This window comes from Acinonyx jubatus, chromosome E4 (assembly GCF_027475565.1).
Source record: "Acinonyx jubatus isolate Ajub_Pintada_27869175 chromosome E4, VMU_Ajub_asm_v1.0, whole genome shotgun sequence".
In the NCBI taxonomy this organism is placed as follows: Eukaryota; Metazoa; Chordata; class Mammalia; order Carnivora; family Felidae; genus Acinonyx; species Acinonyx jubatus.
The window spans coordinates 4,004,341-4,292,698 of NC_069395.1; the positions used below are offsets into that span (position 1 = coordinate 4,004,341).

The window sequence follows — 288,358 nt, forward strand, 5'->3', positions numbered from 1 at the left end:
CTTACCAATTACTTGCCCCCTGCCCCTTGTTGCCGTGTTTGGATGGTCTTTTTTCTCTTTTTTTTTTTTAAGTTTATTCAGGGGCGCCTGGGTGGCTCAGTCGGTTAAGCCTCCAACTTCGGCTCAGGTCATGATCTCACAGTTCATGAGTTCCAGCCCTGCGTCAGCTCTGTGCTGACAGCTCAGAGCTTGGAGCCTGCTTTGGATTGTGTCTCCCTCTCTCTCTGCCCCTCTCCTGCTCGCATGCTCTCTCTCTCAATCTCTCTCTCTCTCTCTCTCTCTCTCAAAAATAAACATTAAAAAAAATTAAGCAAATAAAATAAAGCTTATTTATTTATTTTGAGAGAGAGAGAGAGCACAAGCAGAAGAGGGACAAAGATGGAGAGAGAGAATCCCAAGCAGGCTCCACACTGTCAGCACAGAGCCCAATGCCCAGTTTGAACTCCACAAACCGTGAGATCATGACCTGAGCTGAAGTCAAGAGCCAGACGCTTAATAGACTGAGCCACCCAGATGCTCCTGGATGATCTTAATTTAGGTACCTCCTGCTAACCAGAGTAGACAGCTCCACAGGACGCCCAGCCATCGGCCAGGGATTCCAAGGTCGTCTCTGTTCCCTGAGGGAGTACACGGGGTATGTGTATGAGGACTGGGCGTTTGGACAGAGCACTGGGTGGAGCTGGGACAGCTGGGTCGTGGCGTTCTGAGCTCAGCCACTCGTCTTTCTGAGCCTCCGTGTTCCCACTTGAGAAGAAGCAGGTAAGGGCGCCAGCCCTGCCTGGCTCACAGATCTGACTTCAAGATTCAACGAACTGACAGATGCGGAAGCTGTAAAATGAGCCACAGCGAGGAGAGGAGCGCCACGATTAGCATTAAAGGAGAGTCTGTCCCCGCAGGCAGCTGGCAAAGTGTCCACGCCTTCTGGGCCGTCCACTGCCCCCACATGTAAATTCCTGCAAAGGCAGTGATGCGCCAGCTCCGCGGACGGGCGTCCTCCCTCCAGCTCCGTTCCTGTGTCTCCACTCAGCCCTGGGACCCAAAGGCTAAGGGAATGTGCCGGAGACAGCGTAACAGGGAGCTCCAAGGAAGCGCTCCTTTAAAAGAGGCTGGCCCGGGGAGGGTGATGACGGGGGCTGGTGCAGGCATTTTGCTGGCATTAGAACTGGCTTTGGCTGCAGTACAGGATTATTTAGGGCAGAGCCTAAAATGTTCTTGGACTGCCAAAGAGCACCGATGCTCCGCCATGCTGTTTGTTGTACTGAACCTCGCCCCAGGGACCCTAAAACGACCATATTCCAGCTCTTTTCACAGGGCCACCTAGGGTGTCGGTCCCTTGGAAGATGGCGTCCCTCGGAGGCTCCTTGTGGCGGGAGGTGGAGTGGTGGGGAGAACTTGTCTGCTCGGCAGGCAGGCACTGAGCTTCCCCCAGCCGTTTGGGGACAAATTAACGTCACATAGTCTACACCCTTGCCACTCAAAATATGGGCTACGGATCACAGTACTGGGATGCCCTGGGAGCTCACAGGAAATACACACTCTCAAGCCCCACCCCAGACCTGCTGCTCCATCAGAAACAGCACTTTAGGGAAGCCTGGGTGGCTCAGTCGGTTGAGCATCCGACTTCGGCTCAGGTCATGATCTCACAATCTGTGGGTTCGAGCCCCGTGTTGGGCTCTGTGCTGACAGCTCAGAGCCTGGAGCTTGTTTCGGATTCTGTGTCTCCCTCTCTCTCTGCCCCTCCCCTGTTCACACTCTCTCTTTGTCTCAAAAATAAATAAACGTTAAAAAAAAAGTTAAAAAAAAAAAGAAACAGCACTTTGTTTTAATATATTTTTTCAATGTTTATTTATTTTTGAGAGAGAGGGAGACAGAGCATGAGCAGGGGAGGGGCAGAGAGAGAGGGAGACAGAATCGGAAGCAGGCTCCAGGCTCTGAGCTGTCAGCACAGAGCCCGATGCGGGGCTCGAACCCACGAACCGTGAGATCGTGACCTGAGCTGGAGTCAGACGCTTAACTGAGCCACCCAGGAGCCCCATGCACTTTATTTTTTTTTAAGCTTATTTATTTATTTTAAGAGTGACAAGAGGAGGGGCAGAGAGAGGGGGAGAGAGAATCCCAAGCAGGTTCCACGCTGTCAGCGCAGAGCCCGATGTGGGGCTTGAACTCACAAACAGCAAGATCATGACCTGAGCCGAAATCAAGAGTTGGATGCTTACCCGACTGAGCCCCCCAGGTGCCCCCAGGAACTGCACTTTAACAGGATCCCAGGAATTCACTTGAGCACTGGAGTCTGAGAGGCACTGCACAGTCTGGTGGGTACCCACCCCGGCGTTCATCCAGGGCCTCCACCAGCACCCCGCCCCCAGCAGATGAAGGCCTGGCTTCCGGAACCTTTCTTTTCTCCAGTCTCCTTGCCTTCCAGACTCTACTTCAACATTCAGGGCTCACCATGCATTGTGGGGTGGTGGGGCAGGCCCTGCCCACGCCAAGTTCCCATGCTTTAGATAAACTAAGAAAAAAACCAAAAACACCACATTCCCGTTCCTTCCCTGGTCCCCTCAGCCCCAGGGGCATAGACCTTCCTCCAGTCTTCTCCCCCAGGGCACAAGCCTGAGGGCAGGGTGATGGGGAACACAACCTTTCTCCCTTTCTGTCCTTCTCTTGCTCAGGCGGAGTGGGGTCCCTAGGAAGGCAGCCGTGGGAAACGGTCAGGAGGTCAGGTGAGAGGCGAATGCAGGACCAGGCACGACTGAGTGTCCAGAGCTTGCCCCGAGCCACAGGAAGGAAACGCATCTCTCCCTCTAGGTAGCAAAGAGATCTCGGAGCAGCACAGGGTACAAGGGTCTCACGCTGTGCACGACACACACGAGGCAGGCGGGCACACTCACGTGCGTGCGTGTGTGTGCACAGCCGCACGCAGTGTCCAGCTTCTAGACCCTGTGTCTGGGCCCCGGGTCCTTTACGCAGAGGCCATGCTGCCTTCTTCCCAAGGGCCAGGCCTTGGCTGCGTTTGGTGGCCCAGACCCAACCCCGGCAGCCTGTCTCAGGGCCGCAGGAGGCGACCCCGCCCTGTGGTCCGAGTGCGGGTGGGGGCTGCGGGAAGGCCTCGAGCCCACTCTCTGCTACCCATCCCCCCCTCCACAGATTCCTGAAATGCCTGCCATTAGACATCTGCCTCTCGTTGGCAAACATTGCCCTCACCCTGTGTTCCTCTTTTAATACAGAATTCCTCTAAGAGGGGCCATGAATTAAATAACAGACCGTAAGTGCAAGTTCATTTATCAGAGATATTGCTGCAAGGACATCAAGGGTCATAGAAGACAATCAGGCAGCTGAGGAGGAACAAGGAATCAAGTGGAAAAAGGAGCAGAGACGGGAGGGCGGGGGCGGGGGGGTTGCGGGGGGAGGGCAAGCCAGCCTTTCCCTGCCTCTCTGTGCCGAGGAGTAGTTCTGGCTCACAGCGCAGGCTGTTGGCTAGGATGGCACAGATTCACTTCTCTGGGGCGAGAGGGGAGCCAGCATTTCCAGCCTCCCGACGGGCCCCTCAGGCTCCAGCCTGGCTCGCCCCGAGACAACGCCACCTGCCGCCAGAAAGATTCCGAAAACGTGCCGGTCTGTCCACGTCGATCCTCTGAGAGTCACTGGCTTCCCATCATCCCAGAGTAGCATCGCGCATAAGGCGCTCCCTACCTTCCCCTGAACCTGCCTCTCCAGCCGTGCCGATCCCGCTCAGTTCCAGACACGGTGCGCGACAAGATGCTCCCCAAAGCAAGCTGCCTTCTGTCAGGCCTCTGTCCCTTTGCCTGGGGCGGCTCCGCTGGGCTAGGATGTTCTCGGCACCTGCCCTTCGTCTGGCCGAGGCTTACTTGTTCTCCCAGACTTGGCTCGGGTGTCCCCTCAGCTGCAGGCGTCCCCTGTGTCTCTACTGGGCCGGGTTGCTGAGTTAGAAACACCTGCTCTGTGCCCTCAAAGCATCTTGGGCACAATAGTCGTCGCCCTTGTTATTCTACCTCTGTCCTTGCGTGTCTGGGCTAGATGTCTTAAGGAGCCCAGGGCTTCCTTATCTTTCGGTTGCTAGAACCTAGCCCAGAGCTGGGCACAGAGTTTGCATTTGAAACGTCTGTGGGGTCTATTAACGCACGTATGCAGGACAGAGGTCGAGTACCAAAAGGGAAAAGACGGGGCCCTGTAATCAGAAACGAGGCCCTTTGTCCAAGTATGAATTGCTAGGATCCAGCAAAATCGAAGACTTGAACCCAGGCCTGTGTTCCAGAATGACTTCGAAGTGTGCTCTCCCCTCCCTGGCATCCAGCTGGCGGTGAGTCATAGCCGCTCAGCCTTGGGGCTATATTTTCCATCAGAGATTCCAGACATTCAGATCTGAGCTTCTGGGCGGGACCTAGAAGCGAATCGGGCTCGGCCCTCTTGTTTCCCAGCTGGTGGCTGAGCCTCAGGGATGTGGGGGCTTCCCCGGTCCTTGGGTCCTTGTGACCCTCCAGGAATGTGACGGGACCATCGTGTTACCGCCTCACAGGCTGGGCTGGGGATGAGGAAGGGGACAGGGAACACAGAGCCCACCTTGTCCAGGTCAGATCCAGCTGAATCAAAGCAACAGATATTTGTTGCACATGAGGCCGCCCCCCAAACTGCAGCTACAGCGGGGGGGGGGGGGGGGAAGGTGGCCGGCAGCACGAAGATGTTTCTCCAGCCACCCCCTCAGCCCGCAGGGAGAACTGGACAGAATCCAACTCTTGGAGCCCACTGCCTTCTGGCCCCGCCGCAGGGGCCACATCCAGATGGAGAAAGCAGTTAGGAGGGTCGCACATTTACATACATTTGCATGTGTTTGCATAGCCACACAAGAACAGGCGGTTCATTCGCAGGCAATTTTCAAGTAGCTGTGATTACTGTCACCTTCAGGTTGTCACGGAGACACTTTGCTCTTCTCTCCTGCCTCCTCACCCGCAGCCCACAGGCCCCGAGCCCCGACTCTGCACGCGTGTGTGCGAGTGTCCTGTGGTGTGCAGGGCAGTGTGGCAGCAGCCAGGGGTGGGTGGCGAGCGAGGGGAGGTGAGGGCAGCTCCTGAGCCTCCAGGCCGGCCGCCTCGGGCTGCGTCGTCACGTCTGCGGGGCTCACACCACGTGACAGCCTCGCCGCGGGGACGCTCGGCCCCTGTTGCTGTAGCAGCGCAATACTTCAGCCCCCTGGGCACGCAGGACAGTGGCCAGGGATGCGCACTGTGTGCGCAGAAGCTGGGAAGTCAAGCCCAGGGCGTCAGTCCCCCAGAATCTTGCCCGCTCACTTTCTCCGAACTGGTTTTTCCTGTTGTTTGGCTCACGTTACACTACTCCCCCCCTACCACCACCACTTTTAATGGTGCCAAGGCTCCAAGAGACCCAGGGGGTGGGGTGGGGGAGCCCGTTGGGTCTTTCAGGCTGTAAAACCATTGGCAGGCTTGGCTGGGTGGATGGAGAACACAGGAAAAGAAAGGGCAGGCTGGGTCCTCGCTGGGCTCCCTGGCACCGAGAGGAGTCTGAGAAGCAATAAAACATCGGGACTTTTCTTCTTCGGGTTGTTAAGTCAGAGAAAAGACCGAGTTTGCTGCTGAATCCGGTGAGTCTGAAGACTCGGCATGTAAATTAAATGCGAGCACTGTTCTACCAATTCCATAGATGCATCACTCTCCCGTGCAAATTTGCTGATCAACCGATCGACAAATATCTTCCGGGTGTCTTCCGTTAAGTCCCGAGCTCACTGGCTGACCCAGAGCGGGGGTTCAGTGAATACTTTGCTGATTCTGTTGATCGCGGTGGACGCACCACACTAATGGGTACCATGGGACTCAGAAATCGACGACATACAGACCCTGCCGTCCAGGAACTTGGGGTCTACGGAAACACTTGGGGTATCGTGTGAGTATTTGACAATGGAAGGGGTCCAATACAGTCGCTGACAGTACAGTTCCTGAAGGCAGAGACCAAAGCTGGATTCCCAATGGCGTGACCTGGGACAAGCCCCAGAGCATCTCCAAGTCTCCATTTCCCCTGGAAGCAGACCAGCGAGTACCTGTCACAGAGGGTTATTTGGAGGAGTAGACTGGTTGGCATGTAAAGGACTTAACGTATCGCTTGGCACCGAGTGCACTTTCTAGACGTTTGATGAAACAGAAGAAAGGCGTAATTAGGTGCCGACAAAAGCGATTTGCAGTTGGGCCATTTTTAGAATTAGAAAGAACCTTAAAAACCCCCGAAGCCAGTGTTTCCCAAATAACGGTCTATGGATTCTTGCCAGTCTGTGACACAATTTTTACCAGTCTGTGGTAAAGCGTAAAAGCAAAAGGCAACGTCGTAGCGGACGGTCTGCCGTTGGCGTTGTTTTCTTCTATCCGTGGGCCGATGCCGGGCAGAGGGTAGGGTTGTTCCTCCCACAGCAGCCCTCCGTGTACTATCATTGTTGCTGTTAGCGTTCTCTTCAGGGCGCGTAAATCCGAAAGCCGTTGCCTATCAGACCAGCCTGGAAGCAGGAGGGTGACGGCGCACGACGGTGCCTCCGCTGCACCTGAACATTCCCAGCGTCAGGCGCTGCGTCTGCTGGGACGTCCCGGCCCTGAGCAGAGCCACCAGGACACATCCACCTCCTCGTCCGCACCACCGCCCTTCCAATGGTTGAAACAGCAGAGCCCACGGTTCAACTCCGTTCCGGGTCTGGAAGCATGCTGGGTTCTTCCTCCAAACTTCTGTTGGAGAAGCTAGGAGCATGTACTGAGGAACGATGTCATGGGGACCGAGGAAGGTGACCCGTGTGGGGGCGTGAAGTGCCACGTGAGTGGCAGTAGCTACGGTGGGGGGGGGGGGCCTGGCGGCCATCGGGAGACCTTCACACGGCGTCCACTGAAGACTGGGTCCTCCATCAGCTTTTACCCTTCTGGACGTGGATGGAATAATGGTGGTGAACGCTTCCTGCAAAATTTCATACCCAGAACGGAGCCTGAGGTAACCAACCACGTGGAGTAAAGCGAGACAACAGCAGCACAGGGCAGTCTTCGGGATCTTGCCTTCTGTGTTCTGTGACCTCCCTCTTTGCACCTCCCGAGGGGGGCACTTCTATGCTGTAACCACAGCACGAGTGGGTCTGGTTTCCTTTCTGGCCAGCTAACATCCCCAGAATCCTCGGACAGCTATTCTTTTGGGGGAACTGGAAGCTTTTCTTTTTCCCCCTTTTTACTCTGGCTTCAATGTTATGGCACGGTTTCATCTACCTTCTCCAACTTAAAAATCTTTCGCTTTGCAGAAAATGTCAACAAAATAAGCATGTAACAGGACTGCCTTTCCTCTGACGTCTGTTCCCACTGTATCACCTCCATGAAGACCATTTTTTTTCTTTTTTACCCCATTACGTGGAATATCCCCTTTCAAAGCCATACGAAAGTACTCCTTTGCCAAAGACCTACGCATCTGGTCCTTTTGCCTGCCCACAGCGTCCTGAGAAATGCTGTGAAGCAGAAGCGGCAAGAGTGAACCCTTGCTCGGGTTGTCATCCCAACTCTGCTCAGTCTTGGTGTTTGACCTTGGGCCAGGGACTTAACCGCTTTGTTCCTTAGATTCTTCACCTGTGAAAACAAGATAAAAGTGACACCTACTTCATCCATCAGGTGCTTCTGAGGAATCGGTGAGTTAATACACGTAAAGTGCTGAGAACAGCACACGGGAAATCCTCAACAAATATTGGGCATTAATGTTCTTCCTGCCCTTACAGACCATGTGAACTTGTGGATTTGTTAGGCGTTAGGCTTTCCTTCTTACATCTTTTGTGCAGGTCTGTATTCAATCTGAGCTCATCAAAGAGCTCTTTATGAGGCCCCATGGGTTTTGTTAGCTGCCTTCTCCCTTTTTTATCAGGATGACTCATGATTATTTTATTTGAATTTCATGCCTTAGGAGTGCCCATCCCATTAACGAACGGAGCTCCATTACAATTTTGCATCACAGGTCACAAGATCATAATCCTTTGCTCTGAACTTTTAGAAATCTGCTCTCCTGGTGTCTGGGGTACACTGATCTGAATATTTTAATTAATTTATTCATCCATTGCCTGTTTCCCAAAACGAATTGAGGTGGTTGCCATATTTTACTGTAAGAGGCCATCCTTCCACTTATTATTAGTTTCTGGAAATGCCAGTCACTTTCTTCCCAGTTTCCTGTAACAGGCGCATCGTTATCCACACCTTCCTTACTGGTCATAATTAAGTCCTGAGTACCCGTTCCCCCTCATTGCTTTTTCTAACTAAAGAGAGATGGAATTATCAGCAGGGCAAGGCAAGGATTCGTCAGATGTTCTGCATGAGACTTTCAGCAGATGTCCTGCTCGTCGAAGTCCCTCATCACCCCTAGATCTTGCCTCTCTGCCAAATTTTTGCCATTCGGAGAAAAGGGATTAGAGCGATATCTATATGCCAATTGCACATGCACCTGCCTCTCTCCTCTGTCAGAATGGACGTTCCCGACAGGCTCCCTTTTCTTAACCAAACTCCATGCATTCTTTACACACGGCTAGACTTATTTATTTATTTTGTTAAATCGATTCTTTTCTAGACCTTAGGATTTTGCCTCGACGTGGAGCTGCTCTGAAAGGAGCGTCTGTTAAACACCCCTTTGGGGTCTGACCCTGCTCTGTGCGTCAGAGTACTTCCCGCCCCTCCACAGCGTGGACCTCATCTGGAACCCTGGAGAGAACGCAAAACACCTGGGCTCCTGCTGGACTTACATAAGCCCAACTCACTGACGCTGGGTTATCACAGATGGCCGTTCAGCTGATCTGAGCTATTAGTTGGTGGTCAGCTAGATATATTTCTGTGTGTCCCCCATCTGCGGAGGAATTCTTGGCGTATCATCTACCCCTTCTATCGGGAAGGGTCATTATTTAGAGTAGCGATGATTCTGAACGTTAAACGGGTGGAAGATCGTTGAGGGCAGGGGCCCAGCGCTCTCCTGAATCCCAGGTATCAGAGGAGGTCAGTAGACTGCAGTGACACAACAACAATCATTCATTGAGTGTCTGCCATGTGTCGGGTGCTGTTGTTATGGCAAAGAACACCGAAGTGAACGAGGCACAGCCCCTGCTCTCAAAAACTCACAGGCACATCAACAGGCCCTGCAATATACAGCATGGTGAGTGCAGGCACGGGGCTGTTGCTCTGCCAACCACAGGGCACAGAGGAGAGCTGCCCCCCCCCCCCCCCCGCAGCGGGGGTTGGGGAGGGGGATGGGGAGGCTGCTAGTCAGCGGCGCTTCTGGTCAGTGGTGACGCAGAACGAAGTCTTCAAGCTCAGCGAAATGCCCTGTTGTAAATAAGTGTCATCAACTCCTGTTTAACTAGAGAGCTAGCACTGTGGCACAAAACTCACCGCGTCTTCCCCTCATTGGGAAAATGATCAATCTTTGGGTTTGAAGGCTGGACAGGAGAAATTGCCCAGGAGCTGTGGGTGGCCCAGACCATAACCTCCTTAATAGGCTTTTAGGCAAATGTATGGGCCCTGACGGGCCAACAGCCTTCTGAGTAAGGAGCGTGGAATCAGTCCTGGAGACGTGGAAAAGGCAGGAGGGCCTGAGGGAGACATGAGAGAGAGAAGTGTCAGGGCCCCGAGTCCCTGAGAAAGCAGTTTATAGATCCGGGATACGGGGCCAGGAGAGGCCAGGGCTGGGGGACAAAAGTGCAGGCCGCCTAGAAGTAGCACCTGTGCTAGAGAACCATTCCAGCAGGGCCTGCTCGGGTCAATCCTCCCGAAGGTCGGTGAGCCAGACCGCATCTGGAACCTCGACCACTCTTGTCATCTGGGGACGCAGAGTCACTGCATGCAATCTGGCCTCTGCCTCTGGCATGCCATCACAATATTTCGGTCAATGCAATGGATTCAGCAATATTGCAGATTCTCTAATTTGACTCACCCAGCAAATGCCTCTGGTCACCTAAAAAAGTCACGGAAGGATTGCTTTCACTCTTCTTCTATGACCACCCCTGGGGTAAGGAGCTCAAGACCCTGTACTTGGGATGGACTGAAGGAACCTGGAGGCAGAGCAAAGTGGACCTCTGTTACCAAAGGCAGACAGGCACTGGCCAGGTGAGGGCGAGCTGCTCTGGGCTGAGGGGGGCATGCAGGACCTCGAGGTCTGAGCACAGTGTGGCCAGCAGATGTGCACTGCGGTGGCACAAGGTGACAGGCAGGAGACGGGAGGAAGGGAGGAGTCAGATCACGGAGAAGTTTGCAGTGAGACGTTAGGGAGTGTGCATTTTATCCGGGAGGTGACGCAGACTCGTGGGAAGAAAAAAAAAAAATGAGATGATCTGGATTGTTTTTCAGAAGCTGTCGATAAATCACTTTGGAGGTTGTACAGGAAGCTGCTACATCGGCCAGATGAGGAAGACACGGCCTGAACTGGGAACGTGATGGTGGGGGCGGGGAGGAGGAGCCGGATCTGAGGACCACCTATGCGGTGAGACCAGTGGGACGTGATCAGAGCAGGGGGCAGCAGAGGAGGTGAGGCGCTCAAGGAGGATGCCTGGGTCTGCGCTTGCATGAAAAGGCACGTTCACAGAGTCCAGCATGAGACGGGCGCGCGACCAGTGTTTCCGTAAACACAGTTCACGGTCACGACGGCTGCCTTTTCTCTCATTAGTACCGTTACGACAATGCACACTTCATAGGGGGTCAAGAGATTCAGATTCCAGGCTCAGGTCACTTCCTGCCATCTTGAGAAAGTCACGCTGCATCTAATCACGTTAGACCAGATAAATTCTGAAGTCCTTTTCATCTTTGACTTTTCTGGCAAAATACTTTGGCTGAATAATGGGACCAGACCACAATTTATGACAATGTCTCCATAGGTAAATGAACTCCAAGTTTCAAACAACTAACTTAAAATGCATTTTTGGAAGAGCCCTCTAATTCAAGGACTGCCGGTACTCTTGTATCAACTCTCTTTCCCCCCTCAGGTATAATTTCTTCAAGAATACAGGTCTTGCCTGTCCAAAAATTTTTTGAAGACTATAACATATGTTCTGGATCCCTTAAAATATCTGGGACGGTGCCGGGGACATTTTCACCACTCAGAATTTACTTGAGCTGAATTAAGTGTTGTCTCTGTGCAGGGGCCTGATTCTGACCTTAAATATTTCAACACTTCAGGTATGCATCCGTAGATCCATCCATCCATCCATCCATCCAAGCAACAAATGTTTTACAGTATGTGATGAGGTATGAAGAAAGTAAGACAGTTTACTCAAGGAGCGAACAGTGTAGCCGAGCAAGTTGGGCTTGTATGTAGGACTTAGCACTCTGTGTTGGGGGGGGGGGGGTACACGTTGCCTACCGAAGAGTACAGCTGAAGTGACATGGCCTCTCTCAAATAAGGGGATGGTTCCTTCCATACTGGAAGGAACCATAAGGACAGTGTAAGGGCGGCTGTTTTTGAAGTCACGACCCTGGTTTGTACCCCCCATGACCATAGAGCTCACTAGTGCTGCTTACGGGTTCTTAAGCTGAGAACTCCAAGATAGCTGATAGGATACTGGGGTGTGCTGTCTGGCCGGGGGACAGATTCTGATGGCGTGAAGTTCGTCCGACCTGCCGATGGCCAAAGCCCAGCCCTTGGTTTCACAGGGGAAGCCCGGTGTGCAGAGAGATTGCCCCTGGAAACGAAAATCCTCACCAGCAGACACTCTGGCTTGGGTGATGTCTGGCAATTAGTCTGACTTGTCTTTTCCTCTAGTTCCTGCATCTGAAGGGTCACTGGCAACGTCTTTTGGTCTCGTGACGATCAATGGACCTGACGATCATGATCAACACGGTGGCTGACGGTCCCCGAATGCTTCCCATGTGCCGTGTGGCTGTCCGAAGCACTTCAATGTATTAATCCGTTTAATCCTCACAAAGTAGGTAGTCTTGTATTCCCTTTTGTTTGGGGGACACCACAGAGGCACCGCTAACTGTTCCAAGATCATGCGTCAAGGAAGTGGTGAAGCTATCAAATCCAGGCAATGTGGCTCCCGAGCCCACACCTTTTGATCATTATGCCGTATCGGTGTCTCTTCCAAAATGACAGTACAGTATGCAAACAGTAAATGAAATTTATTGTGAGCCATAATATTGTTCTAATGAAGCAGGCCAATCACTCCAGACTAAAGGAAATAGATGGAGTAGCAACACAGCTAGACAGGAAGAGCTACCCATGGCATGAATCTTAGGAATTAGAACGAATCCTTTTATACCAGCTTTGTAGTGGGTTGCTCTGCTCAGGAGATAACAGTACAAACGATATTAATTTATTCAAACTCTTAACACTTGAAAGTCACATAGGGATGATCTAGCCCAGGCTTTTCACTGAGTATTGAAAGCTAGGTCCAGGGGCACCTGGGTGGCTCAGTCGGTTAAGGGTCCAACTTCAGCTCAGGATCATGATCTCATAGTTCGTGAGTTCGAGCCCCGCGTCGGGCTCTGTTGCTGACAGCTGAGAGCCTGGAGCCTGCTTTGGATTCTGTGTCTCCCTCTCTCTCTCTGCCCCTTGCCCCTGCCTCTCTCTCTCGGAAATAAATTAAAACAAAACATTAAAAAAATTAAGATAGGTCCAGAATTTAAGTGGCTTGACTAATGTCACACAGTCGGCCAAGCAGAGAACACAAAACCATCTGGTGATTGTAGAATTTAGAAATAAAAGAGTGAGATGCTCGTCAGAACTAACGCTACAAAGTTTCTGCTCATTGGTGAACTGATACCCTCTTGTCAAGCTATACGTCTCAGTAATTGAATAAGCGAACTGCTTCTCTAAGTTGATGCTGGAGGCACACATTCTTCGTGCGCAATGCTTCTCGGAGGAGATAACTTGGTAGAGCCTGATTGCTCTCTTTGTATTAGATCACTTGCCTCATGACATAGACAGTCTATGAATTTATCTTCTTTGACAGTGATGGCATTTCAAGGTGGCTACCTCCTCTAAGTGTATGAGAAGAAACTTCATCCACTGTGGGTGGGTTGCTGTGTTCCTGTTACCGTCATTCAATGCATTTGTCTTTTTTCTTGGACAGGGGAAGTTGAGCCCCTTCCAAGCTTTGGCTCTGAGTGCACTTCACTTTGGGAACCAGGGAGACTCTGCTGACCAGTTTCTAAGGTTCTCCAACTTAGGTTTCTGGTAAGTGACTGAAGCCAGTCTGATAAACTAATTTAAGCCGTGTTCCCAGCTGATAACCGCTTTCTGTGTAATTCAGTTGTGTGTCTGTTGAGTGACGACAGACACTCCCACGAAAGGACTGCAGGTTCTAGGACAGCACCCCAGTAGTTGGGGGGGGGGGCATGGGGAAGGGATTGTAAAATAAAACAATAAATGAAAACTAATAACAAAAATGTAAGTGAAATGAAATGCTTTATGAAATGCTTTGCCTGTGGATTCTGAATGGGATTTCCTTAAATGTTCTTTGAGAGAATCAGATAAAGATCAGATGATTTTTTTTCTGAGTTTATTTTCTCTTTTTTTAGGGTGTCTTTAAACGCAACCTGGAGATAAGACTGGATTACATAAGGGCCCGAGCTTTATATATATTATATTCTATTTCCTCAAGGAGTTTGAGTTTGGGAGGAAGGAGGACTTTATCTTTGGGTGTGCCAGGGCAAACATAGTCCTAAATCTTTCTTGCAGAAGCCAAAAATTAAGTTTTGAAGGGATTTTTAAAATTTTTTTGACGTTTATTTACTTATTTTGAGAGAGAGAGAGAGAGAGAGGAGAGAGAAGCCCAAGCAGGCTCTGCACTGACAACATGGGGCTCGATCTCAGGAACCGTGGGATCATGACCTGAGCCGAAATCAAGAGCCGGATGCTTAACCGACTGAGCCACCCAGGCACCCTTAAGAAGCAATGTTTTCGTTAATTAATCCATCAGTGAATCAACTCTTTGTTCAAGTAATGATTGCACACTTAAAGACTCCACGCTCTGAGAAGGGTTTGTTCGGAAGCAAACAGAGCCCCTTTTCTGCCCCAGGGGCCGTCCTGCTCCCTGCCAGGAACCCCGCAGAGCAGGGGGGAGCTCTGGTTCCTCACCAGAGCGGCTGGGCTGTGGGGCTTTTCCACCCAAAAAGCAGAATCAAGGGCACGAAACAATGTTCTCAGCTCAGTGGCCGGGCTCGGGCCCCCAGCTACGATGTAGTCAGGACATGACCCTCTGGCTGCTGGTCAGTGCCCACGAGTTCGGGATGTTGGTGCAGAAACAGGTGGCGTCCATCTGGGCTGGAGAGAGCACATGATCTTCCGTGAACATGTGATCAAGCAGGTGCCCAGGGCAGCCCCAAACAGCAGGCTCCGTGGCCACTTTTGCCGCTGAGTCCCTTTCCACCGCTGTCACACAAGGGGAAGGAATGGCCTCTCCAAAGATCACGCCCCAGACCCCGCACCCTTCCCCCTCCACTCCTGCTCCGCCCTTCCCCCACAGCTGTTTTCAGAGGACAAGGACGCTTTGCCACCATGTGCAAAGCTCTCAGGGTACAAACTCTCTCTGGGTATAATTATAAGCACAGTTTTATTACTTCAGTTCAGCATTTGCTGACACATAAAGCTGGTCTCTGCTGTCATCTTGAGCCCGCTTTCTGCTGTTAACTTTGTTCTCCCTCCCACCTGCCCCCAGCCCCGAATCCAGAGCTGTTTTCCTTGCTTCCCCGGGTCACAGAGGAGATGGTGTCTGTCCTCTCTTGTCCTCAGGCCCACACCTCATTCTGAAGCCAAAGCCATCACCTTAACTGTTAGATTCCAACTTGGTGTGTCCATCAGTCCTGCCCCCAGATTTCCCTGGAAACGCAGATAAATGGCACGTTCAAAAAGCTGAAGCTATCTGGCGAGCACAATAGCGGTCAACCCCTGATGGGATGAGAGAGATAACCATGCAAAAGGGAGGTGGCCGTCGGTCACCTTACCAAACTGGTACGTAGGGAGAGGTTAGGGACAGGAACAGCAAGGGGCTGGAGCCTCCTAACGAATTCATTTAAGAACACGGAGTATCTCTATATTAATAACACTAGCAACAGGCATTTTTGAGGGCCTTACTATGTGCTAGTCATTATGCTAAACACTTTCCATGGATTATCTAATTTGATTGAAAAATACTAAGAGTTGGGACACCTGTGGGCTCAGTCGGTTGAGGGTCCGACTTTGGCTCAGGTCATGATCTCGCGGTCTGTGAGTTTGAGCCCCGCGTCGGGCTCTCTGCAGACAGCTCGGAGCCCGGAGCCTGCTTCGGATTCTGTGTCTCCCTCTCTCTCTGCCCCTCTCCTGCTCATGCTCTGTCTCTCTCTCTCTCTCTTTCCAAAATAAATAAACATTGGGGTACCTGGGTAGCTCAGGTCATGATCTCACGGTTTGTGAGTTCAAGCCCCACATCAGGCTCTGTGCTGACAGCTCGGAGCCTGGAGCCTGCTTTGGATTCTGTGTCTCCCTCTCTCTCTCTGCCCCTCCCTCACTTGTGCTCTGTCTCTCTCTGTCTCTCAAAAATGAATAGATGTAAAAAAAATAAATTAAAAAAATAAACACTAAAAAATTTTTAAAATGCTAAGAGGCATGAAAGGCAAATATGCGAACTGTTCATTATTTATTTTTTTAAGGTTTATTTTCGAGAAAGAGTATGGGCGGGGGAGGGGAAAAGAGAGAGGGAGACAGGGGATCCAACATGGGCTCTGCGATGACAACAGTGAGCATGATGCAGGGTTCGAACTCCTGAACTGCGAGACTGTGACCTGAGCATAAGTCGGATGCTCAACTGAGCCACCCAAGCACCCGCAAACCGTGCATTATTAAACCAGCTAGGAAAACATCACTGATCTCCTTGAGAGGAGTGGGGAGACATGGTGAACAGGGTCATGGAACCATGAGGAGAAGGGCCACTGAGAAGTCACTGGATCTAAGGCATCCAAACAAATAATGTTTTGGGGTCTTGTTTTAATTTTTGTTTGGAGACTGAGCGAGGGGAGGGTGGAAGCGGTGGGTTTTGGAGTCAGTGTTTCCAGGCTCCAAATCTTGTCTTAGCTGCCCACTAGCTGTGTGGTCTTAGACAAGATGCTCAAACCTTGTGAACAGATGTTTCCACACTTGTAACCGTGAGAATAACACACATCTCATAGAACTTAATTAAACAGTGGAAGGTCTGATAAATGCTTCCATATATGGGGGGGGGGACAGTAAGTCATTGTTAGCTCCATTCACTCTTTTGTTCAACATCACAAACATCTGAATGGGGAAGTCACATCGGAAACGCTACAGTGAAGTACGTGAAGAACAAAATCAGAAGCCAGATGGAAGGAACGTTGTGTATTATTTTGAACACGTTGGTTAGAAATGCAAACATTTAACCTGGGTTAGATAAGAAAAAAAGACAAGAGTAAAAGAATGTACTTGATCATATAACTCCAGTAGGTGAGGCTGGGTCCAGGGGCTCGAATGACGTCACCAGCTGTCTTTCTCTTAATCTCTTGACTCTTAATCTTCTGGGTTGGTTTATTCTCGGGTAGGCATTCTCCAGTTGCAGCAAAAACATCTGGTGGCGTCTCCAGGCTTACATGGTCCTTAGTGCTTACAATTTTGAAGTAGAGAAATCTCAGAGACCATGTTGACCTCTGAAAAACCCTGTCCCTGCTGGGATCTCGTACCCATCTCTGAACTAATCCTCATGTCTGGGGTATAAAAGGCAACTGCAATGGACCAACGTGGATCACACGTCCAGCATGGTTGTGGGATCCCATCTCTCCCAAGACCATCCTGAGCAGATAACCCAGGTTTGCTGATTAGAAAATTCCATCTCCTTGAACACAGCCCGGAGCTGGGGAGGTACAGAGGCTGGAAAAGCAGACTTTTATTACCCAAGCAGAATAAAACGAAAAAGGGAAAAGAATTACAACCAACATACACACTGGATAAGGGACTGAAATTCAAGGTGTATAAGGCTGTTGATGTTACAGCTGACAGTGGAGGGAAAGTCAAACGGAGACTATGGCTGCTCGTCTCCTTGTAAAGATGCTCAACTAAATATATAAGACAACTGCTAGGGTCAGTAACACTTTGATTCTGGCGAAGGGATCCTGCCCAAGGTCCTGTGTTTTAGAGGGACTCATATCATGAACACGGCCAAGAGCGAATTTATTAAACAACATACCAGTGCTTCTTCCCTGGGGATCCAGTGTCCAACAACGACGGATAATCCCAACATCTGCTCTTGTAACTAACACCTTTTACTCCCCCCCGGAGAAGCCCTTCTCCACATCTCTTGTCCTTTGTCCTCAAAATAAAAAGTGATTGTGTCTAAATACCACTAAGTCGGTAGGTCGCGGCGCTAAGCGATGAATACTTGCAGCGTGGAAAGAGGTTTGAATGGTGGAAGCTCTTAGGACAGAACAAAACAAATTAACTTGTCACATTAGTGCTCTCCGATAACACGAACGCAGCGAGTTCTTGTATAAAAGATGATCATTTCCCCGTAGTGCCAATTGTCCATTTTCTTGCTTCGCTTTGCATTTCAATTTGTAGCTTCCACAGAGACTCACTAACCAGCACAGGTGATGCGTGGCACATGAAAGGTGTTTTGCAATGTTAAATGGTCCACATTACTCTGAAGTTGAGACCTTTGCAGCCACCACGATATTCAAAAAGCATGGCACCAATTCTTGACATAGGCAAGTGAACAGACATTGACTGCTTTGACATCTTTGTTTTTATAAACATACTCAATATGATTCTAATAAAGTTTCAAATATTGACTAAACTTTCAGCTTGAAATGATTTTTAGTTTTATATTTATTAATTATGATTCACATTTGCCTTTTAACACACAGAAATTTTTTTTGAGTGACCAAGCAAACAGTTGTAACTTTTTAAAAAATATAATTTATTGTCAAGTTGGCTAACATACGGTGTATACAGCGTGCTCTTGGTTTTGGGGGGTAGATTCCCACACAGAAATATTTTAGAAGAAAAATAACTTTCTTGAAAGCAGAAATTATTTTGTTTGTAAAATCCTTTACATTTACTTTAATTTGAATTTCTAATGAGCGTATGTTCAAATTTTATACAGTCTTAAGAAATACATTTTTAAAATTCTTAGGTCAATAAGTCTAGAATATGATAGAAGAAATTAAGAAATTTGCAAGTGTCTGTCAATGGATAAAGAATATGTTGATGTTTGTGCGCACACACACACACACACACAGAATATTATTCAGCCATAAGAAGGGAATCCTGCCATTTGCAACAACATGGATGAACCTTGAGGTTCAGTGAAATAAGTCACATAGAGAAAGACAAATGCTGTATGATATCACCTATATGTGGAATATTAAAAAAAAAAACAAACAAACCTCAGAAAACAGATTATTGGTTGCCAGGGGCTGGGGGTGGGGGAAATGGGGAGATATTGGTCCAAGAGTACAAACTTCTAGTTATAATGTTATTCACATTATTAGTTCTGGGGATCTAATGTACAGCATGGTGATTATAGCTAATAATACTGTATTCTATATTTGAAAGTCGCTAATAGAGTAGATCTTAAGTGTTCTCACCACAAAAAAAGACATGGTAATTATGTGACGGTTGGAGCTGGTTGCTAAAGCTAGGCTGGTGATCATTTTGCAACATGTCAATGTATCAAATCAACATGGTGCACACCTGAAATTTACACAATGTTATATGTCAATTATATCTCAACAAAGCTAGAGGAAAGGGGGAAATTCGAGCTCATAAATAAAAAATAAAAAGCTGAAAAAAAGGATACTGAACTATTTAGAACTGTAGCCAATGAAGGTGAACACATTTCTGACATGTGTGACCAACATAAGATTTGTGATTTAGACATTACGTTTCTTAATGAAAGATTGAGTTATTTATGAAACAACATACATGAGTAAGAAAACTATTTTCATCCAATCTGCAACTTCAACAGGTGAAATGAAAGGCCCACAACTTTATACCCCTTACTGAGTGAAAATCAAATTACTGATAAAAAACAATGATAATGAAAAAGAGAATTACTCAAACCTAACAATTTGGAAACATCAAATGTAATTTTGACCTGCCCATCTGAAGATGAAGGAAATTACATTAATGACATTGGAAAATTTCAAAGCTGAGGAAAAGACTAAACCTCTTGCACTTTATTGGGCGAAGATTTTAGAAGATGGCCATTGCATTATTTTGACCTGCTGGGAATATTTTGAGCAAAACAAAATCCAATTCAAATTCATGTACCTATGATATGATTTTAGGCAGAAATTCAGAAGATTTCCTTGGTGACATACAAATTGCATAGTGTGAATCTGTCACTATAAGACATGCACCCAACTGTGCCAAAAGAAATGACATTCTTCGGAACAAATCCAAGATTACATGCAATATTTTCTGGATCTCTTATCAAAGATGAAAGATTTTGACAAAATGCCTAACAATCTGATCTTAAAACCGCCGTGGGACACATGATGGGAATGTTACTAATCATTGTTAAAATAATTACATTTAGGTTAAAGTGAGGACCTGGAAGAATGAAGGGAAACAAAAGAAGATCCTGAAATAAATAGTAAATCCCAAAGTGGTATTCCAACAATGTAAAAAAATTAGAAAAAGAAAATAAAAGCGTTTCCATAACTCTGACGGAAAAGATATATAAAAAATTCTGCTATTAGTTTCTACAGAGACAATTTTAAGTCCATTAGTGATAATGGTATAGTTTCAACTAAACAGAAATAACTACATTTTGCCATTTTTGTTTTTTTAAATAATATTCCGGCACTGACATTTTTGAAAGAACTAAGGACTGTATGGATCTAGCTATTGCTTTAAAGGTTAGCAAAAAAGAAAAAAAATTATGGTGTGAGTGATAGTAATTTATATGATAAAATCTAAACATTTGGTAACATACACTGCAGTAATTTATTATATTTGACCCCATCACAATGTTCAAGCATAATATATAAAATTTATAGTTCATTTCCAGTGAAATACTGCTTTACACATTTTCTTGTGTAAAGCTGCAAATTTCCAGCTGCAAATTTTCTACAGGTCAAAATTAATAAAAAGTATCTATGAACACAACAGCTCAAGAAAAATGATCTAATTTGACATTGCTTTGAACAAGACAAATATTATATGAAAATATTGATAAAAGAACATAATTGATGACTTTTCTGAACTAGGGGCAAGACAACTACGTTTCCTGAAATAAACATATATTTTATTAATTCTGTGTCTTTTTCATTTCTTACCCAGCCTTATACATATTTTTAGTTTTGACAGTATGAAGATATGCTTGTCTAGGTAAAAGTTTAGAATATTTTGGGGCACCTGGGGGGCTCAGCTGGTTGAGTGACCGACGCTTGGTTTCAGCTCTGGTCATGATCTCAGGGTTGTGGCATCGAGCCCCGAGATGGGCTCTACACTGGGTATGGAGTCTGCCTGGGATTCTCTCTCTCTCTCTCCTTCTGCCCTTTTCCTGCTCACATGCACACCTGCTCTGTCTTTCTCTCTCTCTTTTTTAATTAAAAAAATAGAACATTTTATTTACCATTTTTTCCACTTGATTTATAAGAGATCTATTTAGATTATGTGGGACTCCCTCTGTACCTTTCCACAGCTCGCTCACACGTTAGGGTCAGTCATGGATAGGATAACGAAGTTTTTAACCGGGGTCATCCTTGTTTTTAAAAAGTTTTCTCAGCCCCTGATTCATAATTTATGGAAGGTGCGATGCCTGCCCCATCATTGCTGTGAATTCGCAGAGGTTTTTGTTCTCATATTTACCTCTGGTCCCCAGTGCGTTGGTTGGGTCTACAGGTGGCTTCCTGTCTACAGCATCCTGCGTCATTCGTGTGCTCACCTTCGTGCGGAATCCCCCTCACAGCTCCTCACATACGATGTGTATCAGGCTTTACTGAGAAGCTGGGGACGATGGGGGAGGGCTCTGGTTCACAGAAGTCACTGCACAGATGTGCACCTACACGCGGATGCTGGTCATCCCTGCCCAGAACGTGTCAGCTGCGCCCCCACGGAAAAGAGTGCTCAGGTTTGCACATTTGTGTGGGTTTCCTGGCTTCTCAGCAACTATTGACTCCCTCTCCCTCCCATCTTCCCATCTTTTCCTCAGCCACTTCTCCCATATCCACATTGCCTCCTAGGAACTCTGAATTATTTTCCTACAGAATGCAGAACAAAGCTCTCTCTAATCTTCACTCTCAACGTTAGTTCTGGGCGCATATTTCTTGCATCAAAACCCACTAAGGTGCTTGGCAAAGGGGCCGTCTATGACATCGGGGGCACAAAAGACCAGCAGTCCCCGGGATTATTTTTAACAAAATCCATCACCCTCCCAAAGGCAGCTGTTGTTTAAAATAGCAGTATTCTTTCTTTTCCCTTCCTCTCTTTTTTTTTCTTTTTTAGTTCACCAGAAATAATTTCGTAATAGCTCAAGAATATATGCTTGTAACCCATCAGGACATAAACACAACAGCATGGGTGCTACTGGTGGGTGTTGTATTCATTCAGAATCACACAGTAATCAGACTGATAGCACAGCGTTATTTTGAGTGAAACCTCCTTGCAGAGAAGAATGAACAAGGTGAAAATCAGATCCAAGATTGTGGATCTGAAAGTCAGCTTTCAAGGATCAGTCCTAATGAGGAATCACCCCAGAATGAGGGCCACTTACTTAAGTGTCGGGATGTCCTGGTCTGGAGAGAGCCATGTGACTCTTGTGTCCTCCCAGGGAGCTGCTAGAGGTTAGGACTTGGGACAGTGGGAAGCTAACTACCTCGGTTTACCACGTGGTTCTCCATGAAGGAACACCTGCCTGCTGGTGGGCAAGAGCGTTAGATCTTCCCCGCTCATCTGTACAATATTTAGAAAAGGCAAGAATTAACTACTTTGGCTTACATCCTCAACAAGACTCTTACCCGGTCTCCTATTAAAATCCTCCCTTGCTCTTGGTTCCTTGTTTCGATGGATCAAGCAATCCTTGTCCTGATTGCTTCCCACCCTCAAGAACTAGAAGTCAGGGGCTACTCGGCAGAGATGAGGAGGCACAGAATGGCACTGTCTTGTGGGCCTCCGACTCCCCACCCTGAGCGAGCTGCCCGGCCCCCAGAAATGGTGTGCTGAGGCAAACATGACATCGAAAGGCTGGCCAGTCCCCTCTGAGGCTTCATGTAGGAAGTCCTGGGCCTCACCATTCTACTTCCTAAATATTTCTCCCTCCCTTCTGCTCACGTCTGTCTCATCGCACCCATCGTCTCTTCCTCAGATGATGGGAAAAGCTCAGTAACTAGTCTCTTTGTGTCAAGCCTGGCCCGGCTTTTTCCAACAGTTAACAGAATGGTATTTCCAAAATGCCATTTGGATTGTGTCATTTTCATGGCTGAAAGTCGCCAGTGTCTTCCCTCCAGGGGCATTTAGGATAAAGAGTTCACACTTATTGACACGATGAAAGTGTCCTAATAATCTGGCCCTGCATATCTTTAGGACACTATCTTTTTATATTCCCACCACATCCTGCCCTGCTCCCCATCCCATCCTCCACTCTGCAGTCATTCTGAACAGCTTTCTGTCTCCCAAACACCGTGGTATTTCCCCAGGTCTTCGTGCACAGTGCCCCCTTTGCCTGTAATAAGGAGTCACCACAATCACCCAGCTGGTAAATCCCCTCTGCATTTCCTTCTCCCTTTGGGTGGCACTTGCTACAAGAAGGTCTTCTTGACCCCCTCGACTGGAGAAATGCTCCTTCTACATGCCCCCACAATACGCCCAGGATCCCCATCACAGCACTCATGGCGCTACAATGACCAGTCTACTTGACCTCTCTGGGCTTTATGTTCTGTGCACAGGAACTGTATGTTTCTTCTCCTTATTATATCCAAAGGCTTGCAGGGTTCCTGGCACACAGAGAGGGCCAAGAGGGTCTTCCTTAAATCAGTCGATCGGTGACACATATGGACAGAGTAGGAGAAGGGGCCGTCAACCAGAACGTGGGCAGAGAGGGGGAAGCAGAGGTACAGGGCTTGTCCCCACATGGGTGACTGCTCTTGGGTCACTGCCTCTGCTCTGAAATGAACTCATTTCTTGTTGTACCTCAAACTGGTAATGAGCGATGTGCCAGTCACTTGTGGGGTCTGCCTGTTGGGCTGTTTTGTCCTTTCCTTCTTACCCTCCCATCTATCCTGACAATAAGCCTCTATTAACTGTAGGGACCTGCGCATATTTCTGTTCTGGAAGTCTGAAGAAGCCTCACCATCAGCAGAGTCGAAGAAGTAAGCAACCCCCATGCTGCCCTAAACACTTAATTCAGTATTTCTCATATGCCTAATATACACTTATGGCAGGTACACCTAGGAGTATAACAGTTGCATAAAAGATTGTTCCTCCCATGAAAGAGCTGAAGAGGCTTTTCATTGTCCAAAATCAAGCATCACTAAGTAATATTGAGTTAAGTGCAAATCAATATAAAAAGAAAAGAAACAAAGGAATTTAAACTCAGATGAAGGTGAGTTCAGTGTGAGATGAAGGCTTCACAGAAAGCTTCAAGGAAGAGGTGATATTAAGAGAAAACTCCAGAATAATTGTGCTATTTGTAGAGATCTAATATTTCCACCTGGAGTTCAGCCTGAGAATAAGTCAGGGGATGCCCTTAAGAACAAAATCCAGTCTTTAAAATTAGGTTAGATGCTTCTCCATTCCGACATGTGAAGAACTTGGAAGTCACTCCCATTCGTGCAACTACAAGAAAGACAAGAGAAAAACAAAATCAACACATTTTCATGGATGCCTCAAGAATCTCAAGTTGTGGAGTGAACCGTCCTTGCCACACTGGAGACACGGGTAAATCCAGAGAGCCACGGACACATCTGTTTACTGCAGGAGGAGCTGCTGGAGCCATAAACCGGAATACTTAAAAGGTGGCTTTCATCAACTGCTGTAGGCTGAGTGTGGAGCGTCCTGAGAGTGACAAACTCCTGGGGGATGTTGTCTTCAGGGGCCCCCGTGCCTTCCTGAGTCTTGCCTCGGGATGCCCCCCAAGGCTCTCACGGTGAGGAGACAAGAAGGAACCACAGGACTCTGGTAGGGGTGTGGGAAGCGTAGCTGTAGTGAAGTACAATGTGAGTATTCTCTCTAAAGAGACCTCCTCTCATGGGGCAAGTGTTCACCGAGAGCCTTATCCCACCTGGAGAAGAACATTTCTGTCACTCTGGCCCATTTAACGTGGCTCTCTCGCCCAGGAGTGGGGAGGGAGGGTAAGATACACTCGCGAAGGTCACGTCCCATGGACACAGGCCCATTAAAGGACTGAGAATTAATTATAAAATTATAGAATTACCCCTGCCCCTACCACATCAACAGGGCTCCCGCATAATGACCGTGGTTCACAGTTAAGAGTTGTAAGATTTAAACTCTCCCTAAGGAGAGAACCCCTAAGTTAATAGACAAGACAAAAACAAGGACACCAGAGGAATTTGGTCTCCAGTACCTGCAGATACAGCAAATATTAAACACAGGCCAACTCCTAGCCAGGTTAATACAAAGCCTCACCTTAAATGCACATTGGCCTCAGTTTTTATTCTAACACAGAGTGTCCAAATTTCAATGAAAATTACAAAGGACACAATAAAGCAAGAAGAAAAGCACAATCTGAAAAGACAAAGAATGAAGAGAGAGACACCAGACCGGAACTGTGGACAACTTACAAAAAGTATAATAGATGGGTAATTGGAATATGAGAAGAAGAAGGATAAAGAGACAGGGCAGAAGAAATATCTGAAATAAGAATGGAGAGAATTTTTCAAAATTCATGAAAGACAGCAAACCACTGATTCATTAGGTTCAGTGAACCCCAAACAAAATAAATATCAGAAAGTCTACAACCAGGTGTATCATCTGAACTCCAGAAAATCAAAGACAAAGACAAAATCTTGAAAAAAAAATAGAGAAGGGGAAAAAAGCGCCTTATCTTTAGAGGAGCACTGATCAAAATTAAAGCAGACTACTCATCAGAAACCATGCAAGCAAGAACAAAGTAGAAGTGAAATATTTAAAGCTTTGAAAGAAAAAAGCTACCTACCTAGAATTTTGCATTCAGAAAATTCTCTTCATAGATGAAGGGGAAATACTTTTTTCAAACAAATGAAAACGGAAGGAATTCATTGCCAAGAGCTTGGCCTTGCAAGTCATTTTAAGAGATGTTTTTCGGGCATAAGAAAAATGGGATAGGTCAGGATTGGGATCTGCACCAAGAAAGGATGAGTATCAGAGAGGGAATAAAGAAAGCTAAAATAAAATCTTTTATTTTATTATTTTTAAAGTATCTAAAAAATAACTATTTAAAGTAATAATAGTCACAATGTATTGGGTGATTATGGTATATGGAAAACTGAAATAAATGACTCAGAATCATAAGAGATGGGAAGGAGGAGTTGAGTATACTCAATCATAGGGTACCGTACCACACGTGAAGCAAATAATGTTATTTGCTCACGGACTTCGATGAGGTAAAAGTGTATATTGCAAACTCCATTAGCAAACTCTATTTTTAATAGATATACTAAGAGGAGAGATAAAATAGAATCACACAAAATGCTGTTGAAACCAGAAAAGCTAGACATACAGGGGAAAAAACAGAAACAAAACAAATGCAGCAAGTGGAAAACAGACAGAAACATCGTAGACGCAAACTTAACTTTATCATTAATCACTTTAATTGTGAATGGTCTAAATACACCAATGAAAAGACAGAGATTGTCTTTCAATATTGGTAAGATATCAGTTCTTCCCACCTTACTGTACAGATTGATCTCAATCCCAGTCAAAGTTCCAGCAGGGCGTTTTGTAGCAGACTGACTTTTGACAAAGGAGCAAAGGCAAATCAAAAGAGAAAGGGTAGTCTTTTCAACAAATGGTGCTGGGAATACTGGGCGTCCATAATGACAAACTGAACCTAAGCCAAGACCTTACATCTTTCATCAAAAGTAATTCAAAGTGTATCATGACCTAAATGTAAAATGCAAAACTAGAAAACTTCTAAAAGAAAACATAGGAGAAAACCAACAAGACCTTGGGTTTGGTGATGAGTTTACAGATACAACACCCAAAGCATGACCATTGGAAGAAACAATTGATAAATTGGACTTCACTAACATTAAAAACTGCTCTTTGAGAGGCTTTATTACAGGAATAGAGGGAAGAGTCACCGACTGGGAGAAAATATTTGTGAAGAACATGTCTGATAAAAGAATTGTATGCAAAATACACAAAGAATCCTTAAAACTCAAAAATAATTAAAAAAACAGCAACACAATTACAAAATGGACAAAAATATCTGAACATATCCTTCACCAAAGGAGGTGGAACATAACTCCCCAGTTGTTAAGTACGGGCTATGCATGGTGACATCCCTCTGAAGGTTAGCATTATAGCACAATGGGTCAAAGGGGAACCTTGCAGTGGAGAAACCTGACGAACGCTCCCTCATCCACGTGGTCAAGGTCAACACCAACAGTAATAGTGTGTACCCTTGATATAATGTGATGAGAAGGGGACTTTTCCTTGGTGGTCTTCCTCTCCAAAACTCACAACCTTAGTCTAAGCATCAGACAAATCCAAATTTAGAGACAGTTTGTGAAATACATGACCCATAGTCCTCGCAACTGTCAAGGTCATCAAAAACAAGAATCTGAGAACATGTCATAGCCAAAAGGAACCTAAGGAGACATGACATCTAAATACCATGAGGTGTCCTGTATGGGATCCTGGGAAAGAAAAAGGACAGTAGGTAAAATCCAAGGAAATCTGAATGAATATGGCCTTTGTTAATCACAGTGGATCACTATCGGTTCATCAGTTGTGACAAATGTACATACCAACGTATGATGTTCGTAATAGGAGAAATTGGATTCAGGGTACACGGAAACCCTTTGCACTGTCTTTCCAATTTTTATGTAAATGTAAAACTGCTCCAAAAATTTTCAATTACTGACAAAAAAAGAAAGAAAAAGCAGAAGAACCAGAGTGGCTTTGAGGTTGGGAGTTTATTAGGGTGAAATTTACCATAGTGTTCATTCCATAGGATTAGCTTCATGGTGTGCCTATCACTGGGAAATTTCCGGCTGGCACCAGGGCTCAGGGCCTGGCATTCTTGTTGAGAAGTGGGAACATTAAGAGTCTAAGCAGCCAAACCTGCAGATAAGATCAAGCCATTTGAGGCCCATCTTAGACAAGTCTCTCTGGAAATACCTATCTTATTGAAAAATCTCACAATTAATATTATGGCCCTCGTTTTCTCAGAAATCTCTGCATGGAACCCTTTAAGTTTGGCTGGTGTCTCTCAATTGTGCTGAGAAAGGCATGGGGAGAGTCATGGCCGGAAAATAATGGTGTCAGCAAACCTTGTCCAGCTCCCTGTACATCCCAATCCAAGAAGAAACCCTCCCCTGATCCTTTATGTTTGGAATCAGATCCAGCCAACCTCAACTCCTCAATGAAGTTCTGGATTTCTTAGTCCTACTTTTCCCGGTTCGCTGCCCTCTAAAGCTCTTGCTAGAATATTCCAACAGGGTAATTATATCAGTTTTCTAAATCTGTTGTAATAAATTACCACAATCTTGGTGGCTTAAAACAACAGAGAGTCTGAAATCAACGTGTCTGCAATGCCACATTCCACAGAAGGCTCTGGTTTCTGGTGGCTCTGGGTATTCCTTGATTTGTGGCTGCATAAATCTCACTTTTGTCCTCATATGGCCTTCTGCTTCTATGCCTATGACTTCTCCTTTCCTGTCTCTTGTAAGGACACTTGTCATTAGATTTAGAGCCTGCCTTAATGTAGGATAAATCTCATTCTGAGATCCTTACCTTAATTATATCTGCAAAAACCTTTATTCCAAATAAGGCACATTCTGAAGTTCGGGGTGGACATATTTTTTTGGGGTGAACACCATTCAGCCCTCTAGTTCTGGCTCTGACATAGTATCCAAAGGTTGTGCCTGGTGAAAACCAATACATTGTTTCCTGTATCTTAAATGTCCTACAAAAATTGTTGCTTTACCTTCTGTAAGGTAGTATAGGTTAACCACATGCCAACTTTCGTTGCTTTTGCTTGAATTACTTCAATTAACTTTGGTAGCACTTGTTCCGAAGCCTTTGAATTTCAGAAGTCTTTTTTTTTTTTTAATGAGAATGTGAGTTATTTAGGAAATACAATTCATGTGGCAAAAAAACCCAAAACCTTTAAAAAATATGCAGGTCTAGCAGTAAATAATAAAAAGGGCTCCTTCTAAAGGTAAGGAGCCCTTAAGAAGGGCTCCTTCTTAAGGTCCTAATCTGGTAAGCATGCTATCTGTATTACATGACCAGCACTTAATGCCTGACTATTTATAAGCATGCTATCTATTGTATACTCTTCTGATAAGCATTAATTAACGTATTCTTCTTATAAGCATGCTACCGATATTATATTCTTCTGGTAATTCTTCTGATAAGCATGCTATATTATACTGCCAACACTTAGTACCTAACTCTTTTGACCAATACAAACAAAGAGAAGGGAGCTCCCACTAAAAGAAAACCAGTCAACTCACACAATTGAAACTGCTCTATCTTAACAGCACTGGAAAATGTTTGTTTCATCAACACTTCCTGTGGGTTTTGTTCTAACAGATAGGAAGCCATCAGTGGTGTGTATGCCAGCCTCCACCAACCTCATTTGGAAAAGTTCCTGATCTCTACCCCCTCAAAGGCCAATACACGCATCTGGAATGGAAAAAGAAAACGGTAGGAGTTTCTGGATAATCGAGAGAAGTAGTTATCTCTGAAGTTTGGGATGACTCTGCCAGTAGGAGTTAGTGGCAACAGGCATCACTGGTTGGGACTTAATTAGGGTGAAGAATCAGGAAGAAAGACTCTGAAGAATGACTATCCTGTCTGGATAGAGGGGAAAGTCATACTAAGGAGAATTCCTTGGGGGAAGGGAAAAAAGGCAATACGTTGTGAATGACACTGGAAACCCAGGGTATTAGGTGTGGTCATAGCTATCACCAAAAGCATTCGCTGATGACTGAGGGAATAGGCCACCTGCCCAAAGCAAGATGAAACCGAAATGGGCATCTTGTAAGAAAGAGAACTTGGAGGATTCAGTCCTAAAACACTGATCTGCGTTTGAGAGACAGTGGTTTGAACGGCTGGTGTGTAAAGAAATTAAAAAGTGACCTGTTAGCCCAGAGTCACGTAGAAGTCACTGCAGAGGTGGCCCGTGAACCCACAGCTGTGAGTACGGCATTCCCTCCACTGTCCATTCTGTTTCTTCATTCCGCAGGTCTGCTTCTGTCTTTCTCAAAGGGACAACCAATTGGAGGCACACACGGATTAAGGCTTACAAACTCCCCCTCCCACTAATGGCCACTGGTCCTCCCCAAAGCCCCGGTACCCAGGAGAGGTAATCTCAAGATTTACTAGATATATTAGTAAGTCAAATGTTTGCCAGCTCTTCCACATACACAGTTATCCCAGACGTCTGGGCCAATCTGTCCTTTGACATGCACATATAATTGCTTAAAATCGACTCAAGCCTACCATTCTACGTCTGATGGGAAGTCCCACACCCTGTTTTAATTTCTGCAAATTCACCAGGGTTCTTATTTTTAGGCTTGCTCTTAACTCTAGTTTCTTGATTCCATTTCTGCCTTGCCCTTCCTTCCTCTAACTCCTGTCTTTTCTTGATCCCGTACCAACACAGAAAAGGAATCCAGCCCATTTCTCTAATTTGCCACAAACTCGCAAGTCTGCCAGATACTTGTTCCTCTAGCAGAAGAAGAACTAACAGAAGGAGAGGATGGAGAACTATTCCATTATATATATAGCACCACATGGCAAACTGTGTCAGTGTTGATATCTGATCATTCTTCTTTAAATTCTTCAACAATCCCCACTCTTCGTCACTGTACCCCTGCACACTGCTTTATAGGTCACTGTCTATGGCATCTTGCTCACCCTGTCTCCGCCTTCTCCATTCTCTTCTATTTCCAGAGGGCCACCCACATTCAGGGCATAAGAAATGCACAGCAGCTTTGAATCTCTTTGCTTATGTGTCCCTCAGCAAGCCATCTCCTGGGGCGTCCAAGAGAAGAGGAAGTGGGAACTCGACCTTGTGATGCAAATGGTCTAAAGAGGCATTTTGTTATTGAATAGAGGCTGTGCTCCAGAGACAAGGGAAAAGTTGTATGTCACACCACGAAATTCTGAAATTCTGACGCAAGAGGCTGAGATGAGATCGTAAAACCAAGATTTTTCCTGTCGAGTGAAACAGATGGCCAGAACTTGACCTCGGTTCTGTGAATAGGCATGTAACTAGGGGAGGGTTCAGGCTCTGAATCCATGAAAATGAATGTTTATTTTCTGTGCAAATGAGGGCGAAGCTTAAGTTTCGTTAGCTTCTCAGTAAATCCACCCTTGAGTCTAAACAGAACCTTAATGCCATGAGCTCTTTTCTGTTCATCTGGAGCTCAGGCAGGTACACAAACATGATCATAATAGAAATCAGACTTCTCCCAAACTGGCCTGACATAAGGCACCCAGGTGCCCGGTTACACAAATAGAAAACCATTGTGTATGCAACCTTGACATTCATGAATGAAAAATAAAAATTAAAAACTGACATATTGAAATACTAGTTAATAGAGTTAGGGCAAGCTTCCTCACACTGACCTTGCTTTGAAAAGCCTTGTTTAGTGAACAATCTTCTAGAAAAATAATAAGTTAAGTGAATAGTGTTTTCTTAAAAAATATAATAATCCATAATTATTCAGCTAGACACTATGCTAAATGCTTCTTTCATGCATTACTACATTTAATTTTTACAATAACTTTTTAAGTATGTATTATTTTTATTCTCCATTTTTCAGATGAGAATAGTGAAGTTGATAGAATTTTTATTTGTTCAAGGCATAGAGACCAGCTCAATACTCAAAAAAGGGGGGCCTGTCATGGCAGAGGTCAAATGCTGACCCTTGACTCATAGGTAAGTCCTTTGAATCATAGGAAACTAAGTTTCTCCCTGAGAAACCCACTTCATCTCTAATACTGTGTGTGTGTGTGTGTGTGTGTGTGTGTGTGCGCGCGCGCGCAAGCATGTGTATGAGAGAGAGTGTGTGTTCTTTAGATTGGAAATAAATCTGTTTCCTACAGACTTTACTCAATCAAATGGGCTGTAAAGAGCAAGGCTAGTCTGTTCCAGTGTTACCCCTAAGCTTTTTCTCAGTGCAATCAGTGCAGTCAGATTTCTCAGGCAATCCTTTCTCAGTGCTTAGTAAACTCCCGTCTAGAATGTTAGCTACGTGAGCAATACCTTGTTCTCTGCTGTATGCCCAGTGCCTAGAATAGTGTTTTACTCTGAAGGGCAAGATGGAAAAAGGGCACATGATGAACACATCACTTCTGTGGTGTTCCTGGTGAAATGTAAAAACAGAACAGCATAAAATTTATAGATTATTGTATCAATGTTAATTTCCTGATTTTGAGAATTGTTGTGTATGTGACAATTCTTAACTTTTTCTTATTATTGGACAGCCAAAGGAGAAACATTAATTAATTAAGTGATAGTTAAATGAATCTCTCCCTAATAAGGTACATTAAATACTAAGAAATATGATTTTGTTGGGTAGGGCTGAGCTTTGGATAGTCACAGGTCATTCATAATATCTAAAAACTTTTTGCCCATATAATCAGTTTTTGCCCCCTTGAGGGTGGTGTTACCCCTACTAAGAATGTATGATATAAGAGAATATCCTTGCTTTTAGGAAATCCACACTAAAGTATTTAGGGGTAAAGGAGCATCATGTCTGCAACTAACTCTCAGCAGTTCAAAAAAAAGTAGATAAAAAATACACATGTATATCTATGCACGCATTCACACGTGTTTGTGTGTGTGTGTGTGTGTGTGTGTGTGTGTGTGTGTACAGAAGAGCTAGAAAGCAAAAATGGTAAAATATTGACATTTAGTAAATCCCAGTGAAAAGTATATGGGGCATAAGGACAAAAGTGGAGCCCAATGAAATAGACCAGAGAGCCCAGTTGATTTTCAATAAGGGTACAAGGTCATTCAAAGGGGAAAGGACACTCTTTTCAACACATGGTGCTGGGAAAAGTGGATATGCACATGCGAAAGAGTGAAGATGAACCCTTACTATACACCACATGCAAAAATTTTGACCTGGTCCCTGGTCAAAATGAATTAAAGACCTAATGCAAAAGCTCAAACTATAAAACTCTTAGAAGGGGCACTTGGGTGGGTGGCTTAGTTGGTTAAGTGTCTGACTCTTGATCTCAGCTCAGGTCTTGATCTCAGGGTCATAAATTCAGTCCCCATGTTGGGCTCCACGCTAGGTGTGAAGTCTACTAAAAAAAAAAACTCTTAGAAGACATAGGAAAAATCTTTGTGACATTGGATTTGGCAATGACTGCCTGGATATGCATCAAAGCACAGGCAACAGAAGACAAAATAGATAAATTGAACTTCATCAAAATTAAAAACTTTTGGGCATCAAAAACACTATCAAAAAAGTGAAAAGGCAACCCACATAATGGGAGAAAATATTTGCAAATCATGTATCTGATTGGGGATTGGTATTGTGAATATATAAAGAACTCCTACAACTAAAAAAAAAGGCAATTCAAAACTGGGTGAAGAATTTGAAGTCATTTCTCCAAAAAAGATAAACAAATGGCCAATATAAGTACACGAAAAGATGTTCAACATCACTGGCTAACCATGAGGGAGATGAAAATCAAAACCATCATGAGATACCAGCTCACACCCATTAGGAGGGTCACTAAAATTAAAAAAAAAAAAAGGAAAATAACAAGGGTTGGCAAGGACGTGGAGAAATTGGAGCCCTTGTTTACTGCTGATAGGAATGTGAAATATTGCAGGGACTGTGGAAAACAGTTCAGTGGCTCCTCAAAAAATTAAACACAGATCAAGCAATTCCATTCCTAAGTATATACCCAAAAGATTACAAACAGGAACCCTCATAGATACTTGTACACCGATGGTCATAACATAGTCAATAACCAAAAGGTGGAAATAACCCAAATGTCCATCAACAGAGGCATGGATAAACAAAAGGTGGCATGTACGTACAATGTTACTCATCCTTAAAAGAAACGAAATTCTGATCCACACTACAACATGGATAAACCTTTAAATGCTGTACCAAGTGTAGTAAGTCAGACACAAAAGGACACATATTAAATGATTCCACTTATACAAGGTACCTAGAATAGGCAATTTTACAGAGATAGAAAGCAAACAGAGGTTACCAGGGGCTGGGAAAGAGGGGGAAATAGAGAGTTACTGTTTAAGGGGGGACAGAGTTCCTGCTTGGAATGAGGAAAAGACTCTGGAAATACACAGTGATGATGGTCACACAACATTGTGAATGTACATAATACCCCTGATGTACACTCAAAAATGGCAAAAATGGTAAGTTTTCTACTAGGTGTATTTTACCACCATATTTTTAAGTACATGGAAACTTTTTTTTGGTATGATTCCTGAAACTTTTCTGTGTGTCCAAAATTATGCCCAAATACAAAGTTATAAGAATAAAAAGGAAACCTCAGAACCTGCTGGTTTAGGATGCCATCATCACAACAGGTGGTACATATCTCCTCTGAGAAGAGCATGTAGACCTTTAAAACTAATCCCACATCTCCTCATCAAAGGGCTAGCTGTATGAAATCTGCACCCTAAGGAATCCAGCTCCTGGCCCAGGTGACCTTTCTCTCCATCCAATTGAGTATCTTTTTCTCACTTGGGGCTTCTCCTCTACTTAGGAGTTTCATGGTGCCAGAGGCTGACTCCAGATGGAGCAAATAGACTGAGGCCAGAAGGGCTTAGAGCAGCCTGACTACACCCTCTCCTTGTCCAATTGATAGATTATGCCCCCCAATTTTATGTGCATATAGAAGAGCTTATTGCCTTGGGCTAGGTGCTGAGTCACAACAGGCTTTAGCCACGGGTGAGGTTGATATGTAGGATTTCTCTAGAATCGGGACATGGAAGCAATGTCTGTAGATAAGAGACAAGATAAAAATTATCCTACCAACTTCATGCTGACTTACGTTTACATGTTCTAGCTGCACATAGAGCTTCCTGGAATTTACACAGGAGTTCCAAATAGAAGTTATATTATTTGTATGTGAGAGAAATTAAAGAGCTCATGGGGTAAGTTGTTTCTGCTAAGTCAATTGGCTGCTTCCATCAACTCAATTCTGAGGGGGGGGGTGGGGGGGGTAGAAAACAAACAAATAAAAAAAAAAACAAAAAAAGAAGTTGATGTATTGAGAGTCGTGAATGAAAGCTGTGCTGCCCTGTCTGTCCCTTTCTCTCTTACCTGGTCCCTGGGCCTCAACATCCCCCTCAGAATGAGAGAATTTTCCATGTAGGATTTGGATTTGGTGTTGATAATAAACAAATGTGGTGTTAAATATTTCTTTTGGACGATGTCTTGATTTTCCTGAGTCCCTATCATACCTCCTCTTTGAGTAAGAAATAGAAAACTTGTATTGGTTGATGAAAAACACCTCCTTTGTGTCACACCCTTTCCAACCTCTAGTCACCTGGAGGGCCATACCTCCACTGGTTCAATGTCACTACAGCTGTCACCTAAGATGCTGAGATCCAAATCCTATGGACTTCCCTCCTTATAGGATGGAGATGGGAGTTTAGCCATTGTATATTCATCTCCCTCCCTGCCTCCCTCCCTTTCTCCCTCCCTCCCTTCTTTGTTCCTTCCTTCCTTGGTAGGAGGATATAAGGAATAAAAGCCTCTGGACAAGTATAACTGACAATACACATTCACCTGTAATTTACTAACTGTTACCTTTCAAACAAAGCACATCCAGAAAAACTTGCTTTTCTTTTCCCCAAGATGAGATCATCGTCATAAGATTTTAAGGATATTCTTTCCTTATCTCCCAAGACCAGAGCGTCACAAATGGACTTTTCAGACTATCCTAATTCTTCTTCTACATTACCAATCATTTCTCTATAGAGTTTGTGCCCTAGTCAGAACTCTCATGTGAAGAAAAACCAGAACATGTGCCTGCTTTGGGAAACTTACTATGGGAGACAAGAGCTTTTATTTTTACAGCTACTAATATTTTTACAACATTTAAAATATCTGACCTCATAATTAATCTCATCCAATCATTATACCAATTCTATGAGGTAGCTTGGCTGTCTTTAATTTCTATTCTATAATGAGGAAACTGAGGCACAAGGAGTATATAACTGAAGAGCACACAGAAAGAAGGGGGGGGCGCTGGATCTCTGAACAATGCTGGGGTTCTTTCCATGGTGGCTCTTTTCACGTGGAAGTAACATAACCCAGGCCACGAGGACAGTCCAGCTAGATACTCGGGCAGCATTTTCTCTTCTGGGGGAAGAAATCTTGGAGGCGGTCTTCAGGAAGAGGTGACACCACTTGACCTGTGAACAGGACTCAGGAAATCAGAGGCTCCTTGTGTCCCGAATGCTCTGCCTCCTGTTTGCACAGTGGGGGCTGTTCCAAGGGCACAGTCTGGACACAGATGTGGTATTGAGAGCATATAGGCAGCACATGGGGCTGAGCCCACTTAAGCATTCTCTGTACACTTTTCAGACTCTGGGAGCAGGTGCAGGGATCTACTCATGTTGCTTCTGTCCACCCTGGACAAGCCTCTCAGATGAGCTCCCTCATTCCCCTGCTTTAGGAAGACTGCCACCTTCCTGTTTGGAGTCGCTGCCTCTGTCTTCAGCCTCTCCTTCCCTTTGCGTATAGGAGCTGGTTTGTGAACCCACAAGACCACTTCTCATTCTCTTGAACCAAAAGGAACAGTGTTCCCGTCCAGCCGGCCACACCAACTCTCCTTTCTCTGGCCCTGGTGCTCAGAAAACCACTTGTCCCATTTTCCCACCACCTCTTCCTGGCTCCACGTACATGTCTCTCTCCCCCATCGACCAACAAACAAACAAGAGCAAAAAACTTCTAATGTCTCCCTGTTTTTCTAGCTTGGGAGCTTCCACCCAGGACTGGGTACCTACCTGAACGTGCCTCCCTCCCCTGGGAATACTCAGGGCCAAGGGGACCCTCCAGAGCTGCAGGGGTCTGAGCAAGGGGGAGATGCACACCACCCAGCCTCTGACCCTCTCCCTCCAACAACAGTCTTTTTTCTTTCTTTTTTTTTAGCTTCTCTTTTGCTGTTTTCTCCTGAGTGTGTCAGACAAGGAGACAGGCTCGCTGTCTTCATGAGGGTACAGCCTCTGACATTTACTGTCAGTGTCTCCAGGTCTTGGTTCAATATGGAAATATGAAGGACTGGTACTTACCAGATGACTGACATCATTCATCAGGGTGTGTGTGTGTGGGGGGGGGGTGCTTTGAAACGGAAGCCAGCAGGAAGGCCTTCCATTTCTTGGCCTCGTTCCTTTAAAATGGAGCCCGCTGGAGACCTCTCAGGGGGAAAGCAGATGAGCAGGGCCAGTGGTTAGTGGAGCTCAGAAATGCCTGCTCATGGCTCAACCACTCTGCGAGCTTATCACTGCAAGATGAGCTGGTGTTTTTGACCATTATCCCATTTTATGTAGTTGTTTTTTGTTTTCTTGCTTATGTATTTGTTTCATTTCCATCCACAGTAAGTCACGGGTGAAAGTTACGGTTCATAAGGAACGCTCATGTTGAAATAGCACATGCTAGTGAGGAACATAAAAACGATCACTCAGGATTCACCTGAAGACTCTTTAAAAATAAAAGACAAGAACTGTGAAAAGTTTAAACTTACAAAGAAGTGGAGAAAAGTTACAAAATTACAAGTCAAGTGTCATGTGTTCTCTATGCCACATTTGTCATAATTGTTCCCTATCTCTTTAAAAAAATTCTTTTTCAGGTTTATTTATTTATTTTGAGAGACAGTGCTTGAGCAGGATGAAGGCAGAGAGAGACAAGGGAGAGAGAGAATCCCAACAGTGCAGAGCCCAATGCCCGGCTCAAACTCATGAGCCACGAGATCATGAGCTGAGCTGAAATCAAGAGTCGAACACTTAACCGACTGAGCCACCCAGGCACCCCTTTCCTGTCTCTTTTTTTAAGGTTATAGCATTTATGGATATAATCAGGAACTCACCCATCCTTCCCTTCCTTCCTGTGTGCTGTGCCTGTTATTCCTTAGCCTGTTTATACATTGGCACATATGTCTATATTTACAACTATATGGTATTATTCTAAATATACATCTGTATTCTAGTTTTGAAATTTATCCATATTGATCACCAAAAGGATCCTAATCTAATAAATATTCTATAGAACATCAAGATGTCTTCAGCAATTAAGTAAATCTTTGGAAAGTAAGTACTTGGAAACTACGCATGAATATTATTTAAAAAAAAAACAACAGCATGTGGGGTTTTCTTAGACTCTAACCCTCAGAGCCATAAATCAAAACCATCAAAGGAATTGTGTGTTTCTGATGTAGCAAAAAGTAGTTAAATTTCAATCTTCATTTTGATGCATCTATTTTTATCCCTTAATGAAATAAGTATATAAAATGTCATTACAAATCTGTCCATAAATCATGTTCTTTCTCACATAATTATTTTAAAGTTAATTCAATAATATGGAGCACTTATTAAATGTGGACAAGTCAAATTTTTCTTTTTAGATATATATTAGATATATATCTAACATATATATGATAAAGACTTTCAGGGGTACTTGGGTGGCTCAGCTGATTGAGCATCCAACTCTTGATTTCAGCCCAGGTCATGATTTCACATTTCTAGGGGATTGGGCCCTGCATCGGGCTCTAGGCTGAGTGTGGAGCCTGCTTAAGATTCTCTCTCTCCCTCTCTCTCTCAGCTCCTCCCCCACACCTGCTCTCGCCCCCCCAAAAATAAATAAAGACTTTACAGGATTAACTTACAATGTAACCTTTAGTTGTAATATATTGATCTAAAGTAACATGTTTTACGGAAAATATTTTATATTATGCAAAAATATACTGTGAAAAATGATTTTAAAAACTACTCAGGGAATTATTGATATTATGTTACTACGAATGGGGTTTTAGAATTAAAAGAGAGAGACATCACAATTGATTTAGGCCAACCTAAAATTATACAAATAAGACAAAGATCTTAAAATGTGTTAATTCCCATCATCCCATTTGTGACTCAGATGATACTATCGTCTAAAACCCAGCTGACTTGCTGTTAATCACTAGTTGAGATTTCAGAAAAATAAACTCCCTAAACCTCCAAACCCATGGACTCATGTACTAAATAAATGATTACTGTTTCACAGAGTTTGGGGTGGTTTATTGCACGGCATGGTTAAGTCGAGGTGAACGCTCACGTTGCCACAGTAGCCACGGTGGCTTTTGTTGTTCACGACCAGGAGCCCTAACTCAGGCAACTTCCTGGACTTCTCATGACCCTGGATCCACCCGGATTCCTCCATTCTGTAAGCAGTTTTACGGCTCTCATTATGAATCAATCAGAGGGATAGATGCTGGAGACTACGCTGTGGGGGAAGCCACAGCCCCAGATGTTCTTGGACTTTCAAGTCTTACTTATAGTGTGTGATCAACAAAAAAGAGGGAACTGATACAGCAGCACACGAAAAGTTTTTACTGGAGACAGAGGAACAAACACTAGGATGAAACGCTTATAAATAGGTTGGTGAATCAGATTCCGGTCAACATAGCTAGCTTGTTCCCAGTGTCAAACCCTACTCCGCATCCTCTTGAGATGGGCTCAATCCATCCATCTTCACAGATACCTTCTTTGAGCTCCTAATTTCCCTAGCGGATGTCTTGACTCCAGGGGAAGGGCTTCATTCTAACACCCAACACCCAACATCCAGGACTTCCTTTGTCGACAACCTGGCAACTTCCTCAAGACCAGAGAACTGGATCTCTACTCTGCCACAGGCCAGAGTCTCCATCTCACACTGTTTCAAAATCCACAGCCACTTGAACCACTGACTGTCCTTGGTCTGCTGGTGACACTCCAGCCCTAAGCCTAGAAGGGAACGGTTCCTCCAGCAGCTCCGCAACGATGCTCAGCTTACAGAACAAACAATCCAGTGCCACAATTCCTTACACACATCAGGCAACAGAATGTCCCTTTAGGAGGGTGTAGCTTCTCTTTCCTTGGAGGCATGAACAGGGCAGCTCGGCGGGAAGGAGAACGGTTAACAGAGAAAGGAAGGACTGTATGACTGAAACGACATAGCGAAGTAAACACATTTATTTCTAATCATATCCCGGTTCAGGTAATTAAATCAATAAAAACGCTGTCCTCTGTTGCTGGAACAAAGGCGGTGTCCCTAAACACATAACTAGGGAGCCAGACGGGTGGGGGGCATTGCTCCTGAGACCCAAGGAGAGCTCGGTGGAGAAGCTTCCTGTGGGTGCCTTGCTCCTCACCAGGAGGAGATGTGACACAGTCAGGCAGGTGGCAAGCCTTGTTGGGAAGACATTTCCCAACATCCCCAGGGGACAGGAGCGTGGCATCTTGTGGTGTTGCTGTGGCTGCTGCTGTTTTAAGGAAAATGCGAATGAAGGATGCCTTAGAAGTTACCCACCGCTGCAGGCCAAGCCCCTCAAAACCCCCCAGCTTTGAACACAAGCCCTTCGTATCTCATGCTTTCTGTGGGTCAAAAATCAGGGAGGACCTTCACCTCAGGCTTGACCAGGAGAAGACCCTGCGTCCACGCTGGCCCACGTGGCCATCGTCAGGGTCCATTCTGTTGGGTTGGGGGCCTCTGATCCTCACCGGCTACTTCACTCCTCACCACGCGGGCCTTTCGACACCACATGGCGCCTGCTTCCCCAACAGGGAGCAACCAGCACAGAGGGGGAAAGGGCCTAGCATGGGAGTCAGTCTTCCTGCAGTCCGATCTTGGAAACCATGCACCTCGGTTGGGCTGTATTCCCCTCAGTACAAGTGAGTTAACCCACAATCAAGGAGAGGAGAGTTATTTTGGGACATAGTTTTAAAACCACCACAGATGCTGGGGAGTAAGGATTTGCCTGGCATAAGGAAGGCCCAGGATAGAGAAAGGAGAGTGGGGTGCTTACTGGGTGGGAACACCATTGCCTCTGAGCTGAGGGGACAAAAAGGGACGGCAGCTTTTGCTAGAAAAAGAGAAGTTACTGTGGGGTTGGGGCGTTCCGTCTATGATCCTTCTCAATCCTTCAGTCTGGGTCACAGGGCAGGGAGGAAGGAATACAAAACCTCATAGGGAGCTTTGTGAGGTCACTGAACCCCGATCCTCAGTTTTTCCACCTATGAAATAGGGATTAAAAATTATATGAGTCTAGAAAGAGTTGGTTTGAAGGTTGGGTGAGGCCAGTTAAAAGCAAAATGGACTTTGTGACGGGCAAACATTACAGAAAGTTAGTTTCCGTTAGCGGCAAAAACAACGCGTTAAATGTCCTCGCACCCTTTGTTTTTTTTTTCCTATTCCTGCCATTAAATACAGCCTCATCTTCTCAAGTTCGAGACGCTCACCCTCTCTATCATGTCACTACTGCTGATCAGGTATTCAAAGCACTCTTGGGCTAACCACGCTATTTTGCCCCAGGTTCGTACATTAGCAAGGTCACAAATCACACACAGGGGATAATTAGATCACAGGGACTATGTCATTCCCCTAATTCCTGCTGTACTGAGTGAAGGGCTCGCTCGCTCTCTCCCTTCCTTTCCTCTCCCCACCCCCCCCCCCCCACTCCCGACAGGTGCTCTCCTTCTCTCTCTCAATATTAAAGTCTATAATCTCCCCCTAGCTCCCTCTCCCTAAATTCTCTCTTCCTATTCTTTGTCTAGGGTGAGAATTTTAAGAAACCTTTGTATCTAAGGAAACAAGAGTACATGCTGTTTTCCCATTTCCTACTATACAGCAAAACTCACTCACTTCAGGACTTCATAGAGCTTCTAGACTGTGCTTCCCTTGATTAAGTTAGCTGTTATTCTCTAATTTATTTCCAGCCCATAATATTTGTTAAATTTGCTTTCCTAAGCAAGAGAGAAAAACAGTTGATTTTATGATGATTAAGCCCTCTTCTCTCAGGAGGCTTAAGTGGAAATAAGTCTGTGGTAAGTAATCCCGGGATCCTGACGTTGCAGCCATGGGGGACACGCAGTGGGAAGCTGGTCCTGGACCCAAGAGCTGCACAAGGGGAGTGCAGAGGAGGGGGTCTCGGGGCATGCACACTGTTCCTCTCATCAGATGTGCTCTGGCTCAGAGCACGGGTCCAGCACAGCCAAGCCGTGGCTCCGGAAGAGCCATTGCAATGCCCTCACCGCAGACACAAGTGTCCCGTGGGAGACGTCGCAGAGCGTGATCGGCGGTGGGGGATGTGGGGTGCTCTGGGCTGTTATCAGTTACCCTGGATGAGTCAGCTGGGTTTCCTGTTCCACGACTAGTGTTTGCTGCCTGTACACGGATGAGATCTGCGAGAAGATGGAAACGGGGGTTGATGTAGGACACTTCCTCTTCTAGCAGGACAGCTGTGCCAAAACCTGCGCCTTCACACAACATGTGCTTCTATAGTGACTGAGCTTGAGCTGGTCCCCTCGTGCCCGATTCCATGTCTGTGCCAGCGAGGAGCCTGCTCCGGGATGGCTGAACTCTGGATGGGGAGGAGGAGGACGGGTGTGAGAAGGGGGGTTCTGTGTCTTTACAGAGGCAAAGAACATTCTGGAACAAGAGAAGGATTCCTTTGAGGGATGTTCTGACGCAAAACAATCCCTCGTTGGGGAGAGAAGGGATGGGTCCTTGGGATCAAGCTTTCTCCCTAAAGGAGTTGGGAGCCTGGTGTTACTGCCCTGACCTTGTAGGCGCTGACTTCTAAAGATAATGGCTACGCTGCGGTGACTAAGCCCAAGGTGTGGGCCTCAGCTTCACTCTGTTCAGACATGATTTGTGTTGGGTGAGAATTAGTCACACATTCTCTTTGAAATTAAATGCGCTGGCTTAATTTTTTTTCTGGCTCTGTTATAATGGTATAAACCACATTTTATTTTTCATTCAATTTTTTTAAGTTTATTTATTTGAGAGAGAGAGAGAGAGCAGGGGAGGGGCAGAGAGAGAGGGAAAGAGAGAGAATCCCCAGCATGCTCTGCACTGACAGCAAGGAGCCCAATGCAGGACTCAAGCCCATGAACTGTGAGATCATGACCTGAACTGAAATCAAGCGTTGGATGCTTAACCGACTGAGCCACTCAGGCACCCTTAAACTACATTTTTTTTAAAAAAAGACAAAGGATGGGTATACCTTTCACACACATCTTTATTGTTGCAAACATTACTTTGGGAAAATCACCCCATAATTTTCTGCAGCATCGAACTATAGGAACTCAGGGGAACCCACTGTTTTCAATATGGGCACCAATCTTATAAAGCCCTGGACAGTTGTGGAATGTCCTGGCAGGGGGAATATGTGCAAAAATTCAGAGATCTATAAAAATGAGTCGTATTGGGTACAGCTTTAGGGAATGGGCCTGCTACAGTGAGCAGGACCCCCAAAGAGAGGATCTCCAGTGGGGCTTTCTGAGAAGCAGACCCATGAGAGTGTTTTCCTTGAACCTCATGGCCCAGATGGGATTCCATGGTGTTCTCAGGGAAGCCAGATAAGGCCAAAGATAAGGCAGCTGCAGCGAGGAGGCAAAGCTTTCACTCTTTCAGGTAATGCTCTGTAAATATGAGGATCTCCCTTCTTGGCTCCTCTACCATTAGGGTTCCCCGAGCTGCCTGTCAGACATACACTCTCAACCCATCCTCAGTAGGGACACTTGGACTGCCCTTGAGACCGAATCCTAACCACTAGACCACCAGGGAGCCACCACTTGGACTGCCCTGGAGCGGGAGAAGGCTGGCTGGTGAATTGGCAGATTCCCCAATCTGGCTAATGATGATCGTTTAATGTCACCCTTTCACAGACAGGAAGACATCTGGCAAGTTCTGCCCCTTTTCCACACGAGGCCAAATATCCCTAAAACCTTACACCTTTCTTACAAATCAGTACAATTTCCCCCTTCAGAAGGCCGTAGTGATAGGAACTTGGAGGTATCCAGACTGCATCTGGACAAGTGATCACACTGAGGAAGTAGGCACCCAACTGTTGACGGACAATGAATTCAGCCATGCAGAAATGAGGAAGGGAAGGCAAGACACATGTTTCTGCTCAGGCTTCACACACGCTAATTACCCAGATCCGAGATAGCCAAAGTGAGTTGGGAAGTGGAGCTGATACATTTAGTTCCCCAAAGAGGTCTTCAGAGAGCCCCACACTCGTGAATGCGGCACATATGTGTCACTTCACAGGCGGTGGAATGCGGTGGCCGGATGGGTCAGCCTCCTTATGCACATGTGGATATACGAGACTCACCAAGGAGACAGCTCTAGTGCAAGCTTCAGTAGAACCAGAAGAAATCTCATGGGTCTCCAAGACAGGCGAGCATGTTAAGGCAGAGGATATTTCTTCTGGAATGTCACGGTCTGTTACTCTTGTCACTGAGCAGAGGAAAAGTGATGAGAAGTGGGAACGTAGTTTTGACTGTGTTTCCAGCACATCCTGTGCACCAGCCATGCTCTCTTGATGTTCCAGAGCTCAGGATCTGACTGGCATTCAGGCGGCTCTCTCAACCCCTCACTCCAAATAGGTATTATACAGCCCAGTTTCCTTCCATCAGCAAACCGGTAATGATGAGCCACCCTCTACGTTGTCGTTCCCGACCAGCTCTCCACCTTCCGAGCAGTGCCTCTGGAGGTAACCCCCGAGATTAGTAGAAGGCATGGGACCATGATGATGAAAATTAACTTCAAGTCAGGGCAACTCTAGACTCCTCACTGAAGCCACCACCACATCCTGCAACTTTTTCTGGGTAGAGAATAAATCCAATTTTTTTTTTTTGAGATTATGAAATACCCAGAAGACGACAGGCAAACTGCCATAGATCCTAAGCAAGAGGGTTTTTGCGAATAGCACGGTGAAGAGCATCCTTGACCTCCTTGTTCCTCAGGGTATACACCACCGGGTTCAGCAGGGGGGTGATGACGGTGTAGGTCACCGAGATCAGCTGGTCCTGATCCCTGGTGTTCTCCAACTTGGGCTTGAGGTAGGCGACGGAGGCACAGCCGTAGTGGACGACGACCACCGTGAGGTGAGAGGCGCAGGTGGCAAAGGCCTTCTTCCGGCCCCGGGCGGAGGGGATCTTGAGGATGGTGGAGATGATGAGGACGTAGGAGATGAAGACCAGGCCCATGGGGACCACAATAACGAGTGAGCTGATGATAAAATTAATTATGTCATGTAGACTGGTATCAGCACAGGAGAGTTTCATAACTGGGCGGATGTCACAGAAATAGTGGGCCACCTCTCTGTCACAAAAGGGCAGTCTGAATACAGAGGAAATCTGAATTATGGCCACAAACAGCCCAATACTGCAAGCCCCTGATACGAGCAGGGCACACGCCCTCTTGTTCATGATGACCGTGTACCTCAAGGGGTTGCAGATGGCCACGTAGCGGTCGTACCCCATTGCAGTGAGCAGGAAGCAGTTGTTGATGGCCAAGGTGATGAAGAAGAACATCTGGGTGGCACAGCCAGCCAAGGAGATGGGCTGACCCAGGCCTGTGAGGCTGCAAAGCATCCGCGGTACAATGACCAGTGTGTAGACAGTCTCAGAAGTGGAAAGAACACCAAGGAAGAAGTACATGGGGGTGTGCAGGTGACGAGCAAAGCTGGTGACTGTCACAATGATGACATTGCCAGCCAGAGTTAAAAGGTACAAGGTAAGAAATATCACAAAGAGGATGATCTTGTGTTCACGAAAGCTGGAAAAACCCTGGAGAACAAATTCACCCACCGCGGTATGGTTCTCTCTCTTCATCGATGAATGCTGTGTCTAAGGGGTGGAGACTCAGTCAGTCAGACCGGGCCAGCACCCAGCGCCCGCTCAGGACTAGAAGAAGGGGCAACAAGGACCTGCCCCTCAGATGTGCCAGGTTAATGGGGCCTCCTGCGCCTGTAGGTGAGAGGCGGAAAACACCCAGGGCAAGTTTGGAAGAGGTGTCCTAGTTTGGTGTTCGGAGGGAGCTGGAGCTAAAGGAATAGAAAACTCATCAACTTGAGACGAACTTTCTCATGAATTACAACCTCAGATTTTTGTTTACCTGAAACAAATCTGTCAACCTCTTCTACCTCGTTGAAGCCACAATTTCGACCATCTTCTTCAAGGTCTTAGCTTCTGCGTGGCCAAGTGGGACACCGCTCTCTGCTCCGAGGGGTCCGAGCATTTGCTTTGTCCCTGGTGCACTTGTCTGCATCTTTTCACAAATCATTCAACAGCTTCAGACCTGACTGCCTCCCGACAGGAGTTTTCAACCAGACACATTCCCCTGTTTCTTCAGCATGGACGGAGCCAGGCCCTGCCGATGGGTACCCGCCCACTGTAGGTCAGTCGCTACATGTTGTTCCCTAACTGGTTCTCGAGTCCCGTGTGTATTTGCGTGTTTTCCAGCTTGAGCTTGTCTGTGAATTTTCACGGGTAGGCTGACTCATGAGTAGACGCCGAGCCTCTCTTTTCTAATTCCTTCAGAATTATAAACTGGGGACCTTTGAAGACACCAGTTTGCCTTCTCTCCCTATTCCCTATCTGGGGAATTTTAGAGACCAGTATTTTAAAAAAGAGTAGTAAAATGCTAATAATAATAGAAGACAAGAATGGTCCCTTATGGCACTTTCTAGTTTATAAAGAGGTTTTGTATGTATTATTTAATGGCATATCAATCTCATATATTAGATAACTATTATTCCCATTTTGCAGATGGAGCATCTAAGACACTTAGGGTTCAGTGGTTTGCCCCAAATTAGTACATCATAGACCCAATCTTCCCATTTGAAAGACAATGTGATTTGTCCTATCCCACAACTGCCCAAAGTAGCCTCATAGCTACAAAACAGGTGAGAAAGAAGACCGCTTTTTTTTTCCAGATTTCTTATTGGAAAGAGCAAATGCATTTTCCTCACTCTGGGAATGAGTTTGCATGGGGGAGAAAATAGAAAATCTGGAAAACACTGGGAAACTGGAAAAAATTTTAGGATGTTTTCCTTGGTAAGTAAATGGAATATTAGCATATTAGTGACAATGAGTGTCCATTCTCTTTGACTTAATACTTCTACTTCCAATTATTTATTTTAAAGAAATAATCACAGATACGTATCAGGATATATGTATAAGAAGCTTTTAGGAGATTATTTATAATAATATGAAAAACAATACAAATAAATGAAGAATGAATTATATCCATCTGATAGGAATTATGCAACAAATACATGTCTAATAAGTGCACACATAATATACATGTCTATACAATAGATAGATAGAAGAAAGAAAGAAAGAAAGAAAGAAAGAAAGAAAGAAAGAAAGAAAGAAAAAGAGAAATAGGCAGTCCATAATTTTTCAAAAAGAAAAAGAAAAGAAAAAAGAAGGAATAAAGAAAGGAAGCCCATGGAATGGTACACACACCACTAAAAATGGGTTGGAAGTAAATATACCAAAATGCTAAAAATATTTTTTCTGGATAGTAAATGGAGAATCTCAAATTATTTTTTCTTTTTATACTCTCCATTATAATCCAGATTTTCTTCTTAACAGTTTCTCTTCTAAACATACCAAAAAATTTGCTAATTGTTCAATTCTTCTTCCAGGGAGACCCTACAATGAGGTTGTGCAGAAGATTGAGGAGAAAAGGTAAAAGTGGGTTAACAGACCCTAGAGAAGAGAAAGCTGACAGTCTCACATGAGACTAAGTTGGTCTCTGAACAGGCACTTCATAGAAATTTGGGCACCCAACAGCCAGATCCAGAGGAGATTAACTTCATTAAATTTTTTTTTTATTTTTAATTAATTTTTTAAGTACATTTATTTATTTTGAGGCAGAGAGAGAATCCCAAGCAGGCTCCTTGCTGCCAGTGCAGAGCCAGACCCAGGGCTCAAACGCACAAAACCTTGAGATCATGACCTGAGCCGAAACCAAGAGTCACTTAACCGCTTAACCCACTGAGCCACCCAGGTGCCCAACTTCGGTTTTTAAAGAAAGATTGTAGTTGGTAAAAAAAAAAACCTTTTTGGACAGTGCTGGAAGTGAAATGTGGTACATGAGGCCCTCATCTCGGGCACAAAATGTAAGGGAGCACCAAAAATACTCAGCAATCAAGATGAAGATAATTTAAAAAAAAAAAATTTAGCATTTATTTATTTTGAAGCAAGACAGAGAACGAGCGGGGAAGGAGCAGAAAGAGGGAGACACAGAATCTGAAGCAGGCTCCAGGCTCTGAGCTGTCAGCACAGAGCCCGATGCAGGGCTCGAACTCACAAATGGCGAGATCATGACCTGAACCAAAGTCAGACACTTAACTGACTGAGCCACCCAGGCGCCCCAAGATGAAGACAATTTTAATGCAATATTGTTTTAAAAAGCTAATTAAGCAAAAATCCATGATGATCAAAATATTGAAATTTTAAATAAAGGCAGGATCTGGGGTGCCTGGGTGGTGTAGTCAGTTAAGCGTCCAACCCTTGATCTTGGCTCAGGTCCCAATCTTACAGCTTGTGAGTTTGAGCCCTCCATCAGGCTCTGTGCTGATGGCAGGGAACCTGCTTGGGATTCTGCCTCTCCTTCTCTCTGTCCCTCACCCGCTTGTGCTCTCATTCTCAGTCTAAAAATAAATAAACTTAAAAAAATTTTAAAACAGAGAGTAATGTTAAAAAGAAAAAGGCAGGATCAATTCTGACTATCACCACCATGGGATGCAAGCAGCTAAGTAAGGGCAGATTTTGGAATTTCCTTACTACAGATTTTTGAAGAACAGGAAAATATAAAGTATTTGCAAAATATAGGGGAAAGTGGAGAGCAAAGTATGTGTTCATTTTCCTTTGAGAGGTGGTGCTAGGCTAGTCTTTAACCACTGCTATTTAACTGAGATTCATGATGTGTTACTGAACAAGGTGGAACCCCAATCTTAGGCAACTGGAAAGTCAATCCTACCTCCGCTAAGGGGGATAAGAAGGTAAGTGAGGTAGAGAAGAGAAAAGACTGAATTGAGCTTGTGCATCCCTGGAATGTCATCTCTTCTCTCATTACCCCCTCAGGAAAACAAGGACTCATCCAGACGGTAAAGACCTGATGAGTGTTAACGAGGATAGTAAGCTCATGACAGCAGAAACAAAATGGCAGCCTACCTCTGTGGAATCCATATCACTGAGGAGAGCAACACTTTACAGCCCTTTTGTTTTCTTGGATTCTGGATCTTTAGCCAAAAACATCCCTCCACGCTGAAAAAAGTCAAATATTTCCTTCCAGAGAAATCATATCCTGCTTCCACCTGACAAGCAATCCTGGACAATGGGTTAATCTTATCCATTTCATTATTCAAGTCTTTCCAGGGGGAAGCAAGCTGGGAAAATGCACGTGCTTGGTGGCGTTAAGTCCTTTAATATAACGGAATCACGGGACCTTAGCCCCAGGAGGTAATTTTAAAAGCAAGCATTCCTCACAAATATTCCCCCAAATTCTGCTTCAGTGCTTCCACTGATTGGAGATTCATTATCTGACAAGTTAGCATCCACTCTTTCTTTTTAAGATACTAAATTTACTCAAAAAAATAAAACTAGGTTTTTTGTATTATAAAAATGCTTCAGGGGAAAAACTACCATCTGTACAAAGGGTATAAACGAGAAAGTTAGCTTCCCCCTTCTGTGCTTTGCATTTTCTGGTCCAGGGGTATACATGATTCACGTTTGTTTCTTTTTAAAATTTCCATCTAGGGACGCCTGGGTGGCTCAGCTGATTAAGCAGCCCAGCCGACTCTTGATTTCGGCTCAGGCCATGATCTCACGGTTCCCTGAGTTCAAGCCCCGCGTTGGGCTCTGGGCGGACAGCACGGAGCCTGCTTGAGAGTCTCTGTCTCCCTCTCTCTCTGACCCTCTCCTGCTTGTGTGTGCTCTCTCTCTCTCTCTCAAAAACAATATTTATTTTAAGAAAGATTTACAAAATAAAATAAATTCTGTCTAGAAAGTTTTAAGTACCATTGTGCGTATTTCCATATCATTTCAATTTTACCCAAAGAAATTAAACTGCGCATACCAATTCTTTCACTTAGTATTATACCTTGAATATTCTTCATAACAGTGGAGTCGATCTATCCCAATCTTCATTACCAGCGGTGCACCTTCCCCGACTATACAGATCCACATAGATATACTATTATCAATTCTATTTTTGAGTGGCCTTAATTCTTAGATACTATCACTTTCTCTTGACTCGATGTCTGTCTCCCTGCAATGTGCCACCTCCCTACAATATCTCACCTTCTATTTCCTTTTCAGCCCGATAGCGGAAGATTACTGTCATGTCCTCTCTCATGTGATTGAATCCATCACCACAGCAAGATCAGCATGAAGAAAAGATAATATTAGCGGCATGAGAATCAATACAGTCAAAAAATAATGAAAAACTCGGAAAATAATAACAAGTTAGAAAACACACATGCCACTCACTCTATTTTCACTGAAGTCCCACCCGCAGCCACTCACTGCTTCTGACCTCGGCGAAAGGAAGAAGGAATCACTTTCCAGACAGTGATTTTTTAAAAGTCATCGAAAGGGCTGAATCTATTCAAAGGAAGCCAGTAAAAACACCTTGTGTTCAAGAGCCATGTACCAGGGAAGCTAAAATGTACAAAGCAAGGAAAATTCAGGCTTCTCTAGTATCAGAGAAAACCTCAAATGATTGCCATGTTGCTTGGAGCTGAGGACAGTGATTCCTTTGGCTTGGGAAATGGCCCAGGAAAAAAAAATTCAATCTCATCAACTCCAGACTTTAGAGCTTTGGATATTTATCAGCCCCAAGAAAAGCAATTCCCTTGCCCCAAGTCTCCTGGGACCATGCTTCTGAAATTCTCTCTGAGGTACCAAGAGATAGGGATGGGAGAGCCCTAGGGCTTTGTCTCGAGAGTTTCGTTAGGAACTTGGGTAGCAGATGAGGGAGATGTTTTCATCTGTTGACTCATTGTTGGGGATTGTTGGGGTTTCAGGAACTAATAGTGCATTGAGTTCCATTAAGTAACCCATGGGAATACTGGATGAGCTTACAAAGAAAAGACCCTACATTCTAGTTTCTCAGGACTAGAGAACAGACAGCCTCTTGAAGCATATCCAAACACGACTGGGGCAAGCAGAGGGGTATGGCGGCCAGGTCTTGTCTTGTCCGGCTTCAGCCCATAGCCACTTTCCTTAAGGCTCACTGGACATACATCCCAGCCTAACTCCCATCGAGGGAGACCCAGCTCCCACACTTGGAAAGGGCAGAGACTTCTGTCAGGCCCATTCCTTGGGCTCCCCTTGGTTCATTCTTGGATCTTGCTGGGGAGAGAATGACACAGCAGATCTGCTCTCCGGTTCATTTAGTTTCTGGCTCAGCATGACCGTCTCCATCAAGGTTCTCTGGAGGCATGGGAGATGTCTGAGGAGCCATTTCAGCTCTGCGCTGCAGAAAGGGATTGCTGTCTTTCCGTCCTTCAACCCAGACCAAGACCTTCCTTTCCAAAACAATCCTGTTTCCACTCTGATGAAAAAAGTCATGGATGTTCATCATAGAAAACACGGAAAAGAGGAAAAAAAAACCGTATAAATCACTTACGATGATCTCCAACTTAGAAATACCAACACTATTAATATTTTGATGACTAACCCTCTAATTGCTTCTCTCTGCGTTCATATGTGTGTATCTGTTTACACACACACCCTTCTGTTTACAGCAGAAGCAGAGTGACTGTTATTTTTGTAGCTCTTTCTCCCTTTCAATTCTATGAGGTCATGCTGTGCAAACTTCCTTCTATCTGGCTCGTTTTTTTCTCTCAGTGATGTATTGTGGGCCTTTCCCACGTAAATAAGCATTATTGTACCCTATCATTTTTTTAAATTTTTAAAAAATTTTTAATTTGTTTTTGATAGAGACAGAGCACAAGTGGGGGAGGGCAGAAAGAGAAGGAGATACAGAACCGGAAGCAGTTCCAAGCTCTGAGCTGTCAGCACAGAGCCCGACGCAGGGCTCGAACCCCCGAACCCACAAAATCATGACCTGAGCCAAAGTCGGATGCTTAACCGACCGAGCCACCCAGGAGCCCCCTTAATTAAAATTTTTTTAATGTTTATTTACTTTTGAGAGAGAGAAAGAGCGTGAATGGGGAAGGGGCAGAGAGAGAGAGGGAGACACAGAGTCCGAAGCAGGCCTCAGGCTCCAAGCTGTCAGCCCAGAGCCCAATGCGGGGCTTGAACTCACAAACCAAGAGATCATGATGTGAGCCAAAGCCAGACACTTAAGCGACTGAGCCACCCAGGCGCCCCAATGCCCTATCATTTTTAATTAGTTGCCTAATTTTTAATTAGATGGAAAATTTCTTTCCATCGTAGGCATGCTGTATGTGAAGTGTGGGGTCAAGATGCAGAAGGGCCTGTGCGTGGCAATCAGTTGTAGAGTCTTCAAAGGCTCTTTTAGTCCAGATCGGGGTCTCTTTTAACAGTGGCACTGCTGTCATCTGGGGCCCGATATTTAGTGCGGTGTGGTGGGGGCGGGGGTGTCCCACGTGTTATGAGATGATTAGCAGCTTTCCTGGCCTCTGCCCACTAGATGCCCGCAGCATCGTCTCCCCTCCCTGCAGCATACTGGGGGAGACCAAAACACCTCTAAGTATTGCCAAATACCTGCTGAGGGGCAAAACCATCCTTCGTTGAGCATCTGTGGTCCAGAGCATTCCGTCATCCCCCACCCAGTTTTTTCCATTTCATTGACATGTTCAAAAAGCAGGTCAGGGGTGCCTGGGTGGCTCAGTCGTTAAACGTCTGACTCTTGATTTCAGCTTAAGTCAAGATCTCAAGATTCATGAGTTCAAGCCCCACGTCGGGCTCTCTGCTGACAGTGCAGAGCCTGCTCAGGATTGTCTCTCTTTTTCTCTCAAAATAAATAAACGTTTAAAAAAAAAAAGAAACATTTCCTTTCATTTAAAAAAAATAAAAATAAAAATAAAAACCAGGTCACAATCTCACCTTCAGGATATCATTGACACATCGTATCATTTGTTTCTCTATGCCCTGTATTGCCTGTAAATTGGAAGTCAGTTCTAAAGGCTGAATTGGGTGAACCTTATTAAACGACACAAACTGTATTAAAATATATATACCATAAACTGCGTTATACTATATTACACTTTATATATACATTATATGTCTATTAAACTCTACACACACACGCACACAGCTTTGCCTTACATCAAGTAGAGTTACCAGGTTAACGAATAAAAATAGAGGATACCTAGTTAAATTTGGATTTTAAATAAACAACAAATAGTTTTTTAGGATAAGTATGTCCCAAATATTACATGAGATATATCTACCCTGAAAATGATTCCTTCTTTATCTGATATTCAAATTTAGCGAGGCATCCTACATTTATCTGACTGCCCAACCACAAGGCACATACTATTTGGTATGCCACCGTAAGCAATGCAAAATTGATCAGCATTTCAGGGAGCAACAGCCCGGTGCTCTATTCAAATCGATCCCATCAATATTTTATCATTTCATCTTTTGATGACTTTTGTCTAAATCAATTTTTTATTAGAAGTTGCCAACAGTGCTTTCCTCGTCACGTCACTTCTCTTACATTTATTCTGTGAAACTGTTTGTGTACGGAAGTTTCTTCTCATCCATTAGGGCAGTGAGTGAGGTAGGACAGGGTAGAAATAGAATCCAAACTTGGACCCTCTAATCGGAGTCTAGTGCGTGTTCCGTTATATCCGGTGGGGGGGGGGGTGGTAGGAGGGGGGGGATTTCCTTTTGACATGTGGGCGATGCAGGACCACACACAGTCCTAGCGCAGCCAGCCCATGTCACCTCAGCTGAGGCGTGAGACGGGGCATAGAAGATCAAACTCCTCGTGGTTTCTGGAAGAGCTGGAGTTTCTGCCACAAAGACACCCTGAAAGGCAGGTCAGAGGAGACTCTTCTTCAGCGAGGTGATGCGTGCCCGGGGTGAAGGGCACCTACAGGTCAGAGCCAGGCAGCTCGATGAACGTCACCTTCCTTTTCATTTATTGGCTTTCTTTCTTTTTTTCAAAAAAAAATTTTTAACGTTTATTGATTATTGAGAGACAGAGAGATACAGAGCGTGAGCAGGAGAGGGGCAGAGAGAGAGGGAGACGCAGACTCTGAAGCAGGTTCCGGGCTCCTAGCTGTCATCACAAAGCCCGACGCGGGGCTCGAGCTCACAAACCGTGAGATCGTGACCTGAGCCAAAGTCGGTTGCTTAACTGACTGAGCCATCCAGGTGCCCCTCAGTTACTGACTTTCTTATTCTGTCTTTCCAGTTAGTTAAATGTGTAGTGAAGTACCCTGTGGTTTTAATAACAGAAAGGGAATCAGAGGCTGTATCTTGCCCACACTCCATATATCTCAGCAGACCTGGCAAGCCATCAGTCATCAAAGAAAACACTTGACGGTATTACCATAGGAACGAATCGAAGAGGAAACTCTTGCGTGCTGGTTTTCCTTCGCACAGAGGCCAAGATGAGAGTCACAGTTCCCACCAGGGATGAACAATTGGAGACACAGGGGTTGAGCATGCGCCCAATGCTCTTTGAGAGATTTTTTTTTTTTATTTTTTAGAACATTGTCTCTAAGGAAGAGAAGGATAATTTCTTAGATTGCAATATCATGATAGAAGTAATCAATGAGCTCTAATAAATATTTACTGAAAACCCACACGTGCCCTGAGCTGTGCTGAACACCACGTAAAGAGAACGAATCAAACACACATGGTATGTGATGAGGAACCAGACAAAAAAGATGTGCTGTTCATCTATTGTGACGCGTTCTTTGATAGAGTAGGAACAGAGTAATATGGGACCAACAAGACATCTTCTGGCATGCATTTTAATATACTAGTCACTTCTATCCACCAGGAAGCGAAAGCCACAAAGGTATGACTGGTCTGGTCTATGTACCGCAAAGAATGGACGAATTCGCATTCGGGGTCATCTAGTGAGTTTGAGTGACGTCCCAGAGACTGGTCAGCTTTGCAGAGTTTGCCAGCGAGATCTGAAGTTTGCGTGGCTGAGACACAAACCCCGGATGATGGGGGCGACACCAAGATTTTCAAATGAGCGAATTCGCGGGGCTATTCTCGGTTCCCCTCCCTGATCATTTGGATGCATTCAGGGCTGTGAATCACTGCCAGTCCTGGAATTCTCCTCAGCCCTGATTCAGTGACACTTCTACGTGCTGGGGTTTCTCCTAAAGAGAAGCTCGCCAGCCACGGTCGCCTAGGGAAAGGTACACATCTGCCAGTCTCTTTGGCAGGGCTGCGGGTGAGTGTCATTTAATGTGGCGATTCACCGAACTCCAGATTGAGAGCCAACTGCCCCGCTATCATTTCGGTCTGTGATTAACCTAGATACACAAATCAGCCGCCCGTGCTCGCTTTATCACATCCCTCTGACTCCGTCTTGCTATTACCTGGGATGCTTTAGCTCATTTATTTGCTCATTTCTTCAGTATATTTCTCCCCACACTGGACGAGGACAGTCCTTAGGAGCACTGGGTCTCTCATACTTTCCTCAGTCTGAATCTTCAGTCAAAACAAACAAACAAACGAAGCCTCATAATTTTGTCCTGTGTTTGCCTCCGATTAATGTCCTAGATAGCCACACAAACTCACACAAACCACGTTCTGTGGCTCAGGTTTCTCGCTCCCTAACACGAGGACTTTAAATTGATTATCTCTAAGGTGCTTTCCTATTTTAAAGTCGTAGGATATTTCCCCCTACCATGGGACCTAGGATAAAACCGATTAGGAGCCCGAAGGTACCATCTGTCCCCCGAGTCACTTCTTCTACCAGACACCCCATGGTTACCATCAATCCTACCTTCCTTCTTGTACTGTGCTTTCAACCGCATCCTTCCAGTCACTTCCACTTTCAAATCTATCACCGCCTCCTGCTTTTTCCTTTCACCTCTGTCAGTGTGAGACAAGATCACAGAAGGTGAGGTTACGACACGTCCTGAACTACCACCTGGCGGACGGGAGAGGAGAACCGAGGACTCGTCGGCCAGGCAGCGGCAGCCACTGCCTTTTGCCAAACACCACAGGGCGACACCGTCCATGTAACTGAGCTGCCTGAACTCCTCCGGTCCCGACTGCCAGCAAATGCTTGGATGTTAGACCTGCAGAGGACCTTGCGGCTCATGTGGTCCAACCTTTCTACTTCACGGACACAACTGTTTTGAAAGGAGTCTCAACTTGTGAGAAATAAACATGAAATTGTTAACTTTTTTTTTTTTTCAATAACCACTCCTGTGGCTCGATTCCTGCTGGACAGCATGCTCCCTTAATGACATCTTACACCAATTTCATAAACTTCTCGTCACTTTGCGTTACTAACACAGACTCATTGGAGTTACTACACACAATCCTGTGTTCTCAAATTTTAATTTTATCTTCTAGCTGAAATTCCCTCCGGTTTCCATCATCCCTCCTCCTCTACCTAACCATGCCCCACCCCCCACGCCTACCCTGCTGCCCGAGCATGGAACAGGGTTTGTGGCTTCAGTGGCTTGAGGTGTGTTGGGAGGTGAAGGATGGTGACCTCACCACCCATGCCCCTTTCTCTTTCTAGCACCAGCCCCTCGTTGTTGGGGGAGAGGGGAGAGAGCGGAATGAGACAACGGTCACCCACAGTGTAGGCGCGGTCGCTCCTGCCTTTGTCGTAACTGCTTTTCCTGCACACGACTACCACCTCGTAAGTGGAGGGACGCTGGTGGTGAGGTCCTCTTTTTTGTTAGTTGTCACTATTTTGTCAACATTGATTGGTTCTTTCTTCTCTGTTAGCCAAATGCAGGTGCTCTCAGAGAAGGGCCTTCGTAGGGTTTTCAGAGGCGTCTCTGTCCCATCCGCCTGCCCATCTAAGGCTCCACCTCCTTTGGCTGTCATTGGAAGCAACCCACTCCACAGCGTCATGCCATTGGAGTCCCCATTACCCACCCAAACAATGGCCCCGTGGGGCAAGATGGTTCAAGCCTCTATCACCTTCTGTTTGCCTGTCCGACCCATGGGACAGAGGCTTGGTCTTGCCACGTGAAATGGTGACCACACTAACTCCCAGCACCTGCTCTGCCAGCTCCAATCACTTTTTCCCAGACTTTTCCTGCAGCCCCACCAGCTTTAAGCGCTCTTCCAGAATAGTGCTTCATCGGCTGTAAGGCAAAACATGGCCATGAGTTCTCAACTTGTTGGAGATGGACTGAACGATTCAACGATCCCAAATGTTTGGGGAAAATACTGGGACACCACACTGAATGCCTTCCTTCCCCCTACCTAAGAACCCAGCCATTCAGGCCTCTGAGTTTCAAATCCTGGCTCTGCCGTTCGCTGCGTGTATGAACCCTCTACTTGGTGAAAAATAAGGATGTTACCAGTACCACTCCATGGGGTTCTTGTGGGTGTCAAATGGGAGAAACCACTGCCATGGAGCCCGTGCTCCATAAGTGTCAACAATTATTATTGTTGCTGTTCCATGTTTATTATGTTTACTGCAACACATTCCAGTCTCTCCTTTATTATTTCTGCCTGCGGAAATCAGGAGTTTGACAAAGTCCAACATGGTGAGGGGACACCCCTTCTCTTGCACTTTTGCGCCCTACATAGTGCTTGGTGTATTGCTACGCACACAGCAGCTGCTTAACGCGAAATGCACTACAGTTTCTGTGCCGATGCAGCACATGTTTCTGGAATGCAAACGTTCCATATACTATTGGTATATGGAATCGTGTCAGGAATCATGTCAATATGATGTGGAAGCTCGTTCTCAGGAGAATGTTCCCAGCGTGTTATGTTTACTACCAAGGAAGAGCGGCCGGACAGAGATCTTACTGGCTCAGTGGAGCACAGCTGGGGCTGGAGGACCCTGGACGAAGACCATTTGCTTGAAGGGGGCTTAGTTTTACCGTGCGTCTGTCTTGAGCGTTTTATCGGACGGTCCGCTCCTATCGATGGCTTTTGTGTGTTTCCTCCTCGTCACCGCCTTCCATCAACCTTCCTTTACCTTTGAAGAAGATGAAGTTCTACACCTACTGTTGATTGGACTCCTTTATTAGACATTTAACATTTGCTTAAAACGGTTTAATTTATTTCACAGACATGCTAATGTTTATGTCAATGCTCTGGTTATAGGTTTTGCGTGACCTGCCACGACATTTTTTCCCCAAAAGACTTGTTATTTTTAGTGTGTGTTTTTACAGAATGCAAGGACTGGCTAAAATAAATGCATGTGACGTGATAGCAGAAGCACCTGTGTTATGTTCAAGAACTCTTAAGTGAATTGAATGAATGGAAACCATTTCTCCCCTTTTTGCTGATTCAGGGACTTCACCCTTTCCACTACCTGACTCTGCCTTCCCTCATTGTCTGTCTCCACTTACTGGATTATTCCTATCTGCTAACAGTAGGGTCTCGCATCTCCCGTAAAACGCAAACCCTCTCTCGACCCTGTGTCTCCCTGCATCATTGTCACACAGCAAAACTCAGACAGGCATGCTCGCTCCCAAGTCCCTTTCTAGCCCACTTCAAGCTGCCTTCCACACACACCAGTCCCCCTGAAACTGCCACTGTTAAGGCTCCAGAACTTTCCATATTGTTAAATCCAAAGAATAACTCTACTGCTGTGCTTCACCTCTCAATAAAATTCAATACAATCAACTCCTCACCTTTAGTGACACGGTTCTCTGCGCTCCCTTACTGGCCATGTCTTACTGGTCTCTTTCTGGATCTTCCCCTTCTCCCCATCCTCTAAACATCACATTTTCTCATGGCTCTGTCCTGGGACATTCTCTTTTCCCAGCGGCTCCTTCTCCCTCTTTGGCTGATTTCATCTTGCTCCAGTGGCTTTAAACATATGCCAGCGATTTTCAACTTTGTGTCTCTAGGCCAGACATTTCTTCTGGTCTCCCAGCTCTTAGAACCGCCTGTTGAGCGTAAACACATAGCTGTCACAGAAACGCTTCAAACTAAAGCATCTCCAAACCAGAACACTTGACTTTCCTCCCTACATCTGGCACTTCGTCAGTCTTCACCATGTAATGAGTGGTATCACTGTCTACCCAGTGATTAAAAACAGAAACTCGGGAATGCTATTTTATGCTTCCCTCATGCTCCAATCTGTCAGCAAGTCCTGTTAATACCACTTCCAACATATGCCTGAACTCCGTCAACTCGTCTTCACCCGCACTGCTCCCTCTGCAGGCTGATCTGTCATTGTGTCCTACTGCATCCCGACCATCTCCCAGCTGCCACTGGACAAATCTTCATCATGCACAGCTGCGGTGTGCATGTGCATGTGTGTGTGCATAGATGTGCGCATTTTCATATTCGACGAAAAGCCATCAAACCGTTTGGTTTTTTAAGATTTTTTTTTACTTTATTTTTGAGATGGAGAAAGAGCACTAGCAAGGGAGGGGCAGAGAGAGAGAGAAGGAGACAGAGACACAGAATCCGAAGCAGACTCCAGGTTCCGAACTGTCAGCACAGAGCCCGACGTGGGGCTCGAACTCATGAGCCGTGAGATCATGACCTGGGCTGAAGTCGGACGCTTAACCGACAGAGCCACCCGGGAGCCCTGCCATTACACTGTTTAAAGGTGGGGCGCCTGGGTGGCTCAGTCGGTTGAGCTTCCGACTTCAGCTCAGGTCATGATCTTGCCGTTTGTGAGTTCGAGCCCCATGTTGGGCTCTGTGCTGACAGCTCGGAGCCTGGAGCCTGCTTCGGATTCTGTGTCCCTCTCCCTCTGCCCCTCCCTTGCTCATTCTCTGTCTCTGTCTCTCGAAAATAAATAAATGTTTAAAAAATTAGTTTTAGGGGCGCCTGGGTGGCTCAGTCGGTTGAACTTCTGACTTCAGCTCAGGTCATGATCTTGCCATTTGAGTTCGAGCCCCATGTCGGGCTCTGTGCTGACAGCTCAGAGCCTGGAGCCTGCTTCGGAATCTGTGTCCCCCTCTCTCTCTGCCCCTCCCCCATTCATGCTCTATTTCTCTGTCAAAAATAAATAAACACTAAAAAAAATTTTAAAATTAGTTTTTAAAAACTGTTTAAAGGTGAACACACACACAAATGCCTCTGTGTGTGTGTGTGTGTGTGTGTGTGTGTGTGTGTGTGTTCCCTTGTTCAAATAGTTTGATTGATGGCTTTTCATTGCCCTGCAAATAAAATCCTGATACTTGTCGCACTCAGCCGCTATATACACCTCTAATCATATTTTGAGCTACTGTATTGTGCTTCAGTCTCACTCGTCTTCTCTGAATTCTTGGAATTCTCTAAATTCCTTCTTGTTTGGGGGACTTTGAACCTGCTTTTTTGCTTGGTCCGTTCTATCTCATGCTGTAAACCACTTTTCTTGAAAGGCCTTTTCTTGACCGTCCTATCTAAATGACCCCTGTAATTCTGTCCAGCAATGTTATTTGTTTCTTCCAAACGTTAATTACAAGCTGTTCCCATTTTATTTGTTTACTTGTGTCATGTCTGTCTTTCCCAACAGAATCTTCACTCCATGAGGGAAGAAATCTGCTCTATGTAGTTAGTTCTCATTTGCATTACCAGCACATTACAGAAGGCTTAGCACATAAATGTTTGTAGAATAAAGAAAATAATAGGCTGAATAATGTTTTTGTGCTAAAACGAAATTTTGTGTGTGGGGTTTCATGGTAGAATGATCAAGTATTTGGTCTATATCTATATTTAAGTCATTCCTATGACCTCATTAATGGTCATAATAATTCAGCTTCAGGGACTGCCTGTTTGGAAAAGCATGTCGTGCAAAATGACATTAATCGACTTCAAGATTTTTTTGTTCACTCCGGGAAATTAGAGCATATAATTTACCAAAACCCTACCAGCAGTCTATGTTCAATGCTGACTGCTAGGAGCCCGTGATAATCCTGCATAGTTCTCTTTTTCTCTTAGAGGTGAACATTTTCTTAATATAATTTACCATCAAATTGGTTTCCATACAACACCCAGTGCTCATCCCAAGTGCCCTCCTCAATGCCCATCACCCATTTCCCTCTCCCCCACCCCCTGCCAACCCTCAGTTTGTTCTCTGTATTTAAGAGTCTCTTACGGGTTGCCTCCCTCCCTCTCTGTTTGTAACTATTTTTCCCCTTCCCCTCCCCCATGGTCTTCTGTGAAGTTTCTCAAGATCCCCATAGGGGTGAAAACATATGGTAAAAGGCGAACATTTTGACCATATTGAAATATATTAGAAATCGGTATAAATCTAATTTTGGAATTGGGAATATACAAAAATTATTTATTTGTATTTTCGAATCAACCGTTGCCCCATGGGTTGTGTGCGGAGAGGATCTTCACACATCTCTCTGCAACACGACTGTCGGAGGAGCTGTGATAGAGAGGGTTGTGTTAGAGACAGACTCACAGATGCAGGAAAGAAACAGGTGGTCACCAGCGAGGTTGACACAGCTGACGGGGATTAAGAAGCGTCAACTACCAGTTGTAAAATAAGTAAGTCATGGGGATGTAACGTACAGCACAGAGCAGTGTCCATAAAACTGCAACAGCTTGACAAGGTGACAGATAACTAGACTTACTGTAGGGATCATTTGGTGATGCTTAAAAATGTCAAATCACTCTGTCGATTACAGTTCAATTTAACCAAACCCAAGGAAACAGAAGGTGGTTGTGTCTTCAGCAGCCCGTTCTGTGGGGGTCTGTGGGCTGGGGGAATCTTCTTTCCACCTTTCCCTTTTTTAACCCACTTTCAGGGGTACAAAAGGACTTGACAGTCACTGGTGCAGCTGTGACTTGTAAACAAAAACGCACACGAAGGCGCTGAAATCAAGTGGAGATTTCACTTGTGAAATGGTCACCTGAATGAGCCGTAACTTACTTTATGTGTTCAGAGCATCACCAATGAAAACTGTACGTGTTTTCTCATTTAAAGAATTTGCAAATCCTTGAGAAATCCTATGAGAAACGTTGGCCTATAGGAACGGCTACCAAAATGTCCTGAGTTTCCAATATTCAGTCCGCTGCTCGCATCCCGTGTCAGGCCGTACGTTCCAGTTTTGGGTCAGACACTCGATACTCACAGGTTTTCTTGAAGGAAAGGAAGATTTCCCTGGAGGCTGCCTGGTACCAGGCACCTCGTTCACCTTCACCTGGTCCCCTTCTCTTCTTCAAAACTCAGACCAGTACTTTTCAATCCCATCAGAACCCATTTTGTGCCACATATTTGGTAACACCTTCTTGGCTATCCTGATGAGAATGCATGGACCATGGACTCACCTATGGATGCAGTCGGGCGTGGAGGGGGCACTCATGAAAGCTAGCCGTCATGCCCCTCACTGGCGTGGGCCCCTCCAAAGTCCTGCAAGAAGCCATACGCTTCTGTAACATTTCCAGAAGTAAGATAACTTAGCCCCATTTGGACAAGACCACCGTCTCTCCCCGCTTCCTCTCCTATTGGCAACATGAGGGTACCTGCAGGAAGGTTCTGGCATCCGGTTAAGGAGGACGTGGGTTGAGGGGGTTCTGGTTCAGCGTAATAGATGCACGTGGTTTGCAGTTCCTTCCAGGTGGGGTAAGACGAGGCGAGGCACTTTGAGCCATTGTGGGAGGAGTGGCTTCCACCAAAGAGCTAACCGTCTTGGCTTCGGGACACAAAGGTGGAGGCAGAGGTCAGGCTGCAGCGTGATCCCATCCTCCGGCGCTCGGCGCTGGAAATTTGTGGGCAGCCAAGGAACACCCCTGTTGAAATATCTGGAGTCAGAAGCTAATCTTGCCAGAACGTTTTCCCAAGCGTCAGCTGTGTGTAAAATTGTACGCAGAGGATTTGGTACCTTTCCGTGTCTAGTGAAAACGGAGGTTCTCTCCAGGAACATTTTCGGTAAAGTGAAATACAAAATTATAAACACACCGTGACGCTTCGTCTTTTTTGGCATGGAAACAAAACAAAACAAAACAAAACAAAACAAAACAAAACAAAACAAAACTTATCAGGACTCCTCTGTTTGTCAGGCACAAACCTGTAGCAATACAAACAGCGTGGACACCTCCTAGAAACTGCACTTGCTATGCACCCCAAGTACCAATAACAGAAAAAAGTGCTGGGGGTGCCTGGGTGGCTGAGTCGGTTAAGCATCTGACTTCGGCTCAGGTCACGATCTCGCGGTCTGTGAGTTCGAGCCCGGCGTCGGGCTCTGTGCTGACAGCTCGGAGCCCGGAGCCTGTTTCGGATTCTGTGTCTCCCTCTCTCTCTGCTCCTCCCCTGCTCACACTCTGGCTCTCTCTCTCCCTCAAAAATAAATAAACATTAAAAAAAATTTTTTTAAAGAAAAACCTGCTGATCAGCAATGCTAGGGGAAAGAATGAATTGTATTTCTAATTTCTCTATTAAAAATGATAATACAATATCACTGGTGAACAGGAGATCAAAGAGTCTGTAGTAAAGGTACAGAGGAAAAGAAGAGTTAGAATGGAATGTCTGGCAGCAAATTAATTGCTATCTTTTCTGGACCTTTATAACGTTCACGTCATTTTTCACCTTTTCTATATTTTATAATTTTTGTGATAGAATTTCTTGTTCTAAATCGTCACTCCGATATCTAATATCGTATTCATAATCTTCTATTCAGTTTTGTAAGGAGGGTCCAAACTGCGGAAGTTGCGGGCATCTGAAGCCAGACCCACCTCTCGTACACACAGGAAGTCTTAACCTACATAAAACCGAACAACTTTACGATAAGAAAACACACTCATGATGAGTGTGCCAGCCCCCACGCAGGTGGAGAGGAGGGGGCGGCAGGTGAGGCAATGACCAGGAAGCTCGGTTGCTGGGGGTCTGATTCGGTCACACGGTGCATGATTGAAGGATGCTGTTCCAGGAAGAGAAGGGACTCACCTTCTCTCGGCATACACGGGTTTTTCCCCTAGACCATCCAGCATATAGGAAGAAATGTAAAAAAAGAAATCTTTGCATTTATTTGTCAAACAGTCAGATTCAAGGCGCAAATAATGATAAAAGGGCTGGTTGGACATTCTGAAGTCGTGCAGAAACAGGGCAATTCTTTCTTCCGCACGAGGCCGTCCTGGGTGCTGTGGGGTGTTTGGTGCCTCCTGAGAGCGAACAATGTGTGTTGTAGACATTGCTGCAGCAAGCAATATGCAACCGCTTGCACGCACACACTCAGACACACACATGTGCTCGCACACACGCACACATGCTTGCACACACAGACACACACGTGCTCTTGCACATGCACACAGACACGTGTTCATGCACGCATGCACATGCTCATACATACTTGTGCACACTTAAAACGTGCTCACACGCACACACATGCTCGTGCACACACGTGCTCGCGCATGCATGCACATACTCATACATGCTTGTGCACAAACACGTGCTCACACACATGCACACACACATATGCTCACGCACGCACACACACATATACCTGCTTATATACTCACACACATGTTCGCACACACATGCACACACAGACACACGTGCTTGAGCACACACACACGTGCTCATGCACACAATCCTTGTGCACACATGCACACATGTGCTCATGCACACACATCCTTGTGCACACATGCACACACTCAGACACACATACTTGGGCGCACACACATGCTCTCACACTCAGACACATGTACTCACGCACTCAGACACACGTGCTCATGCACAGACACACTCACACACACATGCTTGCACACATGCACTCAGACACACACGTGGTCGCGTGCAAACGCACACACACACATGCTCGCACACATACTCAGACACACGTGCTCACGCACACATGCACATGCTCACACATACTTGTGCACTCAAAACATGTGCTCACACACATGAACACACACATATGCTCATGCACACACGTGCTCGTGCATGTACGCACATGCTCACGCATGCACATACATACACTTGCGTATACACTCACACACATGTTCGCACACACATGCACATACTCAGACACACGTGCTTGTGCACATACTCATGCACACACATGCTTGTGCACACACGCACACACTCAGACACACATGCTCGTGCACACACACATGGTCTCACACACAGGCACACACGTACTCGTGCACAGACGCACACACAGACACATGCTCACACACAGACACACACGTGCTCGTGCACACGCACACACACACGCACATGCTCATACATACTTGTGCACACACACAAACACATGCTCGCACAGACACGTGCTTGCACACGCACACACACATATACTTGTGTATACACACGCATGTTCACACACATGCACATACTCAGGTGCTTATGCATACACGTGCTCACACACACACGTGCTTGCACACACTAAGACACACGTGCTCACGCACGCACATGCTTGTGCACACACTCAGACACACCTGGTCGCGCGCATGCACACACAGTCGCGCACACATACACACACACACACACACACTCTCTCTCTCTCGCACACACACACCCATTTCCTGACAGCCTGTGGCAGGGATGACAGACTCAGGGAGTATGACCTGAGAGGTGCAGACGACTCCCTGTGTCCTCATTTTTCAACCCCCACCTGTACCCATCATCACCCCCAGAAACACTGGTCACAGTACCGTCTGGTGGGTCCTGAAAGATTAGGGCTGCAGAAGTTACCTATTAAAATGCAAATATCCTTGGCTGAGCTAAGACCTCTTGTCCTTATCTGCTGACAGCCTGCAGGGTTTCCTTTAAGAGAAGGCTGTTTCCATTCTTTAACTGTGTAATTCTGTAAGGAAGCTTGACATAAACTGGCCCACACTACACTTGACTCGAGGGCTGACCTCAAGAGAGGTTTCTCTGCAAGCACGCCTGGGAAGGGGCCGGGACCCCCAGCGAGCAACCGCCCCGAGCTCCCCTGCCCACTCCTGGACCCACCAGTGGTCTTTCGAGCTCTTTGCCCAAGGACGCATGAGAGGGTCTGTCTCCGTTCTTCGCAAGTCCAAAGGCTCCTTGCTCAATACTCACATAATAAATCACACCTACGGCTTTCCTTTCTGCCAACGTCTCTCTAAACCTTTCGCGACATCAACTCAGTGACACTCACAGCAACAGGTGCCAGCACTGCCTCCATTTTCCCAGATATGAGGCTGAGGCACAGAGACGCCAAGCAATTTGACAGGGGTCACATGTCATAAGTGGTCTAAGCTGAGAATCAAACCCCAGAGCCTGTTCAGAGCTGCACTCTCTCATCAGCCTTACACATAATCTCTGTAAAATATGCGTGGACAATAATTTATTTTTACACTTTATGTTTTAAAATTTAATGCAATAGTCTAACATTTTATACAATTTTTTTTAACACCACCATGCCCTCTGAGAATATCCCTTAACAGGTGAATAATTCTGTTCTCCCCATTCGGAGGGAAAACTCGGGTCACTTCAACTGATCTGCATTTTTTGGAAGGCAGGAAGGCAAGTCTGAGGGCCTCTGGGTCTCTGAGCTGGAACCCAGCATTTATAAGGCGAAGTTCATGGTCAGTTTGCCTGAGCACACGTCATGGCTCAGACTGCTTCCCAACTACAGGATGCCACCGAGATACCTCATCTGGAGAGTGAGTGGCTGGTTACGCATCTCAAAGACAGGCAGCACGGTACCCCAGATACCCACAGGGCACATCATGCTCAGGCAGTGGTCCAGCCCTAAGAAATGTTAGGAGACTGATTCAAGGGCTTTCTCTCTGTATTTTATGGTGTTAGGGGACACCCAAGAGATGTAACACTAGTTAGGAAGCCTTTGCCCAGTCTACCGAATGTTTACGACTAGGAGCATGACCGTGCACCTGAGCCAGGTCCTTCGACCGCTGGCAGCCTTTAACTGGATATCTGGTAGGACTCACCTATAAACAGTCTATAGGATATTAGCTCTTGCCGTATCACTATATAAAATCCGAATACTATGATCACCTTTGAATTAGAGCAAGAGCATATTCTATCAAAATCAGGTACTAGAAATATATTTCGTGGCTGGTCTCCATTCAAATCCATGTTTCTGTGAAAAATCCCACTGAGTGTCCCTTCCATGTCAGAAAGCAGTTCGTCTCAGTCTTCTAAAGATGGAAGGAAAAGATCATCTTTGAGATTATTTTCTGAAGTCTTATTTTTCTTTTCTTGGGGGGAAAAAAAAAACCCTCTGTCCACATGCAAAATTGTGGCTTCCATAAGGCCTGTCCCCATCTCCTTTTCAGTGGTATTCACTTCGGGAGTCCTGGGAGCTTCCATTTATTTCTTTTGGATCTACCCAAAGCAAGGAACTGTTCAGGTCAAGACATGAATTAAAAAAAAAGTGGTAACACCACTGCCTTTATTGTGAAAATCCATCAGGCGGCCAGCACTGCTATTGAATCTGCTTTCCTGAACAGACTCCTGTCCTGGTGGCAAAGAGAGCTGATGACCTCCTGGCCTTAAGAATCTAGATTAAAAGGTACGGCTCCCTCTCTCTTCTCTCCAGGCACATCTATGAAATATACATAATAAATATGTGACCATGTCAACAGCACTGTGTGACTACGGATGGAGAAGTCATCCCGTGAAGCCAAGAAAAGAAACTGTAGAACAGGAGGTTGGACCGGGTCAGTGATTTCCCATTTGTGGGTTCCAGATCCCTGGGAATCCAAATAATTTTGTGTGGGGCCCATGAATCCACGTGGACTTTGAGCACGCTGCGTAGACTGGATCGGCAGACATCACATGGAAGTGGTCGTGAGCCCAGGCTCTTTAGCAAGACCGCCCAGTTTCAAATCTTAATTCTTCCACTTAGCAGCTGCATGACTAGACAAATCACCCACCTTCCCTGTGTTTTCGTTTCCTCATTTTTTAACCACATAAAGTTGGTGGGAGCAAAACAGATCAGACCTGTTGTGTGCTTAGCCCTGTACCTAGTCCTCGGGGAGAGATCGGTGTTTTTACCACGTGCGTTCACACCCCAAGCAGACAGCTATTTTAGTTGTTCATCATTTTACATTCCCATGTCACATGGACCTTGCCTTGTGCTGGACGACACAGAGAAGAAAAAGCCAACAAATTAGCCCTGGGTCTGCTTCCCAATTTTGGAGAAGGGCACAAAAACCCAGAGACCCGATGGGCCGACCCTTCCTCTGCTACCATGTCCCAAATCATAAAAGTCCCCATCGAAAGCCTTTCAGTCTGGATCCAGCTGCAGAGATGAACCCCAGCTCAACGGCCCCGTCGTTCACACGTGGCTATTGGCCTTTCCCTTCTCCACCGCTCCCAAGTGACATAAATACAAACTAAGGTTTCCGAGAACCAACAATAGGTCACAATATGGGATACAGATGCTGTCTAGGGATACCCAGATTGTAAGGCTTGTGGGAAGAAATGAGATTAAGACCCAGTCTACTGATGTCAGTGAGCACACTTGCTGATATCGACAGGCGGGACATACAAGGAAGTAACAGCACATCCCAGCCAGAGACCGGATGTCAAATTTAGGGGACTTCGTTTTTAGGTAAGGGAAAGGATTGTGGAATTCAACTGGTGTATCAACCCATTATTCCAGGGTGGAGTGGAGCTACTGCCTTATCTTAGTGTTGATCTGTTCCTTTGGGTACCTGTGGTTGTATACCACGGGGATGATTTATTCTTCCTGATGTTGATGCTGCTGGTTTTGTCGTTACTTTTGTTTTTGTCTCAGGGCTGGATGGACAGGGTGGTTTGGCTGGTTTTTGAAGCTCTCATGAACTGCTTTTGCTGAATCTGCAAACCGTTCGCTCTCACTACTGCCAAAACACTACCTTCATTTCAACAGCAGACACCGAATCAAAAGTTTCAGGAGGCACAGCAAACGAAAGTGGTCTCTTTCACCCCCAAAGCTTGTACTGTCTCCGAGAGGAGACAGTGCAGGTCAACGGGCCCACCTCACCCCCCCATTCAAGAAGGAGGTGTTTGGACAGGGTAGAGTCTCAGGAGGAAGCTTTCAAACAGACTGTGTGAGTCACAGGAACGTGTCTCCGAAGGGCAATGTCATGGTCAGATCAGTGTCCTAGGAAAAAGCAATATCTCATAAGTGCCCTGGACAAACTCTCAACAGCGTGATAAAGTAGATCTCTCTCTGCCAGGAACTTGCTAGTCAAATGTTGCTCTGACGGCACCATAAAAAACAGCTTCGTCCCCATTTCTTTCACCTCCTCCCCACCCCCACTGAACAACTTTTTGTGTTCAAGTCTTTCCTTATCACGCTCACTTCATCATGATTATGAAGATGAATGAGCTTGCTTTATGTAAATAAACTATGCCACCTATCAAACAAAGGAGGGTGGCCATTTGCCTTAGTCCAGTTGAAATGCAGGTTTCTCTTAAAAGTCTTTAAAAATTTTTTTTTAAACATTTATTTATGTTTGAGAGGGAGAGAGAGCGCGAGCAGAGGAGGAACAAAGAGAGAAGGCAACACAGAATCCAATGCAGGCTCCAGGCTCTGAGCTGTCAGCACAGAGCCCAACGAGGGGCTCGAACCCACGAGCTGTGAGACCATGACCTGAACTAAAGTCGGATGCTTAACGGACTAAGCCACCCCGGCTCCCTTTAAAAGTCTTTAATAATGGTACTAAAGAAGGAGAAGACCTACTTATGGAGCCTCTTTTACATACTAGACACTGGGTGATGTACTTCACGTGTTTATCAGCTTATTACACCTCATAATAAAGCTGTGACCTTGAGGCCGTTATTGTCCCTATATTATAGGTAAACCTTAATGACAAATACTAGGAGTATTTGAATTCAGATCTTTAAACCCAAACAATCTGCCTTTTTTCAAAATGACTTGCTGTTTTCTTTAAAGATCTGTCACTAAGCCACCAAGTGGCCTAAAACCAGTCACCAGCCTCCCTTATCTGGAAATTTCTACGTATGAATCTTTGTAGCCCCAAATTCTCTAATGCCACAGAAGCTAGACGTTTTGGTTAGGTCGGCCTGCGGAGGATCTTTATGGTTGATTCAGGAGACTTCCTCCAACAGTCTGTAAGGAAAAGCATGGTGGGACAGAAAGTTAGCAAGGTGGGCCAAGCTAACTTCATACTCTCCCGCCTGCTTCAGAGTTTCGGCAAGGACCTAATAGAATAAATACTGCACGTAAATAAAATAAAATAAAATAAATAAAATAAAATAAAATAAAATAAAATAAAATAAAATAAAATAAAATAATAAATAGAATAGAGTAAAATAGAATAAAATAGAGTAAAATAGAATAAAATAAAATAATAAAATAAAACAAAATAAAATAAAATAAATAGAATAAAATAGAGTAAAATAGAATAAAATAAAGTAAAATAAAGTAAAATAAAATAAAATAAAATAATAAAATAAAATAAATAGAATAAAATAGAGTAAAATAGAATAAAATAAAATAATAAAATAAATAGAATAAAATAGAGTAAAATAGAATAAAATAAAATAATAAAATAAAACAAAATAAAATAAATAAATAGAATAAAATAGAGTAAAATAGAATAAAATAAAGTAAAATAAAGTAAAATAAAATAAAATAAAATAAAATAAAATAAAATAAAATAAAATAAAATAAAGTAAAATAAAATAAAATTCACCCTGTGAATGTCAAAGACGACAGACATTTGTGGAGCTATCATCTCCAGCGTTCGTCAACAATACCAAATCCTGCGAGAAAGCGAGCATCTCTGGCCTAGAGCTAAAACACAGAGTAATTGGTTGAAGGGGTCCCGGGGGGAAGAGAGCTGGTATGGGCTGAAAGGGGAAAGGGTGGTCATGCTGGATGATTAGAAACATAAAAATGGATACACGCCGGAAAAGAAAATAAATTCTAGAACAGACCCTGGAAGCTATGGTCTCACATCTGTCATCCTGTGTTGTGAGCCCCATCAAAACCCAGTAGAAGAGGCGTCTCTGAAAACAGCCCCAGTTTGGCTGCTCAGAGAGTGGATCCTCAGGGAATCGGATGAAAACGGGAGGACTGGCGGGCTCGTGGACCAGCAGGAAATTAGGTAACAAGAGTGATGGTGGCTCCAGAGAACCACGACCAAACGTCAGCAATTTCTGGCCCCGGTAAGGGAGTGTGCTAGGAGGCAAATGTGAAATTGCCCAATTAGGTGCTACTCTGAATATTATCTCCAGAGAAGAAAGCAAACCCAGGCGCAGCTGATGAGTTAACCAGATATGATACAGAAAACATTTCCTTCTCCTTTCTGGCTTTAAGTCTATTTTAAGGCGTTAGGTCTCTCCCGTCGAGTCGGCATTTGGGAGCCAGGGAGGCGATGCCGGTTTTCCTGGGAGGCCCTGCTCTGCTGTGGACAGCACTGCTGCTCCTCCTCTGTAAGTAGAGGCTCGGTGGCCCCTCCTGGAGGGGCCGACGTGGGTCTGGGTAGCGGCCGGGGTAGGAACGTTGGCAGTTTTCGTGGTGAAATTTTCTGGGCTCTGTGCAAACCACAGGGCATCTCCCGGGGACTCTGCAGTGGACACAGGCTGGGAGCAGAGCAAATTGGGCTGAGCAGGACCTAAGGGGGAGCCAGCCAGAAGCCTGTTCTTGTAGTCATTCCGGCATCTCCCAGAGGGCAAGGGAGGGAGGGCAGAGGAAAGAGAGAAGTTCTTTCTCTCCCTGGGTCAGATTCCTGACAAGATGGCTGACCCCTTAAAACTCCATGGATGTTGGGGGCGCCTAGGTGGCTCAGTCGGTTCAGTGTCCAACTCTTGATTTCTGCTCAGGTCATGATCTCACGGTTCATGGGATCAAGCCCTGCGTTGGGCTCTACACTGACAGCATGGAGCCCGCTTATTCTCTCTCTCTCTCTCTCTCTCTCTCTCTCTCTCTCTCTCTCTCTCTCTCTCTCAATAAACAAACAAACAAACTCCAAGGATGTAGACCTCATCACCACCCCCAGATCCCCATCCTCGGGAGTCCCAGAAGCCTGGGCAGAGACACTAACTTATCCTCTTTGAACTTTTGCAGATCCAGATGGCATGTCAGCAGGTGAGTGAGTCCTTGCTCCGTCAGTCTCACCATGGCTGGGCACACTCCCCCCTACACTGTTTCCCATCACCCCACCACCTCTGCTTTCTAATGATTAGGCATCTGTCTCTCCCTGACCAACCTGAGCCCCATTCCCTCCCCGCCTGCCTTCTTTCCCCCGTTCAACACCTGCTCACACACCACCTCATTGTCTTGAGGCACCCCACCTCTTTCTATGCCAACAACCATGTCAGCGGAACATCTAAATGCCCCACCCCTGCCCAGCCTGCCCCACCCCTGCCCAGGCACTGCCACACAACCTCATTCAATGCTTGCATCATCATCATGGTTAGTATTGCCACCATTTTATAACTGAGGGCTTTGCCTGATTAAGTGCTTGCTGGGGGTCGCGCAGCTGACCAAGGGCCAGCTTCTAACAGAATCCCCTGGGGGCCAAGTCCAGGTCTGTTTCTGTACCTCATCGCCACTGGCCACTTCCCAGGCTTTGGTCAAATTTGTACCACATCTCGTTGTTCCAGAAAACCTATTAAGACCGATTCTCTCGGTGCTTCTCACTTCCTTCCAGAATTGATGTGGATTTTTCACTCCATATCCACTCACAGTTAAATAGTCATAAAAATTTAGAACTGGGAGAGACTGTTTCAGCTAGTCTAACACATTTATTCATCCATTATTCACACGTTCATCCACTCAGCAAATATTTAATGAACATGTCCTCTGTAGCAGCCACTGTGCTGAGCTAGGGCTGAACAGGATAGACATCGTCTCTGCCTGACCAGAGGCTGTAGTCCTCGCTGACAGATACTGGCATGGAAATCAGGAGGACTGAAGTGGTCACCCTATGTTGCGCTCGTGTCCCGTCTTTCCCCCTAGTTTGGGACTCCCTGGGGCCACAACACTGTTTCCTCCTTCCTGTTTCTTATTAGTGGCCGTGCAAGGGTAGACTGACCACTAACTGTCTGACTATTGCCATATCTGTACTTTGGAGCCCTTTTCACTCCCTCTATATCTCTTCCCACAATTTGATCTTCTCAAAGGCACCCGGGAACCTACAGTGTCCTTGAATCCACCGTGGACTACCATATTGAAAGAAGACAGTGTGACTCTTACATGTAAAGAGAACAATTCTCTTGAACTCGACTCTACTGTGTGGTTCCACAACAAGACCAGGTTGGGAGTGACAACTTTAACTTTGGACATCGTGAAAGCCCAAACCCGCGATAGTGGGGAATACAGGTGTCAGAACAAAGGATCCATCCTGAGTAAACCTGTGTCCTTAAAAGTCTTCAGTGGTAAGTTCCAGGACTATGGAAAGATAGAGTCCCCCATGTGAGGAATGGCCCGTCTGGAGATGGGGAGAGATCAAGTTATTCCGGGGCTTGGTGCACTGGGGTGGGACTCAGGGTCTTTGTCTCAAGACCTGCCTGTCTCCTTCCACTACTCCTCCTGCATGGCCCCACCTCCTTTCGGGGTCCTGGCCATCTCCCATCTCCCAGTGGGATCCTTCCAGTCTACCTCACCCCTCTTTTCCTGCTTGGGGCAGATGTGTACGATATGCTCACACGGCATGTTGGATATGTGAACACTGCAAGGAGCTGAACATCTGAAATGGGATCAAAAGGTCAAATTTGGTCAACCGTTTCCACGAGCCACGACCTGGATATCAGGTTGCTCTCTTGGTTTTGAAAGACATCCACGTAGATCCCTCATGACTTCCACTTTTACTAAAGAACAAATGTTATGTTTGCCCCAATTTCATGACTGCTATTGCCAACCACTAGGACAGCACGTTCAGGCACATGCGGGCTAGTTAGTAAATGCTGGATGAACCAAAGAATGACTTCATTTAAATGGCTAGGTCATGGATATATTTGGCTTTACATTTTTTAATGCAAACATACTTTAAAGGATAAGCCTACTTTATGTCTTTCTCTTGAGTGAAAAGAGGTGTGGTGACATCCCTATGCATATTCCAGGCACAAACGAAAGCAGCAGGGGATAGCTTCTTTATTTCCTTGGAGTGGATTCTAGAAAATCCTTAAGGATCACTACTAAATAAACTGTGCCCTGCACAGCCTAGCCAGATCTTTGTTCCAAATTCTCCCTCAGTGAATGCCTTTCAATTCTCACGGTGACATTAGCCATACGACCCAACTCTTATACTTTACAGACTCCTCGTTAACAAGTATTCGTTGAGTACCTACCAACTCTGAAGTAATTGTGTTAGGCACTGGGGATATAATGTAAGGATCAGACATGGTCCCTGGCCTCCTGCAGTATGGAGCCAAATGAGGAAGAGGATATTAAGTAACTACACACATAATTAATATTGGCATGCATGTGCTGGGGAACTTTCAGAGCCAACTATGATTGACGGTAGAACTAGGGAGCCCCTAAGAGATGGGAGGATGAAAGACACCTGCCCCTAGGCGAGGACTCCCTGGACAGAATAGTCTTATTAGCCCGTAGTGACCAGAACTGGCGTCTACAGGGCTGTAGGGAATACTGGCATTCGAGCCTTCCGTGGACAGGCTCAGCAGAGATGTCCGAGTGGTTTCATGGCCCCAGACTCCCTTTTCAGGAGGCGAGAGGATTCATCAGTATAGAGGACAGACTCGAAGCGTGATTTTGTTTTTCCTTTTTCTTGCCCTTATGAGCCAAGAAACGGGCTAATGATAAAACGTGGTTCCTGACGCAGACTCTGCATGACCGCTCCTATTTTTTCTGTCCCTCTGTGTCTTTCCATCCATTTGCCGTTAAATAACGTAACGACCGTTCTTCAGAGTGGCTGCTCCTTCAGGCCTCTACTGAGGTGGTGCTGGAGGGTGAGTCCTTCCTCATCAGGTGCCACAGTTGGAGGAATCTGAATGTCAAAAGAGTGACCTACTACAGGAATGGCAAGTTCCTCCAGTTCTGGTACGACAACTACAACATCACCATTCACAATGCCACAGAAACAGACAGCGGCACCTACTACTGCACGGGCTGGATTTCGAAGAAAAATCACACCTCTAACTTCCTCAACATCGTTGTGAGAAAAGGTGAGATGGTAAAGAAGGAGGGGAGCCCATGGCAGGGGAAGGGAGAGGGAGGACACCCGAGCCTGAAGTGGCTGCAGCATGCAGAACGGGACAGCCGGGGCACCTTGTCTAGCCCACAGGCCTGCAGGGAGGAGGCCCGGGGTGGGCAGCACATCTCTCAGTCTCTGGTGGAATTTGCATGAAGACTAAATGAGGGGATATTTGTGAAACGGATGTCTAGCCTGTTAATAAGCACCACCCAAGCATAATGGATCATGATCAATGGTTCAATCCCAGAGTCCTCTGTGGCTCCGGGGGAGAACACTTCTAGTTATCAAATTGAAAGGGAGGCTCAGTGTTGGAGGAATGCAGGTGGTGTAGAGCTTGAAGACGCCACGCTTGGGGAGGAGGGCTGGGGACGGAGACCCACACACCAGTGGGCTGTGTGACTGGGTGGTGAGGAGACAGAGACTCATGAGGAGACCCCGGCAGTGCCTCTAGGGCCAAATATGAAGATGCTCTTTCCAAACTCTAAAAAGAGAGGGAGCCTTTGGACTACCTGCCCTGCAAGGAGGAAATTAGACCTTTTGCTCGGCAGACGTGGCTCATACTAATGCCTAAAAAAGCATGGGACCAGAAGCCAGAATTGAGCTTTAATGTCAATATTCTGTTAACCAGCCTGAGACCTAAGTGCTATTTAATTGTCATTGGCCTTCTGGTATCCTTATCTGTAAAATAAAGGGCTTGGTCTAGATGTCCCTTGAGGAACTTTAAAAATACCGACGTTTGCATCTCATCTCTTGAGATTCTGATTTAATTGGTTCGGAGGACTGAGCATCAGTATTTTTAAAAGCCCTTTCAGGTAACGGTCTTGTGCAGCCAGTGCTGAGAGCCACGGGTCTAGGTGATCTCTACGGGATTTCTGGCTGTAATATTCTGGAGCTCTATAATTCTAGGATCATCACAAAAATCAGTATCTTGTAACCAGAATAACAAGAGAGGGAAACTGGAAGGCAGCTTAAAGAGGCTCTGGCCCAGTGTCTTCATTTCCCCCAACAGGCACGCGGTAAATGATGAACGATTCAGAAATGAGGCACTGGTGAACCTCCACCCTCCCCAGCCTCGCCATCTCCTTTCCACCCTCAAGTCAGACGTGGGCCACTGCACCTGTGAGCCCCAATAAAGAGATCACCTTTCCTATGACTTTCCCCACTGGGCACACTGGCTAGAGGAGCTACAGGCTGGGGCTTGAGGGAAGGTCTCAGGAGTCCTGGGGCTCCAGGAAGCACAGGCAGAGGAACCCAAGTCCATGAGTGTTGCCCTCGGGTCCCAGCCAGCATATCATGCTAGCTCTGGAAGACAGAGGACCGTTCCCGGTTCCTCTCTCAGGGAGGATGAAGCCCTGAGCCCCATTTTTCGATTCCTCATATGACGTATGTTTCCTGTTGCATCCAGATTCCCCTCCGGAGCACCAAAGCAAATACTACTGGCTACAATTTGTGATCCCATCGTTGGTGGTGCTTCTGTTTGCTGCGGATACGGGGCTGTTTATCTCGACCCAGCAGCAGCTGACCCTGCTCTTGAAGATTAAGATGACCAGGAGGAGCAGGAACCTTATGGACCCACGTCCCAAGCCAGACCCCAAAAAGAACTGATGTTGCTACTTGGGAAACATTTGCAACGGCAACCTCTTTCTGGCATCAGCGATTGCTTCTCCGTGGTCAAACACAGCTCGCAACGCACACAGGAGCGTCTGGACGCAAGGCTTTACAGACCTGCTTTATTAAACCAGCTGAAACTGGTTACATGGCATGTAACAGCAAGGGCTCAATAAACATCACTTAAACGCAAGAATGAATATATTCATTTATTAGCATAAGAGAGAAGTCCAACTTGAATAAAAGGGGTATGAAACCAGGTAACACAGTGCATCTAAGTATTTGAGGCTTGCTAGTTTCTTTTTTTGTGTCTAGAGGCAAGAACCATAAAGTCCCAGATTAGGAAGGCTTTCTCCCGACTATCGTAAATCTGGACCAGGCCTATGAGGAGCTGGGAGCATGCCGGTGAGATCACTCACTTTTCTGCTCCCACTTCGACTTACCCTTTTTGAGCTTCTAGCTCTTGGATTGCCCTGAAGCTGGGGCAATCCTGAGCCTTAGGACCCTGGGGATGAGGCTCAGTCTGAGATTTCCCTGTGATTGCTTCTCTCTCTGCTATCTCCCAAAGTTGTGAAAACCCTCTTATAGCACCTGAACTTGGAGAAATTCCAGCAAATACGAATCACCGGGACTCTCAGCTCTGAAAAACAGCCCAGGACTGAGAAAGATCTCAGGCAAAGACCCAACATTCGCTCTCCCGCCCCCACACCACCTTTGCCGCGGACACACTTATCCTGGGTGCCAAGAGGAGGCGTTAGGGAAGAGAGGCAACATATATTAGCAGTACTGACCGTGAGCTCACAACAGTCAACGAGAGATGAGAGCACCTGTTAACTTCACTATATTTTAGAACAATTACTAACATCAGGAGGAAGTGAATCTGGTGGGGGCGGGGGGATGGTTCACAAACACCCATGAGATTGACAAGTCCCATTTTCTCCAAAAGATGTTTTTGGACCATGAAGCAGAGAGAACTATTGGTGTTTTTTGGTTTTTTTTCTTTTTCTAAATATAGGTATCTGGGATGAACCTCCTTAATACCACTTCTACTTTTCTCCCCCAAATCATTTCAGACACGTAAGAAACGACCAGATTCCCACTGAACAGCCTAGTCACTTGGCTTCATGTCAACAGGCCTTATGAGTTTCCTGCAACAGAAAGAGGAAAAACAGGAAAATTCCCCACGGGAGGACCCTTGGTATTGTCCTAGGCACTTCCCTTGCCTTTAAGGAAAGACAGAAGATCCATTTTCGGCTACAGCCTTGAGACCATGGTCTTGCCACCACCGTCACAAACAACTTCTTCCGTCACAGTGTCCTACACACAGCTTCGTACACATCAGACGGAAGAGCAAGTGACTTACTCCTCTGAGGATCTGAGGCCAAGTGACCCAGAGTTAAGAGCTGAGGGATATTTCACATGGATAGAAAGTCCAGGCTTGATCAGCCTGAGACACATCTTCTGAGGCATTTTCTAGATTCTGGAGGATCACAATTCACATTCACCTCTCCTTTTATCCCCACCCGAGCTTGCAAGAGCTCTGTTTAGAGCACATACCTGGATGTTCAAGCTGCCATGAACTAGCTGTGTGACTAGAGCAAGCCGCCTGCCCATCTCTAAGATTCCATTCCTTCTTTGTAAAAAGAGGGGGTTTGGACTAGGTGGCTTCTAAGCTCCCTTGAGCCCAGACGTTCTGTCCTCCGTTACTCGGAAGCCTATTTCCCATGTGGTGACTACACAGGCTCAAAGGCCCAGAACGCATCCCCAAGAAGCTCTTAGTGTGAATGTTTCCTTCATCCTCCACACATGGTCTTCACCGTACTCTTCCATGGATGTGAATTTCAGGTTTGTCTGAGACTCATGTCTACCATTCATTTCTTCCTATTTCCTTCTTCTTCATACATCTCTTGCTCCGTAAGAAATGTGGTTAGGGCTTAAATATTTAGTGGAGCTCCAAAATATGGCATTTAAAAGAATGTTTGGGGGGCATCTAGGTGGCTCGGTCGGTTAAGTGTCCAACATCAGCCCAGGTCATGATCTCACAGTTCACGAGTTTGAGCCCCGCGCTGAGCTCTGTGTTGACAGCTCGGAGCCTGGAGCCTGCTTCGGATTCTGTGTCTCCCTCTCTCTCTCTGCTCTCCACCCCCCCCCCCCCCAGCTCATGCACTCTCTCTCAAAACTAGATAAAAACATTAAAAAAATAAAAAATAAAAGGACGTTTTTATTTCTATATACATAAAATACTTTGTCTATGCCAGAGAGGGAGCATGTGTATCTTACAGGTGATTAAAATGGAAATAATCCACCCCCCTTCACTCTTAGGGCCTCCTCTGCTACCTCCAGTCTCTTACCAAATTGGTCGAAGCCAGTTCATAGAGCAAATTTTCTCTCCCATAGTTGCTATTCCAAATCGGCTGCCACAAATCATGAATCCTCAATAGAGATTGGTTTTTTGAAAATCAAGTCAGTTAACTCCCTACTGGTGGCCAATGAAAGACATATTCCCTTGGTCACCTCAAGCATGGAAACTCAGACAAAAGACCCACCTCATCAGTATGCTGGGGAACCGAGTGCTTGAAGACAGAGCCTGCTCCTTCTCTCTTCTCACGAAATGGGAAGTAGGACAACAGGATCACCTCCTTGAACCCAGAGATGGGAGCTTTATGTTGAGAAGGCCAGAGGCACCTGCCAGCCTGGGTCCCTAGATAACCTCAGAGAGCAGTGCTGTCTTCCTATGTTAAGCTGTCGGCCCTGCTCTGGACAGTTACTTACCAAGTCCAAATCCCATTTGCTGCTTCATCAATCTCCATGGCATCCCCGTCCCAAAACTTCTACCTAAAAATGTGCCCAGAATCAAGGGCAAGTTGACTTGTCCATATCACTTAGAGCATCCACACTCTTTCCCTCCCTGAACACTGGAATGATATATCCTCACGTTTAGCCTTTCCTGTATTTGAAATTTTAAAAATATCACCGAGAGTGGTCAGCAATCTCACTGCAAAGTAATTGAAAGGGGATTCAAAGCTGCCATGCAACTGAAAATTGCTGAGGATAAAGGAATAACTTCTTGTGGATTCTGAGAAAAGTTCACATTTAAATTTTTTTCACCAGTTTCCAACCAACCAAATTGAGCCACAAGTAAGTAATAGTTCAATTAATAGGGTGAAATTATTTTTTAATTAAAATATAGAAGCCATTGGCCTCCTGCCTTCACTAGAATATATCAAGGCTAAAAATCTGGTCTCTCTTCTTGCCAAGGACTGTTCTAGAAATGGGATGCTAAACTGTTGCAGATTAGGATCCTCGGAAAACAGATTCTGATGGGCACAACCGGATGGTTCGGTCGGATGAGCGTCCAGCTTCGGCTCAGGTCATGGCCTCGCAGTTCAGGAGTTCCAGCCCCGCGTCAGGCTCTGTACTGACAGCTCAGAGCATGAAGCCTGCTTCGGATCCTGTTGTCTCCCTCTGTCCCTGCCCCTCCCCTGCTCATACTCTCTAGCTCTCAAAAATAAATAAACATTAAAAAAAAAAAAAGGGAAGAAAGAAAAAGAAAACAGACTCTGAAACTGATTGAAATGTAACAGGTTTCCCAGAGAGTGCCCTCGGCATCAACACCCGTGTGAGAGTGAAGGCAGCGGACCCTGGCAGGGGGAGTAGCTGAAATGTGATATATGTCAAACCGGCTCACAGATGAGAGCCTTGGAGCCGGGAGGGCCCTTTTTAATCATCTTAGTTGGAGGGACGGGGGCCAGTCTTTACAGCCAGAAGTAGGCAAGTCTTTGCGGCCCGTCTGCCCTGGCAGAAGGTGTGAGACTCTGGAGAAAGTAGCTCTTCACCAACAGCAATTTCCGAAGAGCCACTCAACTGACCTCTATTGCCTCAGAGCCTCCCAGCAGCTGGGGGAACAGATGTGTGGGGCCCAAAGGTAAGCAATCCAGGTAGGGTAGCACAGCATCCACTGAGTACAAGTGACAGAAGAGAGTGAGACCCTGGCCGTCAGATCTCTACCTAATGGCTTTTTATCTGGATTTAAGCAGGATGACTAAGCCAAACATTTTGAAAATAATTTTGACTATCCTCATAGCAAGGCACTGGTGCTATTATGTTTAGAAATCTGGACATGAAGGCAAAGGTGTCTTTGATCTGCAGGCTGACTTCACGTGCTAGCTAGTGTTTTGTGCAAAGTCAGACAGGTTAACTTGACTTGAAGAACTTGTTCATTTCCACTGCCTTGCCCCACCCTTCATAACCAGCAGACCCCGTGACACTCTCACAAGTGATATTTTGCCCATGCAGGGTCACCCCGTGGGGTGATTCTGGGCATTGCAGGAGCTGCGTCTGGAAGTCAGGGTATGCTCAGTCCTTGGCATAGAAGGCCAGAGTGCACAGAAGGATGAGGGAGAAAGGACCCTGCCTTGCACCAGAGCGCACATGTTCACCTTCTGTGATGCTCAGACAGGAATGCTGGCTTTAAGTCCGGTTTTAAGTTGGGAGCATCTAAGAAGAAACTTCTCAAGATTAACCTCTGCAGGTTTAGGAGCTTACTGGAAAATTTAAAAAAAAAAATTTTTTTTAATGTTTATTTATTTTTGAACAAGAGAGAGACAGAGTGCAAGAGTGCAAGTGTGGAGGGTCAGAGAGAGTGGCAGCTACAGAATCTGAAGCAGGCTCCAGGCTCCGAGCTGTCAGCACAGAGCCCAAAGCGGGGCTCGAACCCGCGAGCCATGAGATCATGACCTGAGCTGAAGTCAGACTCTTAACCGACCGAGCCATCCCAGCATCCTTCTTGATCCCATATTTAAAGGCATTTTTGAAACAGCATTAAAATTAATACACGTTAAACAAAATCAGTTAAAAGCCTTCCAATAATCTGTCCTTGTTAAGAGGAAAGGGGCTTCTGCCCCATGGCTCTGCGCAGGGCATCCTTGACCTCCTTTTTCCTCAGGCTGTACACGACAGGGCTCAGCAGGGGAGTGAGGACGGTGTAGGTCACAGAGATGAGTCTGTCCTGCCCCCACGGAACTCCGGGACTTGGGCTTGAGGTAGGCGACGGAGGCACAGCCATAGTGGACGATGACCACCGTGAGGCAGGAGGTGCAGGTGGCAAAGGCCTTCTTCCGGCCCTGGGCAGAGGGGATCTTGAAGATGGTGGAGACGATGAGGACGTAGGAGAAGAAGACCGGGCCCGTGGGCAGAATCAGGACACAGACGCTGACGACAAAGTTGATGATCTCGCTGACAGGGGTGCCCGCGCAGGCCAGCTTCAGCAGGGGCCTGACGTCACAGAAGTGAAAGATGACAAGGGAGTCACAGAAGGGCAGGCCAAACACAGATGTTACCTGGACAATGGCCACGCCCAGGCCAGTTCCCAGGGAGCCACTTGCTAACTGGACACAGGCCTCTTTACTCATGACGACTGAATACCACAGGGGGTTGCAGGTGGTCACGTAGCAGTCATACCCCGTGGCCGTGAGCAGGAAGCAGTTGTTGGTGCCGAAGGTGAGACAGAAGAAGAGCTGAGTGGCACAGTCTGGGATGGAGATGGCTCATTGGGGACTGAGGAGACTGGACAGAAATGCGCTGGTGGGGACTCAGGAGGCCAGAAAGCACAGATGACAGCCACAGTGTAGCAGGTCTCAGAGAGGGACAGCATGCTCAGGAAGAAGTACATGGGGGTATGGAGGTGATGGTCCAGACGAATAACAGTCATGATGATGATGATATTGCTGGACAGAGTCAGCAGGTGCAAACTCAGAAAGACGGCAAAGACCAGCCTGTGCGGCCACCCGAGTTCCTTTCAAAGAGGAACTCGACCACGGCAGTAGAGTTTGGTGTTGGCACTGAGGGAGGTGTGGTTCTGGGCAAAGGACAGGGGTGATGAGCCAACTTTACAAGAGAACAGGCTAACCCAAGGCCTTGGGTAAAATGTGTGTCCATCGTCTGAGCAAATGCCCTGGACCTCGACGGTCATCAGTGTCAGCTGCGGTCATCGACTCTATGCACCTCTTCCTGGGCTCCACCCCAGGACCCTGAGATCGGCAGCAGAGTCAGATCCCAGAGGGAAGGCAGAGGCCGAGTACAGAGGAGATCAGTAGAAATAATTTGCCCAGACATCGAAGAGGCGAGTCCAGGTCAGGGAAGAAGTTGGTCCTCAAACACTCTTGAATTTGCTGGGAAGGATCCAGTGAGGACAGTAACCGAGGTAAAAGACAGAACATATCTGAGGCTGATATCCTTTCAACACCTGTCAGAAGGCACTGTCACTGCCGAATGGCTCAGAAGAGTCCTGTAATGATTTCTGCTTCTCAGAGTCACTTCACCAAGCCCAGCGCCTAAAATCCCCTGTGATCATGAAAGACTACAAAAGGGAGCATTTCTACGAGCTGGTCCTCCTGAAAGCCCCACACCACATAACCTCTTAGGCCATGGAAAAGGTTTGATAAGGCACTGCAGGGGTATGGTTTATCTCCTTGAATTTGAGCAGAAAGCAGGATGGAACAGATCCGAGGAGATCCTTTCAAGAAGGGGCTGGGTTTTCCTAGTGTGAGAGCAGAGATAAAATTCACCTAATCAGAGAAGGACCAGATATTCTATTTTTCCCTTCAATTTTGCATATTTCAAGTTGAGACAGGGATAGAAATGGGCTCATCTCATGTGAGCTCAGAACTGGAGACTGGACAGCGGCAGGTTTAGTCTTGCCTTTCAACCCGTGTCTACTCCCGATAGAACCCACCATGGTTATCTGTTACTTCCATTCAGAAAGCTGAGCATCATCCTTTTCCATGCGGAAAACAGTCCTTCCCAAAATGTTGTATTCTGTGTCCCCTCTTCCCTGCGCTTTCTACCAACACCCAACTTGTGGGCACAATGTCATTCTCTGCAGAGACTGCAATGGTCTCCCAACCAAGGTCCCTCATTGCATCAACCTCAGTCAAGTTCCAAGCGAGCCCCCTGAATGGTAAAAAAATCTGCTGATGGTGTTTGCCCAAAGGATATGAAAACACTACCTCGAAAAGATTTATGCACCCCTATGTTTACTGCAGCATTATTTAGAATAGCCACATTATGTGAGCAGTTCAAGTGCCCATCAATAGATGAATGGGTAAAGATGTGGTATATTCATTCCATACACAATGGAATATTACTCGGGCATCAACAAGAATGAAATCTTGCCATCTGCAACAACATGGTTGGATCCAGAGGGTGCAATGCTAAGCGAAATAAGTCAGTCAGAGAAAGACAAACACCGTATGATCTCACTCATGTGTGGAATTTAAGAAACAAACCAAAAAATCCCAGACTGTTAACTATCGAGAACACACTGCTGGTCACCAGAGGAGGGGTGGGGGGTGGGAGAAACCGGTGGCGGGGATGAAGGGTGAAGTCTCCAGGTACATTGATGAGCACTGGGTAATGAATGGAATCGTTGAACCACTATACTGCACAACTGAGACTGATACAACACTGTAGGTTAACTAGACTGGAAGTAAGATAAAAACTTGGGGGAGCCTGGGTGGCTCAGTCGGTGAAGCGACCGACTTCGGCTCAGGTCATGATCCTGAGGTCCATGAGTTCGAGCCCCACGTCAGGCTCTGTGCTGACAGCCTGGAGCCTGCTTCCGATTCTGTGTCTCCCTGTCTCTCTGCCCCTCCCCTGCTCGCGCTCTGTCTCTCTCTCAAAAACGAATAAACATTACAAAGAATTTTTTAATCGGCTTCAGCCCAGCTTTCAAGGATTTGTAAACAAGCCTGTGATTAACCAGCCTTGATTTTTATAACTCTTATCACTTCCCTGCCAACTGCTCATACAAACTTCATCACGCGCTTTTAACATCTTTCTCGCGGTGCACGGACCAGACCCATGTAGTGCCCCATGTACTATCCCAACATGGGTGTGGACCTGGTAGAATGAGATGTTTAGTTCTGCTTTGCACTCCCGTCCCAGAGATGCCCAACATCTTCTTTCTCCCTTAGATCACAGTGGCCCATCCAGCTGCTGGCCGGGCATAGTCTGTAGTGACATCCAAGTTGTGTTCTTGGGTTTTGACGGATAGTTCGGAACCCATCCATCGACAACCACAGGTCTTATTATATTTGCACACGTACATGGAAATGCATCCAGGTTGTTCTTATAACTCCCTTCCACTTGCCTGGAAAAAGATTTTACTCCTGCCTGTAGCCTAGAATATTTGTTTTCTTCCTCCTCCAGACCATTAATCTGCTCTAAATTACTATCACCTGAAACGACTCTATCCCAGCACCACTATGTGGGTGGACTCCAGGAGAGCCTCCAGGAAAGGGGAGCAGGGTGGGATGGGGAGACGGGATGGCAAGAAGAGGGCTACTCATCTCGGGTGTAAGAAATGGAGGTGAGGAAGGAAAGAGACAAAAAGGTAGGGAGGGTACAGATGGACAGAAACCTCGAAATTCAGACCGTAGTGGACTTTGGGGTTAATACTCTTTCTTTCTGTCAAATAAATGACAACAAAAAGAGGGAAACAAAGCCTGTCCCTGACCCAATCTTACAGTTTTTCTCCAGGGAAGAGAACTTACTTGTCTTGTTGGGTCTCCAATTGTTTTTTAAGTCTACTGTAAATAATAAAATTTTGTTTTGAATGCAAGCAAAACCATCTCTCCAGGAGTTCAATGTGCTGAGTACGTCACGAAGTGAGGGCTGTGCTAGTGTCAGGAACACAAAGATAACCAAGCAAGGGTCCGTGCCCTCACGGAAGTTAGATTTCTGGACAGCCTTTTGTATAGGACCCAAATAAAGAGCCCTCAAGTCTTACGTCCCTCCTCCTTACATTAGTTCACACATACACATTTCCAAAAGGATAAAAAGCACAAGATTGTCTACGAGAGATCGTGGTCCCCCTTCTACAGATCACCGTTGACTCCATGATGAACGAATATTACGCTACAATCAACAAGCACCGTCCCAGAGTACAAGGAAGTGAAACTCACCAGCAGCCTGTTTCTCTGGTCTTCTGAGAGTCACATCCGCCCACTCGGGACATCGAACGCCTGCAACAATACATATGGATTTGTACTAACAGTTACAAAGCATTTCCCAGATTTTTGTCAATGCCCTTCCCGAGATTATTTTAAATCCATCAGTTACTTGAGTCTGGGTCACTGTGCAAAACCAGCGCTATTTTACCAAAAGTCTACGGATTTTCTTATCTGATGATCACTAACGTCTTACTGAGCAGAGCTGTGGTTTCATAGGAACTCCCCCCTTTACTGGCTAATCTTGAGATACTTCCCAGAAGGGGATACCGAAAAGAAACTAGAAAGGAAGGGAAGGACACACAGCCCAGTCTTCAGTGCCTGAGCCTATGAGTGACAGACAGGAAAAGTCACATTGAGTTCCTCTGGATTCCCACAACCTCCTCGGACAGCAGCTCTTCTTTGGGTCACAAAGCAATAATAACTCTGGCTTGAGGTTTCTTAATAAGGTGCGGACTTCCTGTTCAGACTCCTGGGTCTCTCTCCCCAAAACAGCACCTACTACTCCCAAGTGACCTATGGTAGCAGAGGGCACAATCCAAACAGCAGAGCGCCAAGAGACCTCATTACCCAGCAAGCTCGTTGCCTCATCCTGGGATTAACATTTTGAAAGGTAGAGCTGGCTTGGCAATTAGGAGAAATCTCTGTGGGGAAAAGGCTGATCTGAAAACTTGGTAGGTTGGGCCATGGTCCCGCGAGGTACGTGTTATACTTTCTGTCCATTTCTCTGGTGCCAAAGCTGAGGAGCTTAAGGCCCTTCTGGAAAGGATGCTTCATGTGTGGCAGAAGGGAAGCAACGACTGCCAAGAAGGATTTAAGCATGGAACCCTACAGCCAGGTCCGCAGAGGGCTGACCTTCAGATACCCCGCACTGGAAGCCAGTTTAAAGTCCCAGGGTGCAATCCCCAATCCAATCCATGCCTAGAATTCTCTTGTAAGACTGCCTTTACCTTTTTGTTTAAATTCCAGCATAGTTAGCACACAGTGTAATATTAGTTTCAGGTATACAATATGGTGAATCAACACTTAGATCCATCCCCTGGTGATCATCACAAGGGCACTATTGTTAAAAATTTTTTTAACGTTTCTATTCATTTTTTGAGACACAGAGAGAAACAGAGCATGAGCGGAGGAGGGGCAGAGAGAGAGGAAGACACAGAATCCGGAGCAGGCTCCAGGCTCCGAGCTGTCAGCACAGAGCCCGACGCAGGGCTCGAACACACGAACCTCGAGATCATGACCCGAGCAGAGAAGGCGGCCGATTAACCGATGGAGCCACCCAGGCGCCCCCATCACAAGTACACCCTTAATCCCCATCCCTCTATTCCCCGCCCCCCACCTCCCCTCTGGTGACCAGCAGTGTGTTCTCTGTAGTTAAGAGTCTGTTTCTCGGTTGGCTTCTCTCTCTCTCCTCTCTTTTCTCTCCCTTTGCTCACTTACTCTGTTTCTTAAACTCCACATATGAGTGAAATCATATGGTATTTGTCTTTCTCACCTTTATACCTTTCTTAATTGAAGCATAGTTCACACACGACGTGACACCGACTTCAGGCGTGCAACCTGACTCTGTGGGTTATGCCACGCCCACCACGAGTGTAACCACCACGTGTCATCACGCAACGCTATTACGGTACCACGGACTGTATTCCCTTCCATCCCGTGACTTCTTCTACTTTAACCAATCTTGCCCATCTCTGCTCTGCTCGCTGCACACCCTGCATCATTCTGGAACTTCTGGCCCAGTTCCGCCCAAGGCCTCCGCCTTCCCAGGCCACCTTCCACAAAGTACATCCGTGTCACTACCCACAGCCCACACAGACGTTAGTGAGCGTCAACGGCTTTGAACTAGGCAAAAGTTAGCGCTCAAGCGTCACATATTTTTAACTCTTTAGTCATACTCTTCACATTGGCCTCACATCCGTAATTCAATTACAAAGCATCTTTAGAGACTCTCCATCTTTTCTCTCAGGGTACTTACAGCTGCTACTCATCAAAATAATTACTAACACTTATGATACGTGCTTCTTATCTGCTCGGTACTAAACTGGGCAGTGTACATATGTTAGTTCATCTAATCCTAGCGATAAATCTACAAGGGAGCGTAGCTACATTCCTCTTCAGGAGAGAAAACAGGCACAGAGACGTTGTGGAACTTTCTCTAGGACACTGAGCTCATACATGAGGAACCAGGACTCCAACCGGGAAATCCGGCCTCAGGAGAAACAGTAGCACACGTCTGGACACGGCGAAATTCTCCGTGACTACCGCTGAGACTGAATTTAACTTGAAATTGCGCTCAACGGTGGTGCCGCGGGCGAGGACAATCCAGGAAGGCAGCCTGGTGATGGTGCAAAAGCATTAGACTAGGGGCTCTGTTTCCCCAGGTTCAGCGTCCAGATCTGCCACGAATCTGACTGGCGTCTGGATGGATGCTCCTCTGACCCCGAGCCTCCTGACGCGCCTGCGGGTGATGGAGTCGCGTGTGGCGACGGGGAGGACGGTGACGTCCCCCCGGAAGTTGCTCTCGCTCTGCACCCTTCACGTGGCTTTGGGTGACTCGCAATAACATGAGGAAGCAGGTAAATATTCAATATTACTATCCCCACTTTACAAATGAAGAAACTGAGGTTCAATCAGAAAGTGAAATAAGAGGCCCTTCCCAGGGTCCTCCCTCCTCCCCCCACCCCCGCTGCTAACTCTCCACATCTGCCTCCAATCGAAGGATGGAATTATCTCTCTTCCATCTCTGCAACGATGTTCTAATGACCATAAGAAGTGGTGTAGCGTTGGGGCGCCTGGGGGGGCTCAGTCGGTTGAGCGTCCGACTTCAGCTCAGGTCACGATCTCGCGGTCCGTGAGTTCGAGCCCCGCGTCGGGCTCTGGGCTGACGGCTCAGAGCCTGAATCCTGCTTCGGATTCTGTGTCTCCCTCTCTCTCTGCCCCTCCCCTGCCTGCACTCTGTCTCTCTCTCTCTCTCTCAAAAATAAATACACATTAAAAAAATAAAAAAATAAAGAAAGAGGTGGTGTAGCTTCTAAGTCGGTGAATAATGGAGGGGCCAAGATTCCATAAAGAAAGGATATGTAGAAATGTCAGCCCGACACCCACTGTTTGCAATTTCTTCAAGGAACTGTAATTTGTTGCTCAGAGGCTTTGGTCCAAACACTCAACAAAAAAAAAAGAAAAAGAGAGAGCAGAACATCTGGTCATCTCGTGGTCTCCACATGCTTAAGGGCTGTATTTCCACTGAGAGGTAAAGGAGAAAGAAACCAACCCTCACAAAGACTGAAACCAGCTTCAATTTCACGTAATCCCTGCTTATTAATATGTTCTTGCCCGTCGTCTAACTACCCGCTGGGAAGTAAAACAGAGGAAGATAATATAACGTAGAGCCTCAATTTATCTTCACTGCTTTTGCACTTACAGCAGGGTAAGCCAACTACTGCCTGCCGGCCCATGAACCCACCATCGGTTTTTGCACGGCCTACGTGCTGTGTAATGGGCCATATATTTTGTAATGATCGAAAGAAAGAACTTTTAAAGAATAACATTGTGTGGCGTGCAAATTGTATGAAAGTCATATTTCAGTGACCATAATTCAAGTTGTGTTTGTTTCTTAATCAAAGCCACACTCCCGGGGCGCCTGGGTGGCTCAGTGGGTTAAGCGTCCAACTTCGGCTCGGGTCACGGTCTCGTGGTTTGTGAGTTCGAGCCCCTCCTTCTGTCCCTCTCTCCCTCTGTCTGCCCCTCCCCTGCTCATGCTCTGTCTCTGTCTCAAAAATAAACAGTAAAAATATTAAAAGAAAAAAAGCCACCCCGCCCCCACATGCCGCCTGTGGTTGCTTTTACGCGACCACAGCAGCATTAAGTAGATGCAAGAGAGACTTTGGGTCCACAAGTCCTACATTATTTACTACCAGGCCCCCTCCGGGGAGGGGGCGGGGAGGGCTGGAGGACCCCCGATATTGTGCATGCAGGGTGCAGTGAAGATGCACTAAGTGTACCAGGAGAAAAAACCACAGGGCTAAAGATCAAGAAGGAAAAAAGAAAGCACTCAATAGAAATAGATTCATAAAAAAAGTTCCCGTTTTAAAGCTCTGAGAACTCCGAGATACACAGCCCCGGACCATCGTCTCCTCCTGAGCATGGGCACAACTGTAACTTGCCTCTTCCCAACAGAGGACAGACATGTGACGGGATGTCACTCTCACGCTTACATCACGTCCTGTAAAAATCTGTCTTAGCAGAACGGAGACCCTCCCTTGCTGACTCTGCAGACGTAAGCGGCCACATTTTGAGAGGACTCGCAAGGGGGCCATGTGGCAAGGAATGTGGGCACTTGGGGGAACTGATCTCCGGTGACAGCCAGTGAGCAAACACAGCCTCAGTCCTGCAACCGCGAGGAATGAATCCGCCGACGACCACGTGAATTTGGGAGAGAATGCCCAGGTCCAGAAGGAAATGGGGCTGGGCTAACATTGTGCTTTCAGGTTTGTGAGACCCTGAGCAGGGGACTGAGAACGCCTGAGCCATGGGGACTGTGACAGAGAGCAGGGGACCCAGAACACCTGAGCCGTGGGGACCGTGACAAAGAGCAGGGGACCTGGAGTGTCTGAGCTGCGGGGACCGTGACAGAGAGCGGGGGACCCGGAGCACCTGAGCCGCGGGGACCGTGACATAACATGTCTGTGTTGTTATAAGCTATTAAATCTGTGGTTATTTGAGACAGAATATTAGAAAATGAATGTAAATTTGCCACATGTAAAAAAAAATGTGGTAATTTGTTGCGAAGCAATAAAAAAGTAATTTTTATTGTGTTGAAGAAAATAGCTGGCAGATTGTGGAACCACAACAGAGCAGTGGAAAATATATTTTTTTAAATAAAGTGAAAACATCAGAAGTAAAACCTATAATAACTGAAACTAAGAACTCAATAGAATATTTTAACATCACATTAGAAAGAAACCAGAGATAGGGGTGCCTGGGGGGCTCAGTCGGTTAAGCATCCGACTTTGGCTCAGGTCATGATCTCACGGTTCATGAGTTTGAGCCCCGCCTCGAGCTCTGTGCTGACAGCGTGGAGCCCGCTTGGGATTCTCTCTCTCCCTTTCTCTCTGCCCCTCCCCCACTCATGCTGTCTCTGTCTCTCTCAAAATAAATAAATAAACCTTTTTAAAAAGTTTCACTATAAAAAAGAAAAAAAACTAGAGATAAAAAAATCACTGAATGAGAAGCATGTCAGTAGGAAATATCCAAGCAGAAGCACAGGGAGGGAGAAAGAATGTGTAATATGTACTCAAGAGCACAGGAGGCATAGAGAACCTGGTGAAAGGTCTAGCGTATGTGTAATTGGAGTTATGGGTAGACAGGAGAGAGAGATGGAATGTACCAGAAGCAACAGATGCAGAAACATGTTCTCAGTTTTCCAAACCCGAGGACAATATCAGGACAGAGGGTCAAGAAGGACGCTGAACTCCATGCAAAACATATACACACACACCTCCCACCCCAACAAAATGCATGCACACATACCGTGTAAGATGGCCAAAAAAGAAAAAGGCTTAAAAGTAGGTAGAGGAAAAAGATACACTATTTTCAAGGAATAACAATAAGACTGTTAACTGGCTTTTGAACAGCAGTAATAAGAAAGAGAAATCCGTGGAATGATGTCGAAGGGCTGAAAGGAAGTAGCTGCCAAAGGAGAATTCTAGACTCCAGGAAAGTATCATGCACGAAGAAAAGCCAAAATAAAAACACCTTCGGAAGTGGAAAAAATGAGAGAATTCCTCACCGGAAGACTTGCACTAAAGAACTATGAGCTGGGGTTCTTCACTTAACCAACTGAGCCCCCCAGGTGCCCCCGGGGTTCTTCAGATGGAAGGAAAATTCATGCCAGACAGAAACCTAAACAAAAAATAACCAAAATGAATTTCAGCATAAAAGATAAACGTATGGAAAGCGTAAATTAATATTACACGTAATATTATCCAATTAATTAATATCTTGAGAACGTCTAAATACTTGTGGAATGAAAATACACAGTAACAACATTAAGATAGGGATAAATCAAATTCAGGTTTCACATAATCGTGGCATGGTCCTTGAAATCTAATCTCTAAAGTAAACATTAAAGTGATGTGTAAGGAACAAATAAAAGGAATAAAAATACTTGATTATTCCAAAATAAGATAAAAAGGAAAGGTATCTAAAAAATGGGAAAAGTAGAAAACAAATGGTAACACACGTAAAACCCAAAGATATCGGTAATTTTGTTATAATATAAAAATGTAAATTTCATTAAATGCAAACTAATAATCCAATTAGTGCACAAAAACTGTCACACGGGATAAGAAAACAAAATTCTGTTTATAGAAGACATACCTTGTCAGCATACAGAAAGATTAAATATAAAAGAATGGAAAAAATACCATGCAAACACTAATCAAAAGAAAGTTATTGTTTTATGTAAACATCAGAAAAGAAGATGTCCATTTTTAAAAATTTGAAGCTTATTTTGTGACCTGCCCTACGGTCTAGCCTGGAGAACGTGCCGCATGTACTCAAAAACAATACACATTCTGTTCTTTTTATGTGTAGTTTTCCAGAAGTGTCAGGTCAAGTCGTCTGGCGATGTTGTTTGTGTATTCTCCATCCTTGTGGATTCTCTGATTGTTCTATAAATTAATAAAGTAGAATTATTGAGCTCTCCAACTATACTTGTTGTGTGGTCTATTTCTCCTTTCAATCTGTTCTTTTCATGGATTTCTGGGCTCTGCTCTCAGGTGCATATACCTTCATAATTTTATATCTTCCTAACAGAGTGACTCTTTTATCATAAATGTTTGTCTCTTGTAACATCCCTTGTCTCAAAGTCTATTTTGTCTGATATTAACACAGCTCTCCTGTGGTTACTGTTTGCGTGGCGTATCTCTTTACCACCGTGACTTTCAAAGTATCTGTGTCTCTGACTCTAAAGGTACTGCCTGTAAACAACTGGTCAACTACATCTTGCTTTTTAAAATCTGTTCTGACAATCTTTCCCTTTCGACTTGATGATTCAATGTGTTCACCTTTTTTTTAAGTTTACTTATTTTGAGAGAGAGAGAGACGGAGCGAGCAGGGGAGGGGCAGAGAGAGAGAAAGAGAAAGGAAATCCCAAGCAGGCTCCACATTGGCTGCACAGAGCCCTATGCGGGGCTCGCACTCACAAACTGTGAGATCAGGACCTGAACAGAAACCAAGAGTCATTGGTGCATTCACGTTTAATGTAATAAACAGTGTGAATGAGGCACTGTCTTCCATGTCACTAGTTGTTTTCCAAATTTCGTGTGTTTTACATTCCTCTATTCCCCCTTTACTGCCTTTTCTGTTAAACAACTTTTTTATTGTACCGTATTGATTCTTTTGTTGATTTTAAAACTGGATTTTTTTTTTTTGAGTGCTTGTTCTATGCATGTTTAAATTATCACAATGTTGTTCAGGTTAATACAAAGTTGATTTCAATGAAATACAGCAATATGGAAATATGCCTCCATTTCTTCCTCTTATGCCTCTGCACTATCGTCATGTAACATCTTTATTTTTATAAATCCAATTTATAAATCCATACAGTATTATAACAATACGACCGCTTCGAATGATGGTCTGTTTTTCTCTAAAAACATTACTACAGGAGGAACATAAAAATGTGGACACATAAACACACACATACATACTCTCATATGATTACTTATACATGTTATGATAGGCAGCATTTCTGGTTTTATTCGTTCTTCTTTATGGAAATGAGTTATTGTCAACTGCCGTTTCCTTTCAGGCGAAAGAACTTCTAGTATTTCTTGCAGGGTAGGTCTGCTGGCAAAAATTCTCTCCATCTTTTTATCTAGATACACCTTAATTTTCCTTCATCTTTTTAAGGATATTGTTGCTAGATTCAGATTTTGTTGTCGTTGTTAATTGTTTTTTCCCCTTGACAATCTAAATGCCATTTCACTCTCCTCTGGTCTCAATTTTGTTTCCTGTCTGGAAGTCACTATTAATCATGCTGCTTTTTCTCTGTACATGAGGGTGAGTCACTTTTCTTCGGTTTTCAAGATTAGTCTGTACGTGGCTTTCAGCAGTTGGATGTGGTTCTCTTTGCATTTATCCCACTCAGGGTTTGTTGGGTTTCTTGAATCTGTTAATGGTTTTCATCAGATTTGGGAGGTTTTCAGCCATTATTTTTTTTTTTTTTTTGCCTTGTTTTCTGGGAATCCCATCACACCAATGCTGGGATGTTTCCTTTGTCCCCACAGGTCTGGGAGATTCCCTCTGTTTTCATGCTTCTATTTCTGTTCTGAAGGCTGGGTGATTTCTAGGATTGATTTTCAGGCTTCCCGCTTCTTTCTTCTGCTAGCTCAGATCTACTGTTGATCCCTGAAATTCCAGTTATTATAGTTTTCAAACCTAGAGTTTGCATTTGCTCCTTTTCTATAGCTTCTATTTGAGATTCCCTATTTGTGCGATCACTGCCATTCTACACACACACACACACACACACACACACACACACACACACACACACACAAACTTGAGTTCTGGGAATGTGAACTGTCTCCAGTCTGGGAATTGGGTGACTTATTCTCCACTAAAATGAATGAAGTCAGGATTCTGTCCAGCCTCAAGAGGAGGATCACAGCACAGAATCCTCAGATTTTTTGTTTAAAAAAAAAATCATACTTTCCTTCTCTAGATGGGCATTCTTCTGAGAAATGCTTCCTGAATCACGTCTGAGTCCCGTCCCGGAGGAGGCAGGTCACTTGAGCACACCCCCTGGGGTGCCTGTTGTGAACTGGTCTCTCTTATCCCAGGGAGTCGGTGACTCCGTGCCTGCCGCCGTGGCCCTAGCTCCTGTCGTGTTCGCACTGGACAACCGTGGCAGCCGCCTAACCCGGTCCCAAACTTGCTCTTCTCCAATTCATTTCCCAGTTCTCAACCAGATGCTTTAGAGAGCACATCGGACTGTGCCGTTGCCTCTTTAAAAGCTTTGCTGGCTCCACATTGCCCCATAAGCACCAAGTGCTGTGTGACCTGTATACTCACATCCTCACACCCAAATTCATCTCTCCCTCGAGCTCTCTGTGCACAATTGGGCTTTCCTTCAGTTCTTGAAACAACGCATTATCAATAATCTATCAAGTCCTTCCCTCCTGTTTTTTCTCTGCCTCCAGTTCTCTTCCGTAACTCTATCTAGTTGACCTTCATTCATCTTAAAGACCCCAGCGCAAAATCACCGCTCAGAGGAATATTTACACTTCCCAGACTAGCAAAACGTCACCCCCTTTATTCTGTGCTCTCGCAAAACTCTGTTCTTCCTTTGTGGCATGTGTCGCTGTTTGTAATAACGTGTTTATTTGTGACCTTGGATGTTTGAAACCTGCCTGGTGTGGCCACCATAGATGATACAAAGATACTGAACCAAGGGACAGCGGGAGGGATAAAGGCAGCCCATCATCACTCGACCGGTGGTACATCACAATATGGAGCCGTCCACGTGAAGGGATGCCCTTCTACCAGCTGCCAAAATACGCTGTCTCCTCAACAAGAGGGGTGCCCACGGGCTGCGTCTATGCAGAGGAGGCTCCTTTTACTAATCTGCACAATACCCAGTGGATTAATACATTAATGATGAGTTCCATGCAAGCAAATGCCGTGACTGTCTTTGTCACACTTGTACCACCAATGTCCAGCACAGTGCCTGGAACCGTGCATTACATCTTTGTTACATCAATAAATGAAGGCCCGGTCCTCAGATGTAGAATAATAGGCACGCATTTGGCAGGTGTCTCCTGCGTTCGTTAGAGTTTTAGCAAAACGTATTTGTTTCTACGAGGCTAACTGCTCTTGCGAATCAGTCAACAAAAGTAGAGTTTTGTTCTACTAATTGCCCAAGCTCCTAATCAGTCCCCTGGGATACAGCCTCAAACTCTTTCTCTGCTGCCCTCTGTGCCCTGGAACGATTCTCAAGGGGATGTCCCTGGAGTCCTGGATCAGAGGGATTTGGGAATTCACAGACTGAATGCCCGGATCTGGGGTTTTTAAAGAGGCTTCAGCTCTGCAGGAGGATCTTCTGAGGCCAGAGGAATCAATGCTCCGGGCTTTGAGCCCGTCACCATACCCCGAGCTTCCTTTAGACACTCAGGAAATGATGCACTTCTAGGCCTGGGGTTCGAGTTCTCCTCCCCACCCCCCCAGACCTTGTGAAGAGTCCTCTTCTGAGTTTTTTGTTTAAAAAGTTAAGGTAGATCTGCAACTCAGAGAATTTGCCTCCTTTGCCAACTTTGCAGGAAGTAAGTGGCTGTCGGTAGAAAAACCCAGGAGAGAATTGATTTTAGACGTTCTAAGCTTCTTCGTTCTCCTGTTCTGGTTTTCTGATGCTTTTCTTGAACTTTAGAGTTTCCCACTTTGCCGACTGAGCCCAGGAGCCTATAAAGTGGAAGAGACTGTTCTCCTGCCCGCAAGTAAATAATGAGGGAACCTATTAAAAATCGTGGACGGGGGAGAAAAATAAGACAACCTCTATAATCCCAGAGCTGTCATCTACTACCGATGTCCCTGGTGTCTCGAGTGAATGAGGCTGAGGGTCAGGCAGTTTTCCGACAGCTGGTACCTCCCTCCCCATAACCTGAAGCTCTTGTCTGAACATTCATTCGGCGCAGTTTGGATTCAATGTGAGTGAATGGATTTGGAGACCTGTGTTTCACACCTGCTCTTATCATTACTAGAAACGTATGATAAGTGGTTCGTCCTTCTGACCCTCAGATTCTCCATCGATAAAATGAGTATTTTACTTCTTTGTAGGGTAATAGCTAAACTTCAAACAATGTAGTCTGTCTTCACAGGCTGGCAGGTATCTTAACCAGATGTTCGTTTCTCCAGTCTGGTTTCTAATGACCCCAGACAACTTTATTGCTGCGTCGGCCCCTGAGGTCTATACCCTGCCTTGACTCCTCTTACTTATAATGCTTAATTCTGGGTCAGGTTCTCTGCCCTGCTTTCGTTTGTCAGTGTAACACGGGGCATCCAGATCAGATCACTGCTTCCAGAAAAATATGCTTGGCATAATCTGTGTTGGGGGGAGGAGAGAAAGAGACACGGACGTGAACTGGGCTGGGGCTGGAGATTCTAAAGGAGGAGACGCTGTCCTTGAGATAGAAAAAGAGGAAAAAAGGGAACACCAAATCCCCCTGAGCCTTGCCTCCCCCCCGCCCCCCCTCAACAAGATGTTAGTAGCTATGTTAGGAACTAAAAGGAAATTGGGTAATATTTATTAAGTCCGCATCCCTTCACAGAGACATCAAAAACAACCCAGAACAAGATACAGTGACTTCCTGTTTCTTAATGTCTTCCTTAAGAAGACTCACCCGCTTCCCGTGTCAGCGTTACACCTATCGGTATCTCATCTGGGACAGAAAGGTCCTCCAGTATTACTCTCTCTCAAGAGCAAAGGACTCAGTACTGGGCAAAGAGAGCTGGGCCCCCAGGTTATCTTTGCCGTGAACTAGATGAGTGCTATCAGGCATCCTGCATCCTTTTGGGGATTAAGTGTCCCCATATTTCTACCCCAGAGTTACTTCTAAGTAGTAGGTGCATTATTACTTTGACAAATAAAGGAAACTGTCAAACGTAAAAAACTCATATACATTTCTACAATCTTTTTAGAGAAAAGAGCTATCCACCAAAAGTCAGACTGAGATTTGGGAAACTAACCCAAGATCAATGGTCTATGTTGATGATAATGGTTTGCCAATACTTAGCTCAGCCACCCATGTCTTCCTATGTAGTTCCATCTTTGTCCCCTGGAAGCCTCTCAACTTCAGTGAGCCTGCAGATTCTCTCCCTTCCTATCCGCCTGTCAGCCACATGTCCATCTTTTGCTTGACTGCTTCACAAGCTCCATGCGTCTCCAATGCCCCCCTGATGGGCAAGTCCCCTCCCCACCTCTCCTCTCTCCAGCTCTGAGGTCGAGATGCTCACTTGAGTCTACTGTTCTGACTTCCACCCATCGCTGTCAGTACTGCTGGAAGTACCTGGCAGAGGTGGGGGGGGGGGGGCTCCTTCAGACCAGAAGTACCTCCAGAGTTTTCCTCATCAGTTCTTTTGACACAGGGATCAAAGGCTTGACGTACGGCAAAAATTGAGCCAAGTTCCGGGTATGTGGAAACGAGTAAGTAGGATCTGTCATCAAAAAAACTTACAATCTAGTTGAAAAGTGAGATAATAAATCATTTCAATTGAATGTGACAAGTGTTATCATGTACAAATGAATGAAAGCCTGAGAGAACCAAGATGGGTGGGATGCCTGGATGGAAAGAGGGTGAGGAGAATTACCCCAAGGGAGGCTTAAAAGAAATTGAAGCTACCTTATCCCACTGCATAATATATATTTATTATGGACACTTCGGGAAATTCAGGAGACAGCAAAAATTCACCCATAAGTTTACCATGCAGAATCACACGCTACTAACATTTAGAGGATTTCCATTCAGCATCTTTTCTGGGCACATTTTCATCTAACTGAGGTAATTTTGTATATATCATATCCTGTTTTATAACTTATTTCCCATTGAATTACATAATTTTCAGGGTATCATTTAAAAGCTACATAGTACAGATTTTTAAAATACCTTATTAGTTTCTGTTTACAAATGTCACACATATTCATTTATACATATTTATATTTCTTTAGAGAGAGAGCAAGGGAGTGAGCATGAGCAAGGGAGGGAAAGAAGAGGAGGGAGAGGGAGGGAGAGGAGAAAGAGGGAGAAAGAGCGCCGAGCACAGATGTGGGACTTGTTCCCGTGACCCTGGGATCACGACTTGAACCGAGATCAAGAGTCACATGCCCAACCAACTGGGCCACCCAGTTGCCTCTCATTTACTTAATTTTCATTTTTTTGTATACATACATATTCACATACACGTGAATATAGCACTTTATTTTCTTTACAAAATTGGGATCATATGACTTTTACTGTTTTGTAATATTTTCCCCACTGAACAATATCATGAACACTTTCCTTGACGTATAATTTAAAATTTTTATTGTAGAATAGGGTATACATTAGAGTATATAAAACAAATGTGCATTTTAAGAAAAATAGCAAACACCTAGCTACTCTCTCCCCGGGCTAAGAAACTAAAGATCACTGTAAATCTAGAAGCCTCATAGATGCTCCTTTCAAATACTTCAAATACTCACCAAATAGTCACGATCATGAATTTTAGATTAAAGTATTCCCACAGTTATAAAGAAACAGATTATCCCTAAATAATATATTATTTAGTCGTGCCTTCTTTTGAACATTACATCAATGGGACACACACACACACACACACACACACACACACACACACACGTCTGTGATTGGCTTCTGTTATTCAACATTATGGTTGTGAGATTCATCTATGCTGAAGCGTGAAACTGTAACCAGTGCCCTTAGGAATCTTTCACAGGATCCGTAGACCTTTTCTGTAAAGGACCAGGTGGTAAACATGTTAGTCTTTGTGAGCCATACAGTCTCTTGCTGAAGCTACTCAGTTTCACTGCCACAGCGTGAATGCAATTTACACAACATGTAGACAAGTGGGTGTGAGTGGGTCCCAATAAAGCTTTATTTACAAAACAGACCACTGGCCCCTGGGCTGTGTTTGCGCACCCCTGTTTTATAATTAATTCGCTTGCTGTTCCATAATATATTGTAGGGTTTACTTTATCCTTTCTGCTTTTCAACAACGTTTGGTTTTTTCAGGGTTGTTGTTTGTTTTGCTTCCCCTATTATAAACAAAGCTGTTTTAACTTTGTGTGCCTTTAGTTGTTCTGGATTAAATTCTCATGGTGGAATGGCTGGCTCCTATAGGGCTGTTGGTTTGCAACTTGAACAGGTAATGTCAAACTGTTTTCCAAAATGATTGTGTCAATTTGCTCTCCTTCCAGCAGGGAACCAGAACCGCCAGTGCTCTTTATTTGTGATAGCTTTGACTTTTTTGCAGCCTGATTGGTGTGAAATTGTGGTCTGTGGTCTATTTTCCTCTGGCTACTAATGACATTAAAAATCTGTTCACATGCCATCTGTGCATCCCCTAATATGGGATTCCTATACACTTGCTAAATCTATCATTATATTAACCTGATCTTTTTTTTTTTCTTTTTGGTGTTTCAAACTCTAGATACTCTAGATACTAGTATTTTATTTGTGGTTTTTTAATATATATATTTACTTGTTCCCGCCCTTTTCTTGTACTTTATTTTGAAACATGGAAGTTAATGTTTATGCAACAGAATGTATCATTATTTTCCTTTATGTTTTGTATCTCTTACCCAGAGCTTTATAAACATTCATATATATTATCTGCTAAACGTTTCATAGGGCGTTTTGCTTCTTCCTAGGTTTTTTACTACATTTGAAATTAATGTTTTTATGGTGTGATCTAATTTCATTTTCCCCCATACAGATAGCCAACAATTCCAAGATCATTGACTAATCCACCAACCTACAGTGCCAGCCCTGGCATGAAGAGTTCCCATATTTCAGAGCTCTGTTTTCTTCCACGAGAGTGACTATTCACCTCTGTGCCAACACCACACGTTCTTAATGACTGTTGCCTAATAAGTAATAATATTTGAAAGGCCAATCTTCTGTTCTTCAAGAGTGTTTTGGCTTCTCTCAGATCTTAGTACATTCATATAAATTTTAGTATCAGTTATGAAGCTACCAACCAATGAACAGCAATCCATTTGAGATTCTGATTGAACTCTACTGATTTGTCAACCACAGATCTAGGAATTCATAGATTTCTGATGAATTGGAATCTTCAAAATCTTAGATCTTCCAACTCATCAGTGGGGCCCATTGTTCCATTACTTCAGTTCTCTTTAGTGTTCCTCATTAAGGTTTTGTAATTTTCTTGGTGAAGGCCTTTATTCCTATGTACTTGATATTTTTAAGCTATTATAAATGATAGCCTCTTCAAATTTAATTTGCTATCAGTTTGTTCAAGTACAGAAATTCAATGGATTTCTATAAATTTTGTACCAGAAAGCTTGCTAAACTCTCTTAATAATGTTTAATTTATCAGTAGGTTCTTTTGGATTTTCTGTGTGTACAAGCCCATCATCTGTAAAGAGTTTCTTCCTTCTCAATCCTTATATCTTTAATTTCTTTTTCGTGGCTTACTGGGTTGGCTAGGACGTACAGCTCAATGTTGAAGGAGGTGGATAAAGCAGTCACCCTTATCTCATTCCCAATCTCACAGAGAATCCTTTAGTATCTCACCACGAAGTGTATGTTGGCTGAACTTCTGTACACATGCTTTACCAACTTAAAGAAAATCTTTTATTCTTAGTTGGTTCAGGGTTCTTCTTATAAGTAGACACTCAATTTTAAAAATGCTTTTTTGGCAGCAATTGAAATAATCAAATGACTTTTCCCCTTTAAACAGTTTGAGGAAATACATTATTGGATCATTTTAATGTTAAACAGATTTTGCATTCTGAAACAAAACCAACTTGGTCATGTACCCATTGTATACATTGCTGGATTTGGCTTGATAATAATTGCTTAAGAGTTTTACACCAAGATCCGTGAGATCGGCCTGTTAAATTTGTCGTCAGGATAATTCCAGCTTTGTAGAAGGAGGTAAGGAGGACTTCTCCTTTACTACCTAACATGGAAATCTGTATCGTATTGAAATCAGCTTATCCTGTAATGTTTCATAGCACTTACTGGTAAATTTACCTTGTCCTAGAGATTTGTTTATAGATTTTTTTTCACTGCTCTGTTTTTAATTTTTTTATGTTTATTTATTTTTGAGACACAGAGAGAGACAGAGTGTGAGCAGGGGAGGAGCAGAGAGAGGAAGACACAGAATCCGAAGCAGGCTCCAGGCTCTGAGCTGTGAGCAAAGAGCCCGACGCGGGGCTTGAACCCACAAACCGTGAGAGCGTGACCTGAGCCGAAGTCGGATGCTTAACCGACTGAGCCACCCAGGGGCCCCATTACTGTCTTTATTTCTTAAAAACGTTTTCAGGTTTTCTACTTCTTGATTCAAAGTTGATAATTTTTTTAGAAATGTATCCATTTCATTGAAGTTTAGAAATATATTGAGATAAAGTTGTTCATAATATTACCGTTCATCTTTCTGTGTCTGAAGATTCTGTAACGGTGTCCCTTCATTTATTCATAATCCAGTTTATGTCTTCATTTGTTTTTCTTGATCAGATTTTCACTAGGAGTTTACCTAAAGTTTACCTTTGTAGATCTTCTATATTTTATCATTAACATCTGTTTCATCATTATTCATTTTTTTTTTTATTTTTGGAAAAAGTGTGCACACAAGCAGGGGAGACGGGCAGAGGGCGAAGGGGAGGGAGGGGGGAGAGAAGGGGAGGGGGGGGAGAGAGAGAGAGAGCGAGAGAATGAATGAATATGAGCATCTCAAGCAGGCTCCATGCTCAACGCATCTGGGGCTCAGACTCACAAACCATGAGATCATGACCGGAGCCAAAATCCAGAGTCAGACACTCATCCGAATGAGCCACCCAGGCGCCTGTTTTTTCCCTCCTACTCTGTTATTTTTATAACTTCTCAGGATGAGTTCTCATCAATTTTCAGTTTTAAAAAAATAAGCATTTTCAATGATAAACTTTCTTCTGATAACATTCTGAATGCACAGTGCACGTTCTGCTACATGGTTCTTCCATTACTATTTAATTCTAAATATTTCCTAACTTCCATTTTAAGTTCCTCTTTGAACAATAGATTTCCAAACATTTCCAATTTTTCAAGCTTTTTTGTGTGTCTATCTCATAGTCTCTAACTTAATCACACTGTCCCCTGAGAATGTGGTCAACGTTTTAAGAAAATCTAGACCAACTTCATGGGCCATCCACAGGGTCAGGTGTCCTTGCAAAGAATGCTTTCCCTCAAACTTTCAAATACTGTTGCTCAGATTTTTGATATCTTTACTTCAGTTCTAGGACCGAGTCTTCCATGTCCCTGGGAAAGGCGGTTGATTCATGAAGTTTCGAACCTGTTTTGAGCTACTGAATCTTCGCTCTTGACAGTGTGCTCACCAGGGGACGTGGTGGTCTTTGGCGCAAAGGGATAGTGTCAACCTTCTCTTTACCCTTCTCATCTGACGTCCTCAATGAAGACAGCCAATCACACAGAGGTGAGGGGGTTTGTTTTCCAAGGTTTCTCCAACTTCCGAGAACATCAACTCATACTGTTTGCCGTGTTTCTAACCCTGTACCTCTTAACTCTGGCCGGCAATGTCATCATCGTGACTATTATCCGTGTTGACCACCACCTCCACACCCCCATGTACTTCTTTCTAAGTGTTCTCTCCACATCAGAGACGTGCTATTCCCTGGTCATCATCCCACGCATGCTTTCCGGCCTCGTGGGTCTGAGCCAGTCCATCTCCCTGGTGGGCTGTGGGACTCAGCTCTTTTTCTTCCTTGGCTTTGCCATCACCAACTGCCTCCTGCTAGCAGTCATGGGGTTTGATCGCTACGTGGCCATCTGCAACCGACTTCGTTACTCAATCGTCATGAGTTGGAGGGCCTGTACCATTCTGGCGTCCTCGGTCTGTGCCTCGGGGTTCTTGCTCTCTCTGGTTCAGGCTGTGGCCATTTTCCGACTGCCTTTCTGTAACTCACTGATTGAGCACTTCTTGTGTGATGTTCGACCTGTGTTGGATTTAGCCTGTGTTACTCCAATCGTTAATGATATCTTGACCTTAACTATAAGCCTCTTGGCCATCACAGCCCCTGCCACTTTCCTCCTTATCTCCTACGTCCTCATCATCTCCACCATCCTCAAGATTGCCTCAGCTGAGGGCCGGAAGAAAGCCTTTGCCACTTGCTCCTCCCACCTCACGGTGGTCATTATCCACTATGGCTGTGCTTCTATTGCCTACTTCAAGCCCAAGTCAGAGAACACCAAGGATCAGGACCAGTTAATCTCAGTGACCTACACTGTGATAACACCATTGCTGAACCCTGTTGTGTACAGTCTGAGAAACAAAGAAGTCCAGGATGCTCTGAGGAGAGAGGTGGGGAGGAAATCCCTTCCCTAAGATGAAATCTCTACCCAAATAGGCATGCGTATCTTCCGCATGGGAAGCTTATAGGTAATGTTACGCGGCCACGGCTTCAAGTGATTGGCGAAATCTCACTCCTCGCAGCCAGGCCAGAGCAAAAGTGAGGCTGGGGCCGGCTTCTAATAATTGATTCTTACTTCCTCAACCTCTTTGTTAACATAACAAAAACATAAGTCACTCTGCAGGCCTGTGAACAGATGCCCATTGGCCCTATTCCAGGAGAGAACTACAAGGTCAGAGCGTGATCTAGTGTGCATCTCAAAAGCTTCCATTTAAAATGACCAGTCCACTCCCCTGAAGTATAAACCACTTTAAAATCACACTTGACTGAACCTTCTTTTAACATAAACTGGATGCTTGAACCAGTGGTTATTAAAATGCAGACTGGGCCAAAAACTAATCGCCTTGTGTTTTAAGAAGATAAGGGAAGCAAAAAGAGAGATATCTTTCAGGAAATGGGTTTGGGATGAGCTAGAAACCTTCTAGAGAGAAGGTTTTCTAGCAACACCCTGCAAGTTTCCTGTAACTCACATGTGGGGCTTCAAGGGAAGGGAAATTGGGGGTGGAGGAGAAGGGAATTTACGCACAGGGGACTCCTAACCACGTGTGAGAGTCGTGAAGCTCTGGCCAGAGAAACAGCGCACATGACTGGGTCTGACCCTGTGCTTCCTCTGGCTGAACACAAGCTACACAAAGAAGTCCTTGTGGGGCTGACAGCAATGCCCCGCCCCCCTCCATGGACGGGATGACCAAGGGGCTCAGAAGAAGAGCAGACAGATGGCTCAGGGAGCAGACTGCTCAAAGAATGCTGTGAAATTGAGTAAGAAGAAAGACAAATGAGAGGCAGATCCAAATGGGAGCTTCCAGTGAGAGGAGAGTAAGAGAAAGCAGAGGGACCAGGGGACGGTCAGGGCAGGGGGCAGGAATTCAGAAAACGTCCTTCACATTGGGTCTTGAGCCCTTCACAAGCCCAGTCACAAAGGCAAGGAAAGAAAGCTCAGTGAAAATATGAAAAAGGGTCAACAAAATATCTTTCTGATATATTAGGTTAATATTATTACTCCTGGAAAGCTAAAAAAAAAAAAAAAGTCAACAGTAAAGGATTTTTGACATGAAACTTCCATAAAAACAAAGCAACTGAGTTCGACGTGTAATAATAAAAGACTATTCACCATTATTCACTTCAAAAATATATAAAACAATGAGGGTGAACTTCAGACTCAACTTGTGAGACGAAATAGGTGTTGAATAACACGGTGATTAGCAGTTGTAATTGCTGAGCAAGTCAAAGTTACTCTCCTGAGCTATTTGTAAAGAGACACAATAAACACATGAGTACACAGTATTCTCGTTGCAAAATGTTTTTGAAATGCAGAAATATCAAAATGTGTTAATTGATTATGAATTTAAACCCAACGCATGCGGGTGCATAAACACCTAACTTTTAGAAGTTCTACAATTCAATCTATTTGGTCATTCTGAGCTCCCAATCGGACAGATAAAAGAAAAGGCCTCGAGTCCTTTCCATGCACACTGGGGCAATTTAGCGAATAAGTCACTTTATGAGTAAACATAATTGAATTCAATTCCTGCTCCCCCCTTTTTCCCCATTCTCCTCGGGGCGAATCAGTCAAGTTCTGCTCAAGGCTTCTAGTCTCCTTACCACAGAGGAGGGAACTATAGTCCACGGTCACTTCTAACTGCTCCGCGTTGGATCCTATGAAGATACATGACCCCCAGTGGCCATCTTTGGTGGTATCTATTTTTTTTTTAAGTTTATTTCTTTAGAGAGATGGGGTGGAGGGAGAGGCAGAGAGAGAAAATCCCAAGCAGGCTCCGTGCTCACCAGAGAGCCTGACATGGGGCTCAGTCTCACAACCATCAGATCATGACCTGAGCCGAAATCAAGAGTCAGACGCTCAACCGACTGAGCCACCCAGGTGCCCCAGGTGCCATCTACTGAGAGGACCCTGGTCTCGTGCTCTTTAACCAATGTGGTCCGTGCACCTCACCTTCCTTATGACTACTCTAGGGCCCCTGGACCTCCCTCAGCCCCTCCTTGAAGGCATCTAGGCACTCAGCTGTGCCCCTGACCCTGTAATGAAGAGGTTGATATTCAGAACCATGATTTGTAAGCTAAAAGAGGCTTTCCTCTCTAGAAAAGTTTGCTGAAGTTAAAAACTTTCGGCTTTTAAGACAAATGCTTTAGTTAAGAGTTTAAAAAAGATCTTTTTGAAATTCAATGGACTTTTTTTTTTTCCTGGGTTCTTTCAGGTTTACCCTGGGGTGAATGAAACTCCTGTGAAATGAAGAATGGGAAATGCAAAAACAAGGCAGGATTTTTATTCTGTCGCATTTATGTGTTTATTCCGTGTGTCCACAACATTAATTATGATGGATTTTTTTTCAACGTTTTATTTACCAGAGCTAGTTATTTGCCATTCTTCTTTAGAATTTTTTTTTTTTTTGGATGTTTTGCTTCGCATAAGTCTTAGAAGCAGTCTGTTCAATTTATAACCCACCCTCCCCCGCCCCAAAGGCACACAGCATTCTCCACACGGTTAAACACACACAAGCAAATCACACCCCAGCACTATTTTACAGGAATCCTACCACATTTATAATTTATGGAAAATTGACATCTTAATGATCTTGAGTCTCCGTATTCAAAAACATAGCGTTACTCTCCATTGGCTCAAGTCTCCTTTGGAACTTTAACATTTTTCTCTATTTTTTTCCTAAAACTTCTATAGTACTATGTTTTACATTTAAATGATCTCTTTTTGAGTTAAAGTTTATTTATTTTGAGAGAGAACTTTAACATTTTTCTCTATTTTTTTCCTAAAACTTCTATAGTTTTATGTTTTACATTTAGATGATCTGTTTTGAGTTAGTTTTAAGTTTATTTTCGGGGGGGGGGGGGAAGGGGCAGAGAGAGAATCTCAAGCAGGCTTTGCACCATCAGCACCGAGCCTGATGGAGGGCTCGATTCCACCAAGTGTGAGATCATCTGAGCTGAAATCAAGAGTCTGCTTCTTAACCAACCGAGCCATCCAGACACCCTGAGTTAGTTTTGTTTCAAGTTTAAGGTTGAGGTCAAAGTTTGATTTTTGCTTGCAGATAACTACTTACTCCAGGCCAATCTTTAAAAGCAATCATCTGGGGCACCTGGTGGCTCAGTTGGTGAGGCATCCGACTTTGGCTCAGGTCAGGTCATGATCTCACGGTTCGTGGGTTCAAGCCCCGCGTTGGGCTCTGTGCTGACAGCTCAGAGCCTGGAGCCTGCTTCAGATTCTGTGTCTCCCTCTCCCTCTGACCCTCCCCCCCGCCTCAAGAATAAACATTAAAAAAATAAATAAAGGCAATCAGGCTCCACTGAACTGAATGTTCACATTTGTCAAAAGTCCGTTGAGCATATTTCTGTGGATCAGTTTCTGGGTTTCTTTCTGTTGCAGTCAGTGTCTATGCTTTCCAATACTGTACTGTCCTGGTTAATGCAGCTTTAGAGCAAGTCTCAATATTGAGTCAAGTGAGTCCTCTTATCCCTTGTCAGGAATGTTTTAATTACTCTAAGTCTTATGTATTTCTGTATCAATTTTAGAACAAGCTTGTCTATGTCTATGAAGCACGTCGTTGGGATGTCATAGGAATTGTATCAAATCTATAGATCAAGTTAAAGAGAACTGACATCTTTATGATGTGGAATCTTCCAGTCCATGGACACAGTAGGTCTCTCCATTTATTTAAGTCTTCTTTGATTTCCTTTATCACCATTTTGTAGCTTTCAGCATGCAAATTTTACACACATTCTACACCTGAGCATTTCATTTTCTTAGGAGAAATGGTAAATGATATCGTGCTTTTAATTTTGGTTTCCATACATTCAGTGTTAGTTTACAGAAATGTGTTGATATCGTGTGTTATGACCTTGCTTAAGTCACTAATTTTAGGAATTTTGGGGGTGGGGTTTGGTAGACTCTCTGGGTCTTTCTATATAGACGATTAGGTCATCTGTATAAATGAGGACGGTTTTATTTCTTCCTTTCTGATCCGTATGCCTTTTCTTTTTCCTGCCATATTGCACTGGCTAGAACTTCCATTACTATGTTAAATAAGAGTGGTGAAAGCAGACATCCTTGCCTTATTCCTAATGTTGTGGGGCTGAAAGGGGGAAACCATTCAGTTTTTCACCACTGAGTACAGGTTTTTCAGATATGCTTTTTGTCACATTGAGGTAATTTCCCTCTATTCTTGCAAAGAATTTTTGTCATGAGTGCTGGATTTTATCAAGTGTTTCTTTGTAGTTGATGTCATTATATGATCATTCTTCTCTCATCTGTTAATCTGGTGGATACCATTGTTTGATTTGTGACCATTGATCTAGCTTTGCATTCCTAAAATAAATCCCAACTTGGCCACGGAGTGTAATTCTTTTTATACATTGTTGTATTCAGTTTCCTCATATTTTGTTAGGGATTTCTGCATCTAAGTTCCTGAGGGATACTCATCAACAGTTTTATCTGTACAGCCTTTACGTGGTGTTATAACATGGTAAGAGTGGCCTCATAAATTATGAACTCCTAAAGTGAGTTGATCAGTGTTCTATCCTCTTCTGTTTTCTGGAAGAGATTGTTCATATTTGATATTGATTTTTCTTTCAATGTTTGGTAGAATTCTCCAGTGAGACCATCTAGGCCTGGAGATTTCTTGGAAGTTTTTAAACTATGAATTCAATTTCTTTAATGGCTCTAAGATGACTCAGATTATCCAACAGTTATAGGATTTTTCAGATTATCTGGCTGAGTCTTGGTAGCTTGGTTTTTTTTGAGGATCCACTTGATCAAGTGCACTTGATCCACTTCTGTCAAGTTGCTGGATTTAGAAACAAGGTTGCTCACAGTATTTCCATATCATCCTTTTAATAGCTGCAGAATGTGTAGTGATACCCTCATTTCATTCTTGATGTTGGTGACCTGTGTATTCTCGAGTTTTGTCAGTCTTTCTAGAGATTTATCAATTTTGTTGATTTTTCAGAGAACCCATTTTGTTACGTGGATTTTCTTCTGCTATTTTCCTATTGTTTTATTTCATTGACTTCTGCTCTTTACCATTTCTTTCTGCTTGCTTTGGGATTATTTTCTCTTCTTTTCTAGTTTCTTGAGGCAGGAACTTTAGATTACCAATCGGAGAAGTTCCTTCCTTTCTAATGTAAGCATTCAGTCTATGAATGTCCCCAGCAACACTGCTTTAGCCACATTCATGTACGACACATCCTACGTTGATTCTCACTCCTTTCTATGTATTCTTTTATTTCCTTTGAGATGTGGTCTTTGACCCATGGATTTGTTAGAAGCAGGATGCTTAATTTTTATGTTTTTAGAAAGTTTTCCTATTGTCCTTCTGTTACTCACTTTTGGTTTGCATCCTGAACATTTTGTTTATTATGTGAGAAGACTCGAGATCCCACTTAAGTCTTTTATTTTAGCAGGCAGTCGCCCATTTTAGGGTTAGCATGCAGGGCCTGGCCTACTTTTGTTGCCTGTGGTTCTAGTGATATTTGATTTTCAGAACATTTTCTGTTATTTGGTGTGTTTGGCTTATTTGGGGCTGTTGAGATGGCCCTCCCGGTGCTGCCTGAGGGTTACCAGGGGTTTCCCCAGGCTGGGCTGCTGGTGTGGAGGGGAGTCTGAGCCTTGGGGACAGAGGCTTCTCTAGGCAAGGGCTTGTTAGGGTCACACGCCCCTCACATGTGGGAATGGAGCGTCTCTTCTCCTAGTACTCCCCATGCCTATACTCTGTCTCTGGAGGATGGAGGGAAGCATCAGCCTCACAAGGTCAAAGAGGCTTCCAGAACTGGGTTTCTTGGTGGATCAGTAGCCCTAATGTTTTGGGTCAGGGAGGGGAGCTACAGGCCCTGCAGGGAGAGAACACACTTTCCCTGGCTACTTATTAGTGGGTGGTGGTGCTAGGCCCGCCAACTGTTGTGGGAGGGACTCCTCTTTGACCCAGGATAGGAAAAGAGCCAGGTCGATGGGCAGGAAACACAGGGGCCAAGGTGACCTTATGTTGGGATGGGGAAGGTTAAGATTTCCTGCCACTGTGCTGTTTCTGTAGGCCTGAGGTCCAAAACACGTCTGGCTTCCTCTCACCGTCTCTCAGAGTTCTCCTTTGGTTGCCTCTTGGGTTATTTCCAGGGGCTATAGTTGTACTTAAGAAGAGAAATGAATCTATACCATTTTATCTGTACCAGAAATTTGTTTTTCTATAGATTTTGCACATTTCTGTTTATTCTTTGACATTTCTTATAATTTTGCAATTGGAAATAGCTTTTCTTCCATTATATTATTAATTGGCTTTTATTCCCGTGTAGCTAGGAAAATGATAAACCTGAACCCAGAGTCCTTGTGGAATAATTTTAATGTATGTAATAATTTTTCAGTGAATTCTCCTGGGTTATTTTACAAGTATTCTATTATATTACCTGGGAAATACAATTCTACCTCTTCCTTTCCAGTTTTTATACCTTTTCACTCTTTCTCTTGATGTAATATTGTTGGTCAGTACACAACAATAATGGAGTTAAACAGTAATGGTTATGGTGACCATTTTGTCTCTCTTTTTTTTTAAATTTTAATGTTTATTTATTATTGACAAACAGAGAGAGACAAAGCATGAGCATGGGAGGGGCAGAGAGAAGAGGAGACACAGAGTCCAAAGTAAGCTCCAGGCTCTGAGCCATCAGCACAGAGCCCGATGCGGGGCTCAAACCCACAGACCGCGAGATCACGACCTGAGCCGAAGTTGGATGCTTAACGGACTGAGCCATCCAGGCGCCCCACTGTCTTGTTTTATTTAATGGGAGTGTTTCTCATTTTTATGTTACAGAATTATTCATCTATCCTATTTAATTGGCTATTTTAAATGAAGAATGGTTGTTACATTCTATTGGATATCCTTTCCAGCATCTAGAGAAGGAGGCATATAATTTTCCTCTTTTTATTTATATGGTTTATGGTTTATTAAATTTATTAATAGATTGAAACATCCAGAATGCTTGTATTACTGGTATTATAATAGGGAACATACTGAATACTTACCATGTGTCAGGTACTTTCCTAAGGATGTTTGCTAATTAATTTCATTCTCAAAATAACCTTGGGACGTAGACACCATTATTACCCCCGCTTTATAGGTACGAATGTTATATAAACTTTGGTGAAAAGGAAACTGAGGCGCCTAGAGGTTAAACAACAGGGCGAAGATTACGTAGTCCATAAGTGAGGAAGCGCGTTTTTGAATCCCAAGAGTTTTGGATCCAGTGGTTTTCCCATTGATCACATGCAATATGGCTGTGACGCATTGCCACAGGATACTATTATTTTAATCTGGTACTGGTTGCTCTTTATTTACTTTAGTGAAATCCGTATTTTCTGTCTACTTGCATGTGTACAGCAGGCAGCCCCAAGATGGGCTACTTTGTCACATAGGCTATTTTGAGCAATCAAAACCCAGCAGCTTCAGGAGAAGCTCTTTACCTCCCCCTCGATTGTATGCCAGTACCAGAAAGAGCACTATTAACAGAGATTCCTGCTACCTAAGAAACTTCTGTGCATAACAGGGCACCTTTGTTTTCCAAACACCTGCTCTCACCTTCCCACTAACCATCTTCTTCCCCTTTGTATCCTCAGACCCCACCCTCCTCCTGAGCTCACATTGTTGCCTGTCTTTGAAATTCCGGGACTGTGTGGCTTCTCCACACATTTGCTATTAAATTGGGTTTTCTTCTGTTAATCTGCCTCATCAATCTGATTCTTAGTCCAGCTAGAAAAACCTTCAAGGGTAGAATAAATTCGTCTTCCCCAACACGTGTGTGTGTGTGTGTGTGTGTGTGTGTGTGTGTGTGTGTGTGTATCCGTCCAGTGTATGTGTGATAATCAAATCAGGCTTTGTTTTCAATGCTATGCCCATCATAAAACAATTTGAAGGGCTCCCTCTTTTTCTAGCCTTCCCACCTTTTTAAAAGACTGGTGTGGTTATTTATTCCTTAAAGTTTTGGTAGAATTATCCTCTGACTTCACACCACATGATTTTATAGCCTAGCATTTATCTGGAGCTGGGACTCTTGTTGTGAAGGGAAAGGTTTCTGACCACTCCCTCTACAACGTTTTCTAAAGAAAAGGTCGCTTTAGATTAGTTCTTGTTGCGTTATGCTGATAGCTATGAAGAATAAGGGGAAATCCCAAATTTATAATTCCAGCTGTGGTCTTTCCCGGATCCAAGCTAGTCTAACTGGCTGCCTACTTTTGCCACTTCCATTTAGAGGTGTAGGATTATTCCAGATAAAACACATCCAAAATTAGTATCCATTCCCCAAACTAGCCAATGATACCTTCTCTACCCAGTTGCTTGATCCAAAACCCAGTGAGCCTATCTTGAATCCTATCTTTTCCTTCCTCCTCCTCCCCAGAATGGCATTGGTCAGCACATTTTTATGCAAAAGAAGAAAAAGACAAGATCCTGCTAGCACCGCAGGGTGTTAAACCAAACAAGGTTGTAAGGAGAAAATATTCATGAGGACACACAATCTCCCAACTCTCCTTAACCCATAGCTTTGGCTGTGCACAAGTGGGCTGGGTGTACCACGGGAATGACACACTTATAAAAAAGGGGAAACAGGGACTATCTAAGTGATTATCCAACAGCAGGAGCTCCCAGGGGGAAACAGCCCTGTTACAAAGAAGGGCAGCATCGAGAACTTGGCAGCTGGCGTCGGCCTCTCCTTCCACTGAAATTTCTCAGACCTGCTGTGTCAGCTCTTTGCCAAACTACTGAAAGGAGAGAGAAAATGAGCCTTTGGGGCCATCTAGACTGGGATCTCCTGACGAGCTTTGTCAGCCCTATCTACAAAACACGACGCGAATTTATCCGTTTCCTCCCATCTCCACCGAAACTACTCTGATCCAGGAAGAGTCTCTCACGATGCACTCTCCTTGTTTATTCTGGTGCTTTTCCATTCCATTCTCTACCAAATAGCAAAGTGATCTTCTAAAAATGAAAATCCGATGACACCCTTCCCCTCATTAAACTATCCAACAGATCCCCATTGCACCCGGAATAAAATCCACCTTCCTCCTGATGGCCCAGGAAGCTCCGCCTGTCCTTGCCGCCCGTGCTTTAAGAAGGGCGTCATCTCTTCTTGCGAACCCCCCTGCTACTCCAACATCTATCAACACGGCAGGTTTGTTCCCTGAGGACCTTTACACCTACCATTCCTTCAGTCTAGAGTGCAGGTTCTCCACGTTCTCGTTTGTTCTTTCTCCATCAGTCAGGCCTCCGGCGAGACGAGCTCATGTGCTCCTTCCCTGACCACTTCATTTATCATCAAGCACACCAGTGACATTCTCCAGGAGCTCTTTTATGGTCCTTCTAGCACTCATCGCTAGCTATCTGACACAAAATAAGAAGGTTGGCTATAAGGGCGGGAAAACTATACACCAGGCAAAATACTAAATAGAAGAGAGCGGAAAGCACAAATGAAAACAAACAGGCTGTAAACACAGCTCCTGCTGTCGCGGAGCGTATACTTCAAGAGGATCGTAGCTGACTTCAAAAGCGGGTAGGTGATCTGTATCATTTTGGTACGTAGCAAGTGTCTAAAGATAAAGCGAAAAAGGACAAAAGACATGGAATGAAGGCATGAGCCAACCGTAGGAGGACCTGGGGGAAGAGCACTCCAGGCTGAGGTCAGAGCCAAGGGTCCGAGGAGGGTTAGCTGTGGCATTAACAAACAGGCCAGCACAGCTGGAGACAATGAGCAGGATGACGGGGGAGAGTCACACTGTGGTCTCACAAGCTATGGCAGGGACTCTGAATGGGATGGATAGTCAGTCACTGCAGGAACATCTAAGCAAGCGACGACTTGATGTGGTTTATGTATTAAAATCTTTATTCTGGGGGCACCTGGGTGGCTCCGTCAGGTGAGCGTCCGTCTTCGGCTCAGGTCATGATCCCGCAGTCCGTGAGTTCGAGCCCCGCGTCGGGCTCTGTGCTGATGGCTCACAGTCTGGAGCCTGCTTCCGATTCTGCGTCTCCCTCTCTCACTGCCACTGCCCAAATCATGCTCTCTCTCTCTCAAAAATAAATAAAACTTGAAAAAAAAAATCTTTATTCTGGCTGCGTGGAAAATCAACTCCCAGAGCCAGAGGGGAAACAAGGAGAAACCAGTCAGGACCTTGTTGCTAGGCCCATGTTACAGGTGATGGCGGCTTGGAACAAGGTGTGCCTTTGCATGAGGAGTTGGCCGGTTCAGCCGGGGGCACATTCTATTCAAGAGGTCAAGTGGACATCCAAGCAGGGATAATGGACTGACTGTTGAACATACAGCTTCACATCCTGAAAAGCAGTATGGAGTAGAGATTTAATTCGGAAAGTGTTTAAACTTTCCAAGGATAGGTGAGGATAAACATAAGAGGTGAGGATAAACACAAGAGTGGTCTGGGGCTGAATCTTGAGGTGAGCTAACACCAAGAGACTGAGGAAAAGAGGAAAGAGAAGGAACAGTGGGGGAACAAAAACAAAGTGAAAAGTACCAACACTCAGGGCATGTCCTGGAAATTGCATGAAAACCGGTTTCCAAGAAAGAGAAGTCACATATTTGGGTCAAATGCTGCCAACATGCCCAGTAGGGTGAGTTACAATTAATTGACCATTAGACTTGGCAAAATGGGGTGATTAGTCCCAATGGAAAACAAAATCTGTATTGGTAGCATATAATGGTGAAAAAGCCAATTTAGTGGGAATTAGAGGATAGAGAAACTGAAGACAATGCAATTCCTTCCAAGAGTTTTGGTAAGAAGGGGAGCACATAAATGGGCCTGTAGCTGGAAAAGGATGTGGGATCAAAGAAGGTTGTGTCTGTTTTCATTCTTTTAGCGCAACGGGAATTAGAACACAGAAGTCTGTAAATGAAAGTGAGCTAGTACAAACCTGACGAGTCAAAGGAGACAGGGGAGGACCGTGGAGCCAAGGTCCTGAGTGAAGATGAGGGGCTGTGACACGGGCATCCAGCCAGGGGGGCGTGCAGTGGCCCCCAGGGGGAGCGTGTGCTCGGCTCCCAATCAGAGCACAGGCACACACAGCGGGCGAACGTGGTGATGGGAATATATACCAGGCCTCACTGTCAGTGCGGAGCCTGATACGGGCTCGATCCTACAAACTGTGAGATTATGGCCCGAACTAAAATCCAGAGTCAGATGCCTGACTAAGCCACCCAGGCGCCCCCATTCATTTATTTTAAATTCTAGGTAACAGACAATGTAGCATTGGTTTCAGGAGTAGAATTCAGTTTATCCCTTACACACAACACACAGTGCTCGTCCCAACAAGGGCCCTCCTTAATGTCCATCATCCATCTAGCCCATCCCCCGTCTGCCTCCCTCCATCAAATCATCTGCGGAAAACAAGGATAAGGAAGAACCTCCAGAAGTTGGAGGACCGGAGATCGTGCGCATGGTAGGTGGGAAATATAGCACGTTGCTCACCAACATCAATACCCCACTTACTGTGAAATGTCATGTAATTTAAGTAAGAGCAGTAAAGCGGTTCGGGTCACCAATTCTGATATGTGTGTGTGGGGGGTTGGTTTCCCCACACCCCTGAGCCATTTTCCAACACCAGCTGAGTGTCCTACGATTCAACTCAATTCTGACTCTACCACCTGGAGTCAGCATCAGATCCCACAGGTAGAAGGGTTCAGTCCTACCGGATGAACCCCTCCTTCCTTCAGATGCCAATCGCAAGCCCAGGTTGTCACCTGGCCACCTATAAATCAGAGGTCCCCGCGACCCCTTCCTTGGGTTCTGTTAATTTGCTAGAGTCGCTCTCAAAACTCAGGAAACCGGTTTATTGACTAGACTACAAATCTAGTACAAAGGATGTTAAAGAATACAAGTCATCAGTCAGATGAAGAGAGGCATAGGTCAAGGTCCTGAGCAAAGAAGTTTCTGTCCTCGTGAATTTGGGGCCCCGCACAGGGGCACATGGATATACTCTCATTCCCTAACCTGGAAACACTCTGAACCCCGTTCTTCTGAGTTTTTATGGAGGTTTCATTACACAGGCACAATTGATTAACGCATTGACCATTGGTGACTCAAACAATCTCCAGGAACTCTCCCCTCCTGAGAGGCCATGGGGATTGAACATTCCAGAGAGGTCATGGGGATTGAACGTTCCAAGTGTCTAATCACACGGCTGGTTCCCCTGTTCTTGTTTCCGGCCACCTAGCCCCTATCCTCAGGTATTTTCCAAAACTCGCCTCGTTAACATAAACCCAGCTGTGGTTGAAAGGGGCTCGCTATGATTACTGAGACAGTCATCTCACCCTTTGGCTCTGATGCCCAAGGACAAGAGACCAGGTATTACTTTAATATTGCAAAAGATGTCTCCATTGCTCTAACTGCTCAAGGATTTGGAGGATTTGGGGAGCTGTGAGCCAGGAAGCCTGGAGGAAGACCAAATACGTATGAGAAATGAACTTGGGTGATCTCAGTGACCAAATATGTTCGTTCAAATCACAGTATTGCAACCAGTTACCAGCGTCACCAGCAAGACCCCAAAACCTGACTTTTACCACCCACCTGCATGTGCTCACCAACCTCTGTCCCACATTTCCCTTAAGCTCTTCTCTCCAGCTCATCTTTTGACTCAGGCAAAAGACTGGCTGGGGATCGCATCTGGGGGTGGTGGAAATCCAAACTACCCTTCAAGCAGTGACGACTGCCCTCGTGAGGAGCCCCAGACCAGTTTGAGCTCAACAGCCAACTCAAACCTGCGCAGATGGACTGCGCAGGGACACACGGAGAGAACTTTACCTCATTTTAATGCTAAAATCCCCACCCAAGGAGGAGCACACGCCTCATTAACAAACAGGGGTGTTTTCCTTAGGTGCATTCACGACCTTATGCACACCTCTACATACTGGGACAAGGATCCCCTTTCTAAATGTTCATCCTAATCCTACATAAAAGGACCCCATTCACCCTCGCTTGGGGCGGAGGCGTGGTTTTGCAAGTTATTCCCTGAGATGGCCTTATTTGTTGCAAATAAAGTTCCCTTTGTGTGACACCTCGGGTGTGGTTTCTATGTGTGACTTACCAGGGAGCAAACGCATGCTAATTGCGTGACAATAGTAACATATTTTTCACCAGTGAAGTTCAGCTGCCCAGGTGCTCTCCACAAGCAACATTTGATTCAACCAAAGCTGGTATTATGCCAGGTAAAACAGGGGCAAGTGAATTAAAGGTAAATGCAAAGCAACAAGGAAAATGATAGTCTGTGGAATCTTAACAGGGGAGGGAGGAAAGAAAAAAAAGCCAGGGCAGTCTCAGGGCAGGAGCCCCTGAGAACGATACAAACACCCGCAGGTATAGAGTGTAGGACTTTATAAACTGAGAAATTTTTGGATTAGGGTGCCAGGGAGAATGAGCCGGAAAGATAAGTGATAAAAACAATAGCTCTTTAGAAGATATAATGGAAGTAGCCCACTTCTAAATGAAACAAAACACAGCAAATACATGGGAATAGAAAATGGGCATTTTCCATATGGAGAAGATTTTAAACCTCTGTGAAACACATAAAAGCATGTCTTTTTAAATCCCACTTTGGATAGACAGGCTCCGTGTTGTAAAAACTAAGGATGTTTCTTCTCCTTAAATTTCTATGAATACAAATAAGAAATCGATAAAAGCACCATTAATTGTTAAATGTGCGAATAACTAGAAAAACTCCAAAGAAGAATGGTGGGGGTTGGGATCAGCGTATAGTAGCATCACAGAGTAACGATGCAAGATGTTTTTCTTATTTAATAGATGACATAGGGGCAGAAGGTTTTCCCTCTTCTAAGTTCTTTGGTTGGCCTAATAATTGATATAAAATTGATATGAAACAGGTTAATGGGAGGGAAAAAAAGTTTAACAACATGCATACCTCCTGTATGCATCGGAGAAACACCCAGGAAAACTAAGTACTCCCCCCAAATAAATGAAGCCATCATCTCAAATACCTTTTTCAGCCTAAGACAGAAGAATATGTGGGGGAGGAGGGGGGGGGGGATAGTGGGAGATGACCATGAAAAGCACAGCCAATAAGGCTAAGGTTGTGATGCAGATCTGATGAGACTTTAAACAGATTGAGTCATTCCCCTCTTCCTGGTACAGTGAGGGAGACACCCTTACAAATGGACTTTTCCCTTATAAATGCAAATGTCTTTTACAAAAGGGCAAATTCTACTCAGTTTCCACCTACGTGTGCTGTTAAAAATAACCAGTTTTAAATAATCCCTTGGGGTGCCTGAGTGGTTCAGTTGCTTAAGCGTAGACCTCAGGTCATGATCTCAAAACTCTGGGTTCGAGCCCGAGTCGGGCTCTGTGCTGATGGCTCGGAGCCTGGAGCCTGCTTCAGGTTCTGTGTCTGCCTCTGTCTCTGCCCCTCCCCTGCTCACATTCTGTCTCTCTCTCAAAAATAAATAAACATTAAAAAAATTTTTTTAATAATCCCCATGCCCGAGAGACATTTTGGGATGGCAAATTTTGCTCCCCCTTTAATGGTGTTGAGACAATGCCTAGTTATTGGGAATAATAAAAGGTATATCTGATTTAAGAAATATTTCTAAATTTGTTTCTTAAAACCAATTAAATTCCAGATGAATCAAATACTGAAACATAAAAAGTATAAATGAAAATAGGGATACTTAAAAAAACAATCTTGTAGTCAGGGAGGCCCTGATCCACACATAAATATAATACTAATAAAATTTCAAACCCGTAAGCTCAGTAAAAATGATAAATGGAAGAAAACTATCTACAACATGTATGATAGAAGGCATATTTCCCTATTATAGAACTCATTATAAAAAAATGACAATACGATACAAAAAACTGAGCAAGATACGTCAATGGACGTTCACAGCCAAGGAAGTACACATAACTAACGGGCATATGAAAAGATACTCAGCCTCATTCATAATTAGAGAAATAAAAATTCAAAGAAAAAAAATAAAACAGCATTTTTACCTATCATCTTGCCAAACGCTGAAGAAAAATTGGTCAATGCCCACAGTTGATGGAAATGTGGGTAAGAAAGCATTCTCAGTTACGCCAAATGTATACAAATGTCCTACCTTGGCTTCAGTTTAGCAATAGTTATTAAGTCCTTAAATGCACATATCACTGACCAAAGAATTTTACTTTCAGGAGGGTAGCCTGTAGATATGCTCCCAGAAGTGCACAATTATATATGAAGAGTGATTCTCTAGAATATGCCTAAAAACCCACAAACAGCTGAACTATCCAATGATATAGGATAGGTTAAATAAATTACGCTATGTTCTTATTCTACAATTCGCAGTTGTTCAAATGAATGCGATAAATCTTCATATACTGATTTGTAAAAGCATCTCAAATGTATTGTTATACGAAAAAGCAAGTTTATAACAGTACACAGAATACAGTCCATTTGTATTACAAAAGCACACGCTCAGATAAATGTATAGAACATTTCTAAATTCCATTTAGTAGGTTTGGTTTTTGACGTGGCACAGGTTAGCAATTTAGAAACAACTTTCTATGTATATTAGACCAGCAAATGTGCAAATATATTGAGAATATGAACCAGGTTTCTTATTGCTGGAGACAGGAGTTATAAATATGGAAAGGGGCAACATCAGAATATACTCTGAGACAGTTTGAATTGCAGATACCGTCGTGAAATCATCGATTTTAAGATGTAGATGTTAATCCGCAGACACCAACACACATCCCACTTTCTAGTTGTTTTTCCCCACTGAGAGTCTAAGACTAATTACAAGCAATGACAATTCCAGATCTCGGTTTCTAATACGATCCGCCACCAAAGGGTATCAGAGCTCCCTGCAGAAACGGCTGGTTCGAGGGCCAGCGCCGGGGAAGTACGAGAGAAGTACGAGAGGGCCGGTGTGTAAAAAAGTTACGAATGGATAATGGAGACATGTCAGAGGAACAGGGGAGCCAGATGACAGCAGCTCCCACTGACCAATTCGGTGACGATGTAAACATCAAAATAACATTAGAGTATCTAACGTTACCAAATGGAATCTACACGATCTAAATCTAGTTGTATGTAAATAGATCCCTTCCTTACGTAGAATGCCAATCTACAGCAAGGATGATGGAGTTAGAAACGCAACAATGGATCCTAAAACTGGAGAGCGAGAATTTGATGAGAGACAAGGTATTCATCTCAACAGATCACCCTTCGAGAAAGAGAAAATACTGACTTTACAACAGAGAACTCTGGTGGAGACCGCCTTGAACGAGAGATTACAGGTCACGCCACTAATATCAGGACAAACTGACCACACGTGACTCCCAGTACGATGCACGGAGAACAACACAGCATCACTTTTTTTAATGAATATAATTTATTGCCAAATTGGCATCCATACAATACTCGGTGCGCATCCCAACAAGTGCCCTCCTCCATGCCCATCACCCACTTTCCCCTCTCCCCCCCTACCCCATCAACCTTCCCCCCATTAACCCTCAGTTTGTTCTCAGTATCCAAGAGTCTCTTATGGTTTGCCTTCCTCCCTCTCTGTTTGTAACTATTTTTTCCCCCTTCCTTTCCTCCATGGTCTTCTGTTAAGTTTCTCAAGTTCCACATATGAGTGAAAACATATGATATCTGTCTCTGAGTTATTTCATTCAGAATACCCTCCAGTTCCATCCAAGTTGCTGCAAATGGCATGATTTCATTCTTCCTCATTATACAGCGTCACTTTTGTGATATTCTTGTGGAAAACTCATCATCTGAATATAATCATGAAGATTAAACCAGGGGATAAATTAAAAAGAGAAAGAATTCCAAAAGAACTGGAGGTGAATGTGAGGGAAAAAACTAGAATTTCTACCCCTCCTCAAGTAAACCCAAACTAAGAGACATTTTGCAAAACACTTGGCCTGTAGTTTTCAAAAGTGTCAAGTCTGAGAAACACAAAGAAAACCAAGGTGCTGTTTCAGATAAAAGGCATTAAAGGAAGAGGCGGACAAAAAGCAATGGGTAATCTTGGATGGGACCCTAGGCTGCAAAGACGCTTAGCTGTAAAGGACATTATTGAGACAACCAGCGTAACTTACAATGAGTTGCGGATTAGGTAACGCTATTACCGTATTTGATGCCATATATGCGCATGTCTCTCTCTCTGGACATATACACCGATTCTCAGTAACTACACAGTGGTTATACAAGGGAATGCTCCCTGTCTTGCAGAGGACACACGAAAATATTTAAAATGCTGTGAGACAATGGCTTCAACATACTCTCAAGCGATTTGGAAGAAAATTATAGAAGCAGAGGAGGAAGGAAAAAATTGATGAAGTGGGGCGAAATCGAAATAATTGGGTATCCGGATACAAGATGTTTAACAGTTTTTGTTCTTACAACTTTTCTGTCCGTTTGAAATTGTGTCTCCGAAAAAGGGTTTTATTTTTTTTTATTTTTATTTTTTTTTATATATGAAATTTATTGTCGAATTGGTTTCCATACAACACCCAGTGCTCATCCAAAAAGGTGCCCTCCTCAATACCCATCACCCACCCTCCCCTCCCTCCCTCCCCCCATCAACCCTCAGTTTGTTCTCCGTTTGTAAGAGTCTCTTATGCTTTGGCTCTCTCTCCCTCTCTAACCTCTTTGTTTTTCCCTTCCCCTCCCCAATGGGTTTCTGTTAAGTTTCTCAGGATCCACATAAGAGTGAAAACATATGGTATCTGTCTTTCTCTGTATGGCTTATTTCACTTAGCATCACACTCTCCAGTTCCATCCACGTTGCTACAAAAGGCCATATTTCATTCTTTCTCATTCCCACGTAGTACTCCATTGTGTATATAAACCACAATTTCTTTATCCATTCATCAGTTGATGGACATTTAGGCTCTTTCCATAATTTGGCTATTATTGAGAGTGCTGCTGTAAACATTGGGGTACAAGTGCCCCTATGCATCAGCACTCCTGTATCTGAAAAAAGGTTTTCAAAAACATGACAAAATTATTTTCTTTACGGAGATCTGTGCGGGAAAGGGTTAGCTCGGGAGGCCTTGGGTTGCTCAAACCCTGGATATTCCCAAGAAAGGCTCATCTTGAGGACTGGCTGGTGGCCAGCTCCTGGGAAAGGAGTTCCGAGCCTCTGAATTACGCGGTTTGATAAGCGTTTTATATGTCGAGGCCTTGCGTTAAATCCCTGTCTGATGAGATAACTTATGTTAACAATGTGCTTTATGCTGAACCCCTGCTCTTGGTAACACAGGTGTTGTGTGACCACGTGACTGACCCCTAACAAAAACCCTTGACACCAAGATTCAGGTGAGATTCCCGGGATGATGTCACTTCACACTTATCACGCACTGGTGGTGGGAAATTCACACATGTCTGTGGGACTCGGTCGGGAGAGGACACTTCACAAGCTGAAGCCGATTCTCTCCGGGACTTTGCTCCGGCCCCTTCCCCCGCTGTTGATTCACATGCACACCCTCCCACTGCGATAAACCATAACCATGACTACAACAGCTTTTCGGCATGATCCGACGGAATCATCTAGCTCCATGGTGGTCTTGAAGATGTCCGACAAAAGGTTAAAGACATTTAAATATATGGAGAGATAGCCTATATCAATTCACCCCTCATATTTGAATTCGATGCAGTTCCAAACCCCACCTAAAATGGAAAGGCAACTGTGCAACCACTTAAAAATAAAGAGGCGTTGATCTCTCTGATAACTAAGATTTATTTTATTTTTCATTTTTTTCTTTTTTTTTTTAACGTGTATTTATTTTTGAGACAGAGAGAGACACAGCACGAATGGGGGAGGGTCAGAGAGAGAGGGAGACACAGAATCTGAAACAGGCTCCAGGCTCTGAGCTGTCAGCACAGAGCCCGATGCGGGGCTCGAACTCACCACGAGATCATGACCTGAGCCGAAGTCGGACACGTAACTGACTGAGCCACCCAGGCGCCCCTAAGATTTATTTTAAAGTTATCACTGTTAAGACAGTGTAATCTTGGTACAGGGGGTCAAACCGACCAGCGGAGCTGGAAAGAGAGTCCCTGAACTAACCCACACGTACATACGATTGTGAAATATGGCAGAGAGAATCGTGGGCCAGTGGAGAAAGGAGGCTTTTCAAACAAAGGTGCTAGGGTAATTGGTTACCCATTTAAAAAAAGAAATCTCAGAAAATTATATACAGAAGACCATTTTTATAAAGCTCAGAAATAGATACAACACATTGCTTAAACCCATATATATGCAATAAAGGTATGAAATAAACGAAAATAAACACAAAATTAGAAAGGAGTCATGGCTGGGGGAAGGGGGTCAAGAGAAATGCGTGAGAACAGCCGAGGGTTGAGTGACGAGTTCCCAGATGTGATGCCCCACAATTTGCGTGCTTCAAACATAGCGTTAAGTATAAAGTGTATTACAAGTGATAAATATATAGGGGCACCTGCGTGGCTTAGTCAGTCGAGTGTCCAACTTCGGCTCGGGTCATGATCCCACGGCTCGTGGGTTCAAGCCCCACGTCGGGCTCTGTGCTGACAGCTTGAAGCCTGCATCCTGCTTCCGATTCTGTGTCTCCCTCTCTCTCTGCCCCTCCCCTGCTCACGCTTGTGCTTGCTCTCTCAAGAATAAATAAACATTAAAAAAGATTTGAATATAAGCCCTTCATTTTTGCTGAGTGTAGAAAACTCCACTTGGAAGAGTGCCATCAGGACCTGGCCACGGGACAGATAAGGGAATCTCTGTTAGATTAATTAAACACAGAGGCCACGGGCTGGCTGGCTGGACCACCGTGGCGCCTCCAGAAACGAACCCAAATCTGAGCCTGTAAACGCCTCACAGTTACAAAATCAAAATACTAAGGATAACCAGTCACAAAGGGCCAAGTAGGCTTCAAGCTGCAGCCACTCAATGCTCCCCGTGTTTCCACCTCTTCTCTAGAAAAGTCTCCCCGGGTTCCTGCTGGTTGGGCACTCTTAACCACTTCCCATTTGTCATTGCCAGACTTGATTTTTGCTCAAATAAGCTTCATGTTTTCAATACGTCGCGGTTTATCTTTTAACAATATAAAAGAGAAAAATAGAATAAGACACTCTCGGTAGAAAAAGTGCACGGAATTGGGGCAGGGAAAGCGGCGAGGAGCTGGGCTCAGGAGGCCCAGCGTGTCTGACTGTCTGCCTGGGTCCCTGAGGCTGAAATCCCGGCTCGCATTTGTTTGGATGCTTGCAGTGGGTCTCCTGGCCTTCTAGAAAGGTCCGTTGAGCTTTACTCTCCCACTTCTGAACCTCACAGGACAACAAATATAGTCATATTTGACTGTTTTGGTTCCAGAAAAGGAAAGGAAAAAAGAAAAGCAACAACAACAAAAAAAAAACCCCAGCTTCTAATACCGAGCAGGGCTCTTGACTACAGGGAGAATTGTGCAGTTTCCTGGAATCCAAGCAGCGGCTCTTAGCTCGAGCTCACTGGGGCTTTGTAACCATGGTTTTTCAAGGCCCAACCGTATAAAAATAGAATATTTATTTAAAAAATGAAGCCTGACAAATAAGCCACTGCTGTCTCTACTCCCAAAGTGCCGCAGCACAGACCCAGGTGATGCGGGAAATGAGCCCCACACAAAACGAGGTCCCCGGCCGCTGGCTGTTGGCTTCCTTCCAGCCCCGGTGTGGCTTTCACGGGTGCCCAGGGGAGGGCACCCAGAAACCTCAAGAGATGGTCCTCAGAGAGCCTTTCTTGGTTAAAAGCTCCTCCTCCAGCTGGAGGGGATGTCTAGTATCCAAGGAGCCCCTGTGACCTTCCTTCCCCTGCCATCCCTGGACTGGCCCTAGTGCAGGTGGAAGGACCACACTGTCTTTGCTTCATGACCTTGACTTGTGAATACTTGTGACCAATGGGACACATCTCTGACCTCTACTTTCATTTTTCTGTTGAGCCACAGGTTTGCAGGAAGAAAAGTAAGTGAGATTTCAAAAAAGACTTCCACGGTTTACAAAGGGCCATGATTGTCGTTAGAGGGTTAAATTACACTAAAAAGGGTCCTGGTGTCTACGAATATCTGTCACTTTCAAAGATGCCTTGCTAACCCTAAGGAATCCTGGCTTCCCAGGATTAAAGCGTACCTTGGCCAATAAAGAACGGAGGCTGCCACTTATCAGCTATGATTCCTTGGCTACGTTCTATTAACAGATCATAATCCAGAGACACTGTTGACAAAGCTTCATGGAGCAGGTTTAAGTTTCTTACCACGGTGCACACATCAATGCCAAACCACCTCCCTTGTCAAGAAATGGTCCGTGAGGGGCACCTGGGTGGCTCAGTCGGTGGAGCGTCCAAATTCGGCTCAGGTCATGAGCTCACAGTTTGTGGGTTCGAGCCCCACGTCGGGCTCTGTGCTGACAGCTCGGAGCCTGGAGCCTGCTTCGGGTTCTGTGTCTCCCTCTCCCTCTCGCTTTCTGCCCCTCCCCTGCTGTGCTCTGTCTCTCTCTCTCAAAAATAAATAAACATTAAAAAAAAATTTTTTTTTAAGAAGTGGTCTGTGAAACTGCACTGTTTTTTTGCAACCTCATGCCATTTTCTTTCGTAACATGCTTGCTCCAAGGGGTTCAAGGCGTAACTGTGTCAATCTCTTGTATCTTTTTGCAGATTTTCTTTATTAAAAATGGTGTGTTTCTGAGAAGTCGGTTAATGTTAAAAGTACTCGAAAAGCCTACCTTTGTTTTTTTACCCGACAGTAAACCATTTTGCGATGTGGGTGATTCGCTTTACTTCTGGCAAAAATGTACTTTTTAGGCAACTCCATCCAGTTTCCATTATCGAATTTATTTTTTTTATAGCCACTTGGTTACATAATTATATGTTGGTTGGTAATCGGGTAGAGCCTGTTGGATGAGCTGCACCACGGTGTATTTTCCAATTAAATGTTAGTAGTGTCATGCTTTCTCCTAGGCTTATAATCTCAGTGTTAAAATTTAGCCCAGTGCTGTAGCTGTTTGCTGATGTCACGCACACAGACAGCAGGGAAAAGGAGACGGTGTAAAAACATTTACTCCTCTTCTCTGAAGAAAACCTCACTGTGGTTTTCCTCACTCCAGCATTCTGCTTCCTCCCAGGCAATGTATCTGGTGGGGCAGGACCGGTAATGACCCTGGCCAGCAGATATTACGCCCCCATCGCAGTGGCCACACGGCTCCCTATTCTCAGAGACCATATAATCTCGCCCTGGTGGGGCAGGTCTACTTTGCAGTTTTGGGTAGCGGGAGGGACATTGGAGACAGGATCAGAAGCCATGGGCTCAGGCTGATAGGTGTCCCCGGGCAATTCCCGAAAGAGTTTCTGTATCTGAAGACAGCCAGTATTCCTTGTTCTCCCCGTTCCACCGGATGGGAATGAAATGAAAGGATGTAAATGTCTTTGGTGATCACAAATCCACTGTAAGGTGCTTTCCAGACAAAAGAGCCAGTAAACAGCTCTGTGCTACCTACCTGTGGAAGGAAGCGGAAGCCAGAGGGGGAGGTGGGGTGGAGAAGAAAGGAAAAGGTTTCACAGGTGTCACGGGCTTTGGGTAGCTTTGAAAAATGAGTAGTGCCTCGGGCAGAGGCCCGGAGGGCAAAGGTTGAGGGGGACGGGACCCGCAGAGCTGCGGCGTGGGGAGGGGACCACGGTGGCAGGTGATCCAGCCAAACCCTAGCAGCTCTGCTGGTGGCCGCAGACCCTGGAGCTCGGCAGGACACCACTGAGCCAGGATGTATTCGATAATTGTCTGAATTCTGACAGAAACGCTTACACTGGTAAGTATCCTGCTCATCTGAACAATTCTGTAACATCCCCATCGCTACACTCGGATCAAGATGATGAGACTGGTCTAAGAGATGCTAATTCCTTACCCGAGACAAGTGGGCACGTGTTAGAAGTAGGATATCTTTCCAGCAGTAAACTCGAAAAGCCACCTTCCTTCTCTTAGTGAGAAAATGACGTTCTTCCACTCTCTGTTCCCCCAAGGAATAAACATGAACGTGCATATCAATAAGCAAAGCCCGAGGCAGATTAACCACAAGACCTTGCCCAGCCTAGCTGACAGAAGTCACGCGTCTAGGTCCCTTACATGGTTTTCTCTTTCTTAGATCCCACATACGATTTGATGAAGACAGAGAATCACACTTGGGTGAGTGAGTTCACTTTCCAGGGCTTCTCCAGCTTCCACGAGCACCAGCTCAGCCTGTTTGTCGTGTTCCTTGCACTGTATGTCGTAACCCTGGCCGGCAACGTCGTCATCGTGACCATCATCAGTGTGGATCGTCACCTCCACACGCCCATGTACTTCTTCCTGAGCATGCTGTCCTCCTCAGAGACCGTATATACACTCGTCATTATACCCAAAATGCTCTGTAACCTTGTAGGCCTGGGTCAGCCCATCTCCTTGGCTGGCTGTGCCACCCAGATGTTCTTCTTCATCACCTTGGCCATCAACAACTGCTTCCTGCTCACGGCGATGGGGTACGACCGCTACGTGGCCATCTGCAACCCCTTGAGGTACACGGTCATCATGAACAAGAGGGTGTGTGTGCAGTCGGTGGGGGGCGCCTGCGGCATCGGGCTGATCGTGGCGACGACGCAAGTGACATCTGTGTTCAGGTTGCCTTTCTGTGCTACGAAGGTGGCCCACTTCTTCTGTGACATCCGACCTGTAATGAAGCTCTCCTGCGTCGACACCTCGGTCAACGAGACCCTGACCGTGATCATCAGCGTGCTGGTGATCCTGGTCCCCATGGGCCTGGTCTTCATCTCCTACGTCCTCATCGTCTCCACCATCCTCAAGATCCCCTCCGCCCGGGGCCGGAAGAAGGCCTTTGCCACCTGCGCCTCTCACCTCACGGTGGTCGTCGTCCACTACGGCTGTGCCTCCGTCGCCTACCTCAAGCCCAAGTCGGAGAACACCAGGGATCAGGACCAGCTGATCTCGGTGACCTACACCGTCATCACCCCCCTGCTGAACCCGGTGGTGTATACCCTGAGGAACAAGGAGGTCAAGGATGCTCTGCTCCGGGCCGCTGGCAGGAAGCTTTCCTGACAAGATGGGCCCACTTCAATGGAGGGTCTTATAAGATTTGCTAGAGAGGGAAAGCAGAGAAGGGCCCACAGTCCCTAGAGTTAAAATTCTAGAACTTACTACAGCAGTGGGTGGGCCAGAGAGAACAAAGGCATTCCAGATTCAGTCACTGGAGAAAGGGACACATTTCCCTGGAGCGTGGACACGGACAGCATGGGACGTCAACACGGAAGGAACTTCTGGGGAGTGGATGTGCCATGTGGGCAGAATGAGATCAGGACAGAAGGAGTGATTAACCTGGGGAGGCTGCTCCGGGACAGGGCTAACGTTTTAAATGTAATCTGTAATGTCCTTGTTTTGGACGTGGGGTTTCCCCTTCACCCACCTAGAGCTACACACATTTAAACCCAAGCTGAAGTAAATCCTTCCCCGGCAACTCAAGTTCCTTGCATCGTAAACACCATAACTAAGTGGACCTCAGAGATGGGAGCTTCCAGGAAACTCACTAGGCTTGAATTCAGGATCTTTTCCGTAGAAGTTCCAGGTTGGCCAGAGGGTAAAACGGCAACCTGTTCTCATGATCATGTCAGAGAAACATTTTTGGAAAGTGACTGAAATCCCTTGAAAGTGATGAACGCTGTAGCACCAAATAAATCGTATTGGCGTCTACATTATGAGGACGTACAAAGGTTGGTGAGTGATTCACCCATCAAGGAGAGAGGGGCTTGCCTCGGGAGAGGCTTTTGTGGAGTGGAAGAAGTAATAAGTGCAGGGGAGTAAAGGAGAGAGTCTACAGCAGGGGCGAGTAGGAGAGGGTTGGGCGGTTGTGCATGGTAAGGACAATGTAGCCATCTGATAACTTAGGAGCAACCAAAGACACTCCACCCACCCACCCTACTACCACTTAAGACCATCTAGGCCCCGAATTAATGGGACACCATCCACTGGTCACCTCCACTTCCAGCACCCCTGCCCTCAGCCTGTCCTCCACCCCATACAGCCCTCCACCCAACCACACCCAATGACCGGTGGCCTCCCCTTTCCTATCCTCAGGCCAGTCTACTGCTAACTGGAAATCCCTCACTGCCACTCGGCAGGGCGCTCTCCTCATTTCGAAACCCCAAACCAAAGCCTCTCTCCTATGGACCTTCTGATGAAATCGCTCCAACTACTCCCTCCCACCCCACTGCTGTGCATTCACACATCACTACGGGGAGCTCCCCCCTGGGCGTCTTCACGCACGAAGGTGTGAGCGACGCAGCACCCAGGCGCTCAGCTCCACCTGCTCGTATCACGGCTCACTTGTACCAAGGGATGTGGTTTTCACAGACTGTGTTCTCCTTTATGTTAATTTTAAAAAAAATAGGGCTCTATCCAGATATTTCATAAAAAGCTCATTATGGTCCATTCTTACACAGATTCAAACTATGGGCTTTTGGGTGTTTTTTTGTTTTTTGTTTTTTTTTTTAGAAATTTATGGTGAAATCCAAGAGAACCCAAAAATAAAAGTACCCTGCATTTGCCAAAAGTCAGTTTTACTAAGTGAATAAAAAGATGTTATTTCCGACGGGCTTCAAAAATGCTGCCCTATCTGTTCAACCTCCTCAGCAGATAATCTATAACTGCCAACTTAGCCACGTAAACACTAGGCAGTGGTTTGGGGAGGTCAGCTGAGTGAAGGGGATGGAACACAGACACTGCAAGAGAAAGGCTCCGTTTTGAGTCCTTTGAACGTCTTAACAATCCACATGTGAATGAATTATTTAGCCTCACTAAGCCTCAGTTTCCTCATCTATAAAACCTACCCAGAGTTTCCTGTGATGAACACATGAGATACTTAAGTGTGAAAGTCCTTTGTAAACGATGAAACAGAGACAATTCTTGAAAATTTCCATTAGAGTCAGAAGACCGCAAAATCATCGCCATGAACTTCCAACTGCATCTACCGAACTCAGAGTTCAAGCTCGCCCACCCAAGGCAGCCCCTGCCTCCGAGATTTCAGAAGCCACTCTTCCTCCCTCCTGTCACCCCTCTTATTTCTACGCCTGGCTTGTCTCTTTCCTCGGACACCCTGGAGAATGAGGAGGGCAAGTTCGCTTCTGGGTGGTCCTTCAGGCACACAGCAGGCACGAATCCGAAACAGTGCCTCGGGGAGCACCAAGAGCCGGAGAGCACGTGTCGTACTCGGTTTCCTCAGACACCTGGGGGCCACCCTTCACTTCTCAACTGGTCTTTTCTGTTCCTAAGAGCACAAAATCATAAGGCATTTGAAATGAAGACACACGTGTACTCCTTCCCAGCTGTGGATCTGTAAGGAAGTCACTGACTCTTTCCTTATCTACAACATGGGGCTATCAATGCCCGCTCCGTCCTTCCCATTAGGCTGTTGTAAGAATCAACTACACTAGAAAAAACACAGGAGAAACTGCTGTGCTAACCACCAGAAATGTGGAGAAATATGGCATATTATCATCATTATCCCTATTATTAGCTAACACGATCCCTGTGTTCTTACCTCTCCAATTTTTCCTGGCCATTTTATATTACTTCACTATTGAAAAAAAAATTTTTAGAGGGGAGCAAGGGGCAGAGGGTACGAGAGAATCTTGAGCAGGCTCCTCGCTCGGTGCGGAGCCCGACGCAGGACTTGATCCCATGACCCTGGGATCATGACCTGAGCCGAAATCAAAAGCTGGATGCTCAACCGACGGAGCCACCCGGGCACCGTGATCTCACTTTTGATTCCTACCTTCCTCCCACATATGCTTAACTTCTAATGCTACTGTATTTCTCATTAACTGTGCAGGTCGCACACGTGCAGTCCCTTACAAAAAATAAATAAATAAATCCCCAAACTGGGCGTCACTAACTTTTGTTCGCAATTCCAGAATTTACTGCCTATTCTCCCGTGCTCTGCCAGGCACCCCGGTTCAAGGGATTTCAAAGTCTTCACCATGACCCTCAATCAGAAATGCTTGTTGTAACATAACCCAGCGTGGCTGCATACATCTACAAATGGAATCAGAAAATTCACAGACCAGTATTTACCCTTACTACTTACCACGAATTGATGTTTTTCATTCAGTCGGTTCTAATTCATTTTATTCAAATAATGTCAATGAACTGAGGTGCAGCTCCAACACATTTTGATCAAATACCCAACAGGTGAAAGCTAAAATACTCAACTCAAGTTAATGCTGAAGTCCAATACCATTAGACTATGTTTCTGGGCTACTGAAAGTAAAATCCTGCTTGAAAACGTTAACAACGCTGGAATTTTATTATTAACTATTCCGTGTTCATATTTAAATACCGGACATTTCAAAGGAGGGACGCTTACGCAGCTGCTGGGTGGCTTCGGCCGTCACACGTGTGGGATGCCAGGTGGGTATTCACTTCTCACATGAGAGACAGAGATTGGCAGAGAAGCAAAAAAAGATCTTGAGGGAAATACCTTAGTTTTTTGTCTAACACTTTCTTCTATTCACATTCTTCATTAGATATGGATTAAAAATAGTTTATCTTCCATATATGATTTTGGAGGCAAAATTAAAATCGTACTGCAAATTCAGGACTTAAATAGAATTTAAAAAGCTAAAAATACTGTGCTTCACTGTTGTTTTATTTAAAAGTATAAGGTTCATGAGGAGAGGAGGTAAGATGGCGGGGGAATAGGGGGACCCTAAGCTTGCCTCCTCCCTCAAACACAACTAGATAAATATCAAACTGCTGAGGGAAACAAAGGCAGGAAGAATGTAGTTTAAATTAAATCCCCTTAAGACTTGCAGCCCACTGATAGTTTCCAGAGACCTGCAGTGCCTAACATTCCTCAAGAAGTTTCTGGCTGCCTTAATGCCTTGATGTTTCCATGTCATTAAAAACTAAAAGCAACCTTGTCTTGACAATAGCTAAATCCTCAGGGTCCTGTAAGACCTCGGTCTCAGCATCCAGAGATTCCTTGGAAACCGACTTTTTCTCTATGCCCTCTCCCTCCACAAACTTCAAAGTATATAATCGGATTCACTCTTCCCAATCCCAGCGCAGCCATTTCTGCCCACGGGTCCTGTCCCCCTGCTATGATAAGACCACCTTTTGGCTCCCAAAATGCCTCAAGGATTCTCTCTTAGCCGTTTCCTCACAAACCCCACTTTAAATTTCATCAGAATCAGGGGCGCCTGGGTGGCTCAGTCGGTTGGGCGGCTGACTCTGGCTCAGGTCATGATCTCGCGGCTCGTGGGTTCGAGCCCCGCGTCGGGCTCTGGGCTGACAGCTGGGAGCCCGGAGCCTGCTTCGGATTCTGTGTCTCCTCCTCTCTCTGCCCCCCCCTGCTCATGCTCTGTCTCTCTCTGTCTCAAAAATAAATGAACGTTAAAAAAATAAATAAATAAATTTCATCAGAATCATTCTGAACGCCTAAGGAATCAACGTGAGGACAGAACAAAACTGTACGCCTAGAAGTGGAAAAGTGACCATCTCGTGGAAGGCAGGAGGTGCAGAGAGTTGATCTGGGGGGAGATACGCACTGTGGGCGCTGCAGGGCGGAGGGGGGGGGGGATGCCCTGCTTACAGAGACCACCACAAGTTACTATCCCCAGCAGAACATAAACTCTCAGGTTTCAGAAGTCCACCGTCGCCGGGGTCGTACCTGGCTTGGCAAGGGTGCTGCCGTGGGGAAGGTGGGTGGTGACCTGGGAGTGGGCAGGTGGTCTGAGGATCCCCTGGGTCACGTGGGGAGAAACAGTTGCCCTGTTCGGAGTGCACTGGGGCGCGGTGGCAAGCCCTCCCCGGGGACAAAAGTGGCAGCGCGGACGGGCTGCACCGTTCTCAAGCATAGGAAGGGGCATGCTGGCGGAGTGCGGGCAGCCTTGGTGCCAGCTTTCGGCTGAGTTTTACCGTAAACTCTGAACTGCTTCACGGTCACACGACCACTTTCCTGGGACAGACCGGCAAACAGAAAAGCACAGTGAGACCCTCCCTCCAGAGTATCAGTGCAGGTCCGTGTGCCACAAGTCCCTTAAACTTTGGAGTTTTGAGACCTTGCCATGTGCCTGAGATAAAAGACGGTGCCACCCGGCAGGAAAAGAGCATGGACGCAGGCGGGGTGAAGGCAGGGATCTGACAGAAGCCGCGGACACAAGAGGGGTGAGTCTTTCCCATCCGTGAGGGCTTCCTAAAGAGTGGCAGGCACACACCCTTCAGGGATAAGAGAGTGGGGAAATGCCATTTTGCCCTCCTCCAACCCATCAGCACTGACCAACCTCAGTGAGTAAAACAGCACCACCAAGTGGAGACCGGAGCCATTTACACCAAGCTCCACACCCCTGTGCCCTGCAGGTGCATCTGTACGAGAGCAACACCACCTTAGAATCGGCACAACAGCCCCCTCCCCCAGAAGACCGGCACAAACCCGTCTCATGCACCAGGTCGACTGATCGTAGAGTGCTGCAAAGCTTCCGCTCTAGGGGAAATAGGATCTAGCTTCCTTTTTATTTTTAATTTTATTTTTTATTCTTTTTAAAAAATTCATATATATATATATTTGCATCTAGCTTTTAATAAGCAGACCAAAACACACCTCTGACCTAGTGGTTTTTGTCTTATTATCTTTTTTTTTCTGGACAAAATGAGAAGATGGAGGCATTCACCCCTCAAGAAGAACAGGATGATGAAGTAATGGCCAGGGGTTAAGCCAATACGGACATAAAACTAAGGTGTGTGAACTAGAATTTAAAACAATGATTATAAGGATACTAGCAGGGCCTGGAAAAAGAAAGCACAGAGGACACTAGAGAATCCCTTATGGCAGAGATAAAAGAACTAAAATCTAGTCAGGCCAAAAATAAACACGTGATAGCTGAGATGCAAACCTCACCACAGCAATGAGAGTGGATGAAGCAGAAGAACAAATTAGTGACACTGAAGGTAAAATTATGGAAAATAATGAAGCCAAAAAGAAGAGGGAAACAAAGATAGCGGATCACGATGATAGACTTAGGGAACTCAGTAACTCCTTAATGCATAATAACATGTGTATTAGAGGAGTCCCAGAAGATGGAGAGAGAGTGAAAAAGGGGAAGAAGGTTGATCTGAGCAAATTATAGCTCGAAACTCCCCCAATCTGGGGAAGGACACAGACATTGAGATCCAAGAAGTACAGAGAACTCTCATTAAATTCAACAAAAGCTGGTCATCACCAAGACATACCACAGTCAGATTCACAAAATACCAGACAAGGAAAAAATCCCGAGAGAAGCAAGGGGGAAAAAGTCCTCAACCAACAAGGAAGACAGATCAGGTTCTTAGCAGATCTGTCCACAGAAACTTGGCAGATCAGAAAGGAGTGGCAGGATATATTCAACATATTCAATGGGCAAAATATGCAGCCAATAATTCTTCATCCAGAAAGGCTGTCATTTAGGATAGAAGGATAAAGAGTTTCCTAAACAAAAACTGAAGGAGTCCGTGACCACTAAATCAGCCTTATAAGAAATATTAAAAGGGATTATTTGGGGGGAGAAAGAGCAAAAGCAACAAAGATGAGAAAGGAACAGAGAACGTCAACAGAAACGCCAACTTTGCAGGTAACACACTGGCACTAAATTCATCTTTCAATAGTTACTTGGAACGTAAATGGACTAACTGCTCCAATCAAAAGACAGGAAGTACCAGAACGGATAAAAAAAACAAGACCCAGCTATATGTAGCCTACAAGAGACTCATTTCAGACCTAAAGACACCTGCAGACCAAAAGTGAGGAGATGGAGAACCATCTGCCATGATAATAGAAGTCAAAAGAAAGCCTGAGTCGCCATACTTATTATATCAGACAAACTAGACTTTATTTTATTTTTTTTTAATTTTTTTTTCAACGTTTATTTATTTTTGGGACAGAGAGAGACAGAGCATGAACGGGGGAGGGGCAGAGAGAGAGGGAGACACAGAATCGGACACAGGCTCCAGGCTCTGAGCCATCAGCCCAGAGCCCGACGCGGAGCTTGAACTCCCGGACCGCGAGATCGTGACCTGGCTGACGTCGGACGCTTAACCGACTGCGCCACCCAGGCGCCCCGACAAACTAGATTTTAAACCAAAGACTGTAACAAGATATGAAGAAGGGTATTATATCATAATTAAGGGGTCTATCCATCAAGAAGATCAAACAATTGTAAATATTTATGCCCCCAACTTAAAGACACCCAAGTATATACATCAATTAATCACAACCTTAAAGAAACTCATGAATAAGAAAACAATAATAGTAGGGGACTTTAACACCCCATTCACAACAATGGAGAGATCATCTAAGCAGAAAATCAACAAGGAAACAAAGGCTTTGAATGACCCTCTGGACCAGATGGAATTAAAAGATATTCAGAACATTTCATCCTAAAGCAGAATACACATTCTCCTTGAGTACACATGGAACTTTCTCCAGAATAGATCACATACTGGGACACAAATCAGCCCTCAACAAGTACAAAAAGATCCAGATCCTACCATGCACGTTTTTAGACCAAAATGCTATGAAGCTTGAAATCAACCACAAGAAAAAATTTGGAAATATCACGAATACTTGGAGATTAAAGAACATCCTAATAAAGAGTGAATGGGTTAACCAATAACTTAAGGAGGAAATTAAAAAGCACATGAAACCAATGAGAATGAAAACACGACAGTCCCAAACCTCTGGGATACAGCAAAGGTGGTCCTAAGACGGAAAACTATAGCAACCCAGGCCTTCCTAAAGAAGGAAGGAATTCTCAGATGCACAACCTAACCTTACATCTAAAGGAGCTGGAAAAAGAAGAGCAAACACAGCCCCAAACAGAAAATAATAACGATGAAAACAGAAATCCATGACATAGAAATAAAAAAGACAGCAGAACACATCAAAGAAACCAGGCATGGAAACAAGAGCAAGCATGAACTATTGGGACCTCATCAAGATGAAAAACTTCTGCACCGTGAAGGAGACAATCAACAACAAGGCAGCCTACTGAACGGAAGAAGGCATTTGCAAACGACATAGCAGATAAAGGGTTAGTATGCAAAGTCTGTAAAGAACTTATCAAACACAACACCCAAAAACACAAATAATCCAGTGAAGAAATGGGCAGAAGACGGGAATAGACATCTTTCCGAGGAAAACATCCAGATGGCCAAAAGACATGCGAAAAGATGCTCCACACCACTCATCTTCAGGGAAATACAAATCAAAACCGCAATGAACTACCACATAACACCTGTCAGAATGGCTAAAATTAGTAACACAAGAAACAACAGGTGTTGGTGAGCATGCAGAGAAAGGCAAACCCTCTTGCACTGTTGGTGGGAATGCAAACTGGTTGTAGCCACTCTAGAGAACAGTATAGGGTTTCCTCAGAAAGTTAAAAACAGAACTACCCTATGAACCAGCAGTTTCACTACCAGGTATTGACTCAAACAATACGAAAATACAGATCCGAAGGGGCACAAGAACCCCAATGTTTATAGCAGCATTGTCAACAACAGCTGAACTATGGAGAGAGCCCAAATGTCCATCGACCGGTTAATGAAGAAGATGCGATACATGTAGATGGAATATTACTGACTCATGAAAAAGAATGAAGCTTTCCATTTACAATGACATGGATGGAACTAGAGCGTATCTTGCTAAGCGAAATAAGTCAGAGAAAGACAAATGCCATATGATTTCACTCATGTGTGGAATTTACAAAACAAAACAGATGAAATAGGGGAAGGGAAAAAAAAGAGAGGGAAGCCAACCACAAGAGACTCTTAACGATAGAGAAAAAACTGAGGGTCGACAGAGGGAGGTGGGTGGGAGATGGGCTAGATGGGTGATGGGTATTACGGAGGGCATTTGTTGTGATGAGCACTGGGTATTGTATGTAAGTGATGAATCACTGAATTCTATTCCTGGAACCAATATGACACTATATGTTAACTAACTAGGATTTAAATAAAAATTTGGGGAAAAAAATCTATTACTAAAAAAATAAATAAAATGAAAGTATAAATACAGGACACCAGACAATTTTACAAAGATTAGAACTGTGGTATCTAATTTCCATTATTCTGCTTTGTATATTCAAATTTATAAGTATGCATTGGCTTTACAGGATGTGACATTCTTTCTAAAACTGAAACCCAACACACTCTTAATATTTATGAAACGGGGACTTATTTTCCTATTTAAAACTCTTAAATTTGCCCCCGAAATTAATAGCTCTCAGTCATCAACTGTTCTTGCATTTTACGTTTGCAGTAATAAACATAACATATACCTCTACTGAATTTTACCGTGCAAAGCTATTTTGGGCTAAGTCACAGAATGATTAACTGTATTTCGAAATGTGTATCTGAATATTTGTCAAAAACCCAACAGCTTGCTTTATGCAGGTTCTGATGCTGTCAGCCTGGTTGGAGACAATAATGCAGGCTATCGTGGATCGCTGTTCAACTACGAACTCAGGGTCGCCCCCCAAAATGGCATACGAGATTTTCAGCCATCGACTTTGCAAAGACTAAAGAGCAAAGTGCAACGAAACAGCAGATTCTAGTAAAGACCCAAAGCAAGGTCAGGCTGCCATGTGCTCCTGGGGCAGCCTCTAAAGTTAGGGAAACCCAGGGACACCTGGGTTCCATAAGGGGGCGTTACATGTGTGAGCCCCACCACACTGACCAGGATGGTAGGCAAATCATCTGAGAAGGATGCCACCCATTTTTGTCTTCTTTTCTGGTCAAACAGTGGCATGTTAGTGGGCATTCTTCTGTTTCTAAAAGCAATACTCACTCGCTGAAAAAACTTCAGAAAATGGTAAAGAAGAAAATGGAACCCGTGTTTCTCTGATGTTCACTGTAGCACAGTGAGCGCAGCGGGCATTTCTCTTTTGCGCACTCTCCAGCCGCACCCCTACCAAACCCTGGAAGGGACAACAATTCTAAAGCAGGAGCATTCAGCCAGACGATGAAAATGGATGAAATGGAGTTTTTAGTGGGCTACAAACTATGCGGCATGACCTAGAGACTCAGAACAAGTGTGATTCAACCGAGAAGGCCCCTTGGAGGCCACGGGAGTTGGAAGGTCAGCCCAGTCAAGAAAGTACCAGAGGTGGAAGACAATAACAGTGGGAAATGCTGGGAGTGGGAGAAGGAAACAGGGGGGTCATGGCCCAGAAAGGGCAGCCCTCCCTGTCATGGTAACGTTTTTTTAAATAAAAGAATTATAAGAAAATTACACTCCCTTCTCTTGTTCCATGGGAAGCTCCACACACTGGCTAAGACTAGTCACAATTTAGAACAAAGTTTTAGGAATTCTGCTAAACAGCACTGAAACACAGAGTTCACATACGTATTAGTTTGTGGCTTTGCCCTAAAGCCCTACTCAATTTCAGTTCAGAACAGGCTCGCCTCCTTAGCCATAGAAACAGCCAGATGACAGCAAGAGTGTGCGGCGAATTATGGAATCTGGAACGCAGATTAATACATTGTTACTGTCTTCCGTGTGACTTAGCACATAGACCGCAGAAGGTGCCTGATGCAGAGCAAACAACAGAAATGCCGATTTCCCACCCAGAATGCCGGAAGGCAGAAGCGTTCAGGAAAGGGAGGCAGCAAGCCTTTCTGAACCTCAGAGTATGTGATTAGTTTAGTAAAACACCTCTGAAAATGTTTAAGAAATGCTATGCAGCCAGAACCTCTCCTCCGCCTGTGCAGAAGGCTGGAGGGTGACTTTCTGGGGACATTTACAGAGATGAGGTGTGTGTGTGGGGGGGGGGGGTGCCATAGCAATTTTTTAAAAAGTAAGGAAGAGGCAAACCTTATAGGATACTGACGAAAAAGGCTTACAAGCTCCCAATCAGGAAACTGAAGGATATTCCCTGGGCAACTTAGCATTTCATGAACAAAGACCAAAAGATATGGAAAGTTCGGTGTCATCCTATGTTGAAAAAGTAAGCTTAGCGTAAGAATCCAAAGAAAGCATCTTTACCACATCACCCAGCTTTATCACCCTCATAAGGAAAACCCACCACTCAAGATATCCCAGCCCTGCACGCGCGCGCACGCACACACACACACACACACACACACACACACACACACTTTCCAAACAGATAGTCATTAGTGAACTAGTCATATTACAAATGGACTGACAAGGATCCCCAAGCCTTTGGGAATAACATGAAAACAGACATCGCCTGACAAACAGGTAACAAAAGAACATGGGAGAATCAGATACGGCCCAGAGAGCAGATTAAAGTCTTTCCAAAGACACGTATTCAACGTTTTCAGAAGGACGTGACAAGATGCCGTACTGGTGAAATAAAAGTGCTGCTGTATAAAAGGCATGTTCTGAGAAGCAGAAAGAGCTCTGACAAATTAAAAATACATTACCTGAAATAAAAAATTAAATGGCAGAGTTGGGGGAGAAATTTGAGGAAATGTCTTGAATACCAGAACCAGATGGCAAATAGGAGAAAAATCAGGGGCCAACATATGAATATCGACGATAAAAGATGTTGAATAGTTGACTAGACAGACTTCAAACATAAGTAGAAAGGGTTAAATTTTCAAAGCCATAGTAAAAAGAGAATTTCAAAAAGCAAAAGGACATGAGCTTCCGGCCCAAACGACTCCCACGATGAAAACAATCATGGCCACATGCAAAATACATCTTCACGAAGTTTCTAAAAACGATGTTAAAAAGGCGACCTTACAAACGTCAAAATAAAAAGCCAGATAGAATAATAAGCAATGGACCAAGGATCAAAACGGCCCTGGACTTTACGCTACAAAGTAGAAAACCATGAAATAGTGGCGTAAACATTTTGAGGGAAAACTAGTCCCGCTAATCTTAAAAATAGAAATTGCTGATTATTTTAGCAGCACAAGATGGGTTTATATGGGAATAAGAATGGCAGTCCGGGGCAAACAGGCTGCAGCACAACCCTACGCAAGTCTGAGAACAAAGGAGAGGCACCTTCCTTTTAAGGGGAAAGGGGGGAATTGGGGAGGGCTGTTAGCAACTAGAAGTCCATTGGAGGAAAGGGGGAGTTCCAAGTATGGTGCTTTGCACTGGCTGAGCTGTTCCCCCGGGGGATGTAGCCTCCTGGAGTAGTAGAGTGATATCCATAGGACGCAAGGTCCAGTCATGTAGGGTCAAGTCCCTCTCTTCCTGCTGGGTCTGCAGTGATGAGGAGTGCTACGGCTGACAGCACCCCTGCAGAAGCCTCCAGACTCCATTTTCAGGAGACTTCCCATCACTAGTTGTCAGTGTCCCAGACCAGAATTCTAAATCCAGCCAATCATCAACCAAGTGCGAGAGCAAACTAACACTTTTTACAACATGCAAGGGCTCAAAATTTGCTTCTCCTCTCTTTCTCAGGAAGCCATGGAAACAAAGGTGTACACACTGAAGATGAAAAATCCAGGAGACAGTGAATCGAGAAGAGCAGAGAGGGAAGGGGACCCCCAGGTTGGAACTGAAGTGTCACATCCCTCCAATCAGCTAAGGAGCAACTGGGAAAAACTGGACAAAGGCAGAGGGGTCCTGGACAAGTAGGTCCATGAAAAGAAAAAGGGAAATTAAGAAATGACTGATATTACGGACCACAGAGAGAAAACAAAAACAAAAACAAAAACAAAAAACGTTTAGCCTTCTTGTTCAAGAGATACGTGTTTATAGCGAGTTAGGAAACGAGGGCGGAAACTGATAAAGTTGTTGAAAATAGTGTGATGGTTGATTTTATGCGTCAACTCGGATGGACCACTGTGCCCAGACATTTGGTCAAGCGGCATTCTGGATGTTTCTGCGACAGTGTTTTGAGTGGAGACTGACATTTAAATTGGTGGGCTTTCAGTAGAGAAGATTTCCTCCATGATGTGGGCGGGCCTGTTGAAGGCATGGATAGGACACAAGACTGACCAACCATGAGCAAGAGGGAATTCAGAAGATGGCCTCAGACTTGAACTGCAGGACCCGCGCTGCCCTGGCCCCCAGCCTGTTGAGCCACCTTGTGGATTTGGGATTTGCCAGCCTCCATTATCATGTGAGCCACTTGGTAAAAGTAAGCCTTCATCACCTCTCTCCCTCGCACACACGTGTACATAAAACACACACATACACACGCAACTGGTTCAGTTTTTATGAAGACCCCCAAAACAGGTTGCCTCTAGGGAAAAGAAAAGGGTACGGAGGGGTGGAGTAGAGAATCACTTCCTTTTGTGTGTGTGTGTTTGGGGCGGGGGGGGACATGTATATATATTTTAGTAATACTTGAATTTTTAAACTGTAGGTACACTATTTCCCAAACATTAAAAATGTTTTAATTGCTAGCTGAAGAGGTAGCGAGTGGAAAACTTTCAAGCCAGTATAGAGCATATAAAACAGACCATCTAAAAACTGAGGAAAGGCTGAGAAAAAGGGGAAATAAGGAGAAACATGATACAAGGGAAACCCAAAATAAGAATAAGCCTCCTGTAATAATTACATAAATATCACGTGGACTAAAATTCATTGAGAAAAAAGGGCACTAAAAGGCAAATGGACTTCTGATAAAAATTTAAAAAAAAGAACGATTTCACCAAAAATGTGTAGACGCCATCACTGGAACGGACCTAACGGCCAAGCTTCAAAATATATCAAGCAAACACTGACAAACATACAAGGAGAAACCGGCATCGTAAAGTCATTTAAGAGACATTAAACATTTTCAAAACGCTGGTAAGGCAGACAAAATGTGAGAAAATAACCAAAGTTTTCAAAAGGTGAGAAAAACCCTTGGACCCGATTTTAAATTATTTTAAGGTGCCCACGATTTTTGACAAAAATCTGACCACACTGTCTGCTGCAAAGAGGTCTCCTTGAGCTTCAACACACGGCTTTCACACATCGTGCAGTACGTTTGAAAAAAAACAACCACAGAAGTTCGCTACCCACCCCTTGCTAGGCCCTTCCCACCACCATCCCTACAGCTGCAAATATAAAAATATACTTTGGAAAAAAGAAGTATGAAAGCGGAAATAAAAATGTTAAAAAAAATTATAAACCATTTGAAATTAAAAGATAAAAATGCAGACTAGCAAAATCAGAGTGGTGTATGAAGAGGTCCCGAGGTAAATCCGCTTCCTGGAAAAACCTAAAATGGAGTGTTTAATTCAAGAATGCAGAAAAAGAAAGGGAATACAAAGGAAAAAATTTTTCAAGTAACATTACATTGGTAACACATGAATTAATGGCAAAGACAGAGACAAATTAAATAATTAGATGGGCCTTAAAGATTGAAGTAAAAATAGCAATAAAAAGGAGGCCTTGAAGATATTAAAATTTTGGTAGTTACCCCTGAGAGCAGATGAGGGAAGGATCACCCAAATAAAGTCACAAACGAAATAAGGACCTAACTAGGGATGCAAATACAGCTGTGAAAATGATAACAGCACGAGACGCTTTAGATTAATTTGAACACCCGGACCAAACGTACAACTCTAATAAAAATACTAATTTGTAGGGGCGCCTGGGTGGCTCAGTCGGTTAAGCGTCCGACTTCAGCTCAGGTCACGATCTCGCGGTCCGTGAGTTCGAGCCCCGCGTCGGGCTCTGGGGCTGATGGCTCAGAGCCTGGAGCCTGCTTCCGATTCTGTGTCTCCCTCTCTCTCTGACCCTCCCCCCATTCATGCTCTGTCTCTCTCTCTCTCAAGAATAAATAAACTTAAAAAGAAAAAAATTAAGAGCAGACATGCAGATTCTTTCAGGTTTTATAAAAATAGGAGAATGTCCTCAGCTCAAATCATGAGGCCACTAGCCTCAAAAGCTTTGTATCAAACCAGAAACAGGCAGTTAAAAATACAAAATTAAACACTAATGTCACCTACAGATGAGAATAAATAAAATTTTTTAAAAAGCATCCATAGTTAAAACAAAACAAAACAGCATCGTTGTCCAAGCTGGGTTTAAACAAGGAACGCAAGGATGAGTCCACATTAAAAGAATCAAAATGTATTATTCCAAAGGATGAGAAACATAAAACATCAGATGTAAATCCAACATCCAGTTGATCGTAAACATTCTTATCGAGCTAAGACTAAAAAGAAATTTCCTTTACTTATGCGCAGCTATCAGAAGTCCACAAACGTCATTTCATGACCGCGTTTGAACATTCCAGCGAAAGTCAGAAAACCCCAAAACCACACACGTATCAGCAAATAGAGAAGACAATACAGATACGTTTTGTTTGCAACTCTCTTCTCCTCCCAACTTAAAACACAGCAGCATAAAGCACTCATTACGAAAATGTGTACAACGACGTACAAAAAAGCAATATGTATAACAAGGACAGCAAGAGGTAAGGGAATAATCTACATTGGGACAAGGTTTTTGCTTCTGGGCAAATTAAGTTGGTATTAATAAGAATCAGCATGTTTTTTAAGGTAAAAAATTGTAATCCTTCTCGGGGCAACCACTAAGAAATCAACTCAAAAAAAATCCGGGAAAGAAAAACCATGGTACCCTAGAAAATACCTATCTAACAGAAAAGAAGGCAGGGATAGAGGGCCAGAGGAAGGAAAAACACATGGCAGACAGAAAACTAACAGTAAGTGGGAGATGTAGCTCCTCCTTGATCAGGAAGTACAAAAAAATAGAAATAAATTAGATAATCCAATCAGGAGGCTGAGATTGGCAGAACGGAGTAGGAAATTTTAAGCCAACTATACAAAGTCTGCAAAAGACAGGCCATAGATTCAAAGACACAAATAAGGTGAAATTAAAAAGACGGAATGAGATATGCCTGGCAAGCAGCAACCCAAAACGATCTGGAATGGCTATATTAATATCAGACAAAATTAACTGGAAGACCAAAACTGCTGTAAGACAAAAGTGATAAAAGTTCAATGCATCAGGAAGAGATGCCAATTATCAACTGTACATTCACCTACCAGAACCCCAAAACACGTGAAGCAAAAACTGACAGATTTGAAGGAAAAGATAGGTAATTCCACGGTAATAGTTGGAGCCTTTAATACTCTGTATTCAATAATGGGTAAAACAACCACGCATAAGACCAACACGGAAGTAGACAAAAACAACACTATGAAACAGCTACAGCAGACATCCGTAGAACATTTCACCCAAACTATCAACATATATACATCCTGATCCAGTCCACAAGGAACATTCTTCGGGATAGACCGTATGTGAGACCATTAAGAAGCCTCCATAAATTTAAGGGTATTGAAATCAAACAAAGTATGTTCCCTGACAGCGGTGGAATTAGAAATCACCAACAGAAGGAAATTTGGGAAATTCACACCTATGTGGATATTAACACGCTTCTAAATAATTACCGATGTGTCAAAAAAGAAATAAAAAAGAAAGCACTTTAAGATGAGTAAAAATGAAAACACATCCCCAAACTTATGGAATACGGCAAAAGCAGTGCTTAGAGAGAAATTTAAAGAAGTACATGTGTGTATTAAAAAAGAAGTTCTCAAGTCATTAATCCGAGAATCACCTTACAATCCTAGAAAAAGAAGAGGACACTACATCCAAAGCAAACAGATGGGGAAAAAATGAAAAGATTGGAGGGGAAATAAAAAATACAGGTAACAGAATTTAAAAAATTAACAAAATCCAAAGTTGACTGTTTAAAATGATCAACAAAGTTGATAAACCTTTAGTTACACAGACCAAGAGAAAAAGATGATGCAAGTTGCTAAAATCAAGAATTAAAGAGAAGAGATCACCAGTGACCTTACAGAAATAAAAATCATAGAGGAAGGCTATGAACTGTGTGCCAACAAGTTAGGTGACCCAGATGGAATGGACAACTTCCCAGAAAGTTGCAAAATTGACTTAAGAGGGAATAGAAAATCTGAATAGACTTACAAGAAGCAGAGATTGCATCAGTAACAAACAAAGAGTAGCCCAGAACCACCATTAGCTTCGCTGATGAAATCTATAAAACATTAAAGAATTAATACCAATCCTTTACATACTCTTCCACAGAATAAAAGACGAGGAAATGATTTCCAACTCATTCTATGAGGCCAGTACGACCTTGATACCAAAACCAGACAATGGCATCACGAGAAAACAAGAGGAAAAGCCACAGACCTATATTCCTGATGAATATAGATACAAACATCCTCTACAAAATGGGATCCAGCAACAATGCCGTCTTGAGGCATATATCCAAAAGAAATGAAAAAGTGTCCACACAAAAACTTATAGGCTGATGTGCCCAGCAGCATTATATTTGTAAGAGTTACGAAGTAGAAACAGCCCAAATTCCCATCAACTGGTGAATGGATACATAAATATGGCATGTCGATATATTAGAATACTATTCGGCCATAAAAAGGAATGAAATATTGATCACATGCTACATACATGGATGGAGCTTAATCACATTGTGCTAAATGGAAGAAGGTAATCACAATTGTGTGATCCCGTTCATCTGAGATGTGCGGAATAGGCAATTTCATAGATAGAAAGTCAATCCGTGTTTGTGAGTGGCTGGGGCGAGGGGAGAAACAAAAAAGTGGCTGCTAATGACCACAGGGGGTCTTTGGCAGTGATGAAAATGTTCTGAAATTAGGTAGTGCTGACAGGCGCACAACTCTGATTTTAGTAAAAGCCGGTGAATTGCATATTTTAAAAGGGTGAATTTTACATTCTGAATTCCATCCCAATAAAGCTGTTGTGTATTTTTGTTGTTTTTGTAAGGTGCTCAGACAATTTTGTTATTACATAAGTGGATATTTTTCCATGAGATCCTTCTGGAGAATATTATGTCCCGTTGCTGGAGAACATAAAGGAAGCACTGTGTAAATGGGGCCACCTTCATTGATGGGAAGATTCAAGGATGCAAAGATGTCAATTCTTCCCAGATCAATCTACAATTTCAATGCGATCCCAATAAAACTCCCAGTAAGATGCTGCATGCATACTGACAAACTAATTCTAAAATTAGTCCAGAAGTAGAAGCTCATTCCTTTATTCAACAAATATTTATTGAGTGCTTACACTATGTCACTTTTATTAAAGCTGCTGGGGTGCAGCCAGCAAAATGATAAACAACCTCACTGCTTTCATGGGGCTTATGTTTAGGAAATGTGCAAAAATAGACGAGGCTCTTTCAGAAAAAAAATGACAATGGGGTTTTTTTTACTTGATCTAGCAGATATCAACATACCTCATAAATCTATACTAATTAAAACAGCATAAAATTGGCCCAAAATAGCCAAAATAGATCCATACAACAGAACAGAATCCCAAAACGGATGCGTATGCATATACCAATTTGGCCCATGACAGAGAAGGGCCCACGGTTGAATAGACATGAAACGTGCAAACGTGAAACTCTCTTTCATTAGATTTTTTTTTTTTTCAAACCGCACTTCCTGGCTCTGAACTCCAGTGTGCTTAGAGCCAACTACTACAAAAATATCCATCCAGGGTCTCTTCCAGTTGGATGCTGGCAGTCCAAAGGACCGGTCTGAAGCTTCAGCTGGTGCTAGGAAGCATCAAAGACTCTGGTTTGCTGGGTGGGGTCAGGAGGGAGGGAAATCAACAGGCAAACAAGTTTCGGAAAGCCAGCCTTTCACCCACAAACTGAGCACTGAGGGGTAATGAGCCTCCTGACCCCAACTCTCCATTTCTTTTCTCCACTCTCCTGCGCAGGCGTGCTCCCCGATGCCCCTTCCGAGGGACCAAAGGAATGCTCGAAGAGAGGAGGGGCCGGGACGGCCTCCTCAGGTCCTTTGCTAACTGCCCCCAAGGAGTGATGCTTCCTCCCCCCGCCACGCCCACTTCTGGCTCTGACCTTGATTCTAAAATCTGCGTGGTCGGTGAAGGCAGATGCGGGTGTGCTTCCAGAGGCTCTGTCCAGTCAAAACCATTCTCGTGATGAAGCGGACGTTCCTCACCGTTTTCGCTCATTCTCTTCCGAGAGAAGTTTTTCAGAGGCTACGCGATATGCGATAGGGCGTCAGGGCACGTGCGGGAGAACCGGGTCTCTTGGATGAAACCAGACGCTGGACACATTAGCAAAAACGTACACGGGCGTCACTCTTTTTGTCCGGGTTGTAGTTATTTTTCGTAACAACGTGACTTGTGCTGGCATTTGGATTGTTATTTTTAAGTGAATAAAACATACTTTGGAAATCTTTTGGTTTTAATTTCTACTGCGGTCAGGTGGTACCAGCAAAGACTCTTGGGTCCTCCTTCATTTTTATGAAGAGTTCAAAGGGGTCCCCTGGTCACAAAGTGTGGGATGGCCCCAGCCTTCTTAGAGCCAGCTTCACAGCACCAACGGGTCATACAGCCCTCAATAACCACCACTTGGGTAAATGAGCGAAGAAATGAATCGATATACCAGCTTTTGAAGGACACAGGACATACCATGTCGAACACGGTGCCTATTGCACACGAAACACTTAATGCATCCGTGTCGTCTTCTCTGACACCGAACTAGAGGCACAGGGCTGGAAACTGGGAGTTTAACATCATAGCTCCTGTATCTGTAGGAAGATGTCCGAGATGCTGGCAGGGTAACCGTGGCCTCCACCCCCCCTCCACGTAAACTCCTGTCTCCAGCTCTTGGCAGAACTGGGGACAGATCTGGTCCTCAGGACCCACAGAGGCTGGCTCAGTCTAGGAGCCCCCGTGCTGGTACCACACTTACAGTAACTCCAGAACTTGTACATCTTACACATCCTCTCGACAAGACCCGAGTTAGAGATGTGAGAGGGACTCCAGTCGATAAGGGCGGGCTGGGAAATGAGGCTTTCAGACAACCCAGGACTGAACGAAGATTGTGGGCAAGGACACTGGCACCTATTTGTTTCCAGGCTCCTCGTCTATCCCTCGATCAGCCCTGCGGCGTGGGATTCTGCAGGTGTCCAGTGTGACACTAAGGGGGTCCATCCACAGCTTAGACATCTGGATTCGGGATAATTCCCAGGAGAGGGCAGTAAAACCGTGATGGCCATTTCTGACAGAAGCATCCAGAGGAGAGGATGCTTTTTTCCTCACAGGCACAAAGCCTCCTGCAGACCAGCCACAGCCCTGCCCACGCTATTCCCTGAAGGTCCTAATTTTGCCCATGAAGTTCCCACATCTTGTAAACGGATTCACTAAAAGGAATTTTAGTTTCTTTATTTACGGCACAAGATCGTTGCTGACCTGCCTACCTTCCAGATCACATAAAAGCCTGCAGGTGGAAATTCCTTATAAATCGTGAGGTGTGTACAAAGGCAAACAACTTTATCATTGCTGTGATACTAAGTCCCGGTGTTGACACGCCACGGCCGTGGGGGAGGCAGGAACAGCACCCGGGAGGAACAGCATCCAGCAGGGCTCCCTGGGGTGGGGGGCAAAAGAGACCAGCTGGAGAGAAAGAGTAGTGCACTTGCACCAAAGTCTGGCAACAAATGAAAACGTGAGAGGAAAGTGTATAAGGCGCAGCTAGATTGACCAACCCCATCTCTCCTGGAGGTCCCCTGGCCTCAAAGCAGAACAAAATTTTTGGAGCTTTTTCCAAGGTGTCCAACACGAATCTTCCTTTTTTGTGTGTTATTTGGCAGATGTAAGAACTGGCCAGAATCCCAGGGCCTGTTACCTGTGTTCATGGGAATATGACTGAAGTGTGACAGGAGACGTCTCCGGAGAGGACCCTGCAGGGGCAGGCCCCATTGGAGGCTCCGTGGAGCTGTGGAGAATCACGATGTCCCTGCGAGTCAACACTCAGAGGAACGAGTACGTGGAGAGAAACTATCACAGTCCCGATGCACTGAGAGTTGAGCAGTGTTTTTGCCACGGCTCTGCACCGGCAACTTTGACCTCCTTGTTCCCCAGGCTGTACACAACAGGGCTCAGCAGGGGAGTGAGGATGGTGTAGGTCACAGAGATGAGTCTGTCCTGCCCCCACGGAACTCTGGGACTTGGGCTTGAGGTAGATGACGGAGGCGCAGCCATAGTGGACGATGACCACCGTGAGGCGGGAGGTGCAGGTGGCAAAGGCCTTCTTCCGGCCCCGGGCGGAGGGGATCTTGAGGCTCGTGGAGACGATGAGGACATAGGAGAAGACCGGGCCCGTGGGCAGAATCAGGACACAGACGCTGACTACAAAGTTGATGATCTCGCTGACAGGGGTGCCCGCGCAGGCCAGCTTCAGCAGGGGCCTGACGTCACAGAAGAAGGGAAAGATGACAAGGGCGTCACAGAAGGGCAGGCCAAACACAGGTGTTACCTGGACAAGGCCATGCCCAGGCCAATTCTTAGAGACGCAGACGTCCACTGGCACAGGCCTCTTCCCTAGGACGGCTGTGGTGGTGAATTTTGTGCGTCAGCTTGACTGGGCTAAGAGATGTCCAGACAGCTTGTAAAACATTAATTCTGGGCACGCCTGCGAAGGTGTCTTTAGAATATATTAGCATTTGAATCAGCAGACCGAGTGGGGAAGATCACCCTTACCCAACGTAGGCAGGGATCATCCCATCTGCTGGGGGCCTGGATAGAGCAAATGGCAGAGGAGGGCAAATTCTCTGTCGGCGGATGAGCTGAGACATCCGTCTTCTCCTGCCCTCACGCATCAGTGCTCCTGGTCTCGCGCTTTCAGACTCAGACTGGGATTTACACCATCAGCTTTCCCGGTTCTACACAGCTTGCAGATGTGAGGTCACGGGACTCCTCGGCCTCCTTGAGCACCTGAGGCAAATTCCTATAGTAAATCTCCTCCACGTATCAATAAAACCTATCGGGTTCTGTTTTTCTGGAGAACTTCGATGAATACGAGGACCGGCTACCACAGGGGTTGCAGATGGCCACGCAGTGATCAGGCTGCGTGGCCAGGAGCAGGAAAGCATTGTGGGCCGCACAAGTGAGGCAGGAGACGAGCGGGCATGACCGTCTTGAATGGCAATGGGCTGGTGAGGACTCAGGAGGCCAGATAGGATGCAAGGAGTGATGGCCACAGCATAGCTGTTCTCTGAGATGGAGAGCATGCTTGGGAAGATGTATGTCCCACATGGAGACAGTCAGCTGATTGCTGATGAAGGGAATATGGAGGTGATGGTCCAGAAAAATAATAGTCACAATGAGGACACTGTTGGAGAGAGTCACAGCAGGTACAGAATTAGAAGGACAAAGAGAAAAGGAGGCCAAGCCTATGTGACCGCCCAAAGCTGGAGGAATCTGTGAGGAGGAGCTTGGCTGCAGCAAGAGTTCAGCCTTGGCACTGAGAAGGGTCCGGATCCAAATGAACTGGCCAAAGGGAAGGGAGGGTGAGATTCTCGCTGCACAACAGGTTGCACTGTGCTCCGAGCTGCAGGCGAGAGTGCTGCCCCAGCCTCGGGTGCCAGCAGTATTCTTCCCCCGGCTAGGAACTCCGCACTCTTGAGAATAAATCAACAAGTCTCTCGTGATGTGCCTGATTTAGGGCAAGGATGACAGGGAGGAGAAGTCTCAACACAAACGAACGGCAGAATCATGAGAACAACTACCCAACTTGACCACGAAAGAGGTGGGTCCAGGTCAAAGACATGGCGGGTGTTGAGTGAGCGTGGCACTTGAGTTCCCTCTGTGCTGAGATCGGTCCAGTCCTCTCTGCCAACATGCATTGCCAGCACAAAGTGCCCTGGGAATCTCCCAGAACAGGTGTTCTTACCAAGGACTGAGTCCTGTGTTTTCCTTTCCTTAGCCCTGCTCCTTCGTGTACACGAGACCACTAGTACAAGGCCAGGCGGTGGGAGGGCCATTCAGGCTATCACACTCATCATGTTTCCAGAAATGGAGGCCAACGCTCTTTTGAACTAAGTTCTGTCACATCTCTTTCTTCCTGTATACTGTGTCCTCTCTAGAGAAAAAAGCAGTACCCGGTGTTAATAAATGATGTTGACTGTTTCCAAATCTCTTTGCGATGTGACATTTCCCAATGAAAAGAAAGATATAAATAGAGGTGAGTTCTTTTTCAAGGATTTTTTTCTACCCCTAAACCTGTACTTCGTAACAATGGTTAATAATGCCATCACTGTGCCTGTAATTTTCGGCAACTATCACTTCCATGCCCCTCCTGTGTTTCTTAATGTCCTTTTCTTTTTTCTTTTTTTGTACTGCTTGGACAGGATCTCACTTTGGCTCTCAAGTATTGTGGAAGCAAGAATCAGCCCATTTCCCTGGAGAAGCATGGGATATGGCTCATCGTTTTTGCTTTTCTGTCACCAACCCATGGCAGTAATGGGGTAATACCTTGAATATGGGCAACCCGCTCTTACTTAATTCCAGAAATAGAAGATCTGTGTCCTGCTGGCACCCTCAGTGTATACCACAGTGTATACACAGGATCCCGTGTATACCACAGGATCACTAGGTTCACGTCAGGGGCGGAAGTAAAAAAAAAAAAATCTTGCCTATAGAGTAACAAAGATTACACCGGCCTTCTCCTCAGCACTCATGCCAGCAAGAAGACAGCGGAGTGAAATATTTAGTGTTGACAGAAAACAATGACCATGCTAGAATTCTGTACCCTGCAACATCATCCTTCAAAAATGAAACAGAAATAAAGACTTTCTCAGGCAAAAACTGGGGGATTTTGTTGCCAGCAGACCTGTCTTCTGAAAACTGTTACAATAAATTTTGTAGAAAAAAGGAAAATGACATAAAGTCAGAAAGCACCAGGCCCAAATGGGGTCACTGATAAATTCCACCAAACATTTAAGGAAAAATTATACCAATTCTTCACAGTTTCTGTTACAGAATAGACAGTATGGTATTGGCACAAAGACAGACACTTATATCAGCGGAACAGAATAGAGAACCCACAAATGGACCCACAAATATATGGCCAACTAATTTTTGACAAAGCAGGAAAGAATATCCAATGGAATAAAGACAGTTTCTTCAGCAAATGGTGCTGGGAAAACTGGACAGCGACATGCAGAATGAACCTGGACCTCTTTCTTACACCACACACAAAAATAAACTCAAAATGGATGAAAGACCTAAATGTAAGACAGGAAGCCATCAAAATCCTCGAGGAGAGAGCAGGCAAAAACCTCTTTGATCTTGGCCGCAGCAACTTCTTACTTAACACGTCTCCGGGGGCAAGAGAAACAAAAGCAAAAATGAACTATTGGGACCTCATCAAGATAAAAAGCTTCTGCACAGTGAAGGAAACAATCAGCAAAACTAAAAGGCGACCGACGGAATGGGAGACTATATTTGCCAATGACATATCAGATAAAGGGTTAGTATCCAAAATCTATAAAGAACTGATCAAACTCAACACCCAAAAAACAAATAATCCAGTGAAAAAAATGGGCAAAAGACATGAATAGACACTTTTCAAAAGAAGACATCCAGATGGCTGGCAGACAGATGAAAACATGCTCCACATCACTCATCATCAGGGAAACACAAATGTGTTTACCATGAGATACCACCATGAGATACCACCCCACACCAGTCAGAAGGGCTAAAATTAACTACCCAGGCTACAACAGATGTTGGTGAGGATGCAGAGAAAGGGGAACTCTTACACTTATGGTGGAAATGCAAACTTGTGCCGCCACTCTAGAAAACAGTGTGGGGGGTTCCTCAAAAATTAAAAATAGAACCTATACCCAGAAATTGCACTACTAGGTATTTATCCAAAGGATACAGGTGTGCTGTTACCAAAGGGACACATGCACCCCAATGTTTATAGCAGTGCTATCAACGATAGCCCAAAGTATGGAAACAGCCCAAATGCCCATCGACAGGTGAACGGATAAAGAAGATGTGGTGTGTGTGTGTGTGTGTGCTGTACCCTAAAAGAAATTGTTTATTTCTTAAACAATTTTAATGTAAAAAAAAATTAAAAGAGAAGAAAATTTCAATGACTTTGGGTGTGGTGAGGACTGTTTCGACACAATACCAAGGGCACCATCCATGAGAGATAAAAACCTCTTCTCTGACACGGCAAGAGAAGGAAAAGACAAGCCACAAGTTGGGAGAAAATATTTGCCGCCGACACGTCTGGTATCTCCACAATATACACACAAGTTTCAAACTCAACCATGACAAAATCTGATTTTTTAAACGGGCCTAAGTGTGGGTTTCCTTGCATGGGATGAGTCATTTAGCTCTTGCTGATTTCATGATTTTTGTCTTTATCCTACAATAGTTTGTGATGTTTCTACATATGGCTGTCTTTGTGTTCACCTTTGGGGGGGGGGTTGGGGGGTAGTTTCTTGGATGCATAGATGAATGTTTTCATCACCATCTCAAAGAGAAATTGGCTGCTGAACCCACAGTGGAAACTGAGGAAGGAAGATACAATCAAATGTCTTTTCTTTGGAAAGGCAGTGCATGTTGGCTTTCCAACTTTAGCTCTAGCTCTTCTCTGTGCCTTCTCTCCTGAATAGCACTCTTCCCAGAGGGGGTCCAAACCACTGGATTGATCGAGTGGTCAAGGTAGCTCTCCCCCCCATCATGCTGACCCAACTGGTACAGCTGGAATCTGTCCTCCCTCCCAAAGAGAGGCTCAGTTTTTCTAGAAACAATGAGTTTAACAGAGGGGCACTAAGGTTTACTTGTGTCTTGCTTCCCAACTGTTCTAGAATTCCTAACACTGAATCATATGCACAAACTTAAACAGTACGCGTCCTCTACCCCTCTCTTCCACAAATGACCCTGCTTCTTTCTAAGAAATTTAAAGTATTCTAGTTCTTTTGGCCTCTTCCTATCACAGACGCTCTTTCACTGCTGGGTGTTCCTTCTCTGCTTCTCCATACTGAAATGATAAAGGACTCATATCTAGCTTTTTTGCATACTTTCCTGACGTGCTTCTATTGAGTACCTAGTTTCTTCCATTCATCCCTCCTTCCAATTTTTTGTTGAATAGGTAATGCACAATGCTGTACAAAAACAGAACTAAGGCAGGTTCCATTTAACTATTAGTCTCCCTTAAAACTTCCTTTCTGTCCCTTCTGGAATGCTAACCCTCTGGGGGCGCCTGGGCGGCTCAGTCGCTTAAGCATCCAACTCTTGGTTTCAGCTCAGATCGTGATCTTACACTTCATGAGTTCGAGCCCCGCATCAAGCCCCATGCTGACAGTGTGGAGCCTGCATGGCATTCTCTCTCTCCCCCTCTCTCTGCCCTTTCCCTGCTCGCTATGTCTCTCTCTCAAAAAATAAACATAAAACAATTTTTTAAAAAAGAATGCTAACTCTCTGAAAATAGCACTAAAATAACCTGTTGATAAGCAAAGCTGAGTTTATTCCTATCTTGACAAGGAGAGTATCACCTTCCTAGAGCAGTAGTGTTATATCTGCTAGGGGGGACTGAAAAGTGAGGCTATTCGTGATGTTTTGGGGCTATGGTATATGACTGGTTTCCCAACTCAGGAGCTTAATTAGGACTGGGTGAGTGTCATGATAAAATAGTTTAGGATGTGTGGACCCAACAAAGACTTTTGAGGTCAGGGTTTCAAGTGCCTTAGAGAATTAACAGTCATTTGGTGGTGTTTACTGAAGAGCTGAACAGTTTCATGGTCATTGACCTGAGGTGTTTTTTTTTTTTTTTTTTTGCGAAGTTTCCCAAGAAGAACAATAAAGTTATACACAACTTTTGTCTTCCTGGACAAAGACTTTTTTTTTGGAATAGCAATGCCATGCTGATGAAGACAGTAGAAGAATAAAGTTGTATTACTGAAGACAAATGAATAGCAAAGTCATGTTAATGTAATCAGTAAGCACGCTCCCTCCTTACCCCCACCCCCACCCTCACATTCTTTCCAGGAAATACATAGTATATAAAAATACAGATATGCCTTCAAATACAGGCTAATATACAAGCAAACGTGTGCTCATATATACATTAATACTATCCCTGCTGTATGTAACGACATCTAGGACATCCTTCGACAGAGCACTCAAAGATTTACCTGAATTCCTTTTAACGGCAGCATAATTTTCCACTTTAGAGATGGGTCATTATTAACTCAGCTTAATGCTGACAGATGTTATTTCCCCCCCAGCTATCGCCATTATAAACAATTCCATACTAGAAACCAGTGAACATGTCATTTCATACAGAAGTGAGCACAAGGAAGTGAAATGCAAAGTCAAAAGCTATCTGCACACGGAACTTCGACCGAGTGCCACACATCCTTCTGCGACACGTCTTACCGAGCGATGCCTCACCAAGAAGGTGCCAAAATGCAATCTCCCGTCACTAGGTCTCAAAGAGGAACGAAGAGCATAGGGAGAGGCAACAGGGCTCAGCGACGAAAGGCATGTGTCTGGAGCCACACTGCCCGGGATGGAATCCCACTTCCCTCTAGCCATGTCACCGCAAGGCAAGTCACCTCCGTGGTGGTTTCTCTCTGAAGTGGGTTTAAGGATAGCACCCTCTTCACAGAGTTGTGAGCATCAAAGTCGTTAAGATACGCAGAGTGTTCAGATGTGTGTCTGGCACCTAGCAAACTCTATCTAAGTAAACTAAGTACCTATGAGGTGTGATTATAGGAATCACCACCAGCAGAGACACGGAGCACCCAGTGCCTTCCAGGGATCTTAGGGCAGGAACCGGAAGCGGACGAACCGGAAGCTGACGAGAGAAGGCAATACTCACGGGAAGCTTGGGTGAACACAATCGATTCTGTAACTTCCTGGGTGTAGCCACGCATTCAACCCCCGTCTTTCCATGTTAGATTAGCAATAAAATTCACAACTGATCTTAAGGGGAAATGAATCTGAAAGAAAAGGTATTTATTTATTTGTTCAAACATTTCCTATTCCCCTACCATGTGATAGGATCTATCAATGGAATTCCTACTACCTACTAGCTTCTCAATAAACGTTTACTGAATGAAGAATGAATTAGAAAGAGTCTGTGATGTAAGGAACTCGGAACATCATTAAGGGAGAAAGATAAATGAGAATGACCATACAGAACAACGGGTGCTATAATGGAAATTGGTACAGGATGCTACAGAAGCATCGGACAGGGCCAACTAATGCAGACTAAGGGTCACAATACACTAGAAAAGAGCTTGTCCAAGTTAGTAAGGGAAAGGTGACTCACGGATGCGTTGCAGAGGGCATCTGGTTAGACAGATCAACATTTACAAAGGTCTAGGAAATGTGGAGGTAAAGCTCCAGATCCAGAAGGTCCTACGACTGAATCCTACTTCCCACCTCGGGCAAGGTCCACTCCTCTCTATAACACACTTTCCACATCTATACAGCGGGTAACATTAGTCCTTAACTCCAAATACAGCCAGGATCGAATAGGTTAGTGTGTGAGCCATTACGCAAAATGGCTGACACATAGAAAGATCTCAAAAAATGTTGGCCATAATTATCATCACCATGAGGGATGATGGTGCCACGTTCGGGAAATAAAGAGTGGTTCGGAATGGGTCCAGGGTCCATTCGGTGGCCTGTGGTGGCTTTAAAGAGGCGGAGTCCTTGGGGGCCTATCGCAAGGAAGAGAAACCCAGCTAAGTCTTTGGGGCTGAACAGCGCCTTGGTGTGTGGGATTTTCCGAAACACAAAGGCTGAATTTGATGGAACCAAATGTGTCATTACGTACTTTCTACTATTGTGTGAGCTGAATGAGCCTGTATTAGTGCTGTTCACACCATTCCTAATATGCTGGCGTGAATCACATCCCTTCTCTGCCTCTGCCTTATCAGACTACCTGCACCCGGGAGCCCTGGCCCCTCTCCCGAGGGCATTTCCCGGCTCTTACCTGGTGGCGTGGACGGGGGTCACCTGCCTGCAGGAAGGAGAACCAAGGGTGTGTGAACGGTCTTTTGTTGTCACTGCTCCCTGATGAAACCCATTTTTTAAAATCTTTTAGGCCTGTATACTGGGAAATTGCCCACAGTGGCTGCAAACTCTGCTTTCTTTTAAATTAATAGCTCAGAGGACTTGATGCTTCAATCACGCTCTAGGCTCTCTTTTTAAATGTATTATTTTACATTTTCTCGCTTCCTCTTCCTGTCAGCCGCAGAGAAATTCCTGCCACTTATTTTCATTGACTTCATATCTTCACATCTTTGAATATATACATTTCCATTAAGATAAATAACCATTTATCTTGACCTTTATTACCTACCTGTAATCCAAACATAATAAAGATCCTCTGTTATTTTAACGGCTCAAATACTAGAGAGAGAGCGAGCCTTCCCAAAGTTTGAAACCCAAAATATATTACTGTTTTTATTTACAGAGCAAATGGATCATCTAGTCTCTTAAGGATACATTCCCCATTCCCCACTGAGCGCCTGGGTGGCTCAGTGGGTTAAGTGCCTGACTTGGGCTCGAGTCGTGTTCTTGTACTCCGTGAGTTCGAGCCCCACGTTGGGCTCTGTGCTGACAGCTCAGAGCCTGGAGCCTGCTTTAGATTCTATGTCTCCCTCTCTCTCTGCCCCTCCCCTGCTTGCTCTCTTTCTCCCTCTCTCAATAAATAAATATTAAAAAAAAAAAAGACATGGTCAAACATATCCAGTCACTCCTGTCTCCATCCACCTTTATCTAGCTTGCTGCAGCTTCTTTTTGTCTTAAGACCAGCGTTCTGCACTCCTCTTTCCTCCAGCTCCAGTCTGGCTGGGGTTGCTTTGTGGGACTGCTTTAGGGCTCTAATCCTGGAACTCTCCTTCACCAGCATTCCCCCCGACCCCCAGCTTTATTAAAGTATAATTAACAAAAAGAAACTGTACTATGTCTGAGGTGTACAATGCGATGATTTGATATATACATTGTGAAATGATTACCACAATCAAGCGAATTAACACATCCCTGACCGTGTGTGTGGCGAGAACACTGAACCTCTCTCCTAGCAGATTTCAGGTATATGACACAGCGCTATGGGCTGTGGTCACTATGCGGCAAGCTCTATCCTTAGAACTTGTTTATCTTGTTTCTTCTTGAATTTGTTTTCAATGTTTATTTACTTTTGAGACGGAGAGAGACAGAGCATGAACGGGCAGGGTCAGAGAGAGGGAGATACAGAATCTGAAACAGGCTCCAGGCTCCGAGCTGTCAGCACAGAGCCCGACGCGGGGCTCGAACTCACGGACCGCGAGATCATGACCTGAGCCAGAGTCGGACGCTCAACAGACTGAGCCACGCAGGCGCCCCAGAACTTATTTATCTTGTAACTGTAAGTTTTTAACTTTGACCAACATCTCCCAGTTCCCCCGGCTGCTGGCAAGCACCTGCTCCCGTGACCTTCACATTTTTAAATTCCACATATAAGTGAGATCATTTGGCTTATTTCAGTAACTGTTATGTTCTCCAGGTTCACTCACACTGTTGCAAATGTCAGCATTTCCTCCTTTTCTGAGGCTGGATAATGTGTGTGTGTGTGTGCGTGGGCACGTGTTTCTCTCCCACATTTCTTTATCCTTTCCTCTGTTGATGGATGCCTAGGTTGCTTCCATGTCTTGGCTATCGTGAGTAATGTAGCAGTGAGCACAGGGGTGCAGTTATCTCTCTACAGAACACCCCCTGTGCATGCAGAACCGTGGTTAGAGAATTAAGAAAACTGGAATAAAGCCCCCATCCAGAGCTATGAAGGGTCTGAGACGGACCCTACTTGCAAGTTGCTGGCACGTTAGCCTGCCATCATGTCATGGATGCTGGCAGAAGACAGACTCCTGGGTCTGAGACAAAGGACGTTATTATTCACAGCAATAGTATTGACCCTGGTGCTGGTTCTTCGAGCTCTGGTTCTCATACAGGAACAGAAGGAGGGCCAGGAAGGACCTGATCATGCAATGAATTGCATTAGAAAAATGAAACTCTGAGCTTGGGGACCCCGAGTCTGCTTTAACGCGCAGTAAAGTTGCCTCCTCTGTGCTTCAGAGGGACACACAGTCTATATTCCAAGGCCATTCGTTATACAGATTTCCTCGAAATAATAATCTAGGACAAAGGCGTGAAGTGCCTCTGTTCACAAGATGTGCAGAAAAGTGAGACCCAAGGAGAACTGTCCCAGTTCAAGTAGGTACTTGAACCTCAGAGGGAAGGAGGAAGACTCATGTGTGATGGCAGGTGGGGTAAATGCTGCCTGCAGGTGGGGGTAAATGTTGGCTTCTGGAATGAAGCGCAGACACACTGAACGTCACCTGTGAGGGAAAAGCATCTTGGTTCTTATATGAGGAATGTATTCTTTTTTTTTTTTTAATGCTTATTTATTTTTGAGAGCGAGAGACAGCGCATGAGCAGGGGAGGGGCAGAGAGAGGGGGAGATACAGAACCCCAAGCAGGCTCCAGGCTCCCAGCTGTCAGCACAGAGCCCCATGTGGGGTTCGAACCCACAAACCATGAGACCATGACCTGAGCCGAAGTCGGACGCTTAACTGACTGAGCCACCCAGGCTCCCCCTATGTTTAACCATACCTAACTAGCTTTGGAAGAAGGTTTTCCTGTTCTGGAAAAAGAAAAAGGAAAAGGAATTGAGGTTGGATTAATTATGCATACTTCAAAACTGAAGTAAAAGGGTTCACTTACTAAAATTTAGTGAGAAAACAAAAGTTGTGCTGGAAGAGATCCACACTCGTAGCGTGCTACCTGGCTCAGAATAATATTTGCATATTGCAATGATGTATGTTCTGAAAACAGATTGAAGTGTTTTTTTCATTAAATGCTTTTTTCTTTCTTTCTTTTTTTTTGAGGGGGGCGCAGAGGGAGAGGGAGACACAGAATCCGAAGCAGGCTCCAGACTCCGAGCTGCCGGCACAGAGCCCGGCGCGGGGCTCGAACCCACGATCCGCGAGATCATGACCTGAGCCGAAGTCGGATGCCCAACCGACTGAGCCGCCCAGGCGCCCCCAGAATGAAGTTTTAGTAGGAGGATGACACGAGGAGAAGCATGCGTGTGTGTTCATGGGTGCACAGTGTCGCAAATGAGCTGGGAAGTCAGGAGAGGATGTCTAAAATCTAGGAAGTCAGAACTATTATTGCAGCCACGTTATGGAGAAAACAGAAGCAGCAGAAATATGGAGGGGACACCACGAAAACAGGTAAAAGAGCTGGACGTGGGCGCTCGTAAGAAGTGAGAATCACAGGTGGATGTAGAACTGCTTTAATAACGAAGTGACATTTTGTATTTTTAATTCTGCATTTGCACTCTTTGTAAAAACTAAATTCAGTTGTACAGAATTCACTTTCACTTTTGGATGACTAGAAGTGGTACATAAATCACCAGAAAATGAATCAAACCAAAAGCCTGGGGAAGAAACAAACAGAGAGGAGGACGGTAATTTCCAGCAACATCTCTAGTTATAAAAGATGTGAGTTGGGGCGCCTGGGTGGCTCAGTCGGTTGAGCGTCCGACTTCAGCTCAGGTCACGATCTCACAGTTCGTGGGTTCGAGCCCCGCGTCGGGCTCTGTGCTGATGGCTCAGAGCCTGGAGCCTGCTTCGGATTCTGTGTCTCCCCCTCTCTCTCTGCCCCTCCCCCACTTGCGCTCTGTCTCTCTCTGGCTCTCAAAAATAAATAAATGTAAAAAAAAATTTTTTTAAGGAAAAAAAAGATGTGAACTGATTAAGTTAATCCATTGAAACAAAAGGCTCTCAGACTGAATTTTAATAATCTGGCACGACACTATTAAAATAAAATTAAAATAAAAAGGAAAGGTTGAAAATGAAGAGGCTGAGATGGGATCCAGAAAAAGGCTGACAAAAAAAAAAGTTGATGTAGGGGCGCCTGGCAGGCTCAGTGGGTTGATTTTGGCTCAGGTCATGGTCCTGGGGTTGTGGGATCGAGCCCTGCATTGGGCTCCATGCTAAGCACAGAGCCTGCTTAAGCTTTTCTCCCTTTCTCCACCCCTACCTCTGCCCCTCTCCCCCACTTGTGCTTTCTCTAAAACAAAAAAAATAAAGTTCATGTAATACTACAAACATCAGACAAAATACTATTCAAAGTGAAAACCAATAAGGAATCTAGAGTATTGATAAGCAAAATAATTCACCAGGGAAGTCTTCCACTCGTGAACTTAGAAGGTCCTAACAGCATAGCTTCAAAACGTACTACACAAAAATTGATAACACGCCTGGGAGAAACTGAACACTCAATCACAGGAGACATTCAGGCACTTCTCTCATAAACTAACAAAACCATCAATGGGTCAATAGGGTTCAAAAGGGTATAAGAATAATTAACACGCCTGATCTACAAGTCTAACCTTCACACAGAGAATGGTCACGATTTTGACCCCACAGGAAGCCTCGAGAAATTCTGAAACACTGATATTATATAAACAATTTCCATGAACCACAACACAATACATCCCCCGTCCCAAAAAAGGAGCCAAACCCTGGATCACCGTCTTCATAGACGTGGATATTTACTTCATAAACACTTCTGTTCCGGCCGTTATTCTAAGCACTTTCAAATATTTACTCATCCGATCTTTACAATAGCTGTTTGAGGAAGTCCTATCATCCCCCACATTTTACAAACAAGGAAATGGACACACGCAGACTTGGAACGACTTGCCCAGAGTCACGGAGAGTAAGTGGCAGAGTTAGACACAAGCCCGGCGCCGGGACTCCACGGTCTAAGCTCTTGATTGTTGTATCACGCTTATTCTACTAACATAAACATCTAAATATGCTGTGAGTTGGGGCGCCTGGAGGGCTCAGTCAGTTAAGCGACTGACTTCAGCTCAGGTCATGATCTCACGGTTCGTGAGTTCGAGCCCTGTGTCAGGATCTCTGCTGACAGCTCAGAGCCTGGAGCCTGCTTCGGATGCTGTGTCTCCCTTTCTCTCTGCCCCTCTGCCTCTTGCGCTGTCTCTGTCTCTCTCTCTCTCTCTCTCTCAAAAATAAGTAAACATTAAAATTTTTAAAAATAAACTGTGAGTTAAAGAAGAAATAAAAACAAAAATTTTAAAATACATAGTTCTACAACTTAACAGAAGCACTACAGATCAAAATAAATAAGGAATATCCAGAGCAGTTCCCAGAAAGCAATTTACAGCTTTCTAGGTTTACTGTAAGAGGCAAGATAAATAAAAGATTCTAATCCAAAAAGCCTGGAAAAGAACAAAATAAACCCAAAGGAAGTAGAAACAAATAATAATGAAGTAGAATTTAATTAAAATCCAAAGTAAACATGAGACAATAGAAATGTTCTTTTTTTTAAAGTTTGGAATCTCTGGAAAGATGAGTTTAAAATAACCTTCAACGACAATGATAAATCAGAAAGACTAAACAAAATGAGGTAGGAGAAAAGGACACATAAGATGATTATAAAAACATACCTTGAACAACTTTGTATCAATCTATTTGAAAAAGTATATAAAATGGGCAAACTCAGAGGAAGATATAAATTACCATAATTATACCAGGAATAGAAAATTTACTAGAATAATAACCCTAAAAAAATGGAAAAGCAGTGGGGGGAAAAATCCACCCTTTCAAAAAACAAACAAGAAAAGACACCAGGCTCAGAGCTTAGAAAAGGCGTGAAATTTCCCCAGCATTGAAAAACATTGTTAATTGCAAACGTTTGGTACCAAAAATAGGCAAAGTAGGAGAAGACAACTACTGGCAAATAACAGGTAGATGAAAAAAATAGCTAATTCAATTCAATAGTGTATACTGGGCCTTGGTCTTTTGACCAAGCAGGGTTTTTCTTAAAAATGTACCAATGAGTCAACCTTAGAAAAATCTATTAATGTAATTCACCACCCTAACCAATTAAAGAGTAAAAAGCATACAATCCTATCAATGGATATAGAAAAGGAGCCAGCTGAAAATGTAATAGATCACTAGTGATAAAGTGGCAAACAAACCAGGAATAGAAAGGAACTTCCTTCATCTGATAGAGGGCAATGCCAGAGATGTGCCCCAAACATCCCCTGTCATGGTGACTGAAACATGAGAAGCATTTTAATTAAAATTTGGAAAAAGGGAACAAGTCTCCATGATAGCCTCTGTGGCTGCTAGCGTTCGACATTGTATCATGGCTCATAACTGAATGCAACAAGAGAAGATATAAAAAGTCAGAACGGAAAAGACAAAACTGCCAAAAATAGGCAGATGATGTAATCAGTGTATTTTCTCCCTTTTCAGGGGAAAAAAAAAAAAAAAACCCTCCATCCACTCCAGATTTTCCAGGCTTTTTACGTCTAAACTTATGTCAGATAGACCCACGATAAGAACCATACATGTTCTAAAAATGCACGCAGTTTCCAGATCATAATTTCAACATCAGGGTTTCCTTTTCTTTCTCGTGGGTTTCAATCCCATTGTAGTCCTAATTCCAAAGAGCTGTGTAAATATTTGAATTGAGCTGCCTACCGGAAAAACTGTGAAGGGACACTGACAAATGAGGCCCAAGATTAACGGATTCTTTTCAGGTCTTGGGAAGACCCTCCCCGCCACACCCCCCTTCCCCCCACCCAGCAATGGTAAATACACCATATAGTATCTCTCTTAGCTGTGGGTCCGTCTGCTTTTAATGGCTCATCAGCCCGAGTGTTTCCGGTTTCTCTCGGGTCAACATTTGGGGCCAGGAGAGATGATGTGGGACCGGACTGGATGGCTGGCCATTATCCCATGCTGGTTTGTCAGTCTCCATTGACCCAGCTTATCAAAGACACATTAATAAACTACCTTACTCCCAGGTATTCATGCCTCAAGCACGCTGGTTCTTAGAAAGGGAGCCTTTCGTACTTTGGGAAGGTCTCTAGGAGAAAGGCATAAACTGAGCTCCAGAACTAGGAAACACCAAGGAGTCAAAGTCCCAGGGAAGCTGGCGGGTCAGTGTCTGGGTTGCCTTCAACCTCTGGGAAGGCCCGTCTTGGGCCCATTGCAGGAGAGGCAGACAAGGCTGGGTCTGCTGACTGCCCAAAGGCCAGGAGACATGGGAGGGAGGCAGGAATCTGGAGGTTGTCTGCTCTCTCCAGCGATTCGAAGCGATGCTCTGGACTGACGAGCAAGCAGCGGGACTGGCGTCAGTACGGATGCCGTGTCCCCAGCTGCCGCCACATTCCCTGGCCTTGGCACGTGCAAAGCGCTCAGTGAGCACCTGCTGAAAGCATCCACAAGTGAATGAGTCACAGCTTCTGGAATATTTGAATTGCTAGGGGCTTCACGGATCTTCAGCAATTAGGGCACGAGACCCCAGGGCACGAGTTGCTTGACTAATAAAGCTGCACCCTTCAATGTGGTTGGGTCCTGGGGCACCTGGGTGGCTTGGTTGGTTAATCGTCTGACTTCAGCTCAGGTCATGGTCTCAGTTTGTGGGTTCGAGCCCCGTGTCAAGCTCTGTGCTGACAGCTCAGAGCTTGGAGCCTGCTTTGGAGTCTGTGTCTCCCTCTCTCTCTGCCCCTCCCCTGCTCACGCTGTGTCTTTCTCTCAAAAATAAATTTAAAAAAAAAATGTAAAAGTATGGTTGGGTCTGGAGACAAGAGCTCCTCATCATCTACGGAGATCAGGGCCGTGTCTTGATGCAAAGGCTTTGTTCCTGCTGGAAACCCCAGATTGCCTACACACATACCGTCCATGTGATCGGGCTGATGAGCCCCCTTTCTAATGAGGTCCCCAGACATCAGCAGATTTGGATCCTGCTACTGCCCCCTTGGGGAAAGGGACCCCGGGGCCCAGGGGCCCGGGGGAACAGTCCTCCCTGACAGCCTGTAATACACACTTAAGGGGCAGGGCTCCGGGAAGGCACAGGGGAGCCTAGGGCTGCTTTTGTGACTCCCAGACCTGACCAATCAGCGCAGGAATTAACAGACAGACCCGGGCAGGTTCTAAGGTTTTCTTCCAGGCTTCCCTTCAGAAGACTCTGAGCGTGCTGCACCTGCCCAGCGGAGCAGGAGTGCTGGCCGGGGCTCTCCAGCCTTACTCTCTGAAGCCAGATCGAGCCTCGGCCCTGCCTGGCGAGAGGTGAGTCACCCTCCACCACTCAGTAAAAGCAGGGTTCTTGTCTGACTGGGCGCGGCCTCACGACTCTTGCTCATGGGACACCACCTTTTCTTTTTCTCCTCTGTCCTGGGACTATCGTCAAGTGGAACAATGACTGTATAGCTGGGCTGTAAGATTTAGGGAATAAAAAGCATTATACATACTGGGGAAAAAAATCATTCGGAAAGGGTTATCTGGGACTTAGCCTTAGAAAAACCTGAGGCAGAACTTTCTAAGGGCTTCATTGGTCCCTTTAGCCCAACAAAACAACTAAAGGCTGAAGGGAGAGCCAGGGAAACTAGGAACATGCACTCTCACCCCTCACAGTCCTACCTGTCACACTCCTGGTGAACGGGGCCTGGTGGCAAGCCACAAGCCACCAGACTCTGGTGGGGTGAACCCACGTGGGCCCTTTCCACCAGGAAAAGTGGATTTCCCGAATATAGAAGTCCCCGCCATTTCCTCCCGTTTCCTGCCCCAGATCTCAAGCAGGGGCCAGGAAAGTGAGGATCAGTGAATGGCTGAAATAGAGTTTCCCGAGCGCAGGAGTCCAAGCAGAGCCCGAGAAGAAGGTCCCGGACGCAGGCACGCCTGCAGAATTGTTGCACTGGGAGAGGCTTACCCATCCCGACCCACATCCACACGCTCCCCCTGCCCTTGGGACTCTCTCCCCTGCGGGAATGTCTCCTTCCCTGCTTCCTCCTCCTCCTCCTCCTCCTCCTCCTCCTCCTCCTCCTCCTCCTCCTCCTGTCTCTAAAAGCTAGTAGAACACCCTCTATGCAGCAAGCTGGTAAATACGTTCTAGCTACATGAAGACCAGCCACGTCCTGAGCTGGGACTTGGGAGAGAAGCGAAGACAAAAACAATGACCTAAACTATTCCTATTTTGACATCTATGCTCACCTTTATCAATGGTTTCCATCTATTTATTTATTTATTTGAACGTTTATTTATTTTTGACAGAGAGAGAGACAGAGCGTGAGCAGGGGAGGGGCAGAGAGAGGGAGACACCGAATCCGAAGCAGCCTCCAGGCTCTGAGCCATCAGCACAGAGCCCGACGCAGGGCTTGAACTCACAGACTGTGAGATCATGACCTGAGCTGAAGTCGGGATCATGACCTGAGCTGAAGTCGGATGCCCAACCGACTGAGCCAGGCGCCCCCATGGTTTCCATTTATTGACGGCCTACTGTATACCAGGCCTTCTGCTCAATGCCTTCTAGGCATCTTCTTGTGTAATTCTTTCATCGGTCGTCTTCCGTGGAGATCGGTCCTGCCTTCATCTTACAAGGGGGGAAACTGAGGCCTGAGGAGATGAGGGAACATTTCTAAGGTCAAACATGAAGCCGGTAGAGCTGGGGCTTGCTCACGGGGGTGCTGGACTCCAGACCAGCCCCAGCCCCCCTCCAGGGTGCAGAATCTAGAACTGGGCAGGAGGTGGGAAGGGAGGACCAAGCGTCGCAGTCAACAGAGATGGGACAAATCAACGACGAGAACCCTGCATGATGTCTGGGTGGGTCTGACGTTCAAGTAGAACCCAACTGGAAGTGGGGATGGGGAGGGTGGGTGAAGGAGCAGAAATTGAATGTACCGTTTGCCTGTTACATATCAAGAACTACGCTTGGCTATTTGCACAGAGTAATTAATATAATCTCCATAGCAACACTGTGACGATATATCATTCTATTTTATAGACGAGCACACACACACAAAGTGAGCAAAGTAAAGCAAGCATCTTCTACTTACACTAAGGTTGAAGCCGGAGGTTCCTAGAAACGTCAGTATTTTGTTATTTTTATCACTCTTGTCTTGGAGCTACCGGTACTTCAAACCTACCTTTAGGATGTCTGAGAGGCTTTCTGTGCTCGACTAGAGACTAGGAAACAAGCAGAAACGACCCTCCACACGGAAGGGAGGGGATGCAGGTGTTGAAACACAGGGTATTTGGGGAGCACAGGGAGGAAAGCAAGAATCAGGCTCTGGATCATAGTGTCCTGGGTCCACACGTTAGCCTCTCATCAAGAGAAAAGAGCAGTGTCTCCTCTCCCCGCCTTAGTCCAGACACTGGCCATTTGAACTTGACCCACGGGGACGACAATACTATGTGCTTTGAGCACACCTGGGTCTGGCCGCCTACCTCCCAGAATCATGCCTCCAGCAGCGATCTGTCCCTGGCTTGAATTCTCGCTCTATGGAGGTCCCCTCACAACTGGCTCTCTGACAGGCGGTGCGTCACTGCTGGGCCAAAGCAGGGGAGCGTGGGCGGACTTCCAGGCTGTGCACACTCAGTCTGGTGCCTTCTCTGGTCTGCAGCCCCTCCAGCCAAGCATGTGAGGTGCTTCCACCGCTTGCTGCGGGTATTTACTCTCTTCCCCACCCCCCTGCATCTGCCTCCCAGCGCCACGCCCCTGCGAACCTTGGGAAGTCTTGGTGAACTTGGCCAGTGTCTGAAAGCTGAGAGCTTCAGAAACCGGGAGCTACACCCATTTCACGCCCCTGCACGTGGCTGACGAGGACCGTGGACCAGCCTCCTGCTTCCACCCCGGATGTCCAACCTCCCCGCTTCATCTCTTTCAGACCCAGATTGTCCTCAATGCCAAGACTCAACTTGACCGCCGTGACAGAGTTCACCTTTGAAGGTTTTTCTGTTTTTGGGTGGCAGCACAGACTCATTCTCTTTGTGGTCTTTCTGGTCTTGTACCTGTTGACCCTCGCCAGCAATGCCATCATCTTGACCGTTATCCACCTCAACCGTCAACTTCACACACCCATGTACTTCTTCCTGAGCGTACTGTCCATCTCTGAGACCTGTTACACAGTGGCCATCATCCCCCGCATGCTGTCCAGTCTCCTCAGTCCCCAAAGAGCCATCTCCATCCCACACTGTGCCACTCAGCTCTTCTTCTATCTCGCCTTCGGCATCAACAACTGCTTCCTGCTCACGGCCATGGGGTATGACCGCTACGCGGCCATCTGCAACCCCCTGCGGTATTCCGTCGTCATGGGCAAAAGGACTTGTCTACAATTGGCGAGTGGCTCCTGGAGCATTGGCCTGAGCACGGCCATCATTCAGGTGTCGTCTGTGTTCAGCCTGCCCTTCTGTGATGCCAACGTCATCTCCCACTTCTTCTGTGACATCCGGCCCCTGATGCAGCTGGCCTGTGCTGACACCACCATCAAAGAACTTGTCACCTTGCTCATCAGTCTGTGTGTCCTTGTTCTGCCCATGGTGCTGATCTTCATCTCCTACGTCCTGATTGTCTCCACCATCCTCAAGATCCCCTCCGCCCAGGGCCGGAAGAAGGCCTTTGCCACCTGCGCCTCCCACCTCACGGTGGTCGTCGTCCACTACGGCTGCGCCTCCGTCATCTACCTAAAACCCAAGTCTCACAACTCCCTGAAGGACAGACTCATCTCCGTGACCTACACGGTCATCACACCCCTCCTCAACCCTGTTGTGTACAGCCTGAGGAACAAAGACGTCAAGGATGCCTTGCTCAGAGCTTTGGGCAAAAAACCTCTCTCTTAGGTGCTGGTCGGTCTCCGTAAAAGTCAACAGTTTGCTGAGGGGTCGCAGTGACAGAGTGAGTTTGACAAAAGGCACCCGGTACCTGATCCGGGCAGCAGCTAGGACTGAGAGGGCTACAGGAAAGTGAGGAAGGAAAGGATGAACGAGAGATTGATGGATTTCCCAAGACCAATAGGGGGGCTTCTCAGGCTTGATGAAAACCAGGCAAGATAAAGCATATTCAGGAGCTGTGCTGTAACGTTAGTCCTTGTTCCTGTTACCCTTGGCATAAGGGACTGGAAACTGGTAGTGAGGGTGGGAAGAATATACAGTATCTATCACAGGAATTTATGGGATCGGAACTTGGCCTCGGCATGGAAATCGAGAGCACTGAAATAACAAGTTCTCCATTATTTACACCTAACACTCTCTAGGCTGTATTTCATACAATAAAAAAAAGAAAAATTCACTCCATTAATTTACCTCGCGCCTATTCCTACCTGCACGAACCCTCGCCACCTACGTCAGACACGGGCGCTGATAGCCCGTGGACAACCTGGTTGAGAAGGATAAAGCAAATACTGTAAAAACAGCTTCCTGGATACTGAGAGTTGCAGAACAAGAGCCCCCATCTTTCACATCCCGTCCCCTCTCCTCCCCGGACACCGGGGTGATTTACTGGAGGCCGCTGCTCTGCCCGGGGCCCCTCTGTGGGCTGCCCCCCTCACCCCCGCCCCCACTCTGAACTATCACCACTGGCTGAAAGGAGGCTTTCTCAGTGTGGGGGGGCGGGGGGACACATACCCCACTCCCACCCTCCCAGGGGCGGTCCACGGCCAGCGCCTGAATAACCCGGGAGGTACAACGGCCACCCCCCCTTGCCTCAAAATGGCATTCCCTCTAGAGTCTTCCGTTCGATCAAGCTGCCTGAGACCACATTCCCTCCGAGCTCTGCCCCCATCCCATTCTGCCTCCCTCACTCCATTTTCCGAGAGTACGCCCTCAGTCCCTAGCACGGGGACAGGCTCAGGCTCTGCTTCAGGTCACCCGACCCGGGCCAGGCGTGCCCGGGGCCACCGTACACTCACTCAGCCTCCCCCGCCCGGGTGGGCTCTCCGCCTTTGCACCCAGCACAGTGCCTGGTACCTGCAGCTTGGGTGTTATTAACAGAAGGAAGAAAAGAAGGAAGGAAGACCGCTGTGAGCGGCTAAAACACAACCGGCCTCAGCAGGCGGCTCTCCTCTCTCTTGTCCTTTCGTGACGAGATTCCTTTCAGGTTGCCAGCCCCTACTTTGTGATGTCCCTTTTGGTCCCTTTACGGAACGCATCCTAGATAGCCGGCGTTAGTTCAAGCACTTTGTGTATTTAACCCTCACTATGGATCTAGGAGCTATTTTGTTACTTATCTTACAGATGGGAAACCCAAAGCCTGAAGAGACCAGGGAAGGTCCCTAGGGTCAGAGAGCTGGGCACGTGGACCCTCATCGGGACCCGAAAACGCCCAACCCAGCCCCAGAGTCTGTAGCTGCATTACGGGCTCACGGGGATGACTTTAGCCAGCTTTCCGCCTTGATAATAATTGCAGAAGTAGGCGCCATACATTGCAAATTTACGCAGGGCTCCAATTCCCCCCAGAACGGCCTTAGGTCTTGGAAATCGGGCTGGGAGTTCAGGAATTCCGGACGTAATATGCTTTTCCCTCAACTATCTTGGTGCGCTTTCTCCACTCAGCACAGCTCTAAGGATGCAAAGAGAAAAAGGATAAAGTGGGCCAAAGGCCATCAGGGGGGTGGGGTTGATGGGGTGACAGAGCTTGTGCCCATCAGATTACTCTGTACCCATCCGCTCGCTGCCCCACTGGTTTACCCTGATGACCGGAAGTAGGAGATACACAGGCAGTAATAATGTAGAGGGACTGCAGGCTTTGGGGCCAGGGAGGCCCGTGTCCTGATCTTAGGTCCTCCACTATGACCGTGTGTTCTAGGAAAGGGACTTAACCTCACCATGGCCTTCCTTTCCTAACTGCACCTTCCAGCCAGCAAGATCAACCTCCAGGGTTCCTTTGAGGCCCTGAAACCTTAGGGACCCAACAAGTTCCCGGGGCGTGGAAGCACCTGTAACTGTTAGCATCTCCTCTGCTCCCCACCCCCACCATGCACTGCTCTCTAGGTCAACATCAAGTCGCCCCAATATGGACACAGGGCCCCAGTTTTGACAACTGAGTTCTCCATTCACCGAATGAGCTCCCCCTTCCTGGGAGAGACTTTGCAAGGGGCCCTCCCACGCCCCACCCAGTGGTCTCTGCTCCCAGACTCCGGTCCCTGAAACCTGTTCCCTCAGGGTCTGGCAAGAGTCACTTCTGGGTTATATACCTGCCACGTCTTAATAAGCCACGTTCCCCCCCCCTCACCTCAGTTCCTACCTCAGACCCCCTTCCCCAGTGCCCTGCCCAGATGCTGGCCTGCCAGCTCCTTCTCATGGTGTCATTCCCCCTTGTCTCTGAAAGCCTGGAGTTGGTGCTGGGATTCAAGGGTGTGGTCTGCAGAGGCAGGCCTGTTACATGCTGACAAACACACGTCGAGCTATTTTTGTGCTGTGATCCATTTGGCAATATAGCGATTACTAAATTTGTGGCACTCTTTTTCAGAGTTTGTTTTTTTCCCCAACAATAGATGCAAACAGCACACGAGTATGATTCAACTAAGTATCAAGCCAGGAAGTATTTTAAGATTAAAAAGTGTTCACACGTAAAAACCTAGAGCCCCCAGCTCTGGATGAGAAGGATAGGGTTAGGGTGCGTTTGAGAGCAGACCCAACTTCACTGCTACAGACTGAATCGTGTCCCCCGAATTCACATGCTGAAGCCCTTCCTCCAGTGGGATGGTATTTGGAGACGGAGCTCCCGGGAATTAGGTTTAGGCAAGGCCATGAGGGTGGGGTCATGATGGGTTTGGGGCCCTTTAAGAAGAGATGCCAGGGGCGCCTGGGTGGCTCAGTCGGTTAGGCATCCGCCTTTGGCTCAGGTCATGATCTCGCGGTTCGTGGGTTCGAGCCCCGCGTCGGGCTGTGGGCTGACAGCTCAGAGCCTGGAGCCTGTTTCAGATTCTGTGTCTCCTCTCTCTCTCTGACCCACCCCTGTTCATGCTCTGTCTCGCTCTGTCTCTCTCTCAAAAATCAATAAACGTTAAAAAAAAAAAAAAAAAAAGAAGAGATGCCAGAGGTTCTCTCTCCCCCTCTCCAAAGTATCAGGACAAAGAGTGAAACCACCTATCTGCAATCCAGAAAGCAAGCCCTCATCAGGAACTGAAACTCCTGGCACCTTGATCTAGGATTCTCAGCCTCCAGAACAGCAAGAAATAACTGTCTGGCTGACCACCCAGTCTAGCGTTATTTTGTTCAGCAGCCCAAACTAAGACATTCAGGAACCATGCCGACCTCAGCAACATCTGTAGTCAGCCCTCTTCAGGGCTCTGAAACCCCCCCTAACCATTCTAAGGCATCATTAGGAAGTCTAGACTGGCATCCTAAATTAACGTGAAAGTCACAAAGGAGCCCTAGTAAGGGTTACTGGAATCTGGCCCCCCACACAACGTGGTCTGCAGAGCCGAGGGAGTTGGCCGTGGGTCTCCCGGCTGCCCCGCCAGCTTTGTTTCTAGAGTCACCCCACATGCTCCCTCCTGTCTCGCATCAAAGCCCTCATCTGTGAAATAAGGATGCGGGTCACTTGGAGGACTCAGAAAAAAACGTGTCAAGCGTTCCGTAAGCTCCGCCTCTCGTTTTCACCAGGCACCACATTTTTACACCACGTACCCAAGTGACCCATTTCCAAAATCCTCCTGATTTGTCCCAAAGCAAAGGCATCATCGAGCACGGAGCTATTTTGTTCAACTCTCCTCCCTGCCTCCCTTTTAGGATCCCACAGCCACCCATCCCACCTTAGGGGTCCACCATTATCAACGGGGGGTCATTTGGGTCAACTTCTCTGATCCAAGAGGAAGCAATGCAGATTGGAGTCTCAGGGAGTTGGCATGAATGAACTTGAGATTTGCGTACGGGTCCTTTCCTCTCCCTTGATCCACACACGCAGTCACAAGCCCATTCACCTCAGATGTCTCTCACCTCTGTCCCTCCTCCCGAGACCCCTGCCACCCCCACCTAGATCAACCCCAACTGACCTCTGGCCTGCCCTGTGACATTAGCATCCTCGGGGATGCCTCATACAGCTGCCCCATCAATCCTGCAGGAGAGCAGGGTCACCACACAGGCGGAAAGAAGGTGCAGGGTAGCTGGTGGCCCTCAAGGGCCAGTAACTAACGGACTTGGAAGTCCCTGAGCACGAGGAATAACTTAAATCACTTAAGGGGCCCTTAAAAAAAAACTGGTAGGGGCGCCTGGGTGGCTCAGTCGGTTAAGCGTCCCACTTCGGTTCAGATCATGATCTCGCGGTCCGTGAGTTCGAGCCCCGCATCAGGCTCTGTGCTGCCAGCTTGGAGCCTAGAGCCTGCTTCGGATTCTGTGCCTCCCTCTCTCTCTGCCCCTCCCCTGTTCATGCTCTGTCTCTCTCTGTCTCAAAGATAAATTAAAAAAACATTTAAAAAAATTCAAAAAAAAAACCCTGGTAAAATCTCAGTACTCTAAGACCTTGTTGTAGCCTGGTCTTTGGCTACAGAATTTTGTTCTGTGATCAACCTGCGTCTAATCCAGGACCATCCCCTCCCTGCCCCCACTCATTTTAGTTGACCATAATCCTCTGTCACTGAAACTAAACCGTGAGCTGCCGGAAGGCTGAAGAACCATGTCCCCTATTTCCCTGCCCCCAGCAACCAGCCCCAGGCCGGGCAATGCCCGGTGCCTGAAGCATGAATGGACACAGGTAAGCACACGTGGTCAAGTAAGAACATGGGTAAGCAAGTGATAGACGCAAGGGGAGTCTTCAGGGGAAAGCAAATCGGGCAGGTCTCGATGGACTAGAAGTTTTGCCAAATGGAGGAGGGGGTGATTCTGGGTAAAGAGAGTATTCAGCCCTCATCCGTTTCCTGGCCCCCAAGAGAGGGTCTTTAGAACCAAAGAGATTTCCTTCCACTTCCCAGGCGGCCAGCGGCCAGGCGGCCTGAACTGCTCCTCTGCAAAGCCAGGGCCAAAGCTGACTACTTTTATTCCAAAGAGAAAACCATTTTCTTAAACTGGGCAGGGGCCTGAGTGTCCCGATATGGCTCCAAGCTTGAGCTGCCTGAGTTTGGAAACTGTGGCTTTCCAAGGCACATCTGTAAGAAACTACAAGGTGCCTATGGACTCTAACAAGAAAAATTCAACTAAATAAACCAGCTTTATCTGATGCTGTTTTTACTTGAAGCAAAAACTTGCCCCAAGCTCCCAAATGGCCAACCCTGGGACTGGGTAAATGAGCCCCTCACATAATAAGGCCCCCAGGTGCCTACAGTCTGCATCCTCCCAGTCCCGGGTCGGGGATGGGGGGGGCGTGCCTCTTGGGATATCTTCAGGGTGTGAGCCCCAGGAGCCCCACTGGCTGTTCCCGGGGGAGCATCTTCTCTGGCTCACACAGAGGCACAATCAATGACGCCTGCAACTCCCAAGCTGCCCACCTTCCGGAGAGAGCGTGTTTATCTGCTGTCTTCTCGGCCTCCACCCACGACGGGCCCTCCTTCCCGGTCACCCTGCTCTTCCTGCACCTGCAGACCACGGCCACCTCCTGCCCGGCTCTCCTGCCGTGACTCAGCCCCAGGCAGACACAGTGAGTGTTCTCCAGAACAGGAAATGAGATGGGGCTTGTTGGCCATGGGCTGGCTTTAATTTGTGGTAGCATAACAATCCATCAGCATCCTTATAAGGATGTGTGTGTTCTTTCCCTTGATTTCCATGGAATAATTACAGCCTCCCAAGGGTGGAGGGTGCTAGCCAGGTCATAGCAGCTACCCTTGTACCTCAAGACAGACAGGCATCAGCCAGAGCAGACAGCACCCTAGCCCATGGATTCTCAGCAGAAACCCTAGTGGTATTTGGGATAGGACAATTCTTCCTCGGGTGGGACGGTCACGTGGAGAGCAGGACACTAAGCATCTTTAATTGCTGGCAGCACCCGTGTCCGTCATTAGACCAATCAGAAACAGTGACACAGGCTGCCGATTTCACAGCAGAGGGGCCAGGCCACCTCATGGCTGGACCACCACCTAGTTTCTGCCCAGAGACCTCACAGAAGATCAGTGTCTTTCACCATGTACTTCAGAGTTAAATGATTTTCTCTGTTCAGAGATATCTTCTGTTGTCGCCTTACTCTTCCAGCAGTTTTCGTGCAAATGAGTAACAGCCAGTGGCCAACTTCTTTTAAGTAAATTTTTACGCGTGTGAAGGAGGTCTCCATGCCCAGCAATCTTCCTCCCTGGCGAGATTTACTTTACGTACAAAGTCGTTCTGAATAGGCAGACGCAAGCCAGAATATAATTTACGTTCCCTACAGGAGCTTACTGTCCAACAGGACAAAAATGTGAAATATGACAGATATTGGACTGCACCCCAACCCTCACCGCAGTGACGTAACTTTAGCGTGACTGTTTGGTTTTCACACTCAGGGCCTGCTGTGGCTCTAGATGAGAGACCTGAATGTTCGTGCTCCATCGTCCCCGGCACCACTGTTTCCCTCTGCAGAGCGGGTGTCTGCCTACTAGTTCCAGTGGCTGTAAATTTGCCTTTTAGTTTCGGGAAGGTGCAGCTATGGGTATCCATTGCCGGCTGATGCCCATCTCACAGAGACAGCAGTGGGCAGAGGCAGGTGGTGGGTTAAGATCCGCCTTTTCTTCCTCGGCAATAAAATGAGCCTTCAGGTCTGCTTTGCCTCTACTTCCTAAGGGTGTGCAAAGGGAGGCTTCCTAGTCTTGAAAGAGAAAAAAAAAAAATCTCCAGTCAGTCCTTAAGTTATTTTCAATTATCTCATTAATCCATAAGCCCGAGCTGGTGAGATATGCAGCTGTAGAAGGTATAATGTGCAGAGGGTTGGTGTGTGGATGGCGTGGCGCTGACGGGGAGATATCGTCCACGGAAACGTGAGAGCATCGCAGCACGACAGCCGTGGAGGCTGTGTGGACACCTGCAATAGTCCTTGAGGAACGGGGAAATACTTAAATAAGAGGAGAAAAGGAGGGAGGGCATTCCAGATGTCAAGGAGGAAGCATGGGGTGAAGTGAGTGGGAATGTGCATCGTCATGTTGTGGGAACAGGACAAAAAAGAAAAACCAAAAAATGATTCTGGGACGCACGGGAAATTGTAATGGATGGCCACAGAGTAGAAGTATTTTAAGCAAACCCAGAGATTGACTTTAACGCACAGGGAAATGCATCGCCAGGTTCACAGCGGAGAACGGAGTTCAATCAATTTGAGAAACGTGTTTCAACAGCCTTGTTGAAATGATGTGCCGTCCGTTCTCCATTTCAGATTTAGCGACCACTCCATGGAGAGAGGGGACCACACTCTCATAACTGAGTTCGTCCTCCAGGGCTTCTCCAGCTTCCGCGAGCACCAGCTCGGCCTGTTTGTCGTGTTCCTTGCACTGTACGTCGTGACCCTGGCCGGCAACACGGTCATTGTGACCATCATCCGCACGGACCCTCACCTCCACACGCCCATATACTTCTTCCTGAGCATGCTGTCCTCCTCAGAGACCATATATACACTCGTCATTCTCCCAAGGACGCTCTCCAGTCTTGTAGGTACGAACCGGTCCATCTCACGGGCAGGCTGTGCCACCCAGATGTTCTTTTTCGTAACCTTTGGCATCACTAACTGCTTCCTGCTCACGGCGATGGGGTACGACCGCTACGTGGCCATCTGCAACCCCCTGAGATACTCCGTCATCATGAACAAGAGAGGGTGTGTCCAGCTGGTGGGGGGCGCCTGCGGCATCGGGCTGATCGTGGCGACGACGCAAGTGACATCTGTGTTCAGGTTGCCTTTCTGTGCTACGAAGGTGGCCCACTTCTTCTGTGACATCCGACCTGTAATGAAGCTCTCCTGCGTCGACACCTCGGTCAACGAGACCCTGACCGTGATCATCAGCGTGCTGGTGATCCTGGTCCCCATGGGCCTGGTCTTCATCTCCTACGTCCTCATCGTCTCCACCATCCTCAAGATCCCCTCCGCCCGGGGCCGGAAGAAGGCCTTTGCCACCTGCGCCTCTCACCTCACGGTGGTCGTCGTCCACTACGGCTGTGCCTCCGTCGCCTACCTCAAGCCCAAGTCGGAGAACACCAGGGATCAGGACCAGCTGATCTCGGTGACCTACACCGTCATCACCCCCCTGCTGAACCCGGTGGTGTATACCCTGAGGAACAAGGAGGTCAAGGATGCTCTGCTCCGGGCCGCTGGCAGGAAGCTTTCCTGACAAGACAGGAAGTGCTCTCCTGAGGCTCTCAGCATCCGCTCTCAGCAGCAACAGGGGCAGAGCCATGTGCCCTTGGCTCCCAGAGACCTGCCCTAGAAGGAGGCAGAGGAACAGAAGCAGCACCCAACTGTGAGTCTGCAAACTTGAGAAGCCCCTGAACAAAGCATTAGCCCCGTTTTTGTGGGTAAATAGACAAACAAGGTCAGGAAGTAGTGTGAGCCCAGGATCCCTCATGGACTTTTTGGTTTCTAATGAAGGCAACAGAGAGGAAATGGCAGAATCCAAGGGATGCATTTGTTCCTACGATTCCTTCCTACTTAAGAGCATGAGGATTTCTCAAACTGGAGTCCCTGTTCGAATCTGTTTCCCCACGACATGTCAAGTAATAAGTGACTGTGTAGATAGGGAGAATGGCCTCCGGAGGGGAGAGCAAGGGGAAATAGATTTCCTTCCCCGGCTGCTTTCGTTTATCCCAGTTTCTAGCAAAACTGCTTATTAAAGACGGTGATTGACCATAGACAGTTTAATTAGAGATCCTGGCAAACCCAGAGCTTGTCGGGTTTGAGGGCACATTCCAAGACCCTCCTGGGTCAGTTCAGCTGTTATTAATTCAGACAGTATGTCACGGGTAGTAAAGACACACAGGGCCATGTACTGGATTCTGGGAAAGACTGATGGAAAGACCCTACCTGCGTGTCTTCAAGAAACTCAGATTCTAGCGGCAGAGACAAACATTTAAAAGTATGGTTTCAATTCTCTATAATAGGTTATATATACAAAAGCCTGCAGACAGAAGGGAGGGAGAGAAAGTGCTGGAGATGTCAGGGGAGTCTCAGAGGAGGTGATCCCCAGTGGGAACTGACTTTAGAACATTTGCAGGAGATTTCTTGATGGGTAATTTGTTGGAGGAAAAGAATCCCAAAGAGAAGGAACAATATATTCACAGGGACGAAACCAAGAGGAAGGTTCAGGAGATTTAAAAAAAAAAAATTAGTGTTTGTACTGATTGCCAGGGACAATGGGGGGAGGTGGAGGGAGAATGGGACCGGAGGGGTAGGCTGGGGTCAGATTGTGAGGGCTTTGTGTACTGAACTAAAAATTTTTGGCTTTAACTTGTAAACAGTGGCATTCACCCAAGATTTGGGCAAACGGGGATTCAGGATCTGAGGCATCTGTGTGAACCGTGGGCATCCTTCTTGTCCTTACACAGCTCCAATGAGATATGTAAGACATTGTATGGATCTCTGGACTCTAAGCCAAGAAAATTAGGGGAACGGGAGTGTGAGTAGAGTATCTGGAGGTAATACACAGACATAATTACGTACATGTGATGAAGCTGAGAATCAGGCACTCAGAGAGACCGTGGTACAGAGGCCGATCAAGGAGTCTCATACAGATTTGGAGACTGAGGCTCAAATGAGCACCCAGGGAAGGAGAGCAAGGGCCTGCCACTGAGTCAGTAAGGGTCAGTCAGTCAAGGGCCTGCCACTTGACCTCAGACATGCGGCCCCACGACATACCTTCCAGCGGAATTCAAGGGTGGGCCCCTTACTCAGAAAAGCCTTCAAAAGAAAATACAGGGACACCTGGGTGGATCAGTCAGTTACGTGTCTGACTCTGGATTTCCACTCAGGTCACGATCTCACAGTTTGTGAGACTGAGCCCCACGCGGGGCTCTGCGCTGACCACAGGGAGCCTGCTTCGGATTCTCTCTCCCCCCCCACCCCCCCCCCCCCCGTCTCTGCCCCTCCCCACGCATGCGCTGTCTTTCTCTCAAAATACACAAACTTTACAAAACAAAACAAAAAAAAAATACAGAAACCTGTACAGCCCAGAACTACCAGGCCCTCTCCCAGGATTGAGGGGAGCAACGACAAAACTCAAACGATACCTGACATTCTCTAGAATCCACAGCGGCTGAAAGTAACAAGGAGAAGTTATTCACTGGCAAAGGACAGAGCGAAAGGATTAAAAGCAACATCATGCAGGCGAAGGGCTTGACAGGCATTCAACAGTCGTTCGTGGAATCTTCTCTACACGCCAGAATCTGTGCGAGACGTGGGGCCTAGCAAAAAACACCTGACCCAAAGAAGGGAGCCCTCAGTCCTGCCCGGGAGATGGGCTTGTGCAGAACTCGCCATGATGCAAAGTGATGGAGAAATGAACAAAGAGTGCTTAATATTTCAGGACAAAGATCTAAGCCTGGGGATCTTGTTTTGTGATCTACGTAAAGCTCTCTCTTTCTGGAGGGAAAGGGCCCGTAGGCAGGAGTTCGGTGAAATAAACGCTTGTTACCTAAGCAACAGGCTTTTGTTATGCATGTGTGGGGCCACCCCCTGGGCCCAAGGGCTGCTCAGCTCCAGACCAGCGCCATTCAGAATACCTAATCACTGTGGACTCCCTGCGCGCGCATCACCCAGGTTTTCTGGAAACGTTGTCTAAAAGGAAGAGCTTCACAGCCAGATATCATGGAATCAGAAGTTTTCATCAGCCCCTTCTCACCCCCCGGAGGAACGGTCCACAGAACTTTTCCCTGACCTGCTCAACAGTCAGAATACTTGGCTGCATTCACCACCTGAGTGAGAGGAATCCCTCCGGTTCCCTGGGATTATTTTGGTCACTGCTCACACTTGGTATCCCTTTATGGCAAACACCTCTTGCATAATGAGGCCTCTTGCGCTAAGGTACTTTCCCAACCATTATCTCACTATGTTCTTAGAATCACCCCCCAGAAAGGAGGCAGGGATGAGGCTCTCCGCTGTACAAACAAGGCTAAAAGTGACCAAGGGGTGAAAACCAAACCTGAATTTGGACAAGCTGGCAGGCACTTTCTGTTTATCCAGAGTATATCCTCACCCAGGGGCAATTCACAGGACAGATCGTGATGTGCTAGAGAACTCCCCAGAGCCTCAGATTTCCCAGATACAATGAGACCTTGTCCCTGAACCTTTTTCCAGAGAGAATTCGTGTCCCCCATTGGAAGGGCTGCTGGGGCCTCACCCTAGCCAAATGGGGACCCCAGAGGAAGAGCGTCTCTGGCAGAAATGCAAGCTGTAATGTCGTTTTCGTGAAGAACCGGCTAAGATTTTAGGAAAGATTGGAATCCACTTTTCTCCCACAGAAAAACAAATCAGAAAAGCATTTGGAACTTCCGAAGCAAGCCTGGCCCTCTGTTAAGAGGATTAGAGCTGGTGCTAACTGCTGAGAGTGTAGTGGTGAAGTGCGCTGAATTTCTGGACTCTAGAGAGAAAGATTATACACACACACGCACATATTTACACACACACACACACACACACATATGTAAAAGGCAAAGCAATAGAGACTGCACACGGATCACTGATCACTGGTTGCCAGGGGCCTGAGAAAGAGAGAAGGTTGAAAAGAGGAAGCACAGGGGATTTTTTTAGGATGGTGAAACTATTCCACAGAATACTATCACGGTGGCTACGACACTATGCATCCGTCAACCCCCATAGCATGTTGCAGTAGAGTGAACCTTAATGTATGCAAATGAAAGAGAAATCATTTCAGGAGACTGAGATCCCAGAATAGAATGCAGGCTGAAGCAAGAGAGTCTTAACTGTATTACAAACACACAAAACAACCCCACTGAAGGCGGAAGGGGGAAATGCTGACCTCAATAACTCTGAAAAGGAGTCAACTCCCCGAAGGCTAAACACAAAAGGACCTACACACAAGCAGTGTCTTCAAATTTTGAAATTTGCTACCCACAGGGGTTCAGGTTAACAATTCTTAAAGTGCTATAAAGGTATCCTGGAATCACACCATAAGAAAATGGATGGCAGATGGCAGAATTGTGAGTGAGTGTGGGAAGTTACAGACAAGCAAGAAGCGAGGGCTAGGAATGATCTGTGTGGTAACGGATCATAGAAACCCAGATCTTGGTTTCTCATACCATTCTCCATTAGAAGGATCTAGGAATCTTGCGTAAGTGGCTACCGTAGGACAGGAAATATACAAGAGGAGCCTGAAACACCTTGTAGAGCCAGAAAGAAAGTGGTCAGACCACCCAATGGTTTGGGTATGCCAGAAGGTCTCCGTGGCCAACGCGGGAGCAATCTCAGCAACAAAGTAGTGTCTGATTATAAACCAAAAGATAAAATAAATACGTTCAAGTCCACACTGATATGATAGAAATAAGTGGAGGAAAACAGACAAATCTGGGCGGAGAAGAATTCCAAATAGTTTCTATACATACCCTACTCTCAAGGTGGTGGAGTATAACTGCATTAAAAGTGAACCGCAGGGGCGCCTGGGTGGCTCAGTCGGTTAAGCATCCGGCTCTTGATTTTGGCTCAGGTGAGGATCTCGCGGTTTGTGAGTTCGAGTCCCGCGCTGAGTTCTGCACTAACAATGGTGCCGAGCCTGCTTGGGATTCTCTTCCTCTCCCTCTCTCTCTGCCCCTCCCCGGCTTGCATCTAGCTCTCTCTCAAAAACAAACAAACAAACAAACAAACAAAAAGAAGAGTGAGGCACACATGGTGATTTCTTTCCAAAGAGTACGGTAGGGAGGGGGGATACAAAGAGTCACTTATTTCAGAAACCTGTAAAACCACCCTATCCAGGTCACCCAGGTTAACATCAACAGTGGGAAGTCCTATTGGGAGAGTGTTCCTTAACTATGATGTAATGAGAATGGCACTTTCTGTGGTCTTCCTCCCCAAATCTATAACCCTCAGTACTTTTCTTTGAAGTCTACTTTAATCTGCTATTAAAATAGCCACTCCTCCTTTCTCTCGATTGTTATTTTCCGTCCTTTTATTTTCTACTAGCCAATACCATATTCAGTGTTTTGTAGAGCGTATATAGCTGGGTCATGTTCTTAAACCCACCGTACCAATCTCTGTTTTAAGAGGACCTATTTAGACCGCTTAAAGTAATGATAGATATTTCAGGGCTCAAGCCCACTGTATTTCGTTTTCTATTGTATCTCTTTTTCATGCCTTCCTTTGGGTTATTTGAACATGTTTGAGAATTACATCTTGATTTTTCCATAGTATTTCGAGTGTCTCCCTTCGTACAGCTTTTCTAGTGGTTGCTCCTTTGGGGCAATAACAAGGAATTGAGTCGCTAGGTCATAGGACGAGTGTGTGTTTGACTTTATAAGAAACCATCAAACTGTTTTCCAGAGTGGCTATACCAACATGCTTTCCCAATAGGAAAATCCCTGAGGCTCTTCGTCTTCGTCAACTGCTGGTATTGTGGGTATTTTTTATTTCTGCCATCCTGATAGGTGTGCAGTTGTGTTATAGTGATTTTACTTTATATTCATCTAATGGCTAACAAGGTTGAACAGCATTTCACGTCTTTATCATCCTTACATCTTTTTGGTAAAGTGAGCAACTGTTGTGCCTTTTTTAATTGGGCCGTCTCCTCATCTTAAGCGTTGAGAGTTCTTCACACATTCTGGATAGAGGTCTACTGGCAGATATATTATTTGCAAATATTTTATGCCGGTCCGTGGCTTGTCTCTTCCTTCGCATTATAGTTATTTCACAAAGCAAGATTTTTCAATTCGGAAGTTCAGTTTATCAATTTTGTCTTTAATGATTATGTTTTTGTATCCTATCTGAAAATGTGCTGCCTAACTCCGGTCGAGGAAGATTTTCTCCTAAAAGTTCCATGGTGTTAGGTTGTACACAGACAGATGTGGGATACGTTTACCTTTTGTGTCAGATACGGGGTTTAGGTCAAGGTTCCTTTTTATCCCCATCCAGAAATCCAGTTATTACAACATCCTGTTTTGAAAAGATTATCCTTTCTGCACTGAATTGCTTTGGCAATTTGTCAAAAATCAATTCCACATTTGGGCTCTTTCCATACTTTGACTATTGTTGACGGCACTCCTATAAACACTGGGGTGCATGTGAATGTGATATATATAATGGAACACTACTTCGTAATGAAAAAGAATAGAATCCACCATTTGCAACAACGTAGATGGAACTAGAGGGTATTATGCTCAGCAAAATAAGTCAGAGAAAGACAGATGTCATACGTGGAATTAGAGAAACACAACAGATGAACATAGGGGAAGGGAAGGAAAAATAAGATAAAAACAGAGAGGGAGGTAGGGCTGGGTGGCTCTGTTGGTCGGGCATCCGACTTCGGCTTGGGTCACGATCTCACGGCTCGTGAGTTCCAGCCCCGCGTCGGGCTCTGTGCTGACAGCTCAGAGCCTGGAACCTGCTTCGCATTCGGTGTCTCCCTCTCTCTCTCTGCCCCTAACCCACTCGCATTCTGTCTCTGTCTCTCTCAAAAACAAATAAACATTAAAAAAAATTAAAAAAAAAAAAAGAGAGAGGGAGGCAAACCATAAGAGATTAAGCACAGAGAACAAGCTGAGGGTTGCCGGAGGGGAGGTGGGTGGGGCATGGGCTAGATGGATGATGGGGATTAAGGAGGGCGCTTGTTGGGATGAGCGCTGGGTGTTGTATGTAAGTGATGAATCACTGGGTTCTACTCCTGAAGCCAAGACTACACTGCATGTTGACTCACTTGAACTTAAATTAAAAAAAAAAATCGATTCTCCATGTTTGTATAATATTGACCATTCCCATCCAGGAAGAGGACACATCTCTTAAGCTCTAACCCCCTATACACACCACCCACAACCACCTTCTGTGCATGGCTTCATTTTGTCTTCATGTGCTTTGGTTATGTCTGGTATTTTAGCGACAGGCCCTAGGCTGCCTGCCACTGAGTCCCTGCAGTTTCGAGAGTAGAGAAACTTCCCCAATCTCCATCACTGTTACCGGACAGCAGAGGCAGACTTGTGTATGCACAACAGCGCCCACAGAGCCAGCCTGTCCTGCGGCCCCTCTTCCAGACTCCACACCAGGGAACAAAACGTGCCTCTCCAGCCTCCTCCTCCACGCCCCCTCCCTCCCTGTAGGAATCCCTTCACCAAAGTATTTTATGTAAGTGGATTCCTGGAGGCCTGCCCCTGACATGTCCAAATCCCAGTGGAGACACAACTTAGTCTATAATGGAGACCCTATACCACATTCAGAACATTTCTCCCTGTTCCCCAAATGTCATTTATAACCAGACGACTGGAACCTGAACCACAATGATGAGAGCATGAAGGGAGGAAACAATGTAACTCATTATATAAATATGACAAACCAGGTTCTGGCCCCAGATTCAAGGAGGAGCTTGAGGAAGAGGGTGGAGTGCAAAATCACTCTGGTCATTCTCGGTGGAAAAGGCATGAGGGGATTCGTAAAGAATATGAAATATGGAGCAGTTGTGTTGTGAACACAATGTAGAGTTTGAGGTGATTATAAAAACTTTGAGGGGCACCTGGGTGGCTCAGTCAGTTGAGCATCCGACTTCAGCTCAGGTCATGATCTCACAGTCTGTGAGTTCAAGCCCCACGTCGGGCTCTGTGCTGACAACCAGGAGCTCGGAGCCTGCTTCGGATTCTGTGTCTCCCTCTCTCTCTGCCCCTCCCCTGCTCACGCTCTGTCTCTCTCTCTCAAAAATAAATAAACATTAAAAAAATTTTTCTAAAGACTTCGAGTGGAAATACTCAACAGAAAGTTGGAAATGCAGGTGAGAGCCTCTGAGAAACTGAAATGGGGAGCCATCCACACAAGGGGAAGAGTCAGGTTGGGAGAGCAAAGGATTTCTCTGAGGAGAGTCCCACAGAGATAAGTGGAAGACTGAGGACTCAGCTTCGAAATTCATGAGTAGCATTCAAGTGGGTGACTGAGAAGACCAGGTGGCAGAGGTGTCTATGTAAACAGAAAGGGGCTAATTGAAAAGGGGCAAAGAGCTCCCCTCTGCTGAAGGCATGAAATTAATTTCAGCTTTCACATAAGCAGTGTTTTGTGTCGTTGGCCGTTGGTGTCATTTTGGGCACTCGCTCTGCTAAACGATACTCAGTGGCATCGCCATCTACCCAACTTGCCTCGTGTTCTCTCTTCTTGAAGAAGAGGAAAGAAGCTTCTGCTATCTGTGGTCCAGGAACCCTTCTGAAACTCTACACAAACACCCCAAAATAGGATACCCTGTAAGAATCATTTCCAATTGTACCCTTCCAAAAAAGACCATCCCTTCCCGTCAGCCGTTCTGCGGCTTCCGGATCCTTTCTGATTATTTGCGTCTATCCACAGCTCTTCTTTTCACAACGATCCAACAGATTTCTCGTATATTCAGAAATGGTACCGACTATACACAAGGTTTTCATGGGAGTGTTTAGTCTCCCAGTTTTCCCATCCAAGTACTAACGAGGCCCGACCCTGCTTAGCTTCCGAGATCAGACGAGATCGGCGCGTTCAGGGTGGTATGGCTATAGACTAGTTTCCCAATTCTAAAGTAATAAATGCCCATTCTGGAAAAATAAAATATCAAAATATATAAGGAAGAATATAGGAGAGATTGTAAAAATCCAACTAACTGGAAAGCACGTTTCCTCTCATTGTTTTTTTACTTCACAGAGATATTTTATATAAAAAAGTCACATGTTGCTTTTCGCTTAATACAGTAGAAGCTTTTCTCTATACTACTGGGGACTCTTCATAAGGATGATACTTAAATTAAAGGCTTCAAAATACACCATCATATAGATGCTCACTATTTTCTTCAGCCATTAATTAGTTTAGCATTCAGTCATTAATTAGTTAGCATTTGGATTGCCACCTCATTTTATTCAGCGCAAAAAAAAAAAAAAGAAAGAAAGAAAGAAAGAAAGAAATCTGTAAGAAAACGTGGCTTCTCATGCTTAAAATAATCCATTTTGGCTCATCCTCACATGAAACAGATTTAATATGAATACCAATTTCAGTTAAATGCAAAAAAGTGGCATCCATGGGTCCCACGATGTGTAGGTCCTCTCCGCATGTGTACAAAAAATGGTCCAATGATTTTTTTCTGGGTGATGAATGTGAACCTAGAGTTAATCTTTCTCCTTCAGTGCATTAACCCCAAATCTCTCTTCTAATAACTCTATTTCCTTTCCCTTAAAAAAACTCATTCTAATTACTTTTTTTTTTTAATGTTTATTTTTTAGAGAGAGAGAGAGACAGAGGGTGAGCAGGGGAGGGACAGAGAGAGAGGGAGACACAGAATCCAAAGCAGATTCCAGGCTCTGAGCTGTCAGCACAGAGCCGGATGCGGGGCTCACACTCACGAACGGTGAGACCATGACCTGAGCAGAAGTGGGACGCCTAACCGACGGAGCCACCCAGGCGCCCCTATTCTAATTGCCTTCAATCATTTTTTGCCATAACATTCACCCGGCTTTGGTGATTTACAGGTATCCTCCCAAGGAGAAAGAACGTCTATCTTTCTTACACTCGAGCATCCGGATCAATGTGCCTGTTGCCGTAAGATACTATCTTAAGGCTTTTCTGATGTGTTCTCCTGGACCGGATCCTCAGGAAAGGTGCACAAGTGGGGCCTGGGTATGGGGCAGATAGCGATGATCGAGGACTAAAAATCTGTTGACAGCTTACAAACACTTCTTCAACCAAAGTGATTTCTGAAAATATGTCCTCTGAGTAGAACCTAGCTTCAAAAAGGATCTGTAGGGTATTTTCTCTACAGACCACTGCTTCTGTGTTAGAGTTTACTTTTGCCCTGCTCATCCCTGACCCCTCTGGACCTCCAAAGTCATAGTGCCGGTCTGCAGGTTGGCCCTGTTGTGGCGTCACTGAGCTAGAGGAGACGTGGAGAGGATCAAGTACTAAACAGAGTCCGGAAAATTTTAGGGGACCTGTCCAACAACATGAAGCTAGCCAGTCCAAGCTAGCCGATTTGAAATTAGTATACTTTTCAATACCATCCTGCAACAGAAAGATAGATAATTAAAAGCTGGCTGCAAATATATTTCCCCTGGGAAGGTAAATCACTCAGTGGGAAAATGTGGGGTGACTGTAGGCTTTAATTTTAAATTTCGTTGAAAGTAAAAATGCAAAAGATGTGTCAGACAGGGAGAGTTGGAGCAAAGTCCGACCTGTGATTCCCCTGTCCCACCCCGGCCGTGGTGATGGGACACAATGAGGGATCTTGAACCCTGCCTCACCACCTCGATCACTGTGAATATGTTAATAATCTTGTCCTTCCCAGCAATCCTCTGGGGCTGCGTACTTGCAAGGGTCACACATTAAGGCATCCGTGTCAGGCCATCGAAAATGTAGGGGTGCCTGGGTGGCGCAGTCGGTTAAGCGTCCGACTTCAGCCAGGTCACGATCTCACGGTCCGTGAGCTCGAGCCCCGCGTCGGGCTCTGGGCTGATGGCTCAGAGCCTAGAGCCTGTTTCCTATTCTGTGTCTCCCTCTCTCTCTGCCCCTCCCCCGTTCATGCTCTGTCTCTCTCTGTCCCAAAAAATAAATAAGTGTTGAAAAAAAAAAATAAAGAAAGAAAATGTATACGTATCTTCTCTCACCCCAGGACATACCTTCCAATATATTTTCATAATCACTGGGATTCTTTAAGTGATTCTTCCCAGAACAAATGAGATCTTCCCCAAGGTGACGTGGTCTCTAATTATTTACACAAATAGCTGGAACTTTTAAAGTGGCAGCTTGTCTTATCAAGGAAATAACAGAGAAAAACAAAAGAGACCAGAGTAAGTTTCGCTTTGGGGGGCACCCAACAACCCAAGCCAGCACATGTTTAAAAACAAGATACGTCTGTGTCTGCCAGCGTGATTAAGTACCAAGTACTTAATCCAGTTCACCATTAAGTATCTGTGGACGGAAAGAAAGAAATATGGGAAAAGGAGGTAAGGAGGAGAAAAGGGACGGGAGAAAGGAGACGGAATGTGATCTATAGACCAAGATGGGGAAAAGAACGAATATAACCGAAAGCCAACCATGTGTTGCACATTTGACTCGCGGTTTTATTTTGCCCTAACAAATAAAATAGGAATTTTATCTGTACTTAGCTATTGGAGGAAATGAAGCTCAGAGCTCATATGTAGTTAAGGGACTGTGGAGAGAGATTCAAACTGCTACCCCTGCACAGTTCTCCCTGCCTTTACTACCGTATTTAGCTTGGATTCCTCGAACAGCCCAGCCCCTAAGACACCTCCTTGCTGCCCACTCCTGTACCATGCAATAGTCACCACCCAACACCAGAAACCGTCTACAATGCAGAGCAGATAGTGTCACTGTCCCCTGACCGAACCATCCTGTGGCTTCCCTCTGCACTTAGAATAAGAGGCCAATGTCTTTTTCGGGTCTGCAAAGACCTACTTGTTACCTGTATCTCTGACCCCTAATTCTCCCTCCCACTCACCATCCTGCAGCCACACACCTCCCTCCCGTTCCAAGAATACAAAGCCCGAATCCAGGTTTGGGTCTCTCAACTTGCTATCCGCCTGCCTGCAAATGCTCTTTCCCCTGGATCAGAGAATGGCAAATCATGGTCTGCGGGCCAAATTCAGGTCCTCTGCCCCTGCCTGGTCTTACAAATAAAGTTTTATTGGAACACGACCACACCCATTTCTTTTCCCTACTCCTGCTTTCAGACTACAATGGCCGAGTTGCAGAGTTAAGACGGAGAGTACACAGGTTGCAAAGCCTCGAATATTTACTCTCTGATCTTCTTCGGGGGGAAAAAAAAGTGCCAATCCCCGCCCTGTATCATGGCCTGGTTGGTTCTATGCGGTCACTCAGAAGAGGTTTCCACCCCAAATGTCATTTCCAAGGAGCGGACTGTCCCGACCACCCCGTCAGTATAAGGCAGCTCCTTGCCACAAACCCTATCATCTGTATTCCTGTCCTTAGAACACTTATTTTATTCATTTATTCCTTGTTTCTTACCAAACTCCCCTCCTTAGAATATGCATTCCAGGAGAGCTGTGACATTCCAAGTCTTGTTTACAACATTTGCTAGTTATCGGCACAGAATAATCTATGATGAGTATTTTTAATAAATGAATACATGATGGTCCCCTTGGTTTTTATTATTGCAACTCAATATTTTCTACCGTCTTAGACGTTCTCACAAGAAAAGAACGCTCCGGCCGTAGGAAAGAACAATGTGTAATTAAGCAAACTTTGCTCAATTCCGCAGATCTATTTCAGACACAGTAGAGACAGGCATCACACCGCCCTCAGGAAAACCATAAAGACCACGAAACGCGGGGTATGCTCTAACTTCATTGTCAGTGCAGTATCACAGACCTATCTGCAATAACGAGGCAGAAGCATCTGGAAGGTTTCCGCGGGGAGAGGAGTTTGCTCTGGGAGAGTCCTAGAAAACACTTCGAAGTAAGCAGTTTGCCGTTTGAGCTCAGCGACTTTGTCTGTCTCCCCTCCTTCCCGCGATGCAATCACTGCCCAACTGTCTTCGTTTAGAAGGTCGTTAAGGACAAGGTGTTTCAAAGCTTCAGGAAGCCAAGTTACTAAATTTACCTCCAAGGTGTCTCTGAACGTGTCATATACTATCACACAATTCTTGCTTGGGATCGGAATGGCTCTAACTGGGACGTCTGCGATCAATTTACAAATGTGTCAAGTGAGGGTATAGGATTAATGATCCCTGAAGCCCCTTTAGTTAGAAGAACCCGTGCTTCCAGGATGCCCACCAGAGACTTCGGGGCACTGCAGAACACGGACACCGAGGACACATCGATGGGAATTACAGTGCTGTGTGGTTTGTGGGGAGCCCCTTAATCACTCACGGCCTCAGTTGCCTGGGACAATACGGAAACAACAACGCCCGCCTCTTGTGTGGTCGTGACAATCAGAACATACTAAGCGCATAGAGAGCACTTGGAGCTGCACCTTGCTAATAAATGGAAACTAATATTGTTTTTTAAAGGTTTATCTCTGAGAGAGGGAGCGTGAGCAGGGGAAAGACAGGGAGGGGGACAGAGGACCCGAAAGGGGCTCTGTGCTGACAGCAGAGAGCCCCGCGTGGGGCTCGGACTCAGAAACCACGAGATCACGACCTGAGCCAAAGTCGGACACGCAACCAACTGAGCCACCCAGGTGGCCCTCATTATTATTTTTCTAATGGGCTCCAGCCTCAATAAAGCTGGGGAGAGTTGATCATGAGCCAGTAAGGACGCGATCACAGACCAGAGTTGGGGGGGGGGGGCGGCTCATAAACCACCACTCCACAAGGAATCTATTTTTGATCCGAAATCAAGAAACCTGTTCTCAGAGAAAGATTATTAAGGATCCCAGGGACAATTTCAGTTCAAAAGACAAGCTGGCCTTTGTCCTTGAGCTGATGGACGGCTGCGGATAACATCAACCGATTGGCCCTGGTCTCGCCGAAACAACGATCTACAAAGAAAGGTTCGAGCTGCAGGCAGCCTTTCTCAGCCCAGATGTGGTTAGAGAGAGGCTATCCTACACTAAGGAGACTTGGGACTTGGTAAAGCTCCTTATTCTATTTACCAAATTTCTCAACATTGAAACCCTTTACTTTTAAAACTCACCCAATTTATTCTGTGTAATGAAATGAAGAAAATCATATTCCCTAAAATTCCTCTTAGGGAGACGCTGTATTTATTTAAAAGAAATTACTTTCTTTGGAGCATGAGACCCTAAGGAAATGCTCAAGTAACACAGTACAGCAATTAAATGGTTCCACCTACTAATGGTTCCTTGTTAGAGAGATTCTAACAAGGGAGAGGCCTGGAGAGGGAGAAAGGGCAGGAGGTGGGAAGACGGGGAGGAGAGGGCAAAGGGGCGGGAGGGAGAGGGAGCCCTCACGGGCTGAGTGGCAGAGAAGGGAGTCAGGAAAAGATTAAAAATGTCCAATGGGAGGAGGTACGTTGTTTGCTTTGAGTGTGCAATTCCAAGCCCTCCCTCCGTTTCCCCTAAGAGATTCGCAAGAATGCCGTTTTTATTGTCCCCTGTGTTTTCCTGCATTGTTTTGTAGAGCTGAAGAACTGCTGAGTTCTGTGTTCAAGTTCGTACAGGGAGAACACAATGTTCCAGGGAATCGTAACTTGGAGAGCAGTGGGAATAGGGGAGAAAGAGCTAATATCGGAGTCAGACACGGTCCTGTTTCTTTATGGTTTCTCATAATATTTTTAATGAAGTTTTAAAAAAAAAATTACCTCATCCGTACTGTTGCATGGCAAATTAAGACCAGAGAGACAGAACTCAAGTGTGGTAGGAGGACCCTCCCCCAAGGGGGGCGGGGAGGAGACACACTCGGAAGGCCAAGTTCAAGGAGCACGTCTCAGTCCTTCCCACAGAACACCCCTGGAAGGGAACTGCCTAGCTTGCTCCGTGGAGAATTTTAGGTTCCTTATAAGACAGAGCTGCCCAAAGGAAACAGAACACGAGCCACATATGTAGTTTTAATTGTTCTAATAGCCAAATTAAAAATTGTAAAAATAAAGGCTTAATTTAATGATGTCTCTTTATTTCACCCAACCTCCCTATACTGTCATGGCACCGTGTAATCAGCACAAAAAGTTGAGGTATTCTACATTTTTTACGCTCAGCTGTTGACATCTCCTGTGTATTTTATACTCACACCACCACTCAATCCGGCCACATTTCGAGTGCTCAACAGCCACACGTGGCTGGGGGCCACTTGTCCTGGACAGTACTGATTTCAGGTGTGAGTCCCAGGCGGTTACGATCACGGGCAAGTAGATGTAATTCCCAACTAGATCCACGGATAAACTGAACAGTTAATCCACATGTGGAATATTAATTGGACAGTACTGGGTTCTGGAAATTTATTCTTCTTAAATTATGAATATGTGGCTTAAGCAAGCAGACCCAACAATTATTGAGCATTAGTGCACGCACCTGTTGGAACGGGCACTTCCCTCACGTCTAATCCTCTCAAAGAAAACATCTACGGATCGTTCTGGAGACGGACATGGCCGACTTGTGCCCAACATCTAGTTCATCCCTTTGCCTTCCTGAAAGGGTAGAAAGCTACTGCATTTCCTTGACTCTGAAACTTTCTCAGTATGATTTGTATTCAGCCCATCGGATCTACACGTATAAGATCCAGGGCCCGGAAGTGAGGCAGAGACAGCACATTGGCCATTTTCGCCCTTTCTTCTGGCACAGGCACAGATTTTTCATCAGAATTAGAGAGGTGCCATTATCCAGTCTCCACTCGCGGACCTCGGGAAGCAGGTTCCTGGGCACCTGTGCTGCTGGGCCACACCTGAGCAGCTACCATGTGGCTCTGGAGGCACTGGCAACAGGGGCAGCACCTAATTCCGTGGACTTCTGAATGTTGTAGATTCCCACTGATGCTATAGGTTCCCGAGCCACCTGTCCCGATGATGAAAGGAAATAGGAGTTTCCTTGATGGCTCAATTCTGCAGCGTGAACGCACAGGTTATTCTCTAATGTCACACTAGATTCCGTTCTTTTCTCCCAATGATTCCATAAGCCATTCCCACAGAACACCACGCTGACCCATCACGTCAGTGGTATCACACTGATCGGACGGGGTGAATTCAAGATGGCTAGCGTACCGCACGGCTCGGTACGACACATGCTCTTCCGAGAGTGAGAAGTCCTGAACGCTGAGAAATCTGCAACACCAGTTTTAGAGGTCCAGTGGTCAGAGGTATGCTAGGACATCGCCTCCAAAGTGAACAACAAAGTGCTGTATCTTTTATCCCTTACCACAAACTAGGAAGCATTGGCATCTGATACATCCCTTTGGGTTCTGGAGGCAATATACACTTTCCCCCAGCAAAATGCTCTGGCCCTTAATATTACATGAGAAGCTTCCAACTCTGAGCAGGGCTTAGAGTAGGAAAGGGCACCGCAGCGGATCCTGGTTGGGCACAATCAGCCCCGCCACTTGGGCCATACAATTTGGCAGACCTTGTTGTATTGGGCGGGTCAGGGGAAGAAAAAATGCAGCACATAGTTTATAGATCTCACAACACAGATCTCAGGTTCTGGAGACCATCTAGAGCAGAGAATTATATACATTTGTGGACAATCAGCTCCAGGGGCTGCTGAGCTCTAGCTGAGAGTAAGTCTTTGGCAGTAAGACACCAAGTGACCATGTCCCCTAGAAATTTCCCTCACATGTTGTCCTTCATCCCGTTTGACCCTCAAAGTCACAAAGTCAAGTAGGCCCAGTAATAATCCATTATGAGATCCAATCAGTCTGGGACGGAGCGGGGGCACAAGGCACAAGCAAGCTGCAAAAGCATGTCACCTAGACCCCAATGTCACCAGGGCTGTTCAGCACCCGACTCTCTCAACTCACCGCAGTGGTCCTGCAGGGCAGGGTTGGCGGGGCAGGGGCAGGGGCAGGGGGTTCCGTATAGCCAACTAAGAGGGAGAAAAAGCCCAAGCTTGGTTTATGGATGGTTTGGCTCAGTAGTACATGGGTGCAGGTCAAAAATCCATGGTGACTGCATTAGAGCACCAGTCGGGTGGCTCTCAAAGACAGTGAAGAAGGAAAACTTTCCCAGCTGGCAGAGCTTGGAATGGGGTATCTGGTCGGTGACCATGCTAAATGCAAAACGTCTCAACGTTAGAATATATATGGCCTCGCAAGCATAGCCAATAGCTCGGCAGTTGGTCAGGTGCCTGAAAGGAAATGATTGGAGAGAAAAGCCAGGGGTAGAGCCGCATAGATGGGTGGGACGCTTGGGAGCAGGCACTAAGTGTAAAGATCTTTGCATCACCCGTTTAGGCCCACCCCGAGCCATCAACCACCAAACAAGCAAGGAGACAAAATGACTGGGTCAGTTGATATTGGCCTAACTACGTCAGTGGCTACTCCCAAGTCCTGGCTTGAGGGCCACAGCTACACCCACCGCTGTGGCTGAGGGAGACGTCCCACGTGAGCCCTATAATGTGACTGAGCCTTCTTATCATCACTGCCCCCTCTGATCGCCCAACTGCCAAATGGGGACGTGTAGCAAGCCCCCAGTATGGCACCATTTCTCAAAGAGGCACACCAGCTATCTCGTATCAAGTGGATTATACCAGGCTCCTTCCCTCCTGGAGGGCCCGGAGTCAGCCTCGCAAGAACAAAAGCTTCCTCTGGGTAAGGGTTTGCTTATCCTGCCTGCAGACCCTCAACCTGAGCCAGTGACAGGGGTGGGCGAGCGGTGGTTTCACAAGTACTAGAAACCCGTACTAGAAACTTCACAAGTACTAGAAACTAGAGCGGGTTGGCTTGGAACCATTAAACATCCAACTACTGGACCTTCCTCACGGCGAGGGCGGTACAGCTGTGGGCCCATGACCGTGGCATCACATGCTGTACGATTCAGAAGCAGACTAGTGACAGAGACTAGGGCCTGCCAAAGGTGTAGCTGAAGTACCAGCTCAGAAATAATACTCTGCAAGGATACAGTACTTCCCTCCAGAACACAGCACGCACAGCAAATCACACTTCTCTATGGCACTGTGTCCCCAGGAGGAAGGACACAAGGTCCAAGAGCAAGGAGCAAAAGCAGGAGAAAGCCTCCCTACGGTCATTCCGGAGACATCTGGAAGAATGTGTGTTTACCATCTGTTTTATTCCGGGCTGTGCAGGGTCGGAGGTCCCGGTCCTCGAGAAGGGCGCGTTCTGCAGAGACACAGCAAGGGTGCCACCGAATTACAACCCACGACTGTCCCCTGGGGCCACTCAAGCCCTCACCCTGGTAGGGCAAAGGAACCCTGATCAGCAGGAAGAGGTGGGAATGTTTTTTACACAGCGCGGCCAGGGTGGAGTATGTGTGGGACTGTGATCCACTTGGACAGCTCCGGGTACGCCCCTGTCTGGCTGTGATCACGAGCGGACTCGGACGGCAGCCCAAACTGTGAAGGATGGGATCACCAGGGGCTCTCTGGGACGCCTGAGGTGTGGCGGTTTGGGAACACCGCAAGTCAACCGCCGAGACCTTTAGAGCTGACAGCTGAGGAGAGGGAGAACTTAGAAGTGATAGCGGAGGAAAGAAATTACTAGTATCGGTTGTGACCCCGAAAGTAACTGTGACGATGAAGGCTGTAATTTCCCCACCACCCTCTACCTTGTAGGTTTCCCTTCAGTAAGAGGCACAAAAGGAGCCTCAACGTGCTATCTCCAAAACGTAGGCAGAGAATGATGGGTGCAAGCTAAGGGGTGGACAGGGGCAGACACGGAGACACAGCGCTCTGATTCCCCTTCCAGGAAAGGGCTCGTTACCCATGTGTAAGAGCCACCTGGGCTTTGATGTCAAGGTCACACTCCTGTGGGGTCCCCAGGCTAACAGCTAGCACAGCGGCAGGGCCATTCCCACGAAGGGATCCCTTTAACAAGCAGTATTTCCTCCTGTGTTGCCTGTTGGGCTGGCGGAGATCTTGTCAAATACATACCGTGGTCTGACGACTGCCCTCCCCTGTCCTTACTCTCCCCCATTTTCCTCCACACGTGTTTCTCGATGGTAAATCTTTTGCCCCCCCCCCCCCCCGCCCCCCATCTCCAACTCAGGTTCTTTCCTGGAGGACCCAGGTAAGACCAAGGGTTACTTTTTTCAGGAGATTCACTTCTTGGTAGCAAGAAGCATAATAAAAAATACGTTAACCATGACCTCCAAAGAAATAATATACGGCAAGGGTATAGTGAGTAACAGAGGCATTATTAACGGGCTGGGCCATTAAGGCTTCTCTGAGAAGACGCACGTGAGTAGAGACCTGAATAGAGCACAGATCCGTGCAACAGAAGTGCGAACATGGAGTGGTTTTCACTTTCTCCCACGTTCGCCAGGGTGCATTTTCCAAATCAACCTTGGCCCTGTTCACTGTGTTCTTAGCTCATGACCTGGTGTCTTGTACATCATCGCAGAATCAATCATATAATCCTTCTGGTATACCAATCTTTTTGGTATGATCATACCAAAAACACCAAGGCATTTTGACCTGGATTCCTCCAAATCTCTTTATTTCCCTTTCTTTGCCCATGACCCTCTCTCTGGGGAAGACTGTGTTCTCATGGCCAATACTAATCTCTCCATTTGTAACTGAATACAAGCAACGTAATGGTGTTCTCAACTGCCAAGAAAAAATTATGCATTTCTGCCTCCAGGGAACACTGCCATTTTCACAGAGTACGAATCAGAAACTGCTGATGCTTCATAAAGTAAGACTAATGAATCTCCGTGCCACACTGAAAAAGGACGTGTTCAGTAAAGTGTTTGTTCATTCATCACCTCGTGAGCACCTGCTCATGTGCCTGGTTTCGGCAGCGATGGTAGAAAGATAGCCAGCACCCCAAATCTTCGACCAGCTGTCTCCTGTTAATAGGGCGTTCTAAGAATTCTTAATGGAGCCCATTCTTGTAGATTCCTAATAGGCCATATTTTGCATGGGTGACACTAGGAAAATGCATACTTGTCCCCAAATAGAGTGCAGTGCCCTAGTTTGGATGACTTAGGCCAGCTCACATGCGCTGCCCACAACATCCCTCAGCCAATCTAACTTGAAGGCCAGACTTAAAGCCTTAAGATGACCTCTTTCTTGGCTTTCTCTACCAGGTCTATTCCAGGAATTGGAGCCAATGATCTTTTTTAATAAAATAGTACAATGAGGGAAAGCTAGATCGTAAGTGTAGGAACCTGGCTTCGTAAGGCCCAGAGTACAGCACCCCGAGGAGCTTACTCCAGGCTTCCCTCTGTGCCCATGTCAGTGCTGGTGGCTGTTCCTGGTGCAGGGGGGCTCCAAAGCTGGGAGGAGTAGACACCGCTGCTACTCCAGCCCAGTTGGAAATAAGAAGAGAAGCAACAATAATCCCAACTGACGGCTTCTTGGCAAAACATACCCAACCTCTTTGATCCACCTGCTGAAGGACAAACCTGCTTCCTCCCAACACCGACACTGAATTGTGGATTCCCAAGAAACTGAAAAACCTTTGCTTTATTCTAGGGCTGATAGTTATTTCTGTCGTCGAGTGCTCACCCTGCTTTACAGGACCTGTCCAAAATAAGCCCATGCTAAGTAGCGGAGAAATGGATCCACAAAGAGCTCAATGTTTTCTGTGTACGAGGACACGAGCCCAGTTCGCACTCTCGCCACTGCCTTCTAGAAAACGCTGAAGAGATGCCTCCGTGTAAGACATCGCCCACTTAGACCTGGTAGCTCCACTCTCTTCCCCCCTCCTGCAACTTCATTCCTATTTCTGAAATCGGGGTTTGCTGCCATTGTGGAAACAGTGAAAGCTTGGGAGCCACGGCAAGGACCTCATGGAAAATCTTTACCCAAACCTCACAACTGGATGCAATCCTCGTCTTTTTCTCATCGAAAGCAAAAATCAAGTCTGCTACTTGTCCAGAACCCAAATCCAGGGCTAGAAACTTTAAAACAATCTGTTCAAGTGTTCAGTATATCATTTGCAGCGTGTTCTTAGGCACACTGTCCACTCTGATCTTCAAACACAGAGAAAATGAGCACAGCAGGACCTATTAACTGCATCTTATAGAAAAATTCTTCCACGGAACTGCCTGCCTCCCCAACCTATATGGTCTGACCCTCAAAACCCATCTCTGTAGTATATGACACCCTCTCTGGTCAAAAATTGGTTGAGGGGCGCCTGGGTGGCTCAGTCGGTTGAGCATCCGACTTCGGCTCAGGTCATCAACTCACAGTCCGTGAGTTCGAGCCCCACGTCGGGCTCTGTGCTGGCAGCTCAGAGCCTGGAGCCTGCTTCAGATCCTGTGTCTCCTCTCTCTCTGCCCCTCCCCTGCTTATGCTCTGTCTCAAAAATAAATAAAAACATTAAAAAAAATTGGTTGAATCAGGAAAGATCTCGATGGCATCAGTCTTATTCCCTCAATCAGGAATCTAGAACTGATTCCTAGACAGAAAGACAGCAACGTGCAAAAGTGGAGACAGGAGAGAAGAAAACAAACAGTAGAGACCGAACATGAAGTTGGAGAGCTCGGGTCAGAAAAATAGCCATCTGGGGAAAAAGAATCACATAGTTTGTAGAGAGGAACAGGCCCCCAACATGAGACAGAATGCTGACATTTCAGTCCCATGGCCTAATTTCTTCCCAAGGTCTGGCGACATCCTTGCCCTTGAGTTTTGTGGGATGGTGCTGGCACTTACAATGTTCTTTTCTTTAAGCTAGGCCTAATTGGTTTCTATATTTGCAACCACCATAAAAAAGGTAAGCTTCAGAGGGATCGCATTCACCCAAGTTCACGTGGTTGGAGAGTGGCAGAAAAATTCAAAATCAAACTCCAAGTCCCTGACTTCTAGTCCATTAACTATAAAGAGTTGTTCTATCCTAGAGACACCTACTTAGATCGAGAGATAGCACAGAAAGGTTTATACAGTCAATTCGGAAGGAAAGAGCACAAAAACTGAAATAGCCAAGTCAGTTGTAGGTTAACTGGCATCCCCCAAAAGATATGTCCGCTAGGAACCTGTACCTGTGACTTTATTCGGGAAAAATTGGTCTTTGCAGCTGTAACCAAGGACCCTGAGAAGAGATCATCCCGGATCAGGGTGGTCCTTAATTCCAACGATAAGTACACTTTATAAACGAGGAAAACAAGGAAGAGGAAGTTGAGGTGGGGACCAAGGCAGCCAACGAACACTGAGGACCACTGGCCGGCAGCCACCGAGGCCCCAGCAGCTAGGGGACACGCATGGAACGAGCTAACCCTGGGGAGACCCGGACTTCTGACTTCTGGCCTCCAGAACTGTAAAAGAATACATTTAAGTCACCACGCTTGAGATAATTTGTTAGGGCAGCCGCAGGAAACTCAACACAATGATTAAAAGTAGAAAGAAATCTGAAGGGTGGAAAGAAATTAGAAAAGACAATCTTAGGAATGAATCACGGCAGCCTGCGATATTCGAACTACAGTGTCCGCGTGAGAAGGCTGGAGGTCAACAGCCCGCGGGCTCCGTTCTGGTCACCCAGCCTTTCACACCTGTTCGGTGCACAGTAGATGGGCTCACCGCTCGTGAGCCTGCAATGGACTTGCGTCGTTGAGGTCCGGGCTGCTCAGGGCGAATAGTTCAAAATGCTATTTTGATTTTTGATTTATTTGGGAAAGGATGGAGTGTTTTCTTTCTTCTGCTATAGCTTTACCGGGGAAGAAATAAGACATCTTCTCCCTTCCTCATGGACACCAACATACCTACTCTCTGTCAACCCCCGCGCCCCCATCACTCCAAAAAAGAAGCTCTGTGAAGCAGGAGAGAGGTGAACACTGCCTTCTGCATAATTCTCTGAACTAGAAATCTTTGTGTTTCAAACATGGAGCCCACCAGGGCCACGGGGATGGGGGATGGTTGGTCCATGAGCGGTAATGAGGGAGACGGTGGCTTTCAGGGGAGAAGTGGGGGGCACAGCTCCAAGGGGGCTCAACTCCGCAAACCCCGACAGGCAATGGCAGGCTGAAAGGGCTGGTGGCATGGAAATCTGCACGTTCCTCATACACAGCACCCCAGAAATAGACCTCGGAGGGGGAAACAGTTGTGTGAATACCCCTGGAGACTAAACTCTTATGAAAAGAACCAGTTTCATATTTTGAAATTAGAATACCTAAGGGCATCCTTTCTTTGTTGCTTGCTGGAAGGACAAAAAGCAGGTCAGGGGACATGAAGGGTTTCCTTCCCCGCTGCCTTCCCTTTTGTTGAGAGTAATGCATTAGATTAACATACGGGCGATGTGCTCACTTGCGATTTTAATGAAAGATTTGGTTTTCTAGACATAACGTATAACATATTTGTATACAGAAAATGAACGGAGGTCTTACATGCTCCCCAGTTGACGATTCCATCTCGAGAGGAACTTAACTCAGGTAAGTTAGGTATTTAATGAACGAATAATCTACGGGAGATTTGTGGACAAATAGCCCCCGAAGAACCTGTGACTATCTCAGAAATGTTAACAGAACTTTCTGTTAAGACACAGGACCTCTATACATTTATTTTTTAATGTTTACTTTTGAGAGAGACAGAGTGGGAGCAAGGGAGGGGCAGAGAGAGAGAGAGAGAGAGAGAGAGAGGGAGACACAGAATCCAAAGAAGGCTCCAGGCTCCAAGCTGTCAGCACAGAGCCTGACACGGGGCTTGAACTCACAAATGGTGAGATCATGACCTGAGCCGAAGTCGGACGCTCAACCGACTGAGCCACCCGGACACCCTATTTGCTTTTATTTTTTAAAGTTTGTTAATTGAGAGAGAGAGCAAGCACACGTGAGTCAGGAAGGGGCAGACAGAAGGAGAAAGAGAGAGAATTCCAAGCAGGCTCCGCATTGTCAGCACAGAGCCCGACACAGGGCTTGAACCCACAAACCATGAGATCACGACCTGAGTGGAAATCAAGAGTTGGATGCTTAATTGACTGAGCCAAGCGTGTGCCCCTCTCTATATACTTAAGGTCTCGGCTCTTTCAGCGCTCTGTGCTCACAACGTCACTGGACCATAAAAGAAGTTGTACAGCCTCGTCTCGTTGACCTAAGAAATGATCAGCTCTGTATGTCGACAATACAAACAACCTAACACAACTTGGATCTTTCTTACTGGGGGCTTTTCGTCAACACATTTAAAAAAAAATGTGATCACGGGTAAGTAAAAGACTTTAAGATAATTTCTACCTACAACCCTAACCAATAGGGGTCCCCAAGACCAAGCTGGCACTAAAGGGGAGCAGCATCAGACGTACTCGCAGATGTAGACACAAAACCTCTTTGTCACTGTCCAAAGTTCGGCCCGTCCATGGCTCTCTGAACTGCCTCAGAAACAGTCCCAGTCCAGTCCAGTGGAGAGAAGGGACTCAACAGTGCCACTTTGCATGGGATCTGATGGCTGGGAACTTGTGCCAAGCTTCATTTAAAAAAGGAAATGTGCCATTCATTGTCCCTAGAGATTTGTGAATTGATTCAAATCTACTACTTTGCATGCTGACAATCTATGCCTAAGACACTCCTGTGTTTATGACTCAAACAGGATTATTTGAGCAAAGTTGAACAATGTTGACTAGAGACTCTTTTTAAAAATATTTTTGAGGCGGGGGAGGGAGAGAGAGAATGAGCGTGAGAGAGTCAGAGAGAGAGAGGAGGACAGAGGATCTGAAGCGGGCTCCACGATGACAGCTGTGAGCCTGGTGCAGGGTTTGGACTCAGGAACCATGAGATCATGACCTGAGCCGAAATCAGACGCTCAACCGACCCAGGTGCCCCAAGACTCTTTCTTTTTAATTTTTAATGTTTATTTATATTTGAGAGAGAGAGAGAGAGAGAGAGTGAGAGTGTGTGTGTGTGTGTGTGTGTGTGTGTGTGTGAGAGCAGTGGAGTGTTAGAGAGAGAGGGAGACACAGAATCCAAAGCAGGCTTGAGGCTCTAAGCTGTCAGCACAGAGCCCGACACGGGGCTTGAACTCACAAACCACAAGATCATGACCTGAGCCACGCAGGCACCCCACCCACCCCCAGACTCATTTTTGATCTTTTGTTACGATTATACTTAATAGAAAAAAATTAAGCTCCACATGACGTGTCCACCGCTTAAGAAAACGTAACCTGCTACTAGTCTGTAAGTTCTCTTTCCTTTTGTGTCTTCGGTCTTTCTAGGAGCACAGGAGGAATCCGTACTTTCCCAGCCACCAAACTTTGCAAAGAAACCCCCCGGGTACCCAAACCAATTGTAATAGGCTGAGTCTTCACCTCTGTGGCCTCTAGACACTCCCTCCTCCCCAACGTCCACCTGAGCCGTTTGTGGTCTGTGTTGTGGTGACAGGACTGGTCACTCTCTGATCACCAGCTAAGTCCCACTGGGCTTTGAGCTGAAGTCAAAGTTCCCGTCCTGATTCTCTTCTGGTTGCTGAAAACACAAGCCTGTGCGCTCCGCATGGTGCTGTTTCCTATTTGTTCCCTGAGGCTCTCCCCACCGCCCCGGCGAGCCTCGCCCTTTACAGTAGGAACCGGCCCTCAAGGCATCCAGGGGCCCGACCCCCAACCCAAGCCCCACTGCAACCATTCTGGTCAGGTTTACAAATGCATTTACTGCGTCAAAGAACAGTTGTCTTGCACGCAATAAACTCCTGAGACGTTTCTGCTGCCCAAGAAATATGTGTGGTGGGGCGCCTGGGTGGTAAAGCATCCCACTCTGGCTCAGGTCACGGTCTCATGGTTTGTGAGTTCAAGCCTCGCCTCGGGCTCGCTGCTGTCGGTGCAGACCCGCCTCAGATCCTCTGTCCCCGTCTCTCTCTGCCTCTGCCCGGCTTGTGCGCTCGAAAATAAACAAATATTAAAAAAAAAAAAGATTTAAATAAAAAAATTGGTATGGAGCACCGATTGATCTGCTGGTAAAATAAATTTACTGTGCCTATTCTGTTATGGAAAGTGAACAAAATGCACAAAGCCCCTGCTGTTTTCTGGCAGGTGGTAACAAATGATTCACAAAGAAATACAGAATGCATTAGATGCTAACAAATGCTAAGGAAAAGGCAGTCAAGGGGGCTAGGAAGTGCTAAGGTGGGTGCAGGGTCCTATTTGATAAGGCATAGCTCAGAAAGGTATTACTAATAGACATTTACCGCAGAAACATGAAGGAATGAGGAAGCCAAGCAGGCAACTTTCTGGGGAAAGAAAGTTCTAGAAGGAAGAGAATCCTTTCACAGACATTGCAGTGGAACCGTGCTGGGCATGTCAGAGGAAGAGCATAGTGGATGAAACGTAGTTATGCAAGGAGTAGAGGAGCAAAGGCACTGGGGCAGCAGTCCCTGGACGTGGCCACACCTCAGAATCACCGGGGGGCTTTAGAAGCCAGCACGCTGGTGTCTGGGTCCACCCCTCGGGACTGTGGCTTAATCAGTCTGGGGGCATGGCCTGACATCAGGATTCTTTAACAACCTGCCCAAGAGACTCTACCGCACAGGAGAGTCTGGACTATGAAAACACGGTGACGTTGCCTAGCAACCCTTCAGCCCACATCAACAGAGAGGACTCAGAGAGGTTGTGTTTTTCTCTGGCCACTTCTGCCGCCTGGATTAGATACAAAGAGCTGGAAAGTGGATTTCACATTGCACCCGTAAGTGCAATGAAGAAAGAAACAAGGGGCTGAGACTACGCAAGACAGTGGCTGGAGAGGGGGACCACGGAATCTTGGCAGGTCAGCAGTCAGGACCGGAGAGGGATGGCCAGGGTTGTGATCAACGAACCTGCATGTCTGCTCCGAATTACAAAGTGTGGGTTTTTCCTCACACCACCAAGCAGTTCTCGGACACCGGCTGGCTACCCCCCAACCCGGTCCTGACACTATCTGCCCAGGGATGGCATCAGATCCCACAGGTTGGCGGCTCAGTCCCACACGACTGCCACCCCCCACTTAAGATGCCAGTCACAAGTCCAGCCTCTGACCAAACTGGCTAAAGTAAGAGGGTCCCACCAAGCCCTTTCTCAGGTCTAATTTGCCAGGGCCGATCGCAGAACTCAAGAAAACAGTTTACTTGCTAGCTAACGGACGGAAGAGACGCATGGGGCAAGGTGTGAGGGGAAGGGCACTGAGCCTCTACGTTCCTTGCCCTCTCCGGGTACGCCACTCTCCCTAGACCTCCATGTGTTCCCGGATCTGGAAGTTCTCAGAACGCTGTCCATTTGGGTTTTTATGGTAGCTTCATTACGTAGGCACGATTGATTAAACTGTCGGCCATGGGTAACTGATTCAACGTCCAGTCCCCTTCTGCTCCCCAGAGGTCAGGGCTGAGGTGGAAAGCTCCAACCCTATAATCACACGGTTGGCTTTGCAGGCAGCCAGCCCCCATCTTTAGGTGGTTTCCAAAAGTCACCTCATTCGCAAAAGACATCTTGACGGGTCTGATTACAGGAAATTCCTGTGACTTGGGGAGCTCTGTGCCAGAAACAAGACGAAGACCACAAACACATATTTCTTATAACCACAAACAGAACCCAAGTCCTACTTGGGCTGAAGATTTGTTCCCTGAAGTACTAGAAAGAGAGGTGGAGAGGGAGGCGGTGCTGGATGCAGACATTACAGAGGAGATGTAGTTCTTAATAATGGAAAGATCTAGCATGGGACCACAGAAGTAGACGATCGAGGTATAGTGGAAAGAAAAAAAACAACAACAAACAACTTTGGAAGCTAAGACAAAAACCGAGGGGCCAGAGTTTTGGATGGCTAGTCTGTTTGTCGTTATCATAATCACCATGAATTATAGCAGCAGAGCGAGTAATCTAGGAGGTCAAAACATTCAAGGAATGGAAAAGAGTAAGCAGGGATGTCTACGATGTACTATCACAAAGAGGGGCCAGGGCAGTAGAGTCTGATAGCAGGAGCTTCAAATCTGCGAGGTGTTTAAGGAAGGAGGGAAAACAGACTGGAAGCAGCCGGGGGGGGGGGGGAAAAGCTAGCACATCTCCCGGCCCAAACATACAAAGGAAGCAAGAGAGGAAATGCCTGCCGTAGAATAAGGCCACAGAAGCTGCACCCATGCAGGATCCAGGTCTCCGTGTGAGCACAAGGCAAAGGACACATTCAAGGGAAGACACTGAAGATACTGGGGATGTTGCCAGGGACGGGCCAGGGCTCCGCCATGGGAGTCGAGGGGGTGGGAGCGTAAGTTAGGTTAGGAAAGGAGACCTGAGTCATGAGCGAGGACCTGGTGTACGTGGCACATTCTGGCACTCGTAGAGCCCTTCAAACAGCGGCTGGTATATAGTAATTTCCGTGTAAATGTCAGCTATTGTTCATAGTATGGTCACTGATGCACAGAGGGATGTAGATCATGATGGTATTAGTCCCAACAGACCTTTAGGAGGACTGTATTGGTGAATCTATGATTCAGGGGGGTGGGTAAGGATAGGAATTGGGATAGGAAGTTGTGGCCCTGTGGAAACAGGAGCAAGTACATAAAAGGGAATGCAGAATGCTGGATCACCAAAATCCTTTAAAGAGAAGCTACTAAGGAAAAAAAAATCCATAAACCTCTGGAGAGAAAGAATGCCTAAGAGGCATTCCCGAAATTTTCTAGAAATTTCTGAAACTAGACAACAGTGCCACAGTGAGCACTGGGTGGTGATGAACTTTGACTCACACATTCTCAGATACTCCTCCCTTCAAAAGGTGCAGTGAATTCCCCTCCTCTGGAGGGTGGCCTGTACTGAGGGACTTGCTTCTAATGGAGAAGAATGTACAAGACTAATGGCACATAACTTCTGAGGTGTGGTCCCAGAAGACGCTGTGGCCTTCTCCTTCCCCCTCTTCTCAGATCACTAGCTCTGGGCGAAACCAGCGGCCACGTCCTGACACTAAGCAGCCATATGTAGAAGCATAGGAGAAACTGAGGCCCTTCTCCAAGCGCCAGCTCTAACCCAGCAGCCATGTGAGTCAGCCAACATGGAACAGAGCCCCAGTGCTGACCAAGTCTTCAGTGCACCCAGACCAACACCCTGACCTCATGAGAGATGGAGACAGAACCACCCAGCGAAGCCACCCCCAGTGTCCTGAGTCACAGAAACCACACGAGACAATGTGTGCTGTTTCAAGCTGATAGAAGTTTGGGGGCCATGCATCGTTAGATGGCTAGTGTGCCATGTTTGAGTTTTGATGTTAGACTAGGCTTACAAATTGTTTAAGTTTTCCAGATCCCCATACTCTCTTTTGGGGGCATGACACATTACCCCCCACGCCCTTCTTACACTGGATGCGTACCAATCTAAAAACAGAACGGGTGGCTCAGTCAGTTAAGTGTCCAACTCTTGATTTCAGCTCAGGTCATGATCTCACGATCCATGGGTTCAAGCCCCGCATCAGGCTCTGCGCTGACAGCGGGGAGCCTGCTTGGGATTCTCTCTGTCTCCCTCTCTTTCTCTGCCCCTCCCCTGCTTGCTCTCTCTCAAAAGAAATAAACATAAATACACAAAAAAATAATTTTAAAAACAGAATGGAGATGGGGTGGGAGGAGAGATCTTTCCCTTTGCTCGCTCACTAAGCTTTGATTAACCAGACACCTCACGCTGGTAAGCTGTGCACCAAGCTCTGATAGCAAGAGGGTTTTTGTTTTAAATAACATCCCTCAAAGCATAGAAAACAAATGGATTTCTAGGATACCGATGCTCAGGAGTTACACTAAGAGGCAGTCACCGTGAACGGGACGGTAGAACAGGTCTGTTGGACCCTGGCCCTGTTGGCCAGGGCCAGGGCTTCTCTTCTGTGGTCTTTGTTTTATTCTACAACAATTTGTTGGCTTTTCCTTTCAAGCCACAAAAGTAGTACCTACTTATTGCAACAATAGGACTGTCAGTGTAACAAGAAAAAGCCAACGATCTTCCTCTTTTCCCCCATTCCCAAAACAATCAATGTTAATGTCTTGTTCTGTATCCTCTTACCCCCCACTCTACGTTTACGAACAGATATAAAGACACGTGTTTTCCTTTATTTTTTCCTGAGACCACACGCATTACCCAATATGCATTTTCTCAATTTAAATACACGTGTTGGGGCACCTCAGTTAAGTGTCTGACTCTTGATTTCGGCTCAAGTCATGATCTCATAGTTTGTGAGTTTGAGCCCCACCTCGGACTCTATGCTGACAGTGTGGAGCCTGCTTGGGATTCTCTCTCTCCCTCTCTCTTTGTCCCTCCTGCATGAGCCCCCTAAATAAGCTTAAAAAAATAAATATATATATAAGTGTCATTTCATACAAACAGATCAAGCTCGCTGTTTTGCATAGCAGCATCATAATCCAGAGTATGATGAACTATAATTTACCCAACCATTCCACTGATTAAAAATATTAATGATTAAAATGCAATAGAAACATCTTTTCACATATATTTTTAACCCACCGAGACCTATGTGTTTAGACCTTATTCCTCAGTGACTTAGGAGCCAAATGGGTACATTTTTTTAAGTTTCATAATAGTGTTCCAGCTAATCGTTAAAATGTCTTGTAGCCTTTCACAGTTGTGCCAACAGAATATAATTAGCCATTTTTCCATCTTGACAGGAGCTACAAAGTTCTGCAGGCTTGGAGTGAAAACGGTCCCCCGATACCCTCGACTTGCCTGTCCTCACTAGTCACACTAAGTGTCTATTCCTGTGTTTTGGGGACATTGGTCTTTCTTTTTGTCTTCACAAAAAGAGAAAATGGGTGTTCTGTTTTTGCGTTTTTTCTTTTTCAAATTAATAGGCTTTAGTTTTTAGAGCAGTTTTAGGTTTACAGCAAAGTCGAGCCGACAGTAGGAAAAGTCCCCACGTCCCCTCCCCCATCAGCATCTGTTCTCATCCATGAACCAACACTGATATATCATTATCCGCCAAAGGCAATGGTTTTAGAGTTTTGTACACAAAATGCTGACAAACTTATAATGTGATCCACCGTTACACAGAATCATACAAAATCGTTTCCCTGCCCTAAATAAAATCACCTGTGCCCCACCTACGACTATCTGCCTCATAACCCCTGAGGTTGGGGGGCGGATGTTATACTTAAGTCCTCTAACACAAATTTTATTTATTTATTTGTTTGTTTATTTATTTTTAATATGAAATTTATTGTCAAACTGGTTTCCATGCAACACCCAGTGCTCCTCCCAACAGGCGCCCTCCTCAATGCCCATCCCCCACTTTCCCCACCCTCCCACCCCCCATCAACCCTCAGTTTATTCTCAGTTTTTAAGAGTCTCTTATGGTTTGGCTCCCTCCCTCTCTTTTTTTTTCCTTCCCCTCCCCCCATGGTCTTCTGTGAAGTTTCTCAGGATCCGCATAAGAGTGAAAACATAGGGTATCTGTCTTTCTCTGTAGGACTTGTTTCGCTTAGCGTAACACTCTCCAGTTCCATCCACGTTGCTACAAAGGGCCAGATTTCATTCTTTCTCATTGCCAAGTAGTACCCCATTGCTCTAACACAGTTTTTAAAGAAAGGGTCTTTCTGAAACAGGTACATGTGGAAGTCCAACCCGCTGGATTGGGAAACACAGCCAGGACAGAGGTCCGTGTGCCTGAGTCCTCCTGGGTCACCCGGCATGTGGTGCTGGTGACAGAAGCAAAGCCAAACAGGGCAGTAGCCAAGTTCTAAGGGGGGCCAGAGCTGTCTGCAGGCCCATAATTGGGACCACAGTCACGGTCAGCCCTGTGAGGAAGAGCCTACCTTCTCAAAATGGTTCTCCTTGGCCTTGGACTACACTGGGGTCTCACAGTGTCCTACCTGGATCCCAGAGCTCCCACAAAGGAGCTTTTGTGGGAGGTTGGATGCCAAATTGTTGATGTCGAGTAGGGGGGTCTTATTCAGTCATCTTGCATATGTCACCCTCTCCAACCAATTTTATTTTAAGTTTATTTCTAGAAGGAGGGGGGAAGCAAGGGGAGAGAGAGTGAGAGAACAAACATGAGCAGGAGAGGGGCAGAGAAAGGAGAGGGAGGATCCCAAGCAGGCTCCGCACTGTCAGCACAGAACCCGATGCAGGGCTTGAACTCACAAACTGCAAGACGATGACCTGAGCTGAAGCCAAGAGTCGGAGGCTCCACTGAGTGCACCACCCAGGCACCCCCTCCCCAACAAATTTTATACAAGTGTGACCGGATACCAAAATCTGAAAGGGACAGCAGCAATATTTAAGACTGGTAATCTCAAAATCATGTTGGATTTATTCCAGGAATGCAAGATGGGGTTGACACATCAAAATCAATTTATTTCACAATTGTAGAAAGGAGAAGGAAAACTATCATCTCAGTGGACTCAGACAAAGCCATTCATGAAATTTAGCACCCAATCCTGATGAAATTTAGCAACCTGGAATCACGTGAGAATACTGAAAACCTACTGTAGAGCACAGGTTATGTGACATCATTCTGGCTGTTCCAAATATATGCTGGTTTACTCCTCAATTCTCTTTTGCTTGGGGCAATAAAGATCTGATTAAGGAAGAGCTTAATAACTATACATGAAAGCCCTCTGTTTAGAAAAAAAGCATTTCATAATCTCAACAAGGCATTTAGGAAATTAACAGTTCAATGGGCAACTGAAAACACAAGCAACGCGAAAGTCATATTAGAAATATAAGGACGAGATCCTAGCAACAATGCCATTCAAATGCCACTCATAGCTGTTTCCCAGTTTGTGCGTGGGGCTCTGTGACACAAAATACGTGACCCTGAGTTCAAAGATAGACTCTTTTCTACTGCCCTCAAATATCAGGACTGGAAAAGTAGCTCTCACATGCAACAGACACAGAATCTCAGAGAGTCAAATCTAATCACTTCCACCCAGAACAGCCGTTCTAGAACCCATTCTCATAGGAATCCTACTCCTGTCCCAGGACAGTCGTGGGATGAGCCCTTCCTAAGTGTCTCTTCCACAGACCCTTCCTCACCAAGGCCTTCCCACCAACCCAGAGCCCACCGATGCCCCAGGAGGGCCCTCAACGCCAGCACTTGTGAGCACTGAGTGGTTGAGTCTCTGCTGACTTTGGAGGCCATACTGTAGCCCCATTCTATAAATTGTATGCTCCAATCACAGGCCTAGCGAGAACTAATTCACTGTCCTCGCTCTAAGTACTAGAGAAAAGGGGGCTGCCATTAAGGGAGGAGCCCATGAAGGCTCCACAGCAAAGAATACAATTCTGCAGAAGCTTCTCCAGCTATACAACCAAGCTCACGTGGCAAGTAGTGGATTCTCTAGAGGGCAAAAACCTCTCCTCATGGTTGTCCATGAAAAAGCAGAAAAATATTTACCCAAGAACTTATCAGGCAGGAAAAGACCAGATGGAACTTTTTTTTTTTCAGCAATCACCTTTCCCTCCTTTTACTGAGTGTCCTCCTGCCCACCCCACTGCCTCTCCTGACTCAGCAAAGCCTATGGCCGACAGCAGCGTGCACACACACAGCACAACACAAAGTGTGAAGTTTCTCACCAGCCCGTACGAGCTTCGGTCCCAGCGTTCAGGCCTTCCAGGGTTTACATACACGGAATGGGAGGGAGAGGGGCTGCAGAATTACCAATCAGTGAGTGACTTTTCATTTCTGCACACGGGTGCCAAAAGTCTGAACCTCGGAAAGGGAGGAGAGGAATGACGCTTGGCCGAGAAATCAATGGTAGTTAATAATTAAAGACCAGTTACCACATGCATTCCAACCTCTGTGGCCCAGATCTCAGTAACGAGAGGACTCAGAATCAACTGAAAGCATTTAAGTCCAGGAATTGCCACAATAGAGGAGGGATGGATCCAGCTAACTGCTCAGTGTCCCAGGAGCCTGAGCCTGGAGGTCCTTGTTTGACTGTCAAAGGAAAAGCTCTGTCCAACCTTCTATGGTCACTGCCAGGTTCTCTTTAGCCATGGAAAATTCTTCCTTGAACTCTGGTCTGTGGACCAGACTTCTAGAGCATGGATGTTTACTTCTCTTATCCTGCTTAGAACATTCCCCAGGACAATGTCCTCCTCCTTCCTCCCTCCCTTCCCTCCTCCCTCCCTCCCTCCTTTCCTTTCTTCCTTCCTGCCTTCCTCTCTCCCTCCCTCCCTGCCTGCCTTCCTTCCGGGTGCTGAGTACCCACTGCATATCTAAGCATTGCTAGGGAGAGGTAGACACAAAGAAACATTCAATTTCAGAAGCTTACAGTTGCCCTGTCACCCTAAGTTAAAAAGGTCCCTTTTAAAGCTCCTGTCATGCCCTTCATTGCCCTCAGTCCCATCTCATTAGTCTTTACACACATGCAAGAACCTCTCCCTCTTTTTCTAAGAGTTAAAACATTGGATTCAGGGCCTTTTTGCTCTTTGCCAAGCTCACTGGGCATCACTGGCTGTGAATTCTGCTTCACCCACAGATAAACTGCAGTGCTGAGGACTTGGGATACACTGGACACTCAGAGTAGAAATGGCTGACGTCCAGGGGCACCTGGGTGGCTCAGGCAGTTGAGTGTCTCACTTCGGCTCAGGTCATGATCTCGTGGTTCATGGGTTCGAGCCCCATGTTGGGCTCTGTGCGGACAGCTCAGAGCCTGGAGCCTGCTTCAGATTCTGTGCCTCCCTCTCTCTCTGCTCCTCCCCCATTCATGCTCTGTCTCTCTCTCTCTCTGTCTCTCTCTCTCTCAAAAATAAATAAACGTTAACAAAATTTAAAAAAGAAAAAAGAAAAAAAAAGAAATGGCTAATGTCTCTTGTTCCCAGGTCACTGGTCCCAGGGGAGAGACTGGGACGGCCCTGTCCTTGGTGTGTGGGACGTCATACTTTGGTCCATTTCTTGCTTGCATACCAGCCCCCACAGCACCATCCATAGAGGGGTCTCCCAGTCTCTCCTGTTCAAGCTCCCAACCTCAGTCAGCACCCTCACACTCAGATTGTATCAAGCTACTTTACAGGCAAGATTTAATGGGTCTTTCCACTAAGGAACACCAACCCCCATACTTTAAGCCCTCCCTCTCTGGCCTCATCTTCTTTGGAGAAAACGTATCCCTACTGCTGCTCCAAACCCAGACCTAAGAACAGACAGCCCTGCAAATAATTTCTGCTTCACAGTGTATAGTTTGAGGAAGACGTGGAAACTGCTGATGGTCCATAAATGAGACTGTGGAGTCAGCATGTCAGAGAAAAAATGCACTCAAGTTGCTAGTTCTGCAAGTAGTGTTCCCTATCACCTTAAACTTTTAAGAAATTTCAGTTCGAGCTTAAAGTTTTGCTAGTCATAAGCCAGTAAAGACTTATGGGCACCTAGTACAAATATGCATATAGTAGACACTCAATAAATTTCTGGGCAAACCCATTTCCCAAGTGCAGCCACATTCTGCTTCTTTTCTAATAAAAACTTTGACGTTTAAAAATTAAACCGAGAGTCACGATGGTAATCATAGGACTTCGTTTGCCATGGTTCTTAGAGACCGTTGCTTCTCCCTCTTTCTACCACATCAGAGTTCCATCCACTAGTGCCACGACAATCTAATTTTGGTGGAGACTTGGAAGATAATGGCAGTGGATTCCTAAGAAATGTTAAAACTCAAAATTCAACAGTAACAGAAACAATTCAATTGAAAATAGGCAAAGAAAAAAAAAACACATCCACGTCATGGACTACTACTCAGCAATACAAAAGCAGCTACTGATGCACAGAACAACTTGGTTGGAGCTACTTACATTGGGTTTAATGGTCCTTTAGCTTTTAAGAGGGATAGATCAGACTTTAGGCCATTCTTCTAACCTTATATGAAAATTTAATGCTATGATTTCTCCCAAAAGACGGCTTTAGCTGCATCGCACACAAACGTTATGGGGTTTGCTCTCATTTGCATTCAATGCAAAATGTGTCTCAATTTTTCTTGTGATTTCTCCATTAACTTATCGCTTATTTAGGAGTGTGGTGCTTAACTTCCAAATATTCAGGTATCTTCCACATATATTTGTTAGAAATTTCTGATTTAATTTCATTACGGTATTAGAGGATACTCTGTCATTTTAATCCTTTTAAAATGTAGTCATACTTGTTCTAAATCCGAGCAAATGATCTGTCCCGGTGAACGTCCTATGAACACCCAAAAAGAATGTGTATTGTTTTAAAACAAATGCTCAATGAAGAGAAATTAGGTCAAATTAGTTGAAACTGTAGGTCTTTATTCTTCAGTACATTTTTTCTTTTTCATCTATATTCCTCTAGATCTTTCCTTCTATGTGTGTACTGATATTATGTCTGTTACATCAATTATTGAGACTCCAACCAAGCAGATTCATCGATTTTTTTTCTTTCAGTTCTATCAGTTTGTTTCATTTTGAACACTGATATTTAATGCATAGACATTTAAGACTTAGGTCTTCTTGAGAAATTGACCCTTTTATCATTTTGAATGGTCCCTGTTTATTGATGGTAATATTACTTATCCTGATAGCATTTTTCCTCTGAGGCCCATCATGCCTAGTGTTTGTATGGCGTGTCTTTTCCCTTAGTTGACTTTTCACATGGCTATTATATTTAATATGTGTTGCATGTAAACACGTAACAGGTCCTGCTTTTTTACCCATGTTGACAATGTGGTTTTATTTTTTTAATTTAAATTTTAGGTAGTTAATATACATTGAAATATCAGTTTCAGGAGAATTCAGTGATTCATCACTTACATACAACACCCAGGACTCACCACAACATGCGCCCTCCTTAGGACCCATCACCCATCTAGCCTGTCTCCTACCCACCTCCCTCCATCAACCCTCAGTTTGTTCTCTATCATTAAGAGTCTCTTGTGGTTTCTCTCTCTTATTTCCCCCCATCCCCTATGTTCATCTGTTTTGGTTCTTAAATTCCACATATGAGTGAAACCATATGGTATTTATCTTTCTCTGATGAACTTACTTCTCTTAGCATAATACACTCTAGCTCTATCCACATCATTGCAAATGGCAAGATTTCATTCTTTTGGATGGCTGAGTAATATTCCATTACACACACACACACACACACACACACACACACACACACATCCCAATTTCAATAACTTACTATAAAACTAGAATAACTAGGACTGTGTACTACTGGAATAAAGGCACGTGCATAGATCAATGGAGTAGAATTGGGGGCCCCAAAATAAACCTATATACCTTTTGGGCAACAAATTCACAACTCGTTGTGAACTGAATTCATGAAAGAGACCAATTTCTTGAAAAACACAGCTGCCAAAATTCACACAAGATGAAATAGACAAGCTGAATAGAAAAGTAATCAAATCTGTTACTTGGTGATCAAAAAGAATGAAATCTTGCCATTTGCAACAACGTGGATGGAGCTAGAATGTATTATGCTAAATGAAATAAGTCAGAGAAAGACAAATCTATGATTTCACTCATATGGGGAATTTAAGAAATAAAATAGAGGAACATAGGGGGAGGGAAAGAAAAATAAGATAAAAACAGAGAGGGAGGCAAACCATGAGAGACTCTTCCATACAGAGAACAAACAGGGTTGTTGGAGGGCAGGTGGGGGGGGGGGATGGGCTAGATGGGTGATGGGCATTAAGGAGGGCACTTGTTGGGATGAGCACTCGGGGTTATATATAAGTGATGAATCACTAAATTCGACTCCCATAACCATTACACTATATGTTAGCTAACTTGGATTTAAACAAAACATAAAAAATAAAAAACAAGAAAGTAATTGAATCAATCACTGATAACCTAAACAGAAAGCACAGGCCCAGGTGGTCAATATAGGTTCATCGACTGTAAAAGTGTACATTCTATTGAGAGAGGTTGGTAATGGGGGAGGCCATGTGTAGGGGCAGGGGATATATGGGAAATTTTGGTCACCTTCTCCTCAATTTTGCTGCACACCTAAAACCATTCTAAAAATAAAGTCTTAGTAAAGAAAATACAACCCCCAGAAAGGACAAAGTATTTCCAAGTCACGTAAAGGTCTAGTATCCAGAATATATAGAGAACTCTCACAACTCAACCGTAAAGACAAATAACTCAAAAACGTTTGGAAGTATTTTTAGACTAAAAAAACAGTAGCCTTGTTGTTGAAAAATATTTTCCTGTGTGTGCATAGGATCTATCCCTGCAATCCCCACTCTGATTTACATGTATGTTATTATCCTGTAGCTGTGGTAACTAGATTAATGTAGATTTATGGTAAGCCTTGATAGTCTCCTTTTAAAATACTGTTTTGCTAGTTCTAAGTCTTTTGCATTTACATATAAATTTTAAATTGACTTGTCAATTTCTATTTTTAAAAGCCTGCTGGAATTTTGGTGGAGATTATTTAAATTTATACACTAACTTAGGGAGAACTCACAACAATTATTTTCCACTCCGTATGCATTGCACGTATCCTATTTAGGCCTTCACTTCCTTTCAGCAATATTTTATAGTTTTTTGTGCAGAGGTCTTTACATACTTGTAGAAGTTATTATATTATTTGGATAAAACTTAATTATAAATTATTTCCATTTCTAATTGCTTGCTAATGTCCGAGTACGAGAAGTTTGTGCATAATGGTCTCGCATCCTGAAAATTGGCTGCACTTACTTTGAATTCTAGCACATTTTCTATTGATTTCTTAGACTTTAGTCCACACACAAAGCAGATCATACCTGAATAAACACAAGTTACCATCTCAGTGCCCTTAATGTCTCTTCCTTGTTGCAGGACAATGTTGGATAGAGGTGACCAAAGAAGGTGCTTTGCCTTCTCCTTGTTTTGAGAGACAAAACATTCAGTGTTTCACCGTTAATTACAGTGATACCTGTCAGTTGAAAAAAACTCCCTTTTATGATCCATTGCCAAGTTGTTTTTTGTTTTGTTTTGTTTTTTTGTGAGCAGGGGCTAAATGTCCTTTTTCTGAGTCAATCGAGTTAATCACAGGACTTTTCTCTTTTATTAAACATATGGCATATATGGTGAGTTTCATTGTGCAGGATCCATTTTGTGTATTTTCATTCCTAGCCTTTTCTTAATGAGTTTTGTACGTGTGTTTACAAGGGTTCGTTTTCTTTCCTTTTCTCTTTCGTGGGTTATGCAGAAAGACTTCGTCTGATTTTGGATTTGAATAAAGCTGGTCTCAGAGTGGAAAATATTCATCTCCTCTCTAAGCTAGAAGTTTGTGAATAATTTGTACAAGTTATTTCTTAACTGCTTGATAGAATTTACCAACGATGCCACTGAGAGCCCTGTAGTAGTCTTTGTGGGGAAAATTTAATGTTAATAGATATAATGAGCCATTCAGATATTCCTTTTTTTTTTTTCCCCTTGGGCCAAATTTGATCATCTGACATCCTAGGTTTTGTTGTTTGTTTGTTTTTTAGCAACTTCATGTAAGTGATTAAATTGGTTGACACAGTTTCTCATAACACTCCTTCCTTAATCTTATTTATCCAGTCTGTAGTGATGTTCCCGCTTTATCCTTTCTTTCTTGCTTAGTCTGACTAGGAGCTCATCAATTTTTTTTAAAGCTTTGGGTTTTGTTGATTTGGTTTCCTATTTCGTCTTATTTTCTTTTATTCAATTTGGCTTTAATTTCCTTTTTATCTTCTTAAAGTGGAAGTTTAGGTCACTGAATTTGGACTGTTCCTTACCAACATAAGCATTCAAGCTATAAAATTCTAAGAACTGCTTTAGCTCTATCGCACAAGGCTTTAGATTTTGTGTTTTCATCATTATGCAGTTCAAAATATGCCCCAGTTATCCCTGGGATTTCTTCTCTGACCTACGAAATATTCCAAAGCGTGGTGGTGTCTGCTTTGTGGATTCTGTGATCTACATTTTATATATGTTTTCATACACATTTCTGGTGTTTATGTCTAATGTAATTCCATTATGGTCATAGAAGAAACTACGATTTTAATTCTTTTAGATATAAGACTTGTTTTAAAGCCCAGAAAATGTTCCGTCTTGGTGAATGTTTCATGAACTTGAACATGTATTCTGTTCTCAGATGAAGTGTTCTATAAGCAGCAATTAGGTCAAATTGGTTGAAACTGTAGTCTCATATATACATTACACACATATATACACATATACACTATATACATATACACACATATATACATTATATACATATACATATTTTTTTATTTTTTTACTGATTTTGTGCCTACTCGTTAATGGTTATTGAGGGAGAACTGTTGAAATCTCCGAGGATAATTGTGGATCTATCCTATTGTCAGTGCTGTCAGTTTTTCTATCATGGGTTTCGAAGCTCTATTAGAAATGTACACATGTAAGACTGTTACATCTTCCTGGGGCGCCCGGGTGGCTCAGTCGGTTAAGCGGCCAACTTGGGCTCAGGTCACGATCTCGTGGTCCATGAGTTCGAGCCCCGTGTCGGGCTCTGTGCTGACAGCTCAGAGCCTGTTTCCGATTCTGTGTCTCCCTCTCTCTGACCCTCCCCCGTTCATGCTCTGTCTCTGTCTCAAAAATAAACGTTAAAAAAAAATTAAAAAAAAAAAAAAGACTATTACATCTTCCTGACAGAGTGTCCTATTATTGTGAAATGTCCCTCCTGTGTCTGGTGATGAATATCAGAGCTGATGCCTAGTGTTTGGATGGTATGTGATATTGTATCATTTTAACCTTTCTTTGTATTTGAAGTGTACTTCACATAGAAAGCACATAGCTAAGTCTTTTTTCCCCTGACGATCTCTCCACTGTAACTGGGAGTGTTCCGCATCGATCAGACTTGATGTAATTGTCGATACAGTTGGACTACCGTTTTATGATTTGTTGTATTTGACCCATCTCCTCCTCCTCCCACTTTTCCCCCTTATGCTGACTTCTTTGAGTTAATCGAGTATGTTTTAGGATTCCATCTTATTGGCAATACTGACTTATTAACTCTACTTTGTGTTCACTTTGTCGGGGCAAAAACACTTTTCTTCACTTTTTGTATACCTCCCCATTTCCATTTGGGACAATTTCCCTTCTGTCTAAGGAATTCAACGTTGCTTGTGGGGCAGGTCCGTTGGTAATAAATTCCTAACTTTGGTTTGTCTGAAAAATTATTCAGCCCCCTTTTTTGGTCCTATTTTCTCCGAACATAAAATCAAGCTTACAGACTTTGTCATTATCACTTCAAACATCTTGTTCCATTGTCTTCTGACCCGCATTGCTTTTGACGAGAAATCTGAGGGTTTTCTTTTTTTCCTACATTCTCATGTATATAACTTCTCTTTTTCTGTCTTCTAATGTTTTCTTCATCACCGGTTTCAGTGATGCGATCTGGATGTGCTCTGGGGCGGGTGGGGTGTAAGTGTATTCCTTACTCCTATTTGCCAGAACTTCTTGTTACGGTGGGTTCATAATTTTCACTTTTAAATTTAGAAGTGATATTGTTATTTTTCCAAATACCTTTACTGTGCTCTTGTTTATTCTTTCCTTCTGGGATTTTTTGTTTAATGTTTTGGGGTGGGGGAGAGAGAGAGGGAGAGGGGAACGAATGCAAGCAGGGGAGGAGCAGAGAATCACAAGCAGGCTCTATGCTGTGAGGCAGAGCCAGACCCGGGGCTCAGACCCACGAACAGTGAGATCGTGACCTGAGCAGAGATCATGAGTGGGACATTTAACCAACTGAGCCACCAGGTGCCCCTCCCTCTGGGATTCTAACGGTGTTTACACTGGGGTGCTGCACTTTTGCCACAGGTTACTGGAGCCCTGTTCCCATTCTTCCATTTGTAGCTCTCTCTTAGGTAATTTCTATTGCTTCTTCTTCACGGTCAGGGATCTTTGCTTCCATGGTTCCCCATCTATTAACCTTACTGGTGAAATTCATTGGAGATAATGTATCTCTTTTACACCTAGAAGGTACATTTCGTTTTCACCCCTCCGTTCCTCTCGTTTCTTCCGTATGTTCTTTGAATCCTTGGACGTACCCACAGTATTTGCGAGTGCTTCAACATCCTTGTCTGCTCATTCCATCCTATTTTTCATAGCTTTTGATTTTTTTTCTGACTACAAGTGACATGTTTCCACTTCAGGTATCTAGTATTGTTTTAGTGAAGGCCAGAGATTTTGAATTTTATGGGTAGAATGCTACATTTTTTCTTGTTTACCTTTAAAGAGCACTGAATTTTGTTCTGTTATATAAATAGGTTACCTGTGGACCCTATTCAGCTCTGACAGGCAGGTGTCCTTAGCCTTCACTTTAGGGTTAGAGTAGCCCTATTCCTGAGATATAATCCTACTGGACTCTCAGCTGAGGGCCCAGAGTGCTAAGCTTCCCTACTCGGGCAGACACCAATGTCTCACGGTCAAGGGCAAACTTCATTTCCCCACAGCCAGCCCTACAGAGCCTGACCCCACATATGCGAAGCACCAAGGTGCTTTGTGCACCTTTCTAGGGCTCCCGTTTTGTGCAGCTTCCTCTTCTCCCACACCCTGCCCCACAATTCTCAACCACAGTGCCCGCTCTCAATTTCGATATTTATCTCAGCTCAGGAAGACCCGGTCTTCTGCTTATTCGCCACTCCCCTCTGCCATCTCTTGCAAAGTACCTTTCGGCCAAAGGCCAGGGCGACCGCGGGGCTTAACTTTTGTATTTATCTTCCCTCCAGAATCAGTCTTGTGCTGTCCATTGTCCAAAACCTGAAAAGAGATTCGTGTCTTCTTCTGCTTTATACTTTTTTACGCTGCAAGGATTAATCAAGTAGCAAGCAGTGCTTCCCTCCTGACTGCACGTCGCAGTATGCAATTGACGTAAATGTGCCATTTATGAATGTATTGCCCTTGAATTTCAAATTTCCCTTCATTGCTTGCTCTGTGGAAACTGAGCCTGGCCCTTGACAACTGGCACGTTAAGCTTGGTTGGGACGGGGTGCTGTAGACCTACCGCAGGAGGAAGGGAGTTCCCTCCCTGGTTCCACTGGGCTCCACCTGGCAAGTTTCTTCACCTTGGGTGGCTTCTCCAGCACCACGTTCTTGCAACACGGGTGGCTTCTCCAGTACCCGGCTCCTGTAACGGCACATCAACAGCACCCAGAGATCGGCAGTTTCCCTCAGCCTGCCTCTTTTCCATGATGGACTGCTTCCGGCAACGCCCCATCCTTGGAACAGCTTTCCCCCAGCACCCCAGAGGGCAATCTGGGGGCTAATTCCAAAGTGAGTCAAAGTCAATGCTGGGCACCTCTCCAATAAGTTCTGGGCCTTAACCTTCACGCAGGAAGGGTTGCTTCTTCCCTGGGTGCTTGCTGGGCTTTTAATATTCATCTTTATTAAATTTTCCTAAATGCACACGAGGTTTTTGAATCACAGATTTCTTATTATGCTCACTGCACAATCAACAGTCAGAGTGACACGGGAGCATTCGTCTCCCCACGTCTGCAGTCCTGCAGAGTGATGTGATAAGAACCACACGGAAAATATATCCTACATAAGTGGCACACTTACTCTGGATTCAAGAGGTGAAGAAACAGGAGTGTCCTCCATTTGTACCCGGGGTGGGGGTGGGGAAGACTATTCTTTCTGCCCTGAGAGTCTCCTTGGAGACAGATGCAAAGACTCTTTAATCCTCTGTTACGGAAATCTCTCCAGGAGGAAGATAAACCCAGTGTCTACTACTCTGACAACCTAGAAATTTCTTCAGGGCTCCCAGCTCCACCCCTTCAGAAATGGAAACAAGCAGGGAGACAATACTCTAACTCAGGTGCCTGAACAAAAACTGTAACCCTTGGCTTTAGCGAAGAGAAGAGCAGCTTTATCATACCGAAGCACTTAGCTCCACCATTGAAGAAACAAATGGCTGCACATCTAATCCTCATTGTACATAAAAAGTAGAATGTCCCCAGGAAATGAAAGCAAGCCCCCTATTCTTACAGCATATACACTTCCGTGACTCGGGAACACTAAAAATTCCCCCAGAACGTTGGTCTTTCCACACCACCCCATCTTAGCCCTGGGGAGAGTGTCAGGTCCTTTCATCTGCTAGTCCTAGATTCTTTACCATGATCTTCACTAATTGCTATCAATCTCTCATGGCTCCAGTTCATTAAAGGTAATAATTCTTTATATTAAACTCCCTATTCAAATTACTGCATGACACTTTTTTTTTAATGCTTATTTATTTTGAAAGCACGAGCACGAGCACAAGCAGGGGAGGGGCAGAAAAAGAGGGGGAGAGAATCACAAGCAGACTCCACGCTCAGAGCCCAATGTGGGGCTCGATCTCATGACCATAAGGTCACATGACCTGAGCCAACATCAAAGAGTCAGACGCTTAACCGACTAAGCCACCCAGGCACCCCAGTGTGACACTTCTAATTAGATGCTGACTGATAGAGTGTTTGAACTTACCCTCTCATTCGTGTCTTGATAAACGCCTACCGTAATTGCCACTTTCTGTCCAACAGACCCAATTTGTACAATCTCATCAGTACAGTTGATAAGTGTGAGGTCTTATGAAACGTCATGACAAGCAAGATTTCTGTGGTCTATCCAATGACCGGGAGCAGGAAGGTCATGGCCTTACAGCAAGACAACGAAAATATACCGTTGGCCCTCCCAAATAAAAGCAACTGCTTCTGGTTATCTTTAAAATTGGTATGGAGGGAAAGAAAAAAAATTTTTGTATATATATGCTGACATTTTTTTTCAATTTTTTATTAAATTCTAGTTAGTTAACGTATAGGATAATACTGGTTTCAAGAGCAGAATTCAGTGATTCATCACTTACATATAGCAACCAGTGCTCAACACAAGTGCCTTCCTTTACTGCCCATCACCCATCCAGCTCACCTCCCACCCACCTCCTTCTCTATCGTTAAGAGTCTCTTATCGGTAGCTTCCCTCTTTTTTTCCCCTTCCCCTATGTTCATCTGTTTTGGTTCTTAAATTCCACATATGAGTGAAATCATATGGTATTTGTCTTTCTCTGATGGACTTATTTCACTTAGCATAATACCCTCTGGTTCCATCCACGTTGTTGTATCTGGCAAGATTTCATTCTCTGATGACTAATATTTGATTGTATACATATACCACATCTTTTTTATCCATTTATTTACTGGCGGGCATTTGGGCTCTTTCCATCTTTGGCTATTGTCAATAATGCTGCTATAAACATCAGGGTGCCTGTGCCCCTTTCAATCTGTATTTTGTATCCTCTGGGTAAACACCTAGTAGTGCAATTGCTGAGTAGTAGGGTGGTTCTATTTTTAACTCTGAGGAACTTCCACACTGTTTTCCCGAGTGGCTGCACCAGACTGCATCCCCACCAAGTGTCCAAGAGGGCTCCCCTTTGTCCACATCCTCCTGAATACCTGTCGTTTGTGTTGTTAATTTAGCCATTCTGACCGGTGTGAGGTGATACCTCATTGTGATATCATTATGACCTCATTGTGATTTTGATTTGTATTTCCCTGATGAGTGATGTTGAGCATCTTTTCACATGTCTGTTGGCCATCTGGATGTCTTCTCTGGAAAAGTGTCTATTCATGTCTTCTGCGCATTTCTTCAGTGGATTGTTTTTGGGGGTGTGGAGTTTGATAAGTTCTTTATAGATTTTGGATAGTAACCCTTTATCAGACATGTCATTTGCAAATATCTTCTCCCATGCCATAGGTTGCCTTTTAGTTTTGTTGATTTTATCATTTACTGTACAGAAACTTTTTTTTTTAAGTTTACTTATTTTGAGAGAGACAGAGAGACTGCGAGTGGGGAGGGACAGAGGGAGAATCTCAAGCAGGCTCCACACTTTCAGCACAGAGCCCAGCACGGGGCTTGAACTCAGAAAACTGTGAGATCATGACCCAAGCCAAAACCAAGAGTTGGACGCTCAACCAACTAAGCCACTCAGGTCCCCCTGTGCTTAAGCTTTTTATCTTGATATAGTCCTAATAGTTCACGTTTGCTTTTGTTTCCATGCCTCTGGTGACGTGTCTAGTAAGAAGTTGCTCCGGCCAAGGTCAAAGAGGTTGCTGCCTGTGTTTTCCTCTAGGATTTTGATGGTTCCCTGTCTCACATTTAGATCTTTCATCCATTTTGAATTTATTTTTGTGTCTGGTGTAAGAAAGTAGTCCAGCTTCATTCTTCTGCATGCTGCTGTCCAATTTTCCCAACACCATTTGTTGAAGAAAGTGTCTTTTTTCCATTGGATACTCTTTCCTGCTTTGTTGAAGATTAATTGATCACATAGTTGTGCATCCATTTCTAGGCTTTCTATTCTGTTCTATTGATCTATGTGCCTATTTTTGCCTTGGCACCATATTGTCTTGATGACTACAGCTTTGTAATATAGCTTCAAGTCCAGAATTGTGATGTCTCCAGCTTTCTCTTTTTCAAGATTGCTTTGGCTATTTGGGGTCTTTTATGGCCCCATACAAATTTTAGAATTGTTTCTTCTAGCTGCTAAGTATGCTGGTGGTATTTTGATAGGGATCACGTTAAATGTGTAGATTGCTCTAAGTCGTGTAGGCATGTTAACAAGGTTTGCTCTCCTAATCCATGAGCCTGGAAGGTTTTTCCATTTCTTTGTGTCCTCTTCAAGTTCTTTCAGAAGTGTTCTAGAGTTTTCAGAGTATAGAACTTTTACCTTTTTGGTCAGGTTTATTCCTTGGTATCTTACGGTTTTTGGTGCAATTGTTAATGAGACCTAGTCCTTGATTTCGCTTTCTGCTTCGTTACTGGTGTATAGAAATGAAACTGATTTCTGTACATTGATTTTATATCCTGTGACTGATGAATTCATATCAGTTCAAGCAATTTTTTGGTGGAGTCTTTTGGGTTTTCTACATAGAATCTATTATGTCCTCTGCAAATAGTGAAAGTTTGACTTCTTCCTTGCTGATTTGGATGCCTTTTATCTTTGTTGTTGTTGTTGTCTGATTGCTAAGGCTAGGACTTCCAGTACTATGTTAAATAACAATGGGGAGAGTAGACATCCTGTCTTGTTCCTGACAATAGAGGAAGAGCTCCCAGTTTTTCCACATTGATGATTATATTAGCTGTGGACCTTTATGATGTTAAGGTATGCTCCAGCTATCCCTACTCTGCTGAGAGTTTTTATCCAGGATGGGCTGTATTTTGTCAAATGCTATTTCTGCATCTATCGACGGGATCAGATGGTTCTTATCCTTTCTTTTATTTGTGTGGTGTATCATGTTGATTGATCTGTCAATATTAAACCACCCTTGCAACCCAGGAATAATTCCCACTTGATCATGGTGAAGGATCCTTTTAATGTACTGTTGGATGTGATTTGCTCGTATCTTGATGAGAATTTTTGCATCCATGTTCATCAGGGATATTGGCCTCTAATTCTCCTTTTTAGTGGGATTTTTGTCTAGTTTTAGAATCAAGGTAATGCTGGCCTTGTAGAATGAGTTTGGAAGTTTTCCTTCTATTTCTATTTTTGGAACAATTTGAGAAGAATAGATATTAGGTCTTCTTTAAACATCTGATAGGATTCTCCTGGGAAGCCATCTGGCCCTGGACTTTTGTTGGGAGATTTTTGATGACTGATTCAATTTCTTTGCTGGTCATGGGTCTGTTCCTATTTCTATTTCTTCCTGTTTCAGTTTTGGTAGTTTGCATGTTTCGAGTGGAGAAAAATTCTTTATTCAGGTGAATAGTTACATACCAAATGACATGGCAATTTGTCCAGCAAAAATATGACATCTGGGGGCCAGAAATGCAATTGATGTCTCCAGGTGATTGAGTTTATAATAGCCACAGTCATTCTCTAACATACACCTGACTTCTTCATAGGCCGAACAAGAGGAACTAAATAGAGCTGGGATGGGTATTACCATCCCTGTTTCTTTCAAGTCTTTTATAGTGCCATTAATCTCTACAATTACCATAGAATATGATATTGTTTCTTGTTTATTATCTTGGCAGGGAAAAGAATATTGCCTACTAAAAGTGCATGCCAGGGAGTCACTGTGGAAACTTTGCCAACTGTGTCTAAGTGTGTCTACTGTCATTTTACATTCAAGAATTGAGAAAAGAACCACAGGGTGAGAGACCTGGAACCAAACGACCCACTGCTGCTCAGACCTGAACTAACACTACCATCCGCCACCTGACTTGAGGCAACACAGTGGAATCGACCGATCCAGTCTCTCCACCAGCTTCCAAACCTACACAAGCCACAGGCCCGGAGCCTCTGGATTGAAAGGGAGGCCAAATCTCCTTGAGGACGTATCCTGCATCATTAATGTAAACCTACACAGTAAATCTTCTGCCAAACCTTCCCCCAAAGGGGAAAGTGCCCATATACTAGAGTGACCACACTGAGGAAGAGAAAATACCTGGACATTTTAAGGATGACTGGATGGGGACCCTGAATTGGTGCCAATATCGCAGGATCCAAGATCTCACCACGGTCCACCGATCAAAATGAGGGCTTACAGAGGTCACGTGGACAAAATAGGATGCTCTATGGATGGCACTCAGCTTCTCTCCCTAGATACCTAGGTATTTGTTCAAAGGCCTCATGAACAAAGTGGCCACATTGTCAGGAATGGCCTCAGTGATATGGACTTCCCCTTACCAAGGCTGACCTAATACTATTGTTGAGCGTCTAATCTCCCAAGATTAGGCCCATTAGCAGCCTCAAACGTGGCACCATTCCTTATACATACATACACATATATATACACACCTACACACATATATATGTACATATACATATAATACACCCATATGTACACATATACATATATATACATACACATATACATACATGCATATATACACATATACATATACATACACCCATATATACACATATACATATATATATACACATACACATATACATACATGCATATATACACATATACATATACATACACCCATATATACACATATACATACCCATATATACACATATACATATATATACCCATATATATACACATATATACATACATATACATACATACATATATATATACATATTAAACCAGCTTAGCGGCAATTATATTGGATCTCTTCCACCATGGAAGGGGCAGAAATTCATCTCTGCTGGGATAGGCACATATTCTGGAAACGGATTTGCTTTCCCTGCCCATAATGCTTCGGCCAGGACACTGTTGGTGGACACTCAGAAGGCCTTAACCACCATCACAGTGTTCCCCAGCATTGCAGCTGATCTAGAGACTCATTTCACAGTAAAGGAAGTACAGCAATGGACTCATGTTCATGAAACTAACTAGTCTTACCATCGAGTCCATCGTTCAGAAAGAGCTGCTGTACCGGAAAGATGAATAGCTCACTAATGACTTGGTTATATCACCAGGTGAGAGAGATCTTGAAATACTAGGGTTCTGTTTTAAAGCAAGCAGTGTACAAGGTGAACCAGACAACTGTGTGGCCACAATTTGCGCGTTCAGAAGAGGCGAAAGCAGGAGTGGCTTCTCTTGCTCCTATTACACCTAGTAACTCACCTACAGAATTCTTCTTCCTGTCCCAGCATCCCTGAGCTCCACTGGTCTTCATCCTCATGGGGAAACTATTTCCACGAGGAAATAAAAAGACTTCCACATAATTCGAAGAGGAGACGGTCACCTGGCCATTTGTGGCCCTGTGTCACCTGAATCAATAGGCAATCTCGGGATAATTCTTTACATTAAACTGGCATTGTTCAGATTGCTCTGATTTCTGTCTCTTGAATGGACCACAACTGATACACTGCTTCTCTACGCTATTCCGTCTGTAACTTTCTAAGCACTGGTACATCTCATGGGTTTTAATAGCTTACATTTTCGTGTCTATGCATCTCAAAATATTTTCCGATTTCTATTATTCTTTAACCCATCAGTTATCAGGCTGTGTTGTTTAACTTCTGAATGTTTAGGTATATTTTTTTTTACTTATAATTGAATTCCATTATGGACAGAGAACACAGCTTGTGGGATATCAGTCCTTAAAAATTTACTGAGTCTTGCTTTACAATTCATCATGTGCTGTCAGTTCCACGTGCACTTGAAAGTATCCTGCCATTAGGTGGAATGTTCTAAAAATATCAATAGGTTCAGTTGACTGAAATTGCAGCAGCTTTTTTTATGCTGATTTTCCAACTACTCAATGGCTGAGAGAGAAATATTGAGATCTCCAACCAATACTATAGATCTACTTCTCTATTTAACTTAGTTTTTATTTATTTTGGAGCTCGAGTAGCAGAAACATGCACATTTAAGACTCTAAGATCTTAAGGCTGCCCTTTATTTTAATGCAGTCTCCTTTATGGTAATATTTCCTTTTTTGATACCTACTTTATTGGATATTAATTTCAACATAAAAGTGAAATACTGACACTTTTAGATAAAACTGAAATAATTCCTAGACTACCAGAAATGCTAACAAAAGTTCTGGAAGGTCACCACTGCAGTATAATTAGAATTTGCATGGTGTATCTTTCCCCTTTTTTTTTCGATTTATGTATTTTTATTTCAAAAGTCTCTCTTATAAATAGCATAGAGTTGTCTTGCTTGTTTTTATCCGTTCTGACAGTGTCTGCCTTTTTATTGATATGGTTTGTCTATTTAGGTTGAACATAATTATTAATATTGCTGTGTTTAAATTTACTCTTTGGCTGTGTTATTTTTTTTATTTTTTATTTTTTTGCTATCTCTTTATTTGGCCCATTTGTTGTCTATTCCTCTGTCCCTCCCTTTATTCCTTCTTCTGTATTAACTATGTTGTGTTCTGTTTTCTCTATTGCCTTCCCAGCTATACCTCATTGCTCTTTTAACCCATGCATTCTTTTTAAATTTTTTAATGTTCATTTTATTTTTGAGAGTGAGAGAAAGAGAGAGAGCAGAGCAGGGGAGGGGCAGAGAGAGAGGGAGACACAGAATCGGAAGCAGGCTCCAGACTCCGAACTGTCAGCACAGAGCCCGATGTGGAGCCTGAACCCATGAACCGGGAGATCATGACCTGAGCTGAAGTCGAACGCCCAACCGACTGAGCCACCCAGGCGCCCCTTAACCCACACATTCTTAATTTTGCACAATCTTTCTTAGAGTCAAAATTGTACCAATTCTTGTTAAAAGCATCTCAAGAGTATAGTCACATTTACTTGCCTTTGAGCTACAGTTGTCCTCTGTATGACATATACAGACATTATAAGCCTCATGATAGCTTTCTTTAAATATATTCCTTAAAATATACATATACAGAAGAACAAGGTATCATTTCATGTTTACTCACTATTGACCATTTCCCTTGTTATCTTCATTCCTCTTTGGAAATCTATAGCTTGCATCTGGTGTCCTATCCCTTCAACCTGAAGAACTCTTTTCAGCATCCTAGTAGCAAATAAATCATCTCGAAGTTCCCTTATCTGAAAATATCCACTTCACCTTTGTCTTTGAATGATATTTTTACTGGTTACAGAACTCTGGCTAAACACTAAAAATGTCATCTAATTGTTTACTGGTCTCCATCGTTTCCGATCAGAAGTCAAGTTATCGCTCTTCCCTGAAATGTAACCTGTTAATTGGTAACTTTCAAACTTTTTCCTTTCTCTTTGGCTTTAAAGATTTGGCTCTGAAACACATAGATTTGATATTCTTCTCATTTACGCTGCTTCGGATTCACGGAGATCCTTGGATCCACAAAAGTTTATATTCCTAATTTGGGAAATCTCTGACCAACAGGTCTTCAAATGTTTAACATATCCGGTTGTCTTTTTGAGGCTCCAATTACATGGAAATTAGACTACGGATATTGTTGCATGAATCGCTGAGACTTCATTTTTTTTTCATTGTCTTCTTCATATTGAATAATTCCTATCGACACGTCTTCAAGTTCATTGGCCCTTCTACCAACTCCAATCTGTTGTACAGATTAGTAAATAGTTCACTTCAAATACTTTTCACAGCTATAAATTCAATCTCTCCCTTATTACAACTTCTTGACTAACATTCCACATAGGTTTGTTCATTACAAACATATTTTCCTGCAAGTCTTTGAGCCTATATACACTAGCTGTTTTTAGGTCCCTGACCACTAATTTGGGCCATCTTCATATAAATTTGTAGAGAATGCTTTTCTCTTGACTAGGGGCCCTATGTTTCTTTTTGTTCCCATGTTGAGCATCTCATAATTGTATACTAGATATGGTGGATGACACATTACAGAAATTCTGGATTCGTTAATCCTGATGCACTTGCTGTCTCTGAGTAGAAACAACGTTGGGAAGCTTCCCTGGAGCACAGTGTGTGGACTTAGCGAACTCATTCGCTGTGACCTGTTCCTACCAGTACCTGCAAAGATGAATGTCATCACCTGGGTCTTCTCTGTGGCTCCATGGGTACTCTGTGTATAGCACTAATCACTCTTTATTGAAATGGCTTGCGAGTAAATTGTTAGCTACTCAAGAGCAAGGTTCAGGTCTTGTATCTGCATCCCTCGTGCCTAACCCAGTGCCTGATACTCAGAGTAGACATGCGTATCTGTCGATGTGACAAACCGCATCATTTAAAATTTGGAAAACATGCAATGCTAATACAAAACTTGAAATACTGGACTGGATCATTTGATTCAGAAGCCAACACTCTGTTATAAGCTCTGCTCCAAGTGAAGACATCAATGGGCCACAAGATAAATTTAAGTGCCTCCCAGTCAACGTTTCAGGAAATATATTCCCGATGTTCAATAGGTTTTGTTTACAAAGGCAGAGAAGGAAATGGGACATTTCAGAAAGATCCTATCGCTACTGATTGAAATGAAGCTTTAGCATTTAAACAAAATTTACTCCTCATACCTTATCCCCTGGTAAGAATGAAGTGTGTATGTAGACACAGCATAATAGAGCATGGCATTCAGAAATAACAGCTCTGTGAGGCTGACTTCTGGGTTAGTCCGATCTCTGATGGTGTATGCAACCTCGGGAGAGGCACTTTATCTATCCTCATCGTATGTATCTGAGAAGTGGTACAGTACTATGTACCTAACAGGAGCGCTGGGACGATCAAATGAGGTCATGAATGTGATAACCTTTGTGAACCGTAAAGAGCTCCATAAATGTTAGGGATTGTCATTCAGTGAAATAATATAAATAAGACATCACTGCTTACCCACGGCACTCATCGCATCTACAGCTCCCAACTGCGATCTCTTCCCACAAAACACACACACGTGCATGCACACACACGCTCGCGCACATGCACTCACACGTGTACACACTTCCAGAGTAACAAAACCGACTTGGAGCCTTACACTTTTTAAACATGCCTGTGTAGGGGCGCATGGGTGGCTCAGTCGGCTCAGGTCATGATCTCACGGTCCGTGAGTTCAAGCCCCGCGTCGGGCTCTGTGCTGACCGCTCAGAGCCTGGAGCCTGTTTCAGATTCGGTGTCTCCCTCTCTCTCTGCCCCTCCCCCGTTCATGCTCTGTCTCTCTCTGTCCCAAAAATAAATAAACGTTAAAAAATAAATAAATAAATAAAATAAAATAAAATAAAATAAAATAAAACAAAATAAAATAAAATAAAACAAAATAAAATAAACATGCCTGTGTAAAAGTTAAGCTCTGTGCACCACACAGTCTGGGTCTGCCTTTTGGCTGGTCTCTCCTGCTCACCTCCCGCCTCTCTCTTCTTCCTGAAACATTTTTACTCATTAAGAGAATGTTCTATTTACTGTTGGGAGAGCTCCAACCATTTTCGCCTCTACTCCATCATGCACTGTAAGTAGGGAATGTGGAAGGAGACCAGGTGAAACTAGTATTTCTCTAGAGAAGCTACAAACTCAACGCCATGAACGCTGTATTTCAGAAGCCTTAACATCCATAATAGTCGGGTTTTGGAATTTTTTCTAAAAGGTCAGTTTCAAAGCACTTTAACTCTTGGTTTTATAGGTCAAGCTATCAAACAATCATTTTTTAGGTTTGTCCTTGACTTTGGAATGGCTAAGACACACTAACTCGGTGTTAATCCAGTTTCCTTCAAAAGGAGGATTTTCCTCTAGTCCAATTTTAAGCGACTGGCCAAACATGAATGTCAATGGTTTACAGAGCAAGTACGAACTGCTGGTAGGCAATCCTGCAACGGGGAAAAATAATTTCAGGTATGCTTTACTGTTGTTTTCTGTTGGTTTACTTTAGGCGAGGAAAGTCCGTCAGGCAGACAGAGGCATTATGCCAGATCTACCCAAAAAACCTGCAAATCCCAGCACAAGACATTACACTTAATAGGCGTCCACATTCATATATCCGAAGATACATTAAGCATCTACTATTTGCCTGGCTAGCATGTGTCATGGAGGGAGGCCCACAGAGATGAGTAAGACATCTACCTTCCAGCTTTTACAGGCTGCACCTCTCTGCTTAGGTTCCTCTCTTTGCCTCGACTGCCTCCGGACTTCACCGCAATGCCGGACTTCACCGGACCCAATGCCGCAATGTTAATGAAGCATCTCTCTATGAATTCTCTCCTGACCTGCTAAACAGATTGGATCAGTTCTTTTTTGTTCCACACCCCTGACCCCAGACAAGAATCCCGTGCACCCGCCCATCGCAAGTTTTTGACCTTGGTGCTATCTTGTCTTTTTTTTTTTTTAACGTTTTTATTTATTTTTGAGACAGAGAGAGACAGAACATGAGCAGGGGAGGAGCAGAGAGAGAGGGAAACACCAAATCCGAAGCAGGCTCCAGGCTCTGAGCTGTCAGCACAGAGTCTGACGCGGGGCTCTAACTCACGGACTGCGAGATCATGACCTGAGCCGAAATCAGATTAACCGACGGAGCCACCCAGGTGCCCCGGTGCTATCTTGCCTTCACTGAACTGTGAATAACAGGAAACAGAGTCCCTGCATCAGTACTCACTATCCTGAACCCGGAACTGGTTAGCTGCTTGACAGTGTTTGGAAAATGTACAGAGATTGACTAAACGGTCGTGAGTTATTTGTCTGATGCACAAAAGAGCCAAACAAAAGAAGTACTAAGAGAAGAGAGGTATTTGCAGCATGGAAGAGAAGACGAAGGAGCAGGAGAGGAGAGATTTTGCAGGATGATGATGATAAAGACAGTGAAGAAGGTGATGGGCTCACACGGCGCCCAAGGATTACAATTACAGCAGACTGCAGTAAAATGAATCCCTGTTCTCGATTCCTCCCACGGGGAGGCCCCGTGGCTGCACAGCCCTGCCCGCACTCGAACCGTTTGCTGCCGAGCCCTGGTAGAGGCGGCTTCCTCCCGTGAACCTAAAGTCATGCTGAGTATGCGGTGCAGGTGAGGCCAGGCAAGTGCTCACCTCTCCTCGAGGCAAGACAGGAGCAGCAGGACTGATGCTCAAATACTTAGGGACCGGGTGGGGGGAAGGGATGGGAGAAGGCAAGAAAACCCAGTATAGACGACCACATGTGCCCTGGGAGACCCACCCCTACCCCCTTCCCTCAGCCTCCCAGCTAAGCAGCACCCACCCCCTCCTCCTTTTCCCCCAACTCAATGGCCAGGCAGCAGGACCCACAGCGGCAAACGTGGACGGGATCAAAGAGTGCTTCTTTGGGAGAGTTTAGGCAACTGTGGAAGCAACGGATCTGTAGAAGAGGGAAGCTGGATGTTGTCACATCTCTGCTAGGACGTCAGGGAAGAAACAGTTACACCAGGGAAAATTCTTGAAGAAGCTGAAGGGAGAGGCACATTCACCTTCGTACTCACAATTGGGTGATTTCAGAAAGTTCCAAAGCCCTGTGAGGCCCCTCCAAGCACTCCTTACATGACTGGGATACCTCTTCTAGAAGGACAGCAGGTGCTCGTAATTAGCCAACGACCACTCTTAAGAGCGGCCGACTGTGACAACCTGTCGCAGGGGACGCTGGACAGAGACCTCTCAGCCTCCAGCTATTGATCTCCTCACAGAAGGATCTACAGAGCAGGAGAAAACGACAGGTCACCTACAAGAGACCTCAGTGCTACTTCGACGGTGCAGAACCGAAAAATACAAGTGGAAAGAAAGTAAGGGACAGGAGCCGACTTAGGGACAGAGTAACACTGAGGAAGGACCAGGACTGTATGGGAACAAATGCTTTCGGATCTGTGTCTCTTAGTGCCTTCCAGCTCCGTCTTGGGGCGGAGGTAAGCTGATGGGAAGGAAGGTCTATAAAACTATTCCAACAGCCTTCCTCGTTGAGGGTGTAACATCATGTAGCATGGCTATGCCTCTTCTGATAAAAACACCGGACAAGCAGGAAGTTTTTACTGTTTACTGACAGAAGGGGATTTAATGGCATCTACTTCAGGCTCTAGAATCAGCACAGCCAATACCTGACAACTATCCATCCACCGTAGCTGCTACATAGAAATAAAAAATCCCAAAAGCCTCTACTGGTTGAAAACAGTCTCTATGAAAAAAAAAAATGCACCTGGATCAAAGTGCAACTACAGAGAAAAGCCACCAATACCTTCTCTCCCTGCTTAGCCTCTAGGGGACAAGAGTTTTTGCCTTGATTGCACAGGAGGAATAACACACGTTATGACAAACGTGTGAAATAACACGTGAAATAACAAACACGTGAAATAACAAACGAATGAATACTTTCGCAGGAGCTCACATGGCCGGATAACGAAAGAAGGGATTTTGCAAAAGCCATTCGTTTTTTTTTTTTTAATTTTTTTAATGTTTGTTTATTTTTGAGAGGGAGAGACAGGGTGCCAGCTGGGGAGGGGCAGAGAGAGAGAGAGGGAGACACAGAACCGGAAGCAGGCTCCAGGCTCCACCCGACGCGGGGCTCGAACCCACCAACGGTGAGATCATGACCTGAGCCGAAGTCGGACGCTCAACCGACGGAGCCACCCGGGTGCCCCAAGCTGTTCATTTTTCAGTCAGCAAGAATTAGGAAACCCTTTCTGGAATGACTGTCACAGGGCAAGTGATTTAACTCCTGAGGATAAAAGCCATCGCCGGGCTGTGTCTGCTGCTCGTTTTCCTAAGACCCTGTCCACATCTGTTCCAACCGCCTCCTCTCCACATCTGCAGACGAGGCCAAGGATTTGACGGTCTAAGAGCAGCCAGGCAAAGTGGGGGCCAGAAGAGGTTTGAAAACCCAAATCCTGAGTCACAGAAACAAGTAGTTCTCATCCGGCTTGCCAGGATTCCTGTGTCGAAGGAACCAAATTCACTAGAGCATAACCCTGCTTTCTGCCTTGTCCCTAGAGCACGAAAAAGAAAAGCATTTCTACTCTTTGGCGTTCTTCTCGGGAAGCACTGTACTTGATGAACTTGTGTATTGTGGCGTGTTTGTGAGCAGACACACATTACACTGGGCTAAAGGTCTCCTGGCAAAATGATTCGATCTGTTAAGAAGCGTTTTTGCCCACGGCTCTGCGTAGAGCATCCCTGACCTCCCTGTTCCTCAGACTGTAAACAACAGGGTTCAACAACAGGGCTCAACAAAGGAGTGATGATGGTATAAGTCACTGAGAGGTCTTTTTCTATTGAGTTCTCTGAGCCTTGAGGTAGATGACGGAGGCACAGCCGTAGTGGACGATGACCACCGTGAGGTGGGGGGTGCAGGTGGCAAAGGCCTTCTTCCGGCCCCGGGCGGAGGGGATCTTGAGGCTTGTGGAGACGAGGAGGATGTAGGTGATGAAGTTCAAGCCCACGGGGACCAGGATCACAAAGGAACAGACACCATAATTGATCATCTCATTGATAGTGGAATCAGTGCAAGAAAGCTTCATGACAGGGTAAATGTCACGGAAGAAATGGTCCACCACTGTGCCACAGAAGGACAAGTGGAACATGGCTGCTATGTGGATAACTGCCATTACCAGACCAGTGCCAAAGGACCCACATACCAACCCGGCACACATTCCTCTACTCATGACGACAGTGTACCTCAGAGGGTTGCAGGTAGCCACATAGCGGTCATAGCCCATTGCCGTGAGCAAGAAGCCACTATTTACAGCCAAGGTGACAAAAAAAGAACATCGGAGTTTCACAGCCTTCCAAGGAGATAGGCTGGTTATGAAGAATGAGACTGAAAAGCATTCGTGGGACAATGACCAATGTGTACACAGCCTCAGAACTCGCCAGCATGCTCAGGAAGAAGTACATGGGAGTGCGGAGATGATGGTCAACATGGATGATGGTCACAATGACGATGTCACCAGCTAGAGTTAAAACGTAGATGGTTAGGAAAACCACAAAGAGGGTTATCGGGTGCTTTCCAAAGATAGAGAATCCCAGGAAGATGAATTCTGTCACTTCTGTGACGTTCTTTCTCTGCATCTGCCAGACCAGTGTCTGAAAGCAATAAAGGAAGTCATCAAGGAGAAAATTCCCCTTGGCAACTGGACTTCACAAGAAGGGGCAATGATAGCTGCCCTGAGGGAGTGAGCCCAATTCCTTCCTTTATGACCAGCAAGCTCGGGCTCGGGGCCCTTGAACATGAAGAGGAAGGACTACCAGAGCCACCTTGGGTCTTACCCACATGTCGGTCATCACCGCGGAGCAAACCGTCTCCTGTGCATGGAAAAGACTTCTGAATAAACACTTACCTCACACACCTCATTCTGACACAAGGGGAGGCGACCAGCAAGGAGAAGTCCTGCTCTGTGTCCCAGTCAGTAACGACATCCACCGCTCAGAACAAACTCAACAGGGCGGAACACCAGCCAGGCGCGTGTCCAGGAAACCACAGAGTTGAGTGTTTCGGTGCGAATGTGACAGCAGGACGGAAGGGTTGAGAAAGAGGACCTTTGGGAGGTGGTCGCCAGATCTGGTGACAGGGTTACCATGGACTTTTACATGGTGCTTCAGTTGAGCTCTGAGTCTAGAAACCTCCTTTCAGAGAGCTAATGTGGTGCAAATAGGTCATGGGACTGCCGTGATCACTCCACTCTTTATTCAGTTGGCACTGAAGAAATCTCTTTTGCTGACTCCGGTCACCCTTTTAAGAGGTGAAATCAGGAAGAGAGGATGGTGTAAGACATTGTTCTCCTGCAATGCAACAGGAGAGGGTTAGAATGATTCAAGGCATGGATGAGGGGACGTACCCACCAGAGTTGAGGAGGAGAGAACAAGTCTCCTAGTTGCTTTGGGCTAAACTGGCTTGCTCGTTTTTAAAAATCTGGCAAAGGGCACCTGAGTGGCTCAGTTGGTTAAGCGTCCAACTTCGGCTCAGGTCATGATCTCACGGTCTGTGAGTTCGAGCCCTGCGTCAGGCTCTGTGTTGACAGCTCAGAGCCTGGAGCCTGTTTCAGATTCTGTGTCTCCCTCTTTCTCTGACCCTCCCCTGTTCATGCTCTCTCTCTGTCTCAAAAATAAGTAAACATTAAAAAAATTTTTTTTAAATAAAAAAATAAAAATCTGGTGCACACAGGATTTGATATAATGATGAGAAACTGTTCCCTAGTCCTCTTTAATCAACAAGAATCCACATCCTATGCAGAGAGCCCACAGCTGATGCAGTGGGTCTCTACAGTGACCGTTCGACTGTCCTCTGTCTCTTCATTTTCAGTTACCAAGACAGACTTCCTCCCCCACCACCCTGAAGGCCTCATAAGTTGGCTTCATCATGTTCACTTCCATCAAACTGTTCCCTCAAATGTCACCAGAGTCCCCACTGCTAAAACTGTCAGACTGCTTTTGCCTCTGTTTCCGTCCTTCTTATTCATTTGACACTTCTCAAAACTCTGCCTCCTAGAAACCTGGTCTGACCTTGGTTTCCATGACGCTCTGCTATTTCTCCCTGTTCTCAGGGCTCGTGTCATCGTCTTCCATGAATCTGCTCACTCCATCTACATTGTAATCGTAAATGCTGTTTTCTGCTTAATCCTTGGTCTTGCGTTTTCACTCTCCACTCCCCCACAATGTTCTTCCTCCAGTTATTATTTCTACGTTGATTGCTCCCAAATCTCTATTTCCATCAATCTTTTCTTCCAAGTCTACAACTTTCTCTGGACTTACCTACTTGTGGGCCTTGTGAATGTAATTTTGTAATTTCCAAAGCAAATAAAATATCTCCCCCTCTGATACACAGAAAAAAAGCTCTCCATCTCTACTTTTCCAACCTCCTCTGTGACGCCACCATCATCCCAATCACAGTTGGCACGTCGGGTCCACATGTATTTGAAGATCACATTCGGTGAAATTTTCTCCTTACACAAGGTCACAAGTCTGCCCCGGTTTCTGGATTCGCAACAATTCCATGTAAGTCTAGGCTACCCAAGTCCTCTATCCAGGATAATAAACAACATTCCCATTACAAAATTTACATGGAAATACAAAGAACCAAGAATGTCAAAACAATTTCAAATAGAACAAAATATTTGTGCTACTTCATCTGAAGACTCCAGTAATCAAAGAGGCACAGAACTGGCTTAAGAGTAGCCACAGGGGCCCCTGGGTGTCTCAGACAGTTAAGCATCCGACTTCAGCTCAGCTCATGATCTCATAGTTCACGGGGTTGAGCCCCGTGTCGGGCTCTGTGCTGACAGCTCGGAGCATGGACCCTGCTTCAGTTTCTGTGTCTTCCTCTCTCTCTACCCCTCTCCTGCTCGTACTCTGTCTCTCTCTCTCTCTCTCTCAAAAATAAACATTAAAAAAAAGTGAAAAAAAAAGAGTAGACACAGCTCAATGGAACAAAACCAGAGTCTAAAAATGATCTGCATATGTAGGGTCAATCGATTTTTGATAAAGTTCTGAGATACCTCAATGATAGTATTTTCAATAAATGTTGCTGGAACTGGAGATCTGTTTGGGGAAAAAAAGTAAACCCCAAACCTTACCTCTTACCATACACAGAAAATAACTCAAAATGATGCAAAGACATACATATATAAAAGCTGAAACCAAAAAGTCTAGACAAAATGGTGATAAAATGTTCACAACCGTGGAATAAGCAAGAGTTCTTAGATACTAAACAAAAAGCATACACCATCAAAAAAACAATCACAAACTGAATTTCGTCAAAACGAAATCTTTTATTCTTCAAAAAGATGCTTAGAAAAATGAGGAGGAGAGCCACTGATTGGGAGAAGCTATTCACAATACATACGTCTAAACTTGTATTCGGAATATGTAAAGAATTCTTAACTCAATACTGAGACGCTTCTTACATCGGAAAAAATATTTGGACATTTCACAGAAGATATACAAATGGCTCCGGAGCACATAAAAGATGTCCAATTAGGCATCAGACAAATGTCAAATAGAACCATGAGGTAAACACCCACTCACATGGCGAAAATTAACAGTTGAACACCTAATTTGGGCAGGGAGGTAAAGGAATCGTAACCTTTAAGCACAGATCGTGGCGATGTAAAATGGTACAACCAATTTGTACAACCGTTTGGCAAGTTTTCAGAGAAGCAGTTTATGGTAAATCCATTATGGTATATCCATTTCATGAAATACTCAGCAATAAAAGGAATGAATTACAAACAAAAGACGCCTGAATCTTAACCTACTGAATCACAGAAGTCAGACACAAAAGAGTACATACAGTAGAATTCTATTTATGTGAAACTCTAGAAAATGCTTATTTAATCTGTGGTGCAAGAAAACAGATCAGTGGTTGCCAGAATTGTTAGCGAATTGACTGCAAAAGAACACAAGGGAACTTTCTGGGACGAAAGAACTGTTGATTATGGTGGTAGTTACACAGGTGTATAAATTCATCAAAACTCAACAAAATGTATACCTAAAATCGGTGTCTTTTGTTACATTATTTATATTGCATTGCATGGTATTCCATCATATTATTCCATCATACATTGTAATGTTTTATACCTCAAAGTTGATTTTTAAAAAGACTCTCAGCCACAAATTAGACTCTATCCCTGCAAATCTGTCACCCACAATTCTTCAGGGGCTCATTAGAATGTGAGAAACACGGGAATTGTCCAGGGCTTGGGAGATCTGGAAACTGATCTGGAATCTCTCGACATCAAAACATGTAGTTTTGGGCAAATCACTTAAAATTATCCTTGGTATCAGCTCTGTGATAAGCAGCAGCCATCCAAGAATTTTTTTAAGAAATGAACAAAATGAAGAAAAACACTGAGACAATGAAAGACGAGAGAGACAGAAAATGCATTTGCAGATTATCCTTTTGGGAAAATAAAAACACCGAAACAGCCTCACATAATGAAGAGTTAGTGCAGCCAATGTTTTAGTCATGAAGATCATATTCCAAATAAAAGAGGGAAAAAAGTTCAAAGTTGCAAAGGAAATGCATTTTTAAGGAAAGAAACTACTACAGAATTTCATACAACAAATCACATCTGTTATTTAAATCCAAGTGAACCTGCTCCCTAGCAGGGGAAGAATTTTAGATCTGCCATTTAGGCCAACCTCCTGAAAATTGGTATTACATGTAAACTACTCTTGCAGAAAATAAACAAAACCCTGTGGTCTCGCCTCCAGAGAGCCCAACACAAAAATTCTAAGATGCCCGCGATGGATGAAGTGACCGCTTTAAAGCTCTCTCGTTATTAGAACTATCTGAAGGCAGTGGAAGAAAAACACTTGATCGCAGGATGGGTGGAAGAGAATTTGCAAGGCTGGGATTTTAGGACAGGAGCTCAATGGGCAGATCTTTGTGGTTTCCCATCCTAGAACTCCAGATCCCAGCCCAAGATGGATGCAGAAGCAGGTGGGACTAGAGCCCGCCCCAGGAGAATGTACGGGCACCCCCAACACCTCCCAAATCTACTCTAACAGCATCTATAGCAAAACCCATAAAACCCGGTGCCTGTTTCAAGAATGTGCAATCTTACAACCATCTACATCTCTCCAGATCGGACTTGTAGTTCAGAGAAAGGGCAGGTGACATGCACTCTGGTCCCCCTGGCTCGGATAGCTGTCTATAAGAGAAGACCTATAAACTCAGCCATCGTGAGAGGAATCTCCAAGGAAAAGCCTTGTGGACTTGTTGCTTTCCTCAATCTCTTCCTCCGAACTTCCTGAGTATCTCGAGGGAACCAGGAGAGTTAGACTCCAGACAGGTATTAAGGGATCTTATTAAAAATGGGACTCCCAAAAAATTAAAAATTAAAAAAAAAAAATGGGACTCCCGGGGCGCCTGAGTGGCTCAGTCGGTTGAGCATCCGACTTCGGCTCAGGTCATGATCTCATAGTCTGTGAGTTCGAGCCCCGCATCGGGCTCCGTGCTGACAGCTCGGAGCCTGGAGCCTGTTTCGGATTCTGTGTCTTCCTCTCTCTCTGACCCTCCCCCGTTCATGCTCTGTCTCTGTCTGTCTCAAAAATAAATAAACGTTAATAAAAAAAAAATGGGACTCCCGTATTTTTCCAAGTGGTTGGTGCTTTGTAATTCCAGAGCCATTTTCTGAAGTGGTTTCTTTCCCTTATCTTTGACTTTATTGAGGGGATGTCGTGTGTGTGTGTGGTGTGCAGGAACTTTCGCCTTTAGAAGATGGGGGATTAGTCTGTGGAATATTTCTAAGACATTGGGCACTTAAGTAAAATTCATTATTTCCCAACAACACTCATTTGTTAATAGGTTCCATTTCGGTAGGATAGCTTACCTTAGTAAATCATAGTGTGAGTATCATAGTTGGATTCCTTGTGGGAGACTTTCTGATGAGCCAGTCATGTTCCTGGTATCCAGAGTTCCTGATCTTTGCCCAGTGCCCACTCATCTTGAAGCATGCAAGCCCCTCTCCCCCATCTCTCAAGAACCTTCTGAGACTACAGTAAATGTTTAATTTTTCCATTTGATCTGTGGTTATTTATCTCTTACCTGCATAGAAGTTATGAAATGGTGTAGATTTTAATGTACTTTTACCTCATCCTTTATAAGACCATTCCAGCAGCCTAGGATGGTACATTTAATACACACACACACACACACACACACCCCACCAGGATCAGGATCAAGCAGTCACATCAACTACAGTGCCTGTTTCCATCCACTGCAGTTAAATGTCCTTAAACTTCCCAAGTATCTCAATGGAAGTCTCAGTAAGGAATTAAATAGCTCCCAAAGCCTGTTCTACTAGATTCAAACTCAGCAACCTCTTGATCCAGTCTGGACCTAACTTTACGGTGACCTTGCTGTCTTGCATACCCCCTGACTTTGGAAGTTACTTGAAGCACACTCATAAATACTTTCATCCTCAGTTACCCCCAACATCTCTGCCCCTCCCCTCCTCTGGGCTTCCCTTGGCCCCGACACAGGCAGTGCCTTCACTGACTCCTATTCCCCCGACATTCTTTGGACATTTTTAACAAGCTTTCAAGCCCACAAAAAAGTCACAAGTCTAATATAAGCAACTCCTGCGTACCCTTCCCCAGATTCAGCAACTGTTTATGTTTTGCCCCGTTTTCCTCATCGTCATCTCTAACTCTCAATTAGTTGAAAGTAAGTTGGAGACATCATGCCTCTTTATTCTTAAATACTTCAGTGAGCATTGCCTTACATAACAAAATTAGAGACACTGAATCAGGAACTATGGCGTCTCACCTAAACACTGTACCGGCAAAAAGCGAAATTGAGACCCAGAGCTCAGTTTTCCACAATTCCAATGCTTCCTCTTCTTAGACTGGAGAATACCCTATTCCTTCTCGGGTCTTCCCCATCCTCAAATGCTTTCCCCCAAGACCACAAGAAAGACTTATTGTATCAAAGAATAGGAGAATCAAACCCCTCCCTTGCCTTACCTCTCCCCTTACCGTTCCTTCCACCTGATCAAGAACGTTACTTTCCACAAAAGGCTGGTCTCTGCAGAGTGACCGATCACCCGATATACAGGGTCATCTAGAAAATGTGTAAATAGTCCCTGCTTTCCATGACCCAAATCATCCATCATACTTTCCCATTGACTATGGCTCAATCATTGTCCCAGGCAAGACTGAGTACCACCTCCTCAAATTTTTAACACTTTTATCTCCGCAAATTTACAGAGAAGTTCCAAGTGCAGTACGAAGAACCAGAACTCATGAGGTTGTTGATACACAGTTCATCGCCTTCAAATACTCCAGTACTCCCCAGAAACAAGGACACTCCCCCACAAAACCATCATCCCAATAAGGAGATTAACACTGATTCACCATCAACTAATTCTCAGATCCTCAGATCCCATTCAATGTTTTGCCAAGAGTTCCAGTCATGTTCTCAAAAACAACCCACTGCAGAGTCAAGCTTCACAATTACGGGAATGGCTCGTTAGCCTCCTTTTTTCTAGAACAGTTCTTTGGTCCGTCTTTGTCTTTCATAACCTGGACGCTCCCAAAGGTTACAGGCCAGTTATTTTGTTGAATATCCTGAAAGTTTAATGTCTTCTAGTGAGTAGACTCAGGTCACGTCTCTGGCAGGACAGGGTAATGCTATATTCCTTCACTAAATGCTATCGACCAGCATGGGATTCTGAATGATGCAGTACCTGAGGACACTCGATCGGTATAAATCATGGTTCTCTACTTCAAAATCACTCTCTCTTTTAAATTAATATTTTACAAGGATGTGGTTTGAAACTATCAATATCCTGCTCTTCAAACATATTTCTTCATCTATATCATTTTAGATTCCTTGTTTACTCTTATCTAATGAGCTGTAATTACTTCCGTTATTTACACGGACCCTCAAATTACTCCCGACGTGGTCAGTGGGACCCCCTTCGATCTGGCTCTGGCGTCCGTTTGACACGTCTCCATCATCCTTGGGTCATTTCCTTCCTTTCCGGCACAAGATACCAGTTCAGGTTCCTCTTACGCTTTCCCTGCCTGAGACCCAGAATATTCCTCCAAGGATCAGCAGTTCCTCTTCGTGACAAACAGCATCTAGGAGGCAAGGCGGGATCTGCTTCCAGGCACTCTTACTGGAAACCTGTTGGACACACGCACCAAAGACCACAAATTCACCGCATTACCGTGAATTCTCATCGAACACCACGGGGTAATTCAGGGCTTCTCCACTTCTACATCGAACTCTCCTTTTTGACAGCAAGAAACCAGATGCCCATCATCCTTATTGTTTTATTAGATCAGTTCCCTTGCAAGCAAGCAGCCTCCCTCCCCCACTGCCTCCTCCCCTGCAAGGTGGTCTCCTCGCCCTGCTCCACCTCCCAGACCCGGAACTGGCTCCTACTCCCTGCCCTACCCCCAACCCCCTTCGCTGCCCCCTGCATCGCTCTGGGCCGCCCCCCACTTCCCTAAGTATTCCCTCCCCTGAGTGTGTCTGCCTTGCTTGGTCCCATCTAGTGACATAATTCTAAATCTTCCAAGTAAGGGGAGAGGAGAAGAACCTTATTTCTTTGCGGGTGCTTTTCACAAACTACATGGCAATTTCACTCACAATAAGGAATTCTGAGTACCAGGCATTTGCTAGATTCTCTGGAAAGAATCTTTAATTCCATGGGAAGAAGCATGGCAAAGTGCTTGATCAAAGTGGGCATTTTCCTTCTTTTCCCGCGTCTCTTCACTTTTTAAAAACCCTACACAACTTTGCATCCCTGCTTGTTTAATTCAACAAACATCCACCGAGTCACCAGTATACGTGAAGCAAAGCGGTGAGCGGTGGACAGGATCCAGAGAAAGATAAAATAGAATCTTTGATAAGGTTCCGTGCCCGTGTTTAGAGGAATACACAAATATCTGTACCATGAGACGGAATCCTGGGATTCCATAAAACGTCACAATGCCACTGGTTGTCAAATGCTCATTCTGTGCAAAGCACCACGCCAAGGACTAGGCCACGAGAACCCCCAGCAAGGTGCGTGGTTGTATCGCCGTTTCACGCGCGAGTGACAAAGAGATTCACAAAGTCTGCATGCTTACGTGTTCACATTTGGAAAACGACAGCCCAGAACCTGGATGGACTCCCCGTTTGTCTGATTCCGTAATCTTCGCCCTTCACCACTCCGTGGTGTCTAGAAGACGGGAGTGGCCTCTCCCATCAGGAGTGCCTCCCATCACGAGGCACGTGGCCTAAGAGATGAACCCAACCCAGGGGCTTTCGAGAAGCAGGGCTGGGTCTGAAAGCTCCTTCGGTTTACAGAGCCCGGATCAGGACACGAAGGAGGTTCGTGGAGGGAACAGGACAACAGCAGTGGACCGGGAAAGCCTCGTGGCTGGCCCTGGATCCCAGGACAGCGAGTCTGCATTTCATCGAAGACACATACGGTAACGAAGCCCGTCGTCGCAATCCCAATACATGACGTTTAGCTCCAGGGAGAGGGGCAGTCCCTGGACATCCACAGCCCCTCGGAAAAGCCACCCTCTCATCTGCCAAACCTCCACACCGCCTGGCAGGGGAGGGGTGTGTGAGAACTGCACGCGGGGAGCACACCCCCCGAGCGAACGCTGAGGCAGCATCGCCACAGACGGACGGCGGGGCTCACCCCGAGCGGCTGGAGGCGGCAGGGAACATACCACCGTCGGCCACGTGCCGACATCCGAGGGCCCCGCAGGAGGAGGCTCTGGGAGGTCAGGTCATAAGAAGAAAGGGGGAAGGCGGAGAGGCACCTGAGAGAGGTCAGGGCGCTTCCCCGGGAACCCAGAGGCGGCGTCTGCCACTTGCCTGCGTCTCCACAGCCAAGTGCGGGCATGTTTTGCATTGATGGGAAAGGGGAGGGTTTGTGGGGTCTTCATCGGAGAGCAAGTCCTACGAACAGAAGTCTACTTCGCACAAAGACGAAAGGGAGAGGCCTTGCACACACAGCCCGGGAGGCCGGAGCTCAGAAGGCGTTAGCAGAGGCCCTTAGAGAGAACACGGGGGAGCCCCCCACCTCCAAGGGATGATTGGGCCCCTCCCTGCCGGCAACCAGGTCACGGGGGTGACTCCCTGGCAGCCTCCATACCTAATAAATAACCCCAGTGCTTTCTTTCCTGGCCAGGCCCCACCTGCCTTCCACCAGGGGCTCTGTCTGTCGGCCCTGGAGGCAGGCTGGAAACTACCGTGCATATAAAACCCTGGGGAGTCTCAGAGAGCCTCAGGTCTAAGAGGTGAGCCTCGGCTGCAAGTGCGGGGAGAGGGGTCCAAGCACGGAGCCTTCTGTACCCCACCCTCTCACTCTGCTGCCAGCACGGCCCCAGGCCCAGAGCAGGGACCAGCCACTGCTTTGGGCGTGGGAGCCTTTGCTCAGACAGGTTGGAAGATGAGGGATGTATAGGGGCAAGTGAGGCAGGGGACGCGGGGACAGGAGGAACAGGCCGCAGGGGGGAAAGACAAGAAATTGCAGAAAACAACACTGAATTTCTCAATTTTTTTTTTCCTGTTCACATTTCAGGCGAAGGTTATTTTATCCCTTTCCTTCTCTTACAGACACGAGTGGGAACGTGTTTATTTTCCTAAGGCAATAATGCTCGTTGATCTTGATCACAGCGTTGGAGAAGCTTCTACAGAACAGCCCCCACACCTCTGTGCTCCCCATGCCCAAGGGGCCACCTCTCCTGCAGCATCCAGAGCAAGGAGGGGATGAACAACGTTATGGGGGGGGGGGCAGGTGACAAGGTTTTCTCCAAGGTCAGGGGGGATCCCCCGCCCAACACACACCTGTGCAGGTTGGGATTCCTCCAAGAACATTGCGGAGCTCTGGGTCAACTACAGCCTTGGTGAGAAAGCAGCTGAGGCTGGGTTACTCGGGGGGAGCTCACCCCAAGACTGTCCTGGGGAAACAGCAGGATTCCCATGGAGGCAGGTGTGAGGAGAAACAGCCCTTTGTGAGAGACACTGGGATCTGTACGTGCAGGACTTTGCCTGGTTCCTCAAATAAGATCGGGTTCGTGTACTGGGGGGTCCACACCGAAGCCAACACTGGCCAAACTAGGGGCTGTCCAAGCCCCAGAAGTGGAGCCAAAGGTCTGCTCCCGCAGGACAAAGTCACTGGGAAGCAAAGTCACGGAAGTCACAGCCGGAAGGAGCAGCTCTGAAATCAGTTACCCTTCGTGCCCGCGGGCTAGTGCTGTTTCCTTTGAATTTCCTTTCCTATCTGTCGAGCTGCTTAATGTATAACGGAAGTAAAATGCCTCCTAGCATTTGCTCAGTATTTTTCGTGGCCCCAGTATCTCTTACTCAGGGGTCATGTTGAGTTTTTCTATTGTTCAAAAAAAATAGGGAACAACCAGGATGTAATAAAACTTTGTTGTAGGGGGGAAAAGTAGAACTCGACCAGTAGAAGCTTTTCTATGTCCCACTTGATGGAATTTATTCTTCTTTTACTCAACGATTTCTATGGAATTTCACTGAAGTCCTGCTAAGTTGGATTTCCAGGTCACAAGTAATAGAAGCAGAAAGGCAGAACAGGTCTGGGGTTGCTCTACTCCATAAGAGCACAGCCCCAGATCTGCTCTAATAAAATGCAAGCCTGCAGGGCGCCTGGGTGGTTCAGTCTGACCCTTGGTTTCAGCTCAGGTCACCATCTCACGGCCTGAGAGTTCGAGCCCTGCGTAGGGCTCCACGCTGACAGCGCACAGCCTGCTCGGGTTTCTCTCTCTCCTTCTCTCTCTGCCCCGAGCCTGCATGATCTCTTCCTCGAAATAAATAAACTTAAAAAAAAAAAATTACAAACCTGACGAGTAGGGGAGCCGGGCTGTCTGGGGCACAAAGTCCAAGGAAAATATTCTTCACGTCCAGCAGCCCCTGGAACACTGTCGGACAGCTGTTGATCAGAACAGTGCTCCCGTGTCATCAAAAACATAGCACACACGCCGACTCCTCATGTTACCTTTGCTTCAAGTCCGTATAAGATCGCCGGGCACTGATGATAAAAGCCAGACATCTCAGCATGGAATACAGGATCCTGCAGCATCTGACTGCTTGTCTGAAGGCTGTGCATATAGGGTGTTCGCCCGCTGACTAGTATGCAGTAAATATGTATTACGCTAAGCTATTAGTATATTATTGTTGCTGCTGTTTTTCTGTAGAGCAGCCGGCACACTGTCATGCTGTTAGTTGGTGCTTAGTGGGAGTGGATTTCAACGTGTAACTCCTCTCCCAAAAGAGCAAACGATGCTGGGATGGGCGGGGGTGGGGGGGTGGAGTCCCAGCTAAGAATAGCACAGGCACGTTGGTCCCAGTTTCCAGAGAATGGAGTCGGTAAAGGAAGAATTCTGGATAAATCCAGGGTTTGAACAAGAAACCTGCTGAAACCATGCCAAGGAGGCCACTTAGAAGCACAGGTGAAAAGCATAGCACGATGTAATGAAAACAGAAGACTCCAGAAACTAGGTCAGGTGACATAGAGAGCGGCCACTGGAGCCCACAAAGATTTCCCAGGGGCTCAGAAAGAGCTGCTGCCTGGTTTTCTTCTGGGCCAGGTCCCACGAGCCTCCCCAGCGAGTGGGAAGAGAGTGGGTAGACGGACCAAGACAGCCAGGCAGGTGGCTTGTTGATAGCAAAGGGAGGCCAAACACGTCCCTTATCTCCCGACTTAACCACATACTTTCCATTCACGCTACGGCTCCATAATTTTATATTTTGAATACGAAGAAGAAAAACAGGTACGACCCTACCTATTCTATTTAAACAAACGTAATTGGTTTAGTCTATTTAAACAGATGTAATTTTGCAAACCTTAATGCATTTTAGTTTCTCCTCTAAAGCATCTCCCCTATGCAGCCTCCCTCCCGCTAAGCCACGTGATAGAGGATTCCAGGGCAAGCGTGCTCTAGGAAGATGAGTTTAGTGGGAAGATAAAACGTTTCCTCTAAGAAGACTATCAGAGATGATACGATGCTCACCTAGATCTTGCACTCCTGTTGGAAGAGCAGACTTCTGAGTCCTCTTGCCAGAAGTCAGGACCCTGTTACTAGTTCAGTGACCATGAGAAGGGTCTCGTGTCACCTCCTTGCAGGCATATTCAAGAGGAGGTGTGAGATCTCCAGGAATTCTCTCCCACTCCCATGGGAAAGTCTACCAGATGCACTCTGGTGCAGCTACACGGTGGCACCACCATCAGCCTGGATCCCTAAGTGATGACAATGAGCCCCCCGTCTCCCAGTTTGTATTGAATATGCGCTACATTATGTAGAACCTCAGAGACTCCTGGTACGATGATAAAGACCAACTGAAGACAAAGAAGAACACGTTGGATGTGTATCCTGGTCATTCACTCTGAGCTGCCTCCCTCATCGCTGGAATTGTCCCAGCAAAGTGAATCTGGTGGCTCGATCTGGTTACGAAGACGGACCTAGAAATTTAGCTTAACTTGTGATCTTTGTTTCCAAATGAGAAAGACAAGACACAGAAGTTCCCCCCCGTCAAGGAGAAAGCAGACCCTGACAGTCATTAAAGCAGAAAATAGACCTTATTCAGAATTATTGGAATAGGGGAAAGAGAGCTCGGTCCAGAAGCGGGCTCAATTCTGAACGCAGCACGAATGAGGGAGATTTACAGCCAAGGGGCAGGGTAGCAGTGAGGGGGTGGAAAATTACCGAGCAGAAACACCAGAAGTAGGAGGGATTCTGGTGCAACCGACCTGACAGGAATCTTGCTGAAGGCAGGCCAGGGAGATCGCATACATACCAAGGGTAGAAGAGGAAGATTCCGGTCAGACATCAAGGCTAAGGGAGCCTCTCTGAACTGACTTGACAAGATTCCTTCCAGAATTGGGTGGATTGCAGGCTCTACAAGGACTGACCCTGAAGCCCAAAGCCAAAGCCTAGTGGAGAAGAGGGCTTAGAGAAGCCTGACTCAAGTCTGCTCAAGGAGACTGCCAGTCCCTCCTGTCATTCGAGAAGACCAGACACTCTTCCTGTGAACAACGTAAGGCCATTCTTGTTCAGTTGCCTTTTGCTCATTGGGGGCCAGCTGAACGCTCTGCGGGGACCTGGTAGAAAATATCTGCTGGATGATACATCCAGCATCAGCTTGTAGACCCTTCCTTAGCCCCAGTAAGCATCCCCCAGGGGTCAGGTTCTGGCTCTCAGTGGATCCAGGTCAGGAGAGTGGAAGAAAACATGGCAACGTGGGTTTGGAGAGTTGGAGGCAGATATTGGAGAAAACTCAAAGAACTGAGAATTTGGTGAGGGCTGGAAAAATGTGGAAACTGGCTCCAGTCCATTTCACAGATAAAGCCCCAAAGACAATGAACAGGGCTAGAACCTAATAATCCATGCAAGTAGATTACAGTTTTCTATTAAAACAGAAAATTTCTCTATAGTTACCTCCCTTTTTGATTTCCCGCTTATAAAATAAGTCTGGGTTCATTAGGTCTGGTCTCTTATTTACATAAATGCAGCAATTGACACTGACCTCATATGAGGTTGTGCGAGTTGCTTTGCTAGAACTTTCCATAAGGACTCTCAGACTTTCAAAAGCCTCAGGTCTAGGTACCTGAGCCAACAACTCACCACCTGAATTCATTTTCAGTACCTATAGATACGGATAAATTCCTCCCTTCAAGATCCTCAAACTATCCTAAGCTTGTTGAGCTTAACAGGAAGTGACCTTCCTCACTCAGGTGGTGAGGCTGGAAAGCCTATAAGCCAGATACCAAGCTGATCTTTCCAAGAGGCCTCTGTGGGCACTGGTTCCATAACGTCAACCTTAGTCCCTTCATACTATGTGGTCATATCGGATTCTATGTGCCATTTTCAAATATGACATTGTAGCCCAAGCCTTCACATAACCAGTGTCACCAATCACATCCTGTTATAAACAGAACATATTCTTAGTGAATTTTTGCAGAAAACATGGCCATGAAAATAAGAATACTCAGTAAGGTTTTCCAAGGTCTGGAGGGAACAGGTAGAGACATGAGACAAAGGTTTCATTTTTGTTTACAAAATTATAGTCTGATTGTTAGAGGTCTAGGTAACTTCGGAAAAAGAGAAAGGGGGTTCTAACATCTTGCAAACAGATGTTTCCAATTAAAAATCTAGCAAGGCTCCAGGGGTGCCTGGGTGGCTCAGTTGGTGAAGTGTCCAACTTCAGCTGAGGTCGTGACCTTGGGTTTGTGAGTTCGAGCCCTGCACTGGGCTCCGTGCTGATGGCTCGGAGCCTGGAGCCTGCTTCAGATTCTGTTGTCTCCCTCTCTCTCTGACCCTCCCTGCTCAGGTTCCAAACTGAACACACCATTGTCTTCCATTCGTCCATTCAGTCCTAGGTAATTAATTCTTGTTCTGCCTTATCCTGGGCTGCCAGTTTTATGAACCCGTCAGCTTCTCAGAGTTCTGGAAATCTTTACGCAGTCCAGTAGCGTGGTCTCAATGTTATCTAAGCAATGCCATCAGAAGCCTGGAAGCCCAGAATGTCTGCCACAGTCCTTTCCATGGGTCTGAGAAGACCAAGCATTCTGACCTGCAGCTAACTGCGAATGCTTTCAGGGAAGAATCAGAGTGAAATAAAAGACATCTGTGAATAACATGGACTTGAAATAGCCATGGATAAGAATATCTGGTTGTTTCTGTGACACACATTTTAAAATAATTACTAGAATATGGTTGATAACATTCTGTTGGATATATCATGGATAGAGTACTGACCAATTTCTAGCAACTTCTTACAATGTCTGAAACATTAATATTTACACATACAAATATAACCTATGGAAAGTTAATCTCTTTCTTATTTGACAACGTCTTTCCAGGCCATCCAACATATCAAGAAAACCAAATGAGATGAACAGCTCTTTTTACAAGGTACGAGAACAAATCCATTGTGATTTTCAAATGTACCTCTGGGAAATCTCAAAGCCAGTTTGAAGCCAAGAAGATTTCATTTAGGATTTGATTTGGGGAAAGCAAAATTGTCAAAAGTGTAAAAAAACCTTAGCTCTAAGAAGTGATAAGACTTGGTGTTCCTACATAATCAAGAACATGCACCATAAGGTTAACGTTAGCACAGGAAGTTGGTCTGATAAGACCTAGAATCTTTGTTTCCAAGGTGAATTACTTAAGAAGTAAAGAAAAACCTCTTACAATCTACTAAGAACAGGCCAATAATGTAAGAACATTTTGTTATTTTAACAGAGAGACAGTCAAATTCTAGTTTGGGATCAATTATGTTTGAACTCTTTTTATAACCTTATAAATAAATCCATCCAATCTCCACCAGCTTAACCCCATATGAAATTACTTTTCCTCAAAACCTTCTACAACTTGCTATATCCAGTGAGAGGGTTCTCCCTGTATTTTTCTTCTTTCTCATTCTGAACCAGTCGCTTAACCTTGAGACAAAATTAGTCTCGTTTTCCTTTAATGAAAACACGTCCTTTACACCTTGCCAATTTCCCTTTGCAAAGAGATTATTTCCCACATCCCATTTTTCTTATGCATGTTGCCCAAAAGGTTCTTTCCCTTATTTTTGGTAGTTTTGTTTTCATATATTGATTATAATTCTTTAGCCATTAACTGTTTTTTTAATGTTTATTTTTGAGAGAGAGAGAGAGAGAGAGAGAGAGACTGAGACTGCAAGCAGGGGTGAGGCAGAGAGAAAGGGAGATACAGAATCCGAAGCAGGCTCCAGGCTCTGAGCTGTCCGCACAGAGCCCGACGTGGGGCTCAAACTCATGAACTGTGAGAGCACAACCTGAGCCAAAGGTCAAAGTTGAACACTCAACCGACTGAGCCACCCAGGCGCCCCAACGAATAGTAAATTTTAGAGAAAACTAGGAAGTAGACCATTGTGAATTGTCACATATCAGCATTATAGCATGTTTTATGGATATACCATCTCAAGTCTGTAGGTACATGCTTCCTCATTTTTCAGTGTTTAACAGCCTCACGTTTTGCTTCTCTAGACCATGCAAAATTAAGGAGCCGACAGTATCTAAATTTATGTTCAGTAATAAATGTCTCAGCTGTTCATCTTAGAAATGATGGAAATATTTAATGACTATTACTTAACTTAGCATAATTTTAAGGTTGTAAGTTACCAAAAGATTTTAGGAATGGTGTTTAGGAAGACGTACCGGTAAACGAAAGCAGCCGTGGTCTCAAGTGATTTCCCTCTTAAGTATCTGTACAGAATATGCATGTTAGGGAAGCCTCACAAAAGCAAAATAAAGCAAAACACTTAAAAAAGCCAAACACTTGTTTTGTTGCTGCGGTTGATAAAGTAATGAATACCAAGCAGGGTGCTTTGACTGCGGCTTTTCTACCCGTACGTTTGTTTTTAAATTGAATTTATAATTTTTATAATCTTAAACATCCAGTAAATACTACCTTATTTTATTAGTATATCCACGCAGAATAAAAATGTATGCCCATTCGATACTCACTGCTGATAACTCAGACATAGCTGCTTTTATGGAATCAGTGATGAAACTGGTCGCCAAAGATTTGCTCAAATCTCACGTACCTGAGAAGCATCCAGGGTAGTTTTTGTATTTCTGGAAGTTTTGGAAAGAGTCATACAAATACTCGTTTATTGCTAAGCTGATTTGAGTAGAGCTCCTTTACAGGATTTTATAAACTGACTTGGTAATACCATCCAGAAGTAGAAAAATACCACATATGCGTAACATATGTACACATAGGTACGAACACACAGCCAGATGCAAACAAACTTCTACCTTTCATTCTAAAATTTTAGCCATGAGTCAGGTAAATACAGTAATACAGAAACCTCACTGGCTTATAGCTCTGCTCTTTGTTTTTATCCAAATGGTCTGACAGATGGAGTAACTTAAGATTACCTACTCAGCGTGAGGCCTAACTATTTCTGCCAATATTTGCAGAGGAGATTAAAATTTTCTTTTGCCCTGATAAGTCATCTTACAGAGGCTCTGGGCTACAGTTTAGGAGAGAGAGACCGAGGGGACCCCAAGCAACCGTCTGGATGTCTCCAAAGTCTGAGTGGATAAAATATCCAGCCTGTTTCCAGTCGGCCTTTTCTTTTCTACCTCATGCAATTGCTTTTAGGGGGCCCCAGAATCCCTGGAGGGTCCTCGTGGGGACAGGGAGCACAAAGTTCAAGCACCTGCAGAGTGATGGGAGCAAAGGTCCAAGTAGGGTTGGACAGAGGAGGCAGGAGGTAGGGGCTTGTAAGGGGACAGATGGAAGGGTTCAGAGGAGCTGAAGGAAATGAAGGAGAAAGGAGTGGACACAATGGGAAGGGAGAGGTCTTAGGGGAACCAGCTTGGGGGGAATCGTAAGTTTCTCAAGGAAGCCACTGAAGTACCATGCTATCCTCAGTAAAATCAAGCCAGCAAGAAAGCAAGCAGAGTTAGCAGAACACATAGTCAGCAGGTGCGAGAAGAGAGCTTCAGTCAACTGAGAGGCTCTCGCAGGAAAAGCAGGATCAAAAAGAGAAAACAGAGCTCACGGAGATCCAAGGCGGGGCGGGGGGTGGGGGGATGTCCACAGGAGTCACAGAATAAATTCTCACTTGACAAATATCCAGGAGGAATTTCCTAACCCGGGAAGTCAGAAAGTAAGTTCCCACTCAAAACAAAGAGCCAGGAAGAATTCTCCAGCCCAAGGAGTCAGAAAGTGAATTTCCCATTCAAAGCAAAGAACAAAGCTCAGGCGTCAGGGAGTGAATCTCTATTCAAAATAGAGCGTCAGTAAGAAAGACATCCTGGTAGGTGCCTTGCAGACAAAGGAGACTAGGCCCTTTAACACAGCTTCTTGACTACACTCCGAATCCGAAGAATCGAAATTTGTCAATGGGCTGTCATCTGGAGCACTGGCTCAGAAGCTAGACTCACCAACGAACCGCTGATCAATCAGACAGGAATAAAGGCGATGCTTCAAAGGTATGCAGGTAGGGCTCGAGTGAGAGGTCCTGGGGTCCAATAATGAATCCAAGCCTATTCAAGTCACAGCACCATGAATGTCAACAACAACAACAAAAAAAGAAAAAGAAAAGAAAAGAAAGGAAGAAAAAAACCAGTGCCAGACTGTTCTCAAAGGAATAAAAGCAGACCTTATTTAGAACTACTGGAATAGGAGAAAGAGATCTCAGTATAGAACTGGCTCAGTTCCTAATACAGCATGGACAAGATGGGGGGATTTATAACCAAGGAGCAGGGTGGGAATCAGAGGGTGGAAAATTCAGGAAACACCAGGGGAGATTCTGGCTAGACGGACTTGACAGGATTCTTGATGAAGGCATCCCAGAATGAGCAGATATCAAGGGTGGGGAATTCTTTTCAGATGGACTTAATAGGATCCTTTTTTTTTTTTTTTAATTTTTTTAATGTTTATTTTTGAGAGAGAGAGGGAGAGACAGAGCATGAGCAGGGGAAGGGCAGAGAGAGAGGGGGAGACATAGAATCCGAAGCAGGTCCAGACTCTGAGCTGTCAGCACAGAGCCCGACGCAGGACTCGAACGCGAGATCATGACCTGAGCCAAAGTCGGACACTCAGCCCACTGAGCCACCCAGGTGCCCCTGGACTTAGTAGGATTCTTGTCAAAACTGGGTGATGCAGGTCTGACAAGGACAGACAATGAAGCCCAAGGTCAAAGCCTACTGCAGCAGAGGGCTTAGAGGAACCTGACTCAAGTCTGGTCAGGGAGAGTCTTTGTCAGCCTGGAGCCTAAGACAAGTTCAGAAGGCAGGTGCACTCATCAGTAAGCTTCTATGGGACCTTCCTGGAGGGAGGAGGGACGACACCACGAGGAACTGAGGAATCTACTAACGTTCCCTTTTCACACCTGGCACTATCCTTGGCAAGCCCAGGGAAGAGGATGGAACCAGACACTGACTGATTATCCCAAAAGCCTACTGGGAACTTACAGAAATGTGTGTGGACAAGGATTTTTTGAGAATAGGAAAGGCTGTTTTTTGTTTTACAGACCCGTCTCTGCAAAACACAGGGACGTTCTCAGGGTGGGTCATAGAATTTTGAGATCACATAATCATTTCATTCATTCATTCATTCATTCATTCATTCATTCATCCATCTAATCAACTTCCTATCTCCTATGTGGCAGGCTCCGTGCCAGGCACAGGGGATACAATGCTGAGCAACACAGATGAACACCTACCCCAAGGAGTCTGGTCACTGGAACAGACTCCTCTGGGTCAGCAATTAACGAAGAAGCTAAATAATGGCTTCCGAATTTTTACTTGTCTCCAACTTCCAGCTAATGCTGCGCCTTTCCTCCCAACCCCTCTAGCTGGAGAGGAGATTAACCTTTTTCAACAGTGTTAATTCCCACTGGGAATGTCTATAAGTGAAAATAGTAACATTTTGTTCTCAGCCAACCTGGCAGTGTTAATTGAAATGAAACATCTGGTAATCTTCCGTGGGTGCCTTTTTAACGGTCAGATACACGGGCAGCACGAGCAAAGGAAGAAAATCTCAACTGGAGGGAACACTTGCGCCATTAACAATCTGCCAGAAAGATGGAAGGATCCGGACAGCACAGAGGCCCAGAAACACAACTGGAGAAAGATCTAGGTTAAGGATCATGCTAATTTCTCACTCTTCCCATTGACCTGGGGCCAATAAAGACCTAGAGAACAGGGGCGCCTGGATGGCTCAGTCTGTTGAGCGTTCGGCTCAGGCTGTGATCTTGTGGTTGGCGAGTTTGAGCCTTGCACTGGGCTCTGTTCTGACAGCTCAGAGCCCGGAGCCTGCTTTGGAATCTGTGTCTCCCTCTTTCTCTGCCCCTCCCCCACTCATGCTCGCTGTCAAAAATGAATAAACATTAAAAAAAATTTTAATAATAAAAGAAAAAGACCTAGAGAACAGATATACTCATGTTGCATGATAAATGTCCGGTGGACAGAGTTGCGATTACTAACATCAAAGTCTTTTTTTTTTTTTTTTTTTTTGGTCATCTGCTGCATTCACAGAGGGATCTACTTCCTGTATAAACTCCTTCTGTGGAACCCACTGAGGAATGTTCCAAGATAAAATCCCATGCAACACTATTCCACCCCCTACCACTGTATCCACAGTTTACTTAGGTATATTCGGCATAAATCCCTGAGCACGAAGTAGTTTACTTCAGCCTCCTGTAAAACTTAGCTTCAGATTGAGTTGGGGTGAAAGCATGGGAAAGATGTGGCCTGGAAGGGCTAACGGTTAGTTCCTTTGGAGTGTGAGCCTGAACCTTTCACACGGCCCAAAGGGATAGCCAAAGATGGCCTCAAAAGAGAAAACAGACCAGGATCACTTTTAACCATCAACTTGGTAAAGGTAACGGCCCACTTCATTGAGGTTCAGAATATTCTAATACCCTCCAAGGCTACGCATCCGAGGTGGTACCATGTGAACTTACTCTTTGCAGTTAACACGCCCAAGTATTAGCCACTTCATGTGGTTCTACCCAGATGCCCAGAGAAACAGTGTCACAGTTGGGATGGTATTTGTATTCAGAAAATATAAATTAGGAAATGCTAATTCCCTGTAGCTACAACCCTGTAGCATTAGGGTTGACTGATACATTGCATGGAGCTTGTGGGCTACAAAAGGCACATCCAGCATTACAGAGTGAGAAAGGGGTCAAACAAGAAGACATAACATTTGTAAATATATATACACCTAACAGGAGCACCAAAATATATAAAGGAAATGTAAACAGACCTGAAGAGGGATATTGACAGCAATACAGTAATAGCAGGGACCTTAATACCCTCTTTGCGTCAACAGATAACATCATCCAGACAAAAAATCAGTAGAGAAACATCAGCCTCAAATGACATTAGACCAGATGGATTTAATAGATATACACAGAATGGTCCATCCAAAAGCAGAATATACATTGTTCAAGTGTACATGGAACATTTTCCAGGATGGATTGCATGTAAGGCCATAAAACCAGTCTTAATAAATTTAAGATTGAAATTGTATCAAATATATTTTTCAGCCATATTGGTATGAAACCAGCAATCTGTTACAAGAAGAAAAGTGTAAAAATCACAAATACGTGGAAATCAAACAACATGCTACTGGGTCAACAAATAAATCAAAGGGGAAATTTAAAACAAAACAAAACAACCCTTGAGACAAATGAAAAGAGATATACAACATTCCAGAATCTATGGGATACAGCAGAAGTGTTTCTAAAAGAGGGAAGTTCAGAGTAATGCAGGCCTACCTCAAGAAACAAGAAAAATCTCCATCTAGCTTTATATCTAGAGAAATTATGAAAAGAAGAACAAAGCCCAAAGCTAGAAGGAAGGAAATGAGAGCAGAAATAAACGAAACAGAGACTAGAAAGAAAAGAACAGCGAAACTAAGAGCCGGTTCTTTGAAAAGATAAACAAAATCGACAAATCTTTAGCTAGACTCACCAAGAAAAAAAGAGCACTCAAAATCAGAAATGAAAGAAGTTACAACCAACACCACAGAAATACAAAGGATCCTAACAGACTATTGTGAACAATTATATGCCAATAAATGAACAACCTAGAAGAAATGGATAAATTCACAGAAACATACAATCTTCTAAGACTGAAGCATGAAGTAGTTAGAAATCTGAATAGATCAATCGACAGTAATCATAAACTCCCAACACACACGTCCAGGATCAGATGGCTTCATTGGTGAATTCTCCCAAATGTTCAAAAAGATTTAATACCTATCCTTCTCTAGCTCTTCCAAAAACTGAAAAGGAAACGTTGCTTCCAAACTCATTTTAGGAGGCGGCATTACCCTCATACCAAAACCAGACAAAGACATCAACCCCTCACCCCAAGAAAATTACAGGCCAGGATCCCTGATGAATGTAGGTACAAAAATCTCAACAAAATGTTAGCACAACAAACCTAACAGTACATTAGAAGGATCATATACCACGATCCTATGGGATTTATTCCAGATATGCAAGGACGGTTCGACATACACAAAAATCAACATGATATACCATGTCCACAAAATAAGGATAAAAGTCCTATTATTTCAACAGATGCAGGAAAAGCATTTGACAAAACAACATCCACTCATGATAAAAGCTTTCAACAAAGTGGGTAGAGAGGAAACGCACCTCAACATAACGAACACCATATATGTTAAGACCACAGCCAACATCATTACTCAGTTGTGAAAAACTTAAAAGTTTTCCAAGAATAGAAACATGATAAGGATGCCCACTCTGACCACTTTTATTCAACATAGTGTTGGAAGTCTAAGCCAGAGTAATTAGGCAAGAGAAAGAAAGAAAAGGCATCCAAAGTGGAAAGGAAGAAATAAAACTGTCACTATTTAAGGAAACGATTTCATACACAGAAAACCCTAAAGACTCTACCAAAACACTTCAAATAAACAAATCCAGTCAAGGTACAGAGTACAAATCAATATACAAAATTTGCTTGTGTTTCTATATACTGGCAAACTGTGGGGAAGAGAAATTAAGAAAAAAAAATCCCACTTATGATTTTATCAAAAAGAAAAAGAACGTACTTAAGGATTAATTTAATAAGACCAAAGAGCTATACACTGAAAACTTTAAGACACTAATGAAAGAAAGTGACGACAAATGAAAAGATAATCCATGCTCGTGGATTGGAAGAATATTGTTAAAATGTCCCTCTTGCCCAAAGCAACATATAAATTCAATGCAATCCCTATTAAAATTCTAATGGCATTTTTCACAGCAATAGAAAAACATCCTAAAACTGGTACGGAACCACAAAAGACCTCCCAAATAGCCAAAGCAATCTTAAGAACAAATTTGTAGACATCGTGCTCCCTGATTTCAAACTATATGACAAAGCTATAGTAATCAAACCAATTTGGTACTGGCATAAAAACAGACTCACAGTCAATGGAACAGAATAGTGCCCCCAAAATGAACCCACGCATAGTCCATTTATGAAAAAAGAAGTCAAAATGCACATTTGGGAAAGGATGGTCTCTCCAACAAATGGTGCTGGGAAAACTGGACAGCCACGTGCAAAAGAATGCAACTAGACCCTACCTTACATCATACACAGAAATTAACTCAAAATGGATTAAAGACTTGAGTACCTGAAGCCATAAAACTGCCTGAAAGAAAACATAGGTGGTGAGCCACTTAACTTCGGTCCAACTCCAAACCCAAAGGCAACAGAAACAAAAACAAACGGTTCTGTTAACATGAAACTAAAAACTCCTGCACAGCAAAGGAAACCACCAAAAACATGAAAAGGCAACCTTCTGAATGAGACCCAGCAATTCTGAGTATTTATCTGAAGAACACAAAACCGCTAATTTGAAAAGATGCATGCATCCCTAAGTTCACGGCGGCTTTATTCACAATACCCAAGGTGGGGACACAACCCAAGTGTCCGTCAGTGGATGAATGGGAAAAGATGCGGTGTATACACACAATGGAATATTCCTCAGCCATAAAAAATGAGATCTTGCCATCTGCAACAACATGAAGGGACCTGGAGGGAATGGCGGGAAGAGAAAGAAGTCAGCCAGAAAACAAACACTGTATGCTTTCACTTCCACTTAGATGTAGAATCTAAGAAACAAATCAACAAAACAAAACTCAGATACAGGAAACAGAATGGTGGTTGCCAGGGCACAAAGCCAGTGATAGTGGTCAACAGGGTAAAAACTTCTAGTTAGAAGTCACGCGGACGTCATCTACGGCAGGGGGACCACAAGAATATTGTAGAGCATGCTTGAGAGTTGTTCACAGTAAATCCTGAAAGCTAACTTTCCATAGGGATGGATGGGTGATCACCTGGCAATGTGTACAAATATTGAATCATTATGTTGTACACATGGAATCGAGGTTACAGGTCAGTTATAGCTCCAAATTTGAAGAAGTTTAAAAAGTTTTTAACAAAACAGACCCAAAAAAGGCCCATTCGGCTATGTCCGACATTAATCGGCTAGATTAATGTCCTCCAATATGCCTCAGCACTGTCTTCTGTCAGTGTGGCCTTTTGGGTACCGTCCACCCCATCCCACAAGCTCAGACAGAAGAAGGCGTTCCTAAAGAAAGAGGAGAGAAGGAGAGAAAAAAATGCGCTAGGGAGGGGAAAGATGTTATGCAAATTTAGAGTGCTTTCAGCTGCCCAGACCAGAACTCCTTCTGGACCAACAGTGGCTTAAGATAACAGATATTATTTCTAATGTCTCTCCTTCCAAAAAGTTCAGAGTAGACAGTCCAGGAAGAAGTAGTTTTAAGGATTCTTCCAAAGCCTGTTGGCTGTAACCTCACAGGTCAAAAATGGCTTCTGCGGCTCCAACCACCACGTTCATGCTCAAGGTAGGGAGAAGGGGAAAGAGCCAGCCCCCCAAAGGTCTATCACATTCTTCAAAAAAGCAAGTTTCCCTGGCATCCCTGCATGCCACCCTGGCCACGCAGACATCAACGCGCCTCCTTGGCCAGAACTGCCCCGTGGACGCCTACACTAAAAGGATGCTGGACCCGCAGGTGTTTGGTGGTGAGCCGGGTTGGAGCAAGGCCGAGTTTCCTGAAGCAGCACCCTAGTCTCCAGGGACCAGCTTCCTGGGTTTCAGGAGACCACTGTGGTGGCAGCTGGCAGGGAGGAAAAGGTATTCTAGAGTCCGGCCAGTAGCCACGCCGCTGCTCAAGAGTCCTTGCCCGGTTGCATCGACGGCTTCCGAGTCCTCACTGCTATCCGAGTGGCCTGCTCCCTCAACCACCACCTTTTTAAGTAGGTTTTTGGTTTCCGCTTCTTGCAACGGGGCCCTAACGGACACACGAGTCTGCTGTCCTGCCACAGGTGGGGACGCAGGGAGCCAGGGACGTGGGGAGCCAGCTCTGTGGGGCCGCAGCCCGTGCCCAGGCCTGTTAAGATGACCCATGGGAGCCCACTCCCCTCGGCTACCCCACCTTCCACAAGAACTCCTTACCTCTGCAGCCCAGCTTTAATCACCAACATCCGAATCTAAATATCCGTGTGGTGTTGTTTTTTTCCCCATGAACAAATGATACTTCGTGGACATCCTTCGGTTTGGGGTTTCTCGATTTTTGTCTCTGTTATGAAATGACTTCAGGGCTAGTACTCTGAGGCATAGCTACAACACAGGGTATTCCGCCCCTGTAATTTATACGGAGTTTCGGAAGTTCTGTCTCTACAAAACACAACTTACGAGGACTTCACGGATTTCTCCTTCCGCAGAGTTAGAAGAGAGATTACAAGGAAAGACAGACGCCTAACGATTCTCCGCCGCAAGCATGTGTTGACTCCGACCAGGACACAAGGACCGACCTGAACTCAGGGCCCCCAGAGCATGAGCTCCCGGAGGTACGGGAGTCTGTGTTTACCACTGCGCTTAGCACCTTCAGCAGGGGCAGGCACGTTGCGGGGTCGATAAGCGCTGAGTTACTGAGTGTGCGCTGACAGCCCGGAACGCACTCCCCATCCTGCCTCCGGCACCAGACACCAGAGCAAAGTCACCAGAAATGCCGCCCTCGCTCACGTAGGTCTCCATGCTGCCCTGCCTCCCCTTACCTGGTGGACGTGCTTTGCTCTGGACGAGATGATCCGACCGTAAAGAAAGCAAAGGCCATGGCCGAGCCCAGGACCCACAGGGGCCCCCGCATCCGCTGCTTCCCAGAGTCTGTCTCTGACCTCAGCGAACAGAGCCCTGAACCCCATTATGAAGACTTGCCTAGGACTGCTTTCCCCCACCCCCACCCCCAAAGGGAGACAGATCAAGGCCTGGATTATCCAGGCAATTTTCCAGACTGCCAGCTCGAAATGGCACTTAAATAGCACCAACATGTGATGAGATGGGCAAAATTATAACATTTAAGCACGTAGATGGGAATACATATTCTGGAAGCCAGCGGAGGAACATGTGTGCCCCAGCACGTGTGTGTGCGCGATGAGCGGGAGGGCACGGCTGCTAAGGAACATGCTTAAGGAATAATAGATATTCTCTGAATAGCTGCATTAGTCGCCAGTTTAACACACAAACATTGATGATCTCGCATCGTATCTGAAGTCAAGAACCCGAGAGCAGCGTGACCGGCTGGTTCTGGTCCAGGGTGTCACGAGGTTCCCAACAAGGCATCACCCAGCACCGCTGCCTCGGGAGGCCCGGTTGGCTTTGGTGGGTCCACACTCCAGGGCAGCGCAGGAAGTCCCGCCCTCCAGAAGAACCCAAGAAGTTGTGGACATTTTAGAAGTGCCTTCTAAGGAAGGTGGACCTGGTTAGCTACGGGAGCAGGAGGTGGGGGGGGGGGGTCTCCTAAATTTAGAGTGAAATTTTAGGGCCAGGGGTGAAATGCTCAGAGGACTGAAAAATTCCCCCCATCCCTCCCCAAATGTGCCTCAATTTTCCTCCACACGAACGAGTGAGGACTCCTTCAAGAATGCTCCCTAGCTTGTGAAAGAAAGCACTCAAAGATTAGAAGAGAAGGCGATTACACAACTCAACCCGCCTCCCCCCCCGGTGGTCCTTTCTTGCATTAGGAGAGAAAAAAATTATTTTTTTTTCCGAAGGTCAGAGTCCACAAAACAAAACAGAAGGTTGATCATAGGAAGACAGAACAACTCTCCTCTCCAAAACATTGCCCCCACATCCGAGACCCAGCATCACCCTGGCTTGCGAGTAAGAAAACCCCAAGACACGCCTCGGTTCAGGAAGGAGTTTCTAGAGAAATCCAAAGACAACGCGGATGAAAACAAGGACATTACAGGAGACACGCAGCTACAGCTACCAGGAAACACAGCGTAACTTCAGCCAGATAAACGTATCCGAAACCTCACACTGAATATACTTCGGTTCCTATTACCTCATACATTATGTCCAGCTTACAAGAAGAAAAAAAAACAAAGCGTGATAAAAGAGGAAATAAGTCTGAAGAGACAACATAGGCCAAGGATATGGCAGAGATTTTGCTATATTCTCAGACTGGGAATCTAAAATAACTGATAAGGGGCGCCTGGGTGGCTCAGTCAGTAAAGCGTCTGACTTCGGCTCAGGTCATGATCTCGTGGTTTGTGAGATCAAGCCCCGCGTCGGGTTCTGTGCTGATGGCTCAGAGCCTGGAGCCTGCTTGCGATTCTGTGTCTCCTCCTCTCTCTGCCCCTCCCCTGCTCATGCTCTGTCTCTGTCTCAAAAGTAAATAAAATAAAATACAATAAAGAAGAAGAAGAAGAGGGGCATCTGGGTGGCTCAGTCAGCTGAGCGCCCGACTTCGGCTCAAGTCATGATCTCACGGTTCGTGGGTTCAAGCCCCGCGTCAGGCTCTGTGCTGACAGCTAGGCGCCTGGAGCCTGCTTCGGATTCTGTGTCTCCCTCTCTCTCTGCCCCTCCTCTGCTCATGCTCTGTCTCTCAATAATAAATAAACGTTTTTTAAAAAAAATTTTTAATAACTGATTAATATATCAGTACTAATGACAAAGTGGAAAACATGCAAGAATAGATGGGTAACAGAAGCTGAGAGGTGGAAATAAAAAACCAAAGGGAAATGTTAAAGATGAGAAGCATTTTCACAGAAATGAAGAATGCCTTTGGCAAACTCCTCAGTAGACCGAACATGGTCAAGGAAAGAATCAACCAGCTTGAAGAGGCATCACAGAAACTTCCAAACATGAAATCCAAAAAAATACATAAACTAAGTAAAAGAGAACATCCGAGTACCGTGGGACAATCACAAAGGGCATAATACATATAAGGGGGGACCAGAAGGAGACCAGTAAAAGGAGAAATATTCAAATAATGCCAGAGTTTTCCAAAACTTATGACAGACACAAAAACCACAGGTCTGGGAGATGCAGAGAACACACACAAAAAAATAATAATACCAAAAACACTACACCCAGTCAGGGGCGCCTGGGTGGCTCAATCGGTTGAGTGTCTGACTTTGGCTCAGGTCATGATCTCACAGCTTGTAGGTTCAAGCCCCGCGTCAGGCTCTGTGCTCACAGCTCAGAGCCTGGAGCTTGCTCTGGTTCTGTGTCTTCCTCTCTCTCTGCCCCTAACCCACTCACATTCTGTCTCTGTCTCTCTCAAAAATAAATAAACATTAAAAAAAAAATCTATACCCAGGCATATTATATTAAAACTGCAGAATATCAGAGGCAAAGAGAAAAATCTTCAAAGAAGCCAAAGGGAAGAAAAATTCCTTTCTTAGAGAGAAACAAGGAGAAGACTCACATCGGACTTGACTTCAGAAGCCATGCAAGAAACTAGTCATATAGTATTAGGGGAAAAAAACACCACCAACCTAGAATTCTGCATCCAGTGAAATTATCCTACAAAAGTGAAGGAGAAATACTTTCTTAGACAAAGAAAAACTGAATTTGTCATCAGACCTATCTTCCAAGATTATGCTAACTTTCTTCAAAAAGGAAAATGATAGAGGTCAGAAACCCCCATCTACATAAAGAGAAGGAATAAATGAAGGTTGAATAAAATATTTTTCTTATTCTTTATTGATGTAACAGATAACTTCCAGGGTGCCTGGGTGGCTGTCGGTTAAGCATTTGACTTGATTTTGGCCCTGGTGATGATCTTGTGATCATGAGATAGAGCCCGGCATGAGGCTCTGTGTTGACAATGTGGAGCCTGCTTGGGACTTTTTCTCTCCCTCTTTCTCTGCCCCTCCCCCACTTGCATGGTCTTTGTCTCTCTCAAAAGAAATAACTTAAATTTTTTTTTAAATAGATAACTTTCTTCAATACAATGGTAACCACACATTACGTGACCAGAACTTATGGATGGGTGAAGTGAACGGCAGCAATGTGACAAGGGACTTGAGAAAATGGGAACATGGCTATAAAGTACCTGAACTGCTCATGAAGTCGTACAGCATTATTTGAAAGTGGACCTAAGTTATTTGTAAATAGATACCACACACTGTTCGATAACCACTAACAAAAACTTTTTATAAGTACAATTGAGGGGCGTCTGGGTGGCTCAGTCGGCTAGGTGTCCGACTTCAGCTCAGGTCAAGATCCCACAGTTTGTGGGGTCGAGCCCCACATCGGGCTCTGTGCTGACAGCTCGGAGCCTGGAGCCTGCTTTGGATTCTGCGTGTCTCTCTCTGCCCCTACCTGCTCGCTCGCTCTCAAAAATAAAATTAAAAAATAGTTTTTCAAAAAAGAAGTACGATCGACAGGCTGATGGAACAGAAATGTCGTCATATAAAATGCTCGGTTAAAACCAATGAAGGATGGTTAGCAGAGGGGAGGTGGGGAGGTGGATGGGTGTGATGCATGATAAGGATGAAGGGGTGTGTGTGCTTTGACGAGCACCGAGCATTGTACAGAAATGTCGCATCACTGAACTGTCCACCTGAAACTAGCATTACGCTGTACGTTAACTGGAATTTACATCTAAACTTAAAAAACAAAACCAGTGGAGAACAAAAAGAGGAAACTGTTCAAAGAATTGATGCAGTGGATAAAAAAATCCTTACCAGTATGGCAGACAGTAATCCGACTACACCAATAATCATTTCAAATGCGAATGGTCTAAATATACCAACTAAAGAAACAGTTGATCAAAAAAAAAAAAAAAAAAAAAAAAAACAAGAGATCAACTGTAAGTTATCTACCAGAAACCAACTATAAATAGATTAAAAGGAAAGGGATGTAGAAAAATATGCCAGGCTGACAATAATCCAAAGAAGGCTGGAGTCGCTTGATTAGTTGGATACATGTAGACCTTCAAAGCAAAGAAAATTAACTAGGATGAGGAAGAGCATTACGTGATGATAAAAGGGCTGATTCTCCAAGAAGATACAACAACCATTAATGTGTATATGCCTAACGACAGAGCATCAAACTAAAGGAGGCCAAATCCATTAGAACTAAAAGGGTAAAGAGACCAATCCAGGATTAACCCCCCTCCATCAGTAAACCCATAGATCCAGCAGGCAGAAAATCAGTCAGGACATAGTTGAACTGACCAGCACCATCAATCAACTGGAAGTAACTGGCATTTATAGCCTGGTTCATCCAAGAGCAGAATATACAGCCTTTTACACTCAACGGACTGAATACATTTTGGGCCATAAAAAACACATGTAAAATAATAAAAGTCATACAAAGCACACTCTCAGACCACAACAGAATTAAACTAGAAGTAAGATAGCTGGAAAGTTCCCAGATATACACTTCTAAAAAAAAACAAAACAAAACTGAGTCAAAGAATGCTCAAGGGGAATTTTTTTTTTTTAATAAAAACTCCAGTTATCAAACTTGGTAAGATAAGTTAAAAGCTATATTTCAGGGGAAATTTGTAGCATTTGATGCATGTATTAAAAAAGATGATCCAGAATCCGTAAACCAAGCTTCCACATCAGGAAACGAGTAAGGATACCAATAATAACCTACAGCAGATAGAATAAAAGTTAGAGAAGAAATCAATAAAATTGAAAACAGGGAAACAGAGAAAGTCCATAAAACCCAAAAGCTAGTTCTTTGATCAATAAAAGTGATAAATCTCTATCCAAGCTAACCAAAAAAAAAAAGTCAAAAATTACCAATACAGTGAAACCTTGGATTGCAAGTAACTTGTTCTGCGAGTGTTCCACAAGATGAGCAAATTTCTAATTTCTAAACATTTTAAGTTGATAAATGAGCAATGTCTTGCAATGTAAGTAGTACGTGACACTGAATGTCATGTGATCCCAACTGAGCCAGTGGTTCTTCTCTCTCTCTCTCTGCAGGATTGTGAGTGATAGTCTCCCATGCTCAGATGCTGGGTCTCGGGCCACAGTGTTTGGTAGAAATCAGTGAATTTCCAGAATTTTGGAAAGAGCCCCCCAACTGGCACTCGTGTATTCTTTGTCATTTCAAACCACCTATGGACAGTCCTTTCCTTTTCTATATAACAGTAAATCTAGGAATGCTTTGCTTCATTCTAGGTCATTGGATAGGTTCCTTGTTAAAGTTGCATGAAAAGAGGGGCACCTGGGTGGCTCAGTCAGTTAAGCGTCCAACTTCAGCTCAGGTCACGATCTCGCGGTCCGTGAGTTCCAGCCCCGCGTCAGGCTCTGGGCTGATGGCTCAGAGCCTGGAGCCTGTTTCCAATTCTGTGTCTCCCTCTCTCTCTGCCCCTCCCCCGTTCATGCTCTGTCTCTCTCTGTCCCAAAAATAAATAAACGTTAAAAAAAAAATTGCATGGAAAGAAATAGTTTCAAACACAGAGAGAGCAAGAGTTTCAAGTGATGATTGTAGGGCCGCCTGGGTGGTTCAATCAGCTGAGCATCTGACCCGATTTTGGCTCAGGTCGTGATGTCAGGGTAGTGGGATTGAGCTCTGTGTCTGGCTCGAGCTTAGCATGGAGCCTGCTTAAGCTTCTCTCTCTCCCTCTCCCTCTGCCCTTTCCCAACTTGCATGCCTGCTCTCAAAACAAAGGAAGAAAAAAATAAGCCTAAACCTTTTAAATTAAACAACAGCCTCCCAGAAAAGAAAGCAAGAGGCCTAGAAGGTTTCACTGGTGAATTATACAAAAAGTTTAAGGAAGAAATGATACCAATTATCTACAAGGTCGTCCAGAGAATAGAAAAAGAAATACTCCCCAAGTCGTTCTTTGGGAATGGCATTAAACTAATACCAAAATTATATAAAAATGTTACAAAAAAGGCAAGCATCAGAACAGTAGCTCTCATACACAGATTCAAAAATCCTCAAAACCTTAGCAAAGTCAACAATGCGTTAAAAGAATTTAACACCGGGCACCTGGGTGGCTCAGTCGGTTAAGCCTCTGACTTTGGCTCAGGTCATGACCTCACAGTTTGTGGGTTCGAGCCCCGCGTCGGGCTCTGTGCTAACAGCTCAGAGCCTGGAGCCTGCTTCAGATTCTGTGTCTCCCTCTCTCTCTGCCTGTCCCCTGCTCACACTGTCTCTCTCGGTCTCTCAAAAATAAATAAATGTTAAAAAAAAAAACCTTTTTTTTTAAAAGAATTTAATACCATGAAATTAGACAAGCTAAGTTTATTTCATATGCTGAAAGATATGTTTAATGAAACTTACCTAAACACCAATTCTGATAAGTTCTTAGATCTAAGTGCAGGAAACTCAGTATTGCTCTAAAGACAGTAGGACCCTACAGCAGAAACCTCCATCTAGCTGTCCACCAAGGATCAGTGTCCCCTTCCCAGAGAGTGGCGTGGCGGCTGGAAAGCAGTTGCCCAGCTCACAACTACATTTCCCGGCCTCCTCGCTTCTAAGCGTGGCCACGAGAATGACTCACGCCAACGGAAAGTGCGTAGAAATGACAGGTACCACTTTCCAAGCAGAGTTAAGAAGCAGGGGGAGATTTTGTTTCATTGCCTCGTCTTCACCTTCACCCGGAGGCAGAAAACGGAGCACGGGACGGAGACACCCTGTGGATGGCAGAGTCGTACCAGGCAGGGCCCTCAAACCGAGAGCTGGAGGGGAGCCTGTTTTGCCAATCAAGAACGTGCACTTCTGATTTTACATGCGCCCAAAACTAATTGCCACAATAGTATGCCACGGGGTTTTGTCGCAAGTCTGTTCCAGCACAGGGTCGTCCTTTACTAGGGCTGGTGCTTTCTAATCTTCAAGCGTTTAGGTCTCTTCTGCTTCTTGGAAAGCAAAACTCAAAGATGACTAGAAGAGAGTGTTCCCACAAGACAGGTGATTAGTAAGTGCTACACAAATGTCCTCAAGTTCAGAAACCTATTTCTTCTTTAGCAACTTTTTTTTATGCTTATTTTTGAGAAAGAGAGAGACACAGAGTACCAGCGGGGGAGAGGCAGAGAGAGACAGACAGACAGACTCCGAAGCAGGCTCCAGGCTCCGAGCTGTCAGCACAGAGCCCAATGCAGGACTCGAACCCACGAACCATGAGATCATGACTGGAGCCAAAGGTGGACCCTCAACCGACTCAGCCACCCAGATGCCCCTTTGGCAACTTTTTAAATGGAAAGATACATTCAGCTGGCACATACAGAACTTTCTGGAAAACCTATGAGGACTGCTCGCACAAAAAAAATGGTAGGAACTCTGAAAAACACTGCTCTTTTTCCTCCCTTTCTTTCCCCACGCTGCCAGATCTCCTGCTGCAGCTATTCTGCCATGAGACACTGTCTTCGGGAAAGTCATGGTGGTAAGATCCCAAGGAAACTTCTGCTTCTAAAATTGCCTGAAATCTCTAGCTTGCTTCTGTGAGTAAAGATCTCCATTTAAATGCCACTTCCTCAGAGAGACGGGTTTTTTACCGCCCACTGGCTACTTGGTTGCCCAAAACATTAACCTAAGATCACCTTCTCTGTCTCTCGCCCAGATTTTTACAGAGAAAATGGAATATTAAAAGCTAAAAGGTGAGAGGAGTCGTGGCATGTACTAGAAACAAAGCAGCACTCGAGCAGAGAATGTAGGAGAGACTTTGTTGAGGAATGGAGCCTTGTGCGTTGACACAGCCTCCTAAGTGAGTGTCCTTGATTGGTCTCACGCCTGACAGCTATTTGATGTGAACCTCTCATCTCCCTCCTCTAAAACCCTTCACAAATATTCCTATACCAACAAGGATAAAATCCAAAGTGCGGGGAGGGGCAGGCATAAGATTGATGGTGTTTAAGGGTACGGACTTGTCATGAGTAGTAAACAAACCACAAAGATCAAATGCACAGCATACTGAATACAGACAATACAGTACTGTAATTACCTAGCATAATATTTCTACCTTAGCAGTCACATTACAGTATCTAAATGTATCAAAATAATACACTGTACACCTTAAATCTACTACAATGGCCTATGGCAAATGTTTTCAATGAAATATTTTTTTAAATCCAAAGTGCTTCCCATGGCTTAAAATATTCTATAATTTCCATATCATCTGCATGGTCCTGAACACAGCAACTGACTTCCTGTACCCTCCAACTGTCTATAAAACCTTCTTTTTCCTGTCAAAAAGCAGACTTTCATCCATCTTTCCAGACCCAATTCAAATGCTGCCTCTTTGTACAAAGCTCACCTCCGGGGAGAATCCAGGCCCTTCCTCCACTGTGTTTGCAGTACTCTGTGATGCACCCTTTCCTGCCCCTATGGAACCGTCAGGTAAGGGAGAGTGATTCAATTGTTACCTTTCCAAGGACCGGTGCTGGGGACTCATCTCTGCGTCCCTAGTGCCACACCCAGTGTCTGACACTTAAATACGTGTTAATTGATATCATTATGGTAAAAAAAAAAAAAAAAAAAAAAAAAAAGCAAAACGTAAGCATCAAGACTCAGGGAATAGAAACATGAGCAGCTCAACAAAACCACTCGCTTGCAGACATACCTATTCAACTGGTCAAAATCATCAAAGAATCGTTTTCAAGTCTCTGGCTTACAACACACTGAAGCATTCACTGGGCACCATCTACGGAAACTTGACAAGAATGGACTTGGTACAAACAGGGGGAGACTGGCAGGTGATTGTGCCTATACCATCACTCCCCCACCCGCCTCCCCACCCCCCAACCCACCCTGCCAGCAGTGCTGTGGAAGAGCTACTGCAGGTGAATTGGGCAGCTGGGGAACATGAGCAGAGTCCATCTCCTCCAGCTCACTGCCGCAGAGGATCTGCGCTGCCTAGCAGTCGCTGCGCCCTCTCCGAGTCCCCAGCTCCTTCCTGGGAAGTTCTGGGTGGGTCAGGCAGAAAGCAGCAAGCCACGCCCACCCCCACCCCATTGGGTCAGCCAAGGACAGCTAGCCACGCCCACCCCCGCCCCATTGGGTCCACCAAGGACTAGCTGGCCACGCCCACCCCCACCCCATTGGGTCAGCCAAGGAAAGCTAGCCACGCCCACCCCCGCCCCATTGGGTCAGCCAGGGATGTGCTGGCCACGCCCCATTGAGGTCAGTCAGGGACAAGCTGGCCACGCCCACCCCGCCCCATTGGGTCAGCCAAGGACAGCTAGCCACGCCCACCCCTGCCCCATTGGGTCAGCCAAGGACAAGCTAGCCATGCCCACCCACCCCCCCCCCCCCCAGCCCCATCCCATCCCACAGAGCTTCAATTCTAACCGATCGGTGGCTCAGCACTGAACCACACGGATCAAAAGGTAACCAGCCTTAAATAAATGGAAAAAATCTGAGCAGAGAATCTGGAGGCTTCACACTGGGTAGGGGTGGGGTGGATGTCACAGTATTAGTCCAGCCAAGTCACTAAACAAATAAGCAACCTGGTGAGAGCAACAAGTTCTGAAAGGAGGGATCAGTAGCCAGGGTTGCTACAATATGTTTTCCAAAATATTTCAACACAGGCAGCACCTGGGTGGCTCAGTCGGTTGAACATCCCACTCTGGATTTCTGCTCAGTTCATGATCTCACCGTTTGCGAGTTCAGGCGCTGCATGGGGCTCTGCACTGACAGTGTGGAGCCTTCTTAGGATTCTGTCTCTCTGCCCCTCTCCATCTCACTCTCTCTTTTAAAGTAAATAAATAAACACTTAAAGAATTTCTAAAATATTTCAACACAGAATTGTGAGACCTAAAGAAATAAGTGTGACACAAACAGGAAAAAAAAAATGCAGAGACGCTGTTAAGAGTCCCATGGGTTGGACTTAAAGATTTCAAAGCAGCTGTTATTAACATGCTAAAAGAACCAAAGAAACCATGTTTAAAGAATTACAAGGTGTAATGGCTCAACAAATTAAAAATGGCAACAAACTTAGAAATGCTAAAAAGCAGCAGAGGTTTCTAGAGTTGAGCAGCTCTATTATCGAGTGACAAACTTACCGTGGGGGTTCAGTCACAGCTCTGAGCTTGTACAACAAGTTACAAACCTTGGGACAGATCAACACACATCATTCAATCTGAAAAATAAAATAAATAAAACATAAAAATGAAGAGTGCCTCTGTGAAATGTAGCACGCCAGTATGCGTGATGGTATGATCAGAGGAGTGGAAAAAATCGTAAAGGCACGTGAATATTTCCCGAATTTGAGGAAAACCATTCGTCTGCAGTCAAGAGGCTCAACAAACTCCAAGGCAAAGACAAGGATATTCGCGCTTAGATTCATCGCTGCCTAGAGGTCGAAAGCCAGAGATGGCAAATGAAGTCTTGAAAGCAGCAGGAGAAAAACGGTGCGCTTACATCCAAGAGAATCCCAAGGAGATTAACTACTGACTTCTCGTGCGAAATAACAGAGGCCAGAGGCAGCAGGGACAGCATATCCAAAGTCCCGAAGGGGCAAATGTCACCCCGGATTCCTACTTGCATCAAGACTACCTTTCAAGCTGAATGCAAAATAAACACACACCTGGGTAAGCAGACACAGAACGTGTTGCTGGAAGACCTGCCATAGAACAAATGGAAAGGAAGTTACTCGGGCTGAAAGGCAGTACCACCACATAGAATTTATGTACATAAGGTCAAAAATAGCTCCATAAAGGTAATTAGATGGGGACCTATTAAAGGACAGCATAATTACATGGTACTTCTCCTTCTCCGTATTTAGTAAAGGAGAAGTTGCACAGAATGCCCAAGATTTCCGCCTCCAGGAAGATGAAGTACCTTTTCCTATTTTCGAGGTGCAGTGAAAAACCCTGGATGCTGTATATGAAATGCAAACAGACTGATGTTTCATATACACGAACACCAGGGGGAGAGGAGGAGAGAGACCAGACAGAGGCCACAGGACCTGAGGAACAGCACGGCAGGGAGTCCATTCGGCTCTCTTTTGGCTCCTAGGTCCCCAACCAGAAGCTGGAAAAGTCCCTGGGTGCAGACGAGAAGTCCCCGCGAGAAGTTTGTTACCTCTAGACAAGAGACCAGGAGAGGGTATCCTAACAGGACAGAAAACGTTGCAATAACAACGACCCTATTCCAACAAAACACCACAGAAAAAAACCGCCTCCCCAAACGCGTTCCTGCCAAAGGCCACGCGGAGAGCCTGCGTTTCACCCTTGCCAGTAATGAGACGCTCAACCCCCCACCCGAATGGTGTCAAAGAAGACCAAATGCATGAGCGGGAGCTTCCTCTCTGCCAGGCAGTGAGTGACAGACAAGAGCCTGCTAGTGGCCTCGGGGGACCAGGCGGGGAGCTTGTGCTTCTGCCTCATGCAGTGCTGGTAAGGTGCCTGCACCCCTCTGTACAGGGCTGGGATCCAAGGAGCCCTAACAGAAGGTCCCCAGTTGTACCACTTTCTGCAGGAACAAGGCCACGTGCTACCATGTCAGTGGAAGCCCCTGGAAGGCAGCGGAGACGTACCCCCTCTCTCTCCCCACAAGGTGATAACAGCTCAGGTCTAGTGTGGAGCCTGAGCTCTCACCGCCACCCCACCCCCCAGCAGTGACAATGACCCATCACTGCTTTGTCAACAGAGGCTGCACAGGGGACCTGGGCTCCTACCCCCAGCCAGCAGTGAACAGGTGGGGCCTCCTTTCCTTCAGAGGAGCCTCACGGGAGACCCACGGAAACAGGTTTTAAATCAGATCCAGAGTCTTACAATGTAATACTCAAAATACCTAAGTTTCAATCCAAAATTCATCATATAAAGACACAGGAAGACTTCCAGCTGGATGAAAAAAAAAAAAAAAAAAGAGTGAGAGAGAGTGCGCAGAGAGAATCAACAGATGCTAACCCAACACGACACGGGTTAGAATTATCAGACGCAAATTTTTTAAAGGAGCTACCACAAAAATGTTTCCACGGGCAATTATGAACATGCTCAAAACACGTGAACAAGTCTCAGCAGCAAAGTACTAGGGAAAGAAAAAAAGCAACCACTGCCAAACAAATTTAGAATTAAATAACCAAAATACACGCAAAGGATACACTCAACAGAAGAATGGAAAGAACAGAGAAGAACCGGTGAACTGGGAAAACAGAGAGAAGGTCTCCGATCTGAACCAAGAGAACATCAACCAAAGACAGAGTCTGAGGAACAAGAATGTAATAAGAGATCTATGGCTCACGTCAGAGAGCTGGGGAAGGAGGAGAAAGGGCAGGACTAAAAAATGCCTGCAAAACCCAGGACTGAAAGTTTCCCACGTTTGTCAAAAGACCTAAACATGCAGACTCAATCTGGGGGGAACCCCAAAGAGAATAAAGCAAAAAACATCCACCCTGAGACCCGGCGTGGACTTTTGAAAACAAAAGGGAAAGAAATACATTTGGAAGAAGCCAGAGAGAACGTTTCTCCACACACACTGTGGAGGACAAGGAGGAAGGGGTGCGAGGTGTTTCTCGAGCTGAAAGAAACCAGCGGCCAAGCCAGACTTCTGTATCGGGGAAAATAGTTGTTCAGGAATGAGAGAGGCATCGAGACATATTCCGAGAAGGGAAAGGAATGAACTGTCACCAGCAGATCTACCCTAAACGATTGGCTTAAAGAAGTCCTCTAAATTGAAAGGAGATAAGGATCATTGGAACATTAGGAAGGAAGGACGACCACGGTAGGCAAAAATACAGATGAGTGTAATTCACTCCCCTTCTCTGGAGTTTTCCAAATTATGTTTGATCATTGAAGCAAAAATTATAATCCTGTCTAATAGGATTCTTTGTGTATGCAGATGTTTAAGGCCTATATTATGAATGGAAGGGTAGAGGGCTCTCCAGCACTGTGGCATACTAGGAGTCTGGAGTTCTCTGTTGTCCGGCAAGAGAGCGGATGTTGAATTGAATACAAGAGAGGCTAATGCCCAGGAGGAGACAAGAGCCCCAAACAGAGGTTTCCTCTCCATACTTATTGAGCTCACAAGATATTATCCCCGTGGTGAACGTGAAGAAAACAAGATCTTACCCACGTGAACGTGGAGAAAACAATCAGACAAGAATCATTAACTCGTGTGCCTAAGAAATAAAGGGTCTGGGGGGCAAGTGGAGTCTGTGATCAAAGTACATTAGTAGATCGGCGTCAGATATAAAGTAATTGCCTGCAGGTGATACAACAATTTACTAGTGATCCCATTACAATATCTCACTAGCTAACCTCGGGCGCTTTCGCCCCACGGTGGCGGCTTTCTGCCCTAAGCTTATTTCTACCCATTTATGTAAGTAGAACCTATTTCTTTCCCCACACAGCACGGGTCCATGAATCCATGCAGGCGATAAAATGACAGAATCGTGCGCGCGCGCGCGCACACACACACAGTACCTACACATCAAGTCCCTGATTCTGATACTGCACGATAATCACGTAAGATGTAAACACTGGGGGAAACTGGGCGAAAGGCACACGGGATTTCTTGCACCATCTGCAACATGCACCCATCTTTACCAACTCAGACCCGTATCCTATGAACAGAGATGCAAACATCCACCAAATACCAGCACACGGATTCCAGCCAATATAAAAAGGATCATACACTAGAGCCAAGTGGGAATTATCCCACGAAGGTAAGTCGACTTAGTCAAAAATCAATTATTGCGGTGTATTCACACAACAGAGTATTCCGTAGCCATCAGAAGGAATGGAATCCTGACACCAGCGGCAGCACTGGGTGAGCTTTGAAAATGCTGAATGAGAGAAGCCACACAGAAGACCACCCATTGGATGATTCTGCTTACGTGAAATGGCAAGAAAGGGCAAATCTATCAAGACAAATCCGTGGAAGAGCGGTTGCCCAGGGCTGCGAGGAACGAGAGCTACTATGTACAGGTTTCTTTTTCAGGGTGAGGGTGAGGCCACAAGATTAGATTATGGTGATGGAAGTACAACCCCACAAGTAAACTAAAGAGTTACGTACTCAAACGGTAAGTTTTACAGATAAGTTAGATCTCAAAGTTCTTTTTTCCAAAAAAAAATCGCAAAAATGCCCTGCAATCTGTTGATAATCTAACACAGAGGCAACACCTCCCATGCATCTCAAATTCCTGAGCTCAAGACATAGTAAACATTTGAGGAAGCTGGTAAGTGTGCATCCTTTGTTTACAAAGACAAAGAGAAGACCTTGGAGAAATCTCTAAGCAGTGCTTGAATGGAGATAGGTTTGGGCCCAAAAGGATGTGCCCAGTTAACTGAAGTCGCACATCGTGTCCTTACCCTGTGAGGACGGATAGATGAGGGGTGGTGATAAGTCTGTATTTGGAACTCAGAGTCAGTCCTACGGGTCCAAGGCCCCATCGTGTCACATACCATGAGCTGTGGGGACCCTCTCCATCTGTGGTCAGGCGTGTGGGCCATGTGGTCAGACAGCCTGAGTTCCGGTCCCCAGACCCCCTCCCCCCACTGTGGGATCTAGGGCAAGTCACAGAGAACCTGAAATGCAAAGTATACAACCACCTCGTGTTTGCCTCGAGGGCTAGAAGAATGGAGCCTGGCAATCAATCAGCCTAGGACAGTGTGGCTCGTAAATTAGTTCTGCCACCAGCGACAACAGACGTGGGGCGGCAGTGGTGGTGAAGTAAGAAAAACCGTGCCTGCAGAAGTGTTACAAATCTCAAATGAGAAAAAACGAAGTGTTCTTTGTAAATTGCTGTGTAATCTTGGGGAATTAAGTGGTGTGATTTCCTGCTATAGAGCTGGTCACATCCTCGACCTTCAAATACCGGTTCCCTTCCCCCAACCCAACACACACACACACACACACACACACACACACACACACACACACACACAGAGGCAGTGGCAAACTGGGTGGGTGTCTGGCACTTTCTGGATCTGGTTTCCTAAGAATCTGGCCTGTGTGCCAGGCTCATCCTCTGGTCCTTCGCGGAGACCCCTCTCTCCCGCCACCTTCTTTTCTTCTGAAGGCTCAGCGCCCTTCACCAAGACTTGACTTGTCACCGGGCTTACTGTGCTATATTCTCCTCCAGCTGGTTTCTAACAGGCTGAGAAAAGGGAAGGTGGGGAAGAGAGCGGAGGACCCGGCCGAAGACACAGAAGGATCGGATGGAAGGAAAAGCCCCCATGGACGTCTACTTTCCTAGCAGGTGACTTCCTTTCTCCTCACCCCAGGCGAAAGGGAGACGATAAGGCGCCAAGGGTAATGTCGCCAGATGCTTCTATCGGCTACACAATGCCAGAAAGCGCATCACAGGCCTCAGTCTTTGTAAGCGCTCGCCATCTCATCCGTGCCAAGTCGTAAGAAGTGTCTGCAACGTGTCGGGCCCTGTGCCGGGCACCGGCAACACAGACAGGTTTACGTTCTGACAGCCAGGCCTCTCCACAGCTGGCCACACCTTCCCTCCCTGCCCCAATTCACCCCATCAGATACCCTGATCTTCCACTCTGGCTTCATCCTCGTTCTGGAACACCCCAAGGAGAACGCAGTGCCCGCTCCTCTGTGACCAAAAGGCCCGACGGCCCCTCCCACTGCCCCGCTCAGGGTGTGCACCTATCCAGCTCCTGCTCAAGATCCTGAGCTCCTTAAGGCTACAGGCTCCACCCGGCTTAGGACAGGAAGGGTACGTTATACTCAGAACACGTACTCTGAAAGCGTGACGGTTTTCTCTTAGAAGATGCACCTTTTTTGAAAAAGGAAATACACCATGATACAGGTGTAATATGATGGGGTTGCTCCGTGATAACTAATGTTACCTGGGTGAAGGAGGAGGCAGGAGGAGCTGTTGGGGAGGAGGCCCATGAGGGGGGAGGAGGCCCGGGAGGAGGGAGGAGGCCCGGGAGGAGGGAGGAGGCCCGGGAGGAGGCCCGGGAGGAGGGAGGAGGCCCGGGAGGAGGCCCGGGAGGAGGCCCGGGAGGAGGGAGGAGGCCCGGGAGGAGGCCCAAGAGGAGGGAGGAGGCCCGGGAGGAGGCCCGGGAGGAGGGAGGAGGCCCGGGAGGAGGCCCGGGAGGAGGGAGGAGGCCCGGGAGGAGGCCCAAGAGGAGGGAGGAGGCCCGGGAGGAGGCCCGGGAGGAGGCCCGGGAGGAGGGAGGAGGCCCGGGAGGAGGCCCAAGAGGAGGGAGGAGGCCCGGGAGGAGGCCCGGGAGGAGGGAGGAGGCCCGGGAGGAGGCCCGGGAGGAGGGAGGAGGCCCGGGAGGAGGCCCGGGAGGAGGCCCGGGAGGAGGGAGGAGGCCCCTACAACAGACCTTGTCTCACTCCATGCCTGCCACTCCTGTCTGCCACACAGGACTTGTCATTTCTCAAACATTCTGCGATTTTTCTGACTTGAGCCTTCGTAGTGAGGGTAATTTTGATAGATATAGATATATATATATACATAAACGCTGCATTTGCGTGCGTACGGCATTGCAGGAGAAAATGTATTTCTCACTGTGGGTTTCAGTTGAAATAGTCTTACAAAATCCTAGTCTACATGAATAGCTTTTTATCTTTGGCAGATTAGACGTCTTTGAAGATCTGATTTAAAAATGCGTATGTGCCCACACTCACACAACTCTGCGCACAATTTCAGACAGTTTGCAAATCTGCTGAAACCCAATCAAGACCCACGGACCTCGCCTTCAGAACTGCCCGACCAGGGGCGCCTGGGTGGCTCGGTCGGTTAAGCGTCCGACTTTGGCTCAGGTCATGATCTCGCGGTCCGTGAGTTCGAGCCCCGCGTCGGGCTCTGTGCTGACAGCTCAGAGCCTGGAGCCTGTTTCAGATTCTGTGTCTCCCTCTCTCTCTGCCCCTCCCCTGTTCATGCTCTGTTTCTGTCTCAAAAATAAATAAACGTTAAAAAAAAAAATTAAAAAAAAAAAAAAAAAAAGAACTGCCCGACCGTCCGTCAGGTGCTGAGCTTCACAAAGACTCTGGCATCACCTGTGGACTCACCCAGTCTCCCATGGGAGACAAGAGATTCCAGGAGAAGGCACCCGACAGGCTCGGGCCCCTTGACCTTTGGTGATCTGTTGAAGGGAGAGGCGATCGCAGGTGACCAATACTAATTTTATGGTTAAAAACATGACAAAAAGAAGGTGGAACATGGAAAGACTGACCTTGGCATTGAGACAGTAATGAGTCCCTTATTTCCAAACCGTAGGAGCATATCAGGTAGGTGTTATTCCACTGAGGCTCTTCCAATGTATTTGCAACCTCGAACGGGAGATACAAGAGAATTCCTTCATTAAACACGTAACTGTCCAACCAAGGAAAAAGGGGGAGATGTGAGCAGAGAAGACCTGGTCACAAGAACTCTGATCGGAAAAGACATGGGAGACAACTAACCCCTCAGCACCCACCCCCCACCCGGGAAAGCCGGCACTGTGGGCCTTGTTGTATGGAAACCTGCAGCTTGCCCTCAAAGAGCAAGCAAAGCCGCTTGCCCAGACTTAGCTGCCACTACGGAATTAATTCTCAAAGGCTTTCGAGAAACAAGATACATTTTTCAGAAGAAGAGTCCTCCAAGGAAGGCACCGTTCCTACAGAAGAGACCCCTGTCTGCTCCGTTTCCAGGCCTGCAACCAGAACATAGTTTAAAAAGACTTTGGTTTTGGGGGCGCCTGGGTGGGTCAGTCGGTTAAGCATCGGACTCTCGACTTCCACTCAGGCCATGATCTCATGGTTCATGAGTTCGAGCCCCGCGTTGGGCTCTGCACTGAGGGCACGGAGCCTGCTTGGGATTCTCATTCTCTCCCTCTCTCTCTCTCTCTCTCCCCCTTCCCCATTTGCACTCACCCTCAAAATAAACTTAAAAAAAGATCTTGGTTTTCTCGTACAAAAGTAAAGGGTACTCTGCTTGAATACGCACTATTTAAGTGGCCAGCGGGGATAAATTCATGCAAACAAGGGTCTCTCTTTGGGGCAACTATTTATTTTTCAACCAACAAATGGTAAGGAGTGTCTTTTTGAAGCACTTGTATTAAGGATCCTGTAACTAAATCACACAAGCAGAGAAGTCTCAGGTGGGCCCTGGGATTCTTTAACTGAAGTCACGCTGTCCTTGTCACTAGGGCTGATTCACCCTCTGACCAAAGCCCAGCACCAAGTGGCCAGGGGAAGTGGGAGCCAGGATGTCACTGCAAACACTCGTGCATGAGAACAGGCCATCTATGTGTCCTGGGGGGGGGGGGGGGGGGGGGGGGCTGCCTGTCCCTGGAGGAACATGCATCCTGAGCCGAAGTCCTAGCTTCTGCCTTCTTCCTAAGGCGTGAAAGCAGGATTCATGCCGAAAGTAGTTCGCGGCATAGTTTTTTATCTGGTCTGCTCGTGAGATGTAAAATGTTTGTAAGCAGGGAGGGAAAAATGGCCAGGACTAAAGGAGTCCATCCGTAAAGAAATGCTTTTGTCCATAGCTCTCTACATGGTACCCTTGACCTCCAGGAACCTCTGACTGTAAACAGGGGCCAACAGGAGAGCGGTGTTGATGTCCGTCTCTGGGAGATGGTGTATTTTCTATTGAATTCCCCAGCTTGGGCTTGTGGTCGGCAAGAGACGCGCCATCCTGGATGTGACCCCAGTGAGGTAACAGGCACACGTGGCCTACAGAGGTGGCAATCGTCAACATGGGGGAGGCCAGGAGCACACTGGTGCAAGAAACGTAAACCAAGCCCGAGCGTGCCTTAACACACGCGTGGGGAATAAAAAATCTTTGACTTCATGCCCAGCAGTGTCCGTGCAGGAACATCGCGTGGCCGGAAGGAGATCACAGAAGAAATGGGCCACCACAGGGTCGCCAAAGGACAAGTGGCCCATGGATGCCATCTGGACACAAAGCTGTGACCGGGCCAATACAGAAGGCCTCACCAGCCAGCTGGGCACCCACCTTCCTGTTCATCAAGACTGTCCCCAGGCCCCACGCCAAGCCGAGGGAGCAGCCTAGACTCGAGAGAGACAGGCCCGGCCAGCTGGGCTGACTGGGGAGAAGCGTGGACCAGGCCCAGACCCCGAGGCATCTCGGGCTCAGACAGCTTCAGATTGGAGGCAGACAGGCCGCCCACCCCCGGCCCCCATTCGGCATCAAGAGAACAAAGCAAATTGCCTTTTTGAGGTCAGGAGTGGGGTGGGGGGAAAGACCGTACCCAGGGATTTTCAGATGAAAATGGGGGGTCAGGAAAACAGAGAATAAGACGACCGGCTGGTTCTAAGACACAAGACCAGAGGGCCCTGTGGAATGATGACCAGCATGTACAGTGTCTACACCGGCCAGCACGCTCCGGAAGCGGCCCGTGGCCAACGCAGGGGGAGCCGAAGTCAGCAGTGCCCGCCGGAGACGGACGGGCGCTCGCCACGCTGGCGATGCCCCGCAGGACGAGCCGCCAACTTCCCTAAGGCCTCGCCCCTAGGTTCTGTGGTTTGAGGGATAGGAATGAGATGGCTCGAGTGAGAAAATTCTTGCTCTGACCTGGATCTGGGTGGTGGGCAGAAACAGGGTCGGGGCAGACGAGAGGGCAAGAGCGAGACACGGCGGCCCCAGCCAAGGCCTCTTCCCACCGCCCGAGAGAGGAGCCTCCCAGGCTTCGTCCCCGCGAGCGCTCGGCCTCCGAAGCCAGGGAGCACATTCCGGCACAGAGAAGGAACCTCCTCTCAATGCTCAGCACCCTTACCCCGCGTCCCCGCCGCCATATTTGCTCTTCTGTTTCCATCTCCTCCCCCAGATGCCACTTCAGTAAATCCGGTGACATCCTGGAGGAGGCGGCTTTCAGGTGCAACTCTGAATTCCAAGGTGAGATTTCACGGAGGTCGTGGGGTCCAGATAGAGGACTGAACCCGAAAGGTGACACAGTTGTCAGGGATCGTCTTTCACAGACGAACCCAGAAACCGGGAACAGAGTGAGATCAAGGACAGACGCCGTGGTGCCCAGGCTCCTGGACAGAGGTGCACTTGGGACCCTGCCAGCGTGGAGAAGGGGACGAGGCGCCAGCCGGCAGCCTGCAGTGTGGCATTTAGAGTCTGAAATAGCTGCTGGATAGAAAGGTCAGTCGTGATCTCAGGTGGACACGGATTTTTCTCTGTTGTTGGGGGAAAATGTTACAGGGTGGGAAGCAGAGAAACAAAGGCTTCTGTCAAGAAGAGAATCTAAAACCTGTAGAGAAAAACACGCTGGCTCCTGAGTCCCTACAGCAATCCTGCTTCTTTCCTTCAGTTACTTGCCAGAATGACGGATCCTCGGGAGGGACACTCCCTTCCTTCTTCTCCATCGTCCCCCGCGACTCGGTTTCTGCCACGGTCCCTTTAAGGAAACTGCTCTTCCAAAGGTCACCGAGGAAGGTTTTATTGCTAAATCCAGCGTCCTTTCCACTCCGATCTGGCTGATGCTCTCACTGCCACAGGACACCGCCTGCCGGTTCCTCCCACAAACACGCTAACTCGGTTTCCATGACAGTATACACGCTACCCTTCTCTCTGCCAAGCACGGTCGCCTCCCTCCTCTTCCCTTGCCTCCAACCCCATGAATGCGAGTGTTCCCTCGAGACGGGGCTGGGCCCCCCGACATTTCATTTCCTCCCCACCGGAGGAGAGAATCCGTTTGTTTCCATGTATTAGAGGTCGACTCCTCTGAAACTTGCAAGTTTTTTTTTTGTATTTTTATTTATTTTTTTTTTAATTCAAGTTAGCGAACCTACCATGTATTGTCGGTGTCAGGAGTAGACCCCAGTGATTCATCACCTACATAGAACCCCCAGTGCTCATCCCCCCAAGCGCCCTCCTTAATGCCCATCACCCATCTAGCCCATGCCCCCACCCACCTCCCCTCCAGCAACCCTCAGTTTCTTCTCTGTACTTCTGGTTTGCCTCCCTGTTTTTATCTTTTTCCTTCCCTTCCCCTATGTTCATCTGCGAAGCTTGTATTTTTAATCCCAAGTGGCATACATATATCACAGATGCGCCGCTGGCCTTTCCTAGGTGTAAATCCTATTATCATCTCAAATTCAGCATCGGGGTGACTAGACTTCCCCCCACCTCCTCCGAAGAAGCTCCTTCCTTCCTCTCAACTCTGCAGCATAAGCACCACAGTTTCCCAAACCACACACAATCGTTAACTTTGGAGAAAAATCTGATTCCACGTTCTGTGTATCTGTCAAAAAAAAAAAAACCTCATCTGTGCCTGGCTGGCACGGTCAGCGGAGTGTACGACTCTTGATCTCCTGGGTTGTGAGTTCGAACCCCACGTCGGGTATAGAGATTCCTTAAAAAATTAAAATCTTTAAAAAAAATCCTTGTCCTTCTCCTCTTACCATAAGACACTGCCATCAGTCTAAGATTACGTGCCTTTGACTTCCACAACCGCCTATGAGACTAATGCTCCGTCTTAATGTCTCCATGGTCTTTCCGTTGCTTACAAATAAATGCTTTTAGGTTTCCTCACAGCCAACAGAACACATAGCAAATAATCCTTTATTAGCCCCAAAATGCTGGTCTAGCTCATGTTCCGCTTCAGTCTCTCCCTATCCAGTCTGTCCCAATGGTTACCGTGACCTAAGGTCTTCCATTAACACCCAAAGCCTTGGAAAGGGTCTCAAGCATTCAGGCAATGTTCCATTCTCACACCTCTGCCTTTCCCCAGTTCTGAGTTCATGCCACACCCTTTCCTGGCACTGCCCTCTTCCCCCCGTGCCCCCTTGGGCAAACTTTACTGCCTGCCAACTGATGTAACCAGAACAAGCTGACCTGAGGTACATCGGTGGCCCCACTCCTACTCAACATCCACATGGAGCCATCTTGCCTCCCCGACCCTCAACCCTTCCAGAGCCACCCAGATGGGAACCGCCACCTCGGCCCTGAACATCCACTGGCAGGGAGGCACCAGGAGCCTCTCGGCCACCACGGGGATGGTTCACTTGGAGAACTCCACCCAGTTCTGAAGACCCAGGATTCGGTTTTCCTATATTCTGACATCAGAGCCTTCCTCTCTGCACCTGGAAGGATCCCACGTCCAATTTGAGGACTCCTGAAGCTCCGACTTTTCTCTGCCAAGGGCTAAGAAACATATTCCAGAGAAGGAAACTAAAAAAGAGACTCGGCCTCCCCACCCCCACCTTTTCCCATTTACTGGGAGACCTCCTTTCCCAGCCGGGCCAGCCTGTGTCTGAACATGGTGTATAACCTCGGCACTTGGCCCTAACGGCAGTATAAACTCCATTACCTCTGACCTCCCCAGGACCACTCACCCCCCAGGCCAGCTCCACACCGTCATGCCCTAGAGAGAAGATTCTCTCCCACATTGATCTCCAAGCCACTTGTGATGAATGGAATGATCGTTCATGACGGACACTAGGAGAGGTCGGTGAGCCTGTATTCTTCTCAACTTCTATGGGACTCATGAGCATCGGGGAAGGGGAACCACACGGCACCAGGGTTCCTGGTAGAGGTTACTTCTGGCATCACCTGCTCCCACCACTCAACTGGATTCTCCTTTTTATTGCTGCTGTTTCACGTAAAGAGCCCTCACCCTGTTTGAATCCTTTGAAGCCACAAATACACACCAGGCTCTTTTCATGTGCAAGAGTAATTAAATCAAATGGGTCCCCTAAAAATGAGTAAGCCCTCGTGCTCGGCTTCAATGAGGAGAGGATGACAGGTAAATACACTCTTTATCCGTAATAGGAGACAGACAACGGTAATGTCCATTAAAGGACTGGAAATAACAGCCTCCAGACGCCGCTGTGCACTCTGTGCATATTATTTTATCTCATTTAGCCTCACAAAAACACGGAGGTGTTTTTCAGAAAAGGAAACCAAGGCTCACAGAGCCCTAGTGACTCCCAATAGTCAACCACTAGTAGATTCTATTCATGTCTTCGATCTCCACCTCATGGGGGTCAAAGGTGAAAATAACGCCTAATTGAGACATCAGGACAGCCTTTTGAGATTGTGAAGAATGTCAGAATCGTGTAAAACAGACAGATAAGGCAGAACGGAGGCAAGGACCAGGAAGAATGCAGTCAGGGGAGCCGAGCACAAGAAACAGCAAGGGGAGGAGGGGAGGATTTGACGGGGAGGTTGGAGCAGAATGTGGATGGCACTGGCTTCCAAGCTGAAGGACCTGTTAATTCAGTTAATTCAGAGGCCACAAGGTGGGGGCACCTGGGTGTGGCTCAGCCGGTTAAGTGGCCGATGGCGGCTCAGCTCATGATCTCACGGTTCATGAGTTCAAGCCCCACATCAGGCTCTGTGCTGTCACCATGGAGCCTGCTTCAGATCCTCTGTCCCCCACCTGTGCACGCGCTCTCCCTCCCTCCCCCCCCCCATCTAAAATAAGCAAACATTAAAGAAAAAAGAAAGCAATAAGGTGTATAATCCCAACTCCATCAGGGGCCCTTACTATGCAACAAGCCAGGTAAGGCTTTACAACCTGGGATCTAGCCTAGGAAAAGTCAGAGAGTGGGAAATGCCGAGACGTAGGAAGATAACCTGAATGACGGTTAAGAGAATTCTTGGCATTTTTAGTAATAGCAGAGGGAATGGAGACAGAGGTCACACTGACATTGTGCCACGGTAGGTCACCACTGAATCCCCAGCACCTAGTGTCGTGCATGGGAATTCATGAATAAACGCAAGTAACTCACGAATCAGGCTCTCACCAAAACTTAATGTAAATACACTCTCCACGCCAGGGACTCGAAGAAGAAAACAGAGGGCTGTGCAAACATCTCTGCAGACAGCGGACAGATTGCCAGGGAAGTCAGTCCTAATGACCAATGGGAAAATCCAACAGAAGGAAACAACCACCACACTAAGAGGAAAGTAATAGTGAAAATGTCAGCTTCGGGGAGACAAAGTGCACCCTCCAGTTCTCTTGTCCCTGACCGAGGGCACGGACCATGTTGCTCAGTATTGAACTGATCAAAGGTGAAGGGACCCTTCTGGATCTGCAGAAAGTAGGATCCCAGGATATCAGGTAAACAGAAGTCCACTTTACAGACGTATGGAAAGAGGCCTCGCACGCAAAGCCGGGGAGGCCAGAGCTCAGGAGGTCTCAGCAGAGGCTCCTAAAGAGAACAGGGGTGAGCCCCCCACCTCCATGGGCTGACTGGGCCCCTCCTCCCGCCCCCGGCTCCACCTCCCGCCCCTCCCTGCCAGGAACCAGGTCACAGGGGGCGGGGCTCCCCGGCAGCCCCTGTACCTAATAAATAGCCCCGGTGATTTCCCAGCAGGGGCCCAACCCTCCTTCCATCAGGGGCTCTGACTGTTGATCCTGGGGACAGGCTGGAAAATCCCCCAAGCCCCGTCCTACGGTCGCATATAAACCCCGGGGAGCCTCAGGCCTAAGAGGTGAGCCTCAGAAGCTGGGGGGTGGGGTACAAGCACGGTGCCTTCTGTACCCTCAGCCCAGTCACTCTGCTGCTGGCACAGCCCCAGGCCGAGCATGGACAAGCTGCTGCTTTGGGTCTCTGCCCTGGCCGACCTCCTGGGAGTCTTTGCTCAGACAGGTACAGTGGTTGGGTGGGGGGGGGGGGGCAGAGAGCACGAGATGAGACAGGGGGGTGGGTAGGTCATTTTCACCCTGCATGTGTGGTGAAGGTCATCTTCCTCTACCCCACGGACCTCAGTGGGAAGGTGTTTGTGTTCCCTCGAGAATCTTCTATTGCCTGTGTGACCTTGACCCCAAAGCTGGAGGACCCTCTAAAGAACTCCACCTTGTGCTTCTGAGCCTAAGATGACCTGCTCTGTACCCACAGCCTCTCCTACAACGCCCCGGGCAAGGACAGTGGGCTCCTGGTCTTCAAGGACAAAGTTGGGAGTTACTCCCTGTACATCGGAAGAACCAAAGCCACCTTCAAAGTGACCGAGACGGCCCCCAGCCCCGTGCACATCTGTACCAGCTGGGAGTCCTCCAGTGGCATCACCGAGTTTTGGGTCAATGGGAAGCCGCTGGTGAAAAAGGGTCTGAAGCAGGGTTACACAGTAGGAGGTCACCCCAAGATGGTCCTAGATGCCTACGGAGGGGGGTTTCAGAAGGCCCAGTCCTTGGTGGGGGAGATCGGGGACTCGTACACATGGGACTCTGTGCTGTCCCCAGAGCAGATCCTACTGGTGCAACAGAGCTCCCACCTGAATCCCAACGTCCTGGGCTGGTGTGTGCTGACCGATGAGCTGAAAGGGCACGTCGTCATCAAGCCCCTGGTGTGGAGCTGAGCCCGACTCAACAAGAGCGCTCGAACACGACCCAGGCGCGAGGAACCCGCTCAAGGCCGCTGCCCACGAGATCCCACTACCTGTGGCTCTTGCCTTTTTCAATTTCCCCGTCTGCACGCTGCCGAGTAAAACAAGTATGTTGCATTGTGCCGCCTGCTTCCGGGGGGTACTTGTTGCAACCTCCAGCACTCTCTGATCCGCTTGTTTGGAAGTCAGTGCGTTCTTCTGGAGCACAAGCAGGGTGCAGAGTGGGGGGAGGGGCAGCTGTGACTAAAAGGATGGGTCACCACACCCGCCCGAGGCTCAGGGAGCGGCACAGGGGCGATCCTCACCAGCTCCGCGTCGTTCTGTTAGCTCCAGATGTGTGCAAAATTCCGCCAGGAACCCAGTTTGGTTTTCCAGCAGATGCAAGAGAGATCAGAGATGCAAACGAGGTCGGAGGTCACATCAGAGAAACAACTCGAGTAAGTAAAAGCAATGCGGAACCTGACCTCAAGTAAAGAGGAAAACTGGCAGGCAGGCACGAAAATTCAAAACGTAGGAAAGTCTGGGGGCGCCTGGGTGGCTCAGTCAGTTGAGTGACCGACTTCGGCTCAGGTCATGATCTCACGGTTTGTGAGTTCGAGCCCCACGTTGGGCTCTGTGCTGCCAGCTCAGAGCCTGGAGCCTGCTTCTGATTCTGTGTCTCCCTCTCTCTCTGACCCTCCCCCACTCATGCTCTGCCTCTCTCTGCCTCGGAAATAAATAAACATTAAGAAAATTTAAAAAATGAAAAAAAAAAAAAAAAAAAAAAAACGTAGGAAAGTCTGGCATTCCTTGCGCAAGAAGATAAACGCGGCTTTTTTTCTAAAAAAAAAAAAAAAACAAAAAACAAAAAAACCAAAAACAACAAAGCCCATACACTACCAGGGTATCGTGCTGGATTTTTCCTCCGGTCCTCAAGTCACCAAGGATACTGCTTGGGACCTCCCAGCTCAAAGTCCTACAGATCTCCATCTTAAACCCTTTGACGTGACATTGCCCTCCATCACTTGATCCCCTCAGGCACCACTCTCAGCACCTAGCGTTCTAACTACAATACTACAGAATATTTGTCGGATTTTATTAGGAGTTACCGTCATTACAGAAGCCACCAGGCACACACCCCCAGCAGAAACGAGGGGCCTTCTTAGAGAAGGACCCCAAAGAGAATGAGGCTGTGTGTGAAAAATAAGGCAGGCTTTGCCCACGGATAACGGGGCGTCAGGCCGAGGGAAATCAGAAAAGACCACATCCAGGAGAGCTTCCGAATGACAGCAGTGATGACTTCAAACTCACTCACCCAGGATCCACAACGAGGCAGGTGCCAGATCCGAGGAAGGAAGACGGAACCTGTGAGCCCCATTCACGGGGCAAGAGGGTCGGGCAGACAGGAGCGGGTAGAAGCCATGGTTTGCTGGGGTGCTTGCGTGGAGTCATGGGGACTTCACAAGCACATTTCAACCTGCTCTCTGGTGAGAAGGAAATGCAACGTGGAAACATTAGTTTCCATTGGCCAGCCCTTAACTCAAGGCTTGCTGTAGAGTTGAAGGTCGACCACCCTTCCTGTCCTGTGAGCTCTGTACCTATACTCCATGTCCTAGCAAGACGGGTCTCTTCCTGTAGAGTACGTATCTCCACCAGGAGCACAGACACACGTTTGCCTAGACGTTGTGTTGTCCGCCATTGCTAGTTCTTTGAGAGACAGACAGACACGGAGGGCAGAGACCATCCCAAGCTAACTCCACACTATCAGCACGGAGCCCGATGTGGGGCTTGAACCCACAAATCGTGAGATCATGACCTGAGCTGAAACCAAAAGTCAGACGCTTAACTGACTCAGCGGCCCCCCCCCCCCCGGTGCCCCCTGCCAGTTCTTAATGGTAAACACTTTTAGCTTAACAACCCCCTCTGTCAAGGAACCTAAAACAAGTTTCAAGAAACGAAGCCAGCGTACTTTCCAGTAGCATCATCCGTTTCTTTCTTGAGCACCTACTGTGTCCCAGACACTATGCCAGGTGAAAACACAGCACGGAGTGAAACCATCATGGGACTGGCTTTGGAGTTTACATTCTAGTAAGTCTGGGTCATCTGATACTTTCCATGTTGTAATCCATACCTCACCGTCATCAGGCTTTCCTCGATCTCAGGTTGATATCCTAACTCCCCCTCTCAACTCTGAGTTACACGGATTATTTTACTCTCAGGGATCATTTGCCACTTCTCCCATGGCCAGATCTAATGCCTGTCCAGTTTCTTGCCTTTGGAGACCTTCTACCTCCTGAGATGGCTCTTATGGACAGAACACAACACAACTCCAAGCCAGCCAGCTCTTCCTTCTAGATGACCCCCACCTCCTCCCAAAGCAACTGGATCCCTTGTCCCCGTCAACTCTAGGAGGCTAGGATGAAGGGAACACAGACAACACTTCTCTGCTTCTACGATGGCCATAGCTTGCTCAAGTCTTTGAAGTCTCCCAATAGCTTGGAGCACGTTTTAAGCTTTGAGGGACGCTGTGGAAGCAACCCCCCGCCACCACTACCAGACTTGAGGTGAAGACTAGAAATCCCAGCAACCATCCTGTCGCGGTACCAGGAACATGACCTGCTCTTTTCTCGAAGCAACAGCAGTGAAGCCACGGCTCTCCCCAGCACAGCTCCCAGCCCACGTCCATCTCTGCACACCTTGTTCTTGCCCAATGATACAAGAGCCACTGAACTTGTCCTGAATCATTTCCTTGGCACATTCATGTAAACGGATCCGCGTCACATTCTTGTAATTCTCTAGCATCACATCGATGGTCCCTTCCAAACTGAAGAAGGAAAGAGTTCCATTTTAACACCATTTAAAGTAGAGATGGGAGGGGCGCCTGGGTGGCTCAGTAGGTTAAGCGTCCGACTTCGGCTCAGGTCATGATCTCGCCATCTGTGAGTTCGAGCCCCGTGTCGGGCTCTGCGCTGACAGCTCAGAGCCTGGAACCTGCTTCGGATTTTGTGTCTACCTCTCTCTCTCTCTCTGCCCCTCCCATACTCATGCTTTGTTTCTGCCTCTCAACAATAAGTAAACATTAAAATTTTTTTTAAATACAATAAAATAGAGATGGGATCTCTGGCTGCTTGCTTGAGGCATTCTCTTCTCAGGTATAATGGTGGTCACAACAAGGAAATTAGCAGGAAACCACTTCAGTCCTTGAGAACTCACAAGGAAAATGGAAGGACCCGGAAGGTAGGATGGCCCAGGAGCAGGACTGGAGAGTGTGCAAACGTGTGCAGAGAGAGGCCTAAACCTGCAGACGTTTCTAGGAAGAAAAGCAGTGTTTGAACCTCTGTCTTGTACAAGGGTCTGGTTCTCATTTGTGAAGCTACAGGAAAACAGGTCAGAGCACTTAGCCTCACGGCTCTGGAGAAGTCTACAAAGGACTTTTCTTGGGTGAAAATGCCTTCCTCTTACCTTCCCTCTAGGGCCCCGGCGTGCAGTCACATCCGGAGAACAA

At 45.7% G+C, this 288,358-nt stretch overlaps 7 protein-coding genes and 2 pseudogenes across 7 annotated transcripts; 5 read left to right on the forward strand and 4 right to left on the reverse strand.

Moving 5' to 3' along the window:
• Positions 1-43,904: 43,904 nt before the first annotated feature.
• On the reverse strand, positions 43,905-46,976 carry LOC106987114 (olfactory receptor 10J1-like). The gene has a single exon (XM_027048435.2). It carries the CDS (start codon positions 44,969-44,971, stop codon positions 44,039-44,041), a length of 933 nt encoding a protein of 310 aa, XP_026904236.1. The 5' UTR covers positions 44,972-46,976; the 3' UTR covers positions 43,905-44,038.
• Positions 46,977-70,390: 23,414 nt separating this feature from the next.
• FCER1A (Fc epsilon receptor Ia) lies at positions 70,391-76,071 on the forward strand. The gene is made up of 5 exons (XM_015085402.3): positions 70,391-70,535; positions 71,170-71,190; positions 72,228-72,482; positions 73,974-74,231; positions 75,666-76,071. The coding sequence occupies exons 1-5, from the start codon at positions 70,478-70,480 to the stop codon at positions 75,863-75,865; spliced, it is 792 nt and encodes a 263-aa protein (XP_014940888.1). The 5' UTR covers positions 70,391-70,477; the 3' UTR covers positions 75,866-76,071.
• Positions 75,152-208,948, reverse strand: LOC128312952 (olfactory receptor 10J4-like; annotated as a pseudogene).
• Positions 101,758-127,202, forward strand: LOC106987112 (olfactory receptor 10J1-like). Its single transcript, XM_053208878.1, has 2 exons — positions 101,758-102,568; positions 126,229-127,202. Exons 1-2 carry the CDS (start codon positions 102,064-102,066, stop codon positions 127,173-127,175), a joined length of 1,452 nt encoding a protein of 483 aa, XP_053064853.1. The 5' UTR covers positions 101,758-102,063; the 3' UTR covers positions 127,176-127,202.
• On the reverse strand, positions 147,797-148,495 carry LOC128313106 (olfactory receptor 10J3-like; annotated as a pseudogene).
• On the forward strand, positions 166,659-167,594 carry LOC106987139 (olfactory receptor 10J4). Its single transcript, XM_015085382.3, has one exon. It carries the CDS (start codon positions 166,659-166,661, stop codon positions 167,592-167,594), a length of 936 nt encoding a protein of 311 aa, XP_014940868.3.
• On the forward strand, positions 175,002-175,966 carry LOC106987142 (olfactory receptor 10J1). The gene has a single exon (XM_015085384.3). The coding sequence runs from the start codon at positions 175,037-175,039 to the stop codon at positions 175,964-175,966; it is 930 nt and encodes a 309-aa protein (XP_014940870.3). The 5' UTR covers positions 175,002-175,036.
• Positions 208,949-232,552: 23,604 nt separating the features above from the next.
• LOC106985585 (olfactory receptor 16) lies at positions 232,553-233,563 on the reverse strand. Its single transcript, XM_015083784.3, is given in 4 exon segments — positions 232,553-232,636; positions 232,638-232,705; positions 232,708-233,179; positions 233,181-233,563. Coding segments are annotated over 4 exon segments (930 nt in total). The 5' UTR covers positions 233,487-233,563.
• A 50,348-nt stretch (positions 233,564-283,911) lies between these two features.
• APCS (amyloid P component, serum) lies at positions 283,912-284,847 on the forward strand. Its single transcript, XM_027048438.2, is given in 2 exon segments — positions 283,912-284,136; positions 284,250-284,847. Coding segments are annotated over 2 exon segments (657 nt in total). The 5' UTR covers positions 283,912-284,077.
• Positions 284,848-288,358: the final 3,511 nt, after the last annotated feature.

Bases quoted from the DNA above. Each gene is read 5' to 3' on its own strand.
- LOC106987114 (XM_027048435.2), bottom strand. From the start codon at position 44,971: ATGAAGAGAGAGAACCATACCGCGGTGGGTGAATTTGTTCTCCAGGGT.
- FCER1A (XM_015085402.3), top strand. From the start codon at position 70,478: ATGCCGGTTTTCCTGGGAGGCCCTGCTCTGCTGTGGACAGCACTGCTG. The intron at 71,191-72,227 runs GTGAGTGAGTCC...ATCTTCTCAAAG, and splicing joins TCCAGATGGCATGTCAGCAG to GCACCCGGGAACCTACAGTG. The intron at 74,232-75,665 runs GTGAGATGGTAA...TGTTGCATCCAG, and splicing joins CAACATCGTTGTGAGAAAAG to ATTCCCCTCCGGAGCACCAA.
- LOC106987112 (XM_053208878.1), top strand. From the start codon at position 102,064: ATGAAGACAGCCAATCACACAGAGGTGAGGGGGTTTGTTTTCCAAGGT. The intron at 102,569-126,228 runs GTAACTCACTGA...TCTCTTTCTTAG, and splicing joins CATTTTCCGACTGCCTTTCT to ATCCCACATACGATTTGATG.
- LOC106987139 (XM_015085382.3), top strand. From the start codon at position 166,659: ATGCCAAGACTCAACTTGACCGCCGTGACAGAGTTCACCTTTGAAGGT.
- LOC106987142 (XM_015085384.3), top strand. From the start codon at position 175,037: ATGGAGAGAGGGGACCACACTCTCATAACTGAGTTCGTCCTCCAGGGC.